This window comes from Ctenopharyngodon idella, chromosome 21, assembly GCF_019924925.1.
Source record: "Ctenopharyngodon idella isolate HZGC_01 chromosome 21, HZGC01, whole genome shotgun sequence".
NCBI lineage: Eukaryota > Metazoa > Chordata > Actinopteri > Cypriniformes > Xenocyprididae > Ctenopharyngodon > Ctenopharyngodon idella.
Window position 1 is genome coordinate 16,704,284 of NC_067240.1, and position 288,358 is coordinate 16,992,641.

Sequence of the window (288,358 nt, forward strand, 5' to 3'; positions counted from 1 at the left end):
CAGCGCTTCCAAATTCTACGTCAGAAAGCCGGCTCATTATTGGCCGGCTCCTGCATCAGCATCACACGTCGTGCTGCTCACGTGTTACAGTTTCGGCCAATACTGAGTCGGCGTTCTGACGCAGAACCAGGAAGTGCTGGATGTAAACAGCGTAGCAGAAAGACAGAGGAGAGAAGATATTGTTGAATCCAGATGTTATTTTTGTTTTGTTTTTGCGCACAAAAAGTATTCTCATCGCTTCATAACATTAAGGTTGAACCACTGCAGTCACGTCGACTGTTTTAACAATGTCTTTACTACTTTTCTGGACCTTGAATGATGGTAATTACGTTGCTTTCTATGGGAGACAAAAAACCTCTTAAATATCTTTGTGTTTTGAAGATGAACGAAGGTCTTACAGATGTGAAACGACAAAAGGGTGAGTAATTAATGACAGAAATTTCATTTTTGGGTGAGCTAAGCCTTTAATTCATATAAAATTCAACGCTTTCATACGTTAAGACACTCAGATTCATATACAAAGACTTTGAACACTGTTCGACAGATTAGAACACAACACTCATATGTTTCGTCAAATCTGTTGCACTCATCCATTCGAATACATGCTCTCACACACATACAGCTTACAATATTTCCCCACATAATACATAGTTCATAATAATAAATATCAATAAATATCACATAAATAAACATCAACAACTTGGTTCTTATGTCAATGTCACTGTTAAACTATTTCTTTTGGTCTCCATTCAACTTCTACCACTAATGTTGTGCCATGCAAAATGTGTATCTCTTCTGGTTTTGTTCACGTTCAACAAAAAGAGCCAGAAAAGCATGAAAAACAAATCTATCTTTTCTCCCTACATTCCTTCTCTTGACCTTATAATTAACTTTCAGTAGTATAATTAAAAAAAACACCAGCTTTACAACACCAGCATTTGACCAAAAAAAAAAAAAAGTTGATGCGAAGAAGGCATGATATGTTCTGTCGGGGATGGTGTCAAATGTAAAGAAGTCCGTATACAGTATATAATATTGGGGTTGGGCCACAGATAAAGAAGTGTGATATATGTACACAGCAAAATCCCCAGAGTTAAATCAACTCTGCGCAGAGTACATATGGTCCCTCTCTAAATAGTGTTAAAGTAACACTGAAGCAGAGTTAACGTTAATGAGATAATTAAGTGATTAATTAAGTCATGACTGAGCATTAGTGATGAACACCTGCTGTTAACAAGCAGAGTCACTGAAGAAAAGAGAAACACAAAAACTACAACTGACTTTAATTCTGTTTCATTGTTACTTTAACACTATTTAGAGAGGTTCTCTAAGCAGAATTGATTTAACTCTGGGGATTTTGCTGTGTAGATGTGGGCAAAGTTGAAATATGGTGGGGTATGGTGTAGGTTGCGATGGGGCAGGATGAGAGGTAAAAATGTGTGATATAGATAATGTAGGGGCGGGGTCAGTGGTGAAAAAAGTGTAGCAAAAGGGGGGGGGTCATATGTAAAGAAGTTGTGCGTAGATAGTTTAGGGGTGGGGGCAGAGATGGAGAAGGCATGTCACGAGGTCAGAAGTGAAGAGGGTGTTTGTTGTGTTGGGGGAGGGGGTCATATGTAAATAAGCTGTGGTAATATTGGGGTGGGGCCAGAGATGAAAAAGGTGTGGCACAGGTAGTGTAGTGGGTGGAGTCAGAAGTGAAGAGGGTGTGGTGTATGTAGTGATGATGAAAAATTGGAGGAGGGGTCATTGGTCAAAAAGTGCAGTATAAGTAGTGTTAGGGCGGGGTCATTGATGATAAATCTGCAGTATAGAAAATACTAAGGCAGGGTTAATAGTTAGAAAGTTGAATTATTATTGGGGGATGGGTAAAGTTGAAGTAGATGTGGTGGAGGTATCAGTGGGCATGGTCAGAGGTGATGCTGTTAGAGTACAATTTGCTTAAGGATTATTGATAAAGGTTATATTGGGGGCGGAGTCAGTTTGGGAAGGCTCAGCTCTCACCACAACGTTTGAGCTGAAATTATAGTTGTGAGATATGAAAAGTGATGGTGTGGTATGAAGGTCTATGGGGAGCTGCAGTAACAGGCGAGAGAAGACAGATGAAACATAGTGTTTATGTCTTGAGGGTAGGTAGAGGTGTGAAGCATGCCCAAATCTCTGCGGTGGGAATGAGTCCATTGACAGCGAATGGGAAGAAAGCAAGAAACGATGGAAGAGGGATTTCTGAGAGAATTTCGAAGTGAGCCATAAGAGACCATCCTTGGGAAAAAAAACAGCACTGAAGCAAGAAAAACGCTGAGGGGGCTCTCTGGAGAGTATTCTGGAGAGTTGCTGTGTCTGAATATCCAGGTGGTGGCAGACACCATGTAAGAGAGATCCATCTATAAAGAGAAGCTGTGCATGAAACCACAGAGCCTCTATCATCCTTCACTGACACTCATCTAGACATCCACATCAGTGTGAGTGAAAGGATGCAAGTTCAATTTCAACAATGATAATTATCAGAAAGAACCCATGTAAACACTCATTTTAGACTTCTCATATACACAAAAGCAGAGAGGAAGAATGATGGGGGTTGTACAGTGAAGAGTTATGAACTTTCTCAGAAGCCAGGCACGTGGCAGTAAGCCTCCAGCGAGGACAGCAGGATGTAGATGAGCCACATAATGAAGAAGAGGAACGTGGTGAGCAGCTTGGCGGTTCTCGGGCCCCCCAGCTCGCCCCCGGATACAGAGGGCCGGCGGCGGTACAGTAGTGTCAGAACACACAGCAGTGCCATGATGGTGAAGAGGGTGACGGAGAACGCCAGCGACCCAGGTGGGACCTGGAATGTTTTGCCCTGACTGTGCCAGTACACGGCAGCGATGGTCCACGCCACTCCGATACCCAGGAAGACATTAACCGCATTACTACCTGTCACATTTCCAATGGACGCATCGGCGTATTGGTCCTGGATGGCTGCCACCTTGCTGGCAAATGTGTCTGGAGAGAGCAAAAGAAAAGACAGAGAGAGAAAGATGAACGAAGGACGGTGAGAACTGGAAGAGCCCCAGAGAACCATTTTAATGAAAGACGTTGCTCTTTCATAATTCTGGACAGTATTTCCCAACCATGTTCCTGGAAACACGCCAACAGCACACATTTCAAACACTTCCTAACACACCTGATTCAGCTCAGTAGAGACTCCAAGACCTGAAATGGATGGGTCAGATAAGAGAGACCTCCAAAATCTTTCCTGTTGTTGTTCCTTCAGGAACAGGGTTGGGAATCAGACTGAAGGGTTTAATTCAAGTATCAACTTTGTCTCAAATGTTTCTCCTAAAAGCCCATATGAGAAAGAAAAATAAAAAATAAATGAGATCATTGTTGACATACTAAGAGTATGGACATATTACATGATAAAATTAACGTTGTTAGCAATTCGGTCTGGAAGAATTGATGAGAAATGTTCGAGCGAGTTCATATTAAAATATCTGACTTTTGATTGTAGACTTTGGTATCTTGGCAAATATGAGCACAGTGTGTGATCTCTTGTGAACTCTAGAGGAGAAAAATATGAGATTACAAGGGTAATCTTAGAAGAAATATCTGACAGTAAAGATGGGCGATAGACAGGTTAAAACAATAAACCGTTAAAAAAAGAGAAAGAAACAGGGCCCTATCATACACCCGGCGCAATGCGGCGCCAGGCGTGACGCAAGTGTTTTTTTGCTAGTTTCAGCCCGACGCAGTTATCAATTTTACGTCCTATGCCACGTTGTTTAAATAGCAAATGCATTTGTGCCCATTTGTGTGCCCATGGGCATGCTGGTCTGAAAACAAGGTGTGTTCAGGCACATTGGCACGTTACTGAAACCTGGTCTAAAGTCAATGGCGCAATATTTGTTTGGTTATTTAAAGAGCGCGTTAGTAATACGCACTTATATGCAGGTGCACAACATGCGTACACTCTGCTTGTTACACACACAGACGTGCAGCAGCACACAAACATGCTAAATATTAAAAATAAAAGGATTACAATGTAAAAGATTATTATTGTGTGCATAAAGATAAAATGCTTTGGTGGAATCCGGCTTTTCCCATAGATAACCTTAACCTCATGCACGAGCAGATCCGTTTCCTAAAGAAGTGTTCAGTTTTTCCGCTTGCAAATTCCGTCATGTAAATAGCGAATCCGCCATGACGTGAGCGCAACTGGCTTTTAAAGGGAATGGGAGATAAGACTCTGACTGGTTTATTGCACGTTACGCCCAAAACACACCCATTACTCATTAAGAGAATAGGGACAACCCTTTTAGACCATGCGCCTGGCGCCAACCATTTTTCCCATCCTTAAACTAGCAAAAGTGGATTCGGACACGCCCTAAGTGCAATTGTGCCATGCGCTTTAGACCATGCGCTTAGATCATTAAAATAGGGCCCATAGTGTTTTACTTGAGTTATGAATCTGAGTTTTCAGTCTAAATTGAATGTGATGTGATAAATGACTGCAGAAAAGCAAAACTGGCAAGAAAACATATCTCTCTATTGAGTAAGCTGCATACAAAGAAATTCAGCGCAGCTAGTGTAGTTTGATTCACAATAAATTAATCTTATGAACTAGTTATTTTAATTAATCATTCAAACCAAGGAGTTACCAGTTTTACTAAATGCTTTACCAAATGAACTCATTAAATCCATCAGAGCGGTTACTGAATCGACACCTATAAAGGTAAAATAATGGCAAAAAAGATTTCCATTTGCAGAAAAAAAATGTGAAAGTGTAAGTCAAATTGCAAATATTGTTTGTTTTTAACACTTGCAACTTAATTTACACATTTACAAAATATATACCTTCATAAAACATATAATCAAATTATGACTATCAAGGCTCTACCATAAACTGGCCATTATTTATTTTTTATTTGTTCCACTTTTCTATACTAATGTCTATATTGTGATATACACATTATAAATTGTTATATATAATAAGCAACCAAAATGTATAAGAATATTGTGATATAAATTGTACATATATCACCCAGCTCTAACTGAGTAGTAGGAAACTTAAGCACAGCTTGCTCTCTATTTAATCTCACTGCTGTCTAAATAGAAACAACAGCGATATGAAAGAGATCTCATTTGAGATTTGTCTTTCAAGTGGATCTTTGTATTGGAGCTTGAGGATGGTTTGATATACAGAGCTTGAGTATGTAATCAGTCCACCCTAATGTGGCGAATGCCAAGACAAACACATAGATCTCTTGCAGCTCCAGAGCAAATCATGTCCTCTAATTAGTGCACATAATTAAACATTGTCTAAATAAACCACAGCACTCGCACAAAAGCTGACTGGGCCATTATGGAAAGATAAATTAGAAAAGATTCTGTAAGCAGCAGTAACATTTTAATAGTACACTATGTAATACTTGAATATTTGACAGAATACTTGATTCTGATTGGTTAATCATGGCATTCGGGATTGTCAGGGTTTATTTTTTGATAATGACCAGCTGACTGTAGGTTATCTCTTATTAATCAGCTACATGCTATAGGAAGGACATGTGATACACAAATAAACACTCACCCGGCACAGATGTGCCCAGGGCCACAAACACCACAGCTGTGACTGAGTCCTTCAGGCCTACTGTACAACCGAAGTGAGATGCCAAATCTCCAGTAACAGCAGTTAGGGCCCCAATGAGCATGATGGAGACAAAGAAGCAGGCCCAGCCGTTCCAGTACTCCGTAGGTGGAACGAAGGCAAACAGAACCTTCCAGAAAACTGTCAGGAAGTGCATGATGTAGTCAAAGCATGAAGGCAAGCGCTCCTCCCCGCTCTCCTCCTCATCATCATCACCTGAGGAGGTAAGCAAAGGTATAGGGTCGCTCAATTATGGCAAAAATGGTTATCGAAATAATTATTTATTACTGATTACTCATTAATTATTGCTAATAATTACTAATTCATTATCAATTACACATTGACTATTAATGTAAAAATAGATGAAATAATATATGAGACCTGTGCTGGCAAAATGAGTCGCAATGACCAAGTTTTCAAAAATCAGTTATTGTTATCTCTATTAAAGGATTAGTTCACTTTTTAAAATGAAAATTAGCCCAAGCTTTACTCACCCTCAAGCCATCCTAGGTGTATATGACTTTCTTCTTTCTGTTACACTTTTTTCGTAAGTTGAATACGGAAGGCGTAGGACGTAGCGTAAGCGTTTTGAACTGCGAGAGGCATTACACTTTCTTCCTAAGTTGAATACGGAAGGCGGTCTGGCAGAAGCTAGATATTTTACTTACTATACTACACAAATGTATCGCTTCACTTCAGAAGGCTTTTATTAACCCTCCGGAGCCATGAGGAGTACGTTTATGATAGATGGATGCACTTTCTTGAGCTTCATACTCGTTGGTCCCGTTCACTGCTATTATTAAGCTCGGATGCGTCAGGATATTTATTAATATATAAGAAAGTCATATACACCTAGGATGGCTTGAGGGTGAGTAAAGCTTGGGGTAATTTTCATTTTAAAGTGAACTAATCCTTTAAAAACCTTCAAAATGATGTATGATTTGTTGGAATCTGATAAAAAAAATTACTGAGCTACACCTGTTTGAAGTCCATAGATTCAGCAAAGCCAATTTTGAGAAAAATCGAGTTAAAGTTTTCTGAAGGTTCCAAAACAAAATCACCTTGCAACCATACCTTAAAATCCCTGTTAATAACACTTAATGGACCCTTCACTGGGAGTTTGATTGACAAGCTATCTAACCAATCATAATGCTGAATCTGCCATTTTGTCCGACAAAGCAGTCAAGATTAACCTCGGTAGACTTGAACTTGAAAAATGGTGTGTACTGATAAATAGTAGGTGTGTAAATAAATATATATATATATATATTACACCTTGTTGTAAAGTTTTGGTTTTAGCTCCACATTTCTGTACACTGAAAAGAATTGTAGGATTTACTTTGAAACAATTCTCACTCAGAAATTTCTAGTAAATTTCACTAATGATTACAACAAAAAAGCATGTAACACATTGAATTAAACATGAAATTTGTGGTATCTGTCAGGAGTTATAAAACAATACTACACAAGACTAGCAAACATCATCCATCTTGTTTACTAAGACATTCCACTTCCGTTCTCACACACATTACATTATCACACAACACTTTTCAAAAGTCCACAACACAATTCACTCATGAACACAACAAAATATTGAAGTAGGAAGACTGAAATAGTATTTTCTTGTTAAACATACTCCAATTATCTTTATTTAATTTACAACTTTGTGCCAACAAAACAAAATTGTTTTTTACTGTGTACATTACACATCAAATATATCCTGCTTGGCTGAGACTGTCATGTCACACAGAAGATTCACATTTAGTGTGGACAGGCAAATTGGCTGTTGCCGGAAACCTGTCACATCATGCCTTGTTGCATGGTTTTATACAAATATTTTTTATTGAATATAAATCAGTTGTGTGGTCCACAGACTTCTATTTGAGCATGTATGAGCACAGAGAGACACTGACCTGCACTGACAGTGACAGCACTGACAAACTGTTCTCTCCAGCTACTGCTGCCCACCACCAGCGCCAGGTTAGTCTTCTTTATTAGCTTGTCGACAGTATTCTGAAAAAACACACAAATACATATAAAACACCAAGAAGATAAATCAAACCTAAACCCACAAAAATGTGTCCTCGTAGTAGACAAGATTTAATATGACTCTGTCTCGTAGCCCAGTGAGCACAGAGGTCTCGGCTAAACTGATTTCAGTGAGGTAGTGGGCGTCTATGCACAACCCCGTCAGAATTTCATTTTCTCCAATGTCATCCTGTCCTAGCCGTTTGCGTGTTTGCATTCAGAGGGCTGCAGATAATCTAAGAGGGAGTAACACAGTGTTTCCACCTCAAATCTCTTCTAAATCCTTGAGCTACCTGACCCCAGTGACCTTTAGTATTAAGACTGTCACCATGGGAACGAGGAGGCAAGGATTCAGATAAAGTGAATGTGAGAGATTGAGCAGGTAAGACCATTTCATGAAAGCTGTATTGTTCTGTTTCACAGGACTTACCTTAAACTCATAGGATTCCTCTATGACCACCTCCAGTTTAGTGTGCTCTCCCAGACTCGGACAACCCATCTTGGCCACCTCCTCTTCCTCAGCCCCCACCGCCGGTTTGTTATCATTAGAGTCCCCTGTCAGCAGAAGACACATCGAACATCTATTGAGCTGTGTGGAGTTTGCACATGTATTACCGAGCTGAGACAGTAGAACATATGAATTTACGAGGAAATTCACGAAGAATGAATTGCACCACTGGTAGCGCTGTTTATTTGCATGCACGGTCTGTGCTTGTTGCAGCACCCAATTCACTAAAGGAATTTTGTAAATCAAGTAACAGTGCAAATGAGCCCCAAAATCTGTGTTGAACACAATTTGCATGCTCATTTTCCATCTTGCAGGCCGTAGAGGATGCAGCAGACTGCAGTGATCTGGCATACTTGGTTGTGACTGTTCAGCAAGTTTTCAAAATAATTCATTAACTTTAATAAACTAAAGCCAAAGTAAATTGTATGAATATAGCAAGGAATAGGAAAACTTTTTTTTTGCCCAAAAAACTATATTCAGATTATTTCTTAATGTTACAAACTAGAGTTGTCAATCAGTGTTGTTTTAATATAATTGGTATATTATTATAGTTTTTGTTTTTAAAGATTTTTTTTTTTATCATTTACAATAAGCAGACAGGAAAAGTGGGAGAGAGAGAGGGGGACAGGATCAGGAAAGGTCTGCGAGCTGGGACTCGAACTCGGGTCGCCCGAAGAGCAACAGCGCTATCTGTCGGCGCGCTGCCTACTAGGCTATCGGCGCCAACATATCAATATAGTTATTATTAAAGGAGTGGTTGATTAGGATTTCACTTTTTTAACTTTAGTTAGTGTCTAATGTTGCTGTTTGAGCATAAACAACATCTGTAAAGTTACGACACACAAAGATCAATGCAAAGGGAGATATTTTCTTTTAAAGAATTCACTGTTTAAGGACTACAACAAACAGCTGGTAGGGACTAGAGTGAGCTTCTTCCCAGGTTAGTGACATCACTAAACCTAAAATTTACATAAACCCTGCCTCCGAGAACAAACAACAAAGGGGGCAAGGCCATGCTGGGCTGCTTTAGAGAAGAGGAAGAGTTGTTGTAGTTGAGTGTTGCTACCATGCCGTCATTTTATGACAGACTGCTTCACAAACGAGGGTCAATTCAACGCTGGATTTGAACAAAAGATTTACATCGCAGCACATGCTAGTCAATGAGTTGAATCAACTCCACAGCAGGTACATAAATTTATCCACTAACCATTCAGAAATGTCCAGATGCATTCAAAAACTTCTTCCTGAATCTCTCCATCAGTGTCCAACTCTGGTTTGAACAATGTAAGGCTGAACACCGTTACTGACAATCGTCATTTGGCTGCGTGAGTTTCTCCAGCTTTGTTGTTGTTGAGCAACCGAAGCGCGAGCTGTTAAAGCTCTGCCCTCTTTTGGAAATCGGCCAGGAGCAGCAGCTCATTTGCATTTAAAGGGACACACACAAAAACGGCGTGTTTTTGCTCACACCCAAATAGGGGCAAATTTGACAAGCTATAATAAATGATCTGTGGGGTATTTTGAGCTGAAACTATACAGACACATTTTGGGGACACCAGAGACTTATATTACATCTTGTAAAAGGGGCATTATAGGTCCCCTTTAATATTTTAAATGAGCTTTTATTTTTATATTTTTGGTTTTCATTTTTAATTTTAATTTTTCGTTTTTATTAGCTTTAGTAATTTTAATATTAAAACTCCAATTTTAAGTCTATCATCTAATATTTATATTTTAATATAAATATTTAAATGTTTAAAATTACTGCGTTTAACATATTTCATTTAAGTGACCTTTGAAAGCCCTAAAAATGCATTTTGCGAGAAAAAATATAAATAAATATCTCAAATTTTCTAAAGACCCCCTAGAACGCTCTTGTGGTCCCCAGATTGCATTATGAAAACCACTGAACTAGATTGTGGATGAATAGTGAACAAGAAGCAGGTTTTTGTGCTAAAATACTGCAAATAAAGCACAACTGTTAAGTGAATTCGTCCCTTTTTGTTTATTATAATCAGCTGTAATGTATCATGTTGTAGTAGCACTATATATAAGTAGGAAATAAACACATCTCTTTGTGTGTTCTAGAGAAGCGTTGAAGAGACTGAAAGTCAAAAATCATCAAAAAATACTTATTCATAATTGGATCCCATAACAGTATCAGACATTTTGAAAAGAATGGGGATGAACATTAAATTAGAGCAGTTAGTACATAATTAATGTGCAGAAATGGCCTAGAGATATTGCTTCAACATGGCCGCTTACACTGCGACCAGTTACTGCCTGCTCCTGCTCTCCCATTATAACAACTCACCCATTATAAGACCACAGTCCACTGTCTCCCATTATTCGCTCCATTCGCACAAAGAAGCCTTTCTATCAAATCTGTTCCTGAATTATTCAGGGATAGATGTGGAAGCTATTAATACAATATTACACAGAGACCCCAATCTGTATTCTAATACAAAAGCATAGAACTCTGCAGATGGAGTCAGTGTGGATGTCAAACGGAGATCCACTGACCGTGTTTCTGCCCGATCTCCAGCAGCACCGGCTCCCCCAGGTGGATGGTGAAGGTTTTGTTCTTCTCATACTCCTCATCGTCAATGATCTTCACCTCCAGGATCTTCCTGTGTTGGACAAAGACAGAAAATTTTGATGGCTCAATGTAGCTGTACAAAGAAAGTGTGTAACAAACTCCCTAGTAGGTAAGTGAAAGGTGACAGTGGCAGGAAAAACGACCTAAAAAGCAGATTATGAAGAAACATTGAGATAGCTATGCGGCAGCAGCCACTGACAAATCCTGGGAGAAAGAGCTGAGGAAAGGCAAAGATTTATTCTGTGTAAATCGTTCGTAAAACCATTCTTAGGTAGACTGTCACTTTCAGTTCAATGCAACAATTGAATGTAGGAATGGATTTATGAATGATTTACACCTAAATTCATTCTGCTTGTTTTTATGCTTGAACCCCAATGAGTGTATGTAACATCCATAATATTCATTGAATGAACAATTATTGAAAAAATGTGGGTTAATTTCCTCTTTGAAAACTTGCAGTGGGTGCACGTGCAAAAGCAGAAGAGCTGTTTCTCTCAGAGAGGCAGAAACATACAGCAGACGGGGCTGCGGTACAATGTTATTGTGCTTAGGAAGCAGGTGGTTAGCCATGGCAAATCACCATTTGTCATTATTAGCACACAGAACACTGGTCATGGTTGATAAACACTGTCTACAGAGAAGCTGTAAAACAGCAACAAGGGGATAATTTAATTAAATTAGCAAAAAAAAACGGTGGCACTCAGTAACCACAGTATATAATTTTGTGGTAACCATGGCTGTATGCAGGCTTTAGAAATACTGAGGTCCAAAAACTGAGCTTGCTTCGGGTTTCAAAATCAAAATGTTGATTCCTTTGATCTACAAATGTTCAAGATTGGATCACAACAGCTTTAAAAACATGTCAGTCTTTTTTATTTTTGCTTGTGTCAGTGAGATTTCACAATTTCATGAAAAATTAAAAGAAGATAAAAAATAAAGGAGATATAAATAATAAGAGCATGGTTGTCTCAGTGTTAAACATTATTTTGCATAACTGTGCAGATTGAGTACAGAAACTGAAAAAAGAAAAAGAGTTTTGTGTCTAATCCTGGATATGAGGACATAAAGAAAGAGAAGTGAACTGATCTCAAGATTGTATGGGACAGAGCTCATGAATAATGACAAAGGCAAGGGACAAAGGCAGTTTCAAAAACGAAAGGTCTGTTAGGCATGCTCAGGTACATCTGCATTTGCTTTGTAAACACACATTTCTGCTGCTGTTTTGTATTGTAATCCCTCTATTACATGCTAGAACTAATTTTCTCTCTGCCCACCTCTCTTTGCTGTGCAGCCTTCATTGGCCAGACGTGTGTGTAATTAAATTCATTAGGACTTGTTCTTTATTAATTAGCCCACCGTGCTTATCCTACATGATTGTAACACATGCATGCCTTAGCACATCCCATCCCATCCCCCATTTCTCTTTTTTTTTCTCTGTATCTGCAGATCTCCTGACTATATCCCAACCCTGTAAACATCTTGTCTACACTATTGTGTGTGGCAGTGTCACACAATAAGCTCAAAAGTATTAAATACAAGGACTAGGAAAATAAATTTAGTGATGGAAATAAGCATCTCAACATCTCAATTTCAGAATTTTTAGTAACTTCTCTCAGATTTTGCCACTGAACCCATCAACATCCCTTTCCAAAAAAAAAAAAGTTGTGGTAAAATGCTAAAATTACCTACTGCTCCATTAATATTTTTTATTACATTATTATATACAGTTATAATTATATAAAAAATACATGAATCAAAAGTGAAAGTAAAGGCTGTTACAAAAATACTTTAAATAAATGCTGTTCTTTTGAACTTTTTATTCATCAAAAAATCCTGAACAAAAAAAATCAACATTGATAATAATAAATAATGTTTCTTGAAAGTTTCTTGAGCAGCAAATCAGCATATTAGAATGATTTCTGAATCATGATTTAAAGAATCATGTGACACTGAAGACTGGAGTAATGTTGCTGAAAATTCAGCTTTGCATCACAGAAATAAATTACACTTAAATATATATATATATATATATATATATATATATATACACACACACACACACACACACACATACCGATCAGGCATAATATTACGACCACCTATCTAATATTGTGTTGTTCTCCCTTTTGCTGCCAAAACAGCCCTGACCCGTCGAGGCATGGACTCCACTAGACCCCTGAAGGTGTGCTGTGGTATCTGGCACCAAGATGTTAGCAGCAGATCCTTTAAATCCTGTAAGCTGCGAGGTGGGGCCTCCATGGATCGGACTTGTTTGTTCAGCACATCCCACAGATGCTTGATTGGATTGAGATCTGGGGAATTTGGAGGCCAAGTCAACACCTCAAACTCATTGTTGTGCTCCTCAAACCATTCCTGAACCATTTTTGCTTTGTGGCAGGGCGCATTATCCTTCTGAAAGAGGCCACAGCCACCAGGGAATACCGTTTCCATGAAAGGTGGTACGTGTCAAAGTAACATCCACATGGATGGCAGGACACAAGGTTTCCCAGCAGAACATTGCCCAAAGCATCACACTGCCTCCGCTGGCTTGCCTTCTTCCCATAGTGGATCCTGGTGCCATGTGTTCCGCAGGTAAGTGACGCACACACACCCGGCCATCCACATGATATAAAAGAAACCGTGAATCATCACACAGATCATTCATCAATGAGCCTTGGCCGCCCATGACTCTGTCGTCGTTTCACCACTGTTCCTTTCTTGGACCTCTTTTGATAGATACTGACCACTGCAGACCGGGAACACCCCACAAGAGCTGCAGTTTTGGAGATGCTCTGACCCAATCATTTAGCCATCACAATTTGGCCCTTGTCAAACTCGCTCAAATCCTTACGCTTGCCCATTTTTCCTGCTTCACATCAACAAAATGTTCACTTGCTGCCTAATATATCCCACCCACTAACAGGTGCCGTGATGAAGAGATAATCAGTGTTATTCATTTCACCTGTCAGTGGTCATAATGTTATGCCTGATCAGTATATATATATATATATATATGCAGTGTATATATAAAATAAAATGTGTCCAGAATCCATTTAAATGTAGTTTGAATAATACTTCGCACTGCTTTTACAGCTACTGCTGTCAAGTGTAGAGATGGCTCTTTTAAGATGAAACAGTTTTTTATTCTAGTTGCTTTGGCATGGATGTTGGAGATAGGAAGATTCACACAAACAGCAGGATAAGGACGGATGAGGATAACGGAATGCAGGAAACAATTAACCATGATGCCAGGCATCCACAGTAGCGTCATCTCTGTGACCAGGTACCTTAACCCCACACGGTAGCTCTTAGCTGTAATTAGAGCTATTACTCACTGAGGCAAACACTCCCCACCAAAGAAAAAGACAGATGTTCATAAACAAAACAAATTAAAAAAAACGAACAAGGGACCTTAATGCGGTCTGAAACTCACAGCTGCTCACTTCCAAATCTATCCACTTCACACTCACATGCACAGCCCGTACGTATGCTAACAGGCATGAATGCACACACGGCAGCTCAAACGCAGAAACACTTCAGCCATTCAGTGAGCACTAAAGTTGTCATGGGTGAAATTCACAAATTTACACACAGCCACACACATGGTGTCAACTCAATAATAAGCGAGCACATTAACAGTGTTTGCAATAAAAATATTCCCTCCATGCACTGGGCTCTCTTGAGCTGAAGAGGGTCTTTATAGAGCGCGTGTGGGCTGCGGAGATGACAGGGCGAGCGCAGGAGGCGTAACATTAAAAGCTCGGTTCTAAATGAGTCATTAAAAGCACCTTCAGCAGCGCAGCGCAGGTAAGATTCTCATGCATTCACACGGTAAGGCGAGTACATGAGGCAGGTGTACACACTGCATTGTGTAGGACACTAAATTATGGGGTTGGCATGGCAACAGGTAGCTAGAGTGCGAGGAATGATAAAAGTATAGGCCTTAGGCAAAGGAAAGACAGAGATGGAGTCAGGGAGGAGGGAGAAATAGCGAGATGGTGGCAAAGTAAAAAGGGAGGAGGACTTACATTTAGAAACAGAAATAAAAAGGTGATGCTGATAAAACAGCAGCCCGTTTTCTTAATTGAACGGTGCTTTAATGCATGCACGTTCTGAAAGTTAAAGACGCAAGGGTAAATACAGCAGCCAAACTATCAAAGGAAGCACTGTAAGCATAAACGAGGAAGATCAATCTCGCTTTCATTCTCTCTGAAAAATACACACACACATACACACACAGACAGATTGCTTCACAAATTCATGAGACTGGGGCGAAGGAAAGAGACAGAAGAAAACACAAGGAAAAGCTCGTCATGCATTCGGATAGATATAGAGAGACACAAGTGCATCTGGAGAAAGATGAAGGAAGGGAACAGGAAAACACATTACAGGGATAGTTCCATCTGATGTCGTTCCATATGACATTCTTTTTTGTTTTTCTTGGAACACAAAAGGAGCAGTTTTGGTTGCTTTTTCCAATGCAACTGTAACGTATAGGGACTTTCAGCCTTCGTAAAAGTGGTCCAGGACACTTGCATTACATTTCAAGTCTTCTGGGGCCTCATTTATAAAACTTATCCATGCACAGATTTGAACTTGTAAAATCCATGGCAATGTTCATATGGTAACACTTTATTTAGGGTCTTTTAACTAGCTGCTTATTAGCATGCATATTACTAGAATATTGGCTGTTTACTGGTAATTATTAAGCACATATTAATGCCTTATTCTGCATGACCTTATTCTACATTCTTAATCCTACCCAATACACTTAACAACTAACTTACTAACTATTAATAAGCAGTAAATTAGGAGTTTATTGAGGGAAAAGTTGTAGTTAATAGTTTATATGTGTTCCCTATACTAAAGTGTTACCGTTCATATTTCTAAAAATGGTCTTCGACATGGAAAAGGGTAGCGCCACTTCAGGTTATAAGTAGACAGACACACTTTTCCTTGTGGCAGAGTGGAGTACTGCAGGTATTTGGAAATCTAAGCAATTCTTGCTGCTATCCATTCTCAAGTAAATGATTTGGACATTGACTGCTCTTTTATGTTAAAGGATTAGTTCACTTCAGAATTAAAATTTCCTGATAATTTAATCACCCCCATGTCATCCAAGATGTTTATATCTTTCTTTGTTCAGTCGAAAAGAAATGAAGGTTTTTGAGGAAAATATTCCAGGATTTTTCTCCATATAGTGGACTTCAACAGGATTCAACGGGTTGAAGGTCCAAATTGCAGTTTTAATGCAGCTTCAAAGGGCTTTACAGGATCCCAGCCGAGGAATAAGGGTCTTATCTAGCGAAATGATCAGTAATTTTTTTAAAAAAATAAAAAATTATATACTTTTTAACCACAAATGCTCATCTTGCACTGCTCTGTGATGCGCCACGCATTACGTAATCATGTTGGAAAGGTCACGCGTGACGTAGGCGGAAGTACCACGGTAGGGTGAAAAACTCCATCTCATTTTCTCCTCCAACTTCAAAATCGTCTGACATCATTGTTTTACCTTTTTTTGTAAAGGCCATTTGACTTAGTCTTTGCACGTTCATTTTGTAAACACTTGCTCAGTACTTCCGCCTACGTCACTGACGCGTGACCTTTCCAATGTGATTACGTCATGCGTGGCACATCGCAGAGTTAGTGCAAGATGAGCATTTGTGGTTGAAAAATTACGATCATTTCGCTAGATAAGACCCTTATTCCTCTGCTGGGATTGTGTAGAACCCTTTGAAGCTGCACTGAAACTGCAATTTGGACCTTCAACCCGTTGATCCCCGTTGAAGTCCAATATATGGAAAAAAAAATAATGGAATATTTTCCTCAAAAAACTTAATTTCTTTTCGACTGAAGAAAGAAAGTTAAAAACATCTTGGATGACATGGGGGTGAGTAAATTATCAGGAAATTTTAATTCTGAAGTAAACTAATCCTTTAATGACATTAATTAGGCAGCGTTTATAAGGCGGCGATCTGAAACCATCCTCTGCGCACAATTTTAAGATAATTTGCGATTTATAGAATTCACATCTAGTAGAGGCATAAGCAGGTTTTTTGAGTGTATGTTCATTCTCTGAATCGCACGTTCGCACTTTTGAGAAATTATTATAAGATGAAATGTAGGAGGGTTTCTAAGCAACATTTTTTAAATGAAGCCCCAGGAGTAATTTAATAGGTTTGTGATGTGAGGAAGAGACTGAAATGTACTTTATGTTGTAATTCCTTGAAATTTTTGACTCTCTTTGGCATGTTCATGAGAGACTTAGTGAGGTGTAATTCGCGAGAAAATCACTCTTTTGAATCAGATGTTTGCAATGAGTCAGTTAATCCAGTTCACAAAACTGCTTTGAATGATTCATTCATCAATCAGACTAATCCACTAATCCAGTTTGCAAACGATGACAGAATGTTCATATACACACATACATACATACACAAAATGCTTTGTTTGGCATAAACCTAAATTTTGTTACATACGGTTATGTTAATATTATTATTATTAGTAGTAGTAGTAGTACTCATTAAAGAAAGGGTTCATGTGGGGGGAAAATTTACAATTTTGCAGTTGTATTAAGCATTTTGTATATAATCTCTTATTGTCTTATTATCACAGTTTTGCTTCTCAGTTAAATTTCTTTTGTTTTAAGGAAATAATTTTTCCAGTGCAGAGAGATGGGAGCTGAAAATATTGAGAGAAATCGAGACAGGGTTTAAATGACAAACAGATAGATGAACAGATATCATAAGGTAGAGGTGATTAAATGGCTTGTAGAGGAAGTGGTTTCTGCTGTGGGGCGGCAGACAGCTGCATTGGACACATGCTGAGTGAAAGCAGATTGCTGTTAAGCTTTAGGCTGCAACACAAGCACCCATAACATCATCAGTCCACATAAACTGCAACACACAAGAGTCTTCATGCTGCTAAAGGCTGGTTAGTGCTGGTTTGGTGCTGGTCTACCTGCACAACCATGCTGTTCACCAGCAAAATATAAAGCTGAGTCTTTTTTAGTTAAGCTAGTTATGTAGTCAGGAGGGGACTGAAGCAAAATATCCACTTTCATGCTCCACAGAAAAAACAAAAAAGATTTTTGGATGAACTAATTCTTTTTAAATTTAATTTCTCACACAAATACACAACAAAACAGCATTTCCAGTACTTCAACCACCTTCAATGCCAGTATTAGATTAAAGGTAGGCTAGGCAATGTTTTTCATAAATACTTTTTGTTATACTGATTGACACACTCTTCGCATTCTGATAGCAATCAATAATAGAAATGGTCTAAATACTAAAAAATGTACATATATCCTCTGTGGAAGTCTCAAAATGCTTGTCCAATCATTGCATTCTGTCCGAATACAATGATAGTATGTCCTACCTACCTGTAAACATGTATTTCCATACCTCCGCGCACCCTGCTCACACAGACATCACATCAGAGCGTTTCATGATATACAGAGTTGTAAACACACAGTCACTGGGAACTGCAAACAAACAGCAGACACCTTTTACAGTTTCTCTGGAACCAAAAAAACGAGCTTATGCTGCGTTCATGCCATGTTGTAACCATAATTAAGAGATGGCACCCTGTGACGTTCTACTTGGAGCGGTTCATGTTTCTATGGCAACACTATCAACGCAAAAATGAATCTGCAGCAGTCAGGTGGTTGTTTATGTTCATTATTATTGTAATGTTATGTACTTTGAGACATGAGGTAATTTAATGCCGTCTGTTGTCTCGTGACGCTTTGCAGACTACGCTCTGGCTGTGTGCATTCATGTGTTTTGGAGGAGGCGTGGCTTTGGAGACACTGTGAAGGGAGGATGGCTAGCCTCTCCAAAATTGCCTACCCTACCCTTTAATAGTTTTCTTTCTTACTTCCTCACTGCTGAGAAGACTTTCTGGTCTGTGTGTAAGAGACAAAGGCCAGCATGGACTGAAGAACTGCTTTTTGATGCAAATAGAGAAGCTCCTGAAGGTGAGGCTGGCAGTGGACCTGCACTGTAAATCCATTTGGATTCAACCAGATGAAATAAAGTACAAAGAGTGAGGACCCACACAGAGTGGCTGGTCTGACACAATATGATGAAGCTGAAAAGTACTTTTTTTTGGTCATATTAAGTCGTAAAAAGTTAAGAGAAATAAAACAATTTGCCAATCCCTTGGTTTCTATTAAATTTTTCAATACAGAAGTAAATTATTTCCTTTTAATATGCGTGACTTCCAATTCATTGAAGCAAAAATCCACCTTATTCCTACGCCCCATGGTGCTTTGCACGAATTATGGGTGTTCCATTAAGCTGTAAACAGTCAGTAAAAGGCTCGCTCTATGAATGCAATAATACGTTTTTTTTGTTTGTTTTTTTAAAACTGGGTACAATGAGAAGACATTATTGTACTCACCCTTCAACCATCGAACATTAAAAGGACATTTAAAAGTGTAAAAGCATCACAAGGTACTTTCAACAGACCATAAATAACCCCAAAAGCACGATTCTTTCCATAGCAATAACGGACAGGTTAAATATCACTGTAGTAATATATATCTGTATTATGTAACATACGTTGCCTTAATCAAAAATGTTCATTAACTTCAGCATTGCATGATACTATTTCAAAGTGATATCCGTGATTTTGACAGATAATAAATTGTATTTACCTGTGAAAACAAACCTGGAAAGAGACGTGAGGATTTGAGGAGAAAAACAAGAGATTCTTTGTGCATTCCAGTGAAATATTAATGGGATATATCGTAAATTAAATCAGGAGAACAGACCACAAATATGTTGTTCTTTTTCATACTATTACAGCGGAATGCAAAAGGAAAAAAAGAAAATAATCACGAGAAAAAGAATGCAGCAAATGAAAAACGCTCTTGTCATAGATATTCTTGTTATAACATGTCACATTAAAATACCAAGCGTTACGTTATTCTTATGATGTCTGAAAATAAAACATGAAGGAAAATCGACAGCTCACTCATGGATATGCTTTATTTGTAGGGCAACTGAATGATTTGAAATGATTCATTTCAGTCTTTTTGAATTTGAAACCGGAAGTGCCACCCATAATTCAAAACACAGTAGGCTTGTCAGGAACAAGGTGGATAGGTAAATAAATAATAAAAAGTTTTGTAAACTGTAAAGCTAATTTGTGCTACAACCAGTGTGATTACAATTATGTGAATACATTTAAATAACATAATAAACATCTGTTTGCAACATCAAGCAGCATAACAGACTTTTTTTTTTTTTAATTTGGTGCAGCAAAAATAACTGGAAGCAAATGAGGCTGGAAGCCTCACACATTCAAGTTACAAATTGCTGCGCCCGAACTGGTGAATTTGTGCAGCGTTATGCTTCTTAGTCCCACCCACTGCAAAATCTCATTGGTCCAAAATCTTTAACTTGACATTGGCCTGATTGGCTGACACTATGTCACACTGCATGTTGTGTACAGATAAATGGCTTCTCATTGGCCGAGTTTCAAGTGTGATCATAAATACTAAACACCATGATTTTTCTGCTGGTAATTTACAACACAAAGCTCTATGAACTCATTTCTCACCAAGGCCAGCACAGCGAGAGCTGCTCAGAAAGTGTGCCAGACACTAATGAGAGGTTAAAAATGAATGATTTTACAAAGAAAACACACTCAGCAAATGTCTGTCAGCACCTAACAAAGGCACTGGGGTGTCATGGCTTTCTGCTTTCATAAATACTTGACTGATCTGATCAGACCCTTGAGAAATTCTGTCTATGCCTTTCTCTCTCTCTCTCTCTCTCTCTCTCTCTCTCTCTCTCTCTCTCAGATCACCCTTCTCCCCTCCTCCTTCGCGCCACAGTTCGGTGTCTTTGATGTGCACTTTAATGAAGCGCAGCTGGATTAGCCACCGCTCCAGATGCTAGCTGCTATATATTAGCATGCTTATCTCTCCTTTCCTATCCCTCATATCTGTGAAACATTCACATTCAGACTGCTGATGAGAGCATGCCTCTCTCATGAGATTAACAATTACAGGGAATGAAAGTCAAGATGGCACATTTTCATCCTGTTTCCTCATGCTACGTGTCCGTTTTTCATTTACCACCGCTCTACAGGTCTGATTAGGGCATCTGTTCCACTCATTCATTAACAATTGATTTTATTCAGCCCTGACGTTAATCTTCACCGCACTAGCTTTGCTTTTGGCCTTGGTTTTGTTGTTGGAAGGCAGTAGCGAGTCTTGCTTTAATGAATATAAGTGACTTGTGTTGTAGATGAGCTTATTACGTCTGTGCGGCGCCAGTATGGTTGGTTTACCTCGGAGAAACAAATGGAGAATTTCAGAGGTTCTCAAGGGACTGCATCTTTGTTAAAGTAGCTTGGTGCAGCACTAACAACTGTAAGGCTCGAGTTTTTCTGTCTAGGCCTCGAGGCTAAGATGCTGTAGTCTCACCAGAGCTAAACATCACTATGGATGCTTTCGAGGGGAGCTTTTTCTGGGAGAGAGGAATTTAAGGAAAGTGTATCCTGTTTAGATGGTTACAGCTGTTACCACCTGTTAACATATTCACTTCTATAGGCAGTACCATCAGCAAGACCAAGATATGAACAGAGATGTCCCTCAGGGCCACAGGTCTCTGTGTTAGACAAATCTCAGTGTCAGTGGTGAGATTTCTTTCCTTTTTTAGTTCTGTTTTTTTTTTTTTTTTTTTTTTTTTTTCAGTTCACATTCACCTCAAACAACCTCCTTGTATTGGCAGTCTGTTGGGCAAAAGATGAAATCAAACATGCTCTAATGACGTCAAAAATGTACATATTTTTATGAAGACATATTTTTTAACGTTTTAACAATTTTTTCAAAACTTAGGGATGCACTAATATTGAAATTCAAGCTGATGCACTACAATGCAATTAAATGCTTGGGTTCCATTTTGAATGTTTTTAAAAGAAGTCTCTTATGCTCACAAAGGCTTCATTTATTTGATCAAAAATACAATTAAAACAATAATACTATGAAATTTAAAATAACTCTTTTCTATTTTACTTTATTTTTAAATGTTATTTATTCCTGTCAGGCAAAGCATCATTACTTCAGTCTTCAGTGTTACATAATCCTTCAGAAATCATTCTCATATGCTAACTTGCTTCTCAAAAAACATTATTATTATCAGTGTTGAAAACAGTTGTGTTTAATATTTTTGTGGAAACCATGGTACATTTTTTAGAACTCTTTGATAGAAAGTTCAAAGGAAGAGCATTTATTTGAAACTACCTGAAACTTTTGAATGGTAGCGCATACTACTTTGTTACACTAAAAGCAAAACACACTAAAAAAATAAATAAAAGTGAATTTAGGCATCACAACATCACAACATATAAATAATGAATAAATATTCCTTTTGCAATGTGCTATAAAAAAGTCTATACTGTTTGAATGAGAAAAAATAAGTGCTCATAATAATAGAGGAAATACTTTTGGGATGGCTGTTAGACACTGAAAAACTGGTTAGATAATAGAGCTCAGAGAGTTATAACCACTGGATCTAAATGATTAGGTGGGTTTATACAAGAGAGTTTGTGTGTGTGGTCTGAGTTTGCTGCCTAACATTAGTAACATTAACTGTACTTTTTTTTGATAACTCAATTAAATATTAACACAAACGCATTACATACTCACAGAAACTCACGACAACATGCACTTAAAAAGAAAGCTTCCAATGAGACAGTGCTCTTAAACAAGCACTTTGCCTTAATCTTTGCCATAATAATCTAAATCTTAAAATAGTTTGAAAATAAGCCTTACATCACCAAGTGGTCGGATGCAGTGGTGTAAAGCACGCCACCACTGGACTCTAGAGCAGTGGAGACACGTTCTCTGGAGTGACGAATCACACTTCTCTGTCTGGCAATACGATGGACGAGTCTGGGTTTGGCAGTTGCCAGGAGAATGGTACTTGCCTGACTGCATTGTGCCAAGTGTAAAGTTTGGTGGACGGGGGATTATGGTGTGGGGTTGTTTTTCAGGGGTTGGGCTTGGCCCCTTAGTTCCAGTGAAAGGAACTCGTAATGCTTCAGCATACCAAGACATTTTGGACAATTTCATGCTTCCAACTTTGTGGGAACAGTTTGGGGATGGACCCTTCCTGTTCCAACATGACTGCACACCAGTGCACAAAGCAAGGTCCATAAAGACATGGATGAGTGAGTTTGGTGTGGAGGAACTTGACTGGCCTGCACAGAGTCCTGACCTCAACCTGATAGAATACCTTTGGGATGAATTAGAGCGGAGACTATGCAAATGTGCTTCTAGAAGAATGGTCAAAAATTCCCATAAACACACTCCTAAACCTTGTGGAAAGCTTTCCAAGAAGAGGTGAGGCTGTTATAGTTGCAAAGGGTGGGCCAACTCCATATTAAACCCTACAGATGAAGAATGGGATGTCATTTAAGTTCATGTGCATGACATCCCAAAACTTTTGGCAATATAGTGTATGTCTAGATAAATAATAATAGTATAAAAAAAAAATAAAACCATAAAACACTTTTCAGCCAATAGAGTACCTCAGGGATGACGTGTTTTTGTAGGCAAAACCCGGAAGCGAGTTAGCATTTTAGGACTTCCGGTTCCATCGCCTCGAAGTTGATGGGTTTTTTGAATGGGTTTTCACTAAATCGCCTGAAATAAGGTCTGTGGTTAACAAAGCCTCTAAATATTTTCACGTTTTGATCTATGACATAAAACACATAAATGTTGTGTTAACTTGTAAAGATTATCTTGATAGACAAAACATGTAAGTGTCATAACCCTTTGTTAAACACAGGGCTTATTTTTTACGATTTTCCAAAAGTCAATGGGAAAAATGCATTGGCTTTCGATCGAGGGAACCCGTGCGCCACTAACTTCCGGGTTGGCCTACAAAAACACGTCATCCCTGAGGTACTCTATAAATGTTATTAAATTGCCTACACTGAATAAGTTCTATAGACATGGGGTGAATATACAAAAATTCAATAGAATTACCACATGTCAGTGAGAAAGAAAAAGGAAATTCTTTGAATAATATTTGGTCTAAAACCATTGAAATGGTTGCAGAAGAATAGATCCCTTTTCATCATTTGGTTATAAAGTAACATAGAGAAAGTTTGAGAACGCATTGTATAACAATATCGCACGCTGCTTATTAAGAACTGAGAGAGAAGTAGTAAAAGAAGGAAAAAGACAAAGAGAAAGAGAGTGTGGGGCTTAAGGGATCAGCTCAGTTACAGAGACGAGACTCATAATTACAGGAGGAATGTGTGTGTGTGAGAGAGATCTGAGATATGATAAGATGAAGAATGTAATTAATTTCAGCACAGTTCTCTCTCTGGCACTGGAATCATATACTTCTGTAATCCCTAATTGTTTAAGTTAAACCATGTGGGCGAGAGCCAGACGGGGTACAGAAAGAGCATGAATATAAAAAAAGAAGGGAGGTGGGGCAGGTGCAAAAGTTAATGTCTATCCATCTATCATTGTTTTTCTTCTTGCCTAGTATTACAGGAAAATGTAAATCACATGCATCTGTGTGTGAGTGAGGCCTCATTATGGTGTTTAAGATTCTATAAGATGCTGGAAATTGGGACAGCTATATAAATAACCACATGAGGGGAACTCTATTTTCACCGGGCAATATCACCACAGAATTGCACTTTGTTGGCGGATTGTATGCAAATATCTGCAGCATGTTAGCAAGAGATTTATTCTGTTTTGGCTTCGGCATGAATCTGCCTTAATCTCTTTCTTGCTTTATTGTCTCCTGAAAATGCTCCTGCATCACAGTGCCCTGGAAAAACAGAACCTACAAAGTTCATGCCAACAGGCTCAAAAGAACCTGTGATGAAATAAAGATGATATGCAATGGAATGTTCTATATTTGACACATGACGTGTGCTTGTATTCTACAAGACACAGCAGAGCAGAATGGAACAAAACACATGCATGTTTTGAAAATTTGCAGTTTTTAATGTTGACAGTGTTTTAAAACTGGTGCTTTGGTGCCCAATTTTTTTTTACACATTAAAGGGGTTGTTGATTATGATTTTACTTTTTTAATTTTAGTTAGTGTGTAATGTTGCTGTTAGAGCATAAACAACATCTGCAAAGTTACGACGCACAAAGTTCAATGCAAAGGATATTTTCTTTTACAGAAATCGCTGTTCAAGGACTACAACAAATGGCTGGTAGGGACTACAATGAGCTTCTTCTCGGGATAGTGACATCACGAATCCTAAAATTTACATAAACCCTGCCCCCGGGAACATGCACCAAAGGGGGCAAGGCCAGTTGTTGTAGTAGAGTGTTGTACCATGCCGTCATTTTATGACAGACTGCTTCACAAACGAGGGTCAATTCAATGCTAGATTTGCACAAAAAATTAACATGACGGCACATGCTAGTCAATGAGTTGAATCAACTCCACAGCAACTACATAAATTTATCCACTAACCATTCAGAAACGTTCTGCATTCTAAAAGAAAGTTGTAACTTCTTCCTGAGTCTCTCCATCAGTGTCCGACTCCGGTTTGAGCAACGTAAAGCTTAACACTGTTACTGACAATCGTTATTTTGGCTGCATGAGATTCTCCAGCTTTGTTGTTGAGCAACCGAAGCGCGAGCTGCTAAAGCTCTGCCCTCTTTTGGAAAGTGGGCCGGGAGCAGCAGCTCATCAACTCTTCAGGGAAGGCTTTCCACAAGGTTTAGGAGTGTGTTTATGGGAATTTTTGACCATTCTTCTAGAAGCGCATTTGTGAGGTCAGGCACTGATGTTGGCGAGAAGGCCTGGCTCGCAGTCTCCGCTCTAATTCATCCCAAAGGTGTTCTATCAGGTTGAGGTCAGGACTCTGTGCAGGCCAGTCAAGTTCCTCCACACCAAACTCACTCATCCATGTCTTTATGGACCTTGCTTTGTGCACTGGTGCGCAGCCATGTTGGAACAGGAAGGGGCCATCCCCAAACTGTTCCCGCAAAGTTGGGAGCATGAAATTGTCCAAAATGTCTTGGTATGCTGAAGCATTAAGAGTTCCTTTCACTGGAGCTAAGGGGCCAAGCCCAACCCCTGAAAAACAACCCCACACCATAATCCCCCCTCCACCAAACTTTACACTTGGCACAATGCAGTCAGGCAAGTACCGTTCTCCTGGCAACTGCCAAACCCAGACTCGTCCATCGGATTGCCAGACAGAGAAGCGTGATTCGTCACTCCAGAGAACACATCTCCACTGCTCTAGAGTCCAGTGGCGGCGTGCTTTACACCACTGCATCCGACACTTTGCATTGCACTTGGTGATGTAAGGCTTGGATGCAGCTGCTCGGCCATGGAAACCCATTCCATGAAGCTCTCTACGCACTGTTCTTGAGCTAATCTGAAGGCCACATGAAGTTTGGAGGTCTGTAGCTATCGACTCTGCAGAAAGTTGGCGACTTCTGCGCACTGTGCGCCTCAGCATGCGCTGACCCCGCTCTGTGATTTTACGTGGCCTACCACTTCGTGGCTGCATTGCTGTTGTTCCCAATTGCTTCCACTTTGTTATGATACCACTAACAGTTGATTGTGTAATATTTAGTAGTGAGGAAATTTCACGAATGGACTTATTGCACAGGTGACAATCTATCACGGTACCACGCTTGAATGCACTGAGCTCCTGAGAGCGACCCCTTCTTTCACAAATGTTTGTAGAAGCAGTCTGCGTGCCCAAGTGCTTGATTTTATACACCTGTGGCCATGGAAGTGATTGGAACACCTGAATTTGATTTGGAGGGGTGTCCAATATAGTGTATATTACATCTTGTAAAAGGGGCATTATAGGTCCCCTTTAAGGCTACAAATGGCGCTGCTGCTGGTTTCTCGTGATAGCAAAAGCCAAAATTATAGCAATGTCAGTTTAAAATGTTTATTTATAGCAATCTAATGAAAACCCAAACCATCGCAACATTCTGCGTAAAATCGTGTTTTGTACAAACACCCCTTAGTCGCTTTTTTTTTAAAAAATTGCTTGCTAAATGCATAAAACAACGGTAATAATAACATGCGGTAATAATCCCTATTTGTGTGCAAATGCATTTCATAACAGCACTACGGCTCCCAGCTGAGGCATTAACACAATTAAATTATTTATTTGTGTCATATGTTTGTGTATGTCAGTGCCTGTCTTTGCAGCTTAAAGCAGCACCAGTGGCCTGAGACGGACGCTAGTCCCCAGTCACTCATTACAAGCTTCTGTGAAGCGTATCACAGCACACTGCACCACGTTTAGTTTCTGCACCGCAGGTTTATGCGCACATGGAGGGCTGCCACCAGGGAAAAACAAATAACGCTGGATAAACAACTGCGCCAAAGAGCGGAGGATACACAACAGTGTGACTCTGTTTCACACCTTGGCACGTACCCGTGGTGGCATAGAGGTCCAGCCAACGCACTGACACAAAAAGCATTTCTGTGCGCTAAATAGATGCGTGGGTGTCAGGATGTGTTTTGAAGTGAGAGTGGGCTACGGGGGTGTGGGCGAACATGCAAACGCATGGGACGGTAATTTGTGGCTGCAGTTTAGCCACACCCAGACAGAAAACAAATGTGTGGTAAAATATGGTAAGAGCGGAAGATGAAGTACGTAAGCAAAGAGATGCCCTACGGTTCCAAAGTCTCACTTACAGTGTTACAGTCTGTCCAATGCTCCCCTGTAGTCACGTTCCGTCTCTCTTTCTCTCTCTAATGACCTGTGGGTGGATGTCTATTTCTATCCGCACACTGACACAGACACACACACACACGCAAGGCTTTGACTGACAAAAAAGCACAAATCCATTTCCAGCTTGGTTGAATGTCATTCTCTTTGCTTGCACACATAATAGGATCATGCCAAGAAAAAAAAAAGAACGGGGGGGGGAGAGAGAGGAAGGAAGAGAACGAAAGAGAGATACTGGCATGTTCGCTCGGTTTATAAATGATTAATTTCCACTCACTTGCATGCAGTCGTAAAAAACGCTCCGGATATATAGGCCTGGCATTAAAAATGTCTGAGAGACAAAACTGGCGATGACGAACGGTAAAGAAGAACAAAAAAAATTGTCACGTAAGAAGACGAAGCAGAAGACTTGGATAAATTGAGAGAGGATGACAAGTGTGTGTTGGAGGAGTGGGACCATTTCTAGCTCCCAAACATTTCGCCACATTCCACATGCAGAATGCTAGAATTTAGAAAATAGAAACATCCGTTTTTATAGATTCTGGCAGCAGCACAAGCAGAAGCACATAAACACTCACATATACACTGATGAGGAAGACAGTGCTCTTACAGAGGTCAAATGGCTGCTAAAAGATTTGACCATAAACATATACAGCATCCCAGCATCACTTATGCACCCCCATACCATCAGAGATGCTGGCTTTTGAACTGAATGCAGATAAAACGCTGGAAGGTCTCCTTCCTCTTCTCATTTAAATGAGCCTTGGCCCACAGGACACGACGGCGCTTCTGGACCATGTTCACATATGGCTTCCTTTTTGCATGATAGAGCTTTAGCTGGCATCTGCAGATGGCACGGCGGATTGTGTTTACCGACAGTGGTTTCTGGAAGCATTCCTGGGCCCATTTAGTAATGTCATTGACACAATCATGCCGATGAGTGATGCAGTGTCGTCTGAGGGCCCGAAGACCACAGGCATCCAATAAAGGTCTTCGGCCTTGTCCCTTACGCACAGAGATTTCTCCAGTTTCTCTGAATCTTTTGATGATGTTATGCACTGTAAATGATGAGATTTGCAAAGCCTTTGCAATTTGATGTTGAGGAATATTGTTTTTAAAGTATTCCACAATCTTTTTACACACTGTTTCACAGATTGGAAAGCCTCTGCCCATCTTTACTTCTGAGAGACTCTGCCTCTCTAAGACATCCCTTTTATAGCTAATCATGTTACAGACTTGATACCAATTAACTTAATTAGTTGCTAGATGTTCTCCCAGCTGAATCTTTTCAAAATTTCTTGCTTTTTCTGCCATTTGTTGCCTCCGTGCCAACTTTTTTGAGACCTGTAGCAGGCATCAAATTTGAAATGAGCTCATTTAGTGGATAAAAGTGTAAAATTTCTCAGTTTAAACATTTGTTATGTTATCTATGTTCTATTGTGAATAAAATATTGGCTCATCTGATTTGAAAGTCTTGTAGTTTTCATTTTATTCAAATTTAAAAAACGTCCCAACATTTCCGGAATTCGGGTTGTACTCCAAAAAATGACAGACTGGAATTCATTTCCAGTAGTACAGAAGCTATGATTTGAGCTTCACGTGTGTTGTAATATTTGCATTTTCGCAGCTAGACCGTATGCGACCAAAGTCTCAAATATTACCAATATTACCAATTTTACTCCAAAATTACCACTATTTTTCCATTAAAATGCTCTTATTTGGCGGCGCCGATAGCCGTTGCGCTTCAGGCGACCCGAGTTCAATTCCTGGTTCGCGGACCTTTCCTCATCCTGTCCCCCTCTCTCTCTCTCCCCTATGCTTCCTGTCTGCTTACTGTCCTATCATAATAAAGGCAAAAACACCAAAAATAAATCTTTAAAAAAAAAAAAACACTATTTCTGCAAAATGGGTGGTTATGAATAATTATTACATAAATAATTATTTTATAACTGTTAAATAATTGTTAAACTTTCCCTTTAAAAGAATGAAAATGCTCAGCTGTATGAGCTTGATTTCATAAGATAATGGTGCTTCAAAGCACTGCAAAATCAAATTATATTTATGTCTGGGAAAATTGCTCTGCTTCAAATCTAAAATAAGACTCTAAAGTAATAGGCCAATTGAGGTAAGCCGTACGATTATCTTCATTTCAAAAAATAGAGAGAGGAAAACAGAAGGATGATAACGTTAAATCTGAAACACTTACGCCATGCCCCTGATAAATTAAAATAGAAACTAAGCTCTTGCTGCATTGTTCTGCCCCCATCTTCAAAGTACTGGCAAGGATATCATAATTGTGCCGTGCTGTTAATTCATAATTCAGAGCTGGGGAGGTGGAATGATGGATGGAGATAGGAGGGGGAAGGCAGAGGAAGGGAGGAAGAGAAGAAAGATTCAAAGGCAGGCATGATGGAATCGCTGTCATTGCCAGCTGGAATGCGGTCATCGCTTAAAATTAGTCCTCAACAAGATACCCCCATCATATAAACCATCCAGCCAATCAAAGTGCTTTGTTCAGAGAGACACATAGGTGCAGATAAACACTACTCAAACCAAACTGATGTCATTGCAAACATCAGACGGTCCCTCGGGTGTGAATGGGGTGAAAATGACAGCCGGAATGTTACGGGAGAGGTGACGGAAGAGGCTCCATATGTGCGGGGCGCTAACGCAGGGTTTTGATGGGACACAAGAGCAGCTGGGCTTAATCACTGGATCTCTCACTTCTTTGCTCACTATAGCTCTCTCTCTCTTTGCACAGGAAACTGTCGGGTTATGGGGGGGAGTTGCAAGTCGTTCTGTGCAAGCTGCTCTTCCCTACCAGTGTCATCTTATGGTCACACACGAACAGATATTATATTTTTATAAACAGATTTTTATTTTTGGCCTTTTACTAAAAATACAGTAGATGCATAAGAAATTATGGTGAGAAAGCTCATGAGTAGCTGTGTCACAATGTGTCAGAGCCTCAACAGCTATTAAGTTTGAGGTCAGTAAGAGTTTTTGTTTTTTCTTTAAATAAAGAAAATTAATATTTTTCTTTAACAAGGATGCCTTAAATTGATATAAATTGATATACTAAACAGCACATTGATAATAATAATAAATCAGCATATTGGAATGATTTGGATCATGTGACTGACTGAAGACTTGAGTAATGATGCTGAAAATTCAGCTTTGCCATCACAGGAATTAATTACATTTAAAAATCGATTAAAATATAAACAGGTATTTTAAATTCCAATAATATTTCACAATATTACTGTTTTTATTGTATTTTTGATCAAATAAATGCAGCTTTGGTGAGCATAAGAGGCTTCTTTCAAAAACATAAAAAAATTTTTTTACTGACCTCAAACTTTTGAACAGTAAAAGAAAAAAAAATTGCAATTCCATCTGCTGCTAAAGAGAAGACACTACAATGTTAAGCTGGTCATGTGATCTCAACATGGCGGCCTCTATAGGGGGACCAGCACCATGGAAACTAAACTAGCTTTTAGATTACCAATATGACTGGCATTTTGTGACAGCGAAAAATGATTTTAACGCATTTTCAAGTACTCTTCTTTTATTTAAAGGTAAATCTTTTTTAATGATGAAAAATGTGTCCTCTTAAAAGATTATGATGTTCACCTTCAACGGTGATTTTTCTGAACAACTTGAAGTTGAAGAGGTTGGTGGAGCCATTCATTCTCAAACATTCATTCATTCACCTTGGTCCTCCATTTCCATCGATCAGCTTCCTGCTTTGTTTATATCCTGGTCTATTTGTGCAGGCAGTGTGAAATTAAACAGCTCTTTCGTTCATTTTCTGATACATTTGGAGATGGATGGAGTGATGAAAATATGCTGTGAGATGCATGAAAGAAAGGGGTGGGGGTGAATAACTGGAGGAAAATGCTTAGCGGGACTCTTTAAGATTAGCTGAAATAGGGATCTAATGAGAGTACTGGAATTGGTTCCCCTAATAATAATAGCTCAGAAATATTATAAATTAATTTTTATGCTAATGTTGCCATACAATACTTTGATGCTGACATTTCTTGCACTTTGCACTCTCCTCAAATATGTCTCCTTTGGACCTACGAAACCACAGAAGACTTGGAATAAATGTTCATCTTATTGGCTGCGCTGTGCTGATGGCCAGTTTCCATTAAAAATCCAGTCTCTGATTGCATATTAAATATTTTAAGTGAGAAATTGAAGGTGAATAACAAGACATTACAGGATTAAAGGGATATAATTTCATGAAGATGCACTAATCTGATGGTGAATCATGGCGCCTAAAGGCTTTTCTGAATTAGAGTGAATTTAAAGCCATAGCTTATGGTGGCAGCATTAGCAGAGACATTCAAACATTATGAGCTTGGCAGGGCTTCTGTGTTCACCAATTTGTATGTGTGTTTATGAAGAGAAGTGAGGTTGATGAAGTGGTACAAGAACTTGTTTTTCAACAAGAAAACAAGCAGCAAAATGCTAATCAGTGCTGTCACTATCTGGAGAAAAGATTTGCTCCATTTAATCTCCCTTTCCCCATCTTAGGAAAAAAAATGACACAAAGATGTTTTGTCTCCAGTTGAGCTGTCAGAGAAAAAGCTTACATGCCTCATCCTATGGCAATAGAAACTGTCATTTATTAAACCACAAACATGTTTGTTTACATGAATACACTAATGCATGTTCTTGCATGTGAGCATGCATGCACTTCACTGTGCAACCACATATAGAAATCTTAAAGGGATAGTTCTCCCAAAAAATGTCACCATTTACTGTGCGAATCTGTCATTCTAAACCTGTATGAATTCTCTCTTACATACACAAATCAAAATGTGCAAGTAGCTCTTTTCCAGACTTTTTTTTCTATTGCAATGGGTCACAGATTCATTTAAGAATGGCATGAAGTACACAACCATTCAAAGATTTGGAGTCAGTAATATCAACAAAGCTGAATTTTTAGCATCATTACTCCAGTTTTCAGTGTCACATGATCCTTCAGAAATCATTCTAATATGCTGATTTGCTCAAGAAACAAACATTATTATCAGTGTTGAAAACAGTTGTGCTGCTTAATATATTTGTGAAAACCATGATACGTTTTTTTCAGGATTCTTTCAACAACAACAGCTACAACAATAATTATAATTTACAGAAAGCTGTATACTTGATTGTCTTTTAAAATACAAATCAATTAACCGATTAAATGTTAACATGAATACCAGAAAATGTTATTTTGAGCCTTTGGAAGACACAAAATAATGAATTCACATTTTAAAGGGTTAGTTCAACCAAAAATGAAAATTCTGTCATTACTCACCCTCATATCATTCCAAACATGTAAGACCTTTGTTCATCTTCAGAACACAAATTAAGATATTTTTGATGAAATCCGAGAGGTATCTGACTCCTCCATAGACAGCAATTTAACCACCACTTTTAAGGTAAATACTGAGCCGGCGTTCTGACGTAGAACCTGGAAGCGCTGAATGTAAACAGCGTAGGAGAATGACATAGAAGAGAAGATACTGTTGAATATCTAGGGATGTTTTTGCACACAAAAAGTATTCCTGTCACTTCATTAAATTAAGGATGAACCACTGCAGCCACGTGGACTATTTTAACGATGTCTTTACTACCTTTCTGGACCTTGAAAGTGGTGGTTAAAATGCTGTCTATGGCCGTATTCGCACGGGATTAGTATTAACTAGGGACCTCTAGTCATTTGTAATAATTGCGAAGGTTGCCTGTGATCTTAATCCCGTGTGAATCGACCATGTCTGTAATTTGTAAAGTAAAAATTCCCCCGCAAATGACCTATCATATTTCGCCGAACACTGAGGTCCTTTGATAATATTAGTCCCGTGCGAATCGGCATCTCTGTGATTTGGTGGGGTCGTATATCATTTTTCAAGTTTCTTGTTTCCTGTGCGCCTTTTTATCCATCTTTTGCGAAGAATGGAGGCTGTGTTGGAGTGTTTTGATAGTATTTTGGGTGCTGGGTCATATCACTATACATCATACAGCTATACAATTTGCAGAAAGACAAAGCTAAAAACCATCAGAAGAGCGAAAACAAAAATAATGATTAGATGGAGATGGATGACATGTATAGCAGCATGCAGTAAGGAACATTCTTCTGTTTATGATATATCATACAGCTAGGCCTATAACGACAAGACATTTCCAAGCAATAGCCTATCCAAAATAGTGCACAATCAAGCGAGGGGGTTCACATCATAATTCGAGGTTAATGTGTTACAAATAAATCAAGCACGAAGCTTGAGCTATTAGATTTTAACCTGGTGAAATGTAAATGACATCATGTCCGGGAGGTAAATTCGAGTAAAATTACAGGCTTCGCTTATCCCGTGTGAATGCGCCACACGAAATTCAGACGTGTGTGTGTGTCACACGAGGTCCCCAAATAATACTAATCCTGGGCGAATAGGGCTTGTAGAGGACTCAGATACCTCTCAGATTTCATCAAAAATATTTGTTTCGATGATGAACGAAGGTCTTACAGGTTTGGAACAACACAAGGGTGAGTAATAAATGACAGAATTTTCATTTTTGGGTGAACTAACCCTTTAAATACATATACTCCAAGAACGTGAGTATTTCTATTTCCTTTTTTTAATACATTTTCAATACACTGTATTTTAATGAATTTATCTTCAGTATAAATTTATTTTGTTTCATTTACCATTATTTATTAGTGATATTAATAATATAACACCCCTTTTCCTGGTGCCCCTCCACTTTTATTGAATGGAAAAGAGCAGCTTGGACATTCAGATAAATATCTTATGTGTTCAGCAGAACAAATAAAGTTGGGCAGGATAATAATTTTGCGGTAAGCTTTGTCTATAAGCATTTTCCAAACTATTATTAAAATTGATTAAAATAAACAAATTAAAATCGACATAACTCATAAAGTGATTTAGCTCTCAATTTGTTAGGATGATGATACTTTACAGAATCTGTTTTTAAATATAGTCCTAAGGCTTTCAAATCAGTGGGAATGTTCAGCATGCAGATTGTTTGTGTCAGGAGGCTGGGTCACTATCGATTCGTCACACCCCACAAACTCTCAGAGCTGACAGATCCCGCTCATATCGATTCGCTCTTTTCTTTACTCATGCAGATTATCATGTAAGCCTCTGCCGCGTGCATGTTTCCTGCTTGTTCTGAGAGCGACGCTTACATAAGTGCACTCATAGCCCACTTCACACTGCTTCAACTCAATTTTCTTTGGCATGGATTCTCATCTTCATATGAGAATAGAAGAACAAACAGAAAAATAACACAGGCAGTCACATAAACACACAGTGTGCGGGGGAGATGGTGAACCGATCATCCTGCAATCGGTGCTAAGGTTGCTGGGAGTGTTTAAAATTCTCTCTTTATGTCATTCTACTCTCTTGTGGGAATGAATACACACCAAAATGCACTGCCCAGTCCTTACGGATCCTCATTAGCTGCTTGAAACGCTGGACCCCTTTACAATCCCTCTCACACACATGTACTAAGAATCCCCTGGTCTGCTGCTGTCGGGTGTCAGCTCTTTGGAATTGTGACTGGAGTGGGAATAAGAGTTAAGCTTCTGTTGTGCTGTTTGGCAGAGGCGGTTCAGCTGTCTGGTCAGCAGAAATCCACTGACAAACACACTCATATGCACATGCAAATGCACACAAATGCAAACAGACACATACACAAATATAAACCAATTCAAAGCAAGCAAAAAGCAATAGATGAAATTCAAAGCCCCTAAAAAACAGACGCTCACATGCATTTTGTTGCCCACACGTGTGCAAACAAGCTTTGAGCATGAACGCAAGCAACTGAAATATATATGTACAAACTAAAAGACTCATATCTGGAGTCAGATTCACTCATCCACCCACACAGACACACTATACACAATTCCACACCACCTCCAACATGCTCTCATGAGTGATCACACATATCTAGGGATGGTTATTGTAAGGAATTTAACGACTCTCGTTCTGATCCCACTGAACGATTTTGGTTTCTTAAAAGTTACAGTAATGATTGAGCATTTCATTTTAAATTCATTTACACAAAATAGCACAGAACTTTAATATTGACCATTTATGGGTTATTGGCCATACAGGGTTACAGATTGCAGCTAAAATGGTTGCAAATGCACAATAATAATTTAAAGTCGAGATGTAACATATAGTTTCAGGTCCTTTCTTCTGTATTGTGACGTACATAGATTATATGTACGACAGAATAGATTATTTAAAAAAAGTAGGGTGGTGGTGACTTGTTCTGTCCATCGTTTGTTGATTTGCCGCACTCTAAAAAATCTTGGGTTATTTTTTCTACCCAAGTCCTGGGTTGAGCCTTTTGGGTCATTTTTGGGGTTATTTTTCTAGTGTTTGGTTAGTTTTTGTGTTACCCAGCTCCTGGGTCAGACATAACAACCCAGGGGTTGAGTTATTTATTGCGAGCTTTTTGCGACCTCTTCAGGAGGGAGCAGCGCAGCTCCCTCAAATTGGTGCATGTCTTCGGTGAAATACAGGTTTGTGTATGTTTTATTTAATCTAAAAATTCATTGTTCTGTATATTGTTTATTTTTATGCAAAGCTACATACAGGGGCGCGATCTGAGTCACCTAAACGAGTGTCGCGTCGGTCTTTTCGCGTGATGGAAACATCTGCAGGCCTTGCATAAAATTTTATGATTTTATTCAAAAAGATACAGAATATAAATGATTAGGATGTTAAAATTTGTTCTCAAAACTGTACAGTGATTATTTATGGACAGGTTATGAAGCCAGTCACAGCATTTTCCGGCTATGAGTGAAACGCAGGGCAGCAGTCTGAAGTTAGCAGTTCCCCCGCCAAACGCGAGCCATCTCCGGCACGAGATCCAGGCCGTTACGGTGGAAACAGGACAACAGAGACTGGTCGATTATACATGTTACAATTACTTTTAAACGATTATACAATTACTTCTTAATGTTTAATTTTTAATTCTAATATTTGTTAAACGAGTTTAAATGTAGGCAATATGTATTAAAAACCCAGCCCTTGGGTTGAAAACAATCCAAAATTGGGTTGTTTTTAACCCAGTGTTTTTTAGAGTGTGGAGACAGATCTGAACACAAACCTGTGGTTGATTATAAAAAGGGACGGGGTTTAAGCGGACTAATTGATTGGAGAAGTCTGGAATACATCACCAGGGAGAAGTCTGTAATTTCACCAGAAGATCAAGATATGACATTTTGATTAAATATTTTGAGACGTATGCATGAATCATTCACAATAATTTAGAACATATATAGAGTGAATTTTCATTTCATGTCAACTTTAAGATGCACTTAGAAAACAGACATGGTGAATTTTTATTTCATGCCAACTTTAAACTCTAGTAAGGCAAAAAGATTCAAGAAACGGCCCTGAACTGTGAGATGGCAGTTTGAATCAGACTGAGCCAGTGAATCGTTCAGAACTGTTACTGAGTTTACAACTGACTGCCTCACTGAACTGTGAATCATTTTATGGTTATGTCTTATTTGAAATTATATTTCGTACACGTCACATGTTATTTTAACAACAAAACATCTCGTTATTACGAGAAAATATGCGTTTTAACAAGAAAAATATGCCGTTTTTACAACATATGTCGTTCTTACGAAATAACATCTTGTTATAATGAGAAAAGATGTTGTTTTAATGACATATCTCGATATTACGACATAATTGAGTGGAAAAAAAATATGTGTGGCAGCAATGCACCACCATAGAAATGACCCGTTACTGTGATGACTTACATTAGTCTTACATCACTTTTGCTGACTTTCTGTTCAACATGACTGTGTAAGTAAGGATACATAATCACATTTTTTTTGCTGTATAAAAGAAGAATGTTTTTAATTCTAAAAAAAACATTGAAATATTTTTAAAAATGTCATTGGTTATTGTTCCACATATTAGGGAAAAATTATAGGTTGAATCAAGGTTGAATAAAACTTTGGGTGACATATATAGCTACTATAATATAATTAACAATAATTATCAGTTATCGGTATCGGTCAGAATTTTAATATTGGTGCATCCCTAGTTATCATAAAAATGATTTGGTCCCAGTTTTTTTTGGTTCCGGTTCTCATTTTCCAACTCTGAACACATGAAAAAGCTCATATGTGATTCACGGTCATTCACCCACCTCCAAAAATACTCACACACACCCTTCAAAATCAACATACACTCACACAGGTCAGATGTTTCCATGATAGACAACACTTTCAGTATGACACATTTCATGTAAACACACACACACACATACACACACTCCCACACGGTGCTTGACTTCTGTAACCCTCTCTAGTTGCTCAACACACTGAACAGTATGAGTGAACTGTTCAAACAAATCATCCTCATCTCTTCATGCCTCCCTCGTTTTACCTTCCCTTCCGCCCGCGCACCTGCCTCTCACCTCTTCTCTTTCTCGTTCTTTCTCTCTTTTCTCCTCTGTGAATTATAGCTTGTGCTTTATCATCACATCATGGTTTAATTCTGTCCATCCCACGATGCCTTGCACACCATTATCCATCTCTTCATTTCGCTGCTCTCTTACATTTTCAACTAATAACTTCGATCAATGCATCTATCCGTCCCTGCTCTCATTTCTCATTCATTGTGCTCCACTTCCATCATGTCATATTGTTCCCAGTCCAATCTTACAAACCAGAGGAATCAGGGGCATCATGCCCATGTTGTTTTGGAGGGAGCACCAGCGGCAGTCCTGACTCACTTTGTGCCATTGGCAAGATAAGCTCAAAGAAAAAAATAATTCAGCATGTAAGCGGGAACATGATGAAATATCAATATAATATTCAGATGTGGCCAAAAAGCATAGAATAATGCAACATTTCTATCTGGAAAGTGTTAAGATCTTTTGCCATCCACATATGCATTTCTTTGGTAAAAAAAAAAAAAAAAAAAAAAAGAATTTGACATTTTAACTGACATTTTTGCAGTACAAAGACTACTAAAATGGCCTGGACAACATTACTGGCACCCTTCATGAGTACAGCAGCAGTTAAATTGGGAATAGGGCATTATGAATGCCCTGTTTCCAGGTATTAAGATGCGTTTTGGCCGATCGGATCACAAGTGGATGAGGGAGACACATACCCGTTTACACCTGGTGTTTTAATCCATCTCTTTTGTCCACTTTCAACCACTTCTGTCCTGATTTCTTCGAGGAGAGGGTCTATGGGCAGGTAAATGTATGGGTTATTTCAGATCTTTCGATCTAATGGACAAAATAAGCTCGAGCAATTTACATATGAACACGCCCAGAGACGACGGAAAAACATACGGAGAGCATCAGCTTTCATTTCTGCTCTGATAGCCGCAATACCACGCCGAACGCTGTGAAGAAATCAGGAATGGTGAGAGAACATTGTGCTTGGTACTTTTTTTGTCTTCAAACCAAACTTGGGTCTTCAGATGAAAAAGTTTAAATCCCTTCTGGCTAGCGCGCTTCCCATAATGTTTAAGCGTTAGGTCAGTAGGCGGAGAGTAAATGGTCTTTAGTGGCTGTTCGAACGCATTCAACCACATGAGCGTTTCCACTACGAAGGCAATCCAGTCGAATGGGTTTTCGACTACCTCTGGAAGTGGTCGAAAGTGGACAAGCTCAAAACATTTCACACCTGTATTTAGCGTTGTCCACTTGTGATCCGATCGACCAAAACGCATCTTAATACCAGGTGGAAATAGGACCTTGGTTTTGATGAGAGTGATCCTTGGTTTAAAACCTGTTTATCAGAAATAGGGGTGCATTTGTTTGCAATTCTAGAGCATTTCAAGCCAATTTAACCCCTTTTATAGGAAATAATTGCATTGTAATGACTATCAAAGCAGACTAATATCCTCTAATTAGTATAACCATCTTTTAATTACTCATTCAGCTAGTTTAATGGGTGAGAAGTGCTACCTGTTGTGACCAGAGTGGAAAGGTACCAATATTTTTGTGGATATTTATTTTACATATTTCTGTATTCATTGATTTTATAGATTTTTAAAAAGAAATTGATACTTTAATTATTCAAGGATGCTTAAATATTTCAAATATTACAGTAAAGACATTTGTAATGCCCAAACTAAGTACTAGTGTTGTCAAAAATACCAACTGCAATACCAAGTCGGTACTGAAATTTAAAAAATGTGACGCTTTGAGCGCTGTTGAGCAGATTCGTAAACACCTCTGATTGGCCACTGTGTTCATATGCTCATCAGATATGTCATCAATGACGCTCTTCACAGAGCGCTTACAGAGATACACACAGGAGCGGGACCGGTCTGCTGATAGACGGCTGCTTTCAAACACTCCCGCTCCCGTGCGTTGATCATTGTAGCCAATCACAGACATATCTGATGAGCGCGTCAACAAAATGGCCAATCAGAGGTCACTGTGCTCAACAGCGCTCAAAGCATCACATTTTTAAAATTTCAGTACCGACTTGGTATCGTGGTCGGTGCTTTTGACAACACTACTAAGTACTAAATAACTTCAAACCTTCCACACTTCATTAAGCAGCACAACAAATTTCAACTAATAATAATAATGAGAAATACTTTTCTTACCAAATCAGCATATTATGGATCTATGTGGATTTTAAATGTAATTTCCAAAATTATTTGTATCTTTGAAATGTGATTTGAAATGTGTTTCTGGATTATTCTAAGAAAAAAAAGGTATCCTTGGTTCGTAAAAAATTTTTTAAAAAAAGTCTGCAACGCAATTCCCTTTCATACTAAATATACCAACACTATATCCTGGCTGTCTTACACTTTTTTTGGAAGTTGCATTCAGTAAATATGTAAATTCGGCATGCCGCTTATAATTGGAACTTCTCCATCTTGGAATGCCTGAGCTTTTGTCTCATGTCAACGCAGTCCATCCATGAGTCACAATGCCAAATTCACCCCAACGCCTACTTAAGTTGTTTACCTATAACCCGACAAGCGGGTTCACAATAACTGCCTCACTCTCTCTAATGCCAGCATGCTCTTTTCTACAGATGACCTGCTCACCTCAGATCTGCAGCAGCGCAGTGTGCTTGATGTGCAGGTCAGTATCGATTTTCGGGATTGAGAGAAAACTCAGCAGCGCTCTATCATTCTCCATCTCCTTCTCTCTGGCTTTCTTCCAGACTTCACACATCTTTTCAACTTTATCCCTTGTTCATCTGTTTTCATGTGAGGCTTATAGATTTATTTCTGCCTTGCTCTTATCTATTTGTGTTTCTTTTTTTAGTGTTAGGGCCTGTAATCCATGCATACTGTGATCATACCAGGTCATCAGGGTACATCTTTAACTACAAATATGTGGTGAAAACATTCGAACACAGATGTACGTGCGATCTACAAATAAAAATCTTATGATATGGTCTGCATCCCAATTTGCATTTGTCATTGACACTGATAGACTTGAAATGAGGAGCCACATTACCCAAAGTTTGGGTTTTTAATGTAAATTCATGTTCCAGTTTCATTTGATGCTTATGTTTCTGTGTTAATGAAACACCATTAAGCTTGAACTTTGAACAAGCAACCAATATCATTATTTTTGTATATTTACATTATCATAATAGTTATTAAAACCAAGTCACAACATTTATAGTTTTTTAGGTATTTATTTACAAATGCTTCAAAAATAATACAGACTACAGATTTTAATATTTTTAATAATTAATAATTAAAGGTACACTATGTAACTTTTGGCCCTCTAGCGGTTAAAAACAAAACTGAGAGAGAGATTAAATTAACAATCGCTTAAAGGGTTAGTTCACCCAAAAATGAAAATTCTGTCATCATTTACTCACCCTCATGTTGTGGGTGAAAAGACTTTTTGGGTGAACTAACCCTTTAATCGATTACTCGATTGAATCGTTAACTAAGTTATCATGTTAACCAACACAACATAGGTGTTGTTTTAAAGCTTAGAAGCTTGGATTTACAGCGAATATAGGGAATATGACCATCACTTGACAAGTGTTTTTAAGTTTGCTGACATATTAGAAGTGCTCTATTTTCATAGCGTGAAAAAATAACTGCTTTACCTGAAAATGTGGTCTTTAAAATCACCATACATAACAGATGGACTTGTGTCATATATCAATGAAAGGTCTCAACAAGCAGAATACAACAAGCATATTTGTTTCAGTTAGAGACCAAACTATACCAAGTATTTGTATGAAAAAGACAATTAATCCTTTATCGATTAATTGTTAGTAGTTGTGAACATAATGGTCGGGCATCACTGCTCATATACTGTCTCCTCTAAGGTGACTTTTCACCTGTATTTCATTATTGTATGCCAAAACACAATTTTAAGATGTAGTAGTTTGTCTCAGATCTAACGTACTGTCTTATAAATACTTAAAAGTATGTACTTTCCCATGAGAAGTATGCAAATTTGGATGCAGCCATGAGCTAAACTTTTAATGACAAGGATGGCTTGATTCAGTTTTCCCTATTCGAGGACACAAACATATGTTCTCTGCAAACATCTGGTTCAATCAGTGTTGGCAGTGACAAAGAGCATCTTGCCTCCTTGAAATTCTCCAGTGCACACTTGATAAATTATTAGTAAAACATATTCAGAGTTGTAAGTTCCTGAAAAAATTGTAACTTACATGGTCTCATCATTGAGGAACTCCAGTTTGCCAGCCACCTCTTCATAGTCTTCTCCAGCTTTGGCGGTACCCTCTGTAGTGTGGAACGGTACTGCCACCTTCCCCCTCGCTCCAGATGTTCTGTGAACCTTCACCTGCATGATGCCCACGCTTTCACTCACTCGTGTGGAATTGCTCTCGAACGTAAAGATACCTGCGTGGTCATCATCGTAAATGGTCACCGTGGCAGTATGCGCGTTACCCAAGGCAGCTTTGGGAGGAACGTGGCTGGACCCCATAATACTGTTGCCTGGAGACACCGCATTAGGGTCGAGGATGGAGACCTCAGCACGGTGGACAACTCGAGGGTTGCTGAGATGTACGTAGAAGTGCTCATCTTCCTCGAATATGTCATCGTCAATCACGCCGACTGTCAGCTCCTTCACAGTCTCACCCGGTTTAAAGACCAGAGTGCCCTCGGCAAATTCATAGTCTGATCCTGCGTTAGCGGTGCCATCCTCTGTGCGATAGTCAACCTAGATACAGGAACAGTTGTCATTCAGCTTAAAGTGCTGAGGAAGCAATGCTATATTTTTATATTCAGAAGAGTTACAGTGAGTGTTTGGAAAAAACAATAATTCTCATACATAAGAGAGTTATAATGTAACTTTCAGGAGAGGATGCGTGATAATTAAATTCCACAGATAACAACAACAACAATAATAAATCATTATTAATCATATTACATAATAATAACATAATATTCATTTTTATAATTATGATGTGTGTTATTATTAAAGGGTTAGTTCACCCAAAAATGAAAATTCTGTCATTAATTTTGTCACCCTCATGTCATTCCAAACCCGTAAGTCCTTAATTCATCTTCGGGACACAAATTAAGATATTTTTTATGAAATCCAAGGTTTTTTTATCCCCCATAGAAAGCAATGTAATTACCATCATTCAAGGTCCAGAAAAGTAGTAAAGACATCGTTAAAATAGTCAACGTGACTACAGTGGTTCAAAATGTTATGAAGCGACGAGAATACTTTTTGTGCGCAAAAACAAAACAAAAATGACGACTTTTATTCAACAATTTCTTCTCTACCCTGTAAGAATCGTACGCAGTAGATGCAGCGAATGCAGTTCAGCGCTTTTGTGTTTATGTCCGAACGCTGGCTCAGTATTGGCCCGCTCCTGCGTCAGCATCACACGCATGTGTCGTGCGGCTCACGTGAACAGGCGTCAGTTAATACTGAGCTGGCGTTCAGATGTAGAACCTGGAAGCACTGCAACGAAAATAGCATAGGAGAATGTCAGGGGAGAGACGAATTTGTTGAATAAAATCATTATTTTTGTTTTGTTTTTGCGCACCAAAAGTATTCTCGTCGCTTCATAACATTAAGGTTGAACTGTAGTCACGTTGACTATTTTAATGATGTTTTTACTAGTTTTCTGAACCTTGAATGTGGTAATTCCGTTGCTTTCTATTGAGGATAACCAAAAACCTCTTGGATTTCATCAAAGATATCTTAATTTGTATTCCAAAGACGAACGAAGGTCTTACTTAATGACAGAAATTTCACTTTAAAATTGAATAATACATATTATTATTATTAATCAAATAACAAAATAATCACAATCATTTTTTATTTATAGTAATTATTATGTGTTATTAATATTACAGTATATTTTGACCTGTTATCAAATCACTTGAAATAATTGAATATAATTTCCTGTGGTGAACTTCACAATTGAAAGGTTTATATAACAAAATAAGCTTATCTGAAGTCTGTTAAAATAGTGTCATTACATTGCTTGTCTCCTAAGTGCTGTAATTATTTAAAATAGCTCTGAGAGTACATCCTCGCTGCTGGGACCCATGAAGGTTTCTGGCCTCAAAATTATATCACATCCATATAATTAAAGTACAATCACAGCAATGTAATCACAGTACTGTTGTGTATAGACAGTGGAATCATTACCTTAACAGTGCAGCCACTGTCTCCACCATGTCGGGTCACGGAGAGCTTCAAGGAGCCGCAGTTTTCAAAGCATTGATAATGGGAGGGCTCAAACTCCAGGTAGATGGTGTGAGGGTCTTCTTCCTGGGCATTAGACTCATGGCAGCTCACCACCTTCCTGGCCTGGTCTGCAGCATGCTTCTTCAGGATGTTCCCGGCTCCGATCATCATGCGAGTGGCCTGGATGCGATAGAAAGCTCGACTCTTCTGCTGTTGCACCAGCACTTGATAGTTTGCCATCTCGATCAGCTGCTCCATGTCCTTCTCCGGGTGTCTCTGCTTGAGCTCCTTCAGCGTACGAGCCATCTCCCTCCTGGCCTCTTCTTCCTCCCCTCCACCTCCTCCACCACCTCCTTCCTCCACACCAGCCAGCATGCCATCAAGTGCCTCCTTGTGATGGGAATTGGAGCCTTGGCCGTCCATTTCCATATCCATCTTGCTGAACATGCCGTCACCCTCCGTCTCAATGATGATACCACGGTGTTTGTCAGCACGGTAGCGCTTGTGGACATATTTGTAAAAGAGCAAGCGACGGTCGGCGATCCAGGCCTGAACCACACAGAGTGGAAAGAAGAGAAATGTAAGGACGGCCTCCCAGACTTCCACCACACCGGGAGAGATGACAGACAGGATCAAGTACAGCCAAATGTAGGCGAACACGCTCCAGGCTGCCGTCACAAAGAAGACCCTTAAGTGCTTGATTTTTCGCACCTCACCGTCTGGGACCACGTAAACACAAATGGCGATGATGATGAACATATTGAAGGCAGCGCTGCCCACAATTGTGCTTGGGCCCAGGTTACCAGCCTCAAACTTGTGTCCGCAGACCTCGATCACGGATAACAGGATCTCAGGGGCCGACGATCCCAAAGCCATGAGGGTCAAGTTGGACACGGTCTCGTTCCAGATGCGCACGGTTGCTGTGGTGGTCTCGCCGTTGGGTTTCTTGATTGTTATCTCCTTCTCTTGAGACGTAATCACCTCGATGGACGACATGAACCGGTCTGCGATGATGGACATGCCTAAGAACATGTAAATGAGGGCCACAAAGTAGACAATGGCACGTGCCACCTTGTCGCCCACAGAGGGGTTCTGGGGGTTCCACACCGGGAGGACGACGCCCTCAGAGCAGCTGTCCTCCCCTGAACAGTTTCCTGGGCTGCTGTGGGATGTGTCGCCACTGGCCTGAGAGAGATGAGTGAGGCCTGAGAGGAAGATCAGGAGGAGGAGTGAGGAAAGGCAAGGAGTGAAGGAGAAAGGGGTTGACGGAATGCGCAAATGAAGCATGGTTGCAGTGTAGTGGTAACTGTGTCCACCAGTCGCAGAGTTGACGATCAATGAACCTCTGAAACACACAAAAGAAACTTTCGGTGAGAATGATCATTTAAAAAAGGACCTCATTGTAACATATTGATGATTCAAGCATCACCTGAAACTTAATTTTTTTCGTTGCAATTCGTTACATTTATATAGCCCATTTCTTGGCACTCAAAGCGCTTTTACATATGGAAGGGGGGAATCTTCTCAATCACCACCAATGTGCAGCATCTACCTGGATGATGCGATGGAAGCCATATTGCGCTAGAACGCCCACCACAGTTTATTGGTGGAGAGGGGTCCAATCAGTAGACATATAGGGATGATTAGGAGGCCATGATGATGGACAGAGGACAATGGGTAAATTTGGCCAGGATGCCAGGGTTACATCCCTATACTTTTTCGAAGCACATTCTGGGATTTTTAATGACCACAGCGAGTCAGGTTCATTCAGGGAGAATGAGGTTGCTGTTGATTGCAAACAGAGTTTCTGACAGCACAAGACAGCTTGCATCATGGTGAACTCCTGGAGAGTGTCTTTGAAAGCACAAGCTAGTCAACTCTATAAACAATATGATCATTCCTGACAAACTGTACACATCTGATTATTACAAGAAAGGAAAACATACAAAAACACAATACATCATATAATGTAGAAATCAGACCTCATCTATTTTGCTCACTCAGTCTTTGAGTTGATGATATTTTCAATAATTGTTTAGATTTTTTTAGATTTAAATTTGGTCTTCTTTTCTATATTCTGCTTTCTGTCATGTGCTCTTTCTCTCATGCAATGATCAAGGCCACTACTTCAATGATTATATATAGACATTCCATACATTGACTTGTACACCAAGCAAAAAAGCATTTGACAAAAAGGCATTTGACTCAGTCTAGCATGAATAGATCTTCTATAGACTCCTAAATAATCAAATCAAAGAAATTATATTACAGAAAAAACTAGATATCATGAATACAGATGTCTTTTCAATCTAGATAACACCATCCTTGAACATACAATGAAAATTTTACAACATAAATATATCAACTTCAGTATGGGGCAAACTATTCGAAAGAGTAATATAGTTCTGTATCAAATTGAAATATGGGGACCACTAAACCAGCAAGAATCTACAAAACAGGGGAAAAACTGAATCCCTACACACAGGAGTTTTGCAGGTACCTCCAAAGCAAAATAGCAATTTACACTATCATTCGAAAGTTTGGAATGGTTAAAGGGTTAGTTCACCAAAAAATGAAAATGATGTCATTAATTACTCACCCTCATGTCGTTCAAAACCCGTTAGACCTTTGTTCATCTTCGGCACACAAATTAAGATATTTTTGATAAAATCCGATGGCTCAGTGAGGCCTGCATCGCCAGCAATAACACTCCCTTTTTCAAGGCCCATAAAGCTACTAAAAATATATTTAAAACAGTTCATGTGACTACAGTGGTTCAACTTTAATATTATAAAGCGACGAGAATACTTTTTGTGCGCCAAAAATAACAAAATAGCGACTTTATTTCACAATATCTAGTGATGGGCGATTTCAAAACACTGCTTCATGAAGCTTCGAAGCTTAACGAATCATTTGTTTCGAATCAGTGGTTCAGAGCGCCAAAATCCCATGATTTCAGTAAACGAGGCTTTGTTACAAAAAGTATTCTCATCGCTTTATAATATTAAAGTTGAACCACTGTAGTCACATGAACTGTTTTATATATGTCTTTAGTAGCTTTATGGGCCTTGAAAAAGGGAGTGTTATTGCTGGCAATGCAGGCCTCACTGAGCCATCGGATTTTATCGAAAATATCTTACGGGTGTGGAACGACATGAGGGTGAGTAATTAATGACATCATTTTCATTTTTGGGTGAACTAACCCTTTAAGGTTTATTAATTTTTTTTGTTTGTTTGTTTGTTTTTTTAAAGAAATCTCTTATGCTCACCAAGGTTGCATTTATTTGATCAAATGTATTGTAAAAACAGTAACATTGTCAAATAGTATTACAATTAAAAATAATAGTTTTCTTTGTAAAATGTAATTTATTTCTGAGATGGCAAAATCAAGCCCTGCCCAATTTTTTTCTTGTTCAAGAAGCCATTTCACTTGGCTATACGTCACAATAAGGAAGAAAAGACTATCACAACTTCCATTTCATGACGTCTTTAACGTTAACACTAAACAAATCATACAAGTGTGGAATGGCGACAGTCACTGGAGCACATCCCATCCTCTCCTCAAGAATCCCTGTACAGGCAAGTTTATATAAGAGCTGGAATCACACATGCGTGACTGCTGCATTTGGTCACACATGCACACACATCAGTATCTCTGGCTGCTTGGAGCTGCAGAGAAATATGAGATCATCTTCCACTAAGAGGATGTGTGATGATGCCAGGGCTGTCACTCCAAGTCCAGGTCACATCCAGGTCATTAATGTGACATAGGATGATCTTTGTTAGCTTATGTGTGAGGAAGGTCAGACCCCATATTGTCCCTTTGAAGATGCATATATCCACATGATGCAGACATGCATGGCTCAAACTAGGGCTGTCTATTTGACAAGTTAATTTAGTGAAAGATTAAAAAAAATCTTAATTAAAAAAAAAGTTAATCATGCCCCCTGACACGTGCATAAATTACAAATACATTGAAAAAAAACAATTATTTTAAATTGTAATAATATTTCACAATATTACTGTTTTTTTTTTAAAGCAAATCTTTTGAACGTCAGTGTAAACTTTTACTGCACAAATATATTCATAATGCAAATATAATACACAACATTCAAAAAAGGTGTTTACATTTTTAAAGCTATGCATATGTAAATACATTTCATATGCTGTCAGTACATCCATATTTTATGTTCCGAGCATATCCAAACATACAAAATTATAAACATTTAATTCAAATACCTATGAATACTAATGAGTTAAAGCTGTAAAAACAGATTAAAACAAAACACAACAACCAAATACGTCCATTTAGATCATGTTTACTTGCGAACAATAAAAAAAAAATAAACAGACAGAATCTGCACTGTGTGACTGGCGAATGGAAATAAAATAAATAATATTATATTTAAGATAAACACATAATATATATATAAGAGTTCTAAAGCCACTATATACAATGTCTGTTTAAAGTCCCCGTGAAATCAAAATTTAAGTTTTTTAACTTTTAGTATGAATATGTAAGCCTTAAGGTTATGAATAAGCCGGTGTGTTCCAAAACAATGACAAAATTCGCATCTGGGAAAGCATTCAAACAGTCTCTCACTTCCGCTAAAATGGTTCACGGATTTTCATGACATCACCACCGACTTCAGCTTCTCATCAAATCTTCTGTCCAATCAAATGCTCTCTAGAATCTGAAGTCCTGCCTCTCCTACACTATAAACAGACGCTGAAGCTGCAGTTGAAATCGGTCATTTGTTCAGATATTTACTAGTTTCTATATGGTGAATGGCACATAGTGCACTATATAGAGGATAGGGAACGATTCAGACAGTGTAAATATGCTTTCCATTGACGTGAATGAAGTCTGTTTTCGTGTTAGTGAACCGCTGCAGTGCGAGCACAATCTGCTCTGATCCAGAGCACAGAGCGGATCATATGTGCGAGTCAGCACAGACCTCATAACTTTCAGACACATTTGAATTCTACAAACAATGCTATATTTTAAAGCAATATAGAGGAGAAACGGTTAGAGATTATGAGGAAAATGGGGTTTTACGAGCTTAACGGCTCTGGCTGAGTTGTGATCTAGGCAAAACGCTATTGGCTATTTTGAAAAAGGGAAGGAGCTTCTAGATAAATCCCGCCCTGTCTACCTGTTTTACTGGAAATTACATCAACACACTGAATAAAGCTGTGTGTTCCAAGGCACTTCAGTGGACTTTTAATGCTTCCCTCTATCTCAAATTCTCAATAATGTAATATCATTTATTTTTCTTCATTTAAGGCCTTTCTCAGCAAATATTGCTATATGTTATTAACTAAGATTTATTCATTGCCATATCACATATTCAACTGATATGTTTAATCATTTGACAGCCCCAACATTATATGACACTATGACACTTCTCAGCACTGCCTTGACGTTTTGATGACATTAGCGTGTTTACCAACCCTACCTCTTATGCACTTCCCTGGGCACAAATCATGCACTTGGCATCAAGCACGCTCCCCCACTATTGCCACACACGATGCCAGGCCTATAAATAGCACAGAGGCTGTTCCCTGAGTCCTTTGCGCGAGCTCTCAGCCAATGGTGCCCATCAAGAGTGAGGGCTTATCTCGCACACCATTTGGACTGTATCTTATTAATTTCCCATGACAGAGCATGCAAGCGAGCAAATTAAGTTTGCAGCTGGAGTGAAAGGCAGAACAGAACAGAGCGCTGCATGGCAGCAGTATGGTTCCGGTTTCGATCCTGCAGGCAGAGTGTTAGAGAGATCTACAATTGATGGACACATCAATCAAGAGGCTGATTGCATTAATTGGCATATGCAGAGAATCCACACCACAGCAGCATGGCTTGCGGTGGGGCGCAAGGCAAACGGAGCAGTGTGCAGCTCTATAAAGCCCTCAGATATATGAGCAAGCCTGAGGAAAATGAACACACAACCCAGTATGAGCTACTGTTGATGGCCTGGAGGATTCATGCACACTCAGAGGAAAAGAGCACACATGGACTACAATAGCATGATAATGTATGGCTTCTGATGCTGCAACAGATTAACATTTAATCAGGTTTCCGGCTTTAAAATATGTTGTTTTGGGTGCTTGATTGTCATAGGGAAAAATATATATTAAAGATTGCATATTTTCTCCCAATTCAAGTTGTACAATATAGCGTGATTTTGTTGTTTCATATGAATTATTGTTGGTTATGCTGGTCAGCCAGTTAAAGTAGCACTGGTCTACAGAATATGTTTCTGATTCTTTTGCAGACTTACAAAAACAGACACAAATCAGATGATCATTAATAAATACATCAAGCTAACTAATGGTTCTTGGCAACAAAAAAAAACAACAACAAAAAAACATCTCATTAGATGTACATGCAACAGTCTGGATCAGAATGTTGTTTTGAGTGTGTGTAGCCCAGTCTGATCTAAAAATGCAGTGTTTAGCTCTCTGGCTTTTATGATCTGCTGTGCGCAGTCTACTGGGGATTCCACCTGTGAATCTAGCTGTGGCCAATTCCCATAATAACAACACAGCTCTCCATATGTCTGTCCTGACACTCTATCTGCATTCGTACACACACATACACACACTTGTGGACAGTTATAAATGACTAAACAAGCTCAACTGGGTCTTTCAGCTTATGGTTTGTCAATATGACATGCGCAAGTCTACTGTACTGAGTGTCAACACTGATGGGATTCAGCCACAGGTAATCACTGATATTTAGACCACCAGTACAAGAGCAAGTATGATATTGCTTTTTATACAACAATTCAGTTAACTAGAAGTTAATATCGCATAACTGACATTTCAGACACAATATTTGTAGTTACATTGTCTATATTTGGTCCACCAACGAAAATAATTCGAAACAGCAGAAACAAATGTCACATCTCTGGGCAACACACAATACACAGTTGTGTAAATGATTCAATGACTCAATTATAATGACAGTCAATTGATTCTTTCCTGAATAAAAAACAGTGTTTTAAATGAATGGGTTGAGTAAATGATTCAATAACTCACTTGCAAAAACAGTCACTTGATTTGTTCTTAAATGAATCAGTGTGTTTGAACAAATCAGTAGCGTAAATGATTCAATGATTCACCTATAACGACAGTCACATGATTCATTCCTAAATAAATCAGTGTTTGAACAAATTGGTTGTGTAAATGATTCAATGACTTACTTATAAAGAGAGTCATTTGTCCCAACCTACTGACACACTGACTGAATCACTCAAAAACCCTACTAACAATGCACAGATATTTTTAACATTTCAAGGTAAATTTTAATTTAATAAAGTATAAATGAAGAATAATTAATGTTTTATAAATATTCAGGAATTAACATCTCACAACAGTATATTTATAAATTAATTATTTCTCTGCAGCATTTTTGATCATTTTCACAAAACTTTTATGGCCCCCCGAATATTTTGTTGTATGAATATCGGAACATGCAATTTTTCAAAAGAACAGAGCCTCTGCTTTTAAACAACAACAACAAAAAAACATTTTATTCTAGCTTCATGCATTCTTTTTTTATCAACACTTGAATGTGGGTAAGATTTATTTAAAAAAAAGCAACATTTTGAACAAAAAGCTGAGAAAATTGCATTTTTGTCAAAGACTACAATGTTTATAAGCAATGTTTCTATCGCTTGTTGCTGCTTCTTTTTTTCTGCTTCTTGTTTTGATCCGGAGATTCTGTACTCTTTCAAGTGATGCGTAATACACCCCCTACTGTATAACAGTGAAAACATGGATTGTCGGAAAATGCTGTCAATGGCGTGTTGTGTTGTGTTGTGTCATAAATAATGAAATTCCCATCACCTGGGGTGAAAGAGTTAATGTTAACCCAAATTAATTAATACTATAAAAAAAATGTTGATCATTGTTAGTTCATGACACCCAATGCATTAACTAATGCTAACTTTTACCAATAAAGCATACATTATAACCGTCCTCAGTCTGATACAGTGTTGCCCAAAAAATCTGTGAGTCTGAAAACTGTTTTGTTAAGAGCTCACGACAGACACCAAAAATATGGTCTCCCCTCAGTGTTTTCAAAACTAATTTTCTTAGCACAGAGTTTTATGTTGTACACATCCTGTAAAATAAGCCACATCAATGTCAACAATAAGTAGTTTCATAAAACAACACGAATCCTCCAGCTATGCCTGACTGTAATAGTGCCTCTACTAAGACAAAACAGCACACATTTATAAAAGATAAAATTTATAACCAATAGAGTTAAATATGGCGATTTTAGCAGACTGTTAAATCCTTAATCTCGCTTAAAGCTTTTAGCAGTTTTAAAATATGAATGCTTTAGTCCCTTTGCCCGGAGAGTAAAATCAGGTTTAACTTTGAGGGAGAGGACGACAGGTTCACTCTCCTGAGGTGAAGGGTGTAGAGAGAAAAAAAGTGCAATAAAGAAAAAGAGAAAGACTGTTTAGTTGGAAAAGGAGAGAACGACAGACCAAATGACAGGTAATAAAGTTTGAGTGTCAGAATGGAAAGGAGGAAGAAGACAGATGAAAAGGGAACAAAGGAATAACAGGCAAAAAGTTTGAATACAGTATTGGTTAAGGTAGAACAGGAGGTAAAAACCTCTCTAGGTAGTCTTTAATTAAGCAATGTCAAAACTTCAGTACTGAATGATGGATTCACTATCCACTCACCCCAGATATCTGAATATCTAAGCTCACATGATTCTTAAATCTTTCTCCTAATCCTTCGCTATTTCACCTGCCTCTTACTATTCCACACATTATAACACATTTAAAAAGACAATAAGCACAGTCATACAGGTTTTTTTTTTTTTTCATATATGAAAAAACAATTTCACTCAGAATCAGCTCATCACAATGCAAAACATCTTAAAGGCCTTAAAACAGGCTTATGTTTATTTAAGAAAAAAATATTTCCTGTTTATTCCTTGTGATTTTATGATTAGGACATGTTGTTGGCAGGTATCAGGTGAGATTCACCCATAAAGATCTCTATATTTCTCAGTTTGTGATGATTATTAACAGATTTGTCAATATTTGTCCCTCCATCCTCCTCCTTTTCCTTCCACAGCAGTCAATATTTACCAGACATCCCTCCATCTTAATTTAGCTTCCTCACAGGAATCTCCCCCTAAAACCTTCCCATTTGAGAGCAGAAATGGACAATGTAACACTAGTGGATGTGAGGATGCTAAGCTTATATTAAACACACTAACACAGTGTCACTGAGGACAGCTGCTATTCATTATGGCTCCTCATTCAGACCTGTAAGTCAATGTGCAGAGCAGTTTGGGGCTTTATTCAGTTGGAATGAAGTCTTTTCTGATGTGATTTAAAGCTGCAGAGCCACATTAAGAAAGTAAGAGTGAATGTGTTTTCTCCAAAATGCCAAGTTTGCAAATGCCAGTATGTGCAGCCATAACAAAGACATAACAATGATGATCAATTAGGGCCAGACGGTCATGTTGCACTTTAGAGAGGTGTGAGAGAGCAAGACACACATACACACACACACACACACACACACACACACACGGCCCAGCATGGGGAATCTGTGTCTCACTAGCACACCAGACCCAATTAGGAAACAAACTGAGAAAAGCAGCAGGTCAGCTCAATGTTTAACAACACAACCACTGCTTGTTCGTCATCATTACCGCCCATGACTCCACGATCAGGCCTGTGAAAGTCTTTCATTTCCATGCTCTCCTCTTTCATCTGTTCCTTTTCTCCTCTATGTTGCAGGCCCTTTCATGCTCCTTTGACAGGGCATGTCATAATTGGCGGGAAATTAAGCCAGTCTTTTCTAAAGATGTTTTAATGTCACTGGTGTCACATTTCATCATTAAGCAAGTCCTCATTTGACTGGCTGAGGGCAGAACTGGGACATCCTGTACTCCCACTTCATCTTTCTTATCTCTTCAGGATGAAATGAGATGGACTCATATGGACAATAATGGCATAAGCTAACAGCATGATTTAATGAAAAAAAAAAAAAAAAATCTGTGGAGACAACCCGTAGTGTAGAAGCTAATAATGTTCAATTCTGTAACTTCAACAACATAAATAAAAAAAGAAGAAGAAAACCTTAAAGGGGTCATGAACTGCATTGCTTTATTGCATTACATTTATATCTATGGTATTATATTTAGATTGTGGCATAAAAGGTTGCAGTGATGAACATTGTATCCGATCACAGACAGCGATCTCATCATTTCAACTCAATTTCTGCACACTTACAAGTGCTTTCATCGTAATAGTGCAAACACGATGTAACTAAGAGATTCGTTGAATAAAACGGGAGTTTTGGCGTGAGTCCAGAGCTTAGTCACTGATAACTCGCGCTATTTGATTGACAGCTCCAGCGATTGCAAAGGGAGCGTTCTTTGATCACTTTCTATAATTTAATCACCGTTTAAATAACAGATTATTTTCATCCTACTAAGAAAAACAACATAAAGTTGGCCGTTTAGTCATTGGTTTGATTTTACTGACACATACACAAAGAACATCTGACTGTACATGAATCATTACATATCAGATCAGGCATTAGAATTAACACGATTACTTACATGTTGTTATAAAATGGATAGTTCCGGAATTTAAATAGAAGCAGAATCAAAATAAATTTAAATTTAAAGAAATTCACAAAGCCTAACTGTAATTTTATATAGACAGATCGAACCAATCGAACACTCAATTCATAGTTTTCAGTCAAGTGACTGTCGCGGAGCCCTGGAGGGCAAAACAGCCATGTAACTGCAGCACAAGCCTGTCAATTTTCCATCTTAAAAACAAAAATATGTGAACAAGATGCAAGTTTTGGGCACTTGTGATCCATATACAGCACCTGCAGTGTTTTCAATCACTAAAAACAGCGGTGAGGGTGAGTTGTACCAATAAGGATTAAATTAAGCAAAGTTTAACACTAATCAAGGATTTGTTGATCTGGGTTTTATTTTAAATCGAGTTGTGTTGCAGCACTTAATTTTAAACACAGATTAACTACGCAGAAAGACTGTTAGAATGAAAGGGCTGATCGAGCAGCATAGGCGGAGGGTGAACCGACGCCAGGCTAAAGAATCCTTAGTGCAACCCACCCTTAAAGTGCCTCAATATACTAAAACAGAGATATTAAAAGATCAAATTCAGTTTAACCCTTTTTGATGATGCATACTATATACAGGCGAGCAGATGAGCCCAGAATATGAACGCAACGCGTTTTCTTTATAATGGTTTTCGATGAAAAAAACGTTTAACGAGAAACCTCGTGTTGCATTAATATTCTGTGTTCATTTGTTTGCCTGTACAAAGTATGCATAATCAATAAGGTATATATTGAATTTGGTCTTTTAATATCACTGTCTTACTACATTAGATCTTACTACAAACCTGGTAAAAATGACTGGTGGTCAATGGAGGAAAGCCTTGTTTTGCCTGCCAGTGGGGCATTCCCCTCAGGGCGTGACGTCACGTGAAAACTGACCGACATATAGGCCAATAGATAAACAAACAGATAGACAGACTGGCCGATAGATAAACGACCGATATATAGATAGATAGATAGATAGAAAAAAATAATCCATTTCTGTTGTAATTCTTCTATTATGATGTTTATTAAGACTTGTGCTTTCTTCACACCCATCACAAACATACCTTAAAGAGTCTGAAGGACTCATGCAGGCCACATGAAAGCCAGTTCAGTTTCTCAAATTAAACACTGAATGAGAAAGATTAGCAAAAATAAATCCAATTGAGTCATTTGGTTAAGAATGCTGCTACTTCATAAGCATCACTGCACACCGAGATTCATTGACTCAGTCATTTTGCGCACTCCGTGGACTGATCCAAACACCACCTTCTTTCATTCTCCGAACATCTCTTTAATCAGAGAACAAGTTGCTTTTTATATGAGGTGCATAGTGAGATGAGAATAATGTAAAATAGGAGATAAAGAAGAGGAAGCAGAAAGATAGAGAGAGAAAATGAGGAAGTGACACAACATAAGATGGATGGAGAGAGATCTTAGTGAAATCTCATGCTTTGAAGCTCCTCATACTGGAGGGCAGAGATGGGGGAGGGTGGGCAGTGCAGTCAAAGAACTTACGGCTCTAATGAAAGAAACGACTTCAGTATCCAAACACTTAAAAAAAATGCACAGAAGCCTGTAATTATGAAACAACCTGATTATACAAGACAAAAAGTGCAGATATACTCACAAAAACACACAACATTTACATAATCATGCAAACCCCACAGCTCTACCATTCCTCGCATATTACGAAGTCTAATTTTATGCTATCATTCTCCATATGTTTGCTGGAAACAGATCTCATCAGTGCCTCAGCTCAGAGTGCCCACGTTTCCTTTTTCCTGACACAGTCTAGTAGTTTTCCTGCTATCTCACCCTATTGTGAGGCACCACACGCGTCGAATCTGCCATTTAAATGGGTCAGCCTCCTCTCCTGTGTACTGCAAAAAAACATGAAGCTTCTCCCACCCTCAGATCCCTGCATATTAACAACTGTCATGTAGCGCTCTCTCGATTCGCCGCCCGCATGTCCGCCGTACGCATCAATATTCATGAAACATGCAACATTGCTCACGCGCCCTCTGTAATCGATAACGATGGACAGCCAAATAAACACGGCATATGTGTGAGCAGATATTTTGCGCTGCGGGTTTATCCAGATCGCAGTAGTTCAAGTAGCCTCTCACTCTCCATAAAGCATTCATCGCTCTCCTGGTGGCTTTGACAGGAGAGAAGTCGACGGGCCTAAACCAGCAGGGAGTCATCCAGTGCTTTAAATACATAATAAGCAGGACTGTAGCAGAGTAAGCAGGAGCTCTGAAGGGTTTGTGAGAATGACTGACGGTGCACCTCAGTGTGCGGAACAGTATAGATCTTTGGTTAACGGTATAGTGTGGTTAAAAGCACAGGTGCAAAGCAAATATGCTTTATAGAATGATAGTTTGTTATTGGTGAGACAAAAGAGGCCTAAATTACCTAGAGAAAGTCATTCTTTATGGTTGTCGTTTATCTCAGTAACAGCAGCATGGCTAGGGAGGACATCCCGAATATGCAATCTGCCATCTTTGCACATGAGCAAAGATTTTAGTTCTAGGAACTCCTTTTGGGGGAAATAAATTAGCTCCTACTTCAGAGTAGGGTCTAAACCAGCACTATAGGAACTATCAGTGACGCAAGTGTACGTTGACTGGTCAAACGCATGTCAAACACCGGCACCTGGCATTTTTAAAAAGCTATGTAAACATATTTACTTCACGAACATGGAAAACAGCGATAATGGCATTTATCTGTTGTCTGCAGGGTTGTGTTCTTTTTTCAGCCTCAAAGATATGTAATACTAAAAGTTGTTATAGGAGATTTTGTCTCTTAGCCCCACTTTTTGCTCTTTCAGTCACGTAAATTATGAGTTTACATTCCATCTCCGTTATCACGAAACCCACGACACACAACAAACACAGCATCCTCCATCCACCGTTTTTTAGTGTTTGTAAATGCTGCGCTTAAAGACGCCGCTGTCGGCCGCTTCAGAGTTCCTATTCCTGGTGTGAATACAACCAGGAACATGGCCCGGGGGAGAAATTACTATCCTAGTGGCTTGTTCCTATATTTTAGTTCCTAGAACTATTCTATGCGAAAGCCCCTAAAAACTGCAATGAAACCTAAAAACTGAAACTAGAAATCTCAGAAAAAAATAGACTAAACCTAACTATGATAAAGTAAAAAAAAAACTAAAGTAAACTAAACAAATTTGAGAAGACAAATTAAAATCATATAATATAAAAGTCTAAACAAAATGAAATGTGACATGAAAAGTGATTGCAAGTCCATTTCACACTTTTAAGAGCCCTTGAAATAAAAGGATGAAATATCTGTGATGTATATGTTTATTTTGCTACTTTCAAATGTCAGTCAATGGAAAAGGATGCATTTTGGGTCCAGATGGTGTAGTTATGGTGTCACATGTAGGTTCAGAGGATGAAGAGAAGGATGAAAAAGGTTCCAAAACAAAGTCTTTATTTACAAAACAAACTCAAATAATCCAGTACGCAAGACACAAACAATACCGGAAAATGAGGAACTGAAAACAGAGAGCATTTATACACAAGATAACGAACTAAATGTCAAGCAGGTGTGATCGTTAAATGAGTGTCCATGGTAACAGATTAACAGCGGGAAACTAGAACAAAAGGGGCTTTCGCACCGAATACTTCTAGGAACTCTGTTATAGGAACTAGCCCAAAGGATAGTTCCCCGGGAACTAATTTCATGTTCCTGGTTGTATTCGCACCGGGAATAGGAACTCTGAAGCAGTCGACAGCGGCGTCTTTAAGCATTTACAAATGCTAAAATCCGGTAAATTGAGAATGCTGTGATTGGAGCTGTGTTTGCTGTGTGTCGTGGGTTTCGTGATAACGGAGATGGAACGTAAACGCATAATTTACACGACTGAAAGGGCAAAAAGTGGGGCTAAGAGACGAAATCTCCTATGACAACTTTCAGTATTACATATCATCGAGGCCGAGAAAAGAACACAAACACAATATGTTCACACAGCTTTTTAAAAATGCAGGGTGCCGGTGTTTGACATGCGTTTGACCAATCAACGTACACTCACGTCACTGATAGTTCATATAGTGCTGGTTTAGACCCTAAGTAGGAGCTAAATTAATTCCCCCAAAAGGAGTTCCTAGAACTAAAATAATTCCTAGTTTCTGCGGTGCGAACACGGCAAAATCTGGGTACTTCAGCCAATAGTTCTAGGAACTATGAAAAGGTTTCTCCGGTGCGAAAGCCCCTAAAGGAAACATGTGACTGAAGACAAACCAACTAAAAGTCCATGAAAGTCCAACCAGCCGAACCTCAACCCCTTCGGGTGAGACACGTTAATAGTTAAGGTGGGCCAGATGAAGTTTCTAATCATTTTTAATGACACGTCTGCCTCAGTCTATTCAGAGCCAGAACCATCAAAAAAGCAATGAATGGTTGATGGATTTTTTTGAATATATTGCCTTTTGTTGTCATGTATTATTGCTATTGACGGAGCCATTGGCAAATCAATGTCTTCTTCAAGTTGGTCTTACATGACCGCTCTATTGCCTCAGAGTCAGTACCTGTGGATGGCATTTTCTGCTGGGTGAATAGTTTAATTCTCGTTGAAACCAATTTCCTGTGCCTGTCATCTTTCTCATCGCAACCACGGACACTCTGGAAAGGTCGCCTACTGTAGACCCTCAACAGGAAGCATATGGCATTTGCCAGCCAAAAATAACACCTGTGTCTCTTTATTCCTCCAGTCTTAGCTCCTTTCCACATAGTGACATTTGCCCCAGGCACCCTCTCTGCTTGTCTCACGGTGTGATAGTGTGGATGAGACTGTATACCCACAAGCCCCCACAAGGCGACCCTTTCTCCATTCACAATCAATCATTTACACACATACGTATGCGTAAACCAACATGCCACGGTTTGCTGCCAAATCTCCCAATGATAACATTCACACAGTTTGGATCTGATTCTCTTTTTTTTCTTTCATTTCCTGTAATAGTTTAATTGTGCAATTACACATCACTAGAGCCAGTATGAGCTCATTTACACATGGCCAAGCATTTCGACTGGCCTTATTTTCAGACACTTTTAGAATTGTGTTAGGAAGAATTTGCTCATGTGTTAAGACAGACTGGCATTTTCTCATCTGTAGTGATTTATATTATATACAACAGTTCTCAAATTTTATTTGGCCAGGTGGTATGATATTTATTCCAACAGCACTGGGACTTTTCACTGTTTGTATCACGCCGTTTGTCTGTGTTTGTTCCAGACAGACTGTCAGTCCGTGTATTAGTGGTGGGGATTTTCTTTCTGTAGGTTACACTGTTACACCAGTAGGTGACTGATTTTATGAGTGTATGAATCATTTACTCAACTGATTTTTCTTCAGACACACTAATACATTTCAAAACACAGAAGCTTCGAAGCTTCATGAAGCAGTGTTTTGAAATCGCCCATCACTAGATATTGTTGAATAAAGTCGTTATTTTGTTTTTTTGGCGCACAAAAAGTATTCTCATTGCTTTATAATATTAAGGTTTAACCACTGTAATCACACGAACTGTTTTAAATATGTTTTTAGTACCTTTCTGGGCATCTGAAAGTGTTATTTATCTTGCTGGACTCACTGAGCCATCGGATTTCATTAAAAAGATCTTCATTTCTGTTCCAAAGATGAACGAAAGTCTTACGGGTGTGGAACGACATGAGGGTGAGTAAATTTCATTTTTGGGTGAACTAACCCTTTAAGGAATGAGGTAAGAAACAGTATGTGAAAAGAGTAGTACATATATATTCATAAAACTGTAGGCAAAAAGTACCTGGATTAGAGATTCTGAAGTGCACATCCAATGGACACTTTACTATCCCATGAATGTAAGTGAAGCGAAGCAACTGACACTGGTAGGTCACGTGACAATGGCAACATGATGAAAGTATTACATCTGGATTACATTCATTTTTCACAGTCACAAAGAAAGAACTTATTCCAAAGAAGTACCTAATCAGAGAGCATACTATTTGAAAAGCAGCCACAGTCTTTATTAGTAAATGACTGAATCACTCAACCAAATCGATTCATTCAAAAACTCATTTATTTTGGAGACAGGCAACAGTTAATTCTTCATTTAAAAGTATTTTTAATAGTGGAGCAAAAACAGACAAATGAGTATGAGTGGCAATATTGTGTCTAAAATGTACGCTTCTCATTATTAACTTTGAATAGGTTGTATAAAAGGCAGTTATTAAAAAAAAATTCTGTGGTTAATAAGCAATAATCACACCTGCAATAGTGCTGCAATCACTGATATTCATAACAACAGCACTCTTGTTGTTCATATAATATTGCTTAAAAACACAAGTATATTAGAAAATGAAACCTGATTAACTTCTTGTAGAATCTGATTTCACACCAGTGGTGTTTATTAATTTATGAAACATGCACAATAGACATTTACACTGGACAGGGTTTGTCTAAGAAATCGTTTCTCAATAAAAGACAGCATTTGTCCATTGCTGTCATGTGAAGTCTTCTGTCTAAAGTAGTTATCAGGAACTGTGAGAAAACCCATTGAAGTTGCCTAGTCAAGTGTGAAAATTTTCCCATCATTCCAGCACCACTGACCATGACAGAGGAAAAGAAAAAGGGTGCAAAATCCGTCAACATGTTGCACCTTCTAATTTACATTCATGCCGTGGAATAGACAGGGGAGCACAAAAGCCCCGTATTCCATCTGGAAACCTTTAGCGAGCCATCATGGGGATAGAGAGGAGGATAGAATGAAAATGAAGTGATAGAAAACAATATCACAGCGCTTATTCTTTAAAGAATTCAGATTTAATTTGCACTCATTAATCTGGAGGTAGTAACCACTGGGCTCCTCAATTCCCATGTTCCCACGACCCAGTGTAAAATCACAGGTTTGCAGACAGTATTTTGACTGACGTGTCTCAAATGAGGTATTTACATATCATTCAAACTGATCCCCGTCAGCCTGATGCAACAGTTACATAAAGCCCAAAGCTTAGAGACCAAATCACCTCACTCAACCTTCAATATAAAAGAGCAAACCCAAGCAAAATGTCAGCAAATCTGCAAGAATTTCCTTTGAGAAACTTGTTTTCACTCTAGAGCAACAAACTAATTTTAGTGAGAACTGTTTCAGGATCATTTTACTATATTAAAAGGGTTCACCCAAAAATGAAAATTCTGTCATTATTTACTCACCCTCATGTCGTTCCACACCCGTAAGACTTTCCTTCATCATTCTTTTTTATGAAATCTGAGAGCGTTCTTTCATTCCATTGACAGCCTACGCAACTACCACTTTCAAGCCCTAGAAAGGTAGTAGAGACATCATAAAAGTAATCCATGTGACTCCAGTGGTTTAACCTCAATTTTACGATGCAATGTGAGTGCTTTGTTTGGGAAAAAAAAAAAAAAAAAAACATAATTAATCTCCAACGCGTGCTCACAAGAGCAGTACGACGCATCCGTGGTGTGTTGATGTGAGAGCAGACACTGTTGCGTGAACTCGCGTTTAATATTTTGTTTTAATATTTTAATAATTTGATTAATATTTTGTAAATAAAGCAGTAAATTATGTTTTTTTTTTTTTACCTTTCTGGGGCTTGAAAGTGGTAGTTGCATAGGCTGTCAATGGAGGGACAGAAAGTTTTCATTAAAATAATTAAAAATTCATCAGATTTCATTAAAAAGATCTTCATTTGTGTTCCAAAGATGAACGAAACTCTTACAGGTTGGGAACAACATGAGGGTGAGTAATTATTGACAGAAATTTTTATTTTTGGGTGAACTAACCCTTTGATGTAGATTCAGCACCCTGGACAGCGACTAGAGCACCAGATCTTCTTACGATTTGCCACTGACACATATTACAAAGCATATTGTATATAATACTTTGTAATATGCATGTAACTGTAAACTATTCTAACCATACAGGAATATTTTGTGACCATTTCTCCTGATAGTGAACTGAAATTATGGGCCTAGAGTAAAACTGGCCAACATGAATATAGCAGGTTAGAAAGGAAAATACTCTAAAAGCTTAATAATAAAAGGGCAAATGCAGTAGATATAAATAGTGTTAACAGTAGAGGAGCAAAAGGAAAGTCACGTATTTGATTTTGTAAAAATCCAATTGGCTAGTGAGTCTTTGATGAATGGGGCACAATAACTAGTCCACAATTACAGGAGTGCTTTCTGGAATGTTTGTTTTGGGTAATTCCCAAAGTCCCAATGAGTCAAACTGTATTTGATTAATGTTATTATATAATTACCCAGTTTTAGCATTCATTACAGGATTTACAAACACAAACGTCACAGTCAAGCAACAGAAAGTAGGTTTGCTTAAAATATGCACTCAGAATCATGATTATAAACAGAACGAGGCAATGAGTAGGAAGGAAGAATAAAGGGGAAGCAGGAGAGAAAGGAAGACAGAGGATAAGCCTCATGAAGCAACTACAAAATGCAAATAAATAGCTGAAACCTATAAGGAGCCATCACCAGTGTCTCTGCAGAGACACCCTAGAACCACATTCCCTGCGTCACAAATGCTACGAGCAAAACAGCGTGTTGATATTAAATCTAAATTGAAGTTCCTGGATGAGGGCTGGCTCCTTGAAAACAAAAAGGTAGATCAAAGGCATTTTCCTCACATCCAGAATTATCTTGCTACATTAGCTGAGACACTTACAAACAGCAATTATTAATGATGGAGGTCTTGATGGTTGTATAAGGCTGATCATATCAGTGAACCAATTTGAGGTTTCCTGCATGGGCAGAGAATATATAAACGCCACACAACCAAATACAGTGTTGTAATGAGCATTACAATTAAATGGGATAGTTCACCCAAAAATGAAAATTATCCCATGATTTACTCACCCTCAAGCCATCCTAGGTGTGTATGACTATCTTCTTTCAGATGAACACAATCAGAGTTATATTAAAAAATATCATGGCTCTTCCAAGCTTTATACTGGTAGCAAATGTTGTATTTTAAAACCCAAAAAAGTACATCCACCCATCAAAAAAGTAATCCACACAACTTCAGGGGGTTAATAAAGGGCTTCTGAAGCGAAGCGATGGGCTTTTTTAAGAAAAATATGAATATTTAAAACTTTGTAAACTATGATAACTAACTTCTGGCAAACAGCTGTACACAAGTCGAGTTACGGCGAAAGAATAACCTCTGACCCGACGCATAATTTATGCACCAAACGGAGTTTGTTTAAAAAGGCCTGATTGGTTCACCGGGCCAAGTTGACAATGGGACTACATGATGAACAATAAAAGACGGAATATTTGAAAGTTGTCTGAAAACTTTTTCTTTTTTTTTCTAGTTCTGTTTGATCCAATTAGTGGTGTACAAATTAAACACTTCGACTTTAATTTAAACCTTATTTCAATCATGACAACCCTCGGAAGATTTTTAGCATGGTAATGGATATGACAATGTTAATGTATTTGGTCTTGGTGGAATATATCTGATGAGTTGCTGCTGCTGTAGATTATAGCTGTTGTTGTTGATTATTGCTGCCGCGGATTATTGCTGCTGCTGCAGAGCAAGTACAGGAACTTGCTACTGCCAATACATATGCCGATATTCTGCTGTGAGTAAGACATAGCGCTGCTGCTGCACAAATAGCATATATCAATAACCCTTAGCAGATCTATACAGGTGGAGCTGGGGAAGGTGGAGGTTTTTAGAGGAACTCTGAAGCACGCTGCAAACTGCTATAGTGAACGTAACCAGCCATTTAAATGTGTAAGCAACAAGCTCATTGGCTGCAGATGTGAAATGGACCAATCAGCTTGTACCAAGTAGTAATTATCATCAGCTTGCTTTAAGACCCATCAGCCTGCGCCATCTAGAGTTTCATGACAGAACTATGTATGTACGCATAATCCACTTTCTGTGGTTCAAGTTTCTCAGCATGCACAGACTCCCTGTTATTCCTTTAAATAAATTTCCTAATTACATGCTGCCAGAATCCTAAAAGCTAGAAGTCCCATATGGTACAGCCAATGCTACCTGACTGCGATGAGGTGCTTTTGTTGGAAGTATTTTGTTTTTGCCAAACATTTTGGCAAATTTGAGACAGACAGTGTTCTTTTGAAAAGCTGTGGTTTCCTCCTATTTTTGTCCCTAGTGACCTCTCTGTGTCTCATGCAGCTCCTTCATTCTTTAGTAAAGGTGAAAGATGTATACAATCTGAGCAGAAACATGAGTGTACTCATTTATACTTGCCATACTGTTTTTGCAACTTCTTTGTAATGTTGCTGTAGTTATTTTACTTGGATAGTGTGAATGTTGTTCTGTAATCTTCAGGTACACATTTTCTAACTGGCCACAGCTCCTTAGTAATGTTTTTACTCTTTATAGCTTCTTTAGCATCAAATCCTTATCTGGGGTCTTCAGACATTTCTTTTGATCATGGCATGAGTCCTACTATGAAGATACTCTCCTGAATAGTGAAAGGAACATATTTTGCATTCACTGTATAGGGAAGGGACACACCACTCTAAACTGTCTGTAATCAACCTGCCATATGGTCAAATAACCCACTGAGGTTATTTGGCTACAGAAGAAGCATTCTAGGGCATTGTAGGCGCGTGATGTGAATGTTGTTACAAAAGATAACCATCTTAATTACGAGAATTTGTATTAAGAGCACTTAGTTACTAATGTCAAATTAAAAGTTTTACTATAAAGTACATTTTGAATCATTATGCTTTAATAATCTTGCCATGCTTTAAAGAAGTGAATTTTGATGTGTTGACTAACATACTAAAGCACATTTAAAGTACTTGATTATAATTTAACTGTAGTGTGTTATTCGCTATTACATTTAAAGGTAATATATTTTAAATGTACTAAATTGCAACTTCAACATTCTTCCAAATATCTGTCTTTGTGTTCAGCAGAACAAAAACATTTAAATAGGTTTGGAACAACCTGAGGGTGAGTAAATGATGACAGAATTTTCATTTTTGGGTGAACTATCCCTTTAACAGTGTTCAACTACAGCTCAAAACATTTTAGAACACGTTTACAATTTAGCATAGTCCACTTGTGATGTAGCTCACTACATTTTAGAACACATCTTTAGGCAAACAAATTATCCTCTCTCTAAAACAGTGTCCAAACCTGCTCCAGGAGGGCCACTGTCCTGCAGAGTTCAGCCCCAGTTTGCCTCAACAAACCTGCTTGGAAGTTTCTAGGATGCCTAGTAAGAACTTGATTAGCTGGTTCAGGTGAGTTTAAGTGGGGTTGGAGTTAAACTCTGCAAGACAGTGGCCCTCCAAGAGCAGGATTGGACCCCCCTCCCTGCTCTAAAAAGACTGAGAAAAATGCTACAGACAAAAATATCTAATTTTAAAGCTACATATTTATATTATTTATAACACGGCTTGACAGAACTTGCTTACCTCAGGTGCGCAGAGACTAGAGACGGGCAAGATATTTTAATGGTTCACTTGGCTGGATTTTACAGTGCTAATCATTTGTAAGGGCAGGCGAGCTGTGGACCGGGGGTGAAATATGAAGACTTTAGTGCTGGGCCCCTGGCTCTACTTTAATAATGCTGGTTGAGCTGCAAGTGGAAGTGAGAAGAACGCCATTTGGAGGCTTTGGATTCTCACTGAGGAGGGTGATACTAAAGGGATCACACATAGATGACCGGCAGACATAAACACAAGTGCACTGAACACAAAAAAAAAGGTTTAAACATCCAATTTTCTGGATGTGTTGCACACAGCTACACACATAATTCTTGTGCCACATATGGAGCTATCTGGACAGACTTGCAGGCTTTACAATCCAATGGAAACTCATGCTTGCAACAAAATTCTTCTAAATCTTGGCCGACATAATTCACGTCTTCCGGAGCTTTCAGAGTAAGAGGACGTACAAATATTCAGACATGCCACATAATGAAAGGAGCAGCAGCAGTAGAAAACAAACCACTTTCTGAATTCCGCCTTTAGCAAGAGTGGGATTATTTTCAGTTCGCCAGAAACATTAAGATTAGCTCAAGCTGTGAGTAATGGTTCCAGGCATTAGGGGAAAGGAAATAATGCCATTGAAACCAAGAGCTCCAACAGGAGAACACATAGTGGTTTACAACTAGAGAGAAATTTAGCCAGACCAGACTCAAGGTAATTCAAGATTTTAGCTAAAAAACATGATATATATATATATATAGCACTAATGATCACATGATGCTTATACCATAGGCATTGCTACTGACACACTATAAGATTCTGGCATAAAAAATACGTATTTCAGACTATTTCATGCCATCAACCTAAGTGAAAATGGACAGGACTGATTTGAAATACAAGCTGCAAGGAGTATCATTTGCCTACAGTCTGTTTTGTTGCAGTATAATTATATAACAAGGGAAATTAAAGGCGTAATTGATTTCCCTTGTGAGGACGTATGGCATTTTGTGTGTCATATGAGAGCAGGTCTATCAAATGCGTCTCTGTTTGTCAAAATGACCATCTGTTATATTTGCTTATATGTTAAAAGTATATTTCACCCAAAAATAAAAATTCTGTCATCATTCACACTCAACTTTATGTCATTCCAAACTTGCATGACTTTCTTCCTTCTTCTGAACACAAAAGAAGAAATTTTGAAGAATGTTTTTGTTCATACAATTAATGTCAATGGAGTCCAAACAAAAAAAGTTCTTTGTATGGACTAAAATATCTTTTTTTCTGTGTTCTGGAGGAGAAAGAAAGTCATAGAGGTTGGGAACAACATGACGATGAGTAAAAGATGACAGAATTTTCACTTTCGGGTGAATTATCCAATTAAAAGGATAGTTCACCCAAAAAACGAAAATTTTGTCATCGCTTACTCACCCTCAAGTTGTTCCAAACTGGTATGAGTTTCTTCTGTTAAAAACAAAAGATCTTTTAAAGAATGTTGGTAATCAAACACTTGACAGTAACCACAGTAGGGAAAAAAAAAATACTAGGGTGAATTCAGGTTGATTGGGACACTTTTCCCTAGTCATCTCAATGTCAAAATGTGTCCCAATCACCCTGAATTCACCCTATGTCAATGTAAAAAAAAGTCAATGGCGATTTGATTACCAACATTCTTTAAAATATCTTCTTTTGTGTTCAACAGAAGAAAGAAAATCATAAAGGTTTGGAACAACTTGAGGGTGAGTAAGTGATGACAAAATTTTCATTTTTGGGTGAACTATCCCTTTAAGTTGAATAAATCAAAGTGCAAAAAACAGCACACTCCAGTCCAAAAGAGAGGAAAAACATGCCAAAATCAGCCAGAGGTTTCTTACGCATCATGTAAACACTGTGGGAGAGAAATAAACCTGCCCAATGTAGAGAGGGGGAAAAAAATACATTTACATGTGACATTTCTATGTAGACGCTCCTCATGGATATATTTTTTATCTCAAGTCAATGCATGTGGAGACTGAGGGTTTCCCTACATACCACAGCATACTGGCATAATCACATTCTATGTATATCTGAAACAGGTGGGCTGCCTCTGTAGTGAGAGTAGGAGAGCGTTTCCATGAGAACTGTGACTGCTAAGTATTCACAGCCAGTATGAAAACTATGTGGCGCTTACTACTAGTTATGCGGGGCCAGTACAAAACATTTAAGAGAAAATGGTAGCTACATACGCAGAGAATATTAACTCAATAGACCTAGTTTAGTACAAGAGTAAAGTCAATCTTACCTGCTCTGACAGAAAGATGTACGTTAACAGAGGTTCATTTTGTTGAGTAGCTCTTGTATAGGCTGTGCGAAAAATGACAAGCAAGTTTGTACCTGAAACAATAATGTAGTCTTGAATAAATATGAGATATTTGAACGTGGGTGTTTCGTTTCATAGAATCGTCTATTTCATTCTGACATCAAGTAACCTGAAAACATGGAGGATGCAGTCTATTACTCATTTGTTGCAATCAGTTCGCTTTCTTTGTGTATATTAAACCTACCGTCAGGTTTTTAACAGCAAATAATACTGTATTAGTAGCACTGTAATGTGGTGTGGTGAGTAAATTCGTTGTACTTACAAAGACGGTGTGTGGATTCCGGTGGACACTGGCTGTTGACTTGCTGTAGTTCGGTTTAATTCACAGTGAATGAGCTCGGTGCGCGCGGCTCATGTCTCCATGGAGCAGCGGTGATGCGCGCGAGCTGTACAGCGGTGCAGTTCTTGATTTGACAGTTCAAACAATACAAACAACTAACACAAATCCAATCAAGTTGTAGACTAGAGACGAGACTGATTTTTAAGAAAATCTCGCGGCGAGAAAAAAAGAGCGTCTTACGTTAAAGATGAGACGTGAATGAAAACGCGATTCGAATTAAAAAGTGATCGACGAAAGATCTTCGAGATGTTTGGTAACACCAACTGCAGCCCATTCACCTAATTCCGAACACTAGAGAAAATATAAAATGCCTAATTCCAGCAATGGCATTTTAAGGGGGAAAATAGGCTTTCTGTAAAAAGCGGAGACTATATTATACACTGGGGGGATAGAGAGAGAGAAAAGAATGAAGAATGATCAGAGCCGCACATGGACGTGTGGCGCCAGAGGGAGTGAATGAGAAGATGTTAACTATACGCTCGCATCAGCATCAGCCAGCCTCGCCATGAGGAAGGAGGAGACGGGCGGAGTTTGTTGGAAAAGGTAATATGGAAATTAACACTCTGTTTCTCTTTTTGGCGAATGGATTCTGCAGAAAGCTGAGACGGTGCGAAAGGCGGCATTTTTTCAGCAGCTTGGACTGCAGAAAGGGGAGGTGACATTTTCCTATATAGCACGTGCAGGTTTGCCAGAGTGTCGCTGGCTGGCATGGCGAGCCAACACCGGACGATAATTCATCAAATTGGCACTGATGTAGCACAGACATATTAGAAATGCTAATTATCTTGGCTAGAGTGTAAAAGCACTTGCACATCAGAGGGGCTAAATTAATTTTGTACCATCAACATTGACCCCTCTACTGGTGACATTGATACTATTATGACACTTAGCAAGCAGTAACTTGTGGTTCAAAGGTGAACAGCTGTATCATTGAATCGCGTCAGGTATAATAAAAAGTTAGCCTCTAGTACATTTTCTTAAGGTTATTTCAATTCATAATGTTTTATGCAAAATATTCTCCTCTCTATTATAGATTAAAGAATGATTCGAAGAACTTTACTGTACTACTAGAAAACTCTTGTTTGTGGACCTAAATTGCCCTGCTGAGAGAAAAAATCATCTTAAAGGGTTAGTTCACACAAAAATGAAAATTCTGTCATTACTCACCCTCACGTCGTTCCACACCCGTAAGACCTTCGTTCATCTTCGGAACACAAATTAAGATATTTTTTATGAAATCCGAGAGGTATATGACTCATCCATAGACAGCAATATAACTACCAGGTAGTAAAGACATTGTTAAAACAGTTGACGTGACTGCAGTGGTTCAAATTTAATTTTAAGAATACTTTTTGTCTGCAAAAACAAAACAAAAATAATGACTTTATTCAACAATATCTTCTGTTCTGTGTCATTCTCATACGCTGTTTGTTCAGCACTTCCAGGTTCTATGTCAGAACGCCGACTCATTATCGACGACGCGGTTCACGTGAGCAACACGACGTATGCGTGTGATGCTGACGCAGGAGCCGGCCAATAATAATGAGTCTCCGTTCTGACGAACCTGGAAGCGCTGAACGTAAACAGCATATGAGAATGACACAGAAGATATTATTGAATAAAGTCATTATTTTTGCGCACAAAATGTATTCTCGTCGCTTCATAACATTAACGTTGAACCACTGCAGTCACGTCGACTTTTTTAACATTGTCTTTAGTATCTTTCTGGACCTTGAAAGTGGTGGTTAAATTGCTGTCTATGAACGAGTCAGATACCTCTCGGTTTTCATCAAAAATATCTTAATTTGTGTTCCGAAGATGAATGAAGGTCTTACGGGTGTGGAACGACATGAGGGTGAGTAATTAATGACAGGATTACTAACCCTTTAAACCAGCCTAAACTGGTTTGCTGTTCTTAGATGGTCTCTTAATCACCCTGTTGGCTGGTTTTGGAACTTTTAAGCCACCCATAGACCAGCTTGGTCAGGCTTGGAGAACATCTCAAACCAGCAAACCTGGTTTAAGATGGTGCTTTTGTATTGTATTATTTTTTGCAGCAGCAGTGTCACAGCAACGAAAAAACCTAAATGATAATAACAGTATAAACAATAAAATAAACAGTAGCAGGACCCTTTATTTATACTCTGCTGTAACCAAACTTGTATGTCTCCATGATGCTGTTAAAGAGGAATTCTCTTTGTCTTTTTTCATGTTTAGTGCAATGTTGGATACCCAAATTCAGTTGGTGCAGCTACATAACATTACATATTGCGTTTTTACACATTTTTTATGTATTTATGTGTTAAAATGAAAAAGAGGAACTGCATATATACACCAAACACAGACATGCTGCAGTGTAGACCTAGCAAAGATTATATAAAAATATCTATATGCAGCAATCTACACAGTAACAGGTCCTATTAACCTATATATATTTCTGTGTTGTGCAGACATGAGTCATAAGCAAAGAAATTACCAACTTCTTCTAATGACTCAACAACACAGATCTCTCCTGCCATCTACAGTTCGAACAGAGAAAATGCGCATTATATGACCACAGTTCTTGAACAGAAATAGCTAAATATGTTCTCTTGACTGCGAAATTTATTGGCATTAAATCAGTATACTGTACAGCAAACCATTCAAAGTAAGGCCAATTATAGAGACGTCAAAAACTCGCCATAATAAATGAATCATAACTGAGCAAAGCATAATCTCCTTGTGACTGATATTGCACGGAGACCTGCACCACCAAAATCACTCTGTTTTGAGCTCCACTCAGTGCAAACAAAGTTAAACGGTGCATTTCTTTTGCAAATTCTCTCGCGACAGCGTCCTCGGGAAGCGCACGATGTACATCTTCCCACGCTTCCGCGAGACTGGGGCCCGTGTGAGGTAAACAAGTCACGGGGCAGCAAAGGCTCGAGAAGCCCTATCGCAACAGTGACGTTGCATCAGAGAGCGCCAAAAACACCCTAGCAGCGGGCTGTGATTGGCTCATAGAACAAGCCGAACGCCGTTTGATTGGCTGAGAGCGGAGCACTACTGTAAACGACGACGGACAACAACAATATTCGAGCCGAAATGAGATCATACACACTGTAGAGATAACAACAACCGGACTGGAAATTTGGCACGCTAACGTTACTCCTTGCGGCGAGAAGACAATCACTCCGACTAAATGTCACGAAAAACGGAAAATTTTTTTCATTATTTTTGGCCGACTACGTTTTCAGATGAGCGCGACTCAACCTTAGAAATATGAAACTTATATAAGTAGCAATTGCAGTTATTGTTGTTGTTTGGGTGTGTCACATGCCATGAGGCAATCAATATATGTTGAGAACTGGAGAAGCTACTCTTAATCATACAGGAGATAAGAAGGGAAAACATCTAGTGCCACTACCAACTTGAGTTCCGGAGAGACGAACACATTCATATCTTTTGTCCTGGAATTCGTCCAGATCCACAGGTATGTGTTTAGGAAAACCAGTTAATGTTAAACTTCGTGTTAAGAAATTCATTTAATCATTGAAAACCTTGTGTTACTAAGTGTTCTTTGTGTAATACAATAGGTCATTAATTGTTTTAACACCTTGAAATTTCAATATTATAATAATAATATTGTTCAATAATATTGTTCACCAGCTCTCACGATGGATAACACATTGCATGACCATCAAGATGATTCCAGCGCCTTGGATGGCAAAAAGACATCACATCTGGAAGAGACAATCAAGAACCATGGGCAACATCAGGATCAAACCTTGCCAAACATTTCTCCTCAAAGTGAGAGCTTCAGACAACCACATTCGCCATTAAATATAAGGAAATGTATAAGTTGACCTAGATTTAACAAAAAAATTCTCTTACCACGTGATCACATGCTTTTGCAGGGCGTGTGCGGCTCTATTCAGAGTCTCAGGTGTATACAGTCAGCCGCTGGCAGGACGCAGAGCCCCAGGATGGAGCATCGGCGGAGGAGAACGGAGGAGCGGGAGATGGACTTCCATTCAGAGGTCGTTCTCAATCCGCTCCTGCTGCGCTGTGGAAAGCAAAGAAGTATGGGCGGCAGCTGAGGAGAATGAGCGATGAATTTGACACATGGCTTGACAAAGGGGTGAGCCAGCTATATTTTACACTAAATGCATTTCTATTTGATAGGTTGTCAGCTTGTGGTCTTAAATATGTGAAACCTTACATATAAAGTTTTTTTTTATTGTTTCTAGGAGGTGAAAAGAGTGAAACAGACCTACAGAGGATGGTTCTCATTCCTCTGGAGTCCCAAAGAAGAGGAGGGCAGAGAATGAATTTAACAATGCTTTACACACTATAAGAACAGTTACCAGAGAGCTGCTCTCAGATGAAGGCTGGTCTTATCACCATCATGGCCTTTTTGTAATCAATGTGCTCTAGCTACTGCAAAACCAATCTGAGAACGATAGAAATGCTGTATCAAGTTTTACCACTGCAATAACGTACGTTTAATTAAAGTAATTGTCAGTGTAACTTCAATTTGACAATCTTAAAAGGGACAATCTCTCCTAAAATACTACAATTCATTGGACAATCTTTCTATATACGGATTTAAAAAATGAAACCTCTATTTAAAAACTATTTATTGATATGTATTAAGTTCATATTTGGCAAAGAAATGTGTTCTATGATGTATTTTATAGATTGATATATAGATGTGCGTTTTTGTTGTACTAAAGGCTGGAGCGGTTGCTTGCAAAATGTAAATATATTTCAAGGACTGTGACACCGGATAAAGTTGTAAGGTTAGTGACGGTAACAATAATACGGGTAAAGTTATTTCAGTTAATTTATTGATATATGCTACATCTCAGGTTTGTTTGTTTGTTAATGCCAAACCATTGTGGTGAATAACTTGTAAGAGTGGATGAAATCAGTTCTGCCATCTTTTTTATGTTGAATATACTTGGATATGTCACCAGGAAAACTGAACAATTATTTAATTGATACTTTCATAGCTTTGCAATTCATCACTGCCTTTCGTGTACATATTTCTTGATTGTAAAGTTGTCTGTTTTCTCTATTGATTTTTTTTTCCTTTTATATTCCATCTGCTGGTCTTGTATGTAAAACAACATTCAGTTTCTGCCAAACTTGAGGGGAAGCAAATATATGCAGATGGACAACAAGTGCTATTTCTGTACTATCAGTCTTGCTGTGCTTATGTGCTCCATTCATTTTTTTAAGATCCTTGTACATATTTATAGCTGTTAAAATAGATTGAATAATGGATGAACTGTTTAAATACTTTTTAAAACAATCAAGTTTTTATCTTTTTTCTATAATTTTGTGGTTAAAATAAATGATTTTCTGGGTGAAGGTAGTGTTATGTTTTTGTCTCAAACAGGAAAAAATCCAGTTTGAAACGAGTGTTCCAAGTTGTAGAAATTTACTCTGTATTCATCTAGGTTTTACACGGTTTTGAAAAATATTTCTGATATTTTCAAGAAAATTCCAAATTTAAATAACGTATTTTCCTTACACCTTGAATATATGTGACTGTACACATCTTAATGTATCTTGTTTTCAAATATCATGAATTCAAAATTAATTTTTAGTGAGACAAACCACATTATACAACCTGAACTAAGCTTTCATCACAGCAATAAGGTCAATAACATACATATACATCCAGTTGTACCACCCTTACATTTTTGACTTTCAATTTAAAGCTGCAGTCCGTAAGTTTTGCCTCTTTGTCGCCTTCTGTTTGAAACCTGCAATTGCAGTTATTTGCGGAATTATCATCTTTACGTGGGTTGTGCATCGGCACGGCTCCTCAGTGCGGATGAATCCAATGTTTGCTGTCAGTCACCACACCAGTGTGGATACTGTACTTCGAAATCACAGATTATAGTCTTGGAAGTATGACCAAAATAAGAATTTTCACCGGAAAATGTAACCTGAACAAGTAACATGTCTGCCACTTTTGTTCTGACCAACTGAGAAAAAAACCCATTACAATAAATTGCGCTGCCAATGGTGATTAAAGGGTTAGTTCACCCAAAAATGAAAATTCTGTCATTAATTACTCACCTTCATGTCGTTCCACACCCTTAAGACCTTTGTTCATCTTCGGAACACAAATAAAGATATTTTTCATAAAATCCGATGGCGAAGTGAAAAGATTCATAAAGCTTCGAAGCTTTATGAAGCAGCGTTTTGAAATCGCACATCACTAGATATTGTCATAAAGTCGTTATTTTGGGGTTTTTTAGGCGCACAAAAAGTATTCTCGTTGCTTCATAACATTAAGGTTGAACCACTGTAGTCACATGAACTGTTTTAAATACGTCTTTAGTAGCTTTCTGGGCATTGAAAGTGTTAAAGGTTTAGTTCACCCAAAAATGAAAATTCTGTCATTTATTACTCACGCTCATGCCGTTCCACACCCGTAAGACCTTCGTTAATCTTCGGAATGCAAATTGAGATATTTTTGTTTAAATCCGATGGCTCTGTGAGGCCTACATAGGGAGCAATGACATTTCCTCTCTCAAGATCCATAAAGGTACTAAAAACATATTTAAAGCAGTTCATGTGAGTACAGTAGTTCAATATTAATATTATAAAGCGACGAGAATATTTTTGGTGCGCCAAAAAAAACCCAAAAATAACGAATTATTTAGTGATGGCCGATTTCAAAACACTGCTTCAGGAAGCTTCGGAGCGTTATGAATCAGCGTGTCGAATCCGCAGTTCGGAGCGCCAAAGTCACGTGATTTCAGCAGTTTGGCGATTTGACACGCGATCCGAATCATGATTCGACACGCTGATTCATTATGCTCTGAATCTTCCTGAAGCAGTGTTTTGAAATCGGCCATCACTAAATAAGTCGTTATTTTGTTTTTTTTGGTGCACCAAAAATATTTTCGTCGCTTTATAATATTAATATTGAACCACTGTACTCACATGAACTGATTTAAATATGTTTTTAGTACCTTTATGGATATTGAAAGATGTCATTGCTCCCTATGTAGGCCTCACAGAGCCATCGGATTTAAACAAAAATATCTTAATTTGTGTTCCGAAGATGAACGAAGGTCTTACAGGTGTAAAACAGCACAAGGTTGAGTAATTAATGACAGAATTTTCATTTTTGGGTGAACTAACCCTTTAATTGTCTTGCTGGCAATGCATGCCTCACTGAACCATCGGATTTTATGGAAAATATTTTAATTTGTGTTCCAAAGATGAACGAAGGTCTTACGGGTGTGGAATGACATGAGAGTGAGTAATTAATGACAGAATTTTAATTTTTGGGTGAACTAACCCTTTAAATCTAATGATCACTTAGCTCATATCACATCAAAGCCGTGCAAATTATTATTATTGTTATACTGTGTTCTCAAATTGTTAATGTTAACAACATCAGCATTGCATGACTATGTGTATTTAGAGTGTGTTAGCTTTACCTCTAGATTTCAATTTCTGTATACAGTCTCAATCTCTAACGTTAATTTGTCATACCATACAATCCACCATTAAAATGATAAGTTTAATTATTGCAGCTTCTATGAGAAAAGGCAATAAATGATCAGTCACCTGCAGTATCCTCACATGCCATATAGCCTACTAGCTGGGACTCCTTCTTTATGTAAACAGACGTGACGTAATGACGCAAAGATGAACGGCCGCATGCTCGAATTTCCCGTGGAAACCTACCAGTACCACTCGAATTATAAAACATTATTACAAGCGTATCGTTGTGAATCGGGCTAAGGTAAGGAGATAGTTTTGAACACTGGCCGGTTATGTACTTGCTCAAATTGATTCTGTATAGTTTTTAACCAAAAAAAGTTACAGACTGCAGCTTTATAAAAAAAAGATTCAGAAATTAAAAACATGCTCATCATTGGTGTTTCCAAGTCCAAGTCTTTTTTTGATCTACTACAACATGCATCAACATGACCATTTACAATGATAATCTTTATTTTTTAAATCATTTTGCACTGGTTTTAATAAAGAAATTGTCAAATCAGCGCTTAAGCTATTTTGCTAGAGTCTCGTTTACAAAACCGTGTTCCACAATTTAGGGCGTTCAGCCTCATTATATCCATCTCACTTAGCTCAAAGTCAAACACCTTCGCGTTCTCCTGCACTCTGCATGGCTGCGAGGACCGAGGCAGAACTGAGATGCCTTGCTGCACAGCCCACCTGAGGAGAACCTGGGCAGGGGTCCTACCACAGCTCCTCACTATATCCATTACCTCTGGCTCCCTAAGGAGAGCTCCTTTACCCAGCGAAGAGTAGGCCTGGAAGTGAATGCCTGTATTTATACATAAATCCCTCAATTCTCTCTGGATCAGCTTCGGTTGACACTCTATCTGAAGGACCGCTGGGGGTACGCGGCAACTCATGAGCAGCTCTCTAATGTGCTTTGAGGTGTAGTTTGAAACCCCTATGGCCTTGAATCGCCCGCTGGCATAGAACTCCTCTAGGGTCGCCCAGCTTTGCGCCCGATACTCTGAATGGCGAGAATCCCCTGGGTCAAGACCCTCCATCCCAGGCCAGTGCACCAGATAGAGGTCAATGTATTCACAGTCTAGTTGCTCCAGACTCCTCAGGCAGCCTTCCTTTGCCCTCGGCCCATGGTCTAATGGGGCAAGCTTGCTGATGATGAACACATCTTCACGGCTTAGACCATACTTGGGCAACAGCTCTTTGAGGACTTGCCCTAGATGTGCCTCATTTCCATAGACCGCACCTGTGTCAAAGGCTCGGTATCCTGCTTGAAGAGCAGAGCTGACAGACCATTTCAGCTGCTCATGGTCCTGTAGCTTGTATGTGCCTAAACCCAAAAGTGGCATCTGCACTCCTGACATCAGTGTTACTGATGGTACTATCATTTTTATATTGCAAAAATTCAGCCCTGAAAAACATTGAAAACAGGAAAATAGTGTTTTTTTTTTATTTAAAGAAATTTGGCAACTGTTTTTTGTAACTAGTTGGTCAACACAACATTAAAGCTCATAAAGCTTGTATGGAAGCTTGTTTCTATCACCGAATAAAAAAGGTAACTGTGACTTTTTATCTCGCAATTCTGAGAAAAAATGTCAGAATTGTGAGATAAAAAGTCAGTTACCTTTTTTAATCTCACAATTCTGACTTTTCTCAGAATTGCGAGATAAAGTCACAATTGCAAGTTATAATGTCTAGATTTTAAAGTAAAAAAATTTCCCCCCTCAGAATTGGACTTTATAACTTCTAAACACGACTTTTTATCTCACAATTGTGAGAAAAAAAGTCAGAATTTCGATAAAAATGTTAGAATTCTGAGATATAAACTCACAATTGTGAGAAAAAGTTTTATAATTGTGAGAAAAGGAATGTATAACTCCCAATTGAGAGTTTATTTCTCGCAATTCTAACATTATAACTCACATATCTCGCAATTCTGAGAAAAAAGTTAGAATTTTGAGATGAAAAGTCTTACATTTTTTTTATTCCGTGGCAAAAACAAGCTTCCATAGAGTCGTTTCAAAAGAAGAAAAAATTAAAAGGTCAAAAAAATATACAAGGATGAACCCTAACATGCATTTAGAAAATAAATGGGTGAATTTATTTCATGCAGACATTCTGGAGGTAGATTTATATTCCCTGGATCTTGCATCCTTAAAGGTAAATTTAAGTTTGTGTGTTTAAATTGGATAATCTTTAAAGACTGACTACACTGCTTAAGAGTCATGAAGGTTAATAACCAACCACATAGGCTAATCTTGACATTATGCTAAGAATGCAACTAATGAAACTATTACCATAATGACCTAGTTGTTTCATATTAAAAATTGACAACGGACCATACGTAAAGGTAATATTATCAAAATCTTAGAAATGCGATCAATTAGTTTTGCAATTGCTATATACACAAGTATTTTGTGTTTTAAGTTTTCGATGTTTATACTCACGCACGTAAAGCAGATGTCTGGAACGTCAGAACGCTGTTCGAATTCAAACAGAAAGCGCGCCAAAACGCCAAAGGATCCGCGTGCTCCAACAGCACGTGACGTCATACAGTCGCTGGAGCCGTTTCCTAAAATGGGGTGATGGGTGCAGGGTCTGTTTTCGGGCAGTGGAGGGCGTATTTTCATGCTAATTTGCATGATCAGACTCTTTTGTGTGTGCGCACGCGGAAATTGAGGCAGAGGTGACTGCAGAAAAAAAGCTGTGCAATGAGGCAAACAAATCCACGACACAGGAAAATGATTAAGTAACCATCATTTTGCCTTTATTCACAAACAGATATTCCCAAAAGATATGAGAAATTAGCATTAAAGAAATTTAATCAAAATGATCTGCATAAAAGCAACATTTATTGCACTCACATATACACTGCAAAGATTGTGGGAAACCGTCAAACAGTGAAACTGACACACAATGAAGAGCTAAATCAGATAGGAGCACTTATTTTGGATAACTTCTTTTTGGTGTTCTTCTCATGATTCAGTTTATGGAGGTTATGGTTTTGAACTCTTTGTTACTTCTTACCTGGTGCTCTTCTGCGTTCGCTTAAACAAATAGACCAGACCTTAACCTCTCACAAGTGCACACTTGATCTGCTGTCACAGGAAATCCTACTCAAAGCAAATGATTCACTCTCTATTGTTTGTATTAAATTCTTTATTAAAATCAAATAAAATAACCTTATGTTCATTTTTATATGGGTCATTCTCAGGAAACTGTACCATGTGTGCTACAAATTACCAGGAAAGAGGTTACAATTAAATTTGAAAAATTATTTATTTTTACCTCGTAGCCACCATAAAGGATAGCCCCGCGCCACACTATTCAAATGAGTGCTTAATAAATACAGGTTTTCAGTTGAACACTCTTTTCACTACTACCTTAGTTATAAACAGGTGGTTATAACATTGCAAAGCACCAGAAGTTGAACTCTAAATTAATGCAATATTTCAACCTAAAATAATTTATAAGTTTGGAATTTATACAGGCCTACTTATAAAGGGATGAAGGTCAGTGCAAATATAAAATTATAAAGGAAGGTCAGTTAAATCATTTTTTACATTAGACAAAACAGTAGAAGAAGAATTTTAAAGAAAAAACATTGTATAAATCTACAGACAGTAAAAACATTTGAATTTAAATATTTTTTTTCTTCTACATAACTTAGAATATCAGTGTCACCATAATATTTGAATAATACATTTAGATCAGTCAAAATCTATTACACATGACCTGACCAAGTTCAGTACCTCATTAAACCAATATTAAATCACAAACTTAGCACACAAATGATAGTGTTACCTGAAAATAACCCTAATGTCTACATAGCCTGGTTCATGGTTTATCTTGTACTTTTAACTATATTTTTACTCTATTTTATAACTTAAAAAATCTTGAAATGCTCTTCAACATTTTCTTGAATCTGTTCATTACCTCATTTCGGTCATGAAAAATGCCAAGTGAAAGGCAACTAATAAAACTGAGGAATCGAAAGTTGCTTATTTGCACAATCTAATGGTAACAGGCAAGTAAGAACTAATGGATAATGTATAGTTTATCATTCCCATTAGAAACACTTTGTATGAGAGGTTATAAGCTGATGACTGAGTATTTTAAGTTCACATGAGGCTTGTAGTGCAATGCATTTTGTTTTCCCCTAAGAAAACCATAGAAGCATTTAGTTCAGCAAAGGGCTTTCTTTGATAATTTTTTTGATTTAACTTTTTTTTTATAATGGTATGACCTTGTATTAAACTAATGACATTAAACATTGAAGAAGCTTAAAACTAAATGCAGTAATAATAAACTGAAATAGTTTATCAAGTGTAAAACTGTTCCGCCTCTTGAAAGAGCTGATGATAGAGATAACAGTACAAAATTGTGTGGCTGTGGCTCTACTGAAAGGCTAGGAAGAGGGGGTAAAAAAAAAAAAAAAAAAAATAATAATAATTCACACTTTATAGCCACTTGACAGACATTACCTGCACTGACAATCAGAATGAAGTGTTGAACGAACAGAATGACTTCTGATAATCTCACCAATGAAAAAAAGAAAACCAAAACAAGTCAAACAGGCTCTGCTAGTACACAAATACATTCAACAACGTGCAACATGTCAAAGAGAACAAAAGTCCAAACAATCCAGCTTGAAATACTACTTACCTTCACTTTTAACTCACCAATCCTGATGAACCACACAAAGCTTCTACAGTCATTCAAAACAAAGCATTAAACATTCATTCATCTTGGCCAAGGGGTCATTGTTGAACAAAAAGACAAAGTGGCTGTAATTTACTAAGGTTTATATCAATGCCTTTGGCCTTTTGTATGAAGGGTTCAAGCGGAAAGTGCAGTTTTAATTCGAATCTATTTGGCACTTTACTTCACACATGAGAGATCAAATCAAAGGACATTTGTATTACACGAATAATAGCGTGACCGAGTGAGACATGAGGTAGAAATTAAAGAGACTCAGTTAAAAACGAGTGACATGAAAAGCGTTGCGTCTAAATCAGTCGAAATTTTATTCAGGCGGCAAAATGACAGCGACTGGTAGAACATGAATCTGCTTTCATAGGTTTAAATCAAAACAAGCATAAGTTTCGAACCTGCTCGAGTGGACAATATGATAAAGAGCGGTTTCGGATAAACAGTCGAGAAAACAGGCTTTTTACAAACGTACATTTTAAACAGAGGTGTACGCTAACAATAAGCAAACAGCAGTAGTACAAGTAGGACAGGAAACAATATTGAGAATTCAGTAATATTTTCAATCACAAGCACGTCCATTATAATGTGATGCCAAAATAAGTCTCTAATCTTTAAAAACTTTCTCTGAGTCTGCGGAGTCGGGCAAATCAGCTATTTGTCTAACACAACGTGATCTCGAGATACAGTGTAGAATAGATTCAGCGTTGTTTTTAATTTATTAGGCGGTCGGCGGCTGGTCGGTCGTTCGTTTCCTTTGACCGATGGTCCTAGGATGCGGCAGCGGATCCGAAAGTTGAGCGGCTGGTGGATGCGATGTACTCGGTTAGCCGGTAGGATGGGATTGGTTGATCAGTCAGTTAGCATACAGCTCCGCCCACAACCACCTCTTTACCCATTTTCCTCTCTGTTCCTTCCCACTGGTCTCACTTACATCCAACATCTAACAACAACATAGCAAGTTAATTTGCCTACATAAAGGTAGTCCAGAGAAGAAATTTAATTAAAAAAATAAAATAAAATCAAAAACAAAACAAAAAATACAGTATTAATATAATTTAGTTACGAAGACCAATGAGGAAAATTCAAAATATCTCCAAATTAACTTGTCTCACTCATGCAAAATATAGTGACAAAACTTGAATATTTCTAAATACCAAGGAGAAAAAAAACAAAAAAAACAAAAAAAAAAAACAGGTAAACATTCAACACGACCAATTTCCTGTTGGGTAGGCTATGCAAGTTGAAATATCAATGCAAAAAAATATATTTATATATATTTTTTCCCCAAGCGATTCTTTTGTATTTAGTGCATGCCAGAGTAAAATGAACTAAAAATGTAAGATTTGATTGTACAAAAAAAAAAAAAAAAATTATTTTAAGAAAATACTCAAACCGATATGGCTGGCAAATATAGTACATCATAACATGCTATAAAACTCAGGTGTATTTAACTTCCTATTTGCCGTTCCTTCATCGGGCGGAGGTAAATCTATTAGTTAAATGAGTACAGTATTAGCTGATTGACCCGTTATCTAAAATAGCTACAACTATCACAGAATATTACCAAAAAAAAAAAAAAAAAAAAAAAAATCATCACCCCTAACTCCCTGAAGTTACGTCCCTTTTAGATTATTTGGCTCCTCGATAATAAAAAAGGGACGGACAAACTTCAATGCTTAGTAGCTACGGCTGAAGCCATTGCTGTACTTGTCCTCCATATAATCATCCTTATCAAAGCCTGAGCCGAGAGAGTAGCGCTGATAGTGGGAGGAAGGAGCGGCGGCAGGGGGAGGGGGTGCTGAGCTAGCGCCATTGCGGGCGAAACCGCGGGCGAAGCCGGCAGAAGAGGGTGGAGGGGGAGGCGGAGGCAGGAGAGAGCGGCGACCGCCGAGAGGGCTGCGCTCACGGTAGTAGCGCCCGGCGAGAGGCGGCGTGACTGGTCGCTGAGGGGGCGGAAGGCGCCGCTCATATGGATCCCGCTCGTAAAAACGTGGGGATGGGGCAGCGTACGGGTCGTGGCGAAGGCCCCTCTCATACACTTCGCGCTCGTAGTAGGCGCGGGGCGGCGGCGGTGGGAGAGGAGGGGGTGGAAGTCGGCCACGGGGCGGATAGTAGTCACGGGGCGGCGGGCGTGGGGGGAGAAAGTGAGGATGATGGTGTGGGTGAGGTGGATAGTGATGTGGGGGAGGAGGAGGATAATAGTCATCCCCTCGGCCGTTTCTGGATGGGTTACTGCGTGAGAGGGACACAAAGATCTTTTGGCCCTCCAATTTGGAGTGGTTAAGCTCTGAAATAGCCTCCAGAGCCTCGCTTTCCCTCTGCATGTGAACGAATGCGTAATTCTTCACGATGTCGCACTCCACCACCTTGCCGAACGGCTGGAAGAGCTCCTTGATTTTGGCGGCGGTGACTCCTTCGGGAACATTGCCCACGTAGATCTTGGTGGCATTGCGTACCTTGGTGGTGGCATACTCGACGGTGATACGGGAACCATTGACCTCGTGCTTGTGCAAAGCTGAGACGGCCTTTTGAGCTGCCTCTTCCTCATCCATGTGCACGAAGCCATAGTTTTTCAGAATATCACAGTCAGACACAGCGCCATACTTCTCGAACAAAGCACGGAGCTCGTCTTCGGTGGTCGCTGAAGCTACATTGCCAACAAATATCTTCACCATTTTGGACGGGAAGAACAGCAAAGTGTTTTGGGATCAGTCTTTGGTTGATTTGCACGTGCAAGGTCTCAAACAATGAAGTTCCTAAGAAGAAAAACAAAGTCAAATAAACAGGCAAAAAACATCTACTTTAGTTGAAGCAAGAATTACAAATGCGAAACAGGAGAAACCACAACTTCCCTGCAGCCATGAAGCATTTTTCTATCGGCGTTTAATAACTAATGGTCTCGCACACTTGAATCATAGGTCAAGAAATGAGTTCAAAAAAAAAAAAAAAAAAAGTTATGATGTTCAAAGGATAATTCACTCAGTTTCACATTTGGTTCCTAAAAATTCTATTGGGGTTTATACATTTATAGCAATCATTTTGCTATTATAGTAGCAAAATAATGTATTTATTATACGGCCGTATAATTCTACCTTAGTTATCCCATTTATTGTATGTATGTTTAAATTCATGGATATAAAACGTAAAAAACAACTCTATTGTTTTTCTATGTAGAGACAATTTAAAGACAGAATATCAGCACAATGCTACTTAGCAATGCAGCTATTTAGCAAATTAAGTAACGAATAAAGCATGAAATATTCACAATGAAGTTAAATTAAGTTATATAAAAATAAAATTATAATTACTACATAGCCCTATGCTAAATGATACGGTTTAGCTGCACAATTATTTTACCGATGAACAGCTAAACGCGACTGACTAATCAGAATCAAGTATTTCAGAGCGTGCCTAGCATAGCATGAACATAATGGTTTCACTTTCAGGTTATCTAAAATTAGTCGATTTCAAACACGGTTCGCGGTCTGTTTTGAGCTTTATTATGTGGTCAACATGAATTTGGCTTAATGTCCGATGAAAACTGTATCTTCAACCTCTTTTTTTCAGTCAAACTGATCAACTGCATCTCAATCATGCAATGCTATCGTGCTAACGCTATTAACAACAGACTAAGGAAGTAAGTTAACGTTAGCTGGAAAATTCCGGTAAGGCAAAACTGTAGAAGTCATTACGAACCAGTAACAATAGCCAACAAAAGAATCTCACGTTGTAAAATAAAGTCAGTGCGATTAAATTACGATATCTTCTGTTCACATGAGGACGACGCTCAGTGTAGGAGATAACATCGGTCAACGGCGTGAATACATTTTCTGAATTATGGTCAATTAAACGGTCTTGTCGTACTTCTAATACACTCGCCTTGTGAAATACCAAAGAAAATTATTTAAAGTCTCTTATTAAGTGTAATCTTTAAAACTCACCTTCACAGCGCAACTATACCGAAGACATGAGCTAGCTCACTGATAATGGACGACGACGAAGTCAATGCCTCGTTTGAGGTTGGGGGAGGGTTACATGAGCAGTAAGCCGTCTAGAGTTGGCGCCTCCTATCGATTGACCCCAGTTAGTGATGGGAAGTCCGACTCACTTCCGGTTCTTTCGAACAGTTTTTTTAGTCACTAAATCATTTTGAGCAATTTTTTTTTTCTTTTTTCTAAATTGGCTCAAAACGATTCAGTGACTATTATGTAACAGGCTTGTTAGAGATAAATCGGCGCTGCGCAGACCGATCGGCGTATGACATTAAAATATGCTTCTGAATCACTCTCGCTTTATCACGTGGTCCCGGTCATATCTGCATGGTCTATTATTACGTGCTATAAAATGTTGCAGTGTTTTTTAAATGGTGTTATATACTGAAACCGTAAACATAAGTTACTTGATATTAATCTCAGTACATTTGTAACATTTATGGAGTAACTTACCTTTCTCCTCTTTTCCTCGAAACCCACTTGGACCGATTCAGTGAGCGAATCGTACGTTTTCTGATCCGACTCAGAATAATGATTCGTTCACAAACTGGACATCACTATCCCAGATGTGCACATGACATGTGTTGCATCCGGAGTCATTTTTTCTTTCCTTCCTATGATTGTTTAGCTCAGTTTACAACAAAATTCCCAAGTTTTTGAACTAGACCTCTATGTCCAAATTTATCTTAAAACCTTGTTACTTTTCTGTCCCCTTAGAGCACTGTCATTTTCACATTTTCTATATTCGTTCAACCAATAATCTATTATAATTACTGCATATCAGCATTTCATTAATAAGGGAGGCTAAACAATTTATAAACATGGATTAAATCTGCTGTTGGGTTAATAGTCTTTTTTCCAAACACGAAGAAACATTTTAACAAATGAAAGAAATAGTATCATAAACCAAGAATAACTATCACTTTATAATTAAAAATTAGGCTATATCTTTAACATCTGTAATTAAATTAAAACATGTAAATATATTAATCAGATTAATTACATCTGCTACCATTTAATTATCTGTTAAGCACTGTATAATGTTAAATGTAATTGTTATCAATGAAAATGTTACCCTACCAAAAAAAAATGGCACTTTAATTAGTAAGAGACTTTCCTAAGTTCCTTTCCAAGTGCTCTCAGGTGAAATGTTTTAGAAAGTAAATAGTTTTATTTGTATTACACGCTCTTTAAATCAATTAAAGAACAAAGGCATATTTCAAATGTTGCTTGAAGGTGAAACAAAAGGAAATGATACACTAAAATAAAAAGAATATTGTTCATAAACAACTGAACACAAATCATCCAACATCTGGTTTATTCATATAATAATATCAATAATTATCTTCTCCAGAGAAAGGCAACGAAACACATACTTATTCCAGTGCAGCAGATTGGATCCAACCAGCAAGTCTTAATTACACTACAATCCACCAATAATTACTTAATTGGCCCTTAATTAGTTTCAGATATATAACCCCTGCAATAGAGGGAAAAAAAAAAAAAAACAACAACAAAACAACAAAAAACTAATTGTCTGGGCATTGAGTGCTAAGAGGTGATTCACCTCCAGTGCACCGAGGGTTCAAGTCAACACTTCCATTTCAGCTCAAATAAGACACTGTACTGTGATGTAGAAATGGGGCAGAGGTTATGGATTAGCTACCACACCATTGGCGAGATCAGAACCGATCAGAGCATAAGTGAATATGAAAATTCGAATTATGGCTCTACTGAATGTGCCTAGCCATTTGGGTCTCAATTTTTGTGTACATTCAGAGCATCAAACCGCGAATCTCTCCATCTCTGCTCATCACAGCTAACCTGGAATTGGAAGTAAGATCAAGTAATGTGGTTTAGTTTACCATTGTTTGTGTTTGGGGATGAACAAGGAATAAGGACCAGGGTATGGGGGGAGTTAGCTACAGCTTTCCATGACAGTAGCTGGTTTGCGTTCGTAGAGAAAAAAAAAAAAAAAAAAAAAAGATTCACTGGCAAACAATTCCAGTTTATTAACGCCAACCTCTTCTTGCGCTCTATAAACTCTTTCTGAACTGAGGACAATTGTGAGGTCCAAGAAAAACCACAACATTTGAATGAAACTGCCAAAAATAAAGATGACAACACAAAGTATTCGAGGAGGGTGAGAAAGGAACAGAAAACCCAAACCAAGACAGAACACCTCCCCAAAAAAATAAACCCCCTGAAATATGTCTATATGCACAAATGTCCCCCATGAACCTGTCTTACACCTTTCCCCCTTTTCAGCCTCAAGACTCTTCATTGCTGCCGTAGAGCTCACAAATCCAATGATTTTCCTCACAGTGCCTCCTCACACCCAACATAAGGGCCATTCCCCAAGATCTTTTCCACAGAAACGATCGACTTCCTCACAGTTTTAGCTCATTGGCGATCTTTGAGGCGATGTTCTTGAAGGCGATGGATGTTCCAGAGATCCTCTTGAAACGCACCCCGTTGAGAGAGAGGCGAGGTAGCTTGCACACCTCCATCTCCCACTGGACGAAGTCGTCATGCGCAGGGATGCCCGAAACGCAGAGGAGCATGAAGCGCTCACGCAACTCGTACTCGCAGCTGTTGGAGTCCAGAACTTTCCGGATCTCCTTCATCATTTCGTTGGGCTCCATGGAGGAGGTGGTCTTCATGCTCCAGGTGAAGCGAAGGGAGCGTGGCTTGGTGTCCTTGGAGGCTTGGGTGGATGAGGGTGTGCTGGACGCTGGAGAAGACGAAGAGAAGGAGTCCTTGTTTTCGTCGCCTGGCAGTCCCTGGGTACCTTTCTCCATCTTGTCTGCTGTGCTCAACATGGGTCTTTGTTGAAAACGATGAGAGGAGAGAGGCACAAACAGGAAAATGAAGGTGAACATGAGGAAGACAAGGAAACGGACAGAATAATAACAAACAGAAAAAGCTTGGTTGATTCAAGCTGTAACATCTACATACTAGTTCTTCTGCTTCAACAAGTTTAAATTTGTAAATCAACATGATTAAATGTTTTTATCAACACAAAACACCAACATGGTGCCATGGTGGAAGACTACAATGCAGTCAAAATAAAGGCATCCGCTAACTAATCAGACATCTGTAAGGTGCTTGGGGGAGTTATATATATATATATATATATAAAATAAAACACTAACTAGGTTAGAACTGTAGACCTATTTTCAAATTCTTGAATTCTTGTTTGTATATTAAAGTAATACACTAGTAAAAGTTTGGTGTCAGTAAGATTTTTGTACTTTTATTCATCAAGGATGCATTCAACTGTTCAAAGGTAACAAAGACATTTGTAATGTTACAAAAGGTTTCTATTTAAACACTGTTCTTTTGAACTTTCTATTCACCAAATAAGCCTTAAAAAAAATAATCACGTTTTTTTTTTACAAAACTATTAAAGGATTAGTTCATTTAAAAATGAAAATGACCACAAGCTTTACTCACCCTCAAGCCATCCTAGGTGTATGTGACTTTCTTATTTTTGATGAACACAATTGAAGTTATATTAATAAATATCCTGACGCATCCAAAATTTATAACGGCAGTGAACGAGACCAGCAAGTATGAAGCGCAAGAAAGTACATCCATCCATCATAAACATACTCTACACTGCTCCGGGGGGTTAATAAAGGCCTTCTGAAGCGACAGACCGCCTTCCGTATTCAACTTACGAAAAAAGTGTTCCGTAATTTGAATACGGAAGGCATAGGACGTAGTGTAAGCATTTTGAACTGCATGAGTTTTACAACTGTCTTCGTAAGTTGAATACAGAAGGCGGTCTGGCGGAAGCTCGATATTTTAATTAACTTGTTAAATATGGTTATTTTTCTTGCACAAACGCATCGCTTTGATTCAGAAGGCCTTTATTTACCACCCGGAGCCGTGTGGAGTATGTTTATGATGGATGGATGTACTTTGAGCTTCAAACTTGCTGGTCTCGTTCACTTCCATTATAAAGCTTGGATGCGTCAGGATATTTATTAATATAACTCAGATTGTGTTCATCAGAAAGAAGAAAGTCATAAACACCTAGGATGGCTTGAGGGTGAGTAAAGCTTAGGGTAATTGTCATTTTTAAGTGAACTGATCCTTTAAGCAGCACAAGCTTTCGACATTGATAATAAGAAATCATTCTTGTGCAGCAAATCAGCATATTGAATGATTTCTGAAAGATCATGTGACACTAAGTACTAGAGTAATAATGCTGAAAATTCAGCTTTGCCATCATATGAATAAATTACATTTTAAAATATATTAAAATAGAAACATTTCATAATGTTACTGTTTTACTGTATTTTTTTTATTAAATAAATGCAGCCTTGGTGAGTATGAGACTTTCAAAAGCATTAAAAAAAAAAAAAAAAAAAAAAAAATCATACCAACCAAACCTTTGAAAAGTAGTATTAATTTGATTGTTGAAGTTGCAAGTCATCCAATGATTCAAAAAAAAAAAAAAAAAAAATACACAATTTAAGCTTTAAATGACTCCACAGAACATGAATCACTCTTTTTTTTTTTTTTTTTTTTAAATAATAAAATAAAAAGTCTCAGTGAGTAATAATTCAGTGATTTGAGCAGTACACTTTTGGAGATTTTTATTAGTCATAGTCCTCACCTGCTGGCCTCATCTCGACCCTCTCCCTCATACGGACTCCTCAAAGAAAACCAACAAGTTTAGTCCCTCAATTCAAGTTCTTACTGGTGCTAGCTAAGTATTAGTCCTGTTCATGTAGATTTAATTATCAATAACTTAATTATGTTCACATAACTTCACTTTAGAGTATCATATCCCGTTTCCCATCAGCAAAATGACAAAAATCTTTTTACAGTCCCTTCACCAACTTCTGGACAAAATATTCCTTTTAAACTCTGAACCTTAAGATCAACACACACTCGCATAAGCCACTCTGTACTTAGCATAAATGTGCACAAATGAGCAGACAAGAGCTAGTGGACCAACATAAGGATAAAGCATGGACAGCAAATATCTGATGTGGCAAACTGTTAAAGTGCAAGTTCGGATTTTCTTTATGTACATTCTGAAGTCTGGTTATATAAGAGATAATTAAAAAATAAGAAAAGGAAAAAAAAATGAGTTAAAATTGTTAATAGAAACCCAACTGCAAGATTCAGTGTAATGCCTAGTGCAAAACTACCAGGGGTCTTTCTAAACCTAAATCTGAAGCTTGTCTGTCAAAAATGAACTGTAAAAGTTTATCTGTGGCTGACACTACATGTGGATCATAGCCCAATAATTTTGTCTACTCATGTGTGCTTTGTACAGCTGAACAAGTGGCTTTAGTGAGGTGTGTGTTGAAAGATAAAGTCAGACAGGGAGACCAGCCACCTCCAAAATAGCGCAGCACGAGTACGAAGGGACAAAAGCAGCACGTCTGTTTTAGTGCAGCCGTATAAGAATAAGCAGTAGACCGTAAGAGGAGAGAAGCAGGAGTCACCCTATACAACCCTCACCATGAAAACACGACTGACGTCCTCCATTTACCCTGCCAGGCTCTCTGCAAACTATGAACTTACCCGACCTATTAAAAATCAAATGTGAGTGTTTAGTTCCCATCTACAGAATTTAATTCACAAAGAATTCGGTGCCTAGTACTAGTATCTTCTGTCTGAGAGGACTACAAAATGGATGAGAAAAATTTAACGAAGGAACCATTTGTATTGACACTAGGTTTTTAAAACACTTTCTGATTAACAACCAGTCAGAAAAACAGATTCAAATCTCACAACCCTTAAAGGGATAGTTCACCCAAAAATGAAAGTCATCTACTCAACCTCAAGTTGTTGCAAACACACAAGAATCTTTAAAACACAAATAAAGATATTTTAATGAAACCTGAGAATGTCCATTGAAGTCCACGCAACCAAAACGCAAAGTTCATAAAGTGAACGTAAAGTAATTCATGTAAATCAAATGGTTAAATGCAAGTCTTTTCTATGACTCATTTTATATGAACAGATTTCATTTAGGATTATTCATATATAAATATTGATGCACAATGCACATAAAGCACATCAAATATGGTAAACGGCAGCTCAAATGTGTTTGCTTAACGCACAAGAACCAATGAGGTTTGTTCTTGAAAGTCAGGCAAGCATATTTGAGCTTTCCCATCCATGTTTGCATGTTGATCAATGTTTATTTATGAATAAAAGTCTAAATTAAATCAGTTCATCATATAACAAAACGAGTCTCTTAAGGAAATTTGGACTAAATAGCTTGATTCATATGGTTCCCTTGACAAACAGATCATAAATGTTTTGGTGTAATGGACTTTCAATGGAGGAACTGAAATCTTTCAAGTTTCATTAAAAAAATATCTTAATTTGTGTTTTGAATATGAACGAATGTCATTTGGGTTTGGAACAACGTGAGGGTGAGCTAACTAACCATTTAAGTAACAGTTCTCTGTTCATTTTGAGTTTGACATGACAAAACAACTTGCTTTTCAGTAAGTCAAGAACAGCCGATTCAGTGAGTCAATTCTAATGCATCAGTCTTTCTAACAGATTCATTAAAATGAATCAGTTCATGAGCAATTTGTTCTTAAATCAGACTACAATTGTCACACTGTATGTTTGTTGTGGACACTGCAATAGAAATATGTGTTTTGTCTGTTCATCACATTAAATTTAGACTGCAAGCTCACAATTTTTTTTTTTTTTTTAACCAAGGCACTGTAGATTTAGCTGTACATTTGAATATTTTAGTGGATGTGCTAGAACCATTAAAGGGTTACTTCACCCAAAAATGAAACTTCTGTCATTAATACTCAACCTCATGTCGTTCCACAGCTGTAAGACCTTTGTTAATCTTCGGAACACAAATTAAGATATTTTTGATGAAATTTGAAATAATTTTTTTTGACTCCTCAATAGAAATCAATTTAACTATCACTTTCAAGGTCCAGAAAGGTACTAAAGATATTGTTAAAATAGTCCATGTGACTGCAGTGGTTCAACCTTAATGTTATGAAGTGACGAATATACTTTTTGTGTCAAGTCATTATTGGCCGGCTCCTGCGTCAGCATCACACGCATGCGCCGTGCTGCTCGTGTACAGCGCCGGCCAATACTGAGCCGGCGTTCTGATGTAGAACCTGGAAGCGCTGGACGTAAACAGCGTATGAGAATGACACAGAAGAGAAGATATTGTTGAATAAAGTCGTTATTTTTGTTTTGTTTTTGCACACAAATGTATCCTCGTCACTTCATAAAATTAAGGTTGAACCACTGCAGTCACGTTGACTTTTTTAATGATGTCTTTAGTACCTTTCTGGACCTTGAAAGTGGTGGTTAAATTGCTGTCTATTGAGGGAGTCAGATACCTCTCAGATTTCATCAAAAATATCTTGTAAAATTTGTTTTCTGAAGATGAATGAAGGTCTTACAGGTGTGGAACTACATGAGGGTGAGTAATTAATGAAAGAAATTACATTTTTGGGTGAACTAACCCTACAAATGAACTGAAGATCATAAAAAACATTCTGTTTCAAAAAGGGTTTTACCCAGATTTTATCAGTCCTTCTACAATTGTCTAATTTGTAACAATCTACAAACGCCTGGCAAATTTGAAGAGTGTATCACAATATTATAACTGCATTGTAGGAGTGTAGTCATGTTGCATGATGACAGTACAGACGAGGGCGCAGGGAGACCATTCACAAGATCTGCGGCACAATGTACATGACCGGACTCCATGAGTTCATATGAGAGAGGAGCGGGATGCGATGCAATTGAAAGCGGGATATGTTATTCATCGAAGGAAGAGGAGAAGGAAAAAAGGGCTGGCGGAGGAGTGAGTCAGGCAATGGACGCAGAGCATTAGTAAAGAATAATACCATGAAAAGGTATGCATATGGAACAAAAATAAATGTTGATACAAGACATCACAGAAGGAATAGAGAGCACAGGAAAAAGACATTGTCTTGAGGAAACGCAAGTGTAGCGTTATTGCCTACCTTCTGGGAAATCTGAATGAGAGATTTCTACAAAGAAATTAGAGAAAAAAGGGAAAATAAAGTGTTTCTCACATGTGCATGAACCACTGAAAAAGCTCTAAAAAAGGATTAAATACTTCTTGTTTGGCTGATATGAGAGTTTTAAAAAAAGGGTTCCTTATGAAACCTATGAAAGGTTCTTCTGAGCATTAGTGTTAGCTGGGAGGCACTAAAAGGGCACCAGTGTTTGAAGTCAGATTAAAGGATGGGAATTTTATTTTATTAAGTTACAACAGGGCCATTTTGGATTGCTGCAGAATTTGTTAATTGTAAATGCATTGCATGAATGATGGATGTTAGATTAGGGTCCGGTTTGCAGGGTTCCCACAAGTTTTGGCCAATAAATTGAGGACTTTCCAAATCATTTCTGATTATCAGATTTAAAAGATAATTTTATAGATAAATAACTATGTTTAGGCAATTAAATTAGCACAACTATAAAAAAACAGAATAAGATGCAATGGATCTCCATGACTTTTCTAGGCATGGAAATCACTCCCTGATATTTCTAGGTTGTCCCTGAACATGGGAACCCTGGATTTAATGTTAGTTATCCATCAGTTAGCATCTCTCACACTTAAAATCATCTCTGCTCCAGCAGCCCTTTGTTTCAGAGTTCATGATCTTAGCGATAAAAAACAGTGCCAGTCCAAAAACCATCTCGTCCTGAAAGAGGGGAGCACTGGTGAAGTCAAGAGAATGTGCGCATGTGTATTGCTGAACTCAATATTTCGCAAACGCAAGTAACAGTGTCACCACGTGGACCGATCATAAACTCACCTGCGTACAAATTTGGAAGTAAACTTGCTGAAGATACCCGTCCCGGGACGGCGCACCTGGCTGTTGCCATGGGAAAGGGAGGGGGAGGCAGAGGGGTCGTTGTATGCTGAGGCTTGCTGGTCTCGTGTGGCTCTCTGCTGGCCGGCGTGGAAAGTGCTTCTGCTCGTCACCCCTCTGGGGAAGTTGGTACGGTCAGCCATTGAGGAAATGTTTATGTTCTGAGCTGAGGGGGACACAACTGGTGCTCTCTGGTTGGCTGTGCTGTTTTTTACAAAGAAGTTTGCAAAGGTGAAAAGAGAATCGGTTAACACTTTATTCAACTCCAGTTTAGCAGACATTAAAATATAAAAAGGCACAGTAAATTTAAGCCACTTGATTTTATCATGCAGCTTCAATAATCAGGCACTAAAGTACAAACAGGCCATTTCATTAGGCTAAAAACTGTAGCTCTAGCTGCTAATGCATTAATGGCAGACAAATTATCCTTGTGGAAATGAACCAACATTTAATTTGAGATTGATTTTAAAATGTGATTGAATAAAATCCATGCATGCACTTGTGTGTGAAATCCAAATATAATTCCACCATCAGCCAGACGTGACAATCCACAGGCTTAAATCACATGAGGACCACATTGCGTGTGTGTTTTTTTTTTTTTTTTTTTAAATGTTACAAAACCATACAATATGTAATAGTTAAAGGTGAAGTCTGTAATTTCTTGACAAAAATGTGAAATAAAGTGAATAAAAGGACTTCAAAATGTTGAGTGCGGACCACAGCTGTATTCTTGATGTAATTTTTGCATCACCATATTGTGTATTTGCTAATATTATACACAATATCAAGATACTTAATTGTCCAACTCATTGTACTGGATTACATTTGTAATAATTCGATGGTTTCTTAAAGTTACATTTTAAAAACACTAATTTAATAGTACTGTTAAATTTTAAAATGAATCAATTTTTCATACTGTACATTACATGCTGTGATGCCAAAATTCACTTGTAGCAAATCATAAGCACCATAACATACACTATTCGCGGTCAGTAAGATTTTTTTTAAAGTAGTAAGAACTTATGCATCCATTAAATGTGTCAAAAATAACTAAAGACATTTATGTTTCAAAAGATTTCTATTTTAAATCAATGCTGCTCTTTTGAACGGTCTATTCAAAGAATCTTGAATTATAAATTACAATAAAATTGTATCACAGTTTCTACAAAATCACAGTTTTCAACTGTGATAATAAGAAATGTTCCTTGAGCAGCAAATCAGCGTAGAATGTGGATTTCTAAAGATCATGTGACACTGAAAACTGGAGTAATGACAGCTGAAAATTCAGCTTTGCCATCACAGGAATAAAGTGCTTTTTTTTATTTTACTGTATTATTGAAAGGTAGTTGTTATCGGCATTGGGACAGAATTTTTATATCAATAAATCCCTAATACAATGTCTTCAGAGTGCAACAGTATTTAATATTTTAAAGGAATATCATCTATAAATGCTTATAGTTGTCTATAAATGTCAATATTTATACTTGGCATTAACATGCGACCTGTATCTGGAAGTTGTCCACAAACGCATTGAAAAGACAAGTGTAAACACGTTTGTGATCGGAATGTTCTCCGATCAACGTGTCCTGGTTCGGAGATATTCGAGGACGCATTGTGATCGAATCTCAGTGTAATGTAAACACAATCCAGCCATCGTATCTACATTCAGAGGGCGACGTCATATAAATCCCCACCCAGTCTCTCCGTGTGGCTGTCAGAAAATAACGGACAAACGCAGTTTTGACAAGAAATTAAACTTCTTTGAACTTTACAATAAACGTCAATCTTTAAAACAGTTTATTTAGACTTACATGATACCTTTTGTGTCATTTTTCATTTTAATTGTGCAACCTTATCTGAACGAGGCAATCACACGTTTTTATTGTTTCAGTATATTAAATCTCCCATTTCTGTCAATATAGTCATTGCACGCTATAACCTTAAAGCTGCAGTCCGTAAGTTTTGCCTCTTTGTCACCATCTCTGTTTGAAACCTGCAATTGCAGTTATTTGCAAAATTATCATCTTTACGTGGGTTGTGCATCGGCACGGCTCCTCAGCGTGGATGAATCTAAAGTTTGCTGTCAGTCACCGCACTGGTGTGGATACTGTACTTCGAAATGACAGATTGTAGTCTTGAAGTATGACCAAAGCAAGAATTTTCACCGGAAAATGTCATCTGAACAAGAAAGTAACAAATCTGCCACTTTTGTTCTGACCAACTGAGGGAAAAAAAAAAAACATTACAATAAATCGCGCAACCAATGATGATTAAATCTAACTATCGCTTAGCTCAGATCACATCAAACCGTGCAAATGATTATTGTTATACTTTGTTCTCAAATTGTTAATGCTAACAACATCAGAAATGCGTGACTACGTGTATTTAGTGTGTATTAGCATTACCTGTAGATTTCAATTTCTGTACAGTCTAATCTCTAATGTTAATTTCATACCATACAATCCGCCATCAAAATGATGTTAAATTATTGCAGCTGCTGTGAGAAAAGGCGATAAATGATCTGCCTCACATGTGATGTAGCCTACTAGCTGGGACTCCTTTATGTAAACAGACGTGACGAAATGACACAAAGGCAAATGGCAACTTGCTCGAATTTCCCGCGAAAACCCACCAGTACCACCCAAATTTTAAAACATTATTACAAGCTTACCGTTGTGAATCGGGCTAAGGTAAGGAGATAGTTTTGAACACTGGCTGGTTATGTACATGCTCAAACTGATTTTGGATCATTTTTAACCAAAAAAAGTTACGGACAGCAGCTTTAAACCCGGATGATGTGACTTGTTTAACATGATCAACCCAGTTATTTTTGTATGACCAACTCTAGAAGTATTCCTTCATTTATAAAAAAAACAACAAAAAAAAACACTTAATTTGATCTAAGACTGGAGATTGCATCGGAAAGTAAAGTAAGTGAGTAAAAGAAATGGGACATTGTTTAATTTGTATCGTCTTTACTCTTATTCTGGTGTCGTATAGCCTACCCTTGTTTAGTTCTAATTAATTCTCTTTAATGTGATGTGTGTTCTTTTATTTCTTTAATACAAAGGTGTTCAAAAGTGAAAAGCTAAAGTGAAAGTTGTTTTACGCTATGAAGCAATTTGAAGCTTCTGCCTTTAATATATTCTGCTAGAAATGGAAATCCGATCGGTTATCCAGATACAGAGGCCACTTAATGTGAACAAATGTAAACGCGCCATGTCCTGATTGGCTAATGATCCGATCTGCTTGATTGGATCACGGTGATCGCATGTTAATGCCAAGTGTAAATGCAGCATTAGTTGTCTATTCACATTCAAGAAGGGTTTTTTTTTTTTTTTTTTTTTTTTTTTTTTAAGTATTTTAAATTACACATCACACCATGCAGATATCATGCAGCTATTACCAACATATAATGAGACTTAAACAACAACAGAAAACAACAACAACAAAAACTCTTTAGGGAGGGAGACGAAACCATTGTTAGCATGCATACAACTGTCTGTGACAAGCATTTAACAATCCAAAATGGTACAAACATCTTTATTAAAGTCACGCAAGCAGTGAGACAGGTTTTAGAGGATATCAGTGCACGGTCTAGTTTGTCTGCAGAAAAGAAGGGGTGGAGACGGATGGGGCAGAAGACCTAAAGACTGCAGTATGACAGCAAGCAATGTGACAACACATGCATAAGAAAAAAAAGACAGCTAGTTAAAAGCATGCATGTGAATTATGGGTTAGAAATGAACAGGTTGGCAGGTATGTGACGTAGACAATGTGTGTTTACATGGAGGGGAAAGTGGGACAGCGAGTGAGACGGTTGTATTATTGTGATGGACAATGAGTAAGAGAAAAGTAGACAGGTTTTATAAAAAAAAAAAAAAAAAAAAAAAAATGTTCAGGGCCTTTCCATCTCTTTGCTTGACGAATTCAGTCTGCGGATCTTAGGTGTTCCAAACTCAACTCACAAAAAAAAGAGTTTCTGCCTAAAAATCAATCAAAGGTCTTGACTCGTCACTACTTCTTGAAGTCGAATCCCCCTTCGGAATAGTTTCGAGTTTGGCTGCCACTTGCCTGGGGCGATGTGCATGGAGGTCTGGGGGGCTGGGGTGGGCGGAGGTGGACAAGGACTTGTGGTGGCGGGTGCGGGATGAGGCGGCGAGCACCGCGGCTGCTGATGCGGTGGAGGCGCGGGACCCTGGAGTGTTCAGGCTGGGGGAAAGACGAATAATAACAGCCCCCACGTACGAACACCCCCACGTACAGAGTGGAGGGAGGTATGGGTGAGGATGTAAAGCAGATTCAGCAAAGATGGGATGAGGGTTGAGAAAGTGATGGAATAAGACAAAAGCACACACACACACACCAGGAGATAAAAATATAACACTGTGTTGCGATAATGCAAATTTGGGCTCTATTTTGGTCCATTTTTAGATCTACAGATCAAAGCTAGTCAAAGTCAAACTTGCATTATTGCTGGAAAGCTCACTCTGTCTCTGTGCATTGAATGAGAATCTGAAATGAGATGCAGTGATGATCAAAAGCGTCTGACAGCATAAGCCTCATGGGCATGATGTGTATTTAAAAACTACTCGCATCAACTCAATTATTAAATAGTTAACGTTCATCAGACTGATCATAATACATGCAGAATAAAAGCAGATGAAAGACATCTGATGCATTTGTGAGGGTTATCTGGTGGCAGGTGTTCCGTCAGTGCCATAATGTTACTTTTTTTTTTTTTTTTTTCGCTGCTTTGCAACCTGACCTTGCGCACACATATAAAACTCTTTCCGCGTCAGCATTCTGACTGTTCTGCCGCTTGTCACCTCAAGCAAAATTAAACATCCATATAATAAAGTCTGCTGTTTTCCATTTCCCACATCTCTTCTCTCTGTAACCTGATTATTTAGGTCAGGCAAAATCTCTAATTCTAGATTAAGGGATGACTACATACCAATCAGTGGTAATACATCAGTGTGTCAGTATATATGCAGTAATATTCAGTAGTCGATGTACTAATAGCAGTGAAGTTTCATGATTCTCGATAGCGTTTCCACAGTAGGTAAAAAAAAGCACATGAACGCACTCCTTTATTTACAAAGTTACATATTACAGGGTTCCTACTATATCTAGGCAATGTAATATTTTAGAGCAGAGCAAAACTAGAAAAATATAAAATCACTATAGATATTTCAATGAATTTTTGATATACTCCATGATTTTTTAACTCTATTCCATTAGTGAAATGTAAACATTTCTCAGTATTTCATGGTTTATTGTGGGAACCGTGACATTAACATAATAAATTCACTTGTAATTCTGTATACAAGCGGTCAATAAGTTCAAAGTAAGTAGTCAATAAATTCAAAGGAAGTAGTCAATAAATTCACAGTAGTGAGTGGTTCAGAGTAGTGAGTGGTTTTCTCTTTTCAGTCTGCTAATTTGATAAATAATAACATAATAAGCAGCATGTCTAGATAACATAATGAAACAGATCAGACTTTTTTTTATTTTATTATCAATTTGGTATTAAAATACATCCCTAATCTGCAGTGTTCTGACTGCAGGGATTCACCACAGCAGATATTTATAGGAACCTTTATAGGAACCATTAGAGCAAATTTCCAGGGAGTTTTCAAAATAGGCTTTATCGACAGCATCTGTGGCATTCTGTTGATTACCACAGACAATAATTCTCACTTGCCCCTGAGTGTGTAAAAAATGAACTAATGCAGTTACAATAGTTGGCATACAGCCCAGAGGGTTTAAGAGGACATGTGCAGTTTGTATTTCAGTAAAAATCAATTACATTGTCTGCTTGAAATGTACAGCTAACCAAATCATCTTTTTGGAGTAGAACTACTTTTCTAGGTGGATGGAAATCTAGTTTATCGACATAATTCCAATGAGTGGAGCAAAACATGTTTGTTTACTGAGATCAAGTAATCAGATTTACTGTTTAGTTGGTCATATTATGAATTGACCGATATAAAGATGTAACTTTAGACAAGCCACCATTTAAGCCTGGGGTCAGTAGGATTTTTTTTTTTTTTAGGAAAGTAATATTTATCAAGGATGCATTAAATTGCTCAAAAATATTAAGCAGCACAACGGTTTTAAATTTTGATAAATGTTTCTTGAGCAACAAATCAGAATATTAGAATGATCTCTGAAAGATTGGGTACATTGAAGACTGGAGTAATGATGCTGAAAATTCAGCTTTGCCATCACAGGAAAAAAAGTGATAATTTTTCACAATAACACTGTTTTAGTGTATTTTTGATCAAATAAATGCAGCCTTGGTGAGCATAAGATAAAAATCATACTGACTACAAACTTAAAGTGTTATGGTTATACTCTTGACATTGAGATATTTTATGCATTGATTGTAAGTGTAAGTGTATAGCGGTAAATGAGTTTCCCTGAATGAGTCAAAATTATTGCCTGTGCTAATTGCTAGCATGCCACCGACAGACATGAAGTTGAAAATAACCTTGACTATTATTTTATTGTATTAAAAGGAAGCCTTTTAATCCTTACTCTCTTTTAATCCTTGGACTAATTCTAAGTTCCTGAAGGCGTCGCAAATCTAGCTGAACAGATTTCAGCTTCATGCTGCGCTCAAATGTGTGCGATTGTCAATGTGTGAATGTATGTGTGTGCATAACAAGATTATATTTCCCATGCTGGCAGGGCAACAGCCTGACAGAATGAGTCGAGAGCAGAGAAGCTTTCCAAGTCTAAATATACACATACGTGCATACACTACTTTTAACACCAGTCCACTTTGCAGAAAGAGTTTGATAGGCTCTTCCATGTGATTCGTGGCTAGAAAAAGGAATGTGGCAGTACCTGTCCTTGCCGTTCTGTACTCCTAGAGTAGCTCTCTCAGTGATTGGAGAGTTCCTGCTGCGGCTGGTGCCTGAGGACAGGATGCTGTTCTATACAGCACATGGAGAGCAGACAGAGAAATCAGTGACATGAGATCACAACTCTGCTGCCTATCAGTCATCAGCTCCTCAGGGGGCTCTGTACTCACAGTGGAAGGGGTAGGAGTTTTCTTATGGTCTCCAGAGATCAGCGGGCTGGGAGGGACTTTACTGGAGCTGCTTGAACTGGCAATGTGCTTACTGTCGCCCTGAGGACGCTTGGTGGAAACGGAGGAGCCTGTGGTGGAGAGGGAAAACGTTTAGGAACTACAAACCAACCGAGCCAGTGCTTATTGTGGCTAATGGCCAGCAGAATGACGCTTTACTTTGGTCTGTGGATCTGCGGGACTTCTGATTGGAGGTGCTGCGTTGTCCCTTGTGAGAAGGTGATTGGGTGTTGTTTGTGAGGTCAGTGCTTAGGCGTGGTTTTATTGATAGTTCATCCAGCTAGGAGGGAGAGAAAAAACAGTATCAAGACAGCAAGCATTTAACATTTATGTTCTCGTCGCTTCAAATCCGCATAATGACACTATTAAGGTTAAAAACAATTGACATTAAAAACAGGAACCATTCAATTTGGTACACATATTTGTTCCATGGTTTAGCTCATGTTTAATGAAGCCTCTAGAAGTAAAATTATATATGGGACATTGATGAATAAGGTTTTTAAAAGTGTAAAAAAAAACAAAAAAAACAAGAGATATAATTAATTTTGAAGTTTTATTAAGTGTTAACAATGAGATTATGTGGTTTTTATAATCAATTAAAACCGCTTTTGTCATTTTTTACAAGATGGACAAAGTTTGTCACCAAAAAAGTCATTTGGTTTAACTAAAATTACAAAGGTTTTACCAAATGACACTTTTGGTTATACCGAATGACGAAATTTTCAAACAATGCTAACAGGCTGATAGCTAGCTAGCTAACAAAAGGACAATCAGACATTTTATAAGTCTTTTAAAATATTACAATATTTTCCATGTTTTATAGCGGTTGTACCGAATGACCTGATGTTTCGGGACATGCATATGAGCGAGTGAAAACATTAATTTTTCAAATAGTTAAGAGAAAGTTAGTTACTTTGCTTCATGACTATGTGGTCCTTTGCAGGTGTCTGAAAGATGTCACATCCTGTCACATGACATTGACCACATGACTTGATCCAAAATGGTCCCTTTTATATTGGTTACTCCGAATGACATCAATGAAATTCATTTTTCCGGACATTCTCTCTCGTAACAAAGCAACGACTTCTACACATAATTTTAATACCATTTTGCACTATGTTGATATATGATGTTATAAAATCATGCCAGAATAAAAATATAAACGTTTATTACATTTTAAGATATTTTAGTCACAAATGAAATGGCTGTATTGGCCTTTGGACGGTTAAACCGAATGACCTTTTGACACTTCAAAATCTTTAAAATACCTTTATATATAGCAAAATATAATTAAAACCTTTTGGGTTCAATAAAAGAGATCTAGTTGTACTACTTTACATACTTTGGATGTTATATCTTTGTTTTTTTTATTAAATATTATGGCCTTAAGGACAAAAACAATGACCCATCATGTCATTGACCCATATATGAATTAGAGCTGCATGATTAATCGTTAAACGATCGCAATCTCGATTCAAACAACCACACAATCTTATTCCTAAATGACAACGTTTCACCAATGCCTATTAAACCTTTGACATTTTCAATCACAGCGAACATTCAGATCTGTTTTGGCGCTGCCGCTGAGCAAGAGAGCAGAATGATGAAACACCTTCACAAACAGTAATTTTAACCACACAGGAACATTATTTCTGTCTTATAGTTTGGATATAAACACTACTGACTACTATAGAGATCAGTATCAAGTAAGGTAAATAACCTTTTGAATCTTGATGTTTCAAGTAAAGACTGTATCAGTCACATCATTGAATCATTTATTCTAGAGATTCATTAATATACGCCGATTCATCCATTAAGCGTAATGAAAAAAAAGTGAAGTCTTTTTAAGTGAGTCATTGAATCATTCGATCAATCAATCAAAAAAAAAAAAATTAATTGAAATAATTAATTGAATATTTTTTAAATAGAATATTTTGTTTAGTTGTCTGTTCTGAATCGTGGGAGAATAGTGTTCTATATTTTAAACAAAAATGGTAATTCTCAATTTTTCCAGAATCGTGCAGCTATAATATGAATCGTAAAGTGCCTATTTTAAAAACTAATTATGGAAATTCTCTGCATCATTGGCTTAATATAGCAGTTTTAGCAAATAAACTAAAAATAAACAGAACAAAACAAAAAACAAAAACAAAAACAACAAAAACAAAACAAAAAAAAACTATTACAAGCCCTTCAAATTACATGCACAAACACAAATATTAATATGATCTTTAGAGTAACATACCTCTGAGTTCCTATAGTCCAATAATAAGTATGTTGCCATGACATCATTGTATTTTTGGTTGATAAGGGAGTCTTGTATCTCTTCTAAAGAGTATCCCATTCGTAGCATAATATCTGGGGACACAGACCAAAGGGTTAAATAAGTAGGAAAAACAGCTTACAAGTTTGACAACATGCTGAATTAGTTTTATATTTACAGTGTTTCCTCAAACATACATAGCCCTAACCCCAAGTATAAGTAAAACAACTAAACGTATTGATTTAAATAAAAAAATACTAATCAAAATAAACAATCATGCACAAACCACAAACCATAAAGAGACAAGAAAACAGGAAATTTGAAAGCGTTAAAAAGCAGGAAAGTCATCAATCGTTGCTTTAACTCACAAATAAAGATGCTCAGATGAGCTGCTGTAAGGAATTCAGATCCAGTCCCATCACCAAGATTTACTACCCAATCATAACCCATCTCGGTCTCAAATCCCACCCACCACCAAAGCCCCGGGCCACGTCTGCCCCACCTCTCTTCCAACCCCCTGCACAGCTGGGGTGCTGACCTGTCCTCTTAGGGTCCTTGTAGTCAGGTTGGGGCTCGATGTAGGGCTTCAACTCATCATCCTCATGGCCCACGTTCATCCACCGGTCCTTCATGATCTGCTGCTGAGTGTAAGCCGAAACAAAGTGTACAAAGAGATCATATGAGGTGAGGAGTAACGTAATGTAAAAAGAATTGGCCTTTATGAAAAGGGTTCACAGATCAACTGAGGGCAGCACTTCAAAAACACATCACACAGTGCTGAAAAACTGAATCACTTCATCAAAAACATATCAATCTGTAATCAGTTGTTTATGCAGCGTCTAAGCCTCAGACTATACGCCCACAGAGCCTTCATGAACAGTCTGATGCATATTGCACACAAAAATAGCAAAAGCTAGCTAAAATCACCAGACCTGATCGCTTTTATGTAATTTCCAGGAATCAAGGTTTATATCAGTCCATTGTGTTTACCAGGTAGCTGCACAAGAACAACTGAACACTGGATTTACCACAGTTTTCATTGGCATTGAATCTTACATTCGATATTCAAAAAGCTTATTCATAGGGAGCATTTTATGTTTATACAAGTTATGCTATTATTTTATTATTTTTCATAAATTATTTTCACATTTTTTGCACATTTAGACAAAGTTGCAATATGAATGGAAATTATGCACAATATAAAATATTCAGTTCAATAACATTTCTTTGCCATGTCTCATTTCATCTCAGTGACAACTTCACTGTTGTCTCCTTTGTAACAAAGTACACAAATCATTGAGAGAAAAAAAAAAAAAAAAACTTCTAGGGTCAAAATTGATCATTGGTAGAAATGACATAAGGGGCTTTCGCACCGGGTAGTTCTAGGAACTAGCCACCAGGGTGGTTCCCCGAGAACTAATGCCTTGTTCCTGGTTGCATTCGCACCGGCAATAGGAACTCTTAAGTGGCCAACAGCAGCGTCTTTAAAGGGATAGTTCACCCAAAAATGAAAATTCTGTCATCATTTATTGCCCCTCTTTCTTTCTTCTGCTGTACACAAATGAAGATATTTGGAAGAATGTTTGTAACCAAGCAGATCTCTCCCCCCATTGATATCCATAGTAGGGAAAAAAAAATACTATGGCAGTCAATGGGGGGAGAGCTGGTTGGTTACAAACATTCTTCCAAATATCTTCCTTTGTGAACAGCAGAACAAAGAAATTTATACAGGTTTGGAACAACTTGAGGGGGAATAAATGATGACAGAATTTTCATTTTTGGGTGAACTTAAGCGCAGGATTTACAATCGCTAAAAACCAGTGGATAGAGGATGGCGTGATCGGTGCTGTGTTTCTTGTATGTTCCCCCAAAAGGAGTTCCTAGAACTAAAATCGTTCCTAGTACCTGCGGTGCAAACACGGCAAAATCCAATAGTTCTAGTAACTATGAAAAGGTACCTCCGGTGCGAAAGCCTCTATATATTAACCCGCCCACAGCGCCACCCAGTGTATTTAGTTATAACTGAGTTTAAGTTTGCATGCTTGGAATTTATCATATAGTAAACATATAGTAAATATAGCAACATAGTAAATTGGGAATACTTTTTTTATTTTTCAAATAATAAATACAGATTGAATATTTCAATATTCGACAATTCATGCACACCCCTAATTTATGCATGTACGAACCTCAAGGCTCCCTCTCTTGGTTGGGTTGAGTATGAGGAATTTCTTCAGTAAGTTCTCACAGTCGGTCGACATATAGAAGGGAATCCTGTACTTGCCCCTCAAAACGCGTTCTCGCAGCTCCTAAGAACACCCAAAAACAAACAGTCAGAATGTAATGCAAAGCTGTTGACATTTACTCCCATTTCTGTGTGCTCACCTTTAGGTTCTGTCCATCAAACGGTAAAGAACCGCTGACCAGTGTATATAGTATGACCCCAAGACTCCAGACATCCACCTCCGGCCCGTCGTACTTCTTCCCCTGAAAGAGCTCGGGGGCAGCATATGGAGGGCTGCCACAAAAAGTATCCAGCTTGTTGCCCAGTGTGAACTCGTTACTAAAGCCAAAATCTGCTATTTTTATGTTCATGTCTGCATCCAGTAGCAGGTTTTCTGCCTGTAAACAAGGGAGTATTTAGGAATGAAACTGAACTTGCATCAGTATAGAAGACTACACTCACAAAGGCAGAGGTAAAGACAGAAAACAGAGTGTATCTTGTGTACCTTCAGGTCTCTGTGGACAATGCACTTCTGGTGACAGTACTGCACTGCTGACACAATCTGTGCACACACAAACACACACACAGCTGGTACTATTATAATAAACAATAGCTTATACACAAACTGACTGCTAAAACGATTTTATCAATGATTTTAAACTTTACCAACTCAAGCATCATTCATATCATCAACATTAGCACTTACAAATGTGTCTCCTTGAATGACCACCTCATTGAACTATCAGACTCCATTTACACCATTACATCATGTGAACAGGGTGTTGAATTTTAAAATTAGAAAAGAAAGTTTCAGCAAATTCAGACAAACCCAAACACCACTGATATGTTTACAGCCCCTATGGTGCTTTGTATTCATGCAACAACATAAAATATGCACAAGTGAGTGAATAAAAAACAAATGCACAGCCTCTCACCTGTCTGAATTTGGCTCGGGCCTCTTTCTCTTTCATTCTGCCGTGGGCTACGAGGTAATCAAACACCTCACCTGCAAACCAAGAAGAGGAACAACAGTCACGTTTAGAAAAGAAACAGATGCACAAATTGGAAAGGTAAGCTAGGGTCTGGCTTTGGCACTACACTATAAATCGATACCTTAGGGAAAAAAATCAGCGACTGATGTAATGAAATTAGAGTTGTCAATAAATTCAATATTGATAATTCATGATGTGTACGTGTTGGGATCTGCAATTTATTTGCATGTTTCCTATGAAATGTTGTCTCTGCTAGGATGTTTATGCAGTTGTCGTCTTATGGTCTTCTTAATGTTTGTTTAAAAAAAAAAAAAAAATAAAATTATATTTCATACTTAAAGGGATAGTTCACCCAAAAATGAAAATTACCACATGATTTACTCACCCTAAAGCCATCCTAGGTGTATATGTATATCTTCTTTCAAACGAACATGGAGATATATTTAAAAAATATCCTGGCTCTTCCAAGCTTTATAATGGTAGTGAATGGGGGGTGGGATTTTGAAGCCCCAAAAAATGCATCTATCCATCATAAAAGTAATCCATACAACTCCAGGGGGTTAATAAAGGCCTTCTGAAGTGATGCAATGGGTTTTTGTAAGAAAAATATCCATATCTAAAATAACTTTATAAACTTCTCTTATATCGAAATCCTCCAACATTTCTCTTTAAAATTTCTCGTTTTAGACTTCTAATTTGTGACCAGTGTTTTGCTCTATCCTCTGCACTATCCTTCCGGGTTCGTCATTTCGTCACGCATCGGGTCAGAGGTTACTCTTCCACCGCAAATTGATGTGTACGGCCGCCTGCCAGAAGCTAGTTATTATAGTTAATAAAGTTTTAAATATGGATATTTTAGCTTCTTAGCTTCTCTATATTGCAATTTGCAACCTCACCGCTAGATGCCAATAAAATTTACACACTGAATCTTTAAAGGGTTAGTTCACTCAAAAATAAAATTTCTGTCATTAAGTACTCACTCTCATGTCGTCCCAAACCTGTAAGACCTTCATTTGTCTTTGGAACACAAATTAAGATATTTTTGATGAAATCCAAGGGTATCTGATCCACACATAGGCAGCATCATCATTGCACTTTTTGAGGTCCAGAAAGGTATTAATGACATCGATAAAATAGTCAACATGACTACAGTAGTTCAACCTTAATATTATGAAGTGACGAGAATACTTTCGCGCGCAAAAACAAAACAAAAATAACGACTTTATTCAACATATTTCCCTGTCATACTGCTATGCTATTTTCGTTGCAGAGCTTCCGTGTTTACGTCCAAATGCGGGCTCAGTATTGGCCAGCTCTGGTCACATGAGCAGCACGACGCATGCGTGTGATGCTGACACAGAAGTTGGCCTATACTGAGCCCGCGTTCAGACATAAACAGGGTGAGTACTTAGTGACAGAAATTCCATTTAACCCCCTAGAGCCGTATGGATTATATTTATGATGGATGGATGCATTTTTTGGGCTTCAAATCTCACCCCCCATTCACTACCATTATAAAGCTTGGAAGAGCCAGGATATTTTTAAATATCTCCGTTTGTTTTAGTCTGAAAGAAGATAGTCATATACACCTAGGATGGCTTGAGGGTGAATAAATCATGGGATAATTTTTATTTTTTGAGTGAACTATCCCTTTAAATTGTGCCATAGAAATCCTTAAGTTTTGTTAACATCCCAGTAAGATTTTATTTAGATCCATTACAGAATGCTTTTAAAGAATCTCATGCATAGATGCATTCATTTTTACACGTCACACTGCCTAAATCACTGAACTGTGCTGAATAGCAGCACATTTTCCTCTGGGTCAGACTCTGAAATTTGAAGAATGAAGATATAGTACCATGGTAAATTTTGGTATTTAATGGGGACATTGATCAGAACTGAGGCACATCCTGTCTACAGTGAACTAGAGGCATTTACATAACAGTTGAACCTTCATAGTGCATCAGAGAGAAAGAAACACTATGGGATGTAACGGGGTAAACAAAATGAGGTTAAAATGAGTTTGGGAAAGCTCTGACCTCCGCTGGCATATTCCATCACCAGGTAGAGAGTCTTCTCGGTCTCAATCACTTCAAATAACTTCACTACAGAAGAGGGAAAAAAAAAAAAAAAAAAAAGAGGAATGTAAGAAAGGTTAAACTCACAGACTCAATTTGCTTTACTTAAATGCAATATTCGGCATGCTGGATGAAGACTAAAAATCATTTTGATTTGGGTTATTCCCAAGAGGTTTTACGCTCACCAAATCCAGTTGCACAGAAAAACACTGACATTTGGACAAGGATTAATGAACCCAAAAAAAGGGGGGGGGAAAAACATTGGGTACTGCCAAAACCGGAAAACTGGAGACTCAAGCTGAGAGACTTAAGGGCGATTTGTCTGTCAGTTAAGCTCACCGATATTTGGGTGATTCAAGAGCTTCATGATCCTCACTTCCCGAAATAGCTGAAAAAGGAGACAGAAGATGTCAATGTGCTGCAAACAGATGATGTGTTTGTCCTTCACAGAGCATAAATATTTCAAGCTTGTGCACACGAGTAAGATGTGGTTAAGAACCCCCCCACCCCAAGCAAACCAACCAACCCTTTACTTCAGGAAGTATTTGAGCCTAATTTCCTATAATTAGCTGCCATGGGCCCTACAGTGAAAAGGCTTTGCGTCTTGAAAGTCACAAGGCAACAGGAAGTGACACAACTTAACAGGGGTGGGAGAGTTAAAAAAACAAAACAAAAAAAAATTACCAGTAAACTTCTGAAAATGAATTCTGACCCATTAAACTTTAGGAAGGATCACACTCACCTTTTGAAGACTGGAGGAATTGAGCTGAGTTTTGTCTATGATTTTCACCGCCACCTGATCGAGAGTGTAAAGAGTTCAGTTAGGACAAGCGCAAGGAAAGGCCTGAGGCTGAAGGCACACATCAGCTTTGGTCTGCATTTATACAGATCACAATCTCACATCATCAGGAAACAATTCACCACGGCGCATTGAGATTACAGCGCGCTGCTCCTGTGGTGAGTGCACACACACGCAAACCCACAGTTTTCATCTTTGTCCCCCCTCTTCTCTATCAAGTGCATTATCGGTGTCTCAGACACCATGCAGTCTCGTATTAGCAGGCACAGGGATCCAAAAACAAAAAAAAGACAGCAAAAGGTTTCAATCTCGCATGGTATTTGTCCGATATAAGAGAGATGAACCAATGTATTAATATTATTAAAAACAGATTAGAGCTGATTATGTCCTGTCAATTATATACTAAACACCGGTTGATGTTTTTGTACAATTTTCTGTATCTCAGCTGATCTCCATTTTAATGTTGAAAAATGAAACAATAAAAGCACCTTAAAGGGTTAGTTCACCCAATAATGAAAATTCTGTCATCAATTACTCACCCTCATGTCATTCCAAACCTGTAAAACTTTCGTTTATCTTCAGAACACAAATGAAGATATTTTTAATGAAATCTGAGTGATTTCTGTTCCTCCATAGACAGCTAAGCAACTATCACTTTGACGCTTCAAAAAGTTCATAAAGAGAACGTAAAACTAATCCATATAAATTGAGTGGTTTAGTCCAAATTTTCTGAAGGAGACTCGATCGCTTTATATTATGAACAGGTTGAATTTAGGCTTTTATTCACATATAAACATTCATCAATTCACACATCAGTTGTGGTAAACCGAAGCTCAAGCATGTTCGCTTGATGTGCGAGAACCAATGAGGTTCATTCTTGTGTGTTACGCAGCACGTTTGAGCTTCTGGAAGAGGTTTGTTCTCGTGTGCAGGCAGGTTTGGCTGAGCTTCTGTTTATGTTTGCTGATCAAGGTTTATATGTGAATAAAAGCCTAAATTAAATCTGTTTATCATATAAAGTAATAAGTCTCTTCAGAAAAATTGGACTAAATAGCTCAATACATATGGATTACTTTTACAATCTCTTTATGAACTTTTTGAAGCATCAAAATGTCAGCTGCGTAGCTGTCAATGGAGGGACAGAAAGCTCTCAGATTTCATCAAAAATATCTTCATTTGTGTTCCGAAGATGAACGAAAGTCTTACAGGTTTGGAACGACATAAGGGTGAGTAAATGATGACAGAATTTTCATTTTTGGGTGAACTATTCTTTTAATGTTGTGATGTAACGGAAGTAGCGACAGATCATTTCTTCCACATTGTGACTTACAACCAAGTGAAAAATTATTGAAAAGAAAAACAAATATAGGGTGCGGACTTGGTTCAATTCACTGGTTGTTGATTGGATGGTGGCGGATGTGAATGTGAGCTTGCAGTTGATTATAAGAAAGAAGCAGAGTTTAAGCAGAAACAACTATTGGAGAAGTCTGGCATTTATCATGTCATGATATTTAAATTAAACATTACAAGGTCAAAATAAAATAAATAAAAATTAAACATATGTACGGATGAATCACAATAAGACCAATAATATGTGACCCTGGACCACAAAACCAGTCATAAGTCGCACGGGTATATTTGTAGCAATAGCCAACAATACATTATATGGGTCAAAATTATTGATTTTTTTTTTTTGCCAAAAATCATAGTAAAGATCATGTTCCATGAAGATATTTTGTAAATTTCCTACCATAAATATATATCAAAAATGTATTTTTGTGAGTGGATATGCATTGCTAAGGACTTCATTTGGACAACTTTAAAGATGATTTTCTCAATATATTTTGATTTTTTTTGCACCCTCAAATTCCAGATTTTCAAATAGTTGTATCTCGGCCAAATTATATATATGTATATATATATATATATATATATATATATATATATATATATATATATATGTATGTATATATATATATATATATATATATATATATATATATATATATATATATATATATATATATATATATATATATATATATATATATATATATATTTATATTTTCAACTTTCAGATGATGTATAAATCTCAATTTAAAAAAATTGACCCTTATGACTGGTTTTGTGGTCCAGGGTCACATATGCACTTAGAAAACAAGGTGTTTTTCTATTACATGCTGACTTTAAATTGGCAAAATAAATGAGAAAATGCATTGAATAACATTTCTATAATTTTTTCCCAAGTTTTATAATTAAGTAGTAGTTTTAAATTTAAGTATTTTAGTGTTTGTAAATCAAACCCAATAACCTATGCGATACCCAATACCAAAAAAAATACAATTTAATGATATTATTGTGAAATACTATATTGCCATTTCTACGTACTCAAAGTACATTCTCATCACCAGTGAATAACACACTTTCAGTGCATTTTTTTTTTCTAAAAGTGGGATCAGGTGGACGGCTGCTGCTGTTACTTTAAGATCTCAGATTTGAGCTAACAATTGAGTAGCATCTGCATTATGGGGAACAGACAAATGATTTAAAGACATTCCACTCATCTGGCAAATCACATGCCAATTAAACAGCCTATGGTTTGCCTTGTCATTTTTTCCTTTGGGGGTTAAACTCAATCCTCACCTCTTTGCCAGTGAGGATGTGCTTGGCCAGTTTGACCTTGGCGAAGTTGCCTTTGCCGATGGTTTTCAGGAGCCTGTAGCAGCCGATGTGTGGCTGCTCGTCTGCTGTGGAGTGGGGCATGTTGCAGCGCTTTGAATCGGAGTGAGACTACAAAGGGAGAGAGGAAAAAAAATTGTTTAGGCCAGTGTTTGTTTTTCTCGACTATTCCAGACCACAGTTCTTCACCTGGTAACAGTTATGAAGGTTGAACCTAAAAGCACAGATGGGAGGTTTGCAGAGCACTGCTTTAATAATATCCTTATCAGAGCTCGAGTGATTCTGATTGGATAGGACTGTCGCCAGTCGCCATCTGATTCTCACACTAAGCAGACATGCAGAGGGAGGCAGAGATGAAGAGTGAGGTAGAAAAAGGAAGAGACTGCGAAAAAGAGCAGAGATTAGGGATGCACCACAATTTCAACAGACACCATTTTTGGTTTGTTTTTGCCTGAGAGAAAACAGGCAGAAAATCTTGATCAAAAATGAGAACGGAAACCCCTTTGACATCCAATAACAGCATCACTGACCTTAAAAAGCAGACTGAATGGTTCAGGTTTACTTCAAGTAAACAGCAGCTGTTGATGGATGATATATTGTTGGGAAAGAGGTTGTGTTCAACAGTTGTTTAAACACCTCTTCAGACAAGCACAATGTCTAAAAGCCTAAAGAAGCACATTGCAGTCAATATTCAAATGTGACTGCATATTCAGTTTACATTTCCATAGTTGTGTGTTTAAGTCCCAATGGCAAACTTAAAAAGGATTAGATCACCCAAAAATAAAAATTCTGTCATTAATTACTCACCCTTCATGTCGTTCCACACCCATAAGACCTTCGTTCATCTTCAGAACACAAATTAAGATATTTTTGATAAAATCCGATGGCTCAGTGAGGCCTCTATTGCCAGCAAGATAATTAACACTTTCAGATGCCCAGAAAGGTATTAAAAACATACTTAAAACAGTTCATGTGAATACAGTTGTTCAACCTTAATTTTATAAAGCGGCGAGAATACTTTTTCCATGCCAAAAAAAACAAAATAACGACTTTTCAACAATATCTAGTGATGGCCAATTTCAAAACACTGCTTCGAAGCTTTACAAATCTTTTGTTTTGAATCAGTGGTCCGGATCGTTTATCAAACTGCCAAAGTCACATGAACTTTGGCGTAACGAAGCCTCGTTTACTGAAATCACGTGACTCTAGTGCTCCAAACCACTGATTCGAAACAAAAGATTTGTAAAGCTTCATGAAGCAGTGTTTTGAAATCGGCCATCACTAGATATCGTTGCAAAGTTGTTATTTTGTTTTTTTGGCGCACAAAAAGTATTCTTGCCACTTTATAATATTAAGATTGAGCCACTGTACTCACATGAACTGTTTTAAATATGTTTTTAGTACCTTTCTGGGCTTCTGAAAGTGTTAATTATCTTGCTGGCAATGCAGGCCTCACTGAGCCGTTGGATTTTATCAAAAATATCTTAATTTGTGTTCCGAAGATGAACGAAGGTGTTACGGGTGTGGAACGACATGAGGGTGAGTAATTAATGACAGAATTTTCATTTTTGGGTGAACTAACCATTTAACATACGTGGTTCAACTTCTTAGTTATTAACACATTAAACCAATGATTGCACAAAGCATATGAGTCTATCTTATGTAGCACATCAGATGTGATGTGAGAAGGGAGATATTAAACATCTGAAAATATATACATTTCTGCACAAATATCACTTTTTTTTTTTAGACCATTCTGGGCAATTATCTACACTACCGCTCAAAAGTTTGTTGTTAGTAAGACTTATTAATGCTTTTAAAAGAAGTCTCTTTTGCTCGCCAAAGCTGTATTTGTTTAATTAAAAACAGAGGAAAAGTAATACTGTCAAATATTATTACAATTTAAAACAACAGTTTTCTAATTTAATACATTTTAAATTGTAATTCATTCCTGTGATGGCAAAGCTGACCACAAACTTAATTCAGTTTTCTCATTGTCTTGGGCCTTTTGTATGACCACTTTGGGTGTGTGAAAAGTATGTTGCTATAATTATTGTTATTGTTTTATCGCCCAGCCCTATACTGAAATGAGCGCTTGAACTGATTAATTTGACAAGACTTAAAAGCACGGGCCAGTGACAGTTACGTCAACAGTCCCAAGCGTCTTTCACACTGGCCTTGGGCTATCGGTCAGTTCTTATTGTCAAGCCCTTACTACAATAACATCTAGGCTCCAACAACCTTTAAAATATTGATTAATATCTGTGAAAATGTAAAAATAAGTTGAAAGAGAACTTCAGTTATTCCTAAACAAAGGCCAATTTAAATTAACACATTCAGTTTTGTTTTCAGCTTCAGGCATTTTCATTTCAGTGCATTACAAGTAGAGATGATAAGAAATGAGGTCACATGACAGACAGCAGTCAAGGGAAAAAAAAAAAAAAAAAAAAAGAGGAAATTGATGAAGAGTGAGAGAGAAGTATTTGACAATGGGGATTTCTCTTGACTGGCGTGAGGTACACTTGGTTCTTTCTGTGTTGATTGGGGAACAGAGCATCAATTGTGGCCTGTCCCTGTGTGTGAGCTCACATTAGAGCTGAAATCTGAGGACAGGCTGTTGACCAGTAAGGTGAGGACATTGATTCAAACAGATACTCTATTGTCTGGATCGTCGCACATTTTCAAAACACAGTTACTGCCACCACGTTCACATTAGTCTGTCCCTGAAGTCTGGTTTGTGTCCGTACGTCAGTGTGCTAAGGGTGTCCTTTGTCTACAGATGGCAAAAATCTGCAGAAACTTAATTTCAAGGGACCTAAAAAAAGCAACTGGATGAGGTCTGTGATTTAGTTTTGACGCATCTTCCTGATAACACCCTCGTAGAGCCAGATGAATTTACATCACTTCTGCTAAACACACCCATCACTGGTGAGTCAGTCAGGGGTTACTAGGAACATCACTGATAGACTCTTAAGTGCTATTTAAACATTACACAAAGCTCATAACACAGAAAAACCCTCCATTATTTAGTGTTGATAGTCAGAATGTTACACAGGCAGTGAGAGAAATCTGCAAAGATAGTCTTAGGTAAATATATCACGTTTTATCACGTTCGTATGTGCTATGTTCAGGGAAAAAAAAGGACTACTGTCAAATAAAAATAAAGAACATAAGAACAAATAATCAAACTACAAGCAATAGCACAAATAAAGAGCAAAGAAGAGCTAAGATGTGTTTTTCAGGGTTTTCAGGTAGTTCAAACATTTGTTTTCAGGTACAGAAGTAGAATAAATCACGTAAAATAACTGCATAATCATCACTGTATAAAGATCCTTATTAAAGTTGCAAAAGTTATTCAGTCAAGAGCATTGAGTGATTTCTTTGTTTTTGTTTGATTAACATTAAAAACAGAGCAGCAGGAATATTAGGAATATTATGCTGCTGTCACTTTAAGACAAATGCAAGGATCCAAAATACTGATCATTTACACGTGCGTTGTCATTCTCGACGACTGTTTACGTTCATTTAAGGCATATATGACTATGTAAATATTTGTATGAACATAAAAAGATTCAAAAACTGAGACACTGAACAAACTTCACAGACAACTGACAAACAGAAATGGAATTTTCACACAGGTGATCACGGATCCTGGGCATCTTTCTCCTGTTTTTTTGTTTTGTTTTTTTTTTAAGAATCAGTATATCTTTATTGTCCTAAGTTATTGGAACTGTGACCTTAATTGTCGATTGTCTGTAAAGTGTTTTAAGGACTGCTCCACAGGTGCATGTGCAATAATCATTTATGGTTCATTGAACAAGCATGAAAAACATTTTTTAGCTAAACCCTTTCCAATAAAGCTTATTTGGATTTTAAATAATTGTCTTTAAAATACAGTATACCGAAAAAAGAATGTTTCTTTTTTGCTGAGTTAATCTGCTAAGGGTTAATTAAATGTAACGCGCACAGTTTGATTGACAGCTCTAGTGATTGTAAAGACAGCGTTCTTTGATCGCTTTCTATATATAATTTAATTACTGTTTAAATAACAGATTATTATCATCCTACTAAGAGAAACAACATGAAGTTGACCATTTAGTCACTGGTTTGATTTACTGACGCATAGACAAAGAACATTTGACTGTACATGAAACATTACATATCAGATCAGGCATTAGAACTGTAGGAGTAACTCAGTTACTTACATGTTGTGGCATTACTGTCGAGTCCTTATCGTACAAATCTGTTTGCAAAGCCTGTGCCAAAACGTGACTGATTAACCAAAGAATCCACAGTAAAAAGTACTGAACACAAATAAATAAAGCTCAACTGAGACATTCACATTGTTGAAAATAAATAACCATATTCCTAGCATTAGGATCCTTTGAAAGGTAATGTTATTAGTCCTGTATTGCTCTTCTCTCCTCGTCATCTCACTAACACGGCAGTGGGCGGGGCTAACGTTGCAATGATGAAGTAGGTGTTGATTTCTTCTGCGGAGGCGGCGTTTCACCTATCTATCATAGATAGGCACATTCCAGGACCAGTCGTTCGCTGGGCCCGGAGTCAATAAAAGCTTTTATTCGACTAACAAGGAAGTTTTCAGTTCTGAAACTTACAGAATATTTTTATAGTTCAATGACCTCTTATATGCCAAAGGCTCAAGGAAGTTGACTTCTCAATTCATGACCCCTTTAAACCCATGGAAATGCAGATCCTGTTGTAAATAGTGAAAAATCACTTTTTAAAACTGTTGTTCCATTATAATCCCATATTTATTTATATTACAATGCATCGATGCAACGCATTTCTATAAAAAAAAAAAAAAAAAAAAAAAAAAACACTATTAAAGGTGGGGTATGTATTTTTTTTAACAACACTGTTGGACATTATTTTAAATTATATTTTAAATCAACCCAAAAAAAAAAGAAAAATACCCCTCTCTTCATTGCTCCGCCTCCAAAACTCACCCTCCAATCCTATTCCTAACCACCCTGCTCTGAGTCGGTCTCGAACCCCGGCCCCGCAGGCGAGGCAAGTGCACTGACAATGACGCTAAACACTGCATTCTCTAGCGGTCGTCAGTGTGCAGTGGTTTACATGCTCAACTCTTACTATCTGGCCACTGTTACACACGCAATGCGACAGTGGACGTCTGTTTATCAGAGCTGACGCACAACAAAATGCTTCATGAAAAATAAAGCGCAGATGATGAACAAATGACAAGGAAGCACAAAAAATGAACTTACAGTACACAAGAGTAAATACAAACAAGTGTTCGTTGTTGATGGCCGATTTCAAAACACTGCTTCATGAAGCTTCGGAGATTTACGAATCAAATCAGTGATTCGGAGTGCAAAAGTCACGTGATTTCAGCAGTTTTTGCGGTTTGATACGCGATCCGAATCACTGATTCGACTCAAAAGATTCATAACGCTCCGAAGCAGTGTTTTGAAATCGGCCATCAGTAGATATTGTTAAAAAGTCGTTATTTTGCTTTTTTGGCGCACAAAAAGTATTCTCGTCGCTTTATAATATTAAGGTAGAGCCACTGAACTCACATAAACTGATTTAAATATGTTTTAGTACCTTTATGGATCTTGAGAAAGGAAGTACCATTGCTGTCCATGCAGGCCTCCCTGAGCCATCGGATTTAATAAAAAAAATATCTTAATTTGTGTTCCGAAGATGAACGAAGGTCTTACAGGTGTAGAACGACATGAGGGTGAGTAATAAATGACATTTTCATTTTTGGGTGAACTAACCCTTTAGGTCCTAAAGTGCTTGCCCAGTCATAAACTTTCATTCAAGTGATATCATTTGAGCTGTTTTGTATTGGTGTCTCATCATCTCTCTTTCTGCATTTTTTTTTCCAAATCTCCCTCTTTTTCATTCTGTCTCCTCGACCGTCATACGCCCCCTAATGCCAGTTGGTTAGACGTTTGTTGTTGGTGTCGGCCCGACTAAACTTCCAAACAGTGTTGTTGAAAAAAAATATACACCCTACCTTTAAGGATGCTCCAATAAGGATTTTTGCAGCTGATACAGACTACCACTAGTCCACTACAAAATTATGTAGTGGACTAGTGGTAGTCTGTATCGGCTGTTTATGTTCACTTGAGACCTAAACGGCTGTTTACTAGGATATTCACCAAGATGGAAGTTTTACATAATTTTATCTGTATTTGTCCATTTAAGCACAAAAACAAGCGAAAGAGAACTCGCTTTCTGCGCACACACAGAGAGCAAGTTCTCTTTCACTTTTTGTGTTTGATTGGACAAATACAGACAAAATTGTGTCAAAATCCCATCTTGGTGAATATCCTAGTAAACAGCTGCTTAAGTCTTAAGTGAACAAACAGTTGAGAAAGAAAATGCATGTGTAACAGTATAATGGATATGTGCATTGAGTCTTAAAAGTGACAGCAGCCTAATAAACCTGCTGCTGTCGGTCCCGATTTTAATAAAAAAAACAATCAATATTTTATTTATACAGTGATTTATGCAGTGATTTATGCATTTATTTATGCAGTGTTATTTTACATTTAATCACTTTATTCAATTTCTGTAAACTTCAGTTAGACCTACCTGAAAAAACTGACAAGAATTTTTTTTTTTCCATTTGTGTCTTTGTTCTGTTGTATTTATTTGTGCTATTGCTTGTTATTTGGTTATCTGTATTCTTAGCAATGAGCCCTGCTTGTCTGCATGTGCCCCAGATAGTGGTGTATTAGTAACAGCCTCAAACAAAAAGTAAACAGCTTTACAGTTAACAGAAGCCTGAAAGACTTTGACTGTTATCATGTCAGAAGCGGTCATCAGATTACTGATCTTTTCTTATACTTATCTATTATGCTTATCTATAAAACTAAAGTGTATTTTATGTGGATGTCCTAATTGGGGTAAACGATGTACAATTTTCAGATAAATGTTCATGTTATGTTCATGTCATCTTTGTGAGATTCACCCACTTATATAAAATCACCTTCAGTTTAGACAAACAAGTTTGCCTTTTCTTCATGACAAAAGGGAAGTGTAATGATACTGCAGCGAGTGTACGTCACAATGAGCTGATGTGCAATGAGGGTCTGCAGTGAGGTTAACACCAAACGCACACACAAACACAGAGCTCTGACCTTCAGTACAGTAGCACTGCTGCTCAGACACTGATTTACACATCAGTCACCTCACCAAATCTCTATATCAACAGATGCAGCAAGGAAAAACAAAGTCAAACAGAAATCTTTCTGCACACCATGATAAATCTTAAAACAATTAACACCTAAAGGAGAAAAGGCTAGACCTAACACCACATATGACAGGAAGAGACCTGCCTTCCTTTGAGAAACTAATAACAATAGAAGTAAATAAGCAACACGCATCAGGCACTTTAAGGAGGCCCCCAATTAAAAAAAAAAAAAAAAAAAACACACCAAAAGTTAACTATAATTCATATCACAAAATAGTCATTTAAAAGCTTAAAATGGACTTACAATACATATAGGTTATGTGACCAACTCTTAAAGGGACAGTTCACCCCAGAATGAAAATTCTGTCTCATGTCGTTCCAAATTCGTATGGCTTTCCTTCTATCAAAAGAGTCTAATCTTTTTTGGACCCCAACTCTCTTCCTTCCCACAGAAGTCATTCTTAAACCTCTATGACTGACATGGGGGGGAAAGTCGAGGGCAAAACAGTATTTTACACTATCCCTTTAAGTACTGCTTTTCATAATAGCATAATCATAATAGCAACCAGTAAAAAAATAATAATCAGGGCTCCAGACAAAAAAATTAATTAAGGAGCCATTGGCTCCTGTAGGGGGAAAAAACAGGCGCCAAATAATTTTAAGAGCCATACAACAATGAACTTAAATTTTTAAATCACTTACTTTTAGTCATCCTGTTGTGTTTATTTATCTCCCCTTTACAGTTTCAGCATTTTCAGCATTTCTGGGAAATGAATGTCACTATTTTCACTTAATACTATTATAGTTTTTGTTAATATTTTGAATCCGATTAGATTTTTATATTCTGCTTTCATTTTTTGTTAAGTTTGAATATTTTTTTTTATTTATTTTAGTTTTATTTTTTGTTGTTATTTCAGTATTAACATTTATTTCAAGCAATGAAGCTACAACAGTTTACTTTGAATCAAATGAAATGAAGTACCTTGTTAAGGTACTGAAGACTTTTTATGACCTTACATTTATCTGTGGAGCATGAGCGGAGTGGAATAATGAAAGTGATCAGCATGATTGATATTCAAACGGTAAGCACGCGCTGCATTGTGTGTATCTGCAGTCTGCAGAGCCGGTTTCCCCTTGAATGACGAATATAGATGAATTTATATGAAGAAATTGTCAGTTGTCTCCTTTATGCAGGAGCAGAACGGTGTTCAAATGCAGCATTTTTGCACTGACGCGAAGTGACAACACAGTCGGCTTTCATCAGCGCTATTTTTTTGGCGTCGGTTTGGTGTGATATTTTCCCTTACCTGTTCATATTTTGTTGCTCTAACTCAGTGAAACCTTCACACACAGCATCTCATTTAATTACGTCAACACAACAAACGATGTGATAGGCTACTGGTCACAGAACACACAACATTCAAATTTTACAGTCATAACGTGTGAATTTGTATGGTCGCCAGTGGCGACCTCAGCAAAAATATCACTCGCAAATTAATATTTTTAGTCGCAAATGCGACCGTTTTAGGCGCAGTCTGGAGCCCTGATAATAATACACACACATATTGGATAGTCATGCTTTATGTATCACTTGAATGGTCTGAACTATTATAAACACAGTTGCAGTCAACACACATGACATGTAAGGGGGCATTCACAAAGGATGTGCTCTTGAATTCAAAAACAGCTAGAAAGAGCCCAATAGAACGAAAAAAAATGTAGGGTCTCGAAAAAAAAAGGTGAACTACTTTTAACTTGAAACACATACTAAAAAATGCGAAATGCTGGAAAAAAGCAACAAACATTGACTAACAATTAAATAAATAGTCTAGTGCCGAGAACATGTCCTATGTGAACGGCCCCACAAGCTATATAGATGTGGCTCTTTGTCATGTTTTCGATTATGTTTATGCCTTGAAACATAAAGAGAATATGAAAAATGCCACTACTATTGGCAGATAATCTAGATGAATGTCCAAATAGAACATTAAACAATGCAAAAATCCTCACAGAATGACAGGACATGCTAACTTGGCTAAAACACTTGGCTATAACTCTTTCTGGGTCACACCAACATGTTGTGCGTGCTTGTACACACACTGACACAAGACTCTCAGGGTCTTAGGTGCACATTACAAAAAAAAAAAAAAAAAAAAAAAAAGGTACAAGAATATATACCATAAACCACCTGTAATTTAATTTCAGTGTCTATAATAATTCAAAACATCATGTACCTCTAGTTTTTAGCTTCAGGGTCCATAAAAATACCTTCTGCAAAGAGTTTAATCTTCTCCAAGGCTCATGACAGAGGTGAGGACAGATACTCAAGGATGGTTTCAAAACAAAAAGCCCAGCGTTGATAGCCGTAGACGAATAACCCTGAGGAGGACTTCAGGGGCCAGAAGGTCTCTGCCTAAAATAAGATCCACATGCTGACCACTCTGGGGGTCCGAGCTGGGAAAAGCAGCTTCCTCACACACACTGCGGCATAACAGGAAGTCGAGCTAATTCCCGGAAGTACAGTGATAGAGGAGACTAAGAAAGAGAGAAGAAAAAAGCCAAAATGATTTGGGTTCCAGGTCATACACAGGAAGCGACGTGTCTGGGTTTGTCAGGAGGAGTGGCTGGTGGAGCAAGAGGAGGCCTTCAAGAAGTTCTCTGGAAACGAGAGCTGACATGCCCGGACAGCTGAGAAACAAGACTATGAAACAGAGTGGGAGAAGACAAACTGCAGACTGAGCCCTTCTGAAGATTTCTCCAGTTAATCTGATCCACTAGCAATGAGTCAAACATACAAGACTGCTGGATGAATGATGTCATCGTTGCAGCCTTGTTTATGTAGCAGAGGGACTACATTTTAAAGGAATTGAAGGGATTAAAAGGAGCTTACTGTAATTCAAAGTGGATGTTAGATTCAATTATTTCAGGCAAAGGAGTTGGACAAAACTACAATTAGAATGTTGAATGAACTATATTAATCACTACAGTAAATACCCCTGGAAAATTAGGTTGGCAACAAACGATGACTTAAGCTTTACTCTACATACAAATAATAATGTAATTTAAAAAAAAAAAAAAAAAAAAAGACAAAAACTGAACATAAGGAAATTAAAGTAGCAACTTAATTTAAATAAAGTCTTTAAAGTTGGTTAGATAAACATTTATTTATATATATATATATTATGCATTAAATAAAATTAGTATAAAACATTTAATTCAGAGAATTTATAGTTTTCACATGACATCACACTCTTATAGGAACGCCCACCTGGAGGGCAAAACAACGCTTTTCTCCATTGCCTGCCAGTCATTTTAATCAGGTTTGTGCTAAGTACTAATGCAGTAAGACAGTGATATTAAAGGGATCATATAATGCCACTTTTACAATATGTAAAATAAGTCTCTGATGTCCCCAGAGTGTGTATGTGAAGTTTTTGCTCAAAATACCCCACAGATCATTTTTTATAGCATGTTAAATTTGTCACTTTTTGAGGGTGAGCAAAAACGCCCCGTTTTTGTGTGTCCCTTTAAATGCAAATGAGCTGCTGTTCTCAAGAAGAGGGCGGAGTTTCAAGAGCTCATGTTAGCAGCGCCGATTACCTCACAAAGACTCACTGAAAATGTCAGAAACTGTTCAGCCTTTTATGTTCAAACCGGAGTCGGACAATGATGGAAAGACTCAAGAAGTGACAACGTGTAGAATGCAACAGGACATTTCTGAATGGTTAGTTGATGAATTTATGTAGCTGATGTGGAGTTAACTATCTTAGTCATTGATTAGCATATTCTGTCATGATAATCTATAAATCGCTCGTGTGGGAACTGTTGTAAAATGCTTACAGAGCCAGACAATATATGCTGCATGAAGACAGAACAGGTATAGTTTAGTTTAATTACAGTTATAACTTATGTTGTCATCTTGCTTTTATAACATGCTAGTCCTATTGCATTTGTGCTGGCCTCACCCCTTTGTTACGTGTTCCCGGGAGCAGAGTTTATGTAAATTTTAGGGTTAGTGATGTCAATAACCCGGGAAGAAGCTTGTTGTAGTCCCTACCAGCTGTTTGTTCTAATCCTTAAAAAGCGATTTCTTTAAAAGAAAATATCTCCCCTTGCTGTGAATGTTGAGCGTCCTAACTTTGCAGATGTTGTTTATGTTCAAACAGCAACATTACACACTAACTAAACTTAAAAAAGTGAAATCATAATCAACCAACCACCCTTTTAAAAGACCAAATTCAAATATAGGCCTACACCTAATTAATGATGTACAGGCAAGCAGATGAACCCAGAATGTAAACACAACGCAGTTTCTCGTTAAGCATTTTTCCAAAGAAAACTAATATAAAGAAAACACTTAACCATTTAGCGTGTTGCGTTCATATCCTGGGCTCATCTGCTCACCTGTATATACTATGCATCTTTAATAAGGTTTAAACTGCAGCAGGTGCTGTATATGGATTACAAGCGGCCAAAACTTGCAATTTGTTCACGTTTTTGATTTTCTACTTTTGCGATAAAAGAAATTGACAGGTTTGTAATAGGGCTGGGCGGTATATCGAGTTTGTACAATATACTGATATATTTTAATATACGATACGGAATGAGGCGATACCGTTTATATCGATATACAGTAGTTTTATACGAGCGCATCTGAAAAACAGCGGTGGACGTCGCAGGGTGCTGCTGCAGGGGAAATACATAATACAATTTGGCTTAAACATGAGACATGCTTAATATTAAGGGCTTTAAAAATAACTCGTAAGATTAAGATATATTTAACACGTAGGCCTATCGTTTAAAGCGGCTTGCCTCGTCAGACGCTCTGACAGATTCATGTGCTGACATTTGCGCTGTTTAATGCTTTTGTGATGTGTTGTTTTCCTAAGCGCTTAACTTACATTTCACAGGTATATTCTCCATCTGTAAATGTTAGAAAGTCATACAAATATTTCCCTTTTGCTGCCAGGAGTGGACGAGCCTTCTGCTAGCGAATCTCATTCTCCTCTAAACTTCATAGACCTCCATGAACGAGCGCCGCCGCGCGCATTCACGCCAAACAGATGGAGCTCGATAGAATGGGATTGCCATAATTCTGACTAAAATATACATTTTGATAAAATGTTTGTTGTTGAACAATAAATGTGCCATATGTAAAATTTGAAACCTACAAGTAAGTGTATTTTTATGATAGTATTTTTTATATATAGTTAATTAGTCTGTGCTTTTGTTTTTATTTTAATTTTTAGTCTAGTGAATTTAACTTCTGCTTTAAAAAGCATTTTTATTTTTAGATTGTACTGTTACAATGTTAGAATGTAAAGTAACGTTCTCTTTTTTGCACATACTGTAGGACTATTAGTGTGCCAGACTACATGGTTACATTCACTATATTTGTATTAATAGCTTTCAATATAAACACTGTTTGTAGGACAACATTAGACAGGATGACAAGATTTTTAAAAAGGAAATACAGATTATTTTTTTTCTAAATCCAAATAGAAAAATGTAGAAAATACCGAGATATATACCATATATCGGCATTTAGCCAAAAAATACCGAGATATGACTTTTTGGCCATAACCCCCAGCCCTAGTTTGTAATGCAGTTCTATGCATGTTTTGCCCACCAGGCCTCCGTGGCAGTCAAAAATGATCACTTATTCATTCACATAATAATATTCATAAATAAATATATGAATATTTTCATACATTCATATATAAAATATTAATTTAATCTTGACTTATTATTAATAATTAACTACTATTAAATATTTTAAACCTGTATGAAATGAACATTAAAATAAGGTAGATGAAGCCCTTTAACCTGGTTAGATCAATAATTTTTAACATTCTCTTTTAAACTACTGGAATATAGAAAAATAAAATTAGAGAATAGACCTCTAAGATCATCAGAAAAGGTGTATGAAAACTACCATTAGTGTAGTTAGTGTATGAAACTACCATTTTTAAAACAGTATTTAAAAAAAAAAAACCTGTACAATAAAACTCTGGTTAAAACTAGGCTACCAGTCACTTTAAATTTGTCTTATCGACTTAATTATTACTCAATTTAACTACTACTAGTTATTTTTAATACGCATGACTAATTTTCACCAAAATGTACACAACTTCTTTCGTCAAGACTTAAATTTGGCATGTTATGAGATCAGGCTAAGCCTGGGCGATAAAACGGTATCGATATTTATCGACGGTACGTCTTAATCGATAACGATAGAAAAGATGTTCGATATAGTTTCACTTAAATGCATTAAAATGTAAACAGACATGAAGTTCGGTTGCATGAACAACTCTTAAGATCGCTCCGTCCCTGGATCACAAACAGACGCGCTACGAGTGACACACAAACAAGTTGCTGTGGAGTTCATGAAAATGAGTGCTGTACCTACTGGCGACGAGGAGATTGTGAATAAAAAAGGACATATCAGCTTGTCAGTGTGGCAGTTTCATGGTTTCCTTACATCTTACAGTTGATCTACTTCAAAGTTCATCTTGAGAGAGCAGTTGTCATGTCGGTATTACCAGCTGCACAAACAGTGTTTTCAACCACACAGTATCTTTATTTCTGTTACAAATATTCAAATTATCACAGAAGTACTGAGATAAAAGTTTATAGTTCAGGTATAAACACTAATGTCTCTGTTATCGATCAAAATTAAGCAAATCAGCTTCTGAAAGAAACTTGGCGCTGAAAACTAATTCAAAAAAATAATATTAAAAATAATTAATTAAAATTCAAATTTTTAAAATAGACTGCAGCAATTAATATTTTGTCAGAACTTCTAGTAAATTACGTTATTTCGTTTAGTTGTCATTCAGAATTGTGATCTTAGTTTGACAAAACAAAAAAGTTTCTCAATTTATCCAGAATTGTGCAGCTCTAAGTTCCTTTGACGCTTATTTATTTAATCTTTATATAAAATATAAGATAGATGTGTTTATATTTTATTTTTTATTTAAAATTATTTGTTGTTTGCCTCAATTAAAAATGCATTGGTTAAATTACATTTTTTTTCTCTACTGTTCTTTTTTTTTTTTTTTTTTTACGTTTTACATTTTTTTCCAATAATTATCGATACCAAACAATATGAAACATTATATCGTTACACATTTTTTAGCTGTATCTCCCAGCCCTAAGGCTAATATATTTCTGTAGTGTGATGTGAGGTATTCCCAAAATCTTCTGAACACAAACGTTCTGAACTCTCCAACCATGACCACAGTGTAATAGAGGAAATTTTTCTGAGTCAGCCATGAGTCGAGTAATTGTTTTAGCCAAAGATCAATGAATGACTTAAATCTCCTAATGATTTTTACAAGATAAAATCTTGGACATAAATACACATTTACAGCTTCAAATCGATTTCAATTTGATGCCTCAACTGAGCTGAAACAACCTAGACGGTCTATGTGCGTGGGCACGGTCAGTCCCTTTTTTTTTGGGTCTCTGGAAGAAAGTAAATGGTATCATTTGATGTGTTATAACAAGATAAAAGCATTGAGTTCTGCTATGATTTCACAACATCAAAATCAGTGCAGTTCAGCTCAGTACCACACCCATCAGTAAACATCCAGGTGGAATCCTGCTCATTCAAAGACATATTAAACCCTACGAAATGGACAGATGCTTATCAATTAAAACCATCTTTACAACCAAAGAAAGAAGGCAGTATACAAACACTGTGCTTCCACTGTGCTACAGATGAACTAGCTCTACCTCTCTCCTAGAAAAACCAGTTTTGCTCAACACCTTTATTTCCTTTAACCTAGCACCAGTGGGAAAACCAACCAGATGATCCAGCTCCACATCTACAATACACAACAACCCTTCATTTAAGTAATTCTGCTACTAGGCTAATAGTTCATCAGGACTTGAGACTTCTCATTATGTCATCTGTCGAACCGGTTGGAGTTCTCTGATTCCTCAGTGAACAATCTGAGGGTGTTCTGAGCAAGAGTAGTTTCAGTGTTTGTCACCACTGACGTTTATGGCCCAGTAACTAAGGGCTGGTCACAGACGTCAAAGCTGACAAATGTTCAGGAGCGGTTTGTTTTATTGGGACAGTATGTAACATACAAACCAACTAAAAACCATTATTACAGAAAATGACTGAGGCTGTCATGCTAGTGTTGCTAAGATCTGACTGCATTCACCTTCACGGCGTAACTCTGAAGTTTCATGTTGCTATGGAGATCTCTTGCTCAAAATGTTCTTTTTGTTATATATGCTCACCTCAGCCTTCGGTCTCTCTTCTAATAGAGACCTGCAGTTAAAGATGACATCTCACACACACACACACATGGAAAAGTGGGTAAGATGTGTCAGTGGGTAAGCGGTTTCATCTCAACTGCGTAATTTGTAGGGCTGTAGCAAACGATTATTTTGATAATCGATTAATCTAACGATTATTAGAGCGATTAATCGACTAATCGTCGATTATTACACTGGCTAATCAGTATGCTTTGTTCGATTATTCCACTTTAGCAATTAGTTAAAATATTGAGCTATACTTTAATAAATAAAACAAGGAAATCACTTCAGCTTTTGAAAGTGTTTTTAATGAATTTTGAGCCAACTGAATACACCTTCAGGTTTCCTTTCCTCCTCAGAAGTCATCAATAGTCCAATTGTTACAATGACTGGTACCGTTTTTTTATAAAAACTGGGAATTGTAATAACTTTGATTAAAAATACAAATATATAATAGTGCATATTTATAAAAAAAAAAAAAAAAAAAAAAAAAATGCTCCTCTAGATTTTTCTCCTTTTTAGAGTTTATGGTCACTGAATGGCTTTCTTGAGGTAAATGTAACATTTTGTGACAAACTTGTTTGCAAGCTGTTTTATTGACGTCTTTCTGCGGTTGAAACTCTGATTAAGTGATTACATTAGAGATGGCTTAATTTCAGTAAGTTGTACTGTAACATACTTTTTGATGTTCATTCACGTTTATTTTGTGCTGTAATAGCAAAAAAGAGGAAGATAATAGGTTCACGTGCCGCTTGACCTGGGGCGCTACAGGTTTGATATTGTTTTATATCAAAAGTAACCTGATCTGTCTTATCTGTCGGCGCGTTGTCTGTGTCCTATTTGCTCTGCTGTATGTATCTTTCACTGTGTGAGAAAATGGACGTGTGCCGTGAGAACAGTGAGTTTGAATGAGAGTTGGTAGCATGACAGCATTTTTTGTAGTTATGCTAAACGTTATGTTTTATGCTATGTTAAACTCCCACATTTTACGGGGTTCGACATCATTTGCACTATGCACTTCAAAGCACCGTGTCTTCTTCTATTGGATTCAATCCGGGAAAGCTGCATTACAGTATTGCGCTACAGCACCTCACTGGTCAAACCACGTTATTGCAGGCCCTTCAAATAGGTCATATGAGATTAAAAGACTATTCAACAACAAAAATATTTGTTGACAATTTTTTATTGTCGATAATGTCGACTAATCGTTTCAGCCCTATAAATGGCAGATCAAATTAATTTTGTTTTTTAAAAAAATGTGGTTGATTTGATATTGATTCTCAAAAGCCATGAATAAATCTTTTTTCCATATTAATTTCTGCAAACATTAAAAATATTACCTGATTAAGGCGAATCTTATTACTAGTCTTCTCCACTAGATGTCATCCTTTTATTTATGCACAGAAAGAAGCGCGTCATAGACAGCATGCGAATACTGAATTGAGTTCTCTTTCACTTCTTCTTGCGCTTGAACGGACAAATTGGAATCGACAACAACTATTTTTATTTATTTAACACCTGCACAATATCATCCCAACAGTAAAGCATGGTGGTAGCAGTTTTTAGCAGCGTCAAGAATACTTTTTGTGTGCGCAAAAAAAAACAAAAAAAAAAACAACTCTTCTGTGTCATTCTCCTACGCTGTTTATGTCCAGCTCTTCCAGGTTCTACCTCAGAACGCAGAGTTATTATTGGTCAGCTCCTGCGTCAGCATCACATGGACACGAAGGGCTGCTCATGTGAAAAGAGTCGGCCAATACTGAGCTGGCGGTTCTGACGTAGAAACCTGGAAGCACCTAACGTAAACAGTGTAGGAGAGTTTTTGCACACAAAAAGTATTCTCATCGCTTCATAACATTAGGTTTGAACCACTGTAGTGAAGTCACATGGACTATTTTAACAATGTCTTTAGTACCTTTCTGGACCTTGACAGTGGTAGTTAAATTGCTGTCTATGGAGGAGTCAGACAGCTCTCGGGTTTCATCAAAAATATCTTAATTTGTGTTCCAAAGATGAACGAAAGACTTACGGGTGTAGAACAACATGAGGGTGAGTCATTAATGACAGAAATTTCATTTTTGTGTGAACTAACCCTTTAAGGGTTTGAATACTTATGCAATATACTTATTTTAGTTTTTCCTTGGAACAGAATTGTCACAGATCTGTTTTTTGCTTTGCCATTATGGCGTAAGGCAGCAACATTACAAAATATGAAAAAAAAAAAAAAAAAAAAATGAAGGGGTTTGAATACTTTCGCAAGGCACTGTATATTGCACACCTAATACAGCTTACCCCACTCTCCCCTATATGTAAACAGAACCAAACAAGCTGGCTGGGAGGCAACTTTGTCACGGTAGTGTCGGGCAGAGGCCATTGGTTGAAAAGCAGCTACACATGGCACACACATCCTATTGAATTGCTGGTTTTTAATTACAAAGGCTCGAAGGAAGACATTCAGGTCCACGTGAATGACTAATATCTGACAAGGATACGAAAACCACCCCGAAGATGCAACGCACACCCGAAAGAGGACACCAATTGTGGGAATGTTGCCGTGCGACAGCTCACAACCACGTTCAACATCGGTGCTCCGTGCACTAGAAGGTCAAGGAGAAGCAGAGGCTCCGAATGAGGGGTAACTGTCTGAGACACTGGGAAAAACAGCAGGGTAGACTGGCACAAGAGGGAGGGGGAATAAAGGAGGGGTGTGAGCTAGCTTGTCATTTATCAGTATTTTTATCACAACATGACTATTTCAAGAGGAGGGAGGTAGCAGCCAGTACACAAATAGATGGCAGCTGAACATCCCCCCGTCGGTGAAACGCTACAACGCTTCAGCCTTTGAAAGACTGAGATGCCCATGTCAAGCTCAAACTACAGGTGATCTGCTACAGCTACTACAACACATGACTAAAAACATTTTAGCTTAAAGTCAAATGAGAAAATATTTTTCAGTGGCAAAGCAGACTATTGAAAACTACTGAAGGATGACAAAATTCAAAATCATGATTGTTTTGTAGGGAATATTACACAAAATTGTGATTTTCTCTCAAGACCTTCCAGACTTATAAGTATCTGATTAGGTAAGACTTGACAAAAATGCATTATGCATGAAGATTAACTAAACATTCAAAATAAAAACACACCTCCAACGGCACTCCCCAAACCATGCCTGACTGGAAATGCCAGTCCAGATTGACAAAGCTGCAGATCACAAATCTTTGCCCAGAAAAACAGAGCCACAACTCCTAACATTGCTTAAGGAGGAAATAAAATAAGCCTTTATCTGACCTAAAAAAAAAAAAAAAAAAAAAAGATTTACATGGAGACCAGCCTGAGATGATTAAAAATCATTACACTACATCAGGCCTAACAGATTATACTTGATTCCCCTAAACCACAAGAAAAAATCTTGAGGGAAAAGTGCTGACCAACCTTTTCAAACTGCAAATCACAGGAACATTGGGTATGACTTAGCAAGAGACACATTTCAGCAAACATTTCATTTTCACTATAAACAAACCTTACACTCAAACTGACTCCAAATCAGTCTCTTGAGATTTCAACAGCAAGCTGCTTACTGTTGGTACAATTCTGCCAGTGAGTCAGAGTCACTGAAAGAGGATCAGTCTTTTTGGTTAAAACTGGCCTTAGAAACAAGCTACACACAACGATTTACTTTAGAGCACTTCCTTCCATGGGTTTAAGACCATTCAAATGTTTTCAAGTTTCAAAATATGTGAGCTCAGATCAAAACAGACCACTTGCATCTCAACTGTAACATGTTCTGAAATTCCTCAAATGCAAAGCATCAATGAAACTTAGACGAGTACCTACTAGGTCACGGTGAGGAAATTTTCACACTGGTATGTAAACTTGTGGCAATATTACTAATCACACCAGAGGTTTATTTGAATGCACGCTAACTTTGAACTTTCACTTTTAAATTTGCGATCACGCTTACTCTGTGTATACAGGCCTATAATTTGGGGGCGTCAGGAGCCACTATCAATATGCGTGGTATTTAAATCGCTTTTGAATAAGTGTATCCCACTTCATTGGCATACATATAGTACACCCACATAAGCAAATTATACTTTCTAGCAAATGTAAACTGCTTGATTGTTTATATGTCATAACAAAAAGTAAAATATTATCGCACAGCTCACATATAAAGTTGGATATGCAAGTACATCCAACTTCATCCGCATACATAGAGTATACTTGTGTAAAGGGTGAACATGGAACTACTTTCCAATCAACCAATCAGATCTGAGGGACAAGTTTACAGTTTATGTCAAGTTTACGCTTAAAACAAGGGTTAGGTGCTTCTACATCCTATCATTTCCTTCTGATTTTAGGGATAAGGACTAAATTTTCAGACAGGAATGTTGTTCCAGGATCAACAAAATATGTTGATCCAGGAACATGTCTTAGTTGGCAATATCACAATGACCCAGTGTAAAGTAATATATATTATATAGTAGTGAATTTCAACTATTTGATTGTTTATATTGTCACAAAATGTATACTACTGTATATTATCATGAATTTCTATAAAAATCTGTGTATTGAGCAAAGCACTAGGCTATACAAATAAATTTGACTTCACTTAAAAAGCAGAACAAGGCAAATAGACATATATGGAATTTACACTGAAATCCCAACCACTGAACTTGAAAGGGTACAGAAAGTAAACTGGTGGATTTATATCTTCAAACACTTACAAAAAGATTATGAGAACATGTCAAAATAATATCTAGAATGAACTCATAACAGCCTCTTCTATTTCTGGTAAATAGGAAATTATTAGTCAATACTGTTGCGTGGTTTCCTGTTTGTACAACAATAATAAAAAGCATTTTCGTATTACATAAGCAAGTGAAAAATAAGCAGCTAAAGAGGTTTTCCCCGGTGCTGACAGGTTGGCTAAACTAGAGAATCATAAGCTTCTGTATTTTATATTAGCTAACTAGGCCATGATCTGACATGGCAATATAGTGATGAAAGAAAACAAAGCTTGTTATACAAAAGTAAACAAACAAAACTTAACTAGTAAATGGGGCAATAATCTTCCAAGTTTTTGAAAACAGACAGATTTTAGACTCACCTGGCCAGTGGAGTGGTCAATCATGGGTAACAGTGGTGTCCTCGTCGACATATTCTGAGGTTGAATTTGACAGTTTATTTTCTGAAACTGAACGTGTTCACAGCTCTCACAATTCAATCAAATGTGGCATCGGCAAGGCAAGATGAAAAGTGTCCAAAGTCCAAAATGAACTCCTGAGCTCGGTGTGAGACCCCAAACCAGCACAGATTAGTCAAAAAGTCCTGTCATTAAGTCATACTAATTTCGGCAGGAAGACGAATTTTACTGAAAACTTTCGACTAACCCTATCGGCGGGTGTCAACATTGAATGCCAACTTCCTATGTGATTTTCTGCAGTCAAACTAGTGAGTTTTCGAGGGAATTACAGCATTAAAGAATAGTCTGAGTAATTTGAACCCGTCAGCTAATAAAATACAACAAAATTGTTCCCAGCACAAATGTGCAAAATCGAGTCCGAGGACTCACAAGTTTTATTAGGCCGGGTGGCAAAAGGGTCCCTAATTTAGTCCAAACTATAAATGTACGGATGTATATTATTGCGCATCAGTAATGTCAAAACTTAAATCCTGGTTTCTTCTTCACAAGCCTGAGAAAAGACACATGGAAGTCCCGCTTAGCACACACAAAAACTTTAGGGCAAGTTATTGAGCTGCTCCTTCCAGTTAGCCAACTCAGCAGCGCTCAGATCAGCGTTACTCCGAGTAATGATCCGTCATACAGGTGTCAACATGTCCGTTTCAAAACCAAATCAAACACTTAATATCGTCTCAAGGTGACAAACTAACGATCCAAGCACAAAAACATCGCGGAGCTTCTCGTATACTGGCTCTCTGCGCCTCTGAAAATCACATCTAACCTGCTAACGCGCGTTAGCTGGCCGGGTGACTTCGAAAAAGTCACTGATATTTTGACAGTATGATTGTAAGTATATGTCCTAACCGTGGCCCGGTTGTGAATGGGTGTAAATTGGTCGGTTCCAGTCCGTGGTACGCGACGAATTACATCTGTGAGCCGTGAAAAGCCGAGCAGTCGGGCGATCACGACTGGTTCCGCAGCAGCGCCCGGACGCCAGTGTTGTTTGCGTTCAAGAGAAATGTGAAACCAGACTGTGGGTCGACTTCCTCTGCCTCTCTCGCATAGGGATTTAAAATAAAAGTCTTTCATTCACACATAGTTTTAAAATTAAAGTCTAATATGTATATTCGCTATGCAAAAAAACGTATTTTATTATAATAACGTCTAAGGACATCACCTAGATGTCAATTGTTTTGTGTTAGGTTAATGAAAGACACAGAACAAGCTCTGAATTGAACAAAATGTCCCCATAAGGATGGCAAAACCAGAAATCTTTGACTTATGGGGACATTTTTGGTATATAATAATTAGTCAAGTCACCTTTATTTATATAGCGCTTTTTACAATTCAGATTGTGTCAAAGCAGCTTTACAGTGATAACATGGCAAATAATTCTGGCTGCACAGCAGCTCTAGAAGAAAATGGTGTCATTGTCCAGCTTAAGTAAATTCAGTATTGATTCATTCCTTTGTAAAAAAAATCTATAGTTTTTAATTTAGTTAATTTATCTATACATCGGCTCTGGAGAAAACAGTGATGTCATCATCCAGCTCAGTACAGTTTGCATACAATGGTGTCAATGCAGGCAGATCAAAAACATTTTTGAATATCAAGTGTCCCCAACTAAGCAAGCCAAAGGCGACAGCAGCAAGGAACCCAAACTCCAACAGGTGACAAAATGGAGAAAAAAAACCTTGGGAAAAAACAGGCTCAGTCAGGGGGCCAGTTCTCCTTTGGCCAACAACGAACAGTGTGTGATTTTGGTTCAGGCAGCATTACAGGTCATAAGATTGGGATCACAACAGTCAAAATATTTAATCCAGTTCCATCTAGTTGAAGATCGGATTCATCATGCTGGTATAGAAACGGTTTGTTGGGGATAATACTTATACTCAGCTTATATACTATTATACTGATGTTTTTTGAAAATCTAAAAAAGAAAGTTTTCTGTGATTGGTAGCTTTATGGGTATAGAATATGCAGTTTGTACAGTATAAAAATTATAATGTCTATGGAATGTCCGCGTAAAACATGAAAACCCAACGTGTGTGTGTGTGTACTTATGAAATCTAAAGAAAGAGAAAGCAAGAAAAATGCACCTCAGTTAACTCATGTGCATTTTCCTCATTAATAAGATTTACGTACAAATACATGACCAGTGCTGTTGGAAAAATTTGTTAGAAATGATACGCTCACGTAAAACGAAGAGACCAGATCAGTACCCTATAACCAGTTTTATTCTACATGGGATGGGTTCCTTCATGGTGGCTGCCATGTTGACTGAATTAATCATGGATGACAAATACACCTGTGAAGAGATTATTTCTACTGTGTCATCCAGTGTTTGTATTGTGATTCTGCATCTACACCAACAGTATATAACTGCCAGTTATACTGTCATATGAGGCAGCAAAATGTAAACATAAAAATGAGTGCACCTTTAACGAAAACTGCGATAGTCTTTTCTTCCCTATTGTTACGTATATCCCAGTGAAACGGCTTCTCAGACAAGAAAAAAAATGTAGGGTGAGAATTGATTTTGTCCATTGGAAATTGTTTGGATTGTTGTGGTTTGCTATTGCTGTCTCATGTGGGTGACAGGTTGTCCCGCCCTCACACCAGTAAACACATCATCAGAGAAAATATTTTAAGAGACGTTCACAATAGGACTGGGACTCCCCCGCTCCCCACCACCCCATGAATTTAAAAATAATAATAATAATAATGTGCACTAATAAATCATTTATAATAAACACTGCAATATTCTGTAAAAAATAAGAATAGCTGATCTTGATTTTGTGGTGACTTTAAAGGTAGGGTGGGCAATGTTTTTCAAAAACACTTGTTATATATACTTGTTACATTGTTATAGCCTACTGGTTGAAACTATTCACATCCTGATAGCAATCAATAATAGAAGTGGTCTAAATATTAAAAAGAAAAATACATATATCTTCTCTGAAAGACTCAGGACAAAAAAAAAAAAAAATTCATCCAATCATTGCATTCGATCCGAATACAATGACAGAATGTCCTATCTGCCTGTCAACCTGTATTTACATATCTCTGCGCACCCAGCTCGTGCAGACATCACACGTCATCCACGTGTTCCATGAGGCTACGCAGAATTGTAGACAGAAGCTGTGTTCGAAAGACATTCTCATTTGACACACAGTGAAGGAAGTGGGAACTTATGTATTAGGAAAAAGAGCATTGAAATGCCCTAAACAAATCTCACTAAAAGCAAAACAAACCAAAAAAAAAAAAAAAAAAAAACTAAAACTAACACATTTCATAACAAAAAAGATAGGTTATCCCTGTTGAAAAAAACAGCATATGCTGGTTATGTATGTTTTGAAGCATGGAAGCTGGTTTAAGCTGGTCAAATGCTGGTCCTAAGCTGGAGCTAGTTGCTTAGGACCAGCTTAGGACCAGCACTTGACCAGCTTAAACCAGCTCATGACCACCTAAGGACCAGCATAAACCAGCTCAAACCAGCTTCCATGCTTCAAAACATACCTAACCAGCATATGCTGGTTTTTTCAACAGGGATATCATTTTAGGAAACTAGTAGCGGGCGAATCTATTACCTTCTCTACCATTTGTTATCCCAATCCTATCGAGTAAAGTCAAATGCACAACAAGTGCAAACAAAAACTTATTTTATTGTTTTGTTGCTTAGCTCTATGCCATACATCACAGTCTCTGATCATGTCCTTTCATTGGACAGTGAAGGAATGAACACTTTGCTGCCATCTCTAGGCGTTTGGTGGGATAAAAAAAAGTTGTAAAGCAAAATAATGTACTATTTCAGTTTTCCAGTGAGGAACAAAGTTACATTTACTTAAAATCGAGGCCAGATTATGGCTGCCTTTAGAGGGTCCACTCCCCACCACCCCAAGACTCCTTCTCTCTCAAAGAGATAGTTCACACAAAAATGAAAATTCTTGGACTCCAACATTCTTTAAAATAATTTATTTTTGTGTTCTGCAATAAATAAATCAATAAACACAGGTTTGGTATGATAAACTGTTAGATCCCTAAATATGACAAGGTGAATTTCGCTTTAAAAATAAGTAGCCTGAGTTTTTGTCATTTTATGAAAAAAAAAGTGGCCGGGGGCCAAGTGATCTCCTTGCACCAAATTTCAAACTTTATTTAAAAAGAGAAACTGGTAATCTTGTAAAATATATAGCATGTTTTGCAGCAGCTACGTTATTTGGGCAGCATTTCGTCACATTTGGTTTGTCATTGGTCTAGGATGATGTCACCTACACAGAAACCCCGCCCCCCACATAGCGCGCTGTCTCATGCACACGCACAGTAACAGAAGCGCACATACATTGCGCTGGCGTACACATTGTTATTGTGTTAATTGTCCACACTGATGAAGTCAAACGCGTTGAACAGGATGAGGATAAACTTCCTGAATGTCATATACTGATGGACATCACTGGATTTTTACAGTGTAAACCGTACTTTAAGGCAGACCATAGATAACCGCAGCTATGTAAATGTCTCGCGGCACTGGAGCGGAATTGTCGCGCGGAGAAACACAAGGATCTAATTCATCACAAATAATGACGATACAGCGGACGTACAGTTTATAACGTAAGTCATTTCTCCTCCTCGTTTTATTTTTGAGGCCTTCATCATATGCAGTGATGTATCTCTGTGTTTCCGGCAATGAATTATACTTAATGGCTACTTAATATTTCATTTTCAACAAAATGTCGCCTAGTGAGAAAGTGCGAGCTTTATTGCAGGCTATTGTTTATATTAAAAATTCATTATAATAAAAATAGTTTACGTTTTGGAGCTTGTCTCTAAAGAAACACACCAAAAATCTACGCAAAACGCTCGAATTGTAATGCAAATACATTTTAAATCTAGTAAGCATAATTTCTTTTAGCACTCTTATGCTATTGAAAGAGTGAGCTCAAATGGCGAAAAGACACTGGGCTACATTGGAAGCGCATCCGAAATTGCGTGACAGCATCAGCATGGCCTAACAAGTGACAGTCAATACAGTTGAAAATCCGTGGCGGACGCTCTTGTTTTCTCTTTCATTGACTAGACTAGTTTAGGCCTAGATAACATTGTGTTGGTAATCATTCTTCTTTTGGTGAAACATCTAAGTAAGCGTTTGTTCAGACGTCGCATTAAGCGCAATTATGCTTGGGTAGTTGTAGAAACATTAGAAACAAAGGATTAGGCTACTGCTGTGATTTCTTTTTCCAGTGAGAGAAACTGGCAATGAACGTAATGACGTGTGACGATGCGCGAAATCATTCCACTGGATTTCACCTTCTTACCCTGTTAACCTTTTACCATAATTTTTATAATGACTTACAACAATGCAGTCAAAATTCAGGCAAAGAGTTGAGGAGGCGCATGCATCTGTCGCAGAATGTTGAATGTAAAACATGCCTGGAAATTATCCACGTTAATGTACGCCTGCGTGTAAATGAAAATATAGATGCTAAATAAATTAATGTTGTGAATAGGCCTATATGGTAGCCTATGAGTAATGATTACATCATTTGTGTTGGCTACGTGGCCTTTACTTTGTTTTAAAAAGCCGGTAATGGCGTCACTAAATGACGAAGAGTTCATTAATTATAATTAGGTTATGCACAAATAATTTAAAATGTTACGTTACATGACAATAATCGTATATTTGACAACTTCAAACTTCTCATTACACATTGGGGACTGATTATTCTAGTTGACCAATTCAAGTGACAAATGTAATTTGTTAACAAAATTCCTTAACTGACACTTTCTTGTCACAAGATTGTGTAGGTCACTGGATATATGACTAGCAGATTAATACTGAATTTAAATTGTTGGTATAGTGGTAACATTTCTGCTTTGAGTATTAAGGGCTCTGCAATTTAACTCCTTTAAAGGGTTAGTTCACTCAAAAAAGAAATTTCTGTCATTAATTACTCACTTTCATGTTGTTCCACACCCGTAAGACCTTCGTTCATCTTCAGAACACAAATTAAGATATTTTTGATGAAATCCAAGAGGTTTTTTATCCTCCATTGAAAGCAACGAAATAACCATCATTCAAGGTCCAGAAAAGTAGTAAAAACATCGTTAAAATAGTCAACGTGACTGCAGTGGTTCAAACTTTATGTTATGAAGCGACAAGAATACTTTTTGTGCGCAAAAACAAAACAAAAATAACGACTTTAGAACGTCTTCCTGGTTCTACATCTGAGCGCCAGCTCAGTATTGGCCGGCGCATGCGTCGTGCTGCTCACATGACCATAGCCGGCCAATACTGAGCCTGGAACCTGGAAGTGCTAGACGTAAACAGCGTATGAGAATGACAGGGGAGAGACGAATCTGTTCAATAAAGTTGTTATTTTTGTTTTGTTTTTGCGCACAAAAAGTATTCTCGTCGCTATAACATTAAGGTTGAACCACTGTAGTCACGCTGACTATTTTAACAATATTTTTACTACTTTTCTGGACCTCTCGGATTCATCAAAAATATCTTAATTTGTGTTCCAAAGATGAACAAAGGTCTTACGGGTGTGGAAAGACTTGATGGTGAGTAATTAATGACAGAAATTTCATTTTTGGGTAACCTAACCCTTTTAATGAAAAAAATAACAAATTTCATTACCAGTTTGTCATTAAATCATAAAAATAGAAACTTCCTCTGTCTTATATCAGTATTATATCCCTGTCACATATATTATATAAGTGGTGGGGACAAAATCAGCAATGTCCATCATGAGCTTTCTTTTTTCTTTCTTTCTGTAATATCAGATGTACATGTTTGTTTTCACGGTTCAGTTATCATTTTGCTTCAACATTACTGTATTTATACAACCACACACTGTTCTTTGTGGTGATATCAGTGAAACCTGATCATTGTTTGTAGCTGTGTCTGCGCTCAGTCGGTACCTGAGCTCACTGATGCTGATGCTGTACATCTCTGACAGAAGCACATGCTGATGCCCAAGCGTGTGCTGCTGTACGTGATTCATTGCAGAAAAATCTCATTACACATGTGGTTTGTGTGTGAAATCCTGCTGATAAGGTGTTTAGTGTGTGAGTTAAAGTGATTGGAGTGATGTTGACTTGCAATATGACAAATCTGGGTCAATGTAACCACCCACCCCCCTTCACCACCACAGGCTACAAAAGGCAAGACTGAAAAAAGCAAAGAGGATGAGGATACCATCACCAGGCTCTGTGCGTGAATGTATGCATGTGGAAATAAGAGCATGGTGTGCTGGCTCTGTCCTCGGGTCTGTGTGTGTGTGTGTGTGTGGCGGTTGTGTTGGGGTATATGTCTCAAGTGCTGTTGTGCATGCCTCCCTCCTACATGAGGTCAATCCAGCCATGTCACATCCTGTAACTGTTCTCTCTGTGCTGCTTTATATTCTCTTTTACACATACACACACACTTTTTTCGTTCTCTCCGCTTTTTTCACCCTTTGGTTATTCTTAAAGGAATAAAATAAAAATTCTATTATTATTTACTCATTCTCTTGTTGTTCCAAACCCAAATTACATTCTTTTTTCTGTGGAACACAAACATGAAGCCTGTTTTCCATGTTATTTTCCATGGAATAACTATGTAGAAAGTCTGAAGCTTTTATGCATCATAAATAATGCAGAACCATTATAAAAGTTGTACTCTATATTCAAACCATGTCAAACCAAAAATTAAGTAATTACTCGGTCTCCATTTATTGCATTTTCTCAAGCAAAACAAATGTTCTTATTTTGTGCACCACTGAAGAAAGAAAGGTTTATGGGCTTGGAGGGTGAGTAAATTATGACTAAATGTTCATTAATAGCTGATCTATTCCTTTAACCTTCTCATTGTCCTTCCATTGACATTTCGTAATATCTAATACTAATGTTTCAAACTGTCATTATTTAGAATAATGAACTGGTCTACTCTGCTCTGAGGAGGGGTGATTAGTGCAACCATCAGATTATATCTCTATTATAACATTATTCCATTTACATTCCATTACAAATTATAACATTATTCCATTTACATTCCATCACATGTTTGACTATAATAGACGTCTTCAAGATGAACTCTTTAAATGCATACCTTAGTAATCTCTAGCAAAACAATGACCTCTCTTTAACAGTCAAGTAGACAAAGCTGATATGTTGCAAGACAATGGTGATAACCAAGAATATAAAATTACGTCTATATTTCCCAGATGTGACATCATTACCTAAGCTACCCAATTTATACACTTCTTTACATTGTTTGCTTGTGTGCTTGTAATAATTATTTTTTATGCCTTCTTTGATAGATGTGAACCCCTGGAATTTATGTTAACAAAGATAATGGGTCAGAAGGGATTTTCTGTTACATTAGGATTTGTCTTACTGACAAGTCTGTGATGTACCCTGTGTGCTGTTCTTTATTGTTTCACAGTGTTTAATTATAAGGAAGGTTGTGAATGACTAACAGAAGACTGTCTTCTGTGCTTACCTCATCACAATTGTTGATGTAATTCTGTGTGCTGTGACTAATACTAACTGTATGCGCAATACTCACATAATGTATGTCTTCTATGTGCACATTTCTAATTGATTATTTCAAATTACACAAGTAGCAAAGTAAATGAGCACTGATTCATTTGCCTTTTTTTCTCTCTGCTTCCTAACCACACAGCTTTGCTCAGCCCCAGATGCCTCCGCTCCCTCTTGACGAGCGCATAGTGGTTATTCAGCGCCCCAAAAGTTTGGCCTTGCGCGTGGCCTCCCCACCAACCACATCACAGTCTTCCTCCCACCGCCCAGCCACTCACAACGAGCCCCCACCCCGCTTACCACAACCCCAAGTCCCACCACCCCGTTCCTATCTAGGTTCCAACTACTTGTCTCTGGAATGCCAGCGCAGGCAGTCGTCCCATGTTCAGAGAGAAAAAGGAGAACGAGGTGCTCCCTTTGAGGGCAGCGGCCACAATGCTAGCCATTGTCACAGCAATGGGACTGTAACTTTAGGTCCCAGGCCTCACAAGCACACCCATACCATTGACATTAAAGTGTCTTTAGACCAAGGTGGAAGAGGAGGATCTTACATAGACAAAGGCCGCATCAGTAGTCTTACCCGAAGTGGAAGCATCAAGGGGAACAGAACTAAACGGGTGTCCCTGCACTTGGATCCAGGGCAAGGTGAAAGGAAATGCAAAGGAAAGTCTTCCGAGTCAGTGGAGAAGCAGCAGAACCATCATCAGAGTCAAAACAGGACTCAGCACAGTAGCCATCATCCAAGCCAACTTACAGTCTCTCCTGGAGGGATCTTGGAATTTGTACCAGCCCAAAGACAGCAGTCAAAATCCAAGCTTACTAGAGATAGAGACTTGTCATCAAAGTCTTGTTCTGCAACTACCAGCTACCCGTTGCACAGTGAGAAGGACGTATCATCTGTAGGAAACAAAGAAAACTCCAAACTGGGACCCGGCCACCAACTGCCCCACGCCCACAGCCTATCCCGTCACCACAGTTCAGCCCCATTACCCCATGCTGCCATCCTAAGCCCTCACTACCCTGCTGTTCCACCCTCACTCCCTTCCCAAGCCCCTTCCTCCTACCAGCACATTAGTCAACCTCGTCCCTCACGCACTAGAGATAATCGGCCCCAAATTCTTCGCGCTTTGCCTCTCTCCCCTACTTCCTCCCGAGGAGGCTTCCCCAGTCCTGACCACACATGTACGATTGACTTTTCCCACCCTTGTGGCTGTTGGAGGTTGGTGCGTTGTAGAAGAGGTAGAGGTCATTCAACTGGCTACCACGGTCGTAGTACAAGCCCATCCTCTTCTTTTTCCCACACCCAAGGAACAAGTGCTGCCAACGGAGGTGGTGGAACCATGGGATTGAAGACTTTAGGAGGGTGCCTGTCAACTGCTTCCACCACCAACACCTCCTCTTCCAACAGCACTGTGTCGGACTGTCGCACAGGGCTGCTCAGACCTTTAGGTTGTGCATCCTGTTCTGGAGAAGCTGGAGGTTTTGAGAGCCCTGCGGCTTTCCGTAAGAAACTGGTTGGTGGTTGCTTACCCTGTTCTCCTCTGTCCTCATCTGCACCTCTTCGAGCACTCCAGAGTTGCGTCAGTGGGTGCAATCCCAAAGCAAGCCAAACTGGAAGCTCCACATGCAGCTACTGTAGTAGTGACCCCATTGTAGTGACCTTCAACCCACACAGAGGGAATCCTCCCAACATGGGCCGTAATATTGGAGCACATACCATGGGAGGATACCAGCCCGATGATGACGATTACAGTGTACGCACAATCTGGCCAGAGGAGCTAGCAAAAAAGATGACTCGCTCTAAAACCCAACCTATCCACCACAATGCAGGGAATAGCATGGGCTCAGGAAGGACCTGCATGGGCCACAACCAGAATAGTGGCAATGGCGGAAATCCTGTAATCCTCGACTGCCGGAACCTTATGGAGTTCACTCGTTCCCAGTTGACAGATCAGGCAGGAAGGCGTAGGCTCCAGCAAGGGAAGATGGCAGTTTTGGACTTTATCGGATCAGGGAATAGTGGGGACCAGGGCAGGGATTCCCTCAAGAGGCTATGGAACAAAGGAGCAGATGCTTGCATGGGGGATGGCAACGGGTTTGATGACGAAGTGCTTCCACAATCCCCGTCTCTGCGCTCTCCTTCTCCAGATTCTCCTCCATCCTTCTCTCCCCCACCTTCTGCTCCTAGCACACTTATTAAGCCCAAACCCAAACAGAGGGAGAGGGAAGGTGGACACACCTTACCCTCTGCACAGTCGCTCCACTTGGTCCTCAACTCACTCAACAGAGAACAAGATGAGGAAAATGGACGAGGTAAAGATGCAAGTACTCAGCAGGTTGAGTGACATCTTTATAATGTGTTGATGATTGACCACTCAGAAAGATGAGCACAATCTCTTCACATTGATAATCCCACTTGAATGTACTGACCTCGATTTCATTTTCTCATATTCCATTAGGCTATGCGACTATGTGCACTGATAGTATTCAAATTACAGTTCAGTTAATCTGTGGGGTGCATAATCCTCGTTAGTCTAGCTTCAAACGATTGCCAGAGTTACATTACCCATGATTTTTTCTGATTAAGCCCTTTCTACCTTTAATTCTTTTTCTGAAATTTCAGAATGCTTTATCCTCTGTTTTATGTCTTATTGAAACTCAAAAAATTAAGTTTTTTGAAAGAACTAAAGGATAATAGCCATTCTATGGGGGGAAGAGCGATGAGACTTCAAACAAGAAAGATAAGGAGGATGGATTTCTTCTTACATAAGGGCTTGATGACATCATACTCAGTGCCATATTTAAATGACTGAAAAGAATCTAAAAACATTCAAATCCTTTTCCAGCATACCAGCACACCTCTCTAAGATGATCAAATTATTAATAAATCATTTAGAAATATGACAAAACAAATGTAAGCAACAGTATGTTTTTTTTGTTTGTTTTGTTTTTGCCAGTGCACCTTTCCCTCCCTCTTTCCTCCTCCCTCCCAGCGTCACTGTCTGAGGAGAGTGTGATGACCCCAGATGTGGAGAATGCTGTGATCAGCCCCATCCTCCCTTTCCTTTTTCTGGGTAACGAGAGAGATGCACAGGATTTGGATCTACTGCTTCGTCTCAATATTGGTTTTGTGGTCAATGTCACAACCCATCTTCCTCTCTACCACCTGGACACAGGCTTGGTGCGTTACAAAAGGCTCCCTGCTACTGACAACAGCAAGCAGAACCTGCGACAGTACTTTGAAGAGGTTTTTGAGTTTATCGGTAAGAGAACTTGTCAACTCTTTCATAGTTTAAACATTTACAGACCCAATGAAATGGCTTGACAAAGTGCAATTTTCTGTCCTTATTTCTTATTGAAGCAGGAAGGGTGGCCAGGATTATCCCTTTCTTTTTTGAATAGCTAGTAGCCTTATAGCTATTATGGGGGCAGGACATTCTCATTATAAAGAGCATTTGATTGAACCACAATCTGTGTAGTGCAGGATGAGTCATTAATATTTTTGGTTTGTGTTGTTTTTAATGTGTGTCACACCCCTTTCTTTTTTTTTTTCAGAGGAAGCGCACCAGTGTGGACGGGGCGTTCTTGTGCACTGCCAAGCAGGCGTGTCCCGCTCAGCGACTATTGTCATTGCTTACCTTATGAAGCACACCCTTATGACCATGACTGATGCCTATAAGTATGTGCGGGGTCGGCGACCAATAGTCTCCCCCAACCTCAACTTCATGGGCCAGCTGCTAGAGTTTGAGAGAGACCTCAACTCTGGGGTAACACCTCGCATCCTCACCCCCAAACTGAGTGGCCTGGAAACACAAGTTTAAAAGGATGGAGCAAGTAAGAAAAAAGAAAACAAGAGGGAAAAAGGAGATAATTAGGAAGATGGAATTAATGGAGAGAAACGAATGGATAGAAAATGTTGCGACAGTTGAGATTAAGGATTTTGACAGAGAGAGAGAGAGAAAGAGCGAGAGACAGAAATAACCAGAAGATGAAAGTAGTTTGAAAGAAACGGAGAGAAAAAAGAGTCTTTCGTCTGTTTTAATTGAGGTACCTCTGCTCTTTTAAATCTTTTTGTTTCATATAAATAGCACTTACATTACAAATGGATATTTGCGCTACCCACCCTGATACTCTGTTAATAATGTGCCAAGTTTTCATTTAAAATAACAACTCATTTCACTTAAAGTATTATTATATTACTATTATTAAGTTTGGTTAAATACAAACGTTATATAAGATAACAAATGCAATCAAAGTACTCTCTGGCTGTCAAGCACAGAAAAATATTCAATGTGTTGAGTTTCTCAGAACTGTGACGTGCATCACATTCGAGACCCAAGAGCTGTAGCAAACTTCAAACTCCTTTTCCACTGTGCATAGAACTTTTCTAGACAGACTATTTTTGAATTGGGAGATCGTTTGAAAGTGCTTTTTTTGGTTACTTTTGCGTTAGCTGCCAACTATTTATAAATTTCTCCACTGACATGAAGATTCATTTTGCCTTTGAAATTTTTTCGATACTGCTATTTTTGTTACTTGATTTACTTCTTGAATCCTTCATCTGAGTGTCTTTGTTTGGGAGGTGTGCAATAGAGACTGATGTTGATGTGGAAGTGGAACTGATTTAATTTATTTTTCGCTCTGACATTGTTTTACTAATGGACATTTTTGATTTTATTGAACCAGCCACTACAATGGCAGATAACATCCAAAAATCATATTTTTTTCTATTACTTGCTTATGATGTTGGACAGAGGGCAATTTGTATAGAGCACTGTGTCATGAAAAAAAAAGCAAAAGTGCACAATAGACTATACAATAGCTTTTTTTTTTTTTTACTCTGTCTTTTTTATTCAACTGACTAGTTATTTAACTTTGTGCAGGAAGTGCAATGGTTAAATTTACACATTTAATTTTATTTTTGTGCTTTCTATATGTTTTATTGCTGTCTTTTTTGTGCTGCAAATGGTGTTTTGAAATTATGAGTAGAAAGATCTTGTGAAATCGAACGCAAATCCTATTTTACATTTTTAATAAGGAATATCTACACTGTTTATTATTGGGCAAAATTACTATGACTGGATTGGGCCAAGTCATCATCATAAATCTCTCTCTTCAGTATGGTTTGAATTTGCATTTCAGAATTGCACATCAAGGTGACAAGTAGATATTTTAGTTTCAGCAGGAAAGTACCACGACGATAGTGTGCAGATGTAGCTAAAACGTGAAGTGCTTTCTTTCATTTGGTATTTAGTTCATGGCATAAGAAAAATGAACTACCCTTATCAGCTTTAATGCCTGCCCTAATTTTAAACACCCTGCCTATTTTGACCATGATCAGATTTTAGTGCTCTCAGGACTGTAGGCAAACAATCTGGTTTTGTGTTACGTACCACAAAGGAAACCAGAGCCCCTTCCTCCATTTGAATTCTTCCTTCATTTTCCTACCTTCGTGTTCTCTTAGAGACTATGCATTATTATGGGAATACATTCTGTGAAAAAAGACTTCACTCAGTTCACTGTGAAACACATTTTTCTTCCTGTATACTGTCAAGTTCTCAGCCTTGGTCCTTGAAGCCTCTTCTCATCAGTCTTGACAAGCGAGGAGTTTGTCTGTCATCTCTGAGCTCTTGTCTGCCTCACTGAGCTATTGGGCCTTCACACACCACTGCTGTGTCTCCATTAATTTTCTCTGCCCAGCAGCGCATGACAAAGTATACTATTTTGCATTTCAGCTCAAATATGCTCCAGTTCAAAACCTCCTACAGTACCTAGAGTAAAGGTGTCTTCTTATAGGTACAAGACCACAGAAATGCTCCCATCTAAAGCCAGGTGCATACTGTATGATTTATAATAGTCCTTTACGACTGTTGCTTGTCAACTTCTGACACTGCCAGAATTTCATCGTAGGTAAGATTTGATTGCAGTGGTCATTGATCGGCTGTTGGCGAGCATGTCAAACTATCGATCAAAGACTTCAGATTTTGGCCGAGGAATCTTTTAGGATTCACAAAATTTGTCTCAAACAATGACAATCGTAGAGTGTGAACCTGGCTTAAAATGGCTGCTATTACCGACCGGTTCAGTGCCATTGCTTTGTTATTTTAAGGGTCAGCTGCTGCTTGTACTTGTCATACCGTGACATGCTGACTGTTTTATTCTGTCTCTCTCTGCTGACAGTGTTTTTGTCTGACACTGTAGCTTGATTATGCCCAGAGGAAACGATTAGGTAAGCAACACCTAATAAATAGGTCTCAGTGAGGTGACAGAGTGCTGAGAAATCAGACAAATCTTCATCAGAAAAGCAGGATTGGGCAAAATTTGTAATTCCCTTTAGTTCATGAGTTTAAATTTGATTTGAATTGACCACATGCCACAGCATACTGAATTGAAATGACATGGAATTCAAAGAAATTTAACACAGTTACATGCCCTGGTTGAACTTAATAACTAGTGACTATTTTTATTGCTAAACAGATCCAATGGTATCTGGCATCAGGTACCTTCTTCCATTATATCTTGTAACAGTTTGTTTACCATTTCCAAAAACTGCCAGGACCCCCCCCCAATCCCCGCATGAGTACATGTATATAGTGTATTATAAGCGAAAAAGTAACGCCAGGGATGCCTTTTGGTACAATAACCTGTCTTCCGAGTCAATGTAGCACCTATCAGTGGAAAGAAAATTAAGCACTTGGAAGTCTTGTAAATGTTTGTGTTTGTTTTTCTCTGTGTTATATCTGTTTGCGCAAAAGTGTGTGTGTGTGTGTGTGTGTGTGTGTGTGGGCACAAGAAGTGTGTTTGCTGTGTGCTAGACGTGTTGAGACAAGAGAGTAATGTGGGTTAAACTTTCCTACCATTTCTATCAAGAATCCCAACCTCAGGCCTGTTAAATGTCCATTGGCACAACTCAAGCTTCACTGTTAGCTTGCATCTGTCAATGCCATGAGCCACTGCTGTATGCCTTCTTTACCCTAGATTTGCTCTTCCAGACATTGGGGGAAATTTTACCTCTTTGTACATTCAATCATACCTGTCACTGTAGAAACAAATACTTCATAGGCCTACCAGAATCACCTGGCAACACTGAATGAATAGCGCTGGACATCAGACTCTGTGAATTGCTGTTGGAATCTCAGTGTATGAAAGCTGAATTTGTTTATAATATGTGTGCAAAGCGTCAAAACTGGATACTATATATGACCAGTATTTCCTGTGTTGAATAATCTTATATACACTATATGGTTTGCACATAGAAATGAACTAAATGTAAAGTTTTGTGTAAAATTTGTTTGGACATGTTGTAAATTTGTGAATTGATTCTTTCTGTGACTTTATTCATGTATGTAATGCTTGTTCTTTTTTTAAATTATTATTATTACTATTGTTATTATTATCTCATTTTTGTGCCAAATACTGAAATGAAGGTTGGCTTTGAAGGTTGGCATCTTAATATTGACAAAAAGAAGTGCCCTCTCTAGGATAAAACATGTTTGAACTGCTCAGTTATCAGTGTCTTACCTTGTTCCCCGGCAATATGATGTTGTCATACTCTGTTACTGTAAATTTACACTTATACCTGCAGATTTTCTTACCCACTAAACTGCTAAATTGCTCATTTAAGAAGTTATATTTTCCTATGTTAATTTTTGTTTGATCATGGCAATTTTATCAGTGACTCTTTGGATAGAGGTTTATAGCGATCCCTCAAGGGTTGTACTTTGATGTACTTTGAATGCATGTTGCTCCAAACTGACCTTCCAGTCTTCTCTCCCCTTCCTACTGACTCAGCCGTTCTCCCCCGTGAGAAATCAGTGCCCACGCTGCTTCAGAGAGAAGACGGACACGTTAGCCTGTGTTGGGGTTTGACCATATACTTGTGTGTACTTCAGTTTTTATCACTGACAAATGATGGGGCTTCATCCTTTTTCCTGTTTAAAACTTTACTGTGAGAGACTGTGATACTGTTGTGAAGCAAAAACGATTAAAAGTGTTAGACTGATCCTTGCCGGTAATGACTATGAGAATAACGTACCTCTTTAAAAAAAAAAGAAAAAAAAAGATCGGCTTGTTATAAAATTGTTCATCGATATGATGTTCTTGCAAAGCTGAAATGATTTGTCGAAATAAATTTTTTTTACAACAAATTGGCAATGCTGTTGTGTTTCTTTTCAGATGGCTTGTGACACGAAATAAATGTGGTATCTTGTTGCATTAGCCTAGCACTCACATAAGCCCACCCTAACCATGACCAGTTCATTCAGAACCAGGAATGTTGGTTTGGAAATTATTGGTAGTTACAGCATAGTCAATGAGCTGTTAGATTACCATTGACAAATGAGCGGTGTAGCCCACCAGTTACATAATTGTTAGCTGTTGTGTTGTGCGACTGCGTTGTGATTTGGCACCCTAAGGGCTTGGATCGATAGTCAGCATGGTCTAATACAGGACACCTATCATGTCAAAGTGAAACCTAGGTGCTGCTCTCTCCGAGAGAGACCTCTCTGGACTCGGATTCCATTGGCTTTTCAGTGGCGTCCTTGTTGCAATCTAATCTACTCAGTGTCAGAGAGAAAAGCTGGGGGAGGGATCCCTCCTGTGACCGCCTACTCGCAGGCCACTTCAGCGTTAAAGTCAAAATGATAGAACAAAGCTAAAATGGTAGTGTGCCTGAGAGGGATGAGGAAAGAAACTGGGGCAAAGGCTTTTAGAGTGTGTGTGGAATCATGTGCACATGTGAGAGGCCAGCGTAAGAATGCTCAAGGCAAAGCTGCTGATCCATGTCTCCAAAATCCCCCGTAATATTGGTGAAACTTGATGACTCAATTCTGTAGACTGGTCTTGAGGGCATGAATGTGGAGTGATAAATGCATATGATTTTACAGCACGTTCTCTATAATAATTATACTGTAATAACTGTATAACAGCTAGCTCCAGTCTTTGAATTTGATTTGCGGGGGTGTTCCAAGAGTGCTGATAGGCAAGAAAAATACTTAACGTACTTAACAAGTAAGCAAGCATTTGTGAGTGCTTGAGCAGTTCACATACTTGCGGTTGGTTATGAATTGTGTGCCCGATACATTTTGGAATGCAACAGTAGGTGAATAAGTCATTGATTCAATGATTTGTTCAAAAACTTTGATTCATTCAGAAATAAAAAAGTGATGGTGACTGAATATAGAATAGCTTACTACTCTCAATATTTCTCCCATATCATTTTATGGCTATTTGGAATTCAGCCAGTCCTTATGAGTTTATATGTCCACCAATAATGTGATTATTTTTCAAAATCAGAGTAAGGTCTTAATCGCAGTAAAATGTTTACATGACACAAGTAGGAATCTTCACTCCAGTTTACATGCAATTTTCATTACTCTGATTATTCGCTATTAAGTATGGTTGTACCACACTCAGATAGGTTGTGTTGTGCCGAATTTCGACCCCCTGCCAGATTATTACCCCGCTAGTATTGGTAGGTTTAGGAGTAGGTGTGGGGGAGGGGTTAGGATTAGGGGTGGGGTTAAGATTAGGCAATCAGGTAGTGACTTCAACGAGGGGGGTAATAATTTGGCAGGGGGTTGAAATTCGGCACAACACCGGCCATTGTTTTAATCTACTCGCACACGATGCATTAGGACCCCGGGGGGTGAAAACTTTTGAACAGGACGAAGATGTCCAAATTTTTCTTATTTTGTTGAAATATCTTTTCTTTTTTTCATTTAGTACTGCCCTTTGGAAGCAACAGAAGATACTTGCATGTTTCCCGGAAGACAAATTAAGTACAATTTACCTTGAACTTCAAATTCAAAAAGTTTTCACCCCTGACTCTTAATGCATCGTGTTTCCTTCTGGAGCATCAGTGAATGTTTGAACCTTTTTTAATAGTTGTGTTTGAGTCCCTCAATTGTCCATATTGTGAAAAGATGGATCTCAAAATCATAGTCACTGCTGGAAAAGGGTTCAAATATGCAAAAAATCCTTGAAAACTGAAGAATCTGCAGGACCTGGAGGATTTTTTTTAAGAATATTGGGCAGTTTAACTGCTCAGTACAAACAAGGGACTCAAGAACAACCATCTCAAAACAAAAAAACAGTCGTAGATCATCCAGGTAATGACACAGTATTAAAGGAATAGTTCACTTTCAAATAAAAATTTCCTGATAATTTACTCACCCCCATGTCATCCAAGATGTCCATGTCCTTCTTTCTTCAGTCCAAAAGAAATTAAGGTTTTTGATGAAAACATTCCAGGATTATTCTCCTTATAGTGGACTTCAATGGTCTTCAAACGGTTGAAGGTCAAAATTACAGTTTCAGTGCAGCTTCAAAGGGCTTTAAACGATACCAGACGAGGAATAAGGGTCTTATCTAGCGAAACGATCAGTCATTTTCTAAAAAAAAATCAAAATGTATATACTTTATAGGCACAAATGATCGCATCACAAGTGCTTCCACCAGAACGTGATTCCGTATTCTTCAAAAAGAATGTCCTACGCCTTCCTTATTCAACTTACGGAACGAACGCGGCGGTAATTTTGACCTTCAACTGTTTGGAGGCCATTGAAGTCCACTATAAGGAGAATAATCCTGGAATGTTTTCATCAAAAACCTTAATTTCTTTTGGACTGAAGAAAGAAGGACATGAACATCTTGGATGACATGGGGGTGAGTAAATTATCAGGAAATTTTTATTTGAAAGTGGACTAATCCTTTAAGAACCAATGGTTCCCAAACTTTTGAAAGGGGTTATTTTAATAAATTCATTTTTTTCAATTTTTTTGTCTTGTGGACTATATGTAAACATCTTTTATGTAAAATATCTTACTCAGGACAGTACTAAATAAAAAATAAGATGCATTTTGTATGATCTCTCTTATTTTGTTAAAATTATTCACATTTTCACAGATTCCCATACTTTTTCATGCAACTGTATTCCTTAATTTTATAATCTTTGCTTTGCTAACTTGGGTTGGAAAAATGACTTAATCATGGTTCTTATGTAATGATAACTTTGTACTTCCAATAAGGAAGAATTCAGTCTTTGTGATTTGAGGCACGTTTCTCTAAATCTCTCAGGAGTCATCAAACATGTTGCCCAGCAACATTGTTTTAGGTGTAGCCTATAGGAAGCATCACTGATAAAGAAAGAACACACTGTGAGCTCAACAGCTCTGTTGAAGCGTGTAATATCTCAGTCCAGGCTTTTTACATATCAGAAGGCTTGGGTATAAAGTAGGGATTATGCAAACAGGTTTTACATGTAGTAGGTGGGTGTGGCTTATGTGCCTCCTCAAATCACCTGTGGCATGCAAATGTTCTCATTTAGTATCTGCACCTGTGAAGACGTTGAGAATCAATACTCTATAGTTTAATTTCAACACTCCAACGACAGAATGAGGACATAATGTTTGCACAAGAAAAGGTCAATTTAATATTTACTCATTCCTGGAAAACACCATAACCAGCATGGAAAGATACCGGAGACCACTGAGGACTTGTCAAGAAAGGATGGAAACTGCATGGAGAGAAAATTCCAGATAAATGAAAGGCATTTGTTGAAACAATCAGAGCAACAAAACCTCTAATCTGAAGGTATTGTGAATGAATGATTTTTTGTAAGATAATAGATAATCTTTCAGCTATTTCACAGTTGAATATGTCACTTCAGCTGAAAAGCTGAATGTATTCTTAAATTTCTTTTATTTAATTAATTTATGTATTATTACTAATGTATTAAGTAAATTCATCATGCGTTTTCTGAGTACAGCTAGTATGTCTGAAATATTATGAAATCCCAAAATGTCGTGGGAAATAGTTTTCTCTGTTGGAAAAAAAATTTCCTGGTGGGGAAAAAAATAAGAAAACTATATATATTTTTGCCATCCTAAATTAGTTAGGCTTCAGTTGCCCAAGGGAAAATAAATGAAACAGTGCTGTAAGCTAGACTTTTCCATATGCAGAGTAAATGTTCTTAAAGTACATGATGTAAATATCATGGGCGGTAGGATGCTGTGGACGTTGCCTGGTCAGGCGCACATAATGAGTCTCAGGAGGCAAAACCATGGAGACGGAATACTTCGGAGACTTCCGCCTAGTGGCAGAAGCCCTAGTATTTTACTCTAATAAAAACAGCTTGGCTTGTCTGAGCTTTCTCATCTGTAATTTACTGAAATTTGATGCTATGTATTACATATCTATTCAGTGTTTTCCATTCTTTTCCAGTCCATGGCACGCTCCAGGTGTAATGGAAAGGTCCTATGTCTGTGTCTCTTGCCTTGTGTGATGGTAAGTCACCTGTTGGTCTACATCATGGTGTCCATATTTGTAGCCGTCTCCTACTCCCCTCCTCTACCGCAACTGCCCCTCCATTTCATTGCCACCGGAGCCTCTGCAAACTCGGGAGATCTTGCATCCCATCCACTTCGGCCCTTCTGGAATCTCAAACTAGAGGACGGGGCACTGTGGAACCGCCTCCAGCACATTTGGGACAGAGAGCACAACCCCATATTGAGAGGTAACGATACAAGGTACAGAGGTGAAATACAACCCCAAGAGATGGGAAAAACTGGTGCCTGTGAACAAGACGAGGCTTGGGCATCTCACCTGCCTGATTTCAACACCCTTCCTGAACAAATGAAGGATTTTGTCCTGTCCATGCACTGTAGGCGTTACTCTATCCTCATGGATCAACCCAACCTGTGTTTCGGACAGGACTCTGAAACGCCGTTCCTTTTAATGGCGATTAAGTCACAAGTCGGAAACTTTGAGAACAGACAGGCCATCCGAGAGACATGGGGAAGGAGCGGACGAATCCAAGGGGACAGCGGAGGAAGAGGCTGGTTCATACGCACTGTCTTCTTGCTCGCGAGGCAGGACACCGAGACAGGGCCTCATCCCGACCTGAGTGCCCTATTGAAGTTGGAGAGCAGCACCCATAAGGACATCCTGCAATGGGATTTCAAAGACACTTTCTTCAACCTCACCCTGAAGGATGTCCTCTTCTGGAACTGGCTTTCAAAGCACTGTCCTCATGTCCACTTCATTTTCAAGGGAGATGATGACGTGTTCGTTAGGACTAAGGCTCTGCTGGACTACTTAGACCATTTTGGAGTACAAAAAACACATACAAATAAAACGAAAGGTTGGGACGATTTCATTGTAGGAGATGTTATTGCCAATGCCTGGCCCAATCGGCAGCCTCATACTAAATATTACATACCCGAAAGCTTCTATAAGGGAACGTATCCGGCGTACGCAGGCGGCGGTGGGGTGGTTTACACTGGTGCTTTGGCCATGCGTCTGCAGGAGGTCTCTCGTTGGGTCAGCTTGTTTCCCATTGACGATGTTTACTTAGGAATGTGCCTTCACAGGCTCGGGGTGTCCCCCACCCATCATTCGGGTTTCCTTACCTTCGACCTTCCAGAGGATCTGCGGGAGAAGCCGTGTGCGTATCATAATGTTCTCCTAGTGCATAAACGCACCCCGAAAGAAATGTTAACGCTGTGGAAAGAGCTACAGGTTCCTCCTCAGCAGTGCTAGTGTAAGGCAGGGCAGATTGTTCACAAATTCAAATGAAGGTAAATGACGCAGCGGAGATCCAGAGTTCAAAGTTATTTTCGTTTTACCACAAGGTATTGTTACGCCAACTGGGCGTGTTAATTTGTATAAAAGGCCCTCATTTGTTTGTGATGTCGGGCTGTGTGTGCAGTGGTCATTATGAGAAGATCAAATTAGGATGGGAAGACAGTAGACAAGCTAAAAATGGCATAAGAAGTCTGTATACAACATGGTTGACTTCACAAGAGAGGGTTGTTTTATGGGAATAAGAATGAACAAGCTATCTAGTGGACAATTGAGGCATCTTATGTTATTTTTTTATTTTTTGTGGCCCAAACACAATTAGGACTTATAAATCAAAAAATGTCATCAACATAATTCAGCTTTGTATTTAAAAAGCTATGCTACTGCTTTATGTTAAAAACAAAAACTGTTTTATCTGAAATGTTTCAGAGAGGTTGTAGAACATTTTTAGACAATATTTTTACACTTGGAATCTATATGAATTTTATGCTTTGTTTGAGTTTCACATATGTGTCATTTTCCTTTGTTTTGCAAGAATTGCCAATGTGGAAATGGCTGGAAAAATAATTCAAGAGGATCTGGACTCCATTTTGGAGATATTGGAGTACAGGTGCTCCTCTGCTAAATGATCTGGATGCCTGAACACCCCACAGACATTGTCATCTGATTTAGGCCTTGTGGGCCTAATTATAGCCTGGTGTTGTTGGAGGTATACTGAATTACAACAACAAAACATAATAAGGGGAAATAATGAATGACAATAATGAACAATTTATGATTTGCTGATTGGTCATAGAATTTACTTTGATGCTTTATAGTTTAAATGTTAGTGCATTGATCCAATTCATGTAAATGTGAATGTTTAAAAGCAGTTTTATGACTAAGAATTTTATTATGTTTGTGTCACTTATTATTATAATCTCTGTTTTCATTTGCTTTGAATTGCTCTCTGTTAATGTATGTTTATTATTATTAGTGGAAATGGCCCTCTTCATTTTTGATTGATCAGAAAGTCAACTTCATCCTCCAAATGTTTGTTAGTAATCATGCCAAAAGAAGCTTGTATATTCCTACTTAAGTTATGTACAGACAGATATTGAAATAAAAGCTGTTAATCTCTAGTAAACTGTAAACTGATTTGTTTAAATGTTCATATAGTATATAGTATAGTACTGTGCAAACGTCTTAGGCCACCATTAGATGTTGTTTTAGCAATGGTATAATGACCATTTATAGTATAGTATATAGTATTTTACAAATAGGTTATTTGACTTTAGTACAATGAACATTTTAAAAGCCAATTATTAGTTTTGCATTTTACGAATTACTAGATGATGTTACAAAAAAAGTTATTAGTATACTTTCTCATTCCATATAAACAACTTTATATATTAAAGTCCTCCTGTAGTCAATAATTTTAAAACTTAAAACTCATCTTTGATCACCAAAATGACACATTTAAACATTTTTTCCTGTGTAAAAAAAATTCTTCATGTCTTAAAATAGTTTGAATGTAACTCTACACTCTTGCCTCATTTATTATGAATATGCTAGTTAGCCCAGCCTCCACTCACTGGCACTAGCTCAAGAGATCCACTCGGTCAACTTACTGAGGTAAACGCTCCACAATGGTATCGCTTTTTCCAACGTCGGACACATAACGGTAATTAATATGATTAGGATTTTGCTTGACTACATTATCAATCAGCTAATAATGTGTTACACAAACCATGTTCCCGGTCGTGAGTCAGACAGCTGTCTTCTAACAATCAGTATCCTTAAAAATGCTTTGAACACCTTAACGTCAGTGGAGATAGGCATATAGTTCATCATAACATTGTTATATACATCATACACCCGTTATATTGCTAAATCTACCTTTTTTTTAATATATATATATATATATCAACAGAAAAATATACTGGGATATATTCTCTTGAGACTCCCTTGCTTCAGATCGGTCATAGTTAATGATATGCTAAAGGCCATCAGCATGTTGACATGATTGGTTACAAGGTAGTTTGTGACGTCAGAAACACCAGCGATTTCAAACCACGGGTTTGAGACTGTCGTTTTTTCACAGCAGTTTTAAATAGAAAATACTCAGCAATAGAGTACCTCAAGGATGACACGTTTTTGTAGGCAAAACCCGGAAGCGAGTTAGCATTTTAGGACTTCCGGTTCCATCGCCCCGAAGTCAATGGGTTTTTTGAATGGGTTTTTGCTAAATCGCCTGAAATAAGGTCTGTGGTTAACAAAGCCATCGTGTGCTGTAGTCCGTTTATAGCCTACTGTTAGCTTTTTATATGTGACGACTTTATTTAGGCTTCAAAATGTATAAATGTTGTGTTAACTTGTAAAGATTATCTTGATAGACAAAACGTTTAAGTGTCATGACCCTTTGTTAAACACAGAGCTTATTTTTTGTGATTTTCCAAAAGTCTATGGGAAAAATGCATTGGCTTTCGATCGAGGGAACCCGCGCGCCGCTAACTTCCGGGTTGGCCTACAAAAACACGTCATTCCTGAGGTACTCTATGGTGTTGACTTATGAATTTGCACATGGTTTGTCTTAAAGCATATTAAAAACACCACATAGACATATAAACAACATTAAAAACTTTTTTCACCACAGGGCGACCTTAAAAAAAATCAAAAAGTGTGGAATACTACAAGACTGCGTTGTACAGACCAACAGCCTCCATACTAGGGGGCGCTGCAACACCCTTTTTTGTCAATTTAACCCGGAAGTTATCAGAACAGCACGGCGTTCATCATACGACTGTGTTGCGGTTGTGTTAGTCGTGTATGCTTAATGTTTACATTTTGCAACTAAAATAAATGCGAAATAATGCGTTAATTAAAATTCGGATAATATAATCTGGCTCTGACACTATGATGTCTTGGTACTGTTGAAATTTAGTAAATATTTGCCTCTTTGCCGTGTTATAATCAACTAAAGTGCTTCAGAGAGACGCATCACATTTAGTTCGTAAACAGAACCGATATGGGTTCATCAAAGAAACACAAAGAAAAGGAGAAAGACCGGGATCCTGAGGACCGGCACCGCGAGCACAAGAAACACCGTCACAAGGACCGAGATAAGGATAAGGATAAGGATAAGGACCGAGAGCGAGAGAAGAGAAAGAGATCCCGATCCAGAGAGAGGAGCGGACGGGGAACAGAGAGAGACAGAAGCGGTAAAGCGGAAAAGAGCAATGCAGAGCCGCGAGTCAAGAAAGAGAAGCTTGATCCTGCTTTCGAGGACAGCAGCGGTCAGTCATCCTGTCCACCACGTAGTTTCCGACATACTACCATAATTACTACAGTAAAACTGTGTTGAGATGATGTTCTGCAGTACTGTCATCAAAATGAAAATTTTAGACTGCGTGTTTGAGCCTCATAGGCCTGGTTTTATAGACATGGCTTAGATTAAATCAGGATTAGGCCTTAGTTAAATTAGGACATTTAAGCAGCTTTTATCAATGTGCCTTTAGAAAAAAAAATTACTGGTGGGCATCCTGAGACAAAACATACATATTTTAAGATGTGTCAGTGCAAGTTGCTTTGTGTTAAAACAGCTCAAACATGCATTATAGTATGGCACTAGACTTTAGCCTTGTCTCTGAAACCGGGCAATAGTCTGTTAGGTGGGCAGCTGATGAAATTTTGTGAGACAGCCTTATTTCTTACTAAAATTCACCATTGTATCCCATACATTTCTTTGTCCTACTACATTTATGGCCTGCAATAATCTCTAAGGCCTTGGTAGATGTCGAGCCATTGGACGGTATTCATGTATGTCAACATCTTGTGTTGCAGAGCCAGGTCCCAAATCTGCAAGTGGTGATGCTTCACTCAGCATTGAAGAGACCAAGTATGTTTTGTAGCACACTGTCATTTGTAATTATGGGAGGGGAAAAATAAATTAATTGAAATGGAAAAAAAAAAAATATATATATATATTACTCAATGCCATTACTTTGTTTTACAGTAAACTGAGGGCCAAACTAGGTTTAAAACCCCTTGATCTCAATGAAAGCAAGAAAGGTAAGAATTTGATGGTTGTTACATCAAAGTGCTGTTTTATACACTACTGTTAAAAAGTTTGGGTATAGATTAATTTTTTTTTTTTTTTTTTTTTTTTTTTTAAAACTTTTTAGCAAGGATTGATTAAATCATTAAAAAGCGACAGTTAAGGCATTTATAATGTTACAAAAAGATTTCTATTTCAAATAAATGCGATTCTTTCTATTCGTCAAAGGAAAAAAGAATCAAGATTTCCAAAAAAATTATGAAACAGCACAACTGTTTTAAAAATTGATAAGAAGAGATGTTTTTTGAGCAGCAAATCTGCATATTAGTATGATTTCTGAAGGATCATGTGACACTGAAGTAATGATGCTGAAAATTCAGCTTTGGAATAAATTACATTTTTAAATATATTAAAATAGAAATAATTTATTTTAAATTGTAGTAATGTTTCATAATATTACTGTTTTTACTAAATTTTTCATCAAATAAATGCAGCCTTGAGCATGAAAGACTTCTTTTAAAAACATGATATCTTACTGACCCAAACTGACATTGCTTTGAATGCAATCTTTTTTGAAGCTTTTCGTCTAAATCTGTGATTGTTTGATGGTTCCTCAGAGGCTGGAACCAAGGAGGAGCCCCTCCTGGCTGAGACCATCAATCCAGTCCATATCAAACAGCAGGCTGAGATGAGAGAGAAACTGGCTGCTCTCAAAGAGAAGCGTCTGCTCAATCAGAAACTGGGGTAGGATATTGTGACCACCTGCAACAGATAAAAAAAAATGTTACTCAGACTAAATCAAACTAATATCATTCTGTTTTGTTGTTTTATGTTTTCAGGAAGGTGAAGGCGCTTGGAGATGATGAACCATGGCTGGACGACACAGCTGCCTGGGTGGAGAGGAGTCGCAAACTAGCCAAGGAGAAGGAGTTGGCAGAGAAGAGGGTGAGAATGGACAGATGTAGAGACAACCAGATGGCTAGCTTTGCGTCTCGCTTTTCCTCTATCAGTCTTCTTATTTTGTCTTCTGTGTAATCTGCCTCTTAACAGGCCAAGCTCCTAGAGGAGATGGATGAAGAGTTCGGTGTGAGCAATCTGGTCGAGCAGGAGTTTGCACAGGAAAAGAGGGTGCGTGACCTTATTGACAATTTCTTGCTGGTCCCCAGTCAGACTTTAATCCAGCTGTTCTCAACCTTTTTGACCCCAAGACAACATTCAAAGGCCCCCTAAATATTTCTGGTACTTCTGCTGTAGTGACAAAGCTACTCATTTTCAGACTTTCAGATTATTAAAGTAATTCTATAATAATATATCAATAGAGAATTCAAATAAATCCCATAATTCCAGAAACTTCAATGAATGAATGAATTTATTTTTATTTTTACTTATAAATATCAATTTCTACCCAATAAAAAGTTTCAGAGTTTGGCATAACTAAAAAATTATATTCATTATATTCATATTTATTAATTTCCATTACTTGTGTTATTAATGTACATGACAGGTCTAGAAATCACACCTTTAAGATTATACTTCCCCAAAAACAAGTTTTCCAAGACCGTGGAAATCCAGGTCTCTTAAATAAATATGATGGTTGTTGAAGGGGTCAATTAAAATAAGAAATATCTTGATGTTTAGCTTATTTTAATGTTCATTTAGGCCTTTGGTTGAGAACCACTGCTTTAATCAGCAGTGAAAGGAACTAGCTTTGATCATCTAACTGTTGTTGATGGGAAGATTTCTCTTTAAACATATATATTAGTATAGATAGTATTGCATATCCATTTATGTATTAATTCAGTTTAGCTTTTTTTGTACTGACCAGGACTCATATGGCTCACACCATCTCAAAGGGCTCAAGGTTCAACACAAGATGGACTCTTTCAGAGAGGGAGAAACGGTTGTCTTAACTCTAGAAGACAAAGGTAAGCTAACATGGTGATGATGATGATGGTGAGGGTGGGTAGATGTACTGTTGCTTTAGTTGAATAAGCATCTGCTAAATCACTGACAGCATCTACACACACACTCTCCTGCCAGGCACACTCACGGTTTCTCTGTGTGGGTGATTTTCACAGGTGTTCTGGAGGAGAAGGAGGACGTGCTGGTGAATGTGGGTCTGGTGGACAAAGAGAAAGCAGAGAAAAATGTGGAGCTGAAGAAAAAGAAGCCAGATTATAAACCTTATGAAGAAGAGGAGAGTGTGGATGACATGGTCGTTGTAAGATTGCCTGTTTTGAAATTTCAAATTCGCTAAATGCATTAAAACATATTTAGGGTGCTTTCACACTGGTGCGCAGTTGGGTTCGATTAACGTCAGAGTTCGTTAGGATGATGTGAACGGTGTTTTTCAAACTCGAGTGCGCACCCATGAACCGAGTCCGCATAAAAAGGGTTGTCTGTGGTACGGTTCATGTGAGCTCCAGTATGGCACGCTTCTGAAACAAATGCAATTGTACTAAAATGCGGAATAAACCAGTGTTGCCAAGTCTGTGGTTTTCCTGCAGAATTGGGCTACTTTAACACTGTTGCCGTGAGTTGGTGACCCCAAATAACATGATATTTAGCCCCTGGGATGCAAATTTCAACAGGGAAACCCCGCCAAAAATGCGGATTTTACCCCCCGAAATGCAAATGGTTGGGCTAATTTTGAGAAGCAATTGGGCGGGTTTTGTTGTGTTAACCTGGCAACCCTGGAATAAATGGCTATTGATGACGTATGATTTGATTAAAAAATGTGTTTGTGTGTGTTCTCAGTCACTTTCCTGATAAGCGTGACTGATGTACTGCAAGCAGAGAGAACGTATATGTAATTTTTGCTCGCCTTCAGCATCCTTTAGAAAATTTGCAGTACATTTGCGGCAGATAGACTCAAGTGCCATTATGTGCTGATGCTTTGGAAACAAAACCAAAGGTTCAAAAACAATATTTAAAAGTGATGTGAGCAACACTATGCATTTTGCCACCGCCTTCTGTGTCATCGTTACCAAGCAACAAGGGTAAACAGCTGCTGCTTTGAAGCAAGTGGGCTGTGATTCAGAATCAAGCAATACATTGTGAACACAATCCAGCGGGGGAAGGGGGAGCAATTGAACTCTGGTTCGGACATTTTGGCATCATAATGAGCAAATAAATCTCCACTATTAAAATACCACTGATATTGACTGATAGTGCTCTGTGCGTCTGTCTTTCTTAAGCGTAACATTCTTGTCTTCTTTTAATTCTTTCCAGTTCAAGCCAAAGTCTGTGCTGTCCAAGTACGATGAGGAGATTGAGGGGGAGAAGAAGAAGAGTTTTAGGCTGAGTGTTGGAGGTTTTGTTGGGGGTGAGAGAGAACGAGAGCTGCAGGCCATCAGAGAAAACCTGCGCAATCAGGCTCAGTCTCTGGATATGCCCTCTCTCACCCTCGCCACTGAATACTACACGCCACAGGAGATGGTGAGAAAGACGTTTAAGTGCACTCGGGTTTAAGTTTGATTTCATGCTTGACTCATTTTTTTGCCATGTGTCACATCAGGTCGGCTTTAAGAAGACCAAACGCAAAGTCAAGAAAATCAGAAAGAAGGAGAAGGCTGGTGACCTCTTGATCGACGACACTCGAAGCACAGATTTCGGTTCCAGGTAAAGCCTTGACTTGCTTGCTGTTGAATACTCCAGCGACACCACATTTCTTTCAACCAAAAACTGGTTCTGGCACTCAGGTCTCGAGGTCGAGGTAGAAAGCAAGAGGATCAGGAGGAGGGGGCGGAGCCTGGAAATGTTGCTGTGCAAACTATCAGTAAGCTCAGTGATGTCCTCCAACGGTCGGATGACATTAGAATGGCGGACATGGACATTAGTGATGACGGTAACAACTTTTTAATGTACTAAGTTCGTTTTTTTGAAGGTATCTGTGGGGATTTCCTTTGACATTCAAATGAATTGCATCAGTATTCTCTGCACTCACTCTTTCTCCTTGTCTTTCTCAGAGGACTTTGTCTCTCCAGAGCCTACTGTATTAGAAGAGGATGAAGCCGAGCAGGAGCTCCAGAAACAGCTTGAGAAACAGAGGAAACTCAGACAAAAACAGATGCTCAAAGACTCAGGAGAGAGGGTGAGCACTTTTCATTCCTGAAGCAATTCTTAAGCAATGCAGGATAAAAATCCACATTTTTATTAATTATTTAAATGAATCAATAATTACAACCCAATGCCATGTTTTTTCCATGGCAGTGGTTGAGTGAAAACATGCACTTTTGCAGGACACCTCGCATCTAAAGGCCAATTCACACCGCACAGATGCCAACAAACATCGACAGACACGTTCCGTTTTGGCGGATCAGTGTGTTACGCCTGTCGGAGTCTGTTGGCATCTATCGGAGCTTGTTTTCGGCGATTGAAAATGCTCAATAAGATTTAGAATGTCTGAGAAGTGACGTGTTGTAATCTGGTGACTGTTGCCGTTGGTCTGCATCTGTTGGTGCAGTGTGAATTGGCCTTAACAGATATCGTTGAATCAGTGACAGATTCTCGCAGCTGACCTGCAAAGACACATTTTATTCACTACCATTTAGCCGCACAGGATTTACAGGGTTTCACCCATTCTAAAGTTATCGGGCCCGATACCAAGCTTGTGTACTTGTACTCGTACTCGTAAAAATACCCCCGATACCAAAGACTGATAAATCACGTGACGTAACTGACAGATTTTTCCGTGCACAGAGACACCGGTGGCAGCAGCAGAAACAATGTCAGCCTCAGAGGTGTGGAAATACTTCAAAATTAATGATGACAACCCACACATTGCGAACTGCATGCTTTCAATCGCAATTCGTTATCGATTAGTGAAGGCGGGATAGGCGGAATCGCGCTGAATGACACAGACCAGAAGCGCTCCCTCTCAGACAGCATGCGATCGGTTCTCCTTGCGCCTGAATGGTCAAATGCACACATAGTTGTCAAAATGTCCATCGTGTGGAGTATCTCAAGTAAATACAGTCGGTTATGGCTTAAGTGGATGTAAACATTTGGGTGAAAACAGGATATGTGTCAGTATCCATGGATTCGGTATTAAAGGGGCCGTAGCCTATATTTGTCATTAAGGTTAATAAAACAACAAAAGATGTTAAATAAATGTATACATGGTCAATAAACTTACTGTATCTGAAAAACAAGTTTATTTAATTTGTATCTCTATAGTATTTGTTGTATTTGTAATTTGTTTGTAAATTTCTTTTTATATAACAATTGGTATTTATGCCCTTTGAAGGTTATTGGACAGTGTGAAATTTTTGTTCTTTAAGTTTGTGACAAGCACATAAAAATTATTACTTTTTTCATTAGAGTAATAATAAAGAAACTGTCCTACTTTCATTAGTCTCACTGTGCTTGGAAAACTGCAACATCAAAAAAAGAGAGGGAGAGAGAATTTAATAAATGTATAGGCATCGGTATCGGCGAGTACTAAAAAAGTAAAAGTATCGGTACTCGTACTCGGTCCTTAAAAAAATGGTATCGGTGCATCCCTAATAGGAACCAGAGCTTCTAACGGCTGTTGCAGTGACGCGTTGACTTTACCAATCAGTGATTAGCTCTCATTTAGAAGGCGGAACTTAATCCGCCATATTGCGCGTTGCACTTTCTCCCATTCAAAACAATATGAGTGAAGCGTCTTGTGTTATTCTATAGTCTTTGGCGCGGTAAGTAATTAAATGTGCAAAAAGTCGACTAATGGCTTAAATGAATGACTACTAGCCGAATAGAAAAATCTTTAGTTGGGGGCAGCCCTAATAATTAACAATAAAACGCTGAGAAAACATTTATTCAACTGTTTCCTTTTGTATGTGGTGTTTTTCAGGTGGCTGAGCACATGAACCAAATGAGGACGGCAGGGGATGACGACAATGACCCAGACAAAAGGAACAACATTGTCTTCAATGCCACCTCTGAATTTTGTCGTACTCTTGGAGACATCCCAACCTACGGGCTGTCAGGCAACCGAGAGGACCAAGAGGATATTATGGTACAAACCATCCCAACCCTTCCCACTTATAGGTGATAGGTTGCTTCACCTGCAAATCTTGATGATTCTGATTTGTTTGGGTCACACAGGACTTTGAAAAGGATGTTGAGAAAGAAGGAGGTGGACAGTCAGACTCTGATATGGATGACAACGTGGGCTGGAGCACCGTCAACCTGGACGAGGAGAAAATCCAGGCAGATGTGAGTCTTCCCCTCCCTCACTGACAGCGATTCAGTTGGAATGTGAAACTTATTCTTTTATCTTGTGCTCTGTTATAGTTCTCAACGGCATCCACAACTATTCTGGATGAAGAGCCCATTGTGAACTCTGGTCTCTCTGCCGCTCTGCTTCTGTGCAAAAACAAAGGTGAGAGATCAACCAAATCTGATTTTGAACTAGATAGAATGGATAATAAATGTCTAATTGATTACAACTGTATTTTTATTTACCCCTTTCAGGGCTGCTGGACACACAGATGCTGAAGGTGGCTCGTGTCAAAGCCACAAAACCAGTTCTGGCAAATGATAACTACTGCATCGAAGACAAGATGTGAGTAGATGTAGCAGTGCTTTCCCTAGTAGTTCGTTCTTATTTAAAAAAAGCCAAGATGTTCTTATTTCTTTTTCATTGTATTGCAGGAATATTGATGACAAGTACAGCAGGAGGGAGGAGTACAGAGGCTTCACTCAGGATTTCAAGGAAAAGGATAACTACAAGCCTGATGTCAAGATTGAATATGTTGATGAATCTGGTCGCAAGCTGACCCCTAAAGAGGTTTGTGCACATGTAGTTCTTCACCTATGACATTATTAGATATCACTGCTACGAATGCTCAGCTTCATGTGTCGTCCTCCAGGCTTTTAGACAGCTGTCCCATCGGTTCCACGGGAAGGGCTCTGGCAAGATGAAGACAGAACGGAGAATGAAAAAGCTTGAGGAAGAGGCGGTATGTTTTCTTCACATCGCCAAGCATATTAGAACATGCAACAAAAAACAAAACAAGAATTGTCCATTTTAAATTCATTGTGAATTTGGCTACGTCTACATTAATTTTTAAAAACGCTCTCCATCCACACTAGCGTTTTCAAGCATTTTCCAAAAGTTTCTCATCCACACTGAAACGTCGGAAAATGCATAATTCACCTTATTACGCATGCATAAAACCTCAAAAAAGCTCACTGAGGTGATTCAGATGGAACAGACATAAGGTTCTCATGCAGTTCTTCTTGCAGGATCATTTTATTTAGCAAAATATTTTATCATTCACTGATGCGTCCAGGTTGCACTCAGTCACCATTATATGTTCGGTCTAAAATGCAACTGCTCTTATGTTTTGACAGGAGAGCAACTGCAAGTAAATTTTCTGTTATCTTTGCAGGACTGTGATATGAAGAGTGTGCAAAGTAACATTTTAGCAACTGTGGGCAAGTGAATAGCACATAACGGGCACAATAGCGGTATAAAACATACAAATCTATCAGTTCAATATGCGTCACATGACTAAACTTGCGTCATTGTTTTCAAATACCTCCGTTTTCACAGTCCGCACTACAACAGCGTTTTCAAATTTGTCCACTTTGGAGAGTGTCAGTTTTCGCAGGACAAAAATGCTTCTCAGTGTGGACGGAAGGCCAAAACGGAGAGAAAAAGATGCGTATTAGTGTTTACATTAGTTTTTTTTTTTTTTTTTTCCCTCCTGCAGCTGCTGAAGAAGATGAGCAGCAGTGACACTCCTCTGGGCACCGTCGCTCTTCTGCAGGAAAAGCAGAAGTCCCAGAAAACTCCTTACATTGTGCTGAGTGGCAGTGGGAAGAGCATGAACGCGTATGTATTTCACCATTTCCACTCCATTCTATCTATATTTTGGTTGTTAATTGGTGGTATCTTCTTCTTTTCACAGGAACACCATTACAAAATAAATCTATATCCGGGAACCGGTCTTTCACAGAAGATTTCTCAAAGAAAATGTACTAATTTTAGCTGTCTCTTAAATGAATAAAGTCGCAACAAGTGATGTATATACAAACATTGTCCTGTGTGTGAATTTAAATCCCTTGACTAATTTCTTAATTCTGACAGTTTTCTGTACAACTTTATTCTTTTTCCTCATTAAAAACTGCTGCGATTTAAACTGATCTAATGTTATTTGTGTATTATTACAAACATTTTTGTTTGTTTTGTAGAATTTGATAGCATTGAATATGTCTGATAATAGGAATATTTTTAAAAGATGTTAATGTTTTGTAAAATAAGGGTATTCGGTAGTTATTTAGCTATCGCTGTTCTTTGTGTACTTTAATAACTGATACCACAATGGTGTTAGATGCTGCGTTGCCATCTATCAACATGGATCACCACGACCTTCTGAGTTTTACATAAATTACACAAACTATTAAGTTTCTAAGTTTTAGACCGCAGTCTACACAATCATTAATTGCAACTTATTAATACATCATCAAATCATTGTTCATTAGTGTTTCCCAAAGAACACTACGCTACTAGCGTATCTACAGAGGAAAGATGAACAAGTGAGTGTAAACACACTGACAATTAGATTAAGTAATAACATCATGTACGTAACACAAAGCATGAAAACATGAGACAATTGTGACAGCACAATCAATAAGTTCTTATTTATTCATAAAGGTTTCTAGAATATGTTGAAATACAACACAGCAAAGGCCATAATTACATATACAGTAGTGGCCAAAAGTGATGTCCAGAGGAGATATTTGTTTTTAATGACCCTATAAGTTCAAATAAACCAAAACATGAGGAAAATATTTTATAGTTTTTAAATATGAGGATAGAACAAAACATTAAACTTGGTTGGTAAGGTATTTATCTGAAAATAATATTTGGCAATAAAAGGCAAACCACCTACAGGTTTATTGTACTATGTAAAAAAAATGCACAAAAAAAGCTCACATGAAAATGGTAAAACATAATCAGTCATTAATATTTAATATTAATTTTGCTCTTGTTTTTGCATGTGTTCCTCATTTCTTTGTATGACAGCCTGGCCAAAAATTATGTCTGAACAATTTGGCATGTTTCAAATTTTTTAATAATATTTCAATAAACGGTAAAGATGTCAATTTTCTTAGGCAGGTGGTCACTTGGCCACTACAGTACTATTTACACTGTAGCTTCTGAAAGGAGTCGTTTATAGCACAAAGCCCAAGATGAATAAAAACTCCCATCACACAGGTTTTAGTAATGTACACTAAGGCAATGCTTGTTGGTGTTGATTGATTACTGGCAAGCGTTGTTATCATAAGTCTTGTATTTTGTTTTGGATCAGCACCAAGGTACTTTTGAGGCCACTTGGTCCAGAACAGCTATAATTTCTGTCCCTTGGAGCAAATATGATGTGGGGTCAAGAGGAGCATTGACCTCACACTCCCACCCGCTCAAAATAGGCAGAGTCATATGTGTTGGGTCCATTTTTACATCAGTATGGTGTCTTCTGTTCTGAGAATGGCGCTTTTCCGGAAGCGATCTGAACTTTGATCCAAGTGGATTCAGGCCTCTGCGACATGGCCTCGGTATTGATCCATCTAGTGGAAATATAAAATGTGTAATATACAGTAAATTGAGAAAATATTGTTTTATTGAAGTCCTGAAGAGATCTCTTACCGATTTTCCATTGTGTTCTGTTGGGTTGTTGTGAAAATTTCCGCGCATCTTCCCTTCGATGATATGTCTTGCTTTCATCAGAGAAGAGTTGATAATTATTCTGTTTACAATTATAATTATAAACCTGGAGGAAGAAATTAGTCCAATTACTTAATGACGAACTTCATTTGAATGTATTTTCAGGGTTGTTTAAATGGATTTTGTTATGTTATTTCATATTTTGTTGATCCTGGAACAACATTCCTATCCGAAATTTAGTCCTAACCCCTAAACCTAATCCTATCCTTAACTTATACCTATCAGAGGGAAATGATAGTTGAATAAGACTGATGTAGAAGCACCTAACCCTTGTTTTAAGCGTAAACTTGACATATACTGTAAACTTGTCCCTCAAATCTGATTGGTTGATTGGAATGTTGTTCCATGATCAAAAAAGATGCTGATCCAGGAACAAGTTGTACTTGGTGAAATCACGTTCACCAGTGGGGTCTCTGTGCTGAATGAATCCACTAATCAAATTGGAGGACTGGAACTAACTGTTATATAAAGGTAATTTGTATGCACATGAGCACAGTACCTTTGAAATTCTGTTCACAAGATCTAAGCTGTCATTCCACTGCTTGGCTGATATCAGGTTAGTATTGGTGATCCTATGACAAAAGAATGTAGTGTTTAATATATTGCAAAATGCATAAAGAGCATTATTGTACACCAATCTTATTAAACACACCTGTTTGTTAGAAAATAATGACTGACACTTTGTTGGGTATGTGTAAGGCTCTTAATAGGTAGAAAGACTGTTCCCTCTGAATTTTGCAACCGAGGGTCCAGTTTTTGATACGGACTGTTGAATGATGGTCCACACACATTTAGTTCGGCATTATCCACCATCTCATCTAAAATGGGAGTTAGCAGGAAATCCTCTCCGTGCATGGGAATGTATGGAGCCAGACTGTCCAAGTCTAACTCACATAAATCCTGCAGTAAAGCACAGCAATTGATCAAAAGTGACAGTACACATGTTTAAAGGGTTAGTTCACCCAAAAACGAAAATAATGTCATTAATTACTCACCCTCATGCCGTTCCACACCCGTAAGACCTTCGTTCATCTTCGGAACACAAATTAAGATATTTTTGTTTAAATCCGATGGCTCCGTGAGGTGGGAAGGCATGAGGGTGAGTAATAAATGACATTAACCCTTTAATGTTACAAAAAATTCTGTTTCAGATAAATGCTGCTGTTTTAAACTTTCTATTCATCAAAGAATCCTGAAAAAAAAAATAAGCACAACTGTTTTCAACATTGATAATAATAAGAAATGCTTCTTGAACACCAAATCAGCATATTAGAATGATTTCTGAAGGATCATGTGACACTGAAGACTGGAGTAATGATGCTGAAAATTCAGCTTTGCCATCACAGAAATAAATTACATTTTAAAATACATTAAAATACAAAACAGTACATTTTGTTAGGGTACTCACACAATTGAATTTGCAGCACTCTTCTGTGTTATGTGTGATCTCTGTGCAGTCATGAACTTCCTGTATGTCACCCTCTGAGCAAAAAGAGTTCATCGTCATGATAACCTGTATTTTTAATAACATCATATCCTGTGATATTTTAATATCTGTTCAATTTACCTCTTTGCTTTAGGGGTATTGTAGGACTACTGTGCTCGTTTGATTTGGTTCTACGGCTATTTTCATCCTGCTGGGTTGCAGACATTGGAAAAGGGGCAGGATGGGATTCTGGGCAAAGTGAATCATGTGGTTTCAGAACTTGTTCTGTCTGCTCCAGTAAAAATGCAAAATCGGGCTGCTCCACTCCACTACAATATTATGAAGTGAACACACAAAAAAAATTTAAAATAAAACTTAACATAACTTCAGACATTTACATTTAGGGAATGTTTACATGACAACAATGTGCTAAAACGTTTCTGTGTTTTTCGTGGACAGATGACAACGTTGTAAAAATGATCCTCATTCACATGGATCCGCGAAAGCGGTTAAAAACGCTGTATTCTTCAGGCCAGTAGATGGCAATGTCACTTTGTAAAAAAACACTATACACCTACAGACTGAACACGTAATACTCATTCACATAATGTCACCGTTTTTACAAATTTGCGTTTTTGTTGTTTACACGGAGATGATAACGGTATTGTTTTCAAAAACTTCCACTTTGAAACCAATTTTCAAAAGTTTGCTTTTTCAGGCCCCCCAAACGCCATTGTCTTGTAAATGAACGCCAAATGCATAAAACGTTTTTCGTTTTTAGTTGAAAACGGAGTCGTGTAAACTGCCCCTTTCATCCTTAGTGGCCATTTTAAAGTTTTTGAAAACAATACCGTTATCGTCTCTCTGTAAACTACAAAAACGCGAGTTTGTGAAAATGTCATGTGCATGTGTATAGACCCTTTTACAGCCCACGTGATCAAATAGTCGCGCGCGCATTTTGGCAACGGAAGTGGTGTTGTTCCCCAGTGGTTCTAATGTATTCATAAGCATCCAGTGATTTATATGCTCGTAATTTCTCTCGGGTGTACACGCTCGGTTTCTCAACTAAATACGTATATATATTTTGGCCACTGTATATTTGGCCATTTGCTAACGTCTTCTATCCACTCCACTATAGTACACGGATCTGGTAGCAGGATACCATTTGATAAAGTCAACTTTTAAAATAACTTTCTCTGTCTGTGTTGCTTAATCCGCTCGCGTAGCTTGACACGCTGCTGATGCTCGCCATAGTTTCGTTGCCAAAATGCGCGCGCATACGTTGCTACGTCATCATTGTGTACAAACAGTGAAAGGGTCTATTACGTGTTCAGTCTGTAGGCGCATAGTGTTTCTTTACAAAGTGACATCGCCATCTACTGGTCTGGCATGCATTATACAGCGTTTTTAATCGTTTTTGCGGATCCATGTGAATGAGGATCATTTTGACATTGTTGTCATCTGTATTCCAAAAATACAAAGGAAAAACTTTTCAGTTTTTAGTACATCATTGTCATGTAAACGGACCCTTAGTAACTTACAATACATTTAGGGTATATAGGTTTAGTATGTGTATTTCCTGGGAGATGAACCAATGTCCTTGCATTGCTAGTGCCAATTTTCTAACCTAAGAATGTAATTGATGCAGACGACACTCTCTGGTACACCAGTACAACTGTTGCACACCACTGACGCGTCCGTCTCTGCCCAAACATAGCCACCATGTCTGTGCAGCAGCCGATATTTCCCAGTTGACACCTGACCCTTGGAGAGCACTGTTTCAGACAGATATTTGAACATTATTAAAGAGATAGCTCATGAAAAAATGAACATTTCTGTCATTATTTACTCATTATCATGTAATTCCAAAAATGTAAAAAGTTCTTTTTCTCATGTAAAAGAGTAAAAAAAATTTTTTTTAAAAATGGTCATCCATGTTTCCCTGCCTATGGCCTGAGATGCTGGGCTTGAAGCAGTTTGGAAAATAAAATAAAATAAAATAAAATAAAATAATCATAAAATAAAAATCTTTGAAATAACAAAGTCATATGGGTTTGGAATAACATGAGGCTGAGTAAATAATGACAGAATTTTCACTTTTGTGTGAACTATCCCTTTAAGGACCTACTTTAACATGTAAAATATTGTTTTATTTTATTTTTTTATTTAACACATTTAATAAAAAACAAGTCAAATTAAGCACACAAAGTGGAAAACAAATGACAAGAAATCCATCTTACAGCAAACATGTGCCTTGCGGATTTGTTGGCAGTCAGATGGATGATAGTACTGATACACGGATTGGCCCAGCAACTCTGTGTCTTGAAAGCCGGTCAACTTCACAACCCTAAGCCAGAAAAGAGCTTCAAATATAAAGACGGCCAAAAGAATGTCAAAGCAGTTCTCTTTATGTACTTGAAAGCAGCATGCATAAGGTTGTACCTTGAGTGGCAGTAGGTGAACTTCATATCTGGGCTGTGTACGCTCATAAACGTACTTGTATTCAGCGCTGCATCCAGTTCAGCGATCTCCTGCATGGGCAGAACCCTGCACTGAAGAACCAGACAACTGGATCCAGGTGTAGCCGATGACGTTTTCTTTCCAGTACACTGAATAATCTTCAGACAGAGAAAGCAAAGAAGTGAAAACAATGAAGATTGTGTGGTCTTTTTACTTTTGCAAACAATGGAAAGAAGCGATTCTTACTTTCCAAGGTGTCAGCTTCTGGTTCATCACACTTTTCATTCTGAGGAGCACATCACATTCCTGCTGTCCTTGGTTTCCTGAAATATTAGCAGCAAATCAAATCACCGGCACTAGCCATGGAAATTTATAGTCAAAACTGGCAAGAAGTGCTCACCCATCAGTCTTGTGAGGATGTCTTTGACCTCCATGTGATCACATGGATGCAAGAACTCAAACAAACTCCTCCCGATCAAATCCATCTAGAATAGAATTGTTTGGGATTTACTAAAGATGCCAGTAAAGTCATTCCAAGTACATGCAATTCTTTTCATTTTAGCGACATCACCTGGTGAATTCCAGTGTGTGTAGTTACGCCCTTAGTGGTGAAGATGACCTTGCCATTCAAAGACAACAAAACCACAAACCCTCCGAGGGTCGAATCTAGCAACTCCCTCTCATGAGCTTTAGCCGATACTCCTACAATCACAACGGCCTTTAGAAAACTTGCTTTCTTTCAACCCATTTTCTACTTCAACCCCTTTTCTTTCTACCTGCTGAAAGAAGAGAAGACTGTGTACAGTTGTCTGGGGTGTTCAGAAGTCCCCTCAGGTGCAGGTAGGCGATTGTGAGACGAATGACTGAAGCTTTGTCTCGCTGACCGTCCATATTGGGGTTCAGAGGCAGAAGAGCAGTTAACTCCTTGAACAGCTGACTCTCCTTCTTCCTTCTGCTCTGTGCCGCCAAGCGAGAACATGTTTTTCTCCATTCTGTGCAGACCCTGTATTTAAAGTTATGGTGAATTTGAAAAACCACAAAAGATATGGTGAAGCATTTTCAATATAAACATGCAAACATTTTAAGTGACATTGTTTTAGTTGAATGCTGTTGACCCGATTCTCTGCTAGCGTCATTCAGAGGAGGGAACATACTCTAGAATTGTCATCATTTTCAATGAAGACATAGGGCAGCACCGTTACTGATGGAAAAAGAGACGTCATGACTGCGTCACTTTGTCTTATCACTGCCAAGCGTAGTTGCCTGCAGCTTCTGATACAATGTCATGCCTTCTGATAATGCCTCCCTGTGTGCATATACTTTTTTTTTTTTTTTTTGCCTGAAAAGGTAAATAAATAAAGGTAAAAAGAATACTGATATTTGCTTGTGTAATATGTTATAACTCATTGTTAATTTATAAAATTGTTTCTTTATTCTTTATTTATACAGTTATTTCCTTCTCTGCATTTTTCTCTCTGCTCTAGCTTGTTTCCTAATCTAGCTTTGTAATAAACCTGGCATTGTATAGCACAAATATTGTTGGCTCTGTGAACAACTGCTTTTGCTCCTCGATTGTAAGTCATTTTGGATAAATGCATACAAATGCATACAAAGCGTTTTAATTTTAATTTCAATTTCATTTATTTTAATCGGAAGAATAAAAATAGCTTAAAACGGAAGGAAAAGGGCACTTTTAGGTATATACACCTTGGAATTATAAGGTTCTATCTGACATTTTTGGCAAAATTGAGTTATTCGACTGTAAACCCTAATGCTTAAATATAATTAATTGTTTTGAGTAGGGTAAACTTAAATTAAACAAATTAGTTCAAACAAATTAACTTTTATGAGTATTTAGAACTTTCTTTCATTGTTTTTAGAACTGTTTCATTGTTTTGAGTTTTATGAACTTGTTTCTTTTAATTTAGACAAACCTAAATTTACCTGAAACTGGGCTGGGATTTTTTATTTCCCAGCATGCTTTGCAATGACACTTGAAAGGGAGAGTAAATGCTAAAATTAAGTGTTATATGTATATATTTTTTGGGCAAGATTAATGTTAAGTGGGAGATTAATAGTGTTTAAAGCCAAGTTTCCATTACTAAAGATATTTGAGTGATATTTTAAGTTAAATGTATGAATTTTACATGATATTTTAAGTTAAAAGTATGAATTAGCTTACTCAAATATTTCAAGTTAAGAGCAATTAAAATGTGCTACAAAAATAATGTAAGAGCCAGTTCTGCTTACTTAAACTTTGAATTTCTTAACTCAAAAATTTTGATGCAGCTGAATACCTAAATGTTTTTGGGTTTTGCCAACTTATTCGGGTTTATAGTGTATTGTTATTCTGTGACAACTTAATTACATTATGTGATTTTTTTTTTTTTAAGTTGTGTACATTTTGGGACTTTTTTTTAGAAAACAAAAAGGTTCTATCTAGGAGTATGGAATGGAAAAACTTTGAAGCTCAATATCTCAAAACTGCTCAGAATGCAGAGAGAACCTTCCAAGGTGGCTGATTTGTTGTTTGGGTATTATCTGAATATTTTATTCATTTGAAAAAAAAAAAAAAAAAAAAAAAAATTATATATATATATATATACTGAGCATGATAACAGAGGGAATTTGACAATTATTTGCATGTCATCAGAAAGTCCATGACTACATTTAATTTGTTTAAAATACTTGTTTCCCTCCCATTTTAAGAGTTTTTATTTTTCTGAGATAAATTAGATAAAAATGAAATATTTTAGTATGTGTGTTTTGTCTCAATTCCACAGGTCAGTTCTCATGAATGCAATTGGCACCATTCTAAAAAAATATTGTTAAGCAGCTTCAATGGAATCAGCAATGAATGATATTTCAAACAATGTTGTCCTTTCAGACTCTAAATCTACAGTGTGTCTATATTCAATGTTTGTTTTGTATAAAATCTTTTGTATTTGCATGTGACTATCATGAATTAAGTTTAGTTTTTGTACTCACCTCCTTTTCTTCTGCTCAATGAATATTTGCTTTCTTCTAGCTTTTCCATGGCACTCTTCTCTCAGTGGATCACTAACCGTTTCCAAAAGCTTTGAAGTCATTTTAAAATTTAAGATGACTCAAACGATCATGTGCTCATGTCAGGCATGTTACCAGATGGCATGTGGTCATATTCACTGGTTCTAATCTCTGGACATGCTTGTGTTTATACCCATTTTTTTCTGTAGGGGCCTTAAGACCCTCCCTTCATCCATGTGACAGTTGGCCATTAATCACCATTAGGTCTGCATCTGTCAAAACAAGATGGTCTTTTACTTTTCTGAGTAAAAAGTGTAGATTCTTGTAGATTCTATTCTTGTAGATAAGCATTTGGTTTTGAATAACTGCCACCCATGATTCTAGGAAAACTACTACCCGTTTAAAAAAGGTTGTCAATTCTATTTTAATTCATAAGCAATAATAAAAAAATCATTTTCTTATTTCCTGTGTGCGGGCAGTTAGCTAAGATAAAGACATAATTGGCACTATCATATAAATACAGACAGTGTCAAGAGGTTGTAGCATTGGCTACAGACCAAAACACGGTTACGTAGTCTAGTAATTCAAACAAAGCATATAGACATACATTTAGGGGTCTTAGTAGATCACATTAAAATACAACCCGAATTCCGGAAATGTTGGGATGTTTTTAAATTTGAATAAAATGAAAACTAAAAGACTTTAAAATCACATGAGACAATATTTTATTCACAATAGAACATAGATAACATAACAAATGTTTAAACTGAGAAATTTTACAATTTTATGCACAAAATGAGCTCATTTCAAATTTGATGCCTGCTACAGGTCTCAAAATAGTTGGGGTTTACACCATGTTTACCATGGTGTAGCATCTCCTCTTCTTTTCAGAACAGTGTGAAGACGTCTGTACATTGAGGTTATGAGTTTCTGGAGTTTTGGTGTTGAAATTTGGTCCCATTCTTGCCTGATATAGGTTTCCAGCTGCTGAAGAGTTTGTCGTCAAATCTTTGACGTATTTTTCTCTATAGGTGAAAGATCTGGACTGCAGGCAGGCCAATTCAGCGCCCGGACTCTTCTACAACGAAGCCATGCTGTTGTAATAGCTGCAGTATGTGGTTTTGCATTGTCCTGCTGAAATACACAAGGCTTTCCCTGAAATAGACGTCGTCTGGAGGGAAGCATATGTTGCTCTAAAACCTTTATATACCTTTCAGCATTCATAGTCCCTTCCAAAACATGCAAGCTGCCCATACCGTATGCACTTATGCACCTCCATACCATCAGAGATGCTGGCTGATAACACACTGGAAGGTCTCCCTCCTCTTTAGCCCAGAGGACACAGCATCCGTGATTTCCAACAAGAATGTCAAATTTAGACTCATCTGACCATAGAACACTTTTCCACTTTGAAACAGTCCATTTTAAATGAGCTTTGGTCCACAGGACACGACGGCGCTTCTGGACCATGTTCACATATGGCTTCCTTTTTGCATGAAGTTGGCATCTGCAGATGGCACGGTGGATTGTGTTTACCGACAGTGGTTTCTGGAAGTATTCCTGAGCCCATTTAGTAATGTCATTGACACAATCATGCCGATGAGTGATGCAGTGTCGTCTGAGGGCCTGAAGACCCTTATGCACAGAGATTTCTCCAGTTTCTTTGAATCTTTTGATGATGTTATGCACTGTAGATGATGAGATTTGCAAAGCCTTTGCAATTTTATGTTGAGGAACATTGTTTTTAAAGTATTCCACAATCTTTTAATGCACTCTTTCACAGCTCTGCCCATCTTTACTTCTGAGAGACTCTGCCTCTCTAAGACATCCCTTTTATAGCTAATCGTGTTACAGACCTGATACCAATTAACTTAATTAGTTGCTAGATGCTCTCCCAGCTGAATCTTTTCAGAATTTCTTGCTTTTTCAGCCATTTGTTGCCCCCGCGCCAACTTTTTTGAGACCTGTAGCAGGCATCAAATTTGAAATTAGCTAATTTAGTGGATAAAAGTGTAAAATTTCTCAGTTTAAACATTTGTTATGTTATCTATGTTCTATTGTGAATAAAATATTGGCTCATGTGATTTGAAAGTCTTTTAGTTTTCATTTTATTCAAATTTAAAAAACGTCCCAGCTTTTCCGGAATTCGGGTTGTAAGTAGAAAACACTTCAAATAATGTATTAAAGGGATAGTTCACCCCAAAATTTAAATTCTGTCATCATTTACTCACCCTCAAGTTGTTCCAAACCTGTATGAATTTCTTTCTTCTGTCGAACACAAAGAAGATATTTTGAAGAATATGGGTAACCAAACAGTTGATGGCCCCATTGACTATAGTATGGAAAGAAAAAATACAGTGAATGGGGCCCACTGTTTGGTTACCTATATTCTTCAAAATATCTTCTTTTGTGTTTAGCAGAAGATAGAAATTCATACAGGTTTGGAACAACTCGAGGGTGAGTAAATGATGACAGAGTTTTCTTTTTTTTTTTTTTTTTTGTGTTGGTGGGGGGGGGGGGGGGGGACTATCTTTTTAACATTCTTAAAAACACATCTATTCCATAAATACAACAAATACAACACATTGTGCAACTAGTAAAATTTCCAAACTCGCAAAAGGGCTGCTGAGTAAATTTAACACCCAAATAAAATACAAAAACGAATAAAGTTCAAATGCTTGAAACATTACCTTAAAGTTAAACATTCTCCACATGGATCGCTGAGAACCATGTTTGAGTCTGGGCTTGTAATAGTAGTCCATCGTCCATTGCCTAAACATATCTGTAAGGATAAATTTCATAGTTGGTATCACTGCAGATGAACTCTTCATTTTCAAGTTAGTCCTTTGATGCTTTCCCAATGTAGATACATGCATCTAACTTGAAGCATATTTTGGTTAAAGCAAATATTTGGTAGCATGAAACCAAGGTGGAACAAATTCCAAGCAAAAGTAAAACTGCAAGGAATAATTTGTGCAAAATAGTGCCTGATTTGCTCCGTTGTCCTTCCCCTCTGGTTAGGAGAATGAACATACAGGCAACAGGCGACGTGCAGCCCCAGTAACCTGTTGGACCTATGTGATTTATTGACATTTGCTTTCTGTGATTGGCTTGCTCTAAACCACAGCTTTGTTCACTGAGATAATGCATGCTGCTCAGACTACCTATTAAATGGATGTCAATTCTGCAAACCAGCTTTTTTTTTTTTTTTTTTTTAACTAAGAACAACGCTTTTTTCTTTTTTTTTTATCTGATTATAATGTTAATGGACATCTATATTATCCCAATAAACAGAAATTATTATTTCAATTATAGATATAGGCCTACTATATTACATTTTAATAAAAGTTGAGCATTTGGCATTACACTTTTTTAGCCACCCAAGAAAAGAGAAAAGCTGAGTGTTCTGTTTTGAAGTGGCCATTGAATTGTGTAATGTAGCTGACGATGGTTCATAAGCAGGTGCTTGTTTAAGAGTTTATTATCTTTTCATCTGGCGCCATTGGGATCCTGTTGATGCCCAGATTCCACAATGAGCTCCATACCCACCCTTAAAAGTGTTCCAATCTCCCACGGCCGGAATAAACACTGGGCTGATTTTAATGTTTGGGAATTATGCTCACTTTTGTTATGATAACATACTATTGGAATAGTGAGGTGAACAGAAAGTGATGGAATTTCATGAAATATTTCAAACTTGAGGGAAAAAATACTACTCATGAATTAAGTGTATTTACTTACCTCACTGTAATTAAGTAATTTAACAGGTTTTAAGGATGAATTGAATGATAGTTTTATCTAATTTATTCAAACCCTATTTGGGCTAGGCTATTCCATCTGCATTATTTTATACCTAAACGTATGTACGGCGAACTATTCTCATCTCCCAATGTGACTGTCAAGAAAGCAAACCAGAGCACAATAAACAAATGATCCTGGGTGGTCAAGATGCTGTTCAGACCATGCAGATTGACAATTTCCTGTTGACAGAACGTTTATTTCAGAGTGCTGGGAAATGAATTCCACTTGAGCACTTAACTTAAGTGATAAACAGATATTGAGCTTCAAAATTAGATTAACAGTCCACAAATACGAGAAACATATTAAATATATATATTTGTATGCTAATATATTTATACATTATAGTGAACATAAAAAAATAATCCCCTCCTAAAACTATTATTTCATTTGCGATCACTCGAAACCTTATTTCTTCTGCTGTTTCTATAGGTTTTCGGGCTAGTCAGTCATTTTTTGCCGCTGTCTGATTGGCTGAGGGGCGGGTCATTCAATTGAATGAGTAGCGGAAGTAGATTCGGACGCTGGTGCTCATTTTGACAGGAGTGAACGCACAATTCAGGTAGAACTTGTGTTACATGGTGTTAATATCTGGGATATTGTTTAAATTGGAAGCGTATGTTCGCTATTGTGGACGATAGGATATCTGTATATAGTAAATTATGGCATATTTGTTTGCACGGCACAGATTTGCGGAATTTCATTGTCTGATTTCCTGCACTATCAAGTGTGCTAACAGTATTAGCTGATCAGTTAACTCCCAGAAGTGAAAGAGAAACTCACCGGGTCAGTGCTGATTAACCTTTCAGCCATAAAGCAAATCTTTTGACTGTGTATGTTTACACATTTACATATCCAAAAGTATCTACACAACTACTGGCTTATTAGATGTGTGTGCGCGAGAGAGTGCAAGTTCAGGGTGTAAAGCTATGATGTGAATCCCCAATAATAACCATGGCTGCGTTTTTCAGAAAGCATAGTGAACTAAGTTGATCGTAAAGACCATTGGTGCCAATGTTTCTACGATCTACTTAGGCTTACGATGATTTTGGGAAACTCAGCCCATGTCATTTTGTTATTTTGCATAGTAGGATATTTAATCAATGACTCCTTCATGCTTTTGTGAATTTTCAGTGTGGAGAGGAATCAAGCTGCCTAAGGACTGAAATGGTGGACTCTCAGTATTACCTCCCAAATGACATCGGGATCTCTGCTCTGGATTGCCGGGAGGCTTTCAGGCTGCTGTCTCCCAAAGAGCAACTGTATGCACACTACCTCTCTCGGGCATCCTGGTACGGTGGCCTGGCCGTGCTGATCCAGACGTCTCCAGAGTCTGCCAACATCTACGTACTGCTGCAAAAATTGTTTCGCGCACAGGCGCCACTGCAGCTGAAGGCAGCGGCTACTGCAGCTGGACTGAGCGCAGAGGAATATCAGGTGAAGTGACCTGTTGCGAACACCAAAGTTAACATCTGTTCTGTGTTCATTGTCGTAACAAAGTTGTATCTCATTCTAGGCCTTCCTTGTATATGCTGCTGGGATTTATGCAAATATGGGGAATTACAAGTCGTTTGGGGACACCAAATTCATCCCCAACCTACCAAAGGTGAAATACCCTGCTTAATATGTCCCATGTTTAGTCTGTTATACTTTTATGCAGCATCCCAGCAGGTTTAGTGTTTGATAACTATGCCTTTTTCATATGCAGGAGAAGTTCAAGGCTCTGGTGTGGGAGAGTCTGGCGTTTCAGGAGAGCCCCGGTGACATAGAGGCGCTGTGGGGCTCCTGCTCTGAGCCCCTCTACTCCCTAGAAGACAAGAAGAAACAGCTCGGTCTGGGTGAGAAGGTAAAAGAAGAAAAAAAAAGACTTTTTTTTTTTTTTTTTTTTTTTTTTAACATATCAGTCTCAGGTTGACATTTTACTATTCATAACTATTCTCTCCTAGGGGATCACGACTTACTTCTCAGGGAACTGCTGCTTAGAAGATGCAGAGTTTGCCCAGAAATTTCTGGACTCCAAGGTATTTACCTTATTTTGAAATGCGGAAGTAAGATATTTTCTGTAAATGTGTGGGACTTCAGATTCGTTAGACGCAAAGAATGACAAAGTGGTAAAACTATTTGAGCTACAAATGAGAGTGTTTATAATTATCATAATAGATTAAAATTTGAAAACAAACTCCAGTTTGCAACCTCAAGCAAGCAGCATAACTGACTGTTTTTTTACAGCTAAAATAACTGGAAGCAGCTGACACCGGAAGATTCGCACATTCCTAACAGCTGCTCCTAACAGCTGTATTGTTCCTTGGAGTAATATGAAAACTGTGTATGACACATATAGATATTATCTTTTTTTTCATTATTAACACATAAATTAAATGTTAAATAAAGTATTAAAGGGTTAGTTCACCCAAAAATGAAAAATCTGTCATTAATTACTCACCCTCATGTTGTTCCACACCAGTAAGACAAATTACCAGTAGGATATTTTTGATAAAATCCGATGGCTCAGTGTGAGGTCTCCATTGCCAGCAAGATAATTAACACTTTCAATGCCCAGAAAGGTACTAAAGACAAATTTAAAACAGTTCATGTGACTACAGTGGTTCAACCTTAATATTATAAAGCGACGAGAATACTTTTTGTGCGCCAAAAAAAAAAAAAAAAAAAATAACGACTTTATTCAACAATATCTAGTGATGGACGATTACAAAACACTGCTTGATGAAGCTTCGAAGCTTTACGAATCTTTTGTTTCGAATCAGTGGTTCGGAGCATGTATCAAATTGCCAAAGTCATGGGAACCATTGAAATTTCACAACGTTTTGAAACACTTGTGACGTAACAAAGGCTCGTTTACTAAAATCATGTGACTTTCACGCTCCGAACCACTGATTTGAAACAAAAGATTCGTAAAGCTTCGAAGCTTCATGAAGCAGTGTTTTGAAGTCGCCCATCAATAGATATTGTTGAATAAAGTCGTTATTTTGTTTTTTTGGCACACAAAAAGTATTCTCGTCGCTTCATAACTTTAAGGTTGAACCACTGTAGTCACAAGAACTGTTTTAAATACGTCTTTAGTAGCTTTCTGGGCATCTGAAAGTGTTAATTATCTTGCTGGCAATGCAGGCCTCACTGAGCCATCAGATTTTATCAAGAATATCTTAATTTGTGTTCTGAAGATGAACGAAGGTCTTACGGGTGTGGAACGACATGAGGGTGAGAAATAAATTACAGAATTTTCATTTTTGGGTGAACTAACCCTTTAACATAAATAATGTTTCATATTTGTAAAGATATATATATAAATATTTGTAAATATTTTTTGTAAAATCCTGCTTTTTTGCTTTCATTGAAAACATTTTATGTTTTTTGAAGTCCTGCATTTTGATCCCATGGAACACGCATACTGGCAAAAAATTTAAAATGTTAAATACATTTTGGATTAAAGCATCTGCCAAATGCTTAAAAATAAATTATATGGAATATATATCAGTAACAATAAGTTTCATTTCGTTAACATTATTGAATGCATTAGGTGTCATGAGCTAACAATGAACAATACTTTAAAAGCCTTTATTAATCCAGGTAAATTTCTACATGTACTATGTGTTTAACATTTCAGTTTGTATGAATGATCATCTGTTAATGTGCTATGAAACAACATGAATTAACAATGAACAAGAGTTCATAAATGAACATTAATCTATTTTAATAAAAACTGCTAAAGTATTGTTCATTGATTGTGCATGATAGCTACTTTAACCAGTTGAACTATGTTGTAACTTGATCTTGTTATATCTTCACTGACAGAAGCTATTTCTGCATGAATGAACTAGTTTACCAATAATATTTGCTCACATTTAGACAATCATGTCTGTCCTTGTAGAAACTGAGTGCCTACAACACCCGTCTGTTCAAGACTGAAATAGATGGCAAGCGGTGCTATGAGGTGCGTTTGGCATCTGCTGAGAAGGCGGGTGAGTATACAGACCAGTTTAAATCCAGTTTATATGTTGTGTATTAGTTTTCATTTCATTTGTGTTTTTCCCTTCTTTCCATTATTTACTCTTTGCATTTTTTTATTGCCCTCTCATCTGCAGACTGCTGTGATGCTGAGAAGGACGGTGAAAATTTTTGTGGCAGATATGAATTTGAGGATGCTGTGTTCTCTGTTAAGAGGGGCGATTATTCCTTCCTTATGGAGAAAGTGTGTCAGAACTTGGAGAAAGCCAAGGTATGACAACGTTCAACCTGAATAAACACTGAATCATTGATACTTTTGGATGTGAAATGAACAGCATGAACTTTTGAAGCATGAGTAAAGGTTTTTTTTTTCTTTTCTTTTTCTTAGGCTCATGCAGCCAATGAGAACCAGAAGAAGATGCTGGAAGAGTATATCCGCAGTTTCACCTATGGCTCAGTGGAAGCCCACAAAGAAGGGTCCCGTTATTGGATCAAAGACAAAGGACCTATTGTGGAGAGGTGTCTGACCCATATTTAACAGGCCTGTGACCTTTTACACAAAGCTAATTGAACAAACTCTGAGTTTAAGAGCAGGTTTAAAGTTGACAAAACCAAACAAATCCAAATCCAATTCACAACGCTCTTTATAAACATTCTCCATCATCTTGATCCAGAGTTTATGATTAACTCTGGAGCACGAGCACCTGAACATGTGACGCCAATCATGTGAAACATTCACTTCTCACAAGAGTGTCAGCACAGTTCACTTCTCTGCTAAAGACGTATACAGAGATCATTATGATATGATAATTTAAACACATTTACAAAGGCAAAAAGAAACACTGCTGCTGCAAAAGTTTGAAAAGGCAGCTGAAAGAAAACATCTATATCAATGCAAGTGAATCAACTGAATTTATTTAGTTAATAATTTTTATAGGTGAGCTTATAAGAAAACGAGCAAAGTTGTTTTAAAAGCATTATAAATTCTAATACTTTTTATACTTTGTATTCGGACTGACCATGGTATAAATAATTAGAAATAAAAGCTGATTTTTTTTTTTTTTTTTTATAAATATGATTGGTCCAGTTTTGGTTTGCGACCTCTTATTTGGAATAATACGTGCTGGAGCATGTTAGCTGTGTAGCATTAGTTAACATGGCGATGAACACAGCTAAAAACTAATACATTTGTTTTGAACCACAAAGTAAACCCAAACTTACCTGGATAGCCACTGACTTTGTGAAATAGGCCACAGGCTATTGATATAGGCTTAAATGTTTGATTTCATTGAGCTAGGCTTTTTGTTCTTTCCCATTTGGAATTTCTATTACAAACCTTTTTTCATTATTATTTTTAACAGTTACATTGGATTTATTGAGAGCTACAGAGATCCATTTGGCTCAAGGGGTGAATTTGAAGGTAAGCTCAAATATTTTTTTGGTCATTTCATCTCCAGATCCTTTAATTTATTCAAAAATACACATAAATGCATTTCATACATATGATGGTTTGAATACGCCTCATCTATGATGAACATAAAAATTCATTTTGTTATTATAATGAAGAAAAAAGTCTCATTAAAAGAATGAAATTCCTAAGTAGTTTAAAATCATCTTTTTTGTTATTATTATTTAATAATACAGTAATTATAATGATGATGATAATATTTATGATGATGATGATTATCATTATCTCCAAACTTTTGTCCACCAAATCAAAGTCATGTGGTACAAAAACACGCAAGAAAAAGACATAAAACAAGAAATCATTTCACACAAATTGCTCAAAAAAACAATAACTCTTTTAGATTCCCAGTTTTGACTTCTGTTTCTCTCTCTCCTTTGCACTTACCATCTTGCCCAACAGGTTTTGTTGCTGTGGTGAACAAGGCCATGAGCGCTCGCTTTGCTCAGTTGGTGAGCTCAGCCGAGGTCTTGCTTCCAGAGCTGCCTTGGCCTCCAGCCTTTGAGAAGGACCGCTTCCTCAAGCCAGACTTCACCTCTCTGGATGTGCTTACCTTTGCCGGCAGCGGCATTCCTGCAGGAATCAACATTCCAAACTGTGAGTACTCTGAACTGGCATGGTTTTTTCCATATGCAGTCTGGTTTGATTTGATAAATATTCTATGAGAAGTTTTATCTGTCTGTAGATGACGACATCAGACAGACAGAAGGTTTCAAGAATGTGTCCCTTGGGAATGTGCTGGCTGTTGCGTATGCCACGCAGAAAGACAAGCTCACCTTTCTTGAGGAGAATGACAAGGTTAGACTAATCCTAATGCCCAATCCTGTCCCTTCCTGCAAAGTAGTGTTGTCAAAATTACTGACTTCGATACCAAGTTGATACTTTGAGCGCTGTTGAGCAGATTTGTAAGCATCTCTGATTGGCCATTGTGTTCATGCGCTCAACATATATTTCTGGGTTTGGCTACAATGATCAACCCATGGGAGCATCTGAAAGCACATGGAAGTGTTTGAATTTGAAAGCGTTTTGAAACCAGGAGCGTAGATGCCTGCTTTCAAACGCTCCCATGTGTATCTATGTAAGCGCTCGGTGAAGAGCGTCATTGTCTATTTACAACATGTTTTTGAAGCATTGATCACTGTAGCCAATCACAGACATATATGTTGAGCGTGTGAACACAATGGCCAATCAGAGGTGTTCACGAATCCGCTCAACAGTGCTCAAAGCGTCACACTTTTAAAATGTCAGTATCAACTTGGTATCGAAGTCGGTACTTTTGACAACACTACTGCAAAGTTCAGCTCCAACCCTAATCAAACACACCTAAACCAGCTAATTAAGATCTTCAGGAACATTTGATAATTACAGACAGGTTTGTTGGGTCAGGGTTAGATCTGAACTCTGCTGGTAGGTAAATCTTCAGGAACAGGATTAGGCACCCATAGTCTAATGAATCAAACATGTTGCAGTGGAGGCTCAGAGTGGTAATTTCTCTTCCTCTGTGGCTTTATACCTGTAGGATCTGTACATCAAATGGAAAGGTCCCTCTTTTGAGGTGCAGGTTGGACTCCACGAGCTGCTGGGTCATGGCAGCGGGAAGCTCTTTGTTCAGGTAAAGAAGCACAAGCAGATCAACATGTTGCTTTATATATGTGACTTGTGGGTTTTATGCACTAAAAATGACATTCTCAGTTTTCTAGTGATAGAATAATTGTGTTTCTACTAAGATTTTTTTATATGTAGTTTGGTGATAAAAAAAGTTTAGTTTAGTTTAGGGTCTCACTATTAACTATAACTTTGCCTCAGTAAACTTATAATTACTGCTTACTAATAGTTAGTAAGGTAGTTGTTAAAGGGTTAGTTCACCCAAAAATGAATTAATTACTTTCATTAATTACTCACCCTCATGTCGTTCCACACCTGTAAGACCTTCGTTCATCTTCGGAACACAAATTAAGATATTTTTGATAAAATCTGATGGCTCAGTGAGGCCTCTATTGCCAGCAATAACACTCCCTTTGTCAATGCCCAGAAAGCTACTAAAAACACATTTAAAGCAGTTCATGTGACTACAGTGGTTCAAGCTTAATATTATAAAGCGACGAGAATACTTTGTGCGCCAAAAATAACAAAATAGTCAACAATATCCAGTGATGGGCAATTTCAAAACACTGCTTCATGAAGCTTCGAAGCTTTATGAATCATTTGTTTCGAATCAGTGGTTCGGAGCGCGTATCAAACTGCCCAAGTCACATGAACTATTGAAGTTTCCAAACACTTATGACGTAACGAATCCTCATTTACTGAAATCATGTGATTTTGTCGCTCTGAACCACTGATTTGAAACAAATGATTCGTAAAGCTCCGAAGCTTCATGAAGCAGTGTTTTGAAATCGCCCATCACTAGATATTGTTGATTAAAGTCGCTATTTTGTTATTTTTGACACACAAAAAGTATTCTTATCGCTTTATAATATTAAGCTTGAACCAATGTAGTCACATGAACTGTTTTAAATATGTTTTTAGTAGCTTTCTGGGCATTGAAAAAGGGAGTGCAATGCAGGCCTCACTGAGCCATCGGATTTTATCAAAAATATCTTAATTTGTGTTCCGAAGATGAACGAAGGTCTTAAGGGTGTGGAACGACATGAGGGTGAGTAATTAATGACAGAATTTTCATTTTTGTGTGAACTAACCCTTTAAGTTTAGGTATTGGGTAGCATTAAGGGATGCAGAATACAGTCATGCAGAATAAGGCATTAATATGTGCTTAATAAGTACTAATAAACAGACAAGATCCTAGTAATATGCATGCCAATAAGCAACTAGTTAATAATGAGAATTGGACCCTAAACTTAAAGTGTTACCAAAAAAATATATATGCATGCTGTTCAAATGTTCAAGATTCTTTTTTAAAGAAACAAATCACAAAAATGCATTAAATTGATCCAAAGTGACAGTAAAGACTTGCAGTAATTCTTCTGTTGAGCTGTGAACTTGTCTAATTAGTCTTTTTAGCAGAGAGTCTTGATAGAGCATAGTTGGATTGAACCCAGAACATTTCATGAATACAAATGTTTCATGGTTTCTTTATCTCGTGTTTGAATTCAAACAGGATGACAAGGGAAAATTCAACTTTGATCAAACCGCTGTTTGTAATCCAGAAACGGGGGAACTGGTGAGTTATTTACCTTGTCCTGTTCATTACTGGATTCCACTGTGCTTTACCCTCTTTATGAACTGTGCATTGCCAAACACAGTCATGAAATGGACCTTTTGGCTTTCAGATCTCGAGCTGGTACAAGGGCAGCGAGACATGGGACAGCAAGTTCTCCACCATCGCCTCGTCCTATGAGGAGTGTCGAGCTGAGTGTGTAGGTCTGTACCTATGTCTCAACAAACAGGTGCTCAGGTGAGTCACTGAACGTTCAGTCACTTTTACATGGATTCACACAGATAGAATCGTTGAGATATGAATGCTGAGCAATTTGTGTGTGCGGCAGTATTTTCGGGCATGAAGGGGAGGATGCAGAGGAGGTGGTGTATGTAAACTGGCTGACCATGGTGCGTGCCGGCCTGCTGGGACTGGAGTTTTACACACCAGAGAGCAAGAGCTGGAGACAGGTGAGATTTAAATGTGTGTCTGTCCAGAAATCATTACTCTTTTGATTGATTATCTGCTCGTCTTAACATTATCCTGGCATCTCGCTGTCGTAGGCTCACATGCAGGCCCGGTTTGTGATTTTGCGGGTTCTGCTGGAGGCTGGAGAAGGACTGGTTGGTCTGAAGGAGTGCACAGGGACAGATGGACGACCAGATGCTGTCATAACACTCGACCGCAGCAAGATCAACACAGTGGGCAAGAGCGCCATCCAGAGGTTCCTCTGTAAACTGCAGGTACAACCAGTTTACTGTATTGGAGCTAGTGTTCTTCTCAATACTGCACTGCATACACTAGCCCAACTTTTATTAAAAATAGTATGTGAAACAGAACACACACAAACACACACACATACACTTACACATAATATACACATACACTTATACACTTTTGGGATTTTTTTTTATTATTTTTGTTATATGTTGAAATTATGTTTATAATTTTTTTTTTCAAAAGGTACATAAGTCCACAGCCGATGTAGAGGGAGGAAGGGCTCTGTATGAAGGCTACTCTGCTGTGACTGCTGATGGCACCCACGATTTCCTGCGCCTCAGAGAGACGGTTCTGCTCCGTAAGGAAGCTCGTAAGATGTTTGTCCAAGCTAATACCTACATCAAAGGTTTGTGTTCAGCCTCCTTCCTTCAGCCATACACTGAAAATTACCATTTTTGGTCAGAGACACACAGCTACATATATACAAAAGAAGAACAATGTGTTGCTGTTTGTTTTGTAGATGATGCTGTGGAGCTGGTTGAGTATGAAGGCAGTGCTGAAGGGCTCGTCCAGTCCTTCGTCGAACGCTTCCCTGATGATGGCGAGGAGGTAGAGGCCCAGCTTCTGGAAATGACCCTCACGGATTCCACCTGCTGGTGCTGAGAGGACACAGTGCCGTGGAAGACATCGTCTCAGACGAGTATTAGACCACACTGAGTCACAGCAACTTTCGGAACGGAACAAAAGGCTCCAAAGAGCACAAGGAAGGGACTGGTAATGATTATAAAACCATTCACATGTTGGAGGAAGGAAGAACCACACTTAAACACAGGAACATAACAACAAGTGCTTTACCTTCCCATTGTTTTTTCTTTCTATTTTGTCTGTTCATTTCTAAACAAAGGCAACGTTGATTAGAGTTTTAAATAGAAATTTCTGTTCCAGTTTCGAATCCGACCGCAGCCCACGCTTCCCACATAGGCATGTGAAAGTGCTGACAAGAGTGAACTTGCTGTGTGAGGGTGGGACTTATGTAATCACAACACGTAACACACATTCTCAAATTACTTTAAAATGGAAACAACTTCAGATCATATTTAGTGTTCTAGAGTTCATATGCTGATTCACTGATATCTAGGAGAAATGGTAGCATTCATTCTTAAGAATGTAAATTTCATTGATTTACAAGATTTTCAGTTCCTCAAAGTGTTCAGTGTGGACTGTGAAAACCAACAGTTCCTACCAAATAAAATCAATTATTTCCGAAGATATTGTATTGTTGTTTACTTTCAAAATACCAAAACATTTGTACAGTGCATTCATATAAATATTATCATGATACAAGGTGAACAATAAGATAAAATCCAGTAACTCAATACTGACCATCTCATCAATGAGAAATTTAATTACCCACACAGTTTTTACATTAGAAAAGACTAAAAGGAAAAAAAAAAAAACACTAAAAGTTGGAGTAATGAATCCAGTCATTAATAACCAACCTATAAGAAAATTAAAAATAATATAACAAAAGGAAATGCCTTATAGTTTAGCCCAATGAAATCTCACACAACACCAGCTGAACACTATCCATAATTACCAGTAATGAACACAAAAATAGGCTGATTTTGCATCTTACATTATACACTCTTATAAATAAGTTTCAAAAGAGGGATTTTGCAGCGATACCATGGAAGATCCATTTTGGCTTCCCAATCTAAAGAACCTTTTTTTTTTACTATAAAGAACATTTTGTGCAGTGGAAAGGTTTAGTGGCTGTTGAAGGTTCTTCATGGAACCATAGATGCCAATAAAGAACATTTAAGAGAGTAATCTTGCAGTCAACATTAAATTAATTTAGTGGAAATACAGCTTGAATCATTTTTGAGCTCCATTACAAGCATATTATCAGCTTTTATGTGACAAACCAGGCATGCTGTATAAAATAAAGAATCGCTTTGACCTACATATGGCATCCAACAAAAAGTCTCATTTTATGAAGCCTCCTCTGTGAGATCCACCGCGCCCCCTCTGTTCAGCTTCTGGGACCTTTCATCCTGGTTGGACGCCTGGTAAATAAGGGGAACCCCACTCAAGCCCATGCTCTGCAGGTCTTGAAACTGGGCGTTAGACGGGAGAGGTGTTAACTCCCCATCTGTCCTCCAGAACAGGCTATATTCCTCCGGCCGGTCCACCCCAAATTTCAAAGCACAGAGCTGAGCCATAGCCTCAGTGTTGAGCGCTGTCTTCCACATTAGAGTTTTCACCATGCTACGGTCTCCATCTTGAAACAGCACCTTTATAAATTTCTGTGGCATAGAAACAACACATACTTGTTTTTTGTTGGTACTTTTGATATATACTTTAATGCACAATTCAGCAAGTGTTGATGTACTTTGCTTTGTTCAACCAGTATATCTGACCTGGTGCAATTTGCTGTCTTTCTGATTTGTGGTTTCGTTGCTCCGACGCCGACTCCATTCTTTCAGAGACTCTCTGGCCTGGTTTGTGAGGCCGCTGGGTGGCACATCCTCTGGCTGACTCTGAATCAGACTCAGACTGGCATAGACACTTGTCAGATAGTAACCCCCTTCAAGAAAATAATAATAATCATGATTAATAATAATAATAATTTATTAATTATATAAATTCTGTTTGTGACCCTGGACTACAAAACCAGTCATAAGGGTCAATTTTCTGAAATTGATATGTATTCAGCTTTCAGATGTATAAATAAGCTTTCCATTGATGTATGGTTTGTTAGGATAGGACAATATTTGGTTGAGATATAACAAATCGCATTTAAAGTTGTCCAAATGAAGTCCTTAGCAATACATATCCACTCACAAAAATAAATTGCTGATATATTTACGATAGGAAACTTACAAAATATCTTAATGGAACATGATCTTTACTTAATATCCTAATGATTTTTGGCATAAAAGAAAAATTGATCATTTTGACCCATACAATGAATTGTTGGCTATTGCTACAAATATACCCGTGCGACTTATGACTGGTTTTGTGGTCCAGGGTCACATTTATTATTATTTATTTATAGAGTTCAATGTAGCTTTACGGAATGAAAACTTGAGTTTAAAATGTAGATAGGTATTCATGTATTGATTAGTTGTGGAGATAAAGAATAAGATTCCAAAGTATTTATCCATACCTTCTCCTGTAAGCCAAGAGCTTTCCAAAAGCTCCATCATATACTCCACCTCCAGAGAGATCTCCGGCATATTGCACAACACCATCACGTAGGAGAGAGCAGGCAGGAAGTCATCTGCTCCAAATTCCTGACCTGTTTTTAGGAATACAGATAGTAAAGACTCATTACATTGATCAATAGTGACAGTAAAGACATTTATAAAGATACAAAAGATTTCCATTTCAAATAAATGCCATTCTTTTGAGCTTTCTATTCATCAAAAAATCCTGAAATGTAGTAGGGGTTCCGCAAAAATACTTAGCAGCACAACTGTTTTCAACATCGATAATAAGAAAAGTTTTATTTTTATTTTACCAAATCAGCATATTAGAATGGTTTCTGAAGGATCATGTGACATTGAACACTTCGACTTTGCCATCACAGGAATAAATGACGTTTTAAAATATAATAAAATAGAAAACTGTTAAATGGTACAAGTCAAAAGTACAACTTCGGGACCAATTGGTACTGAAATTTAAAAAATGTGACGCTTTGAGCGCTGTTGAGCGGATTCGTAAACAACTCTGATTGGCCATTGTGTTCACGCGCTCATCAGATATGTCTGTGATTGCCTACAATGGTCCGCGATAGACGCCTGCTTTAAAACGCTCCCGTGTGTATCTGTGTAAGCGCTTGGGGAAGAGCGTCTTTGATAACTATTTACAAAGTATTTGAAGCGTTGATCATTGAAGCCAATCACAGACATATATGTTGAGCGTGTGAACACAATGGCCAATCAGGTGTATATGAATCCGCTCAACCGTGCTCAAAGCGCCACATTTTTAAAATTTTGGTACCGAAGTCTGTACTTTTGACAACTCTAATAATATTTCACAATATTACTGTTTTTACTGTATTTATGATCAAATAAATGCAACCTTGGTAAGCATTAGGGACTTCTTTCAAAAATATCTTACTGACCCCAAACTTTAGAACAGTAGTATATGTGCACAAATAAATCTACATGTATAAAATAAACCAATGTTATTGAAGTACTTCATTACCTGATTTGTTTTTCATGGCTTTGTAAATGAGTTTGCAGATCTGCAGGAGTAGCAGCACTTTGTCAATAGGCGAATAAGCCCGCTGCATTAGAGTCAACTTGTGCTTGATTTTCTCAATGCCCTGGACGTCAGGAACGCCCACCTGAACCCCAAAGAGCTTCTGCGGTGAGACTCGCTTGGCTCTTTGCAAGCTGTCCGTCATTCTCTGGAAGGAACCATCTTGTTTGTGCAAGGTCTGAAGAGCCGCATCAATCTGAGGCTTCAGAGGCTTCAGCACACATCGAAACATGGCTTTCTCCAGCGCTTGGTCTGCACACAGGAAAATACGGTGGTATTTCACCATTTAACTTGTTTGAATGATACTGACCACATTATTACATGAAATCATACTGATTTAAATACCTTTCTCGTTCTCAGTCAGAAGAGTTTCTATTGGAGGTTCAAGCTCTCCACACTCCAGAAGGAACGCTTTGGCTTGACTGATGAAGAGACGCAAATCCTGCAGCAGCTGTACAGCAGAGGTCAAGCACTGGGGCTTCAAAGCTTCTCTCTGCTGCCTCAGGAAGTCTTGAACTAGAGAGCCAAACGCCATCCGGCGGTCACGAGACAGGTCCTCCACCATCCGCGCCACTCGCTTCTCTGGGGCGAAAAAGGATATGAAGGCGGCGCTCATCTTGCGTAGGGCGGACATGGACTTCCTGGGAGGTGGCGTGACTGGGTTGCTAGTGCCTCGTACGAGGGGAGGGCGCTCGGGACTCTCCTCAGTCTCGTCGAGGCTGCTAAGCGAACTGCTGCTGTCCAGCTCACTAAGGGACGGAGCGTGTCGCTGTTCCAGAACAAGCCCTTCCTCCTCGTCCTCATCTTCCTCCTGTCCTTTCTGCTCCAGGATTGTCAGCTGGGCCTAAAAGCACAAAAAGAAAGTCATGAAACACATAAACTAAACTAAAATGTCCTGTAAAATCAGCTCTGAAAAGTATCAGTACCTTCTGAAGAGCTTTGGGCATCTGATAGTCGTCTTCAGCAGTGGGAGAAAGAGTAGGGGTGACCATGCTCTTCTTCTGAGACACTACACAAGGTTGCATATAGTCTGTGTCTTCCTGCACGGTCTTCTTGACAGCTTCCTCACCAGGCTCAACTACATCAGGTGGGGTCATCTGTTTTGCAGCTTTTAATCTCGCTTTGCATTTGGCTTTAGCCAGTAACGGTGGTGGAGGTGGTGGGGTGACAGGTGGTGAGAGGGAACTGGAATTTTCAGTGGAGACTCGAACCTTTACGCTGGTTTTGAAATGATAGCGTCTGCGCATGGCGTTGCGACCAGGGTAGTCTTGTAGGAAGAGGGGGTTGACGAAACATAAACCTTTGCCTCCCCCGTAATTCAGCTCACAGGGACTCCGTGTTTGGATTGGACAAAGCTCCTGGAATGGGGTGGGGTTTGGGTTAATGGGCGTTGAGCAGTCTTCTGGGCTTGGAGCTGGGGGCAAGAGTTTGTCAGCGGCAGGAGGTTCATTACGAGGACCCCGGACATTTAAGTGGGAACTCCAGAACTCTGTGGAATACAGGAGCATAGAGATCATGATGAACATGTTTTATGATACATAATTATTGGATATGGTGGGGTTAGTTCACCTAAAAATGAAAATTCTGTCATCTTTTACTCACCCTCATGTCGTTCCAAACCCATAAGACCTTTGTTCATCTTCGGAGCACAAATTAAGATATTTTTGATGAAATCCTTGAGCTTTCTAGCCTCCGATAGACTGCGACGTTATTAGGTTGTAAAGACATTGTTAAAATAGTCCTTCTCCAACCGTAATGTAATGAAGTGACAAGAATACTCTTTGTGTGCAAAAAACAAACAAAAATATCGACTTTATTTTATAACAGTTTTTCCCTGTCATTCTCCTATGCTGTTGACGTATTGTAAACAGTGCAACACTTCCGGGTTCTACGTCAGAACACCGACTCAACAGTATAGGAGAATGACAGGGAAGAAAAGAAATTATGAATAAAGTTATTTTGTTTGTTTTTTGCATACAAAAATTATTCTCGTCGCTTCATAACATAGGTTCATAACAAGGTTGAACCACTGTAGTCACATGGACTATTTTAACGACATCTTTACTACCTTTCTGGGCATTGAAAGTGGTAATTGTGTTGCAGTCTATTGGAGGTCAGAAAGCTCATGGATTTCATCAAAAATATCTTAATTTGTGTTTTGAAGATGAACGAAGGTCTTACAGGTTTGGAAAGACATTAGGGTGATTAGGGTGAGTAATTAATGACAGAATTATCATTTTTGGGAGAACTAACCCTTTAAATTACATTTAAACTATTTTTAACTTTAAATATTTAAGTAATTTTTATAAAATCTGAAAATTTAATTTATTTTGAATATAATGAAGTTTCAAAATCAGCAATTTATCTGTTATCAGCCAGAAAGTGATCAAAATAACTGTTATCAGCTGTGAAATATGATCAAAATAACTGTTTATTATATAATTTAAAATGTAATTTATTCCTGTGATGGCAAAGCTGAATTTTCAGCATCATTACTCCAGTCTTCAGTGTCACATGATCCTTCAGAAATCATTCTAATATTCTGATTTAGTGCTCAAGAAACATTTATTATTATAATGCTGAAAGCAGTTGTGCGGCTTAATATTTTTTTGTGGAAACCGTGTTACAGTTTTTCAGGATTCTTTGATGAATTAGAAAGTTCAAAAGAACAGCATTAATTTGAAATATACATCTTTTGTAACATTATATAAATTCTTTACTGTCACCTTTGATCAATTTAATGCTTCCTTGCTGAATAAAAGTATCATAAGATGCCTGACAGAAAGGTGCCTGTCAAACCTTCAATTCATTTCAACAGATGGTCAGATTTGTACCTACCCACACCCATATGAGATATTGACTCCAACTGTTTGTGTGAAGAAGCCTTGGCTATTGCTTCAGGCAGCTCCAGAGTGAAAGGAAGCACATCCCTAAAATACAGATCCAGAAAAATGGAATAGAAATGTCATATTTGCGAAGTGTCATGCTGTTGTTGTAGATACAACACAGTAAATACTAATCCATACCGACTGACACAGTAGAAGGCAATGAGTCTGCACAGGTCTGGGAAACTGATTCCTGAGCTTTCCAAAGAGAATGCTGTTAATAAAAGAAAAATGGTTTAGCACCAAAAGTCGATGACTAATGTTGACATAAAATTAAACTGAAAATAAAAACAGAATAGTATGGCCCATATTAATTTTACTAAATGTATTTTATTAAATATTAAATTGTGTATATATTATCTTTTTTTCAAGCTGTATTGTTTACTTACTTAAAATATATTCAAGATGACAAGCTTAACTCACCTGAGTCCTCTTCTCGGATAACAACCTGTTTGAAGAATGACGGCATACTGTCATCTGCCAGCCGGACGCACAGCATTTTCTTCTGTGATGTACTGGATTTACGCACCAGGAAGGTCTACAAGGTAACAAAAGTTTCCAAAAATGTTGTTAAAAGTTTGATTATAACTGTCTATTTTCAAAGCAGATGGTAGTCCGAATGTGCTGCTCACCCCGGGGGGCTCACGTCGCAGTATGTGTAAAGCTGTAGCCGAGTTAACAGAGAGCTGAAGCCACACAGGATGCGTCAGCAAGAGCCGGTCCAGTACACTGATGCTCCTCAAGGATCCTCTTTGTGGACATGCCCGTCTGTCCCCCACGGGCCGAGAGTCAGGATAGTCGTACACCGGGTCACCCTGCATCTTCTGAACGATAGCGAGATTTCAACTCCTTTGGCAATGAATCTCTGTTTCTCCTCTATTTGGATGCTCACGTTGGCACTTGACAAAAAAAGGAAGTTCTGACCAGTTTTGGAGGATGTCTGTAAGTCAGTCACTGAGTCCTGTCTTACAGTAAATCTGTTTTTTCTCAAGTGTGATTCTCATACATTTTGTCACTGTTTTTCCTATAATGGCTATTTTCACATAATCATGTGCCTTCTTATTCCTTCTGACCGTTGCTCTTCAATGGCAATGGGAAACTCCCACACTGACTCTTTCTCCTGGCCATGTGAGAACCGTGTGTCATAGTCTGACTAATACCGCATCTCTTCTGTTTTTGTTCTGCATTCACACAGACCATTCAAAAAGCACTTGCATTGTTCTTAAAGACGACACAACAGAAGCATCATTTATTCCAAACTTGATGCAAGGTGAAGAGGAACTGAGAATTACATTTTCGAGAAGTATTAGCTTTATCATGACATGAATTGGTTCTATTAAAAAAAATACAGGTTATATAATGAACACTCTCTAGTCTCTAAAGCTGACTCTAAAGTAACTTGTTCACTAGTTGAGTGAGGTTGGGTAGCAGGTTGACTCTGTGTGGGCCAGTGTGGAATACTTTTTGGCAAGAGCTAATGGCTGCTATGGCAACAGAGGCTTACATTTCCACTGGGCATTTCTGCCCACGGGCACACATGCCTCCACTGTTCAAATTTAGGAAAGGCCAGATACTTTTTCCAAAACTTCATGCTCCAAAATAGGCTCAACTGAGAAGAACTGATTAAATGCATACTTTGAATGCAATGTGGATTTTGATAAAAGTGTCTGGCAAAATGCATAAATGTAAAGTATTTTTGCAAAAGGTGAGTAAGTATTATAATTTTGATGTTACTTGGAAGATAAAGAAACATTTGGGTAAAAACTATATTAAAAGAGTGATTTTGTTATTAAAACTTTCCTCTCAAGTGACTATTTGGTTCCTTAGACAAAATCCCCCTGAGAGTTGTAGATTTATTAGTAGGACAAATTGCCAACTGAGATATACCTCTAATAATACTTTATAATAATATAATGAGTCTGCTTATGGGTCAATAACAAAGTATGAAACGTGTACATGTGGGTGTAACCACTATTTGCACCTTGAATAAGTGCGAGTGTACTTAATTAGTGTTTAAAAAAAGAAAGAAAGAAAAGATTTTTGATTCATGACTCAAAAACATATTTTGCAAATAAAATCAACTTTTTGAGTCATGAATCAAAAATCTTTCCTTGGAGTTACTCCATTTGACCAGACAACAGCACGTATAAAATAATTAAAAAAATTAAAATAAAAAAATCAAAATAAAAAAATAAATATTTAAATAAATAAATAAATAAAATTATTGGAATATTGTCTTGTCATGTGACAACAAATGTGCATTCCTGGTTAGTCCACACTACTTTTGATTTGGGAGATGTAAGTTTTTCAAATATTTATTATATTTTAAAATATAATTCATTCACTGTTTTTTTTTTTTTTTTTTTTTCCTGTAAGAAATAATAAGAGATTATGCCAAACTCCTTGTTCCAGCATTTCCAATGGTGAATACAGTTAAAAAAGGGCGGGAAAACTGTAGTCCTGTCTGCCTTAGCTCATAAATACTGGAGTCTTGGCATGATGAGCAGAGCAAGTCCAGACTAGCGAGAGAGAAGCCTTTAAGTATGCGCTGGGGAAGAGCTGCTATTATCTCTGTTTTGTAATGCAGGCTGAGGCTTTTTTAATTGTTGCCTGCAAGATATTTTCAGGATGCTGTAACTGGATACAGCACTAAATGGAATGACAGTGGATATATGTCTTTTTATTAAAAAATGGCACAGTATAGTACTTTGCCACTAAGGCGCAGTCACGTCCAAGACTGGAAACAGTATGGCCACAGTAATGGGATTCACAAAAAGTAATTCAACAACATCAATATTAGCCTAAAAATAATAATAATATTATATTCTATATATATATATATATATATATATATATATATATATATATATATATATACATACACGTATATTTGTAAGCAATTACATCCATTTTAATACACCCCCCTATACACTACCAGTCAAAAGTTTGGAAACATTGCTATTTTTAGTCTCTTATGCTCATTAAGGCTGCATTTATTTCATAATAAATACAGAAAAAACAATAATATTGTGAAATATTATTACAATTTAAAATTATGGTTTTCTATTAATATACTTTAAAATATAATTTATTTCTGTGATGCAAAGCTGAATTGTCAACATCATTACTCCAGTCTTCAGTGTCACATGATCCTTCAGAAATCATTCTAATATGCTGATTTATTATCAATGTTGGAAACAGTTGTGCTGCTTAATATTATATTATAACCTGTGATACTTTTTCAGGATTCTTTGATGAATAAAAAGTTAAAAAATATCAGCATTTATTTAAAATAGAAATCTTTTGTTACAATATACACTACCGTTCAAAAGTTTGGGGTCAGTAATTTTTTTTTTCTTTCTTTTTTTTTTGAAAGAAATTAATACTTTTATTCAGCACGGATGTGTTAAATTGATAAAAAGTTATAGTAAAGATTTATATTGTTAGAAAAGATTTATATTTTGAATAAATGCTATTCTTTTTAACTTTTTATTCATCAGTGAATCCTGGTTCCAAAAAAATATTAAGCAACACAACTGTTTTCAACATTGATAATAACTGAGTATCAAATCAGCATATTACAATGATTTCTGAAGGATCATGTGACACTGAAGATTGGAGTAATGATGCTGAAAATTCAGCTTTGCATCACAGAAATAAATTATATTTTAAAGTATATTAAAATAGAAAACCATAATTTTAAATTATAATAATATTTCACAATATTATTGTTTTTTCTGTATTTATTTATGAAATAAATGCAGCCTTAATGAGAATAAGAGACTTCGTTCAGAAACATTAAAAATAGTAATGTTTCCAAACTTTAGTGTATTGGTAGTATATATATATATAGTGTGTATTAAATGGATGTAATTGATTACAAATATACGTTATAAAAGAAACTGAAATAATATAGTTTGTCAGCCTCCCAGTCCAATACAGACTACGCCACTTTCGCAGATTTGTAGGTTAATAAATGTATATATGTAAATATATATAGATTAGAAACTATAACAAAGAACTATTTAACTTAAAATTGGAGAATACAATAGATATAAATCTTGACAATGCGAATCTTAATCAATACATATGATCAGTGAAAAGTCATTATTAAACACTTCGTACAATCTTCATTATTAATTTATTTTATTTTTTTAAATCTTGAAATCATTACGCCTTCGTGACTAAGCGCACTTAGTCAGTCTGCGTTCTCTCTCAGAAGAGGGTTAATGTTTTACTCTACTGTAAATGCCACATGGCACTAAAACACTAGTCTTTACTTTAAAAGTGATAGTGAAGAAGAGCCACTTACCTCTGTTCATCAATCGATGTTCAAAAATAACAAACTATAATACTTCGTGACTTTCCCCAAAGTGTCAGATCCATGAAATGCTCTGAATTTCTTTGGGAAATGTGGAAAGTCCAGTAATATATAATTAGGGGGATGTAGCTTGTTATTCCAACATCCACACGTTTGAAAAGATGCCTACGGGAATCTGCATGAAACTGTGATTTACACAGTTTCTTCTTCCTACACATGTGTTTTCCAGGCGAGCGTTCTCGTACTTGACAAGTCGTTTCATATATAGTTTCATACCTAGGCATGCGCATGCGTTGTTGTGACAATCTATAACAAGAACACAAAGAGAGATAAATATAATTATATAGTTCATTGCTCCGAGTCCACATTCCCTCTTTGAAATTAATAATAATAATAATAATAGACCTAGTAGATGTCTTCCACATTTCCTCTTTAAAATTAATACAGTGTCGTCATAATTACTTTTCAGCTAAAACCTGGACTAGTTCATTTTATTTTATATTGCTAGTCAGATTATAATAAACAAGGACCCACTTGCATATCAAAATATGTATGACACTTTGATAAACAGATATTCAACAAAAAGAACACACACACGTTGGGTTTCCATGTTTTATGGGGACTTTATATATATATAACTTTATATTTATATAACAGCCAGATATATATATTTATATATCTGGCTGTTTCTCTTCTTTCTGTATCCCGTGCACGTATTTCCAATATTTTTAAAACAACGTTCCCTATTTAGGTATACTTAATAATGACAACGTCCGGATCCTTCCGCTTATTATTTGCACTCGCACGGACTGGACGCTCGTCACACCGTCAAACAGTCGGGAAACGGATATGAAGTCTGTCCACTGCGTTAGGTAAGAGAGAGGGTCGACAGAACACTTTTGCCGTGTTTGATACCTTAGCGCTTCGAATCTATCCATTGGCGTTTGGTCGTATTTGTTCCCCTTTCCCTGAATTGTTTTAACAGTGAGTATGATGAGCGATCATTTTTGTATTTCCTTGTTTATGGTTGCTAACAAGCTAGCGCGTGGCTAGCTAACTACGTTTGTGCTAATTATGCGATTTTTAAAATGCTTTTAAGGCTTATATGAACACAAATGGCGCGTCTTATGGGGCTGGCAGGTGCGAAGGTTTTGAGGAAGCTGTTTACAGTCAGCTGGCTAACACTATTCGTGTAAATCACCGCCAGTTGTCATTAGCTAAAGTCCGTGAGCTCAGCGCTTTCTAGAAGCGACTGCGCAGCTCAGATTAGCAGCGCGTCCCCGCATCCGGCGGGCTAGAATGGGGTTTGTTTAATAACTGTAATGGTTGGAGATTTTTGCATTTTCTCTTTTTGCTTGTGTCTATCACCCCCATTACGACGCACTATAATTTGGGGCTATTTACACAGAACGCGTTTTGCTATTAAAAACGCGAAACGCAGGGTAGTGGAATGAATAAACCACGCAAGGACTAAAGACGCGTTTTTGAATATTACAACTTTTTAAACTTAGTCAAATAATTTAAATAAAAAAATTACATAGAAAAACAACGGGTATTTAGCGCAATGTAATGGAAAAAACGTTATTCAATTTATTCAGCTCAACCGTTTCAACTTACGTCTGAAAAGCCCGCCTTAATTTTCAGACTCGTTTAGTTTTAGTATGAATTGGTTCTTGCCGCCAAAAAGTAAGAAATAAGGCTTGTTCCCTATTTCTAGGTATTCTGGGGTGCAATGGACGACAGCAACGCAGTGAAGCTCTTTGTTGGGAATCTGGATTTGGAAACCACACAAGATGACCTAATAGCACTTTTTGCCCCTTATGGAGAAGTGGTGCACATAACTGTACTGAGGCAGTTTGCCTTTGTCCATCTGCAGGGAGAAGGGGCTGCTGACCGTGCCATCCGTGATCTGAATGGTCGAGAGTACCGTGGCCGGAGCCTTGTAGTTGAGGAATCCAAAGGGAGGCCCCTCAATTCCACCAAAGTATTTGTGGGGAATCTGTGTGCTTCCTGTTCAGTTGAAGACCTGTATGATCTCTTCTCGGCTTACGGCAAAGTTCTTGATTGTGACAAAGTAAAGAGTGAGTATTTGTTTATAATACACCTGCTTTGAATCGGTGCATAATTTTTGGCGTTAAATAACAATGCGACTTGTTCTCTTGCAGCAAAGCTCTCCTCTTTAACAGGCTACGCCTTTGTGCACATGGAGCGCAAAGAGGATGCAGAACAAGCCATTGAAGGTCTTCATGGGACCTCGTTTATGGGACGTCCACTCGCAGTGGAGCTCTCTAAGGTACAGCAGACCACAAACAAGGTCCCTTGTGCCAGCTGTGGTGCTCATGGCCACTTTGCAGGAGAATGCCCGATCAACAGGCCTCCCATGGAGCACCACCAGAGTCAGGCTGCCGTATTAGCTGCAGCCGCTGCTGCCGCTGCTGGGCTTCCTCTTCAGGTGCAGCAGAGTGTCCACAACTCTTTCTACAACACTGCTAGCACTGACCCGACGTTTGCTGCTCTGAAAGACTTGACCACTTCCAGGGTTGATGGCAAACCTGTCAGTGCTGCAGTCTACGGTGCCCTGGCAAGTCAAGTCTACAGTGCTGTCGCAGACCAGGTGCTCAGCTCGACGACAAGCCAGGCTGCGGACGGCTATCCCACTGAAGGAGAGGCTCCTCCGGGCGCTGCCGCAATTAACCCTGCCTACGGAGCAAATTCCTCTCTGTACGGTGCCAGTCCAGCTTATGGGACCATGGGAGGTACTGAGCCTGACCCCCAAGCCATTTTTGAAGCTGCTCGGGCCCGATTCTTTGAGCAGGGACAACAAGTTCTGGCCGAACAGCAGGCTGTGACCAAATCCGACCGAGACCGAAGTCCAATACGGCGCTCGGCCCCATTACTGCCTGACCCGGTTCCCCAGCCATTCTCCCAGACACGACCTAAAAGACGGGCCCTGCTCCCAACACCACCTGGTGGTCCAGAACTACCTGCAGTTAAAAATGGAGACCCAATTGCAAGGTAAAGGCATGTTTTGCTATATAAATGATACATAAAATATTTTTTGTGTATATACAGGGCCTAAAATTTACTTTTTGCCACACCTGCCAAAGGCCAGTGACCTAACAATTTACTGGCCAAAAATATTTTTTTTTACCAGTCATGACACAAAAACAGGTTATGACACTAAAATTTTAGATACTTGTGAAATTCAGTCCTCTATTCCAATTTCGATACCACAGCTAAAACTACTTGCTTAATTAATATCAGTTTAATAGCCTACATTTTTAAAGACAAGTAAACAGTCAGTTATACAAAAGAACAAACAATCAAATTAAAAGCAAAAGCACAAATCAATACAATACATAAAAATGAAATAAACGGTGCTCTTCAGGCAGGTCTAATAGTTTTCAGGTAGGCTATCGGAATTTAATAAAATAGGCTAATCAAATAAATAACACTGCATAGTCTGCATATCCTTTTTTAAAGTTCAAGAGCAGTGAGTGAAATTATTTTTTTATTTTTTTATTTTTTTTCTCTTTGCCCTTTGTTTAACATTAAAAATGCAGACAGTAGCAGGATTACTAGGAAGCAGTCACTTTAAGACCGAATGCACGCATGAATCATTATGCAATTTTTGTTTGCGTTCATTTAAGACATAACCGACTACGTTTACTAGGATACTTGCCGAGACGAGATGGTCCTTACTGCAGAACACGAGATCCAGGGGGCGAGGTTCGATCCAGATCCAACTCGTCCCACTGTACATATCCCTAAACCTACCTGTCTCCGCCCCCTGGATCTGGATCCAACTCCTCACACTTTACATATCCCTCAACCTACCTGTCTCCGCCCCCTGGATCTCGTGTGTTCTGCAGTGAGGGGCTACTGGCCAAGATGGGCATTTTTTTTTTTTTTTTTTTTTTGACAACTTTGAATGAATTTGTCCATTCAAGCGCGTGAAAGAGAGCTCAACTTCACACGATTTTTGAGAGACGTGGCTTTCAGGGTGTTGGCTTTGGATGTTAAACTTACCACATAGCACGCGAGTAACGAATTCCCTTTCGTGTGTTCTAGTGCTTGAATATTTACATTCGAAAGGCTGAAACTTTCATGATGATGCAGCACTGACCCGTCAACTGTACAGGGCGTCGTTCATGTTCGCAACATTGCGTTGTTAGAAATCAAATTGTTACTGGCCATATGGCGACTGACAGTTTCATATACGATTTTTACACGCATTTGGCGCTTGGCGAGTGCTAATTTTAGGCCCTGTGTTATATATATATATATATATATATATATATATATTTTATTTTTAAAAAAAATTTTTTTAAGTGAATAAAGCACATCTAAACTCTTTTTTTTTTTTTTTTTTTCTCCATACCAGGTGCTATGCAGAGTACTACCAACAGTACCAGCAGTACCAACAGTACCAACAATACCAGCAGTACCAGCATTATCAGCAGTACCAGTACAGCTATCCGCCGCCGCCGCCACCTCCTCCGATGCCCATGGTGCCTCCAGGCCCAATGGATGCACAACAGATGGCAGCCCCTGGCACCACAGCTTCACCAAGAGTGTATGAGCCAACTTCACACAAGGAGCCCCTCCTACGCCGTCCTGATTACTCTCACCAACACACATCTGAGTCCCCATATCGATAGCCCCTACCATCTCACATGAGTGTGTGCACACGTGTATGGTTGTGAAAATGTGTGCGTGCGTCAGTTTTGGTCCTACATGACAAAATAAACTGGAGGAAAGGGATAAATCAAATTGTTACAGCCACATCAAATCTGGATATTTTAGTTTCGCAGTTATCTTTTCCCCTCATAATGTCAAATATGTCATTATGTACAGAATGTAGTAGTTTACAAGGCCATTTTGATTCTGAGCCACTCTCGTTTTTTTTTTTTTTTTTTTTCAAAGTGCTCAGAATTAAATTAGCTGTCTGTTTTATAGATAAAATACTTTGACCATTGTGTCAGGTGAACATTCTCTGAAGTCAAATGACTGTGCCTTGTGAAAATAAGCTTTTTTTTTTTTTTTTTTTTTTTTGTACAGAATTTTGTAAAACCAAGTACTTCAGGTCAGGTACAGTTTTATTCAATTCATAGTTCAGCAAAGGAGGAGCAAGCCTCAGTCAAATACCTTAATCCAAATTGTTTTCACTATATTGTATTTGGCTTGGACTGATGTTAAATTTCCAGCGACTAGGAAGACAGTGTAGTTTAGATAGAATATACAGAGGACCTGTGTGAAGTCTGTGTGTGTGAGCGAATGAGAACACAACGTTAACAGTTTGGCTGATCCCTTAGCTTACATGAGCACCACAATCACATACACATCATACTTATTTCGTATAGTCCTATTTGAGTAAGGGTGGTGCATATGGACATATTTAGGAGAATCCGTACCAAACAAATCCACAAACCTGTACTTAAATGCTCTTTCCACTGCCTCACTAGTGCAGATGGTTACGCCTGCCCAGTTCGACAATAATAAAACTGATATTAAAATTGCCTGTCGCAAAAGGAGAGGTAAGAATAGATTAACTGCAAAAGGGACACACTTAATTTGTCACTTGATAGGCATATTCAATGTTCTAAATGTTTTCTCCATTCGGATACCTCTATTGACTCTGAATGAGTTAGAGATGTCGTCGTTGCTAAATAGCAAACAGAACTGGTTCTATAGCCTGCCAGTAGCAATTATGCATGTTTTGCCGGATTTAAAGAGCAAACGACTGCCATCTCTGGCCTTGCATCTTTCTCTTACATGGACAGAATACGTGGGAGTATTGACTTATGAGTACGGGTGTTAACCCCTTAAATGACTTTAAAAGAGACTGAGGTTTTTACGTTCTTGTTTCCTTTGAAAGTAGCCCCATGCAATTACTATTATGTTTTTCTGACCATTTCTTTTGTTCACATTTACATTATCATAGTCTCTTTATTCTTAGTCATGTGAAGTTATTTCAGGGGCTTTGGGGTGGAAACACTTAGTTATTTAGGGATGGGGGTGTAAAAGTTGTTCAGACCTGACATATAGTTAGTTAAGGCAATTGGTTATAAGAATGAAAAAACAGTGAAGTGCTTCATACAATTGTATTTTTGTTCTTAAGGAAAAAAATGTGCTGTCCCAGTTCATGAGCATTTTAGGCAATTCAATTAAACATTCATGTTATAACATTATAAACTGAAAGTGTGTGAATAATTCATCCAGGTTAAAGTCCATGTAATTAGTGCCAGAGGTTTCAAACTTTTGTAAAGTTTATGAAGGGAATCTACCCAAAATTTCATACCATCTGCAATGGATTTTTTTTTTTTTTTTTTGCTCAAATTTCAAAGTGATTTAGGATGTTATGACAGTTGAGTAGCTTCCCTTCAGATACAATGAAAGTGAATAATGATTGAAATTGGAAGGCATGATAAAAAAAGAATGGTTTGTTTAATCATGTTATGTATGTCCTCTTTTCCTAGAATGCCCCTCAGGCAGTCTTCAGTCTTTCATTCCAAAGAAATATGGTGGGGTACACACACAAATATCACTTAGCACACGTTACCCATAATCTCATCACTCTACATTCGACTTAATCTATTTGATTAACCTTCACAGGCAAACATCCACTGTAGTGTTAATGTTCTCAATTTGATGTATGATAGAATGGAGATGGAAAGGTGGTGGCGGTGTAGCTTTTTGCAGTACACCAGGGCTCCACACAAATTATTCTACACAGTAAATTGTCTGTTTTGTATTATTATAAATAGTGCATGTCTCTTGTTATTATTACTGCTGTTCCAGCCACATTTTCCCTTTTCGCTAACTACAGCTAAAATGGCTCCCGGGCCTCAGGACGCCAAGTTGAGCATGACGGGGGAAGAGAATTAGCGCCCCACAATGCCTCGGACGTGCTCCCCACAAAGGTAAAGCCATTTGCCCCCAACCACGCCTGCACCTCGATTATACACTTCCCCATGATTCTAACACACCTACTAGAGAAGCTCAGAATAGGCCCACATCAGTTTACACTGACAATACAGTCAACACAATGGGTATGGCACATCTTTTCTGCTATGTGGTTGGATCAGTGCCTATTGAGGGGGAATTGTTTTTTTTTTTTTTTTTTCTTTAAGCCTGGAGCAGTAGAATCAGCTCATTTAGCTTCCCCAAATGCTGATGATATTGTGTCTGAAATATAATTACTTTTCTGGGTTATTTGTTGGATTTTTCATATCTATAGAATTATACTTTTTGTTCTAAATTCTCACGATAAAAGGTTTTAGTGCCTTTTGAGGTTTGTTTTCTGGCAGTATGCTTTTAGGTTGAGCTGGAAATAAATTTCCAAGTGTTTTCTCAAGCAGTTAGAGGGAAGAATGGCTGACATTTGCCTTGGCTTGTTCTCTGGCATTTAGTCTTTTTGAAGCACTTCCAGTTGGCGAGATGAGGCGCTCCAACTGTGTTTGAATACTTAAGAAGGGTGCAGAGCTGTCCAAAAGTAGGGCAATGATCTCGTAGGTGAGTAACCAATGCGTCCAGCTCACATCCACCTCAACTTTTGTCTACTACCACCATTTCAGATCATAGAACCCACTGCAACACACTGATTTAAGTTTTATCTCCAAGAAAAGGGTTCTTGATTCTGATTACTTTTGCAAATTGCATCTGTTTTTCTCAGTTCTCTCAGGGTAAAGATTGAGCATGATTTTGAATGTCGTTGTCCACATACAGAAGGGATGGGCAACTTCAGTCCTGGAGGGCACTGTCCTGCAGAGTTTTGCTCCAATCCCAATCAAACACACCTGAACAAGCTAATCAGTGTTTTTTGGGATCATTAGAAAGCTAAACTCAACTGCCTTCTTATTAGGGTTGGAGCTAAACTCTGCAGGACAGTGGCCCTCTATGACTGAAGTTGCCAATTCCTGACATACAGGTTTAATTAAACAAGAAGAACTTGTTTAGCTTAACATGGGGACAGTCTGCTGCAAATTTGTCAGAAAAAAAAAAAATCAATTTTGTGGGTGTTTGAAAGTCCTTGTTAAAGGTAAGCCTATTCCGTCACTTGATACAAAACTTTTTCCTATCTGAAATCAACAGTTTTTCAAAATCAGTTTATGCATTCCTCTAATTATCAAAGACTTTAACCTCAAATCTCTCATTCAAATTTTAGAACTGAACACTTGACAATTATGCTTATTGATTTTTCTGTCTTTCACAACCTTCCAATGACTTAAAGCTTCACCTCTGATTTAGAGGTGCTTTGAAAAGCTGGGCAGTGGAGCATTATTTGTTGATAAATTATGATTGTAGATAATTGAGAACTGTAATACTCAGTGATTCAGGGAAGTTCAAGTATCATTATAAAATTTTTATAAGTCTGAATGGGCAAATTTCATTGTGGTCTATGTAATTGTCTTAATGTCTTAATCTGAATCCTAACGTTTTTTATTTGCAAACTGGCTTCAGTGCCACGATCTTTGTATTTTCTTCTTGTAAAGTTCAATAAATGATGCTTAAATCTTATTTATGGTCTTGTTTTATTTATTTTTTGTTTCATGTTCAGTTGATTTTGTGTTGAGATTTTATCCAAATCTAAGTGCATAATAAACTGCATAGTAATTTTATTTTTGCTTGTGAGTGAGACTTTACAAGCGATAAACCAAACTTAACTGAAACTCTATGATTTTAATTTCTGCTGAAGGAACGTGCTTTTGTTTACCTAATATTCAATACTCAGACTTAACGCTGTTCATTCTGTACCGTTCTTAAATCCCGCCCATCACCTTTTAGGAAATGAAGTTGTGACCAAATACTGCAGCAGTTAAGTCACTCATATTGGGGGCCGTTACTTGTAGAGTTTGGGCACCAGCTGTCAGCTCATCGGCCGGTGGGAGCAGTTACCGCAGGCAGGGGTCTGTCTTCTCTCTCCAAACCCTCACGGGACTCCGACTGTAAGGCACAGGGCGTGTATGTTGAATTAAGAGGTAAATAATTAGGTTGTGTAGGTTGAGGGGATACCAAGCACCCCAGGAAAGACGGCAAAATGACAGCGGTTGAAACGCAAGTGCAATACAGTTCTTACATGATGACTACGACTGAGGAATACATGACCCAAGAGGACGACTGGGATCGCGATCTGTTACTGGACCCGGCCTGGGAGAAGCAGCAGAGGAAGGTAAAATCTTTTTGTACTCACTTTTTGATTTTCTTAATAGAAGTTTACGTAAAATGAATTAGTTTACAGCAAGAAGAAACTAAGATAAAGGCTATACACATGTTCGTTTTAAGTGTTTCAGTAGGCCTACCTTATGGAGTGAAAAGTAGTATTCTAATGTGGAAGACTCTTAATGTAATTGCTTTTAATTGCATCGCGTCTACACTGGTTTCGTCGATTGTGCGCGTCACATATCGATGAGTAACATGGGCCAATCAGCTGTGACCTCGTTGACTTAAGCAACTCAAATGGTTGGATAATTTTGCTTGACTTTTTCAACGTAAACCCATTGATTTAAAAATATTAAATATATATATTTTTTAATTATAATTATTCAAAAATGATAACATTACTGCGACTAAGTATACCATTGGTTAAATTATTTTAATGAGGAAACCAGAAATGGTCGGTGTACTGTCATAAGTTATTTAAATATATAACAAATAGCAATAAATTGATATCGATTTGCTTCACAGGAATTGAGAATCTTTTATTTGCCTTTTTTTGTAGTTTTATTGAACAGAAATTAAGTAGCCTACATTCATTTCAGAAAACTGCTGCAGCTACATTGAATTAGACAACTACACCAAAGTGACGGTGACAGCTGAACAGATGAAGCAATAGTGTGTTAAAGAGGAGAGTCAGTGTTTAAAATGGAGGAAGTGGTTAAGTGGCACTGAGAGCCACAAATAGATGCTACAACTAAAAATACGGACCTCATTCTGTCCCCTTAACCCATTAATCCAAGCAGTTTGTACACCATCGTCTGTTGATTCTAATTAAATGACTTGCAGTACATGTTGAGAGGTGTTTATTAATAAGCAAGGATTTAACATGACTACACTGCAGATTTATTTACATCCCGTTGAGAGTACCCTGCTTTCTCTCTTGCTGAGTGCACTCACAAAACGGAAACTCGCATTATAGTTTAATTTAGTTTCAGATTGGTAGGTCAACTTGATCTAAGAAACTAATGCTAACTCTAAGAAACTTTCCATGAATAAGGTACAAATGACCTGATGGTGCTTAACCTTCAAATATGTTGATCATCATCAACCTCAGGAGGTCAAACTAAATTGTATATGATCTGTCTATCTATTGATCTATATTCTAGATCAATTTTATGTTTAATAAAAGTTTGCCAAGCATTTATAGCCTAATAGTTCTCCCAACAACAACAACAACAACAAAAAAACACATTAGTGCCGTTAATGCTTAAAAACACAAAGTGAACAATTTCAAAAGATATGCCCCCCTTGGTATGTCAATTACTGATAGAATGAAATTTTCCAAGAAAACTAATTTTGAATGTTCATTGGTAGTAAAATGCTTTTGGTGTTTTGATTTTGCAGTAGCTTTCTTCTCTATATTTTTGTCATATTGATGTTTTTTGTGTACCCTTGGTAGCCTAGCGACTATGTTGTAGAAGCTAAAGGGGATCTAAATAAAGCTTGAACACAGCATTTTAAAAAAAAATTTTTTTTTTTGCGTCCGAATGTGAGCAATGCAGAACTTTCATGCTGCACAATTCTCTTCAAAAAGACCTCACTCAATGCTGATTTTTCAGGCTTCCTCGCATTTAACCTATTACTGTGGTTTGTAAGCCTTCCTGCTTCAATGAATTACTGTTTAGTCCTTAGCAGCATCCTTGTTTTTCTTGGTCCCTTCCCACCTGTTAGGGAGATATATATATATATATTATATTATATTATATTTTATATTTTATATTTTATTATATTTTTTTAGATGGACTGTATCTGTACAGAACTGCATAACTTTAATGTGTCAGATCCTGCAAGGGAAGCCAAGTGGACTATTGAGTTTTAATTTAAAATAAGGTGAGATATTCTGAGACGTGCTGAATATTGTTTAATTTTGGTTTTATTATACATTTTATGTTGTGTACTACCTCCATATCTCCCAGAAGTCATCAGTTTGAGCCATGGTGCATGTAGTCCAGGCCTCATCCAGTTACCTGCATCGGCTACATGTGAAAAGTCACTGAATTCTCCAACATGAGTGTTTCATTGACACCTGTGGTCTCAAACTAAATTCATAAAATGAAATGTATATTTTATCCATCTTTTTATGAGATCTGCAAATCAAACAAGTCAAAATTGATAAGTTTTTTTTTTTTCTTTTTCTTCATTCTATTAAGGAACCCTAATGCCTAGCGCAGAACCTGAGGGTTTCAGATAGGTGTGCACATTCTTCAGGCACACGGTAGGGGTGTGGAAGGGGGTGGAGGTGGGAAATGGGGGATGAAGAAAGTCATGAGTACGATCAAATGGCAGTTGCTATTCCAGAAGAGGTGTCCTTGTAGGGGAGCTTCTATAAACTACCTAATGAAAGCATGGGGGTGGGAAAGGGGTAGTTTACTGTAGACCAGGTCAGCCAGGTAAATTTATTTTAGCCTGGATGTGACTTTCATGGCCATTTAAATGAGAACAATAAAAGAGAGTGGGACATATAATGGGACAATAATAATAATTGGTTGCAGGTCACAAGTTTCTGTTGGTCAGTCCCCGTCCCACTCAAGCAATTGATTTCCACTTTAGGTGTCTTTCATAGGTTTTATACAACCTTAACATTAAAGAAATGTGCTTAAGTGAATTTAAATAGCTTATATTGCTTTTGCTGTACAAACAAAAGTCAAATGCAATGCCATAGCTAGGTTATAGCTTTAAATGCCAGGCCTTCAAACTGTAAATATCATATTACCCAGAATCCTACATTCAGCCCTTTCACCTGAATGTGCCTCAACCCACCCTACAATTTCTCACAGCCACATTTCTTCCCTCTGTAGTTTCTGTCAGTAATTATGATGTGACATCCTGGCCAAAACATAAGAAAACATCTGTATTTTTGTGTTGACTGCAGTGGTGATATTATTTTACAGCTGGGTGGTGTTCCCATCATGTTTATTATTAACTTAAACCTAAACCATTAAAAGAGAACATTTTGGTGACACTTTATTTTAATGTGACGTAGTTACGTTACTAACTGTACTTACTATAGTAATAACAGTAAATTATGCATAATTACAAGCAACTTAGCTTAAACCAAAACTCTAACCGTAACTCTATATAACATGTAGTTAATTTGTATTACTCAGTACTTATTTGAGTTGGTACAATATAACTAAGTAACCTTAAAATAAAGTGTAACCAACATTTTTGTTACTTGAAACAAAATGTTTACTGCTAAAACTAATAAATAAAATGAATAATCTATATAGACATATTTATCAAATACAAACTAAAAGTGAACAACAAAAAATACCAAAACTTTAAAATTAAAGTGAAAACAGAAAATATAAAAAAACTAAAATTTAATTCAAAATATTAACTAATACTAAATCAATGATACTAAAAGAATACTGGTTCCCATTAATGTTCATTAACATAATCTTGACATTAGCCAGCTGCTGTTACTTATAGGAATAGTTTGGCCGTAGATTAAAGTGATGATACACAGAGTTCATGGACCTTTGGTTAACAGAACGACTTTAACAGTTTATTTTGTTGCTTGTCCTTTCTGTAGTGGTAGTAATGTGATATCCATCCATAGAACTGAAATATATCCACAGTCCTCTGAAATGTATTTTCTACAGGTAGAAACAGATTTACAGTAAAAGCTTACTTACATTTGGATGGAAGGTTTTAAGTATTTAAAGGCCTTAATTTTAAGGTGGTATCAACAAGCAGTTACGTTATTAGGAAAACATATTGTAGCTTCAGTAATTTTCCTTCTGCTACTGTAAAGAGGGATGTGTGATCCAATGAAATCTGCTTATGGCTTTGCTATCTGTAGAGTAAATTAATCTGGCAGTAGTTTTGATCCACTAATAACAAGACAAAAGCAGGTTTTTCCCCTTAGGCGAAATTCTAGTAACACTTTATTTTACAGTGTCCTTGTCACACACATTTCATGTAGTTACTGTAGTAATAACTATAAATTATGCATAATTACATGTGACTAACACTAAACCTAACCCTAAAGTAAGTACATGTAGTTATTTGTTATTACTCAGTATTTAAATATATAATTACACTGTAACATGGACACCTTTAAAATACAGTGTAACTCAAATTCTTTATTTAGTAAAATATTTGGGTAACACTTTATTTTGCAATGTCTTTGTTACACGTTACATGTAGTTATAATTACTATATTATTACTATGTAATTACTATAAATTACATGCAACTCACCCTAATCCTAACCCTTTAGTAAGTACATGTACTTAATTATTATTACTCAGTACTTAAATGTATAATTACACTGTAACATGGATACATTAAAAAAACATGTAAATATTTGCAGTAATCTACCTTTTTTAAGGGTGTATACTTACCCGGAAAGGATCAATATTGCCAAATATGCAAATGTTATGTTGGATAAAACATTAAATGTTGAAATAATACATTAGATAATATAAAATCCATATGTGCTGTGGCCCTTTAATTTATAAAAATGTACATTAATATGTAGGAAATGTTATAAAAATCTGTGTGTCGATGGGTGAATTGTGCAGTCCTCACTTTAAACAATGCCCTGTCACGATATATAGTGAGGCTGCAGTCAGCTGACTCATTAATGCAAAGCTTTTGCACAGATGCATGTATGACAGGGATGGTTGAAGTGATGATGTAATTGGAGTGCTATTGGATCGCAAGCCTAAAATGATGCCTCAGTTATAGAGACTGTCTCTGCTGTAGTCATCACAGTACAATATCAGACATTAGAACAAGATTCAGCAAAATAACATTCAGTTTCCTGCAGTCTGTTTGTGCTTTATATGTTTGCAGGCTATTTTAGTTATTGCAGTTTTCACCATCCAGTCTTAGTTTCTCAGTTCCATTAAGCATTGCTCTTTCATTAATACTCTGATCTGAAGCTATTTAAAAGCTATTAATCAAAGCTGGCTGCTTTGTACTGTATATGAAAAATATTATCTGGCAAAATGAGTTACTATGCTGATTTTTTTTTTTTTATAAATGTTTGATTAATTTTAAAGAGTGGATAAATCATCACTGCTAAAGATATAAGCCTGTGAAAATGCACCGACATGCCAAGTTATTTCTGTCCAACCAACCTGTTGCTTGACTAAATATTTATACTCCCATTCACAATGTGGTGAGTTCAAGGACATCCAAGAAAAATGTTTCATATTCCAGGTGTATATACTTGGGTGGCCACTAAAATAATTGCGCCATTTCATTTCTTGAAATCCGAGTTATATTATTCAGTCTTTTCAACGGCATTTTATCACAACATTCAGGAAAGTTTATCGCTTTTGATTATAACTGTATGTTTTATGAGTATGTTATATTAAATAAATGGGCCCAGCACTGTGCATTTTCTCTCGCTGTAGTGTTTTGAGCATCTGTTCCAAGAATGCTGTGCTTTCAGCTGTCTGCTGGTGTCTCATGGCTCCCCGATATAGCTTCCTTTACTCCCCCTCTCCTCCTCTTCACCTCCCCCTCCCATGGGGCACAGGCTAATTTTGGTGATCTTTGGCAGAGGAGGGGTGATTTGAAGGGTGGCCACCTGCTGCAAAAGAGTCTCCACTTCCAGCCTTACATCAAATTACGTTGGTCCTTGGCATTCTTCAGTCACCTTACTCGCTCTCTGTCCCCTTCTCTCTTACGCTGGGGCTCCCAGTGAGGCATGTACAGTCAACGCTGCTTATAGATCCAACTCTATGTGTAGGTCAGGGTCAGAAATTAACCTTTGCTCAAGGCAAAAATGCCACCGAAACAAAAAATGCCACCTCAGATATTTTAAATGTGGGGACAAATGGCTTCATAGTACTATTTTATTTTGTTTTGATATTGTTGTAAGCCTAGGCCTCTTGTGAATTTACAGCCATTTTCTTTATTATTTGATTATTTCAAGTATAAGGATGTCATGCTTTATTTCTATATGACCTATATTGTATTTTTCTCCCTCAGACCTTCACTGCCTGGTGCAACTCTCACCTGCGTAAGGCAGGGACACAGATCGAGAACATTGAGGAAGACTTCAGGAATGGACTCAAACTCATGCTGCTGCTGGAGGTTATCTCAGGTAAGCATCTCACTTGATCTGTTGATAAGACGTGCTCGGTGTCCCATTTCAGTGTTCTGTGCACATTGGCCAATATCCGATTTGCACCTGTGAAACAATCTGGACATTAAATACTGTAGGTCCTCTGGGTAAAAGAACTTTTAAGGAGAATATATAGATTTGACTCTGGATCCCCTTGTGGATCAGGGACAGTGTAAAATACAGTGTTTTGCCTATATCATTTGCAAGGTTAGGTTTCATAAACATGCATACAACATTAAACAAAAGATGTAAAAAAAAAATATTATATTAAAATATTATTAATAATATCAATAAATATTGTATAAACTTGTATAGACTTTTAGACCCTACAATACAAATGTTGCAGTTATGTGTGGGTTTTCCCCCACTTACCTTGTTTTCCTAATGGAATTGTTTTGGGGTGTCCCTCTATTGGTCGTGTGTTCATATTCCGCATTTCCCATATTTCTAAAATTTTAGTTTTAGAGTTTTTAGAGTTTTCCTGTTGTAAATGTAGCTAATGTAAAGCTGTTGAAAAGGTTAGTTCACCCAAAAATGAAAATTCTGTCATTTATTACTCACCCTCATGTCGTTCCACACCCGTAAGACCTTCATTCATCTTCAGAACACAAATTAAGATTTTTTTATTTAATGAAATCTGATAGCTCTGTGACTCCTCAATAGACAGCAATTTAACCACCACTGTCAAGGCCCGGAAAGGTACTAAAGACATGGTTAAAATAGTCCATGTGACTACAGTGGTTTAACCTTAATTTTATGAAGCGACAAGAATACTTTTTGTGCGGAAAAACAAAACAAAAATAACAACTGTTGAATAATCTCTTCTTTTCCCTGTCAGTCTCCTACGCAGTTGAGGCAGTAAGCATAGTGCAGCGTTCCCGTGTTTACATCCAAATGCCGGCTCAGTATTGGCCGACACTGCACATGTGAGCAGCAAGACGCAAATGGGAAGCATGCGTGTGATGCTGACGCAGGAGCCGGCCAATAATGAGCCGGCGTTCTGACGTAGAACACGGAAGCTCTGCACTGTGCTTACTGTGTCAACTGCATAGGAGAATGACATGGAAGAGAAGAAATTGTTGAATAAAGTCGTTATTTTATTTTTTCATTTATTTTAATTTTTTTTTTTTTGTGCACAAAGTATTCTCGTCGCATCATAAAATTAAGGTTGAACCACTTAAGTCATGTCGACTATTTTAACGATGTCTTTAGCGCCTTTCTGGGCCTTGACAGTGGTGGTTAAATTGCTGTCTATTGAGGAGTCACAGAGCTATCAGATTTCTTCAAAAATATCTATTTTTTGTTCCAAAGATGAACGAAGGTCTTAGGGGTTTGGAATGACATGAAGGTGAGTAATTAATGACAGAATTTTCATTTTTGGGTGAACTAACTCTTTAATACTTTACACTTCCCCTATTAACAGCTTCACATGAAGCAAGTGAATATACATGTACTTATGTATTGATTTTTTTTTTTTTTTTTTTTTTTTTGTGGTATCAGGTGAGAGACTCCCTAAACCAGACAAAGGCAAAATGCGTTTTCACAAGATCGCCAACGTAAACAAGGCCCTGGACTATATCAGCAGCAAGGGAGTCAAGCTGGTTTCTATCGGTGCTGAAGGTGAGGCTTAAACTACTACTCCTTCAGACTCTCTAATATCATCACCTTAAACCCCTCTATTTTTGTCCCTTTCCATAACTGTACTCTTCTGTTAAGTGAAACTGGTTTGTCTGGCTGTTCTGACTTGCAGAGATTGTGGATGGCAATGTGAAAATGACCCTTGGTATGATCTGGACCATCATCCTGCGCTTTGCAATCCAGGACATTTCAGTGGAGGGTGAGAGACTCCAAACATCTGACACATTAGCACCTCTGCAGTCTTGTGTTTATTTAAAGGTCCACTCATTTTTTTTGTTTGTCACACTGGCTGGTTTGAAAGTCGCTTTGAACTTTTATTGACACCTAGCGCCGTAGATCGCACAAAAGCAAGTTTTTATAGTTATCAGTGCCAGTGTAGAAATTATTAGTATTTGGCTTAGTGTTAGTAAATTTACACCTGCTCACAACCACATGTAAATGGTGCGTAGAACATTAGAACGGCAAACTAAAGACACTGTATTTTGATAACACATAATGAATGAAAACAGCTGCGTAGTACTATTATTTGGAGTATTAGTAGTAGGCCTATTTTTTTTTTTAATTACTTAAAGGCACAATATGTAAGAATTTTGGATTAAAATATCCAAAACCACTAGAACAACAATGTTATATATTTTGTTGACTTGTGTACTACATTATCACAAATGTTTCCAACAATATTTAAATCCAGAGAAATCAGCAGTTTTAACCAGTGTAACGGCCGTGTCATTGCGTCGCCTGTCAATGACGTCATATCCACGCTACCCTTGATTTATGTTTTTACTTCCATAAAAACCATGGAAACTAGGGATGTATCGGTATCGGGCCCGATACCAAGCTCGTGTACTTGTAGGCTACTCGTAAAAATACCCCCGATACCAAAGACCGATACCTCACGTGACGTAACTGACAGATTTTTCCGTGCACAGAGACACTGACGGCAGCAGCAGAAACAATGTCAGCCTCAGGGGTGTGGAAATACTTCAAAATTAATGATGACAACCCACACATTGCGAACTGCATGCTTTCAATCGCAATTCGTTATAGATTAGTGAAGGCGGAATAGCTTGATTGACACAGACCAGAAGCGCTCTCTCTCTCGCACGCGCTCTCTCTCTTTCTTGCGCGCGATCAGTTCTCCTCGCGCCTGAATGGTCAAATGCACACATAGTTGTCAAAATGTCCATCGTGTGGAGTATCTCACGTAAATACAGTCGGTTATGGCTTAAGTGGACGTAAACATTTGGGTGAAAATAGGATGTGTATCAGTATCCATAGATTCGGTCTTTAAGGGACCATAGACTATATGTGTCATTAATAACAAAATGTTAAATAAATGTATACATGGTAAATAAACCTTCTGTATCTGAAAAACAAGTTTATTTAATTTGTATCTCTATAGTATTTGTTGTATTTGTAATTTGTTTGTAAATTTCTTTTTATATAACAACAATTTTTTATATATATATATATATATATATATATTGGTAATTATGCCCTTTGAAGGTTATTGGACACTGAAATTTTTGCTCTTAAAGTTTGTGACAAACACATAAAAATTATTACTTTTTTCATTAGAGTAATAATAAAGAAGCTGTCCTACATTCATTAGTCTCACTGTGTTGTGCTAGGAAAACTGCAACATCAAAAAAAAAGAGAGAGAGAGAGAGAAATTAATAAATGTATAGGCATCAGTACCGGCGAGTACTAGGAAAAAAAAGTATAGGTACTCGTACTCGGTCCTTAAGAAATGGTATCGGCGCATCCCTAATGGAAACACCAAAGACGCTTTATTATATTATGTGTTTTACTAGACAGGTGACCAACTGTTTGAATACTTTTATCGACAGAAAAGAATCATTGTTATATAACTCAACATGGTTAGTCTTATTGTTTGAATGAGGTCAAATGAGCGTATCTTTAAAATGAAATGTTGAAAGGTAAGGTCAAGGGTTCAACATCATTATTTTGTGTAGTGAGTTAACATGATGATCTGCTAACCTGTTCCTCACAGAGACCTCTGCTAAGGAGGGTTTGCTGCTGTGGTGTCAGAGGAAGACTGCCCCCTACAGGAATGTCAACGTGCAGAACTTCCACATCAGGTGATTTCTGCTTTACATCTGTTGACCATGCGAGAGAACAGCATGTTGGCTTAATTTCACAATCTCGTACTCTGTTTAACCAATTACGGCTCTTGTCCGTGCGTTAGCGCGCACATGTGTGCTCTCTGTAAAAACCCATCTTCGCATTACCTATCATGCTTCTGAGCTCTCACATTATCATTTTGTTAATCATTCCCATGATTCTTTTCTTGTTCTTTCTCCCTGTTTTCCTCCTTTGCTTGTGGTCTGTGTCTTAGTTGGAAGGATGGCCTTGCTCTCTGTGCCCTCATCCACAGACACAGACCTGACCTCATCGATTACTCCAAACTGCGCAAGGTGCCATCACCCCCTTTCAGTCACTCTCATCATGCATCTCTGCCTTCTTTTTTTGTTCATTAGCTTTATGCCCATTCATCTGCTCTGTTTCAGTAAAAACTAACCTTTTCACTCACAATATACCTGTCATCATCAGCCTGTTGGCAACTAACTTTGTCTCTTGGGCTGTGAATGCATTTTTTATTGATTCTAAAAAAAAAAAAAAAAAAAAAAAAAAGATTTGAATATTTTACACTAAAAACACTGTTTTATTCACCTATAAGATGAATGACAGAGATTTGACACTACTGTGTTTATTGGTTATGATACCATGGTAATACCATGTTTTTTTTGAACAATCTATAGCAGTACCATGCTGCTCATAGGACTTCTTTTGAAGTATTTTGGTGCACCATGTAAATACTATTGTACATGAATATGGTAATCATGGTAAATATCAAAGTGCCATGGTATTACCATCTGACACCATATTTATTTCTAAAGACTTTTAACTGAATTTATCTAAAATGTTTTCAGAAATGAATTACATTTTGCCTGTTTAATGATGTCATTAATGGTCCGTAGTGTATAAAATGGCATGTCACATCTAAAAATGATGGTTATGATGTGAATGAGTGAACAAAATTTTGCTATGTTGGTATGTGATTAACTGTCTTTTTAGCAACATTCAGCTAAGAAGTGTGGAAAATGTTTCTTTTGTTTATCTATTAATCATTGAGTTTCTTCCTGGCTTTGTCTGCCTTTGCAGGATGACCCCATTGGCAACCTCAACACTGCTTTTGAGGTAGCAGAGAAGTACCTTGACATCCCTAAAATGCTTGATGCAGATGGTACGGCCTCTTGGAGAATCATGTGATTTCATATTATAAAATGTCAAAAAAAAAAAAAAAGTTTCCTGAATGGTTTAATGTTTGTCTCCATATCAGACATTGTGAACACTCCAAAACCTGATGAGAAGGCCATCATGACCTATGTATCATGTTTCTACCATGCTTTCGCTGGTGCAGAGCAGGTAAGGGAGTTCTTCTGGAGATGAACATCTGTATAGGAAGGAGAGTCGCTCCTTTTAGAATGTAATTGCCCACCTTGTTTCCCCTTGTAATCAGTCACACTGTCCTTCAGGCTGAGACAGCAGCTAACAGGATTTGCAAAGTATTGGCCGTGAATCAGGAAAACGAGAAGCTGATGGAAGAATACGAGAAACTGGCTAGTGAGGTGAGAACACTCAAATTCTCTGTTAGATGGACAATGTTTTATTAATATCTTTTAACATGTGCCTGCTAGTCTTGGTTCTCCCCAAGGTTTTTTCTTCATCCCACTTAAACATACACTTACATTCTTCTCCTCAGCTTTTGGAGTGGATCCAAAGGACCATCCCCTGGTTGGAGAACCGCGTGGCCGAGCAGACCATGCATGCCATGCAACAGAAGCTAGAGGATTTCAGGGATTATCGTCGTGTGCATAAGCCACCCAAAGTTCAGGAGAAGTGTCAGCTGGAGATAAACTTCAACACCCTACAGACCAAGCTGAGGCTCAGCAACAGGCCTGCCTTCATGCCCTCTGAGGGCAAAATGGTTTCAGTATGTACTGCTCCATTTCTCATAACACATATATATGGGGTAAATGACCTTGGCTTTCAAGTACCCTACAGAGTTGAAAGTATATTCTACCTGGCGTCCCCTTCTGCAGGACATTGCCAATGCCTGGAAGGGTCTGGAGCAGGTGGAGAAGGGTTACGAGGAGTGGCTGCTCATAGAAATCCGTCGTCTGGAGAGACTGGACCATCTGGCTGAAAAGTTTAAGCAGAAGTCTACCTTGCATGAATCATGGACCACAGGTATTAAGCACAACTTTTACTCAGCCATTTAAACTCTACTTTGACAACTGACATATTCCTTCTCATTGTGTTTTGTAATGCTCAACACAGGAAAGGAGGAGCTGCTGTCTCAGAAAGATTATGAGTCAGCCTCTCTGATAGAGATCCGTGCTCTAATGAGGAAACACGAGGCCTTTGAGAGCGACTTGGCTGCTCATCAGGACAGAGTAGAACAGATCGCTGCCATTGCACAGGAGCTCAAGTAAGATAGATACACCTCGGCTCCCTTGAAATAAGGAGAGTACTTTCTTACAGATTTTATAGTAGGTAATGTTAATGATGGTAAAAATGCACTGTTCTTTAGTGAACTTGACTTTTATGATGCTGCCACCATCAATGCCCGATGCCAGGGCATTTGTGACCAGTGGGACAACCTGGGCACCCTGACCCAGAAAAGGAGGGAATCACTGGAGGTACACGTATATGATAAATCTCTTGGGTTTTACGGTATCCCATTGTCTACTTCTTGAATTGAGAATGTGGTAAAAATCTACTTCCAGAAACATTAACTCTTTTGCAAGTTTAGGCAATGAAGAATATGAATAAAATATGGCATTTACAGTATATAAAGGATGTGGGCCTGCTGTAATCCTCCTCTTTGCTTTGCCGTAGCGTGTGGAGAAGCTTTGGGAGACAATTGACCAGTTGTACCTGGAATTTGCAAAGAGGGCTGCGCCCTTCAACAACTGGATGGATGGAGCTATGGAGGATCTGCAGGACATGTTCATTGTGCACAGCATTGAGGAGATTCAGGTGAAAGACAAACACTAAATGCTTGAAGGAATGCTTATCTTACTATAAAACACTGTGTATCTTCTCAATATGTAATGGGACTAGGACATTTGTGTCTTTTCATTGTCTACTTGCACATCATGTCTTAGTCATTTTGTTCTTTCTGCTATTATCAACTTCAGAGTTTGATCACAGCCCATGACCAATTCAAGGCCACCCTACCAGAAGCTGATAAAGAGCGCATGGCAATCATGGGCATTCATACCGAGATCCTGAAGATAGCTCAGACATATGGGATCAAGGTAGTGGGTGAGAATCCCTACACTGTCCTCTCTCCACAGGATATTAGCAACAAATGGGAAGCTGTGAGTACTTTACAATCTATATTTTACAATTTTAGCATAATCGGCAATAACAATTTTCTTCCATTTAAGTCCTATAAGCTAGGTGAAGTCCTTTCAGCTTCTCCACTAAGGAATGTTGCTTCCTTCCCAACAACAGGTGAAGCAATTAGTCCCAATGCGTGACCAGATGTTGCAAGAGGAAGTGGCCAGGCAACAGTCCAATGAGAGGCTGAGGCGCCAGTTCGCTGCTCAGTCCAATATCATTGGTCCCTGGATTCAGACCAAGATGGAGGTGTTTACCATACCCCTTACTCACATTTAAAGTAGTTACATATTACATAAGCCCCGTTTCCACCGCAGGAACTTTCCCCAGGAACTAGGGACTTTGAGGTGGTACTCTGTGTTTTGACCGCAGGAATCAGGGTCTAAATAAAGTTCCGGGTAAAAATTTCCCCCTTAAAAAGTCCCTGTTCGCGAGGTAGTACTTTTTCAAAGTTAAGGAACTTTCGGGGGTGGGTTTTGGGCACTGAACATGCTGATTGGTTGACTCTACGCAGCATTTTATTTCAACCACCATTTTTAAACGTCTGCTGCGGTGCGTGCAGTAAGAGTTGTTTGCTATATCAACAATGGAGTTTAAAAAATACAACCGATGGACCGACGATGAGGTTCAGGCTTTATTAAGCTTATATGCGGAGGATGAAATCCAGCAGGAACTGGATAGTCTCGCGTAGTCCTACGTCACTGGAATAATCTTCACAGTACTTTAGACCATGATTGAAACGCAGACAGCAACAGGTCTGGAGGAAAAAAAAGTTCCTGGGACAAATTGTTCTGGGTAATTTCGGTGGAAACGAGGCTATAGTGTGAAAAGACTAAAACAGACACATCTGAAATAATCGTCCTCGTGGTCAACAGGAGATCAGCCATGTGTCAATTGACATTGCCGGTTCCCTAGAGGAACAGATGAGCAATCTGAAAACATATGAACAGAACATCATTAATTACAAATCCAATATTGACAAACTGGAGGGAGACCACCAGCTCAGCCAGGAAGGACTTATCTTTGACAACAAGCACACCAACTACACTATGGAGGTACTGACAACCAACTATTTTCTCTTCATTCTGAAATGTATTTCCTCTTTGAAGTTTCAAGTGTCATTATGTAAGTTGTCTTATGCTATTAGACGTCCATTTCCACCAGTTTCTCACCTTCTATACAAGGCATGTTTCCTTTTTTTTAACTTTTAAAATTTTTTTTTTTTTATGTCTATTTCAGCATGTCCGCGTGGGATGGGAGCAGCTTCTCACCACTATTGCCCGCACAATCAATGAGGTCGAGAACCAGATCCTGACCCGTGATGCCAAGGGCATCAGCCAGGAGCAGCTGAATGAGTTCAGAGCCTCATTCAACCACTTTGACCGGGTTTGCAATACATGGGTTTCTTTTTTGAATAAGCAAAGTTATGCAATATTGCCCGAATTGTAGAATAAGCACCTTAATATTTTGTATTTGCAGAAGAGGAATGGCATGATGGATCCTGATGATTTCCGTGCTTGCCTCATTTCTATGGGTTATGATCTGGTGAGTGCATTTAGTCCTGGTCAAAATATGACTTCCACTGCTTTTTTTTGTCACACAAGGGCACAAAACCAACTTTCTCTATAAGGAATTAATTCTTATAGAAACCCTTCTATTCTTTTTTTTTTTTTTTTTTCAGGGTGAAGTTGAATTTGCACGCATTATGACTCTGGTGGACCCCAACAACACAGGAGTTGTCACCTTCCAGGCCTTTATTGACTTCATGACCAGGGAGACAGCAGAAACTGACACTGCTGAACAGGTCATGGCCTCCTTCAAGATATTAGCTTCTGACAAGGTAATTCCAAACAACTAAGAACCATCAAGAGTACGTTTTTGGGAATCTGCTAAATATGGCTCCTGTTGTCTAAGCATCAATTTTTATTCTACTATATTCTGCAGGCTTACATTACAGTGGAGGAGTTGAGAAGGGAGCTGCCCCCAGAACAAGCCGAATACTGTATCAGCCGCATGACAAAGTACATGGGTGGCGATGCTCCCCCAGGCGCCCTTGATTATATCTCCTTCTCTAGTGCCCTATATGGAGAAAGCGACCTATAGAGCCCTTTTTGTCACATTTACCACCTACACCCTTCCCTAAAATTCTTGAAACCCTTAAAACATCCAACTCCAAGAACAATGTCAGATGTAATGGATGGCCTTGCTGCAATGATTTGGTCCTGTGCGTCACCAGTTGATATGAGGGACATCCATCAATTGCTGTCTGATCCATGTTAGTGGTCTGTCCCTGGTGGTGGTGAAAAGTTCTCACAAGCCAGTGGGGATTGAAGAGTACAAAAACCAGACAGAATACCATTCTTCACATTGGCAGTTAATAAGCAATATGCTCTCCCTTCATACAAATGGCTTACATTTTGGAGGAAGAAAAATAAATTATCCTAAAGAATATCACATTTTGTTGTTTAATGAAAGCATATAGTGTGTGTGTGAATCAAAACATCAATATCAGATGCTTAGTGTATTTCATTGGTCTTGAGTGCTTAAGTTAGTCAAGAGGTTGCCATTATGCAGAGCATACAATAGTAATGTTGCTCAGTATGTTAAAGGGTTAGTTCACCTAAAAATGAAAATTCTGTCATTAATTACTCACCCTCGTGCCGTTTTACACCCATCCTCAAGATCCTCTCTTTTCCTCTCTCAAGATCCATAAAGGTAACGTTACTAAAAACATATTTAAATCAGTTCATGTGAGTACAGTGGTTCAATATTAATATTATAAAGCGACGAGAATATTTTTGGTGCGCAAAAAAACAAAACAAAAAAAAAACGAAATAACGACTTTAGTGGTGGCCGATTTCAAAACACTGCTTCAGGAAGATTCGGAGCATTATGAATCAGCGTGTCGAATCATGATTCGGATCGCGTGTCAAACCGCCAAACTGTTGAAATCACGTGACTTTGGCGCTCCGAACCGCTGATTCATTATGCTCCGAAGCTTCCTGAAGCAGTGTTTTGAAATCGGCCATCACTAAATTCGTTATATTGTTTTTTTTTTTGGCGCACCAAAAATATTCTCGTCGCTTTATAATATTAGTATTGAACCACTGTACTCACATGAACTGATTTAAATGTTTTTAGTACCTTTATGGATCTTGAGAGAGGAAATGTCATTGCTCCCTATGTAGGCCTCACAGAGCCATCGGATTTAATCAAATATCTCAATTTGCGTTCCGAAGATGAACGAAGGTCTTACGGGTGTGGAACGGCATGAGCGTGAGTAATAAATGACAGAATTTTCATTTTTGGGTGAACTAACCCTTTAAAAACTAGGACAATTAGTGTTAAACCCACAAAACTGCACATAAGGCATCAGCAAATCTAATCTTTTTTTTTTTTTCTAACCACAGCAGGTCAAAGCAACTAATCACATGAAGCATTTGTATTTTTAAATTTTATTAAAGTTAGCTAAAAAAAGCAACATACAAAATATAAAAGATAAACAGTTACAGTTTAAGATATTTCAAAGAAATTATTAAAAATACCAATAATAATAAAAATAATAATAAAAAAACATGAACACTCAAAAAACCCATAAAACAGTAAATGTGAATATTTCCCTTTAAAAAAAAAAAAAAAAAAAAAAAAACCATGAAAGTGCAAAAGTGAAATGAAGGCACATAAATACAAAAGATTAAAAGAGAATTTTACAACCTCTACAGTACTTAAATTTGTTTCTTCATTAGATTTTAAAAACTGTGTTTTGCTCCATCTCGTGTGACATAATTTTCGTCACTACGCTGTCTGCTGATGTCTATGCACACCATGTACGTGCAGCCTTTTTTATGCTGCGTGGACAACATTGCATGTATGCATGCACCAAACGTGTCCATCCATGCTCGTGGGAAATGGAGTGTACTTTGAAAGATTTGAAGGCTCAGTTGTGCACTAGATGGAGTGAAGAAAAAAAAAAAAAAGTATACCCAGGCCTCAACATGTTTATGTTGGTGGATAATGAACAGCAGTGTCAGCTTATGAGATTTTTCCTAAAGAATTTTTTTAAGGCCGAAAGAGAGAGCGCCACCCAGAGAGAGTCCCAAAGTCAGGAAGAAGGTCATCAGAGCCCCTGCTGTCTCTGCATCTTTAGGCCTCACGAGCCTAGATAAAGAAAAAACAGAAGAATTCTGAGATATATTGTGTGGGACAATGTGTTGGTATGTTCTGGGGTCAACTGGATGAGAAGACCAGGAATGGTGACATTACAGAATAAATTTACTGTTTACTTAAACCAGTTGATTTTGACAGTAAACAATCTTGAAAAAAAAAAAATTAAATTAACAAGAGTACTTACTGTGGAGCATAGCTCATGGAGAGGGAGGCAAAATATCCACTTGTCATGGCAAACAAAGACATTATGATAATATAAGCCATGTCATGATTGAAAAAGACTGGGAGATAGAAGCGAGGCTGAACGTTGCAGAGCATGAGGGCAGGAATGAAAACTACCCGTAATCCCACGAAAAGAGGGAATAATCTACTCTTCATCGAAGGCTGGGAATAGAGAAAAGAGCAAAACGAGATGTTAGATAAAGAATCATTTTCATAGGTAATCATTACCGTAGCACTGTAGTGTGTTGATGCAGGATCTGATGAGACTCACCCACTGAAGACGAGAAGTGAGACTTCTGCCAATCCAGTCCATCACACTGAAGACAATGAATGAACACAAAGGTACGAAGATGTTCTCTATAAGATGAAAAAGGATATAAATCAAAGTGCTTTAAAAAGCATAATGCATAATAATATTTTTTTATTAGTAGACTCACCTTTCCCTTCAAATAAGCCAGAAGATTTTGTATTTACAGTAATTGCTGGGAAAACGGACAGTGTGACGGCAAACACGCATGTCACACATAATGCCATCACCCAAATCTACAAAAATTAAATACATAAAGAAAATAAATCCAGCTATTTACTATTACATGTTTTAAAATACATTGAAACAAGGTTGGTGGGTATATAAACAGAAATTACTTTCACTATACCTTTTTGAAGACCCGTGGCACAGTTGACTTCTCCTCAGGTTCTTGTTGGAGCTCATTCAGCTTTTTACATGCTTCGGTTTCACCAATGATGTCAAATCCATTGTCACCATTATCTAACTTCACTTTAACCATCTCTGTAGCAACAAAAAAGTACACCATAATTCAGGATTTAGAAGAACAACAGTGAGTGTCTTAGCTGTACTTTGTCCAAACACTGGAAAAATGTGCAATGTGACATACCAGATCTATCTGCTGATGGCTCTTTCCGTGTCTCTGCAGTTTTAGGGGACACATTTTCCAAATGAAGTTGGGCAAATCTCTGAAATATAACAAGGAATTTCATTTTGTACAAAATAACAGAAAGAATCAGAATATTTTAGATCAGTGTTATAAAAGAGCAGTAAATGCTTTTATCTGTGCTTACTCTCAACAATCAGATGACAAATAAAAAGAAATCATGATGGCCTAAGGCACCTACCAGATGCGGAAGTATGAGATAACAGCACAAAGTAAGTAGAGTGGCGACACAGGGAGTTATGAAATATCCCAGGGCAGAACTCTCGGAGTCAGTTTTAACTAAAGACAGCATAAAAACACAACTGTCAGCATAAATGTGTTTCTCTCAGAGTGCTAATAAAAAGCACCTCCATTTATTTAGGTACAAGTAGGTGGAATAGGGCTGCATGTTTTATGTCCGGGTACAGTGTAAATGCAAAAGTACTGTTTGGTCACTAAAAGAGGTCCCAGTTGTTTTTTTTAAACGGTAAACCCAGCAATTATTACACAACTTATTCTGACTGTTCATTCGCAACATTCAAAGGTCAATTATTCCCAATAATAACCATCATCAATAGCAATAACAAGACCCCTTCTTTTTCATTTCAAATGCAGCTACTGCCATCTTGCGCCTCAGTTATTGATTGTATATCCTGTAAAATAAAACCGGACGACTTCAGTATTAATAGTAGGCTGTATTATAGTTATATTGTTGAAATCTTTGTCTTTTGTACACTGTAATGCAGGGGTCTCCATACTCTGTCCTGGAGGGCCACTGTCCTGCAGAGTTTAGCTCCAACCCCAATTAAACACACCTGAACCAGCTAATCAAGGCATACTAGAAACTTCCAGGCAGGTGTGCTGAAGCAATTTGGAGCTAAACTCTGCAGGACAGTGGCCCTCCAGGACTGAGTTTGGAGACTCCTGCTGTAATGGATATGATGATAAACAGGTAATATTTTACAAAGGTTTCTTCTCATATCAATTTTATGTCCCGTCATTATTTATGTCGTAAAAAAAAGCTGTGTAATAAGTGATATGACTGTACATTATCCCTTATATTCATGTCTTGTTTCAACTTGTTCATTTGTCAAGGCTTAAAGCTGCTTGCTAGGAACTAGTGATGGTGAAATGAAGCTTTGCGAAGCACCAAGGTTTTTCCCTCAACTGTATCTTAAAATGGCTACAGCTTTTTTAACACTGCACACTGACATCTTGTGGTCATAAGGTGGAATAGCTTCCTTTGCAGCCCCAGAAGACCCAGCCATTTTTTTATTGTTTCATATAATAAATCAGTTTGTGCTACAAAAACTAAAAGGCAATAAAAGTATTTGTTAAAAAATAAGAACTTGTTCTTAAGTGACTTTTTTTTTTTTTAATTTTTTATTCAAGCTTTGAAGCCTCTGTACCAAACATCACAATTACTAGGAACTGTTTTTCTTTGTGGAGGCTTTGTGTTTAATGAGCTAATAAATTAATTCAATATTTCTAATTATTTACTTACTGTATGTGGCTAGTTGTCATGTTATAAGTGGGATAATGTACATCCAGCCGGTTGTATCCTTCAGGGCGATACAAGACCTGATCACCATGTCCAGGTTTATTTTGCGATTTAAAAACCAGCTGGATGTCCATTATCCCTTACTTAGAGGATTATAATTTTTTGTTTTTCATTCAAATGGTGTGGAGTATGCAGGTGCTTACAGATATTCGATAACAGCATGGCAAGACCCGAGAAGATTCCTGCCACTGCCTGTCCACTCATAAACAGGGAGCTGAATCTCGGGGGTAGCTTACCGACCAGACCGAACAGACTACCTTGCAGAATGGCCCCAAACACTGAGAAAAGAACAATGAGGAGTGTTAGATTTGTCAGCTGATTCACTCACTCAAAGGTGTTGAAGTAGAAGTGGAGTGAATTTATTCTATACTCTATTCAATATGAAGTGAAAATGGAGATGTAAACCTACTGCAAATGTAAGGTATAAGAAACATACTGTTAATAAACCAGATTGTTGCCATGGTAATTGAAAAGAACTGGTCCTGGTCCATCTTAACTTTCACTAAAATGGCCGTGAGAATGAAGAGAAGAAATATGAAGACCATGCTACCCGCAATCCGCATCTTCTCCGCAATGCTACGTAAGAAAAAAGAACAAAATAACTTATGATCATATTATTACCTATACACACCTCCGTATCTATACAACACTACGACTTGCAAAAGTAAACAAAATTAACTTTGCTTGACTGAACCAAATACTCACTGCTGGTATAGAAAGGAGTTGAGAAGTGTGAATAACAGCAAGGGAAGCTGGGCTAACAGCACCATCATGTTCTCAAACATGTATGGGTCTGACTGTGAGTGTGAAGAATCTGTACCATTTCTCAAACGGTCAGTGAAATACTGCAAACAGAAGGGTATAAGTACATGAGATTTAAAGATGACCTTAAGTATCAATGAGTGAAGGTGTGTCTGTCTTACATTCATTGCAGTTATGAAGAAGTTCCATGGAAGCAGAGTTCCCATTCCCAACAAGAAAAAGATAACAGCCACAAGGCCACTGTCAAGGTTAGAGGGAGACAATTATGCGATATAATATCATAAACTAAACAAATGAAACTTATTGTTCTGAATAATTCAACAATGCCAACTCATTTACTGTTATCTGCATTAGAACTGTACTCACTGCTTATCTGATGTTCCCTTACAAATCCTCATTTTGAAATGTTCTGAAAAAAAAAGCAAAAGTTACATTTTTGTTGTTAGATCATGATCAAGTTTTGTGACCTCAATACACAACCATATAACATTGATTTTATAGTACTGTGCATAGTGACATCTACAGGAGTTTTGTGTGAAATAGAAGTGTAAGAGACAAAAACTGTGAATCTCGGATGTTATTTAAAACAGTAGTTCTCAACCTTTTTGAGTCGAAGCCCAACAAAATTATTCAAAGATGAACATAATCGCAGAAATATTAATAAATATCCTGACGCATCCGAGCTTTATAATGGCAGTGATAGGGTTCAATGAGTATGAACTGAAGAAAGTGCTTCCATCCACATCCACCCATCATAAATATGTGCTCCACACGGCTCCGGAGGGTTTAAAAAGGCCTTCTGAAGCAAAACGATGTGTTTGTGTAAAAAAAAAAATCATATATAACAAGTTATGAAGTAAAATATCTCGCTTCTGCGTGAGCCGCCTTCCGTATTCAACGCACGCAGAAAGTGTAAAACTCTTGCAGTTCGCAAAGCTTACGCTACATCATGCGCCTTCCCTATTCAACATACGGAAAAGGTGTAACTGACGTGACGCCAGTTTACACTTTCTTCGTAACTTCAATATGGAAGGCGGCTCGTGCAGAAGCGAGATATTTTACTTGTTTTATATTCATAATTTTTTTTACACAAACGCATCGTTTCGCTTCAGAAGGCCTTTATAAACCCTCCGGAGCCGTGTGGAGTACATATTTATGATGGGTGGATGTGGATGAAAGCACTTTCTTCAGCTCATACTCGTTGGTATCGTTCACTGCCATTATAAAGCTCGGATGCGTCAGGATATTTATTAATATTTCTGCAATTATGTTCATCAGAAAGAAGAAAGTCATATACACCTAGGATGGCTTGAGGGTGAGTAAAGCTTGGGCTAATTTTCATTTGAAAGTGAACTAATCCTTTAAGTCCTTTTGCACTTACCCTACATGTATTCACGATCATCTTTAATGTAATTATGTATTAAATTAAGTGTTAAATGTCCAAATATTTCAGTTATAAATAAAACAAAGTAATAATGTTCAATTATTCACTCAATAGCCTATTATTATTTAATAATTAACAGGTAAAAAAAGTGCGAAATTACGTTAAATTGGTTTTGTTATGCACTAATTTGTTTTCTTAAGCATTATATAGTAAGCTATGCGCATTTTAAATTAATATTATTCGTATAGGATAATCATTAACTGACAGTTTGTGGAGACCCGATTTCGAGGGAGGACCCGATTTGCCGTGACATCACGTCACCACCAGAAACACAACAAAGAAACGCGGCATAAATCTTTCCCGCAATCACGTGTCAACCTGAAAACCCCGCGTCAGGTTTAGCTTTATATTTAGGTCAAGTTATATTAGCATTACCTGTTGAATTTATTGACTTATTTAGTTTATATGCATTTGTCAAATAACATATACACTGGTTATAGCATAATATAATTTCCTGCTGTCGCCATATGAATAATCATCAAATCCTTTACATTTGGTTGAAGACTAAAAACACACACATGTGAATCAGCCTTCACTCAAAATCTGAAAGCATGTGAATATCGTTATATGCCCAAACAATACCCATGTTCTTTCAGGCGGGTTCCCTTCTGTCAACCACCTTTTCAATGAATTTCGAAAAAAATATTCACTGGAGACTACATTCGAGCAATTACTACTAGAAAAAATAAATATTGATTCAGTGACTGCAGTCACTGAACTAAAGAAATGTCCTAACATTTTAAGGCATTATTCATTTTCACTTCATAATTCACAACTTTTCCACAAGCTTTCATGACCTTATATATTATTATTATTCTGAACTTCGATGCATTCATTTAAATTCTTTTAAGAAAAGAATAATCAGTATATTAAAATATATACTCACAGAGTCGTATTTAGACACGTCTTCCCTCAAAACAAGAATAAAACGCGGGTATTTTCAAAAGCTTGGCACCGCCTCACTACAGAGCCAGTGACTTCCTCCATTGCCATAGTAGAATTTTTCCGCCTAAATGCTTTCAGCTCTCTGATTGGTGGCCTGTGAAACAGCTATCAGGAAAAAAGAACGTTTGTAATCATTTTGTTTAATATTAACAATATTTTATTAACAGATAATTAATATTGTCTAATAATAAAGTCAACACTCAGAGCACTCATTATTATTGTTATTACATTGAATTTTCTGCAACACTTCAATATATGAATTATATTTTTAGAAAACTGCACACATTTAGCTTGGTCTTTTTGTGTCTATTTTCAGAATTAAAGGAAAATAAACTATTTTGAAATGCAAATAACACTGATATATCAGCGAAAATAGGCTGCAAAAATATAAAGGCGCATAAAATATAATTATAGTATTCTTTGTTTATTGAACGTGTCATCAGCTCAACTTGAAGGACCGTGTGGTTTTTCTCTTATTCACGCTTTTTGTTATTATTGTCTATTTTCAGAAAAAAATAATAAACTCTTCTGAAACGTAAATAACACCGAAATATCAGTGAAAATTACTGTAAAATTACAAAGGTATATAAAAAACAATTACATCATTCTTTTTGCACGTCATTCCTTTGAATGCATTAATGAATCAGTTGAATAAAAAAATAATTCAAGCAAATATTACAGATTTCAATATCACAAGGTAACTAGAGACTACCAGCTCCAGCTCCAGCTTGGATCCAAACTCTTATGAAGACTTCAGATGAAGGACTCCAGAACATCAAACATGGATGATTATACAAAATGATCATGTTATCATTGCTTTACATGCACACTACTTTTGCTTAAGTAAATACTACAATCTGTATATCTTACAACTGTACGTTCTGATATCATCTCATAAAAGAAGACTATTGTGTTTTTGTCACATAGAAACATGAATTTGCTGTAAAGGTGCTTTTGAAATATGTATAGTGAAAAGCGGTATACAAGTGAATGTGAATTAAATTGCATTGAAATGAAAGAGTTACTGTACCATTTTGAAGTTATGGACCCAATCTCACACTACAGTTTGGAGAGCCATTACATTGTTGGCTCATTTAGGGTGCTTGACTATCATCATTCAAATTTTTAGACTTTTTTATTTTAGGGTTATGATGTTATGGACTCGTTAAATTGACAAAACGTGACAGTACAGTTAGAAGAGCGATTGCATCGTTGGCCAGTTGGGGGTGCTATATCTCAGCTAATGTTGAGGGTGCGTTAAAAGTTTCACCGAGGCCTTATTTCCAGGGCAATTGCCTGTCACCATTCACATGTTCAGACATTTTTACTGTAGCATTATGAAGTTATGGATCTATGAATTTGACAGATGTGACAAAGTAACAGGATAAATTGCATCACTGGCCTAATTGGAGGCGCTATATCTCAGCTACCTTTGAGGGTGCGTTTAAAGTTGCACTGGGGCCTTATTTCCAATGCACTTGAATGGCACTATTAAAATATTCAGACATTTTTACTGTAGCATTACGAAGTTATGGACCCATGAATTTGACAAAAGTGACAATACAGTTACAGGAGAAATTGCATTATTGGCCCAGTTGGAGGCGCTGTATCTCAGCTGCCTTTGAGGGTGCGTTAAAAGTTGCACTAGAGCCTTATTCCCAATGCACTTGACTGTCACCTTGCAATTTTTTTAGACATTTTTACTGTAGCATTGTGTAGTTATGGAGCCATGAATTTGAAGTAACAATGAAGTTACAGGAGAAATTGCATCATTGGCCCAGTTGGAGGCGCTATATCTCAGCTGCCTTTGAGGGTGCGTTAAAAGTTGCACTTGGGCCTTATTCCCAAAGCACTTGACTGTCACCATTCAAAATTATAGACAATTTTACTGTAGCATTATGAAGTTATGGAGCCATGAATTTGACAAAAGCAACTTAACCCCAAAAGCAGCTGAGATATAGTGCTTCTAATTGGGCCAATAATGCAATTTCTCCTGTAACTGTATTGTTACATTTGTCAAATTCGTGCGTCCATAACTTCGTAATGCTACAGTAAAATTGTCCATAATTTTTAATGCACCCTCAAAGGTAGCTGAGATATAGCGCCTCCAATTGGGCCAATGATGCAATTTGTCCTGTTACTTTGTCACATCTGTCAAATTCATAGATCCATAACTTCATAATGCTAGAGTAAAATAGTCCATAATTTTGCATGGTGACAGTCAAGTGCATTGGGAATAAGGCTCTAGTGCAACTTTTAACGCACACTCAAAAGCAGCTGAGATACAGCGCCTCCAACTGGGCCAATAATGCAATTTCTCCTGTAACTGTATTGTCACATTTGTCAAATTCATGGGTCCATAACTTCATAATGCTACAGTAAAAATGTCTGAACATGTGAATGGTCATAGGCAATTGCCCTGGAAATAAGGCCTCGGTGAAACTTTTAACGCACCCTCAACATTAGCTGAGATATAGCACCCCCAACTGGGCCAACGATGCAATCGCTCTTTTAACTGTATTGTGAAATTGGGTCCATAACTTCAAAATGGTACAGTAACCAACAATCCAAGGGCTCTTTCAGTTCAGTAATTCACATTCACTTGTATACCGCTTTTCACTATACATATTTCAAAAGCAGCTTTACAGCAAATTCATGTTTCTATGTGACAAAAACACAATAGTCTTCTTTTATGAGATGATATCAGAACGTACAGTTGTAAGATATACAGATTGTAGTATTTACTTCTTTTAAGCAAAAGTAGTGTGCGTGTAAAGCAATGATAACATGATCATTTTGTATAATCATCCATGTTTGATGTTCTGGAGTCCTTCATCTGAAGTCTTCATAAGAGTTTGGATCCGAGCTGGAGCTGGAGCTGGTAGTCTCTAGTTACCTTGTGATATTGAAATCTGTAATATTTGCTTGAATTATTTCTTTTATTCAACTGATTCATTAATGCATTCAAAGGATGACGTGCAAAAAGAATGATGTAATTGTTTTTTTTTTTTTTATATATAATTTTACAGTAATTTTCACTGATATTTTAGTGTTATTTACATTTCAGAATAGTTTATTATTTTTTTCTGAAAATAGACAATAATAACAAAAAGCGTGAATAAGAGAAAAACCACACGGTCCTTAAAGTTGAGCTGATGACACGTTCAATAAACAAAGAATACTATAATTATATTTTATGTGCCTTTATATTTTTGCAGCCTATTTTCGCTGATATATCAGTGTTATTTGCATTTCAAAATAGTTTATTTTCCTTTAATTCTGAAAATAGACACAAAAAGCAACACAATACCTTAAAAAAGCGAGCGTGAATAAAAAGCTACAAACGCGGAAGCGTCGCTTCTTTTAAGGTGGACCGGATAGCGTCAATAAGAAGCTGCGAATAAGAAGCTGGATTCAGCCTCGTCTTTGGTTTGTGCTGAATGGATAAAACAACGGAGCTGCGCCTCGGGTTCACGGCTGATTTAAATTTGACCTGCCACAAGATGGCACTGTTTTCAACAGCCTTGCTGCTGAAGCTTTTCTCGAAACAATGAGAGAAAAGCTTCAAAGCTTTAAGAGGCTTCATTTCTCCATCCATACCAGACTTCTGAATATTGTGGAAAGTGTCAGAACCCCAACAATCATTTTCCCTTACATATCCAGCCTTTTTGATATTAGTGTAGTGTATGTAAAAATACAAACGTATTTTCTTAGCCTACCAATTAGGACTTAGTAATTATTGTCAGCGTTGGGATGCGAACGCGGAAATAAAAGAGCTGTATCTAATATGCAAGCAGTGAAATTTAATCAAAATAAACTTCTAGAAACAAAAACACATAGAATAACCACAATATCGACAAGATCAGACGAAGAACAACTGTAAATCAGGACTATATAACCAATCAAAGAAACGAGAAACTGATGTCACCACTTAATCAACCATGAATAGCAACAAATGCAAAGGAAACTGAACAGGAAACAGAGACAAAGCAAATCAAAATCCAACAGAAACAGACTAAACTTGACACATATTCCTATCTCTGTCCTTTTTTTTAGTCTTTCGTTTTCCTTGTATTGAAACCAAGAATTAAAACACGTTCCATGAAAATAGGCCACGTTTATCATTACCAGCAAAGTCAATAACAAACGTATTGTTTGGTTCCAAAGATGAATTCCCCCATATATAGCTAGCTTTTACAAAATGATTTTAATTATTAATTTAAAATGAAAATTAGTGTTTTGCTTCAGTTTGTCATTCAGTATAGACCTGACAACAGTAAAGTATTTTCCCTCCACCTCTACCAGAAAATGTCCTGTCATACCTTCAGTTCTTTGATAATAAACTACAAATTTATGAATTAATATTCATACAAGCTGGTGATAATGTGTGAGGCAGGCAAGCAGTTTAAAAAAGGAGTATTCTCAAATGACCCCTTGAGTTTGAGCTGCTCTCTGGACCCCCCTAAAAAAAATACAAATTACTGTGGCGTTTAACTCTAAAATGATTCTATTTCCTTAACAAATCTGCTGTTTTCCACATCTATATATTTGATGAACAATTGCAAATAGAATCCATGACAGTTGGAGATGAGCATAATTTTTTATGTTTATTTATAATACATATAATGATGTACTGATGATGTAATTATTTTGTTCTGTGTGCCGGGAAATTGATTCTGTTTATTTGACTTGAGGTTAAACATTGACCACTGAATGTAAATAAAATCCTCTTGCTAATCCTCTATAAAGATGTCCCTCAGTCCATTTGCTTTAGTGTTTTTTTTTAATCTCAGCCGAAGAACTGGAATAAACAGCATGGAGTGTAAGCAGTGGTTGATTTGTTTAATGCTTGCAATGATATGTCCTCTTTGTGCAGGTAAGTCTTTTTTTTTGCTTAATCAAGATAAATGCATTCTGAAATTTAGAGACAAAACATCTTTCAGCATGAAAGGAATAAATTAAAATGAAGGTAATTTTAAAGACTTAGTGATGGACAGCTCACAAATAATCTAAATCGATATTTTAATATATTATATTTTCCCCCTGGAAATGAAACAGCAACAAAAGTTATTTTTTTCTTGTGACCTCCTCCATTGATCCGGTTGTTTCTACTATAGGTGCTCCATCCTCCATGTCCAAAAGAAATGGATCATGTCCCGAGGGGAATCTAAACATGACTGGAGGGAGCTTTGTTCTTTCTAAAGGCTATTCAGATGGGAGTTTTCTAAAATACATCTGTCCGGATGGATATTATCCTTCAGTTCAGTCACGTCGTTGTCAGTATGGACTCTGGACCCCAAAGACCAGCACCCGAAAAACCCCAGAGTGCAAAAGTAAGAAACAAGGCATTATCATGTGGGTGAACATGATTTCACTAAGTACAATATGTTCCTGGAGCAACATTCTAATCAACCAATCAGATTTGAAGGACAAGTTTAGATTTTATGTCAAGTTTAGACTTACAAACTGGTTTAGGTGCTTCTACATCAGTGTTATTCACCTATCATTTCCCTCAGATTTTAGGGATAAGTTAGGGGTAGGGATAGGGTTAAGAGTAAGACTACATTTTTGGACAGGAACGTTGTTCTAGGATCAACAAAATATGTTGTTAAATGTCCTACCTGGCAAAATCACCATTATTTTGTGTCATTATATCATTAATAAATGCTGGACTTGAAGCAGAGTTATTATCTGAGGCTGCTTCAAAACATCTCTTCTACAGTATATGTTTATACATGCTTTTATTCTAGAGGTCACATGTCCCAATCCTCGTGTTTTGGAGAATGGAGAGGTGACCCCATATAAAAACAGGTACTATGTAAATGACACAACCACCTACTCGTGTCATTCCGATTATAAGTTCCGTGGCTCGGCGGTCCGTGTTTGCAAGCCTAACGGGAAGTGGAATGGAAGCACACCAATTTGTGGACGTGACTGTGAGTAATCGCCATTATTTTGTAAAAACACAGCAGTTTCCATGAACTAATCGGAGTTAAAAATGCGAATTTATTTCCTGGTATAACATCTTCTTCAAGTTAAATCCATATACCAAAGTCCTTGGGTTCAGCTTAAAAAAAAAAAAAGTTGTACTGATGTGTGGTGTGTATTCTGTTGCAATTTTATCTGATGTCATGTAACACAGTTTTAGCAGAAATTTCCCTGAATCTGCCTAGATCAAATGGAGGTCCACAGATCTTCACTTCCATTTGTCTATTTGTTACCTTCTCACAGCTGATCACTGTCCTGACCCTGGCATCCCCCCTGGTAGCAGTCGAACAGGCCACATGTTTAATATTGACGACAAAGTCACGTATCGCTGTGACAGTACATTGACCTTGATTGGTTCCAAAGAGCGAGTGTGTCAGGATAGCGGCCAGTGGTCAGGGACAGAGCCACAATGTTACGGTGAGTCTTCTAATAGCTACATTGAAGTTCCAAAATGATATGCTTTGTATGGATTTGTGTTCTCAAAAATAGATTTTACTTATGAAATGTGGCTTTTCTGTATAATGCACATATAATGTTGTTGTGTAAATACTGTACAGCGCATTTCACATACGACACCACAGAGGAAGCGTCAGAAGCTTTCAGCAGTTCTCTAAAGTCAAATCTAGCAGTTTCTCAACAAGATGAAGAAGAAGGTACCTTTGTGTTTGTGTATATATATATATACACACACACACACATTCGTTTTTCATCGTCATTAATAATTGGCATGCTCAGAAAAGGAGACAATCATATCCAACACATTTAAACGTGAATGCCTTGTTCCTTCTGTCTTTAGATCAGCATGGGAAGAAAATAACTTTGGATCAGGGTGGAAAACTTGATATCTACATTGCTGTGGATGCATCTGACAGCATCGATGAGGAAGATTTTAACAAGGCAAAAAACATCATTAAAAAGCTTATAGAGCAGGTATGTCAATTGTCACATACGTTTTGGGAACACGTCCCCCGGATGTTGCTGTAGTGAAGTTGTAAGACCACTTATTTAGGCATTGTTTTAAGGCTACTGATGTAGGCAATAAAGCTTTTTTAAATCATTCTAAAAGCAGTAATTTAACTGCTGTTCATTTTGATGTTAAAGGTATAAATTCATCAGTAAAAACACCAGTATTTGAAAAGTAAGCATTACCATTGTGATGCTCTCAAGAGAGAACTTGACTTTTAACCTTCACATCCTTGTCAAAAGCCTCCAATATGAGCCTGAGCCCAAAGTATATTTCGGTTTTTATACGTACGTGAGGGTCCTTTTTTTCACATTCAATCACATTACAAACATTGAACATGACAATACGCAAGGGTCCATGTACAGTGTGCGTGACTCAAATTTCGTCACTAGAATAGTACGTGTGCAATTTGATTTTTGTTGACTTTGTATGCGCAGGTCGCACATGCACGTTGAATTTGTTTTGCACTGATCAGTTGTTCCATAATATAAGATGGCAACACTGGCCCGGGCTTTGTTTTATATTGGAAAACGAAACTAAAGAGACAACAACAACAACAGATGCCCGCAATGACAAGTGCTTATGTGAAGGGGTTATGAGACAGCCTCAATTTAGTTTAAAATGATACTAAGACATATTTATCAGACATAACTTCTGGATAAAAATAGCGCAGACACTGGACAAAGATGAATCTTTCTAGAATGCATGTGTTGACCGCCATGTGGTGATCGCCAGGGCTGGTGTTGTGCCAAATTTCGACTCCCTGCCAAATTATTACCCCCCTTCGTTGAAGTCGTTATATGATTGCCTAATCCTAACCTCAACCCTAATCCTAACCCCTCCTCCACACCTAATCCTAAACCTACCAATACTAGGGGGTAATAATTTGGCGGGGGTAGGAATTTGGCACAACTGCCGCTCTAGGCAAAACACAGTCGTGCCACCCCCACTTCACACTCAAAATTAAACAATCTTTGAGATGCATGTGAAAGACTTGCACTAAAATAAAAGAATGCACAAGCATGTTTTGGGATTTTTTTTCTTCTGCAACATAAAAAAAAAAAAAATTTCAGCACGTAACCACCGCAAATGCAAACTCCCGATGGGCCGCTGATAAATTGGGCCGGCAGTAGCCTACCACTTCGACAGGGAAAAAAAAAGACGGGCAAAAAAAGTCTCTAATTCCTTTTCAATAGCGACAGAGCGCATTTAGGCCACCCTGGTTAAAAATAATGAATGTTTTTTTTATTTTTAGCATATCCCACTTTTGTGACCTTAAACACTAGTTTTTTTTTGGGTCGACATTTTATTAAAACTTAGTTTTAGGTTTTTTAGCTTGTTTGCTGTACACCCTGTCATGTAGCAGCTCTTAGGCATTGTTCTGTCTTTTGTTATAAGTCAGAAATGACAAGACAGAAATATAGAAATATACTGGCGGAACATTTGGAATGAGCTGAATTGGAACATCCTAAGCCAGGGGTGTCCAAACTCGGTCCTGGAGGGCCACTGTACTGCACTTCCACAGCATTTATTAATCTTTGTTAATGTTAATTTCAACATTTACTAATACATTATTAAAATCTTGTTAACATTAGTTAATGCACTGTGAACTAACATGAACAAACAATGAACAACTGTACTTTCATTAACTAACGTTGACGAAGATTAGTAAATAAAGTAACAAATGGTTAGTTCATGTTAGTTAATGCATTAACTAATGTTTAACTGAACCTTATTGTAAAGTGTAATAGCAGACTTGAATAAACTTCTTTTTTGTAAGGGTAGGCACGCGCCGGCCCTGGCGATCGCGCATGCTGTCAGATGGAGTATACTTTGAAAGGCTACGCGTTCTGCTGTACACATACACTAGCGAACACGTAAAAAATCAAAGCAGTACTTTGGGCTTAAGCGTTTCAAGAGGGGAGTAGTCCACCAGAATCTACTGTATAGTTGCATTCTGCTCACTGGAACAGTCACGGTTTACAATCCAAGCAATTCCCAGAGGATAAAATCAAGTCGCACACTAAATTCAATCTTAATGAAAATCCTGTTTCACATTATAGAAGCAAAATGCATATGTTGTTTCATGTGGACTTGAATTATTTCTGTATGTGTTCATGCTTTTATCAACATCTTGCTATCTTGCTGTTCATGCTATCATTAATGCTGTTAGTCACATAACCACATTGAAATCCAGCATTTTGATTGGATAACAGACAGATTCCAACTCAGAATTCTTAATGCTCTTTCCCAAAAGATTAGTTATTACCAGGTCTCCCCAAACTATGAGATCCTGATGTTTGCTACGGACGTTACACCGATAATCTCTATGAGGGACTTTAAAAGTAATGAAGGTGCAAGAAACCTATTGCAGGTTTTTGAAAATCTGGACAATTTTAATTATGATGGTAAGTATGACTCTTATTGTATATATTGATACAGTCAGATTTATAGATGATTATTACAGAACAATGTCTCATGACAAAATAATACATTTTTGGGGTACAGCAACTTGTTACAGGGGCAATATTCTCAAAAATGACTGATAGGTATGATTGGTACTGATATATACTCTTAAGGTAATAATAGACACACTAAATTAATAATAATAATTATATACAGTGGGTATGGAAAGTATTCAGATCCCCTTAAATTTTTCACTCTTTGTTATATTGCAGCCATTTGCTAAAATCATTTAAGTTAATTTTTTTCCTCATTAATGTACACACAGCACCCCAGATTGACAGAAAAACACAGAATTGTTGACATTTTTGCAGATTTATTAAAAAAGAAAAACTGAAATATCACATGGTCCTAAGTATTCAGACCCTTTGCTGTGACACTCATATATTTAACTCAGGTGCTGTCCATTTCTTCTGATCATCCTTGAGATGGTTCTACACCTTCATTTGAGTCCAGCTGTGTTTGATTATACTGATTGGACTTGATTAGGAAAGCTACACACCTGTCTATATAAGACCTTACAGCTCACAGTGCATGTCAGAGCAAATGAGAATCATGAGGTCAAAGGAACTGCCTGAAGAGCTCAGAGACAGAATTGTGGCAAGGCACAGATCTGGCCAAGGTTACAAAAAAATTTCTGCTGCACTTAAGGTTCCTAAGAGCACAGTGGCCTCCATAATCCTTAAATGGAAGACGTTTGGGACGACCAGAACCCTTCCTAGAGCTGGCCGTCCGGCCAAACTGAGCTATCGGGGGAGAAGAGCCTTGGTGAGAGAGGTAAAGAAGAACCCAAAGATCACTGTGGCTGAGCTCCAGAGATGCAGTCGGGAGATGGGAGAAAGTCAACCATCACTGCAGCCCTCCACCACTTGGGGCTTTATGGCAGAGTGGCCCGACGGAAGCCTCTCCTCAGTGCAAGACACATGAAAAAACACCTGAAGGACTCCAAGATGGTGAGAAATAAGATTCTCTGGTCTGATGAGAACAAGATAGAACTTTTTGGCCTTAATTCTAAGCGGTATGTGTGGAGAAAACCAGGCACTGCTCATCACCTGTCCAATACATTCCCAACAGTGAAGCATGGTGGTGGCAGCATCATGCTGTGGGGGTGTTTTTCAGCTGCAGGGACAGGACGACTGGTTGCAATCGAGGGAAAGATGAATGCGGCCAAGTACAGGGATATCCTGGACGAAAACCTTATCCAGAGTGCTCAGGACCTCAGACTGGGCCGAAGGTTTACCTTCCAACAAGACAATGACCCTAAGCACACAGCTAAAATAACGAAGGAGTGGCTTCACAACAACTCTGTGACTGTTCTTGAATGGCCCAGCCAGAGCCCTGACTTAAACCCAATTGAGCATCTCTGGAGAGACCTAAAAATGGCTGTCCACCAATGTTTACCATCCAACCTGATAGAACTGGAGAGGATCTGCAAGGAGGAATGGCAGAGGATCCCCAAAAAGGGATCCGTTGCATCTTTCCTAAAAAGACTCATGGCTGTATTAGATCAAAAGGGTGCTTCTACTAAATACTGAGCAAAGGGTCTGAATACTTAGGAATATGTGATATTTCAGTTTTTCTTTTTTAATAAATCTGCAAAAATGTCAACAATTCTGTATTTTTCTGTCAATATGGGGTGCTGTGTGTACATTAATGAGGAAAAAAAAGGAACTTAAATGATTTTAGCAAATGGCTGCAATATAACAAAGAGTGAAAAATTTAAGGGGGTCTGAATACTTTCCGTACCCACTGTATATACACTGCTCAAAAAAATTAAAGGAACACTTTGAAAACACATCAGATCTCAATGTGGAAAAATATCATGCTGAAAATCTATACTGATATGGACTGGGTAATGTGTTAGGAATGAAAGGATGCCACATTGTTTGATGGAAATGAAAATTATCAACATACAGAGGACTGAATCCAAAGACACCCCAAAAATCAAAGAGAAAAAATGATGCAGCAGGCTAGTCAATTTTGCTGAAATTTCATTGCAGCAACTCGAAATGGTACTCAGTAGTTTGTATGGCCCCCACATGCTTGTATGCATGCCTGACAACGTTGGGGCATGCTCCTAATGAGACGACGGATGGTGTCCTTGGGTATTTCCTCCCAGATCTGGACCAGGGCATCACTGAGCTCCTGGAAAGTCTGAGGTGCAACCTGGCGGCGTTGGATGGACTGAAACATAATGCTCAGAGATGTTCTATTGGATTTAGGTCAGGCAAGCTTGGGGGTCATTCAATGGTATCAATTCCTTCATCCTCCAGGAACTGCCTGCATGCTCTCGCCACATGAGGCCAGGCATTGTCGAACCCAGGACCCACTGCACCAGCATAGGGTCTAACAATGGGTCCAAGAATTTCATCTCGATACCTAATGGCAGTCAGGGTGCCATTGTCTAGCCTGTAGAGGTCTGTGCGTCCCTCCATGGATATGCCTCCCCAGACCATCACTGACCCACCACAAAACAGGTCATGCTGAAAGATGTTACAGGCAGCATAACTTTCTTCACAGCTTCTCCAGACACTTTCACATCTGACACATGTGCTCAGGGTGAACCTGCTCTCATCTGTGAAAAGCACAGGGCACCAGTGGTGGAACTGCCAGTTCTAGTGTTCAATGGCAAATGCCAGTCGAGCTCCATGGTGCTGGGCAGTGAGCACAAGGCCCACTAGAGGATGTCGGGCCCTCAGGCCACCCTCATGAAGTCTGTTTCTGATTGTTTGGTCAGAGACATTCACACCAGTGCTGGAGGTCATTTTGTGGGGCTCTGGCAGTGCTCATCCTGTTCCTCCTTGCACAAAGGAGCAGATACCGGTCCTGCTGATGGGTTAAGGACCTTCTATGGCCCTGTCCAGCTCTCCTAGAGTAACTGCCTGTCTCCTGGAATCTCCTCCATGCTCTTAAGACTGTGCTGGGAGACACAGCAAACCTTCTGGCAATGGCACATATTGATGTGCCATCCTGGAGGAGTTGGACTGCCTGTGCAACCTCTGTAGAGTCCAGATATCACCTCATGCTACCAGTAGTAACACTGATTCTAGCCAAATGCAAAACTAGTAAAAAACAGTCAGAAAAGATGAGTAGGGAAAAAAAATGTCAGTGGCCTCCACCTGTAAAACCATTCCTGTTTTGGGGGTTGTCTCATTGTTGCCCATCTAGTGCACCTGTTGTTAATTTCATTAACACCAAAGCAGCTGAAACTGATTAACAACCCCCTCTGCTACTTAACTGACCTGGGGCCGTATTCACAAAACATCTTAAGGCTAAAAGTAGCTCCTAACCTGCAGATTTAGGAGAAACTCTTAAAAATAATGGGCGTGTCAGTCCTAAATTTAGGACTCCTACATTTTTTCCTCTAAGAGTATTTCACAAAGCATTTTAGCGCTAAAACTAGCACCTAAATCTGTGAAAAGTTAGGAGTAGTCAAGAGGCCTCCTAAGTCACTAAGACCAAATCACAAACAATCCTAAAATGGTTGTTGCTGGCAATCCGCCTCAGAAATCTGCCCATCTTAATTAAAAGGCAAAAATAAATATTTAATAAATAAATAAATAAGAAAATATTGTCCTTACCTGTGGCAATTGTTTTCACGAGTTCACACTTACAAATGATCGAATAGAGTAAACGAGTAAAATAAGCGTATTTGACGTGCTGTCTGAGGGGAGGCTCCAAGCTCAGAATTTAGCCCAAACCCAGAGTATTCCCTTGTATCCCAGGCTGGGTATAGCAACCAGCCGAGAGTGAGGAGTTGGGTGGCGGAGGGATGCTGAAAACTGTTGAGGTAACTATGTGAGTCGGCTGTGTATATATATGCGAGCTGATTAGATAGACCATTTGAACGTGCTCCTCCCGAACTTTGTTTATAAAACATCATTTGTCGCTTGAATTCTGCAGAGAGCTGCACATATACTTGTTTAATTAATGATATAGCCCACATTTTAAAATATTTATTTGAATATGACGTTTTTATTTTAAAATCTTTATTTGAATATGGCAACATGATACCTCGTTCTACAATATTTCTATGATTAAATCACTGACAGAGACCCCTCCCTATCAGCCAATCACTATGTGCATAGTTAGTAACTGTGTTGACATCATCCATAGCAACAAGGTCAAACCCGCCCTTTCTCTTAGCTTAAGACTTCTCTCTATTCCTTAGTAAAAGTTGGTCTCAGTAGCTTTTGTGAATAGGTTTTAAGAGAAAACTCTTAGCTAAGAACTTTTACTGCTATTTAGGAGAACTCTTAGTGGTAAGAAAATATGTTTTGTGAATACGGCCCCAGATCAATATCCCAGGAGTTTAACTGACTGACTGCTATTCTCTAATTAAAAAGTGTTCCTTTAATTTTTTTGAGCATTGTATTTATATATAGACTAACTTTAGGAAAATACATTTGTTCATTGCTGTCCCATGTGGAGTAAAAAGTGTATAAACTTTAAAAAAAAAAATCCCAATTCATGTTCTAATTTAGATTTAATACAATCACTTGCTTTTAGAATCAGAAAATGTTTCTCATTAACTTGCTGATTGTAATATTTGTCTATGGTGTTTTTGTAACAGATAAAGGTGATCGAACAGGGTACCAATATCGCCAAACTCTATTCAGCCATTTTGGGCAGCATGAAAATAGAGGAGCTCAACAATACAAGCAGCTTCCTTGAGACCCAACACATCATCATTGTGTTCACTGATGGTATTTACATACTTTTTTTTTTTTTTTTTTTTTTTTTAACATGCTTTTACTTTTCAAACCATATCTACACATGTTTGTATGTACTGTATATGTACAAAATGTCCACAAATTTCTGATGTTGTGGGGACATTTTTTTTTTTGTCTTAATGAGGAAAACAGACTATAAATCATACTAAATTCTGTTTTTTTGAAAATTTTAAAAAAATGCAGAAAGTTTCTGTGAGGGTTGTGTTTAGGGGTAGGGGTAGGGTTAGGGGCCAGTTTGTACAGTATAAAAATCATTATGTCTATGGAAAGTCCCCATAAAATATGAAATCCCAACAGATATTTTGCCATAAATTAGAGATCAAATTTGAAGCAAATATATTAACTGCAACTGACCTCATCTTCATAGGTCAAGCAAACATGGGGGGGAGTCCCATACCTAAAGTGAACCAGATCAAACATCTTGTCACCAAGAATGATCCGATGCGAGAGAAGAAACTTGGTGAGCAATGAATTTTATTAATCATATTAAATCAAATATTTTGGATTTTTTAATGTTGTCTTGCATTCACAAGCAGTATCATCAAAGACAGCAAAAACTGCACAAATTTATTTAGATATGAATGTGTCCTCTCTTTCCAGATCTTTATGTATTTGGAGTTGGAGATGATGTAAATAAAGAAGACATAAATGGCATGGTGTCAGAGAGGGACCAAGAAAAATATTTCTTTAAGCTTCCAAACTTGGACGAGGTGCAGAAGACGTTTGACAGCATGATTGGTACTGTAGTTATAATCTATCCAAAAAATTAATTTCTGTAATTATTTAAACACCCTAATGTTCACGTTTTCTGTAGCTCACAAAAAGAAAAATAACTGTCAAGCTCTAAAAAACACACAAAAATTGCAATACCACTCATATTGTTTAGAATTAGATGAATGAGTTTGGTAGTTGCTGTTCTGTTGTAATTTTTTTTAACAACTATTATTATTAACCCTTTAGTCTTCATTGTCACAGAAACTGAAGGAAGACTTTGCACTTCATGATGTCACAAATCTCACAAATGTCCTTCCTGCTTCTGTTCAATTCAAACATGGTGCCTTTAGATGTGTCATAGCAAGTTTGACTCCATTGATGGAAAATGTCATTAATTCTCATGTGTATGTGAGAGAGTGCATTAGTTTGAATATGTGGAATGGACAATGAGATTTTGTGAACATTCTTCAAAATTTCTACTTTTGTGTTCCATGAAGGAGAGAAAGACATACAGGTTTGGAACTATGTGGAGGAGAATGAGTGTTGACAGAATAAAGAACTATTGCTTTAAGCACTGACTTAAAGGGATAGTTCACCCAAAAATGAAAATTTGATGTTTATCTGCTTACCCCCAGGGCATCCAAGATGTAGGTGACTTTGTTTCTTCAGTAGAACACAAATGATGATTTTTAACTCCAACCGTTGCGGTCTGTCAGTCGTATAATGCATGTCAATGGGAACTCCATCTACAAGAGTCAAAAAAACATGCACAGACAAATCCAAATTAAACCCTGCAGCTCGCGACGACACATTGATGTCCTAAGACACAAAATGATCGGTTTGTGTGAGAAACCAAACAGTATTTATATAATTTTTTACCTCTAAAGGGCCTTGCACACCGGACGCGAAGCTCAGTGCTGCGCAGTGCCGCGACACGTCTTTAAAATTCAAACACATTGTTTTCTATGAGTGTACGCACACCGGCGGCGACATTCGGCGCCTGTCCGCGGCACCCAGCTACGACTCGGAAAGCAATAGAAAACAATGCGTTCGAATTTTAAAGACGTGTCGCGGCGCTGCACGGCGCTGAGCTTCGTGTCCGGTGTGCGAGCCCCTTAATACACCACTATGTCCAACTGCCTTGAGCATCCGGTTGGTGAGGTCTGAAAACGCGCTCTGATGACGGAAGTGATCTTTCGCGTGTATATGTCAATCAGTGCGAGCGATCACTTCCAGCATCAGAGTGCATTCAGACCTCACCAACCGGATGCTCAAAGATTTGTCTGTTCTTGTTTTTTTTTGACTCTTATAAATGAAGTTCCCATTGCCATGCATTATACGACTGACAGACCGCAACGGTTGGAATTAAAAATCATCATTTGTGTTCTACTGATGAAACAAAGTCACCTACATCTTGGATGCCCTGGGGGTAAGCAGATAAACATCAAATTTTCATTTTTGGGTAAACTATCCCTTTAAAGGATTAGTTCACTTTAAAATAAAAATTACCCCAAGCTTTACTCACCCTCAAACCATCCTAGGTGTATATGACTTTATTCTTTCTGATGAACACAATTGGAGTTATATTAATAACTATCCTGATGCATCCAAGCTTTATAATGGCAGTGAACGGGACCAACGACTATGAAGTTCAAGAAAGTGCATCCATCCATCATAAACATACTCCACACGGCTCTGGGGGGTTAATAAAGGCGTTCTGAAGCGAAGTGAAAAAAGTGAATTTTACGATAGTGAAAATTTCAAAAAAAGTGTAACTGACGCGACATCTGTTACACTTTTTTGTGAGTTGAATACAGAAGGCGGTCTGGCGTAAGCTAGTTATTTTACTTTATAACTTGTTAAATATGGATATTTTTCTTACACAAATGCATCACTTCAGAAGGCCTTTATTAACTTTATTAATATTATAAAGCTTGGATGTGTCAGGATATTTATTAATATAACTCTGATTGTGTTCATCAGAAAGAAGAAAGTCCTTGGATGGCTTGAGGGTGAGTAAAGCTTGGGGTAATTTTTATTTTAAAGTGAACTAATCCTTCAAGGAACCTCTAATTCTTATCATGTAATGAGTGATTTTTCCTATGTACCTGCTTCCTTACACAGATGAGAGCACCAGTGTAGGATTGTGTGGGATTCATCAAGACTATGACAAAGAGAATAAACGGCGTGCATATCCCTGGTTGGCGCAGATTAATGTTGCTGTAAGCATAACTTTTTTATCATATGTATATTTTTTTTATGAATTCGGCTTGACAGACAGACAGATAGATAGATAGATGTAATATATTCATGTGTATAATACTCTGCTCATTTAAAAATGAAAAAAAGAAAAAAAAAGAAACACAAGAAGAGATAAAATAGACATGCATTTTATGGCTAAAGAGATGAAGCATGACAACATCTTCTTTGTTCTTAATGTAGCGTTCTCCACAAGGTTCAAACTGCATGGGGTCATTAGTTACCTCAAGTTACATCTTGACAGCAGCTCACTGCTTTAAAGAGGGAGACACACCTGAGAAGATAACAGTTAATCTGGAAAAAGGCCCAGGTAATGTTATGTCCTGAACTGATACACCCATATTGTCAGACCAATTAATGAAGAAAAATGTGTTACAGCATAAATCTTATCAATGACATTTACTTATCCTTTTGCAGCTGCAAAAGTGAAAAAATACATACTTCATCCTAAGTATAACATCACAGCAAAACAGCATATGGGAATAAAGGAATATTACGAATTTGATGTAGCTCTTATACAGTTGAAAAAAGCTGTTAAGATGAGTGTTAATATGCGGTGAGTATGTAATGTGATGTTACTTTATTAAGAACAGTAATAATAAAATACTGAATTAATTAAAAAACATAATGTGTATTTCTGTATAGACCAATCTGTGTCCCCTGCACGAAAGAAACCAATGGAGCTCTGAAACTTTCAGACAGTGAAGGGACGTGTAGAAAACATGGTAAAGTACCAGATAAGATATCTGCCAGACATGCTGCATGACATAAATATTAGATACATATCAGAAAGTATGAAAGATTAATTAAATGTAGATGTATTTAACATGTGACACTGCTTATACAATGAAACATACCAAACATAAAATGTCATACATTTTTCTCCATGCATTTGTTACAGAGGAATTACTAATGAGCAACGAACTTGTGGAAGCTGCTTTTACGTCTCAAATGGAGCCCACTACTGATGCACCACGAAAAATACGAAACATCACAATCAAGCGTGGAAAATATGTAATGATTTTAGTTTTATTTCTAATCTGATGTGTAGTTTGAAATTTAAAAGTAGCTTAAAGAATTCTCCAGTGCATTATGAGTCATCAGTTTTTCCAAGATTGTATACCTAGAAGAGAGAGTAATATATTTTCTAAAAGCAAATTTTGTCAAGGTTTACAATTACACAAGAATATGAACAAACTAAAAGCAACAAAACTTAAACTTTGATTTTATGGAGCCTTTAAAATGTCACAACGTTCATATGCTAGCACTTGAATCTCCAACATGTTCTCCAACCAATACGCCTATATAGGTCGTTTTTCACTTCCCTGAAATACGACTCGTTAATAAAAAAATGAGTTTTGCTAAATGGAAATAGAGTACCTCAGGGATGACGTGTTTTTGTAGCCAAAACCCGGAAGTGAGTTAGCATTTTAGGACTTCCAGTTCCATTGCCCCGAAGTCAATGTTTTTTTTTTTAATGGGTTTTTGCTAAATCGCCTGAAATAAGGTCTGTGGTTAACAAAGCCTCTAAATATTTTGATCTATGACATAAAACACACCAGTTATAACCTGCTTGTTATTTTTTTTAAACCTTTATTGTGTCTTAAAAACGGCGGTTGCTAACAAATTGCTAAAAGTGACTACTTCCTTTGGCGGGGACTTTAGACGTCATCATGACAAACAGGACATTTGGACAGCATTTCTCATGAAAAAGTGGATAAGTATTCATACACAGCGAGCATGTTTTTAAATAAAGTTGTTTTCTAAATAAAGTTTGAGGAAGCTTGGTGGTGGTGACGCTGATCCACGACCATGGTGTGCTGTAGTCCGTTTATAGCCTACTGTTAGCTTTTTATATCTGACGACTTTAATTAGGCTTCAGAATGTATAAATGTTGTGTTAACTTGTAAAGATTATCTTGATAGACAAAACGTGTAAGTGTCATAACCCTTTGTTAAACACAGAGCTTATTTTTTGCAATTTTCCAAAAGTCTATGGGAAAAATGCATAGGCTTTGGATCGAGGGAACCCGTGCGCCGCTAACTTCCGGGTTGGCCTACAAAAACACGTCATCCCTGAGGTACTCTATAGGACAAATGGTGTAAAAAGTCCACACATTGCATTTAAATGAACACGCATTTTGATTGGTAACGACAGTTATACGTCATTTCATGACGACAGATGTAACACAACACTGTCGTTATTTTTACGCCAGCTAGAGGGCGCATGACTTTAAAACGTAAATATAGGTTGTAATAAGGTGGTTGAAAAATGACCTATAGGGTCGTTTTTTTGGAGGACAGTCTCAAAAAAAAAAAAAAAAAATCCACAACAATCTAAGAACTTTTCTTGGTATGCTTATTCTTCAGTGGGATGCTTGTGTTGAAGATGCAAAAAAAGCAGAAGGAATCAACGTAACAAACGCAAAGGACGTAGTTACAGACAGTTTTCTGTGCAGTGGTGGTACTGAACCAAAAACAGATAATGTTGCCTGCAAAGGTATGTTTGATTTTTGCCATTGTGACAGCAGCTTATATTTGGCTCTAATCCACCATTTAGGTCATAACATTTGTTGATAACTTTTTAATCATTAGACATCTGAAATTAATTTATATAATTCTTATATAGATCTTTGTGTCTGCATGTCATTTTGTAATAGGTGAATCAGGTGGGGCCACTTACGTGAATAAAAAAGGTCGACTGATTCAGGTGAGATTTCCACTTCCTTTTGTAAACAGTATTGGTGAAGTGGCTCATATAAAATGGCTCTTCAGGGAGGGGACATCATTAAAAGGGGCATGCCAAACAAAGTGAACACCTTTATGAAGGGCTCTTCCACAAGTCCGTTAGCAAGCGGGAACATGCCATGCTCTCTTCACGGAAGTAATTTTATTTTACCATTTATAGTCATGTGACCATATGGTCCAGTTCTTGCAGTTAATTTTAAAGCTAAATGGCAGGAGAGTCTGAGTTAATGTATAAACAGAATAATTCAAGTTGTTTTGTTTCGTTGTGATATATTGCACACATTTTTGTTATGCATTTCATATGAAGTTACATATAGGTAAGAAATATGTTTAATAGTAGAACCATATAGTGGACTTCAACGGCTACCAATGGGTTGAAGGTCCAAATTGCAGTTTTTTTTTTAATGCAGCTTCAAAGGGCTCTACACAATCCCAGATGAGGAGGTCTTAACTAGTGAAACAAATGGTCATTTTCTAAAAAAAAAATAAAAATTGATATACTTTTTAACCACAAATGCTCATCTTGCACTAGCTCTGCGATGCACCATGCATTACGTAATTACATTGGAAAGGTCATGCGTGACGTAGGCGGAAGTACCGAGCAAGTGTTTACAAAGCAAACGTGCAAAGACTAAGTCAAACGGCCTTTACAAAAAAAAAAAAAGGTAAAACAATGATGTTAGACGATTTTGAAGTTGGAGGAGAAAATGAGATGGAGTTTTTCGCCCTACCGTGGTACTTCAGCCAATGTCACGCGTGACTTTTCCAACGTGGCACATCGCAGAGCTAGTGCAAGACGAGCATTTGTGGTTAAAAAGTATAGGAAAGTATAGGAAACTCTCACACATACACACACATAAAAATCATAGGGATTTTCACTTCCAATTGGAATTTGCCTAAAGTGTGTTTCAGGGTAAATTTAAGGATTAATTTGAGAGAAGATGAATGTAACACTTAGTCCAACTGAAGGCAAGTTGATGAACCCATGTGTGGTTTATTGAAACTAAGTGACAAACAAAGCAATTACTTGACTTGGACATAAGCAGACTTAATGGTAGTGATGGGACGGTTGATACTGGGGCTCCGATGCTCCTACGCAGTTTTCAAAGCACTACTGTATCACACACTTTACCGATGCTTGTATCGAAATGACAATACCACGTGATTGATGACGTTTGAAGCTTCGAACTTCATGCAGTATCGGAAAGGCGGGACAGCTGGTTTGAAAAAATTGGCACTTCACCTGATGCATAAAAGGAAAATGAATTTAATCATGTTTTATTGCTGGGGTCTCGGAGACCCCGAACAGAAACTCATCCAAAATATTTTTTCAACTACTCACGTCAATTATGATCACATCATTGTATATTTTATATTATTTATCAATATGTGAATCCGTTGACCAGGCTACACATGACACGAGTTGTGGTCTCATTGTCACAAATTAATTTAGATGAGATGATCCAAGACAAGAGTGATTCCGTATGTAACGGACTTCCGACTTTTTGTTTGGTCACATGCTTTTTCAAACCGTAGATCTGCTCCGCGATGATTTAGATATGGTGCAGAAAACAAGTCTGACCACCAGATGTCGCTAATGCGCACTGTGTTAAAAGCTTCGAGTAATGAACCATTTTTCGGCACAATTTGATGAAAGCCTCAAATGCTTCAGAAAGCCTCGGTTTCCCATCACTACTTAATGGTGAGCAGACTTGACTTGACTTGACTTGACATGACTTGACACACACACACACACACACAGGTCTGAAATATATTGTTCGCTGCAAACATGATTATCTTAAATTTATTAATTATTAATTTACTATTAATAAATGTGTAAAGTTGCATAAAATGGAAATACTCAATAAAGTAGGCTAACTACATTACCTCAGATGGTTGAATGGTTAGATTCCACAACTGGTAAAATAAAACATATATAAGACAATACAACATTTACAGTAGGAGCCATGCAATTTACTGGTGACTTAATTTAAAAAACTGTTCTATTGCGCTTCTGATTTGGCAGTGAAATTCGCCGATTTTGGGTGTGTAAGATGTGAAGGATTCTATGGTCCAGTTAGTATTTTCACCCCATAATGGCAGCCGCGCTACCGGAGCGCCATCTAGTGGCTGTTGCCCAAAAAGTATCAAGAGTCGCCTCTTGGGTTCTATACTCTTTGTTCAAACGTCAACAAGAGGCGGGATTTATCCCACAAACCAATCATAACCAATTACATCCAATCAAAGCGCGATGGAGACATTGCCTCCTCTCACGTGACTTTCCCCCATTCATTTTCAATTAACCCCCACAAAACCCACAGCACGCCGGGGGTCTAATGGTTTTCTATGAGTGGAAAGGGAGGCAAGACTCCTGCTGTAACTTTACCTGCGGGTGTCGCTGTTGGGCAGTGTTCCTTAAGAAATACGAGTGACTTGCACTCTTTTTACTGTCATAATTTGTAATATTTGTGTTATTTTATATGTAATATGGATTACTTTCTCATCCTATTTTTTGAGGAGGCACTGCCTCCCTTGCCTCCTCGGAGGGAACGCCCCTGACACACACACACACACACACACACACACACAAAAAACACTCACCAACAGCAAGGTTACATAAATCCAATACACGACAAAGTAACGTGGAAAACAATGGCTTTAAATACATGAACACATGGGGAACACATGACTAAGACAAACAATGGGCAAGTGACACAAGGAACAAGGAAACCAATGAGCAAACAGAACTCAGAAGCACATGACCATAAACAACCAATCAGCACATGACGCATGACACAAACAAGAAACATGAATCAAACTACAAAATGACATGAAACAAGAACATGAAACAAAACTATACATTACAATGAGAAATAGGAACCTTTTTTTAATATCTGTAAAATCTTTGATAGGTTGGTGTCGTAAGCTGGGGAGTGAAGGACCTCTGCACAAAAGCAAAACCGGACCCCCTTTCACAAGCAGGAACCAGAGATTACCATATAAATCTTTTCAGTGAGAAGATACAGTCATTCTTTAAAGAGCACCTAGGAAATGACACTATAGGTCACCCTCTATCGTTCTTCTGATTGTTTTAGCAGACTGAAACTGTGTGAGTGCAACTTGATAAAACACTTTCATTCATTTTCATTGACACAGTATATTAAGACCATTTTAAGTCAAATAGCCAGTCTTTGTTAAAAATGAATCCAGCTTATTATCAAATGTCTTTCATGTGTTATTCATTTAATTTTATGTTGATGTTATGTTTATGTTTGTGCGATACTATCTGTATGTCCAACCAATGGCGGGCAGGGGAGTGTCATTATTTTTGACAATTTTGTCTGTAGTGCAGAAATTGTGCACTCCGAATGGAATTACAAAATAATGACCACTGACACAGAAGTATATTTTTAAACACAGTGCCACAGTGTTTTCAGGCATTTTTACAAGTTCAAATAAAACATCACTCATTTATAAGCTTTTTCCTCATAGAGAACAACAACAACAGCAACAATAAAAAAAGGTCTCCTGTGGCCTGTTGCACAAAGCCGGTTTCAGTTGCTACCCAGGTAAGTTCAAGATTAGTTTGAGCAAACTCTGGTTTTTCGGGCTCATGAAGGTGGATCGGTTTTTAGCGGGGTTCATTGCTATGGTAACTTACGCTTCACGGCTAACCTGCTCTGGAGAAGGTTTTATCCTGAGTTAGAGATCACAAACTCAAACTCGACCAATCAGCTGTGAGTAAAGTGACATGTATCTGATGCAATAAAGCCACTCCCCCTGTATCTCTCGCTCCAAATTAAATCAGTTTATAGTGAAAACATTTTAGAGACAAAATTGCTCAGCATTTGCTGTTAATTATTCATTATATTTATATTAAATAAATTAAAATTATGAATAATTTATGACATATTCATATAATTAGGCCTATTATATTAATTAACAATATTAAACTTTGCTTTTAAATTAAAATAAATATAATACATGCATAATATATAAAGCTTTTAAACAAATTAAGCTTACATTTATTCTTTTGAGCTCTTTGTGAAACTATATTAATTATTTGGTCTATTTGTTTGTTTCACATGCATTGATATAGTCAGATATTTTCTTTCAGCTGCCTTCTCAAACTTTCACTGCAGCAGTGTTTATTCCTGCTTTGTAAATGCGTTTAATCTTATATTTTTCATAACGATCTCTTAATCTTCGGAAGAGACATGAATTGCGCGGCTCTCTCGCGAGAAGTGAATCAAACTGACGTTCTCCTTGTTCCGTGTGATTGGCTGTTTGCCGCACGTGTCACACTTTCAGGTGCACGCGCTTTGCAAACTCTGGATTAAACCTGAGTTGACAGAGAAAATGTATACCGAGCATTGTGCAACAGTTGACCCTGATCTAAACCAGGTTGGTTTTATCTGGATTTGTCAACTCCAAACCTACTCTGACACTCAGAGTTTGTTCAACTAGCTTCATGCAACAGGCCACTGAAGGTCAAAGATTTCTGGTATTGCCATCCTTGCTTAGTGCAACGTAAGGTTTAGCAGAACCACACACACACACATATACACACACACACACACAGGTTTCTTTTGCTATCAAAGTGAGGACATTCAATAGGTGTAATGGTTTATATACTGTACAAACTGTACATTCTTTCCTCCTACACTACCCCTACTCCTAAACCTACCCATCACAGAAAACATTCTGCATTTTTACATTTTTAATAAAACATTGTTTAGTATGTTTTTAAAGCTATTTTAAATATGAGGACTCATGAAATGTCCTCATTTCATGTTTACGTCGTAATACCAGTGTAATACCCATGTCATTATACAAATTTGTGTCCTCATAAATCACAAACACACACACATTTAGTTTTCATGTTTTATGGGGACCTTCCATAGACATAATGATTTTTATACTGTACAAACTGTACTGTATATTCGATCCCCTAGCATTAACCCTACCCCTTACACAACCTTCATAGAAAACTCTCTGTATTTTTACATTTTCAAAAAATTCTGTGATTTATAAGCTTTTTCCTCATTGAGAACACACAAAAAAAGAGATTTCCAGAAGGTCAAAGATTTTTGGTGTTGCCATACTTGCTTATTGCAACGTAGGGTTTACCAGCACACACCACACACACACACACACACACACACACACACACACACACACAGCACCTTTAATTGCATAATTTTGAATCAAACTTGTCTCAAATGCTTTTTAGTACAACATGCCTTGATATAATATTGTTTGTACACTGCTCTGATGATAAGCTCTTTTTGATAACCAATCATCCATATTATTGCATTGACGTGTAATGAGCAGCACAAATATTTCAAAATGACAATTACAATAAAGTCAGTTTATACTGACTTCATCAGTGCTACATTCTGACTTGCAGTACTACAACTCACAATATGTTTCCATCTGTTTTGATTACAATAAGTAATAAAAGCCGTGCAGTACAACACTGCAGTTTCCAGTCAGCAGTTCTAAATCAAATGTTTTAGGGCTGAAGTATATAAAAGAAGATTGCATCCTGAAAAATGACAGCTATGGCACTGAGCAAACAAGAACCATTGTCAAGCTAACATGTTTTCCAAACACATTTGTTAGGCTGGATGTCCCAAGTACTTGAGCCATTCTGAGCATTTTTCGAACATGTTAGTGTGATTTAAACATCCTCTTCGATGATTTCAAAACAGTGCGTGCAAATTCACTCATTCATTGTCTTTCATGATTTTTTTTTCTTTGCACGCAGTTCCTGTAAAGTACGTTTCTAACATATTACCAGTAAGCAATGCTATTGTTACAGTAAAATATAATTAAGATGAGGAAGAAACTTAGAAACCACAACTCAGCAGGGGAAATTCTCCACATGCTTAAATAAGTTTATTAAATTGTTACATAATAACTGCATTAAAATGCTTATTTCGTAAATGAATAGGACACATTTTTGGAAGTATAAAGTATGAATTTGACAGTCTTGTCTCACAGACACCAGATTAGCAGTGTCAATAGACTGGTAAGATTATGTGAAACTTGTGTAACTTATTTAACATATTAAAATCATGCACAATAAAATTGGACAAAAAACATATGCAGGAAAAATTAAAAAAATTCTTAAACCGTAAAATGGAGGTTTGTATGATAAGAAAAAAAATAAAACAAGACCTGTTACTGTAACTATGCACTGTTCCCATTCCTTTTATATACTTATAAATATCCCCAACATGTCACAAATTTAGACTTTCTATTCACAGGAACACACAGGTCATATTCTTGGTAAATGCTAACATTTTTTCGGAAATTGTTTATAATTGCAACAAAAGGGTTTTTTTCAAGGTTTCATCATAGTGGTTTTGGTGGAGCACTATTTATTTCTCAATGCAACAATTACATAAAACTGAATGAAACACTGCAGTGTGTTTCTGGCACTGCAACAAAAAAGGATATCAAAACAGAATATCAAACAGACAATATTAACACAGCATATTGCATATTAATATTTTGCTTTGTTTAAAGGTTATTTACTTTATGTAAGTCAAATCATGATTATTTTCTCTTTTTATGTGATAAAAACAGATCCCGATTTTGCTCAAATAAACAAATGTAGAAGAATACGCACAATACCTCTATTGAAGATTATCTCTATTGAAGATTATGCTGTAACATGAGGTTTCTGTTTTAGGGGGTGGTCACATAACACTGCTTTTTTTTTCTTTCTTTTTTTTTTTAAAGGGATAGTTCACCCAAAAATGAAAATTTGATGTTTATCTGTGTAACGCGTTGCTCGCGCAGGAACACACGATGAAGAAGATGAAGATCAAATAAGTCTTTACTTAGGAAATCCAACAGGTACAGGCAGGAACGCAACACAACATAAAGCAAACGAGACTGGACAATGAACACAGGGAGGACAGGAACTTAAATACACAGATGATTAACTAAAATGACATACAGCTGTGAATGGTCTTGTTAATGTCCATGGTGATAGATTGTGGCGGGAAAACGGAACAAAGGAGCACATGTGACAGGTGAAAATCAAAACAAACTGAATGTGACTGAGACCGTGACAATCTGCTTACCCCCAGGGCATCCAAGATGTAGGTGACTTTGTTTCTTCAGTAGAACACAAATGATGTTTTTTAACTCCAACCGTTGCGGTCTGTCAGTCGTATAATGCATGTCAATGGGAACTCCATTTATAGGAGTAAAAAAAAACAAGCACAGACAAATCCAAATTAAACCCTGCGGCTCATGGGTGAACTATCCCTTTAAGGTTTTTGGTCGTTCATTTACACGACAATGGTGTTTGGGGGCCTGAAAATGCGAACTTTTGAAAACGTGTTTCAAAGTGGAAAATTTTGGAAAATGATACCGTTATCAATTCCATGTAAACTACAAAAATGTCTCAGGTTACGTATGTAACCATGGTTCCCTGAGAGGGGAACGAGACACTGCGTCGCCATGGCAACGCTTTGGGGATCCCTTCAGCGTAAGCGCTCCTGAAGACGTGTACAACTAGTTCAATCATGATGCCGGCGGAACGCGGAAGCTATAAAGGAGCCAGCAAACACAGCTGTTTCAGCTACTGATCTGAAGCAAGCCGCTGTCAGGCATGCAGGAAGTATGGCAAGGGGACACAGTGTCTAGTTTCCCTCTCAGGGAACCATGGTTACATACATAACCTGAGACGTTCCCTTTCGAGGGAACTCGCGCTGTGTCGCCATGGCAACGCTTTGGGGAACGAAATACCCTCGTCGCCATACTGACAACATGCCTGTCCTGATGTGAAGCAAAAATGGCACAATCTAGGACATAAGCACTTGAGAACCCGGCGTGGCCGGCAGGTCCATACTATAAAACCTTATAAAAGTATGTGGGGAAGACCAACCCTGCAGCATCACAGATGTCTTGGAGAGAGGCCCCCAACCATAATGCCGAAGATGAAGCCATACTTTGTGTGGAATGGTCCTTAAGAGGCAAAGGTGAAGGCAAACTGCGCACCTCCGCAGTCTCCATTTCCTGGCCTCAGCCCCGTCTCGACAGGACGTCTGCTCCCACATTTAGATGCCCAGGGATATACATTGCTTCCCCTGAGACCAGAGGAGGATCTGATGCACCAGCTTGCATGAGGGGCGTGACCTCAGACCCCCCTGGTGATTTATATAAGCGACCACTGACGTATTGTTTTTCTGAACCAGGACATGGTGGCCTCTGAGGTCTGGGAGAAAACACCTCAAGGCTAGCCAGACGAAGGGAACGAAGGCATCTGTGCGTTACAAAACTCGTGTGCATCTCCCTCCGTGATAAAACGAGGGCAGGGAGGAATGCACGGTCTATAGTTTTGCTGTTGATTCTCACTCACCATTTTCTAATATATATATATATATATATTCTATGGGACAAACAACACCAGTTATGACAGACAGAGACACAGAATGCTTGCTGAAGATCAGAAAGCTGAAACAGCTGTGTTTGCTGGCTCCTTTATAGCTTCCGGGTTCCACCGGCATACATCACGGGATGACGTTGCACCAATCATGATTGGACTAGTTGTACACGTCTTCAGGAGTGCTTACGCTGAAGGGATCCCCAAAGCATTGCCATGGCGACGCAGCGCGAGTTCTCTCGAAAGGGAACACAAATTTGTGAAAACGGTCATCAATCATGCGCATGCGTATTACATGTTCAGTCTCTAGGTAGTTTTTCTTTACAAAGTGACATCGCCATCTACTGGCCTGACTGCACAAATACAGCATTTTTAATGTTTTTTTGCAAATCCGTGTGAACGGGGATAATTTTGACAACGTTATCATCTGTGTGCAAAAAACGCAAAAGAATAACCTTTCTGTTTTTAGTAAATCATTGTCGTGTAAACGTACCCTTAGTTTGTATCTCTTAGGGGCTGTTTACACGACACCATTTTCAACTAAAAACGGAAAACTTTGTATGCGTTTTGACCGTTCATTTACACGACAACGGCGTTTTGGTGGCCTGAAAACGCAAACTTTTTAAAGTGCAAGTTTTTGAAAACGGTCTCCGTGTAAACAACAAAAACGCAAATCTGTGAAAACAATGACGTCATTCACATGCGCATTACATGTTCAGTCTATAGTGTTTCATTGCCATCTAATGGCCTGCCAACAGAATACAGCGTTTTTAGTCGTTTTCACGGATTCGTATGAATGGGGATCGTTTTGACAATGATGTCGTCTGTACGCGGAAAACTCAAAGGAAAAACTTCTCCGTTTTAAGCATATAGTTGTCGTGTAAACGTACCCTTAGTTTTACCTGTGTTTGTTCTTGTTTCCTTTGTCAATGTTCATTAGTTTCATGGTTTCTAGGTATGTTCTCATTTGTTTCTATAGTTATTCATTTCTTAATTGATTAACTCCACCTGTTTCCTGTTTCCTGTTTCCTTTCCTCCCTTCCCTATTAGCCTGGGTATAAATAGCCCTCATTTTTAGTTGTTTTTTGTCCGTTCTCGTTCCCGTTTTCCTGCTCTCTCCTGGTTTCCAGTGTGTTTTGGTTTTGGTTTTTTGTTAAAAAAAGTGACTGCTGCTAATAGATCCTGCTTCTACTGTCCCTTCCTGCAACCAGCCGTGACAGATACAATGCTGCTTTGTTAATTTAATTACTCCAATCTTATCTCAAATCCCAAAGCCCCATTTCGTTTTTATCCATTGTTCTACATTTTCCCCATTCCTTTATTTCATTTCAAACAATGTCATCTTAACCAATGTCTGTCAAACACTGTTTGCATTCCCCTATTGCCTACTGGATTACATCACAAATGTTCTCTTTTAACTCTTTTTTCTATTTTCCACAGAAATTCTTGATGATTGAATAATTAGAAACATTAAATGGAGAAGTATGGAAATTTGGGGTAAAGAACCCTAGTGAAAAAATACACTAAAACGTATATGAAATACATTTATTTTGTGCTAAGTATACTACAAATACATTTACATATTTATGTGCTTAATAAAAATAGCCTGCAATTGTACTTTTGGTACACTAAACTAGTATACTTAAAGTCTGCTAAATTGGAACAACTAATTTTGTACCTAATGCACTTTAATTGTGCAGAAATAGTGCTGAGGTCCAACTAAAAATATACTTTATGTATATTTGATTATTTGATTGTGCTAAAGTGGAACTATTGCAAGTATACTTTAGGTATACATTAAATATCTTGCATTTAAAGACTGATATTATTACAGAGATCATACAATCCTTATTAATAGTGATATTAAAACACATTTTAGACATAATATTAAGAAATGTGCAGTGTGCAACAAAGAAATATTCCAAATAAAGTTTAATTATAATTTTATATCAGTAAGTCTTAAATGATATGTCAATAAATATATTTGAAGTATACTTAGATAAATAGGGAACATTGCAACACTTATGTTGAGGTGAACTAAATTTTCAGCCAACACCCACTAGCCACACATTGCTTCTGTAGTTTATAAAAGGAAAAATAAAGAATTTTTTAGGATCATTTTTTGTAACTTTCCCATTTTTAAGAAACCATGTATGAAGTAAAATCAAGTGAGTTTTACCTTGACAAAGTATTTGACAGATTACTTTATGTCCACAGTCACTTCCTCTTGTTTCCCTTGCTCTATAAATATGTGTCCCTCCTCGGTGTTTGTTTCATTTGCTGTGTGAACCTGACAAGAACATCATGGAGCATGAACCATGGCTGAATCTGTTCATGCTTGCAATGCTGTGTCCTCTCATAACCGGTAGGTCTTCTTGCCTTGGCTTTAACCATCAGAACCATTAGGGTTTTTCTATATTTTACTTAGAGAAATAGAAACAGAATGTTTCGTTTTGCTGTTTAACTGAAATACTGATTTGAGGGAACATTTTTCTTTAAACACATCAAGAGATGCATTAAACATCTAATTAATTCTTGTATTTCGCATGTGTATAGTCTAAAATTAGTCTGTAAATAAATTATTGTATTTTACACACCTACATTCCTTGAACTCTTATAAGCATCATCTTTTATAGCATAGCATTGATGAATTTCATGTGTGATTTGAGCTTGAGAAGCACAACATTTGTTTGATAAAAGATTGTAAAATAATATTAATTTATATTTTACTTAAAAGAAAGGTTTGTGACTCCGAATTCTAAACTATACAGCCCTACCGAAGGGTCATGTTTAGTGTTCTTTACAGTGTTTTATCTGGCCCTCTGATATTCCCCATAGGTGCTCCATCCTCTAATTTGTGTTCTGAAGAGAATCTCCGTATTAGTGGAGGCAGTTTTTCTTTCTCAAAAGATGGGAGCCTTGTAAGATACAGCTGTTCAGAAGGCTATTACCCAACTGTTAAAATCCGTCGCTGTAACAAGGGAGGCTGGAACCCGATGCCCAAAAGAAAACCCCCAGAGTGCAAGAGTAAGCAACATATTATCAGACAAACATGATCTTACTCTTATTCATAATTGAATACACAACCACATTTTCCATTTCAAGGCTATTCACAAAACAATTCCTTTTGTCTCAGAAATCACATGTCCTGATCCTCGTGGTTTTGAAAATGGAGAGGTGTATCCATATTTGCCTAGGTATTTCGTGAACGACACAACCCACTACTCATGTCATTCAGGCTACACGTTCCGTGGCTCAGGGGTTCGTGTTTGCCAATTGAATGGGAAGTGGAGTGGAAGCACACCAGTCTGTGGAAGAAACTGTGAGTGAGAAGTCTCTTTATGCTGTATAGTGCTATAAAAAGTTCCTGGTTCATGAATACACTACAGATTCAATAAACAAATTCAATAAACTCTTTCATCATCTGTGCCTCTTTTCAAACAGCTGATCACTGTCCTGATCCTGGCACTCCCGCTGGCTCTACAAGAACAGGCCACATTTTTAATATTGACGACAAAGTCATATACCGCTGTGACAAAACATTGACTCTGATTGGTTCCAAAGAGCGAGTCTGTCAGGATGATGGCCAGTGGTCAGGAACAGAGCCAGAATGTTACGGTAAACTTTCCTCCTTCCTGTTCAATGCACTAATTTCACTGAAAGTACATTTTCAGCTTTGCTAATGTTGTTGTTGTGTAAATACAGCTGATTTCACATACGACACCCCAGAGGAAGCCTCAGAAGCTTTCAGCAGTTCTCTTAAGTCAAATCTAGCAGTTTCTCAACAAGATGAAGGAACAGGTAGTCTTGTGCAACTCACACTGCCTTCTTCCTCTGCAAGACAACATTTACTTGTTTTGTCACCACAACTTTTTTGTATGAAACCTGTTCCCTGTGTCTTCAGATCAGTATGGGAAAAAAATACATGTGGATAAGGGTGGAAAACTCGATATCTATATTGCCCTGGATGTATCTGACAGCATAGAAGAAGATGATTTTGAAAAGGCAAAAGATGTCATCAAAACACTCATAGATAAGGTATATGAAATAAATAGTGCGTTGATAACCAGTAATTATTAATAATTTCATTCTTCAATATTTCTGCCTAATTATGTCTTATTAGTATACTAGTGCACCATTCGTGTCCCTTCAGAATCTCACAACTTTTTATACTTCTCTTAAAGGTGCAATATGTAAGAATTTTGCAGTAAAATATCCAAAAACCACTAGGCCAGTGATATATATTTTGTTCATTCGAGTACTTACAATATCCCAAATGTTTCCAACTATTTGTAAATCGTGAGAAAATTGCAATTTTAACCAAGGCTCCGGGACGTGTGAGGAGTCGCCTGTAAATTGCGTCATACCCACTCGGTTTCCGGTTTTATTTTGCAGAAACCATGGAAACACCAAAGACGCTTTAATATATTACATGTTTTTTTTTTATATATATATATTTATAGACAGAAAACTAGTTATTGTTATATAGCTCAACATGTTTAGTCTTATTACTTAAATCTTAAATTTGTGAGTACCATGCTTTACCATGCCTCAGAGAAAAACACTATTTTGTCAAGTAACTAACATAGCATAATCAGATGCAGCTTTATTTTTAGTAAGTAATACAAAATTAGTAATACAAAATTTTCTCCATCATACAATACGTTTTAAAATTCTGCATGCGATTTATCAACACAGCCCATCCAGCATTTAATATGATATTCTAATATCGATCTATCTTACTGCAGTGTGCAACAAGTGTCTCACAGCAGCCACAGAGCGAACGCACAGAGTAACGTTATAACATCATTTTCAACACACTCAAATGTATCTAATATGATAAACAGAGCTCTGTTACCTCATACTCATGACTGGAAAAGCGGAAGCAGCGCCGGCAACTGTGGCATAATAAAAGTCCCGCTGCTTGCGGCGTGTTGCGTTCGTCTCTCATTAGCAATCGCTCCAGCGCCCTCGTTCAGCTCCCACAACACTCGGTCCTGCTCTGCTTCATACTCCAGTAACGTTAATAATCGCATCCATGAACATGTTTTCTTCCCGAGTCCTATCCTGATTATTTTCCACCGGCTGTGAGGTGAAGACCACATGTCCCAAGATTCCGCGCTCAAACTTGGCGTCATCAAGCTACGCCTTCGTTTGGAATAGGCCTCTAGCAGACAGAAAATTCTACATATTGCACTTTTAATGTAATGTGTTATATTTTTAACGGAACTGTGTGAACATAATGAAAATTTGACCTTATGTTAATCATTGACAGATCAGTTATTATGAGGTCTCCCCAAACTATGAGATCCTGATTTTTGCCACAGACGTTTACCGAATAGTCTCCATGAGGGACTTCAAGAGTGGACAAGGAAATAACCTGGAACAAATTCTTAAAAGACTGGCTAATTATAAATATGAAAGCAAGTATTTTGTTTCACTATAGCAAAAATTGAAAGTTTAGTTTTGGACAGTCTGAGAGTATTTAAGGACATATAATATCCTGATGTTTTTGTGATTAACAGGTAAAGGTGATCGATCAGGAACTAATATCGCCCAAGCCTATAAGAACATTTTAGAAAGTATGCAAATAGAACAGATAACCAATAAAGAAGACTTCTTGGAGACCCAGCATATCGTCATCATGTTCTCTGATGGTATTGATGACAATATTTATATTTCCACCACTGAAACTGTTAAAGTGTCTTTTGTTCTTAATGTAAAAAAATAAATTATTACAAATAAAAAAAAAAAAAAAAAAACCCTATTAAATTTACTATACTTTGCAACTCATTTTGTCTTTAGGTCAGGCCAACATGGGTGGTAATCCAAAAGTACATGTGGACAACATCAAAAATCTTGTGATAAATGATCCTTCACGTGAGGACAAACTTGGTGAGGAAGAACATGAATTATCTTTGAGATTAAACTATAAAATATTAACAAAAAGGAGAGCAAATCTTCAAATACATCTCACATATGTTTAATAACTCAGTTCTTCTGTTTAATTATTGATATTTTTGTTGTTGTACAGAACTGTATGTGTTTGGGATGGGAGATGATGTGAATGCTGAGGACATTAATGATTTGAAGACTGACCGGGGAAATGAGAAGTTTTTCTTCAAGCTTCAGAGCATTGAAAAATTGCAGGAGACATTTGACAACATGATTGGTACTTCATTCTCTTTTCCATTTAGAAACATGGTTCAGGTTGGGTAGAGATGTAATTTTAAGATAATTATTTTCCTCTGTATATGTTTCAAAGCACATAAAGTTTCTTCTGTTCTCCTTGCCTCTCCTTGAACAGATGAGGGCACCAGTGTAGCATTATGTGGACTTTACAGAGATTACGATGATAGTTATTCATCCCATGAACGTCGTCAATACCCCTGGTTGGCAAAGATCAGTGTGACTGTGGGTATCCCTATATCGTAGTCTTATTTCTTATTTAAAAAGTGGACAAAAAATGGCTTAGCATCACCACACTAGTTCTATGAACAGTCTATGCGAAGTTTTTCTACCTTGTTGAATTAAAAAGTCAATTCTCTGATGATTTTGCAGCGCAGCGATGGAACAATCTCTAACTGCATGGGGTCATTAGTCACCTCAACCTTTATCTTGACAGCAGCTCACTGCTTCAAATTTGGTGACACACCTGAAAGGATAACTGTTGATATTGGTTCAAATATTCGAAGTAAGGTTGTGTCTTCAACCATATCATTTCGAATATGTATAATGGTGTAAATCTCACCAGCAGTGTTTCCTTTTCTCCTCTTATAGGAATAAAAGTGAAGCAGTACATACCTCATCCTCGCTATAACCTCAGAGCAAAAAAGCACATGGGAATACCTGAATATTATGAATTTGATGTAGCTCTTATTCAACTGGTGGAACCTCTAATTATGGGTGTCGATCTTCGGTGAGGAATGCAGCTCATACGTCATTTTGCACTACTAAAAGTGTTAAAATAGTGTAATGAATGAATGGCTATTATGTATGTCTGTACAGTCCAATCTGCATCCCCTGCACCAAGGAAACCAGTGGAGCTCTGAGACTTTCAGATAGAGAAGGAACGTGCAGAAAACATCGTGAGTTACAACAGATATGTCTGTCAGAAATGCTGCATGCATATTAGTTGTGTGTATAAATATATAATAGGCTATAGAGTATCATTGCACTGCCACAATGTATTATGGCAGTGCAAAATATGTGTAGCCTATTTATATCTTGTAACAAATACAACATACAGTATCTCACAGAAGTGAGTACACCCCTCACATTTTTGTAAATATTTTATTATATCTTTTCATGTGACAACACTGAAGAAATGACACTTTGCTACAATGTAAAGTAGTGAGTGTACAGCTTGTATAACAGTGTAAATTTGCTGTCCCCTCAAAATAATTCAACACACACCCATTAATGTCTAAAGCGCTGGCCACAAAAGTGAGTACACCCCTAAGTGAAAATGTCCAAATTGGGCCCAATTAGCCAGTTTCTCTCCCCGGTGTCATGTGACTCGTTAGTGTTATAAGGTCTTAGGTGTGAATGGGGAGCAGGTGTGTTAAATTTGATGTTATTGCTCTCACTCTCTCATACTGGTCACTGGAAGTTCAACATGGCACCTCATGGCAAAGAACTCTCTGAGGATCTGAAAAAAAGAATTGTTGCTCTACATAAAGATGGCATAGGCTATAAGAAGATTGTCAAGACCCTGAAACTGAGCTGCAGTACAGTGGCCAAGACCATACAGCGGTTTAACAGGACAGGTTCCACTCAGAACAGGCCTCGCCATGGCCGACCAAAGAAGTTGAGTGCACGTGCTCAGCGTCATATCCAGAGGTTGTGTTTGGGAAATAGATGTATGAGTGCTGCCAGCATTGCTGCAGAGGTTGAAGGGGTGGGGGGGTCAGCCTGTCAGTGCTCAGACCATACGCCGCACACTGCATCAAATTAGTCTGCATGGCTGTCGTCCCAGAAGGAAGCCTCTTCTAAAGATGATGCACAAGAAAGCCTGCAAACAGTTTGCTGAAGACAAGCAGACTAAGGACATTGATTACTGGAACCATGTCCTGTGGTCTGATGAGACCAAGATAAACTTATTTGGTTCAGATGGTGTTAAGCGTGTGTGGCGGTAACCAGGTGAGGAGTACAAAGACAAGTGTGTCTTGCCTACAGTCAAAGTGTAGCAAAGTGTCATTTCTTCAGTGTTGTCACATGAAAAAATGTGAGGGGTGTACTCACTTCTGTGAGATAGTGTATATATTATTTACATTTGAACTGTTTTTACAGAGGAAGTGCTAATGAGTGCAGAAACGGTGAATGCTGCTTTCATATCTGAAAGGAAGAAGAAAATTGAGAAAAAGTTCATCAAAATCAAGCAGGGAAAATGGGTAATGATGTTGTATGCTGAACATTGTCTTGTCCTTAGATTGTTCTCTTTATATTTTTATTCATTTGTGGTTTCATTAAGTTTATACAGGGCTTGATTTTTATTTATTTTATTTTATTTTTTAAATGAATCTAAAAAGGAAATGGACTTATTAGCAAACATGCTTAGCTCAACAACAGTTGTGACTGTGAATTTCTGCTGTCTAAATTAATTTGTCTTTTTCTTCAGCGGGATTCTTGTATTGAAGATGCCAAAAAAGCTGAAGGAATTACTGCGACAAATGCTGAAGACATTGTTACAGATAATTTTCTGTGCAGCGGTGGTACTGAACCGAATAGAGATGATATTGCCTGCAAAGGTACATTTCATTTTTGCAAGAGAACATAATATTTGGCTCTAATCTACCATTTGGTGTTGCTATAGAATCATCAAAATGTCATTAAACAACTCCTTATCCTTAATACAATGAATTTGCTTAAAGATAAGCTCTTAATGCTCTTCATGTCATCAACAGGTGACTCTGGTGGGGCTACTTTTGTGGTTCCTGGTAATCGAATGGTCCAGGTGAGATTTGTTCATGTTTGTTCATTCCTTTTTACAGAATACTGAGCTATTTCAAATCACCTGCATTGCTCTTCTGAAGACTAAACAGTTATTCGTGTCTATTTTGAGAGATGTTTGTTTTAATATCTGAATAATCTTGGACAGGTTGGTATCATAAGCTGGGGAGTGAAAGATCTGTGCGCGCGCAACCCAAACGCTATGTCTGAACCACAGTCCAGAGATTACCATACAAGTCTGTTCAGTGCAGAAGTACGCTCATTCCTTAAAGACTATGTAGGAGATGGCACGCTGGGAACCCCTCTTACGTTCTTATGAACATTGTGCTTAACAGTTGTCTATTTGCCCGTTCAGAAACGTTGTGCATACCTCTCAGTTAAATGAAACATTTCTATTTTTTCCTGCTTTGGACTTTGTGGCAATTTATAAGAAATGTGACACATTAAATGCATTGTGAAATAATAAAAAGCAATAACATAGTAATGTAGCCTGTATGTTGTTTTTGTCATTTTGAGTTTTAACTTTTAATCCAGTGCAAGTAATCAGGTGTGGTTAATTAATATTTAATTTAATGAATCAGAGAGCACTTACCATGAATGAGGTACAAAATAAAGCTTGAAACTTTGTTTTATATTACTTCATTTTTTTTGGATGCAATATAATAATTTAATGTTCATTGCTAGATAATAAAATCACAAAAAATGTTTTTAAACATTTAAATGCTTTTAAATTCTTAGATTACTACCTGAAAAAGAAAAATGATTATATTCCTCTTGTTTATAATTTATCATATTTTCAATCATTTTCTTGTTTTCATTTATCATATAATCAGACATATTATTATTAATATTTCTTTTGATGATTTTTGTTTCTTGAATGGTATATCTGCTTTTGACTTGTTTTAACCTCTTGTTCTGAAGACGTGAGCAAGTTTCCACTGACTGATGGAAAAAGTTGTTTTTCTATAAGTGTTAAAGTACAGAGTATATTTTGAGTGCCACATCTACATTGTACACATCTGCAATGACCAAAAGACCATCTCCGTTTAGATACTAATCTGCATAAGTGCACTGTGTTTCTGCGAATTAAGGTATAATTTGCAGCCTTTTCCATCACGTGTTTGTCTAGCAATTGACACCCAAAGGTGTCAAAACCACCGCAGTCTGATATCTAACTTTACAGCTGTGGCCCCAAGGGTCTCAGTGGCTTTGTTCATACTAAAGAGGAACTTGGCCTTGCTTATCTGATCAAATAGTGTATAAAAAGTGTAACACATTTCCTAGTCTCTTTCTCAGACTCAATTCTGGCACTCTTTGCTTACTGCAAGAGAGCACTCGCCCACTTTATTTTTCTTAAGCGAGAATGTTGTACATGCTTATTTTATCCAAATATTATTTTACTCAGAGATATTAGAACTGATTTTTTTTTCTTTTTCTTTTTTTAAAATCTGAATTCTAATTATTTCCAAATTAGTTTTACTCATTTATTGTTTAACCATCTGCTATAAAGAAATAAAATTGATTTTTATCAGCATTCCTTTGTCTGCCTGGATCTCCTTGCATCAGTGCACACCAGTAATGTTTATTTTTCTAAGATACGTTTATAAAAGCTACTTAAATGCCCTAATTGAACTAAGGCCTAATCCTGGCTTAAAGGCACAATATGTAGGCTAATGTTTTGCCGCTAGAGGTCACATATTCAAAACAAAGTCATAGCTTGATGACAGAGTCATGGGAGGTGTTGTCTTTGCGTCTAAGAATCCGACGGGACTCGGGCAGAAATCATATTCATGGATGAGCTAATGCATTAAAGATTTATTAACAATACTGTAATATGAAGCAGGGTGTGTACATTGGAGTGGAATGAGGCCGCTGAAGTGATTGCTAATGAAAGACACACGGCTCGAGAGCAGTAGAGATTTTATCATACGCAGTCGCCACTTCTGCTTCTTCTGGTCATGCGTACGTTTTTTTTTATCATTAGATACATTTGTGTGTTAAAAAAGTGATAATGCTACTCTGTGCATTTGCTCAGCGGCTGCTATGAGACACTTAATGCACACTGCAGTAAGCAAGATCGATATTAGTCATGGTAAAACATGGTACTCACGGTAAATCAAGAAAACAAGATTTAAACATTAAGACTTACTGTGTTGAGTTAAATAACATGATTGGTTTTCTGTCGATGAATGTATCCAAACAGTTGCTCACCTGTCTAAAGTTAAGTAAGAGTTGTCAAAAGTACCGACTTCAGTACCTAGTCGGTACTGAAATTTTAAAAATGTGACGCTTTTAACGCTGTTGAGCGGATTCATACCTCTGATTGGCCAATGTGTTGACGAGCTCATCAGATATGTCTGTGATTGGCTTCAATGATCAGCGCTTCAAAAACGTTGTAAATAGTCATCACTGAGGCTCTTCACCGAGCGCTGATACACACAGAAAGCGGGTGTCTATCTATCGCGGACCCATCCGCTGATAGACGCTTGCTTTCAAACAGTCCGGCTCTAATAAAACACATAATATTCTAAAGCATGGTTTCAACAAAATAAAACAAGGGTAACGTGGGTATGATGTTATTGATAGTCGACGCACGGACATGGTCTGTGTCCTGTTTAAAATTGCTTATTTCTCTGGATTTAACGATTCCTGGAAACATTTAGGATAATGTAAGTACACAAGTCAACAAAATATATAGCATTGTTCTAGTTGTCTTTGGATATTTTAATTAAATCTTACATATTGTGCCTTTAATCTAAGCCCTGTCTGTGAAACCGGGCCATATTTTTGTTTATTCGGAACTAATTATTAAAACGAACCATTCCTGAAGGAAGCATTTCAATGTAGCGCCTTTAAGCTCTCCCACTGGAGTGGTTGCCATAGGAACGAGGAAAGCCGATCTGAGGATTACAGCAGACAGTCGAAGCAGTTTGGTTTCTATAGTCTAGGTCAATAAACAGCATTTGAAAATAACAAAACCGTCATGTCCTCTGTTCCCCAGGAGCTGAAAGACACGTGAGTAGGCTTTTTCTCGAAAATATCGCCTTAAATTGCGATTGGCGTTAGCATGTTGATATATAGCATATTCGAATAACGTTAGCTTAATAGCAGTAGAGCTGAGCTTATGGTTTGACGCCAGCTAACTACTCTTATTTGCTCACATATGGCGACACAATAATACAACAGAGCTTGAGTGTTTTCAAATCCAGTGCATAGAAATAAATTCACATGCACCGATGCTTTAAAAAATAAAATGCTGGCCTGTATGTAGTAGTAAGTTTTCCCTGTGTTTTTGTAGTTCAGTGGCCAGCTCCAAATGGCTTGATGCCCACTATGACCCAGTCGCCAATCTATACACCTTTTCCTCTTGCATTGGTGAGTTACTTGCATGAACTTGCACAATCACTCACATATCTGCAGTTTAGCCTGCAACTACCAATCTCACCAGCTCATTCTTCCTGTTATTTTCCACAGCTCTTTCAGATTTGCATGGAGATGGTGAGAATAAGGTGAGATAGTGTGTTTATGCCATTGTGTCCCTTGTGAGAAAGATGTGCGCTTAATTGAAGGTGCACTTGTAGGGTACTTCAAAGCTTAAAGGTGCAGTAAGCGAGTTCTGAGAAACGCTGTTGATATTTGAAACTATTTCAAACAAACACAGCCCTCGCTTCAAAATGCACGAAAATGCCCCAGAATACACAAACGTGCAATGCAAGAGTGGATGACCCTTTCTCATAGCTAAAGTGAAGCAAAATAGTGCTTTGTGAAAAATAAAGCGAAAGATGACGAACGAACGACAATTAAAAACATAAATGAACATACAATACACAAGAGTATATACAAGCAAGAGTTTGTTGTTGGTCGCCGGCATCACACCAGCTCCAGACAAACAATGACACTCAAAACTGTCCTGTTACTATAGCTAAAATTACAACTACAGCATATCTTGGTTCTGTAAAATATAGCAAAACCGATGTTACTCATGTATGGAGCAGAAACAGCGCAACCTCGGCGTATATTTTCAGGTCTCTCCAGCGCTGGAAAGCTTTTCTAATATTAACGCGGGTCCTAAAGCTCTTATCTGATCATAACCCTTCATTTTCCACTGATATTCCTCTGACCTTTTTTTGTAATGTCTCTCAGCTATCTCTCTTTCTACAGTCTTTCTTTAAATCTCCCTCTTGCTCACTCTTTGTCCTCCCCTATTATGAGTGGGCACGCCCCCTACTGCTGATTGGCTACAAGTGTGTTGTGGCGATAGGTCCGATCCACTTTCAACAGTGTTTCTTAGAAATTGCTTACTGCAATAAGTAAATTTGTTTTTTAAAAAAAAAAAAAAATTATAATGTTAATAAAATAAAAGGCCACGTAAGTGTTCCTAAAGAGAGTACACTTTCACGATTTAACGCTCTTAAGTACACTTCTAAAAAGTGACTCTTGTAATAATATCAAATTAAAAGTATTACTTTAAGGTTCATTTTTTAAAAATTGGGTAACACTTTATTTTAGGGTTCAATTCTCATTTTTAACTAGTTGCTTAATAGCTTGCATATTACTAGTATATTGGTTGTTTATTAGTACTTATAAAGCACCTATTAATGCCTTATTCTGCATGACCTTATTCTACATCCCTTAATCCTACCCAACACCTAAATTTAAATGCTACAAAAACTACCTTACTCCCTATTAATAAGCAATAAATTAGGAGTTAATTGAGGCAAAAGTTGTAGTTAATAGTGAATACGTGTTCCCTATACTGAAGTGTTACCAAAAATTGTTTAAATAATCTATTGTTGTGCTTTGAAGAAGTGCACTTATTTTGATGTGTTGACTAACATACTAAAGCGCATGTAAAGTACTTGACTATGACATAGTGGTACTGTGTTATTACGTTTACTTTAAAATTAATGTATTTTAAGTGTACTACATTGCAACTTCATCATTACAAATGTGTAGTTACAAATATATGATAAAAAAAATACATGGCATACAAGTTTAAAATGAAATGACATTAAAGTATATTTTAGTTTACCATAAATGCTTGTCATTTCATTTGACAGTACATTTAATCATATTTCAAAGACAATAGACATAACTATGAAATTACATATAAATATGTACTTTAGTCCTACTTAATAGCTAATTGCATACATTTTCATTTAATTGTAAATAACATGCAGTTAAGTTTATGAAAACATTACATTCAGTAAGTATATTATTTTAAAATTACATTGTTTCCATAAGAAGTACTACAGTGTAAAGTTTTTTTTTTTTTTTTCACAAGGAGTTACCTTTTCATGCAATGGCAATAATTCATCATTAAAGGATTAGTTCACTTTAAAATGAAAAATTCCCCAAGCTTTACTCACCCTCAAGCCATCCTAGGTGTATATGACTTTCTTCTTTCTGATGAACACAATCAGAGTTATATTAATAAATATCCTGACGCATCCGAGCTTAATAATGGCAGTGAATGGGGCCAATGAGCTTGAAGCTCAAGAAAGTGTCTCCATCCATCATAAACGTACTCCACACAGCTCCGGGGGTTAATAAAGTCCTTCTGAAGTCGAGCGGTGCATTTGTGTAAGAAAAATATTCATATTTAACAAGTTATAAAGTAAAATATCTAGACCGCCTTCCATATTCAACTTAGGAAGAAAGCGTAAGTTGAATAGGGAAGGCGTAGGACGAAGCGTAAGCGTTTTGAACTGCGAGAGGTGTTACACTTTTTTTCCCAAGTTGAATAGTTGTATAAAGCTTGGATGCGTCATGATATTTATTTATATAACTCTGATTGTGTTCATCAGAAAGAATAAAGTCATATACAACTAGGATGACTTGATGGTGAGTAAAGCTTAGGGTAATTGTCATTTTAATTGGAACTAATCCTTTAAGAAGTAGACTGGCAATAAAGAGTGATTAGAGCTGTCTGTGTACCAGCTGGTGGTGGGTGATCTTGGCACGGGAGTGTGTAACATGAAGCTAAAGGTGTACCGTGGCACTGGTCTGTTGAGTGAGAGCACCTTGCTGGACTTGCCCACTGGCCTGGTCTCCTTCCTCATGGACCTTCATGAGCCACGAACACCAGCCATCGCTGTGGCCTCTGGTCCCTTCATCTACGTCTACAAGAACCTGAGGCCCTACTTCAAGTTCACGCTGCCTAGTCTGGAGGTGAACCCTCTGGAACAGGATGTCTGGAGTCAGGCCAGGGAGGTGAGCTGTTCATATACATTCAGCTCTATGCATTGAATAAATGAATGAGGCATTTTTATAGCGTGTTTCTTATGTACTACTGTACAATCATATGATGGGGCGCAACAGTGTGCAGCATCCACTTGGATGATGCTACGGCAGCCACAGTACAATGGCGCCAATGGGCTCACCACACACCAGCTATAGGTGGAGAGGAGAGAGAGTGATGGAGCCAATTCAGTGGATGGGGATTATTAGGAGGCCATTTGTTTACACTGTGATTTCATTTTACTGTAATGCTTACTGGCTGTGTTTTGACTCTTAGGACATGATTGATCCAATGACACTCAAAGAGATGTTAGAAGGATTAAGGTGAGTTACTGTAGTTTTTTAGACCCAATGCATTGCATTTGTAATGGCATGTAGAGTACAACCTGATACAATACATGTGTATTTTACAGTTTACAGTACTGTAGATAATTGTATTATTTTCTCTTGAACAGGGACAAAGCTGAAATTCCACTCTCTGTCAGATCACTACGGTAAAAACTGTTCCAATATTATATCTATTCATATTGTAACCTTATTAAGACTATAATTATAGTATATTAATTCTATTCCAGCTGAGATATTATTTTTTTATCTATTAACCCTCTGGGGATTTTTTGGGGCCCTGGAGACAATTTGGCATGCCCTGACATTTGTGCTTTTTTCTGTTGCTTATAAACATATTAATGGCAAAAGTGTCATTACACTGTATTCAGCACGCCTTTCAAATTGCCTTTCTTGTGTGATTTATTCAGATTCCTCATGCTTGAGCCACAGGAAATGGAGAATTTTGTTCATCTTCACAAAGACCAGCCTATACGTAGACAGGTGGAATACATATATGCAGTCACTCACACATAGATGAACAAAAGCAATTGCACTAACATGGTTTTTGTCTCTTTGTTTGTCTCAGACGGTCATTACATGTATAGGGACGTTGAAGAAGAACATGGCAGATGAGGATGCAGTTAGCTGCCTAGTGATTGGCACAGAGAACGGTGATGTTTACATATTAGATCCGGAAGCCTTTACCATTCTCTGTAAGGTCAGCACATTCTTATCTACTTAATATGTGTTGGTTATGCACTATATTCTGCTATTAGCTTCTGCTTTTGATGTATCATCAGAATACCAGTGACTAGTTTAAAATTACTTGTAGTTCTAAAGTAAACAGATTTCCTAGAAAGAATTGACTCTTTACTATGATTTTCTTTGTGTGTTTTCAGATGTCACTGCCTAGTACAGCCACCCTGATGGACGTGACGGGTCAGTTTGATGTGGAATTCCGTATCACTGTGGCCTGTCGCAACGGCAACATCTACATACTACGCAGGTAATTGAGTAAATTGAAACTTATTTAAACATTTTTGCGGTCCAAGATGGGAGAACTGAGGATTTTCAAAACTTGTAATGAGTTGAACCAATTGCTTTACAAAATAAATCTCAAATCACTCGATACTGGAAATGATGAGGATGTATGAATGGAAATCGGTGGAACGAAAAGTGTAGTGTGACCGTCAGTTTAGTGTAACTTTTATGGAAGCTTGTTTCCGCCATGGAAAAATAAAAAAGGTAATTGCAACTTTTTATGCTAGTTTATATCTCGCAATTCTGACTTTATTTCTCGCAATTTGGTGTTTATATTTCGCAATCCTAACTTATTTACTCAGTAATTCTGTGTTTAGATCTCACAAGTCTGTTTTTCCCCCTACTTTTTAGATACCTGACCTAACCTCATACACATGAAGAATCCTGAGGGAAAAAGTCTGAATTGCAAGATATAAACTTGCAATTGCGAGAAAAAAAGTGAGAACTGTATCTCGCAATTACCTTTTTTTTCTCAGATTTGTGAGATACAAAATTGGAATTGCGAGGGGAAATGTCACAATTACCTTTTTTATTTTTTTATTCTCTGGCATAACAATGCGATAACATGTTAAAAAGGCCAATAAACAGGTAAGCAACGCTCAGTGCCATTTTCTTTTTGCCTTAAAGAGATTCCCCAAAGCCCAAGTACTGCATTGAGCTGTCCTCTCACCCAGTGGGACTGGTGAGGATGGGAAAGAATGTAGTTGTAGGATGTACTGATGAGACGCTGCAGGGTTACACTCAAAAGGTATGATAAATGTATCCATATCTGTCACAGTAACAATAATGCCTCCAGAAATGATAATGATAACTTTCTAATGAATCCTCCTGTAGGGGAAAAAGCTGTGGACGGCTTATTTGCCAGCCCCCGTTACCACCATGGCACTGATGGACCTCCCCACACGAGGATTCCAGGCTGTATTGGTGGGTCTGGCCAACTGTGAAGTACACATGTACAGAGACAAAAATCTGATCGGCACCATCAAAACACCAGTAAGAACGGTCATGAATTCAAAACTCAGAGTTGAAGTGTCCCTGTTCTCATAATCATTATCAGAGACTTTAATTTCTATTTTACAGGACGTAGTGACAAGCATTTGTTTCGGGCGCTACGGACGGGAAGACGGCACTCTGATAATGACCACCAAAGGTAGTGATGTATGTTGCATGGTAGATAAAGCAGTTTACGTCAACTATAAGATTGGCTACAAAGCATTTCAAATATTTTTAACTGTTTGTGATCCAGGAGGAGGTTTGGTTGTAAAGATCCTCAAGAGGACGGCTGTGTTTGATGACAGGGACTCGGCCCCTGGACCCCCAATAGCCCAGAGCATCCGCCTGAACGTGCCCAAGAAGACCAAGCTCTATGTGGACCAGACTTTGAGAGAGCGTGAAAATGCAGTTGGTTAGTGATGAAGCAAAATGAATTGTTTACATAAACACCAAAACAAAAATTAACTCTTTCCCCACAATTGACGTTATATTCCGCCATTTATGACACAACGCTTCCCCACCATTGATGAAAATTTCTCTAACTTTAATTGACAGGCTAACGATGATTGACAGACACATGCATAGAATGCTACCTTAGAACTGCCTTAACGTAGCATGTATTGCCTCTGAATGATGTTTTAAAATATTACAAGTTATGAAGGAAATCCGGCGAGGAAATTAGTTAATGGAAGCGATCTCCATCTGTTTTGATCGTTCTGCATCCGATCCGGATGTAGTCTTTGACAATATTGCTTGATTTTCTCAGCTTTTTGCCTTTTTAATTTTTTTTTTAATTTTTTTTTTAATGAAACTTACCCACATTCAAGTGGCAATAAAAAAAGATTGCATAAAGCTAGAATATATATATATTTTTCTTTCATTTGATATATTGCACATTCAGCTATTCATACGACAAAATATTCTGGGGGCTGTGAAAATTTTGTGAAAATGATTCAAAATTCCGCCGGTGTCCGGCAACTGTTTTAAAAAAATGCTGGTGGGGAAAGAGTTAAAATTTTCTCTTAGCTGAAAACTGAAACCGGAAAAAAAGTTCTGGTAATTAAACTTAACTGGATATAACTGTACTTTGTTTGCTGTTCAAGGTGTTGTGTTCTCAGGTGACAAATTAAACCAGTCAAACTAATTTTACATATTGCATATTACATACACTACTGGTCAAAAGTCTTAAGATGTAAAATGTTTTTTAAAAGAAGCCTCTCATGCTCACCAAGGCTGCATTTATTTGATTTAACTTATTCCTGTGATGGCAAAACTGAATTTTCAGCATCATTACTCCAGTCTTCAGTGTCTCATGATCCTTCAGAAATCATTCTATGTTGATTTGCTGCTCAAGAAACATTTCTTATTATTATCAATGTTATATTATTATCAATATTTACATATTCTAGCATAATTTTTGGCCATGGTGAAAAGCATCCGCCCACACATCTGTCATGTTTATCTTTTGTATTTTATCCACATTGTGTGAACAAAATAGATGTTGACACAGTCAAAACATGCCATTGAAGAAGCAGTAATTAAATGTCACTGTTTACGGCAATGATTTAGGCTTTTTCAAAACCATTTCAGCTGAAACCAGAAGTTCATTTTTTTGCTGTTTCAGTCGAATGTTTCCGTTTGCTGAAATTTTGACTATCTGTCAAGCAGAATTCACACAGTACACACAGACAACTGATTTAGTCATTTTAACAATCAAAAAATGTCATTTGAAAGGTATCTGTGTAATGTTCTGTTTCTTATTAGACTGGTATTGTTTTTTCTATGCAGCCATGCACCGAGCTTTTCAGATGGACCTAAGCAGGCTGCGTCTAGCTGCAGCACGCGCTTATGTCAAAGCCCTGGAGTCCAGCCTCGCACCCATGTCGGCGAGCCTGACCGAGCCACTCAAGATGAACGCTGTGGTGAGTTGTGCAATTCTGAGCACATGAACAAGATGACACCAGATGAATGATACCGATCTCTACTTCTGCTTTTTGTTCCTGCAAGGTTCAAGGGCTGGGCCCATCTTTCAAGCTCACTCTGAACATCCAGAACACTGCAGTGTCTCGTCCAGTCATGAACCTTGCTATCAGTTTTCTGTATGATGAAAGTTTGTACAGCATGAGGACAGCCTTCTTCAAGGTGACCTCAGCTGAGCAGTTTCATGATCACTTTTCTTACCCAATAAGTGCAGACTTTTTATGTGTAGTTATTGAAATGTTTCACTGATAACAGTGAACTGTTGTGTGTCTGTAGATTCCCCTACTGGTTCCAGGACTGAATTACCCCATTGACACTTTTGTGGAGTGCTTGAGTGACAAAGGCATCTCTGACATCATCAAAGTAAGACTCTCACCCAGTCAGACATCTATGCAGCATTTATATTCGGAATGGCTAGTAACTAAGTGTGTATTGTAAAAGATATGCAAATTGCACATAGCAGATCACAATATACCAAAATTAGCCCAATTTTTTATACAAAACTGAATTAACCATTTTTATTTACAGAATAATAACTAGACACCACTCCTGTACATATGATGAAGTGACAGTAAAGACTTTAAAAATGTTACAAAATATTTATATTTCATATAAATGCTGTTCTTTTGAACTTTCTATTTATTAAAGAAACCTGAAAAAATGTATCATGGTTTCCACAAAAATATTGAACATTGATAATAATAAGAAATGTTTCTCGAGCACCAAAGCAGCATATTAGAATGATTTCTGAAGGATCATGTGACACTGAAGACTGAAAATTCAGCTTTGCCATAACAGGAACAAATTACATTTATTAATTATTATTTCATATATTTTAATAGAAAACAGTTATTTTAAATTGTGTGATATATATATATATATATATATATATACACACACACACACAATATTATACAACATTAGTGTTTTTGATCAAATAAATGCAGCCTTAGGTTTCATAGAGACTTATTTCAAAAACATTAAAAAAATTCCAAACTTTTGAATTGTAGTGTGTGTATGAAATGTAGGAAAAACTGTGTTTAACTAAATTATTCAGCATAAATCGTCTATTCAAGTCTAAATTTGCTCAGTGACTTAAACTTAATATTCTGTCATCATTCTGCCACTGGTGCCACGTCAAAAAATAGGAGCATGACACCCCTGTACAGTGCCATGATTTACAACATAAATGTTGATTACTATATGCGTGAAATCAAGCAGATGTTTGATGTTAGGTTTGTGATTTCAGGTGTTTGTGCTGAGGGAAGGAAAGAGTGCTCCTCTCCTCACCGCCCACATCAACATGCCTGTGAGTGAAGGACTTGCACTGAACTGAGAGCGAGTCGTGTCGTCTAGCTGAGCTTCACAGGTGTCTTCAACTCTTGCTGTGCTCCTAGCAGCAGTTAGCAGCAAGGCTTCTCCAGGAAGCTGCCTGAAACGTCACAGGAGTAAAGAGAAGCTTGTGCTGGCCATAAAGCCGGTGCTTCCTGTAGCTTAGATCTGGATTGAGGGAGGTGCGTCCTCACAGGCAATACCTCTGTACCTTTTTATGGCTAGTGACTGGAGCCTTTGATTGACAGCTGTGAGGCCAAGTGCTCCACAGGTCATTTAGTTTGGATTTAAGAGATGTTCTGATGTTTATTTGTGGTAGTCCTGTATATTTGTATGTAAATTAATATTTATTATTCCTGATGTAATGATCACACACTTTATAACTCAATTATGAGACTTTATTGACTCACTTTTGTTGTAATATAGTGATTCAGTACATAATCAGCATTCTGGTTTATGGGGGTAATCTTGCAAGACTGTTCAAGACAGTGCGGTAAGAAAAAAATTGTTTACTACGTTTAAAGCACACACATGAAGGGGCGCAACGGTAAAAGTTCACAGGTAAGAATCTTATATAAAGCGCAGCCAGAGCTGTAGACGACTGACCCTTCACTAAGCCAGTTGCTGCTCGCCATATCAGACAATAGGGATTTAAAAAAGGTTTTCATTGAAGAGTTATAAGCCATGAACCAAGCCAACCAGCCACGAGGTGAATCAAAACATTTCAAACTTTGATTTGAAGCAAAAAATTATTTGAAAATTGGACAAAAGTACAAAACTGTACTTGACAGCTTTAATGATGGATAGAACTACAATCCCATGAAGCATTGCAAACAGCATAATCAAATAAAAACGTTGTGTATTGCAAAATATGCACAAATATACAAATATTTAAGTATTTTGAAAGCGTAGGGAGGCCAACTCGATTAGGTCATTTGCAGTGCTTCGTGGGATTGGGCAGAGCTAATGAGATCTTGTGGTGCGATTTGCTTGTTTCAACTCTGATTGGTGGAATTTTCTGTACAGCATCATGGGTAATGTAGTTTTTCATCACAAATTCTGCTGTTAAACAAGATTATTTTAAAACTAAGTTGAAATAATGCTAAAATGCTATTGATTAACAACCTCAGAGCTCACAGTAGGGCTGTCTTTAAAGGTTTATTTAAGTTATCGTTAAAAATCAATTTCCCTATGATGAAAACGAATGGAGTTTTTACTTCCGGAAACCCGACTGTTGCACTCTATTTCACAGTTATACTCCAAACTTTCTACTTAGACTAGTCAACTTCTTTTACATAAGTTCAAACGTTCTTTGGCTCAGATATTTTTATGTTTTGCCTAAATATTTCTTGCAAACTTTATTGTACACTACCATTCAAAAGTTTGGGGTCAGTAAGTTGTTTTTGAAAGAAGTCACCAAGGCTTCAATTATTTGATCAAAAATACAATAAAAACAGAAATATTGTGAAATATTATTACAATTTAAATGAACTTTTTTTCTATTTTGATATATTTCAAAATGTAATCAATTCCTGTGATGGCAAAGCTGAATTTTCAGCATCATTAGTTCAGAAATCATTCTAATATGCTGATTTGGTGCTCAAGAAACATTTATTATAATAAATGTTGAAAAATTCTTTTGTAACATTATACATTTGTTTACTGTCCATTTTGATCATTTTAATGCATCCTCACTGAATACAAAAATCTTTCTGACCTCAAACTTTTGAAATGTAGAGTAAACAAAAATCAGGTTCACTGCTTTTTCTGAGTATATTCTATTGGCTGTTGCATCTCAATATTCGCTTTCCTTTCCTGTCATGTTGAATGAAAATCGTGCATCGTGCCATATAGCTCATTGTATGAGTGCTCTACTGCTGGTCAGGCACCCACTTCATAAATACAACTGAGGTTACAGGAGACATGTAGTAAAGAAGATTAGGGACTGAGGAAGCAGTGAAGACAAGGAACATCCATCTAAGTAAACATAGTGAGGGTGATCCACTATAAGATGACAGGAAGAAAACAAGAGGGAGAGAAAGGTTGCAAACATATATTACTGAGCCACAGAGAGACAGGGATGCATTTACATTTTGAAGTTCTCATTACTAAAAACCAGTTAAGACCAACCTGGGTAAAGCTGAAGGATACCAATCCATCTTCATCAGTGTCCATTGCTTTAAAAGTTTCTGTTGGAATAAATGTGAACTCTTGACATATCCAGTCCTATCTTTGTCATTTGTAGCCGCATTGTTAAAATCATCCTTAAAAAAAGAGTTTTTTTTACTTGGCACACTTACTAAACATAGTCTCCAGGCGGATCAGACAAGCCACAAAGTTGTCAAAGTCCACGTTGAGGTCCGGCTTTGCATAGCGCAGGATTATAAGCTGGAACAGGTTGTTGGTTAACTTGAAGCCTTATAGAAGCATAAAATCCAAAACGTCGTCATAAACATAATTTACCACAGTAATTATAGATATGCTTTTAAAAGAATGTTGCATGTGGCAGATACCTGCTGATTCTAATGCCAGACGCATTTCATAAGAGCTCATTGTGCCAGACTTGTCCAAGTCAAACTCCCTAAACACAGCCTTGAGGTTTATTAAAAAAAAAAAAAAAAAATACTGTCAACATCTACACTACCATTCAAAAGTCTGGGGTCAGTAATTTAAATGTTTTTGGAAAAAAAAAAGTTCAACAACGCTGCATTTATTTGATCAGAAATACAGTAAAAACAGTTATATTGTGAAATATTATTCGAATTTAAAATAACTTTTCTATTTTTAATATATTTTAAAATGCAATTTATTTCTGATGGGAAAGCTAAATTTTCAGCATCATTACTCCAGTCAGTGTCACATGATTCTTCAGAATTATATGCTGATTTGCTGCTCAAGAAACATTTATTATTATTAATAATGAAAACCATTCAAAAGAACAGCATTCATTTGAAATAGAAATCTTTTGTAACATATATGTCTTTACTGTCACTTTCGATCAATTTAATGTGTCCTTGCTCAATAAAAGTATTAATTAATTAATTTTTTTTTAAATTTACCAACCCCAAAATTTTGAATGGTAATGTATGTCTAATATTTCATCCATATACCATAAAGTAAGCATAAAATGTAGCCACTGACAAGATATCGTTTGACCTTCTCCCAGAGCACATGGAAGTCTATCAGTCCCAGCTTTCCAAGACCAGTTGTCTTTATGGCAGTCAAGGTTTGTTCAAGATTTTAATCCATACTATTCACAGTCTTACCTTCAAAAATGGCCCGCAAATGCTAATATTCTAATATTGTGTGGAGTCTTTAAAGGATACATCCGTAAGATTTATCATGGCCCGACAGGCCTCTTTACCAAATCCGTCTGTCTTTATATCTTTATCTGTAAAAAGAGCAATTATAAGATCATTTTAAACTTCAGTTGGCTCCTTTCAGGGAAAATTCAAGGTTAAGTATGACCATGGCTTTATTCACAGCATATGTGGCATGTTGTCAATTAGCACATAACTAATTGTGAAAACTGAAATATGCTTTACGTGTCCATAAGCACACTCACGTTTGCCAACAACCCGGTTCAGAATCATCTGGAGTTTGGACACATTGATCTCCATTTCCTGTAGACCAAAGTGAGCAAGTCAACAAAGCTATTGGGCATAACAACAACCCATTACCACCACTTCCTGCAGTCTTACCGGCCCTGCCAGCTTTGCGAAAAGTGCCTTGAAGCCCTCGTCAATGTCACTCTCCTGGAGCGCAGGCTGTCATAGAAACAACACATTAAGAGCAAAACTTCCCAGTATTCATCTGTGTGCGGGAAACTCACCTCCTCCGGTACATCTGCGGAAATTTCATCATCTAGCTCCCTATAGTGAAAGAACAAAAAATTTTATTTTCTCTCAGTTCCATTTTAATATGCACTATTTTAATAGCTTTCATTAATTGAAAATATATTAATGCTTTGTTAAAATCTTATATTAAACAAATTAAATCAAATTTTTATTTATATTTCTAACCATATATATATATATATATATATATATATAAAATGTAATCAAATTGTAATTTATTTATAACCCCATTTCCAGAAAAGTTGGGACATTTTGTAAAATGCAATAAAATCAAAAATATGTGATTTGTTAATTCTCTCAAACCTTTAAAATGTAGGTCTTTTACCATCTACCATACATATTATTGTGAAAAGATTCAGGGAATCCAGAGAAATCTCAGTCCATGTAGGACAAAGCAGGAAACCTCTGTTGAATGTATGTGACCTTTGAGCCCTCAGATGCCATTGCATGAGGAACCATCATGGTACTGTATTAAATATAGCCACATGGTCTCGGGAGTACTTTGAAAAAACGTCACTTAACACAGTCTGCCGCTGCATCAAGAAATGCTACTCTAATCTCTGTTACGCAAGGAAAACGCTATACATCTGTTCAATGCAGAGATGCTGCAGAGTTCTCTGGGCCTGAGCTCATCTCAGAGGGTCTAAATGTGTGCTGTGATCAGATGAATCCACATTTCAGCTTGTTTTTGGAGAAAACTGACTTCGAGTTCCCAGTCCCAAAGACAAAATGGACCATCCATGGATTTCATGAGCGACAGGTGCAAAAGTGAACATCTGTCATAGTATGGGGGTGCATCGATGCAAACAGCGATTTGCGTATGTGTGAAGGAACCATTTAGGTTTAATTATTTGTATTTCTAACCATTAGAATATATATTATTGCTCCGTTTGGAAAAAAATTACATAAACATTTATTTTCAAATGGTCACTCACTGGGAGTCAGCAGCCTTTTCTGAAAAGACCCTCAGCACAAAGTCTCCTTCTTTCTGGGGCTCAAAGGTGGAGGGGACGATGATATATTCCCCTGCTGGCAGGCAGAAACGCGAGCTCACCTCTCGAAGGTTGATGAAGAGCTCAGAACGAGCGCTGGATGTGTGTTTGAGGAAAAAATCACGCTTCAGATGCACACCTACCTGGCCCAGACACTAACAAGGAGAGGAGATTCATATCACTACACACATATCACTCTAAGGCTTTTCACACTGCACTTAACCCCCGGTTATCATCGTTCTAAACACCGCTTTTAACCCTGGGGTAAAGGAACATTTGTAATTTAGAAGCGGGGTTATGAAACCCTGCTAGCCCCGCTTTTTACTAGGGTTCACAAGTTCACATTTACATATAATTAAGTACAGTAAGAGTTAATGCGTATTTGGCGTGCTGTTCCGGGGAGGGCTCCGAGCTCCGAAATTTCGGCCTGAACCCAGAGTACCCAGTCCTGTGATGATGCGCAATGCTAGAGCTATGTAAACAGGTTGCATGCTGCGTTTATCCAATCAATGACACTGACACCGACACCGCAAATAAGAACGTTAATCCAGGGTTTAGGAATGTACAGCGTGAAACATTAGCTTATGAATATCCGGGATTAATTGTTAACCCTGGGTAAATTATGAGCAGTGTGAAACATGAAGCAAAATAACCAAGGATTCTGTTTACCCGGGGTTTAGAATAACCCAGGATTAACTATTTCAAGTGTGAAAAGCCCTTGCGTGATCTGACCATGTGCAGGATCTCTCAGCATTACGCTATCTAAACTAAGAATCAATCTGCAGTTTAGGGACTAACCTAACCTGACATATTTGATAACAAATGGTTTACCTATGTTAAACAATGCTGATGAGTTTCATTAATCTGGCACACATCTCGTACCTCTTTAGGGACCTATAAGATTCAGAAATAAAGTTTAGAAAAAATAATAATTAATAATAAATATGCATCTTTCAGTTTTTCTAGCAACACACATTTCCCATAATATTTGTTACATCCAGTAATGTAATATAGGGAACACTGGGGCTAGTTGTCACACTTTTTAATGCCAATTAATATTTCTCAGGCTGGGTTTATCTTTAAAAAGTCGACTCTCTATAAAACATACCTTTAAAGCTTTATAGTTAGTGAGGTAAAGCCCATGTGACAACTTGCCCCAGTCTCCTCTATAATACGGAAATATATTTAATGAAAAACAAGAATTTATTCTATATACATAAAAAGCATCTTAAAGCTGATTGATTTTTCTGATTAACAGCTATTTAATTACTTATGCCCATATCAAATGAATTTTCTACCTCATAAATGGCAAATCCAATCGTCTCCATGTCTTTGCCCTCCCGACGTAACTTTCTGCGATTCTTCTGCATCAGGGCCACTAGAAAAGTGCAGTCATCTTGACTCTCAGTATCTGGTTCCTTTAAGACTATTTTAAACTGGGGATTGATCCAAAATGTTGCTGTGCAGAAAGAAATAGACTTTAATGTGAGAGCACTGTCTCTCATGTCAGCTCACAAGCATCCTAAGGACTTTTGTAGAAAACATGCCTGGATAATTCCTGCAGCCGCCAGCAGTGCTTCCTCTTCTCCATTCACCAGGATACAGGGATGTGTTCCACTTCTTCACCTCGCTGCTCTGTAGTGCATCCGCTGTCAAGTTACAGATCTCTAGTCTGCTGAACTCTCGCATGAAGTCACTGAATGACATCCTGTGTGTGTGGGTGAACAATAAAAGCTTAAAAGGATAGTTCAGAAGATATTTTTGGGTGAATTGTCCCTTTAAGTGTGTCATATTTTGGATGACATGCCACAAATGTCCTTGTTGAGCTTAAGTTGTAAGTTGTATAACTCAGGTAAAT

At 37.8% G+C, this 288,358-nt stretch overlaps 17 protein-coding genes across 49 annotated transcripts in view; 9 read left to right on the top strand and 8 right to left on the bottom strand.

Annotated features, from left to right (window-relative positions):
- Window positions 1-335: 335 nt before the first annotated feature.
- Window positions 336-70,117, bottom strand: slc8a4a (solute carrier family 8 member 4a). 3 transcript variants are annotated; one of them, XM_051878685.1, is made up of 9 exons: window positions 68,854-70,117; window positions 68,514-68,575; window positions 44,113-45,496; window positions 42,149-42,663; window positions 10,683-10,789; window positions 8,085-8,209; window positions 7,540-7,639; window positions 5,570-5,842; window positions 336-2,985 (listed from the first exon to the last, which is right to left on the bottom strand). In XM_051878685.1, the coding sequence occupies exons 3-9, from the start codon at window positions 45,436-45,438 to the stop codon at window positions 2,606-2,608; spliced, it is 2,826 nt and encodes a 941-aa protein (XP_051734645.1). In that variant the 5' UTR covers window positions 45,439-45,496; window positions 68,514-68,575; window positions 68,854-70,117; the 3' UTR covers window positions 336-2,605. The 3 variants fall into 3 exon arrangements, with proteins under 3 accessions (XP_051734645.1, XP_051734643.1, XP_051734644.1); XM_051878683.1 differs by having other exon boundaries at window positions 68,514-68,605; XM_051878684.1 differs by lacking the exon at window positions 68,514-68,575.
- Window positions 70,118-76,875: 6,758 nt separating this feature from the next.
- zgc:110782 (uncharacterized protein LOC541358 homolog) lies at window positions 76,876-79,028 on the bottom strand. Of its 2 annotated transcripts, none has more exons than XM_051877923.1 (2): window positions 78,877-79,028; window positions 76,876-77,836 (listed from the first exon to the last, which is right to left on the bottom strand). In XM_051877923.1, the coding sequence occupies exon 2, from the start codon at window positions 77,811-77,813 to the stop codon at window positions 76,950-76,952; it is 864 nt and encodes a 287-aa protein (XP_051733883.1). In that variant the 5' UTR covers window positions 77,814-77,836; window positions 78,877-79,028; the 3' UTR covers window positions 76,876-76,949. The 2 variants fall into 2 exon arrangements, with proteins under 2 accessions (XP_051733883.1, XP_051733882.1); XM_051877922.1 differs by having other exon boundaries at window positions 78,873-79,028.
- Window positions 79,029-79,170: 142 nt separating this feature from the next.
- Window positions 79,171-85,230, bottom strand: zgc:77262 (uncharacterized protein LOC402952 homolog). The gene is made up of 2 exons (XM_051877921.1): window positions 85,080-85,230; window positions 79,171-83,894 (listed from the first exon to the last, which is right to left on the bottom strand). Exon 2 carries the CDS (start codon window positions 83,811-83,813, stop codon window positions 82,815-82,817), a length of 999 nt encoding a protein of 332 aa, XP_051733881.1. The 5' UTR covers window positions 83,814-83,894; window positions 85,080-85,230; the 3' UTR covers window positions 79,171-82,814.
- Window positions 85,231-86,431: 1,201 nt separating this feature from the next.
- mark2a (MAP/microtubule affinity-regulating kinase 2a) lies at window positions 86,432-133,806 on the bottom strand. 15 transcript variants are annotated; one of them, XM_051876944.1, is made up of 20 exons: window positions 132,702-133,806; window positions 112,662-112,796; window positions 112,096-112,242; window positions 109,396-109,449; window positions 108,993-109,041; window positions 108,615-108,680; window positions 106,519-106,589; window positions 106,089-106,145; window positions 105,745-105,981; window positions 105,549-105,668; window positions 103,862-104,000; window positions 103,342-103,454; window positions 101,256-101,376; window positions 101,040-101,167; window positions 100,853-100,941; window positions 98,072-98,209; window positions 93,941-94,201; window positions 93,122-93,148; window positions 89,758-89,796; window positions 86,432-87,956 (listed from the first exon to the last, which is right to left on the bottom strand). In XM_051876944.1, the coding sequence occupies exons 3-20, from the start codon at window positions 112,213-112,215 to the stop codon at window positions 87,521-87,523; spliced, it is 2,265 nt and encodes a 754-aa protein (XP_051732904.1). In that variant the 5' UTR covers window positions 112,216-112,242; window positions 112,662-112,796; window positions 132,702-133,806; the 3' UTR covers window positions 86,432-87,520. The 15 variants fall into 15 exon arrangements, with proteins under 15 accessions (XP_051732904.1, XP_051732899.1, XP_051732896.1 ...); XM_051876939.1 differs by lacking the exon at window positions 112,662-112,796 and having other exon boundaries at window positions 103,898-104,000; XM_051876936.1 differs by lacking the exon at window positions 112,662-112,796 and having other exon boundaries at window positions 89,758-89,793.
- Window positions 133,807-137,079: 3,273 nt separating this feature from the next.
- si:dkey-175m17.7 (dual specificity protein phosphatase 10) lies at window positions 137,080-149,456 on the top strand. Of its 4 annotated transcripts, XM_051878494.1 has the most exons (5): window positions 137,080-137,387; window positions 139,934-139,991; window positions 141,445-143,615; window positions 144,260-144,565; window positions 144,858-149,456. In XM_051878494.1, the coding sequence occupies exons 3-5, from the start codon at window positions 141,461-141,463 to the stop codon at window positions 145,121-145,123; spliced, it is 2,727 nt and encodes a 908-aa protein (XP_051734454.1). In that variant the 5' UTR covers window positions 137,080-137,387; window positions 139,934-139,991; window positions 141,445-141,460; the 3' UTR covers window positions 145,124-149,456. The 4 variants fall into 4 exon arrangements, with proteins under 4 accessions (XP_051734454.1, XP_051734453.1, XP_051734455.1 ...); XM_051878493.1 differs by lacking the exon at window positions 139,934-139,991; XM_051878492.1 differs by lacking the exons at window positions 137,080-137,387; window positions 139,934-139,991 and adding an exon at window positions 140,001-140,569.
- Window positions 149,457-153,415: 3,959 nt separating this feature from the next.
- Window positions 153,416-156,064, top strand: si:dkey-175m17.6 (N-acetyllactosaminide beta-1,3-N-acetylglucosaminyltransferase 2). Its single transcript, XM_051878009.1, has one exon. It carries the CDS (start codon window positions 153,528-153,530, stop codon window positions 154,839-154,841), a length of 1,314 nt encoding a protein of 437 aa, XP_051733969.1. The 5' UTR covers window positions 153,416-153,527; the 3' UTR covers window positions 154,842-156,064.
- Window positions 156,065-157,626: 1,562 nt separating this feature from the next.
- On the top strand, window positions 157,627-167,055 carry sart1 (spliceosome associated factor 1, recruiter of U4/U6.U5 tri-snRNP). The gene is made up of 20 exons (XM_051877426.1): window positions 157,627-158,158; window positions 158,706-158,760; window positions 158,878-158,933; window positions 159,537-159,663; window positions 159,759-159,864; window positions 159,970-160,047; window positions 160,745-160,844; window positions 160,998-161,140; window positions 162,151-162,357; window positions 162,437-162,540; window positions 162,621-162,766; window positions 162,888-163,012; window positions 164,756-164,920; window positions 165,010-165,120; window positions 165,199-165,286; window positions 165,379-165,469; window positions 165,559-165,694; window positions 165,777-165,866; window positions 166,623-166,744; window positions 166,821-167,055. The coding sequence occupies exons 1-20, from the start codon at window positions 157,891-157,893 to the stop codon at window positions 166,837-166,839; spliced, it is 2,337 nt and encodes a 778-aa protein (XP_051733386.1). The 5' UTR covers window positions 157,627-157,890; the 3' UTR covers window positions 166,840-167,055.
- Window positions 167,056-167,525: 470 nt separating this feature from the next.
- Window positions 167,526-175,760, bottom strand: hif1al2 (hypoxia inducible factor 1 subunit alpha, like 2). Of its 6 annotated transcripts, XM_051877427.1 has the most exons (14): window positions 175,512-175,759; window positions 173,300-173,526; window positions 173,095-173,225; window positions 172,924-173,008; window positions 172,770-172,846; window positions 172,506-172,681; window positions 172,304-172,410; window positions 171,691-171,838; window positions 170,205-170,392; window positions 170,046-170,119; window positions 169,290-169,537; window positions 169,137-169,209; window positions 168,560-168,683; window positions 167,526-168,480 (listed from the first exon to the last, which is right to left on the bottom strand). In XM_051877427.1, the coding sequence occupies exons 1-14, from the start codon at window positions 175,610-175,612 to the stop codon at window positions 168,221-168,223; spliced, it is 2,019 nt and encodes a 672-aa protein (XP_051733387.1). In that variant the 5' UTR covers window positions 175,613-175,759; the 3' UTR covers window positions 167,526-168,220. The 6 variants fall into 6 exon arrangements, 4 of the variants coding, with proteins under 4 accessions (XP_051733387.1, XP_051733388.1, XP_051733389.1 ...); XR_007927108.1 differs by lacking the exons at window positions 167,526-168,480; window positions 168,560-168,683; window positions 169,137-169,209 and adding an exon at window positions 169,633-169,829 and having other exon boundaries at window positions 169,298-169,537; window positions 170,205-170,312; window positions 175,512-175,760; XR_007927107.1 differs by lacking the exons at window positions 167,526-168,480; window positions 168,560-168,683; window positions 169,137-169,209 and adding an exon at window positions 169,633-169,829 and having other exon boundaries at window positions 169,298-169,537; window positions 175,512-175,760.
- Window positions 175,761-179,756: 3,996 nt separating this feature from the next.
- On the top strand, window positions 179,757-189,899 carry dpp3 (dipeptidyl-peptidase 3). Of its 2 annotated transcripts, XM_051878954.1 has the most exons (18): window positions 179,867-179,889; window positions 180,462-180,764; window positions 180,844-180,933; window positions 181,036-181,173; window positions 181,274-181,348; window positions 183,217-183,307; window positions 183,431-183,564; window positions 183,682-183,812; window positions 184,655-184,713; window positions 185,161-185,355; window positions 185,444-185,556; window positions 186,278-186,370; window positions 187,874-187,936; window positions 188,046-188,170; window positions 188,262-188,382; window positions 188,476-188,655; window positions 188,876-189,038; window positions 189,153-189,899. In XM_051878954.1, the coding sequence occupies exons 2-18, from the start codon at window positions 180,495-180,497 to the stop codon at window positions 189,293-189,295; spliced, it is 2,184 nt and encodes a 727-aa protein (XP_051734914.1). In that variant the 5' UTR covers window positions 179,867-179,889; window positions 180,462-180,494; the 3' UTR covers window positions 189,296-189,899. The 2 variants fall into 2 exon arrangements, with proteins under 2 accessions (XP_051734912.1, XP_051734914.1); XM_051878952.1 differs by having other exon boundaries at window positions 179,757-179,889; window positions 188,876-189,899.
- Window positions 189,900-189,901: 2 nt separating this feature from the next.
- On the bottom strand, window positions 189,902-200,374 carry rin1a (Ras and Rab interactor 1a). 2 transcript variants are annotated; one of them, XM_051878951.1, is made up of 11 exons: window positions 200,099-200,374; window positions 196,419-196,685; window positions 196,210-196,324; window positions 195,928-196,000; window positions 195,740-195,831; window positions 193,828-194,390; window positions 193,247-193,745; window positions 192,845-193,153; window positions 191,802-191,933; window positions 191,053-191,219; window positions 189,902-190,938 (listed from the first exon to the last, which is right to left on the bottom strand). In XM_051878951.1, the coding sequence occupies exons 2-11, from the start codon at window positions 196,605-196,607 to the stop codon at window positions 190,624-190,626; spliced, it is 2,454 nt and encodes an 817-aa protein (XP_051734911.1). In that variant the 5' UTR covers window positions 196,608-196,685; window positions 200,099-200,374; the 3' UTR covers window positions 189,902-190,623. The 2 variants fall into 2 exon arrangements, with proteins under 2 accessions (XP_051734911.1, XP_051734910.1); XM_051878950.1 differs by having other exon boundaries at window positions 196,419-196,610; window positions 200,099-200,373.
- A 510-nt stretch (window positions 200,375-200,884) lies between these two features.
- On the top strand, window positions 200,885-208,627 carry rbm14a (RNA binding motif protein 14a). 2 transcript variants are annotated; one of them, XM_051878956.1, is made up of 4 exons: window positions 200,885-200,979; window positions 201,825-202,188; window positions 202,273-203,122; window positions 204,492-208,627. In XM_051878956.1, exons 2-4 carry the CDS (start codon window positions 201,840-201,842, stop codon window positions 204,766-204,768), a joined length of 1,476 nt encoding a protein of 491 aa, XP_051734916.1. In that variant the 5' UTR covers window positions 200,885-200,979; window positions 201,825-201,839; the 3' UTR covers window positions 204,769-208,627. The 2 variants fall into 2 exon arrangements, with proteins under 2 accessions (XP_051734916.1, XP_051734915.1); XM_051878955.1 differs by having other exon boundaries at window positions 200,924-201,091.
- Window positions 208,628-208,902: 275 nt separating this feature from the next.
- actn3a (actinin alpha 3a) lies at window positions 208,903-224,932 on the top strand. The gene is made up of 21 exons (XM_051878949.1): window positions 208,903-209,279; window positions 215,275-215,389; window positions 216,911-217,030; window positions 217,161-217,247; window positions 219,063-219,150; window positions 219,408-219,486; window positions 220,235-220,316; window positions 220,413-220,498; window positions 220,609-220,701; window positions 220,836-221,066; window positions 221,176-221,323; window positions 221,414-221,564; window positions 221,667-221,775; window positions 221,975-222,115; window positions 222,277-222,459; window positions 222,596-222,730; window positions 223,357-223,536; window positions 223,721-223,867; window positions 223,961-224,026; window positions 224,163-224,321; window positions 224,426-224,932. Exons 1-21 carry the CDS (start codon window positions 209,148-209,150, stop codon window positions 224,582-224,584), a joined length of 2,691 nt encoding a protein of 896 aa, XP_051734909.1. The 5' UTR covers window positions 208,903-209,147; the 3' UTR covers window positions 224,585-224,932.
- A 988-nt stretch (window positions 224,933-225,920) lies between these two features.
- Window positions 225,921-232,607, bottom strand: slc29a2 (solute carrier family 29 member 2). Of its 2 annotated transcripts, XM_051878957.1 has the most exons (13): window positions 232,456-232,604; window positions 230,492-230,534; window positions 230,287-230,365; window positions 230,069-230,208; window positions 229,800-229,939; window positions 229,507-229,641; window positions 228,005-228,102; window positions 227,767-227,845; window positions 227,527-227,660; window positions 227,308-227,413; window positions 227,142-227,227; window positions 226,833-227,032; window positions 225,921-226,639 (listed from the first exon to the last, which is right to left on the bottom strand). In XM_051878957.1, the coding sequence occupies exons 2-13, from the start codon at window positions 230,521-230,523 to the stop codon at window positions 226,528-226,530; spliced, it is 1,341 nt and encodes a 446-aa protein (XP_051734917.1). In that variant the 5' UTR covers window positions 230,524-230,534; window positions 232,456-232,604; the 3' UTR covers window positions 225,921-226,527. The 2 variants fall into 2 exon arrangements, with proteins under 2 accessions (XP_051734917.1, XP_051734918.1); XM_051878958.1 differs by lacking the exon at window positions 225,921-226,639 and having other exon boundaries at window positions 226,928-227,032; window positions 227,142-227,187; window positions 232,456-232,607.
- Window positions 232,608-237,228: 4,621 nt separating this feature from the next.
- cfb (complement factor B) lies at window positions 237,229-255,859 on the top strand. The gene is given in 19 exon segments (XM_051876581.1): window positions 237,229-237,390; window positions 237,632-237,847; window positions 238,265-238,450; window positions 238,746-238,919; window positions 239,060-239,155; window positions 239,299-239,432; window positions 241,724-241,874; window positions 246,503-246,519; window positions 246,521-246,635; window positions 247,030-247,122; window positions 247,263-247,400; window positions 249,501-249,598; window positions 249,819-249,945; window positions 250,053-250,191; window positions 250,281-250,360; window positions 250,537-250,649; window positions 252,005-252,134; window positions 252,295-252,344; window positions 255,295-255,859. Coding segments are annotated over 19 exon segments (2,358 nt in total). The 5' UTR covers window positions 237,229-237,263; the 3' UTR covers window positions 255,469-255,859.
- A 7,125-nt stretch (window positions 255,860-262,984) lies between these two features.
- Window positions 262,985-270,222, top strand: cfbl (complement factor b, like). 3 transcript variants are annotated; one of them, XM_051876582.1, is made up of 18 exons: window positions 262,985-263,151; window positions 263,625-263,813; window positions 263,923-264,108; window positions 264,231-264,404; window positions 264,492-264,587; window positions 264,691-264,824; window positions 266,062-266,209; window positions 266,312-266,443; window positions 266,592-266,681; window positions 266,821-266,958; window positions 267,094-267,200; window positions 267,348-267,480; window positions 267,567-267,705; window positions 267,795-267,874; window positions 269,079-269,179; window positions 269,407-269,536; window positions 269,693-269,742; window positions 269,887-270,222. In XM_051876582.1, exons 1-18 carry the CDS (start codon window positions 263,091-263,093, stop codon window positions 270,055-270,057), a joined length of 2,259 nt encoding a protein of 752 aa, XP_051732542.1. In that variant the 5' UTR covers window positions 262,985-263,090; the 3' UTR covers window positions 270,058-270,222. The 3 variants fall into 3 exon arrangements, with proteins under 3 accessions (XP_051732542.1, XP_051732543.1, XP_051732544.1); XM_051876583.1 differs by lacking the exons at window positions 267,094-267,200; window positions 267,348-267,480; XM_051876584.1 differs by lacking the exons at window positions 264,492-264,587; window positions 264,691-264,824; window positions 266,062-266,209; window positions 266,312-266,443.
- Window positions 270,223-272,336: 2,114 nt separating this feature from the next.
- bbs1 (Bardet-Biedl syndrome 1) lies at window positions 272,337-282,039 on the top strand. Its single transcript, XM_051876588.1, has 17 exons — window positions 272,337-272,753; window positions 273,037-273,113; window positions 273,213-273,247; window positions 275,679-275,951; window positions 276,256-276,302; window positions 276,434-276,472; window positions 276,734-276,806; window positions 276,892-277,023; window positions 277,205-277,311; window positions 277,974-278,094; window positions 278,181-278,339; window positions 278,427-278,496; window positions 278,593-278,751; window positions 280,128-280,261; window positions 280,347-280,481; window positions 280,596-280,682; window positions 281,569-282,039. Exons 1-17 carry the CDS (start codon window positions 272,722-272,724, stop codon window positions 281,653-281,655), a joined length of 1,767 nt encoding a protein of 588 aa, XP_051732548.1. The 5' UTR covers window positions 272,337-272,721; the 3' UTR covers window positions 281,656-282,039.
- The window catches only part of si:dkeyp-50d11.2 (calpain-1 catalytic subunit), a 12,923-nt gene continuing 6,592 nt past the window's right edge, over window positions 282,028-288,358 (bottom strand). Inside the window, exons 10-22 of one of the 2 annotated variants that reach the window (XM_051876587.1) lie at window positions 288,048-288,208; window positions 287,799-287,959; window positions 287,383-287,394; window positions 286,444-286,655; window positions 285,484-285,523; window positions 285,353-285,418; window positions 285,217-285,274; window positions 284,978-285,042; window positions 284,793-284,861; window positions 284,165-284,243; window positions 283,952-284,068; window positions 283,782-283,840; window positions 282,028-283,655 (exon numbers count right to left, since the gene is read on the bottom strand). In XM_051876587.1, the coding sequence (XP_051732547.1) occupies window positions 283,629-283,655; window positions 283,782-283,840; window positions 283,952-284,068; window positions 284,165-284,243; window positions 284,793-284,861; window positions 284,978-285,042; window positions 285,217-285,274; window positions 285,353-285,418; window positions 285,484-285,523; window positions 286,444-286,655; window positions 287,383-287,394; window positions 287,799-287,959; window positions 288,048-288,208 (1,126 nt within the window). In that variant the 3' untranslated portion in view covers window positions 282,028-283,628. Of the gene's footprint in view, window positions 283,841-283,951; window positions 284,069-284,164; window positions 284,244-284,792; window positions 284,862-284,977; window positions 285,043-285,216; window positions 285,275-285,352; window positions 285,419-285,483; window positions 285,524-286,443; window positions 286,656-287,382; window positions 287,395-287,798; window positions 287,960-288,047; window positions 288,209-288,358 lie in introns of both variants that reach the window. The other variant, XM_051876586.1, reaches the window with a different exon arrangement.

Excerpts from the sequence above, each read along its gene's own strand:
- mark2a (XM_051876934.1), bottom strand. The coding sequence starts at position 132,752 with ATGTCGACGAGGACACCACTGTTACCCATGATTGACCACTCCACTGGC. Across the intron at positions 101,168-101,255 it reads CCGCAGATCCACAGACCAAA|GCTCCTCCGTTTCCACCAAG; the intron begins GTAAAGCGTCAT and ends TCTCCACCACAG. Across the intron at positions 94,202-98,071 it reads CTCCATGCACATCGCCCCAG|CACAGCCAACCAGAGAGCAC; the intron begins GCAAGTGGCAGC and ends TGTAAAAAACAG.
- slc29a2 (XM_051878957.1), bottom strand. The coding sequence starts at position 230,523 with ATGAGGATTTGTAAGGGAACATCAGATAAGCA. Across the intron at positions 228,103-229,506 it reads CATGCTGTTATCGAATATCT|TTAAAACTGACTCCGAGAGT; the intron begins GTAAGCACCTGC and ends TGCTGTCTTTAG. Across the intron at positions 226,640-226,832 it reads TCCATGAGCTATGCTCCACA|GCTCGTGAGGCCTAAAGATG; the intron begins GTAAGTACTCTT and ends TTCTTTATCTAG.
- si:dkey-175m17.6 (XM_051878009.1), top strand. The coding sequence starts at position 153,528 with ATGGCACGCTCCAGGTGTAATGGAAAGGTCCTATGTCTGTGTCTCTTG.
- hif1al2 (XM_051877427.1), bottom strand. The coding sequence starts at position 175,612 with ATGACTTCAAAGCTTTTGGAAACGGTTAGTGATCCACTGAGAGAAGAG. Across the intron at positions 173,009-173,094 it reads CACACACTGGAATTCACCAG|ATGGATTTGATCGGGAGGAG; the intron begins GTGATGTCGCTA and ends ATTCTATTCTAG. Across the intron at positions 168,684-169,136 it reads TTGTGAACAGAATTTCAAAG|GTTTATAATTATAATTGTAA; the intron begins GTACTGTGCTCA and ends TTCTTCCTCCAG.
- si:dkey-175m17.7 (XM_051878492.1), top strand. The coding sequence starts at position 140,454 with ATGTCAAACCAAAAATTAAGTAATTACTCGGTCTCCATTTATTGCATT. Across the intron at positions 140,570-141,444 it reads AAGGTTTATGGGCTTGGAGG|CTTTGCTCAGCCCCAGATGC; the intron begins GTGAGTAAATTA and ends CTAACCACACAG. Across the intron at positions 143,616-144,259 it reads AGATGAGGAAAATGGACGAG|TGCACCTTTCCCTCCCTCTT; the intron begins GTAAAGATGCAA and ends TGTTTTTGCCAG.
- zgc:110782 (XM_051877923.1), bottom strand. The coding sequence starts at position 77,813 with ATGATAGTACCATCAGTAACACTGATGTCAGGAGTGCAGATGCCACTT.
- bbs1 (XM_051876588.1), top strand. The coding sequence starts at position 272,722 with ATGTCCTCTGTTCCCCAGGAGCTGAAAGACAC. Across the intron at positions 276,807-276,891 it reads ACCAGCCTATACGTAGACAG|ACGGTCATTACATGTATAGG; the intron begins GTGGAATACATA and ends TGTTTGTCTCAG. Across the intron at positions 278,340-278,426 it reads TCGGCACCATCAAAACACCA|GACGTAGTGACAAGCATTTG; the intron begins GTAAGAACGGTC and ends TCTATTTTACAG.
- rin1a (XM_051878951.1), bottom strand. The coding sequence starts at position 196,607 with ATGCAGGGTGACCCGGTGTACGACTATCCTGACTCTCGGCCCGTGGGG. Across the intron at positions 196,001-196,209 it reads TATCCGAGAAGAGGACTCAG|CATTCTCTTTGGAAAGCTCA; the intron begins GTGAGTTAAGCT and ends TTTTATTAACAG. Across the intron at positions 194,391-195,739 it reads AATATCTCATATGGGTGTGG|AGTTCTGGAGTTCCCACTTA; the intron begins GTAGGTACAAAT and ends TGTATTCCACAG.
- dpp3 (XM_051878952.1), top strand. The coding sequence starts at position 180,495 with ATGGTGGACTCTCAGTATTACCTCCCAAATGACATCGGGATCTCTGCT. Across the intron at positions 180,765-180,843 it reads TGAGCGCAGAGGAATATCAG|GCCTTCCTTGTATATGCTGC; the intron begins GTGAAGTGACCT and ends ATCTCATTCTAG. Across the intron at positions 181,174-181,273 it reads AGCTCGGTCTGGGTGAGAAG|GGGATCACGACTTACTTCTC; the intron begins GTAAAAGAAGAA and ends ATTCTCTCCTAG.
- rbm14a (XM_051878956.1), top strand. The coding sequence starts at position 201,840 with ATGGACGACAGCAACGCAGTGAAGCTCTTTGTTGGGAATCTGGATTTG. Across the intron at positions 202,189-202,272 it reads TGATTGTGACAAAGTAAAGA|CAAAGCTCTCCTCTTTAACA; the intron begins GTGAGTATTTGT and ends GTTCTCTTGCAG. Across the intron at positions 203,123-204,491 it reads AATGGAGACCCAATTGCAAG|GTGCTATGCAGAGTACTACC; the intron begins GTAAAGGCATGT and ends TCTCCATACCAG.
- cfbl (XM_051876582.1), top strand. The coding sequence starts at position 263,091 with ATGGAGCATGAACCATGGCTGAATCTGTTCATGCTTGCAATGCTGTGT. Across the intron at positions 264,405-264,491 it reads AACAGAGCCAGAATGTTACG|CTGATTTCACATACGACACC; the intron begins GTAAACTTTCCT and ends GTGTAAATACAG. Across the intron at positions 264,825-266,061 it reads TCAAAACACTCATAGATAAG|ATCAGTTATTATGAGGTCTC; the intron begins GTATATGAAATA and ends AATCATTGACAG.
- zgc:77262 (XM_051877921.1), bottom strand. The coding sequence starts at position 83,813 with ATGGTGAAGATATTTGTTGGCAATGTAGCTTCAGCGACCACCGAAGAC.
- actn3a (XM_051878949.1), top strand. The coding sequence starts at position 209,148 with ATGACAGCGGTTGAAACGCAAGTGCAATACAGTTCTTACATGATGACT. Across the intron at positions 209,280-215,274 it reads GGGAGAAGCAGCAGAGGAAG|ACCTTCACTGCCTGGTGCAA; the intron begins GTAAAATCTTTT and ends TTTCTCCCTCAG. Across the intron at positions 219,487-220,234 it reads ATTACTCCAAACTGCGCAAG|GATGACCCCATTGGCAACCT; the intron begins GTGCCATCACCC and ends CTGCCTTTGCAG.
- slc8a4a (XM_051878684.1), bottom strand. The coding sequence starts at position 45,438 with ATGCTTCATTTGCGCATTCCGTCAACCCCTTTCTCCTTCACTCCTTGC. Across the intron at positions 42,664-44,112 it reads ACAGTGGCTGCACTGTTAAG|GTTGACTATCGCACAGAGGA; the intron begins GTAATGATTCCA and ends TCCTGTATCTAG. Across the intron at positions 5,843-7,539 it reads TGCTGTCACTGTCAGTGCAG|GTGATGATGATGAGGAGGAG; the intron begins GTCAGTGTCTCT and ends TTACCTCCTCAG.
- sart1 (XM_051877426.1), top strand. The coding sequence starts at position 157,891 with ATGGGTTCATCAAAGAAACACAAAGAAAAGGAGAAAGACCGGGATCCT. Across the intron at positions 158,934-159,536 it reads TCTCAATGAAAGCAAGAAAG|AGGCTGGAACCAAGGAGGAG; the intron begins GTAAGAATTTGA and ends ATGGTTCCTCAG. Across the intron at positions 165,695-165,776 it reads GCAAGCTGACCCCTAAAGAG|GCTTTTAGACAGCTGTCCCA; the intron begins GTTTGTGCACAT and ends GTCGTCCTCCAG.